At 39.3% G+C, this 279,141-nt stretch overlaps 3 protein-coding genes and 1 pseudogene across 4 annotated transcripts; 1 reads left to right on the top strand and 3 right to left on the bottom strand.

Moving 5' to 3' along the window:
* Positions 1–35,655: 35,655 nt before the first annotated feature.
* ARSB (arylsulfatase B) lies at positions 35,656–182,294 on the bottom strand. The gene is made up of 8 exons (XM_081054635.1): positions 181,805–182,294; positions 165,617–165,803; positions 161,674–161,864; positions 154,299–154,506; positions 109,108–109,351; positions 89,461–89,531; positions 38,932–39,054; positions 35,656–38,169 (listed from the first exon to the last, which is right to left on the bottom strand). The coding sequence occupies exons 1-8, from the start codon at positions 182,117–182,119 to the stop codon at positions 37,904–37,906; spliced, it is 1,605 nt and encodes a 534-aa protein (XP_080910761.1). The 5' UTR covers positions 182,120–182,294; the 3' UTR covers positions 35,656–37,903.
* Positions 182,295–185,949: 3,655 nt separating this feature from the next.
* On the bottom strand, positions 185,950–190,602 carry LOC308499744 (ubiquitin carboxyl-terminal hydrolase 50-like; annotated as a pseudogene). The gene is made up of 2 exons: positions 190,594–190,602; positions 185,950–186,928 (listed from the first exon to the last, which is right to left on the bottom strand). The product of its transcript is annotated as a ubiquitin carboxyl-terminal hydrolase 50-like (transcript).
* A 1,862-nt stretch (positions 190,603–192,464) lies between these two features.
* Positions 192,465–255,431, bottom strand: DMGDH (dimethylglycine dehydrogenase). The gene is made up of 16 exons (XM_081054003.1): positions 254,980–255,431; positions 253,991–254,165; positions 247,619–247,717; positions 246,038–246,202; positions 243,976–244,180; positions 237,369–237,617; positions 235,423–235,621; positions 229,751–229,920; positions 229,206–229,359; positions 227,376–227,541; positions 226,770–226,900; positions 225,333–225,550; positions 223,843–224,000; positions 221,548–221,607; positions 200,389–200,523; positions 192,465–195,073 (listed from the first exon to the last, which is right to left on the bottom strand). The coding sequence occupies exons 1-16, from the start codon at positions 255,078–255,080 to the stop codon at positions 194,858–194,860; spliced, it is 2,601 nt and encodes an 866-aa protein (XP_080910129.1). The 5' UTR covers positions 255,081–255,431; the 3' UTR covers positions 192,465–194,857.
* Positions 254,664–271,015, top strand: BHMT2 (betaine--homocysteine S-methyltransferase 2). Its single transcript, XM_081054004.1, has 8 exons — positions 254,664–255,274; positions 261,362–261,494; positions 262,393–262,484; positions 263,404–263,595; positions 265,178–265,325; positions 265,558–265,740; positions 266,010–266,238; positions 270,010–271,015. The coding sequence occupies exons 1-8, from the start codon at positions 255,242–255,244 to the stop codon at positions 270,089–270,091; spliced, it is 1,092 nt and encodes a 363-aa protein (XP_080910130.1). The 5' UTR covers positions 254,664–255,241; the 3' UTR covers positions 270,092–271,015.
* Positions 271,016–279,141: the final 8,126 nt, after the last annotated feature.

Below are 279,141 nucleotides of genomic sequence, written 5' to 3'. Positions count from 1 at the left end.
TGAAGTATTACCCAATAATAAATAAATAAAATTAATTCAAAAAGAAGTTTCTACCAGTTGTTTTTGCTTTAACTTAACACTGTCTGGACTTTTAGATAGTAGAGCTGGCTCTTCAAACTGAGGTACCTGTAGTTCTGAGGTTCAGGAAGATTTCCTTCCAGGGTGTATGTACATGGGGAAGGAGCATAAGGGAATCAGTTTCTAGATGTAGAATGAATACAAGAGCTCCTGCCTAAAATCACTTGTCTGGGAAAGCAAGCACCTTGCCAAGCTGGTTCTTTTTTCTTAATTTTTCTCTCCCAGCCTTCCTTCTTTCACTTCACAAAAGACAGGCATATCCCTCACTTGTCCTGAACTTTATTCTGGTGTTGTCCCACATGGAAAGACCCCTGGGAGGCCAAACAAAGACACAATTCAAAATACTGGCATTGAGAAACTGAACAACTTTAAAGATTGGGAAATAAATCATTTTGCAAGTCTAATTCTTGCAGAAGATAGTTTCCAAGATTTTGTTTTTAAAAAAAATCAAAAGAGAACCTATTGAGTTGTTAGCTGATAGTGCATTAAAAATTATTTTTGATAGTGGATCACATGGCCATTTTTTACAGATAACTCAGGACTTCAAAGCAATGAGTAACTTGCTATAAGAAAACTTCCATTTCCATCTGCTTATTTATATTAATTACATTTTTCAACACTGACTTTTTTCACCCTTTAATAATTTTTTATTTTTCAATTGCAGTTGACATTCAATATTATATTAGCTTAAGGTATACAATGTAGTGATTAGACATTTACATAACTTACAAGGTGATCACCCTGATAGATCTAGTACCCATCTGACACCATACATAGTTATTATAATATTACTGACTATATTCCTTATGTTATACTTTAAATCCCCATGACTATTTTGTAACTAGCAATTTGTACTTCATAATCCCTTCACTTTTTTTTTTTTTTTTTTACCTATTCCTCCAACCTCTCTCCCATCTGGCAACTATCAAAATGTTCTCTGTATCGATGAGTTTGTTTCAGTTTTGTTTACTTTGCTATTTAGGTGCCACATATAAGTGAAATCAAGTGGTATTTGTCTTTCTCTGTCTGACTTACTCCACTCAGCATAATGCCATCTAGGTCCATCCATGTTATTGCAGATGGCAAGGTTTCATTCTTTTCTATGGCTGAGTAATATTCCATTGTATATATGTACCATTTCTTTATCCATTCATCCATTGATGAACACCCAAGTTGCTTCCATATCTTGGCTATTGTAAATAAAGCTGCAATGAACATATGGATGCACGTGTCCCTTTGAAATAGTGTTTTGGGTTTCTTCAGATAAATACCCAGAAGTGGGATTGCTGGATCCTTCTTTGTCTCTTCTTATTGCTTTTGTTTTAAGGTCTATTTTGTCTGGTATAAGTATTGCTACCTCAGCCTTTTTTTTCCCCGTTTCCATATTCATAAAATATCTGTTTTCATCCCTTTACTTTCAGTCTGTATGTGCCTTTCCATCTGAAGTGAGTCTCTTGTACAGCATATGTAAGGGCCTTCTTTTCTTATCCATTCAGCCACCCTATGTCTTTTGATTGGAGCACTTAATCCATTTACATTTAAAGTAATTGTTGATAGATATGTAGTTATTGCTATTTTATTGTTCATACTTTTTATCTTTTCTTCTTCTTAAAGATGTCCCTCTAACATTTCTTGTAATATTGGTTTGGTGCTGATGAACTTATTTATCTTTGTCTTTTGGAAAGCTCTTTGTCCTTCAGTTCTAAATGATAGCTTTGCTGGGTAGAGTACTCTTGGTTGTAGGTCCTTGCTTCTCATCACTTTGAATATTTCATGCCAATTCCTTCTGGCCTGCAAATTTTCTGTTGAGAAATCAGCTGACAGTCTTATGGGAGCTCCCTTGTAGGTAGCTAACTGCTTTTCTCTTGCTGCTTTTAAGAGTCTATCTTTTTTTTTTAACCTTTGGCATTTTAATTGTGATGTGTCTTGGTGTAGGCCTCTTTGGGTTCATCTTGTTTGAGACTCTCTGCGCTTCCTGGGCTTGTATATCTATTTCCTTCACCAGGTTAGGAAGTTTTCTGTTATTATTCCTTCAGATAGGTTTTTAATTCTTTGCTTTCTCTCTACTCTTTCTGTTACCCCTAGGATGCAAAGGTTGGTATTTTTGATAATATTGTCCCTTAAACTATCCTCATTTTTTTGGACTTTTTTATTGTTGTTCTGATTGGGTGTTTTCTGCTACCTTATCTTCTAAATCACTGACTTGATTCTCTCCTTCATCCAACCTACAGTTGATTCCCTGTAGTGTATTCCTTATTTCAGTTAGTGTATTCTTAATTTATGACTGGTTCTTCTTTGTTTTTTATCTCCATTTTTATGTTTCCTATCTCTTTGTTGAAGTTCTCACTGAGATCACTGAGCATCCTTATAACCAGTGTTTTGAACTCTGCATCTGGTGGATTGTTTCCACTTTGTTTATTTTTTTCCTTGAGTTTTGTTCTGTTCTTTTATTTGGGATATATTTCTTTGTCTCCCTATTTTGGCTGCCTCTTTGTGTTTGTATATATGTATTAGGTAGAGCTGCTATGTCTACTGGTCTTCATAGGATGGCTTTATGTAGTGGGTATCCTGTGGGGCCCAGTGGCATGGTCTTCCTGGTCACCAGAGTCAGGTGCCCCAGTTGTGATCCTTGTGCGTGTTATGTGTGTCCTCTGGTTATAGTTGAGTCTTGCACATCAATGGGAGGATTGACTCTCTGGCTGATTGTTTGTAAGGGCTAGCTGTAACTACAATGGAGGAGCTTTTGTACAGGTGCTGACCCTATGAAGCAGGATTCACTTTAGCAGGGCTCTGGTGCTTGCCCAGTCTGCCCTTTGGGTGTTTTGTTCATGGAGGCAGACCGGTGGTACTCCAGCTTGGTCACAAGCTGGCCACCAGGTGTGTGGGCCCCAGGGCCTCCTGGGAGGGGCTCTGCTGCCAAGTTCAGGCTCTACCTGTGCCCTGCCTGGGACCATCTGGCATGAGCCACAAAGGTATCTGCAGATGTTTTACACCTGCACTGGGGTTGGAGGTATCTGAGAAAGGCTAAGCTGTGAACTTAGGCCAGCTGCCTCTAGCACTGTGCTTGGGGCTACTTAGCAAGAGTATGGGGCATGCCAAAGTCAGATGCTGCATGTTTGGTGTTTGTGAACCTTTGAGAGATATTAGCAAAGTCTAAAGCATGAGCCAAGTCAGGCCATTTGTATGAAAAAGTCACTGGAAGAGGCTTCAGTGAGCTCACAAGTTGGGAATCCCCAGGATGGGGCTAATGATGTTAGCCGGATTGATGGAGACTCAGACATGGCCCTTGCCTAAGTCTGCATGCTGGGAGGGCTCAACAAACGAACAATGCATTCTGCCAGCACTTCTGTCTGTGACAAAGATGCCCCTCACCTTCATCTAGAAGCTGGACAACTTGGTTCCTCCCCATATGTCCCTGGTACCTTTCGAGCTGTTGCCCCAGCTTTGGAGCTCAGAATGAGTGATTCCGTCAGTGAATAAATCCATGTGTGGGTCCTTTAAGAGGAATGCCTGGGACTCCAGCAGCCTTCTGCCTCACTCAGCCACAATCTCCACTCATTTTCATAGCCAGAAGTTATGGGGACTTCTCTCCCCAGCACTGGAATCCTGGGTTGGGGCCCCTGGTGTGATGCTGGGACCCCTCACTCCTCAGGGGGTATATCCACGACTGAGATATCCTTCCTGATTTTTAATTGCCATATGAGGATGATGTGGGACCAAGCATTCTGCGTCTCTGCCCCTTGTACCAGTCTTGAGGTGGCTTCTTCTATATACCCTTACTTATAGAACTTCTGTTCAGCTAGTCTTCAGGTGATTCTCAACAATGGTTCTTCTGTAGTTTTGTTATAATTTTGATGTGGTTGTGAAAGGAGACAAGCACAGCATTTACCTACTACACCATCTTGGCTAGATCTTTCCCAAGGTTGATTTCTTCACACTTTCCTTTTCCCTCTTATCTAAAGTGGCCTCTCTGGTTACTCTGTATTATATCATCCTGCTTATTTCCTTGACAACACAGCACAAGATGCAATTCTCTTGCTTATCTGTTATGTACAATCATCACAATTTCTACAGTGAACATGTCCCATGAAGCAAGGACAAAGGTTGACCTTTTATTGCTCTATTCCCAGTGCTGGTATATAGGAGGTACTCAGTAAATGTTTCATAAATAAACTGAATAAGCAACTTCAACTGAGAATTCTTGACTGGGTCTTTGGTCACCTAGCATTTCCACCATGGATGGTTATGCTATAATTCCAGTAAGTGTTCATTCAGGAAGCTAGAGTTGTCATTCATCTAACTAGATGGAAGAGAACCATCATCCACTTGAGAGGATCTTCTAATTTGCATGTCTCAGGAAAGGGAGTACCAAGATTTTATTGGCAAACTTGTCAGGTCCAAATCTTCCAATCTATATACAAACTGCTTTTTTTCCCCCTTTTTTAAAAAAGCAAATCCCACATGATCTAATTTACTTTTAATGGTACAGTTATGAGGAAGCATAGTACATAGGATTATTTCACTGGAAAATATATCAAGCAAAAAATACTCTTCATTCTGCTATGACAAGATGCTAAGCTCAAGACTTATTGAATCCCAAAAGATTCCACATTCTCCAGCACATATTGATGTGAGAACAATTTCACTGGATTCTGGTCATCTTAGAACCTGGATACCATTGCCTGTTTTTCTGTTTTGTTTTAAAATTCTACTTTTACTGCTGTCTTTTAACCATGATGCTGGTTCCTCTAAAGAAGTGAGAATTCCCTAGGATTCTGGTATAAAATAGTAATCAGATGGAAAGGAGTTAAGAAGTATATGAGAAGGTGGAGGAGGAATCTTAGAAATGCAGAAAAGAAAAAAAAAATTGAAAGCTTTTCAAGGGCAAAAAACATTTTCAGACTTCCCCTAAAGAATAGAGGCCAATTCAAAATATGTATATAAAATTCTGCATTAATATATATTTATTCTGTGAGAATATATCAAAAAAAAGTAAAAAATTACCATTGAAGACTGTAAATGGAAAGAGATCTCTTATATTGGTTTACTTTATATCATAAAAAATAAACTTGAAATTCCAAAATTGTTACCATAATTTTGGCAATTTCTTCATAGACTATAACATAGAAAAAATAATTTTTATATTCCAATATTGGTATAGAAATTGAATAAATTACCCTGGAGATGATCTATACATTTTTAATCCCAGTGATGTAATGATGAAATGTAATTAAGTAGATTTCATACTCATTTTTTAAAAGTAACCAAGATCCTAGTAACGATACACTGGTCAATTTAAACAAATCTACCCACTGAGGAAAATAAGAAGGGAACAAAATATTTAAAATGATGGCTTGATGGCATGTAAGAGCTAGCAAAATAGTAAAGAATTCCAGGCTAGAGAATAGAGGTTCAGGGATATGGCCCAACATGTGGACATGTCTGTTACCTGGGTACTTTTGCCACATCTGAAGGAAGTGGCTGAGAGGCTGAAAGGCTGAAGGGCACTTTTGACAGCCATAGTGGGCTAGAGGGCCCAAGTTAGTGCCCACCAAGGGAACTTCTGGTGAACTGAAAGTTGAGATCCCAAAGGGATCACTCTTGGAATAAGGATGAACTAGAGTTAGAAAAAGCTTACTAAAATGATCTCATCTCTGAACTTGGATTGAAGTAATCCAAATTGGTGGTGTTCCTCTCTGGAGGAAAATGTCATCCTTGACTTAAAATTAATTCTACAAACAATGTTGAAAACACAACATTGGATACACAATTAAAAGTAATCAGGTACATGATGAGATAAGGCAAAATGAAAATATGCAAAAACAAAAACAAAACCAAACAACCACAGAAACAGATCTACAGGAGCTTCAGATAGGGAATTATCAGTCAAAGTCTTACATTCATTGTTTACTATATTTCAGGAGATAAATGAAAATACTGGTAATTTTGACAAGCATTGAAAGGTATAAGAAAGAAACAAATGGAAATTTTAGAAATGAAAAAAATAACTGAAATTAAGAACTCAATGGATAGATTTGATAACAAGTTTGACACTAATGAAGAGAGAATTGGTGAAATGTCAGATTAAGTCCAGAGGAAATAATTCAGAATGAATCATGAAGAGAAAGATTTTGGTGGTGTTCCTCTCTGGAGGAAAATGTTGGATTTTTCTAAAGAATAAAATAAAAGAGAATATATAATAAGAAATCAAATGCTTGAGAAAGAGAGATAGAATGAGGCAAAACTAATACTTGAAGAAAATAGGTGAGAGAATCTTCCAAAGCTGATGAAAGATATTAAGCCACATATTCAACAAATATTACTAATCTCAGACAAAATTTTAAAGAAGAGGAAAACACATCTAATTACATTATAGTAAAACTACTAAAACTAAAGACAAAGAGAGAAGAGTTTTAAACAGATCCTGATTATAATGCAAACAACACTTAAAGGTGCAAAAATGAGACCGCTAACTTTAACAGAAGCAATATGAAACAAAAGACAACAGAATTTCATTTGCAAAGTGCTAAAAAAAAAAAGAAGTCTGCAAATGTATTAAACTAAATGGGAAATATGTCTTTAGATAAACAAAAACTGATAGAATTTGTTACTAGCAGACTTAAAGGATTTTATTCAGGCAGAAAGAAAATGAGTCCAGATGAAAATCTGAAGATGTAGAAAGGAATCAGTAAAATTAAAAAGGTTAATTAACTTAATACTGACTAATCAAACAATAAGAAGTGTTAGAATACATAACCACAATGGCATATAAGGGTGGGGAGAATAAATGGAATTAACTTACTCTAAGATCCTTATTTAATTCAAGAAGAGGAGAAAAATAACAATCAAATTAGACTTATGAAGAAGGCATTTTGATTTATCTATCTGCAAAAGAGGGTATAACTTCCAAGCTAGCAGAAATAAAATGGAATAATTTAAAAAATTCAAAATAAAAACTAAGAAAGGAAAGAAAACAAGACCACACCAGAACAATAAGTTACTTAATTAAATAAGATTAAAAAGCCCCAATACAGCAGTAATTACATATAATGCCATGAGACAAAGTCAAAGATCTTCAAGCTGATATAAAAACTATGTTTATAAGAATTATCTGTATTTATATCTATATGAATACCAGAATGTTGAATGTAAAAAGATGGCTAAAGAAATACAATATAAATACCAATGAAAAGAAAGTGGGTATAGCTATATTGATATCAGATACAGTAAACTATATCTGTAAAGAGGGACACTTAACAATGATAAAATGTTCATTATATTAGGAATATATGATAAGTGCAAAAAATATATCTTCAAAATAATATAAAACAAACAAACAAAAATAAATGACAGAACTAAATGGGAAAATAGAGAAAAATATTTTAGCGGGAGTTTTTTTTTTTAACATATTTTGTAACTGATAGAACAAGCAAACAAAAATCAGTAAGAACATGGAAGACTTCAGCAATATGGTTAAGAAATAACCTGGTACATGACATGGAACATTCAACAACTGCTGGGTATATATTATTTTCAGGCATATATGTGGAAAAATTGATTGTATACTGTGTCATAAAGCAAGTCTCAACAAATATCCGAGGATTGAAGTCATAGAACATATGCTCTCTGATCACACTGCGGTTGAAATTAGTAACAGAAGTAAACCAGAAAAAAACCCCATATATACAGAAATTAAGAATTATGCCTCTAAATAATCCTTGGGTGAAAGAAGAAATCATAATGGAAGTTAGAAAATAGTTTGGATGGCATGAAATGAATGAAAATGTTATGTATTAAAATATGGGGAAATTTCTTGATTTTAAAATGTTTCCGTGCCCCTCCCCCAATATATCCCTTCTCCCCACTCTCTATCCCCCCAAATAGTTATAGCGCATTTGGTTAAATTAATATTCACTGTTTATATTATTTTGGCTCTGTAAATATTTTTCACAAAATATATATGGGATAGATGTTGCCTTCAAGGCAGACCAGGCCTTCCCTCTTATCTATTCTATTTACTTTCTTAACCCTTTACTTTCTTATCTCCTTACTCTAGCTGCCAAGGACATCAGCTAAAAGTTAAATAGCTAAATGTCTCCACAATTCAGACTGCCAGGGCAAAAGCTTTCCTGAGCTAATGGCAACTCAAGATGGAAAGAGATGTGTTTGCATATTGCAAGATGGCAAGAGCCAAACTAAGGAATGCACAAAGGAAATAGTGTTAAAAAAATAAAAATAAAAATATGTAGATGCTCTGAAAGTGGATGCGAATAGCTGTTTCTTTTTGGCTGTTAAGAGTGCAGAGAGAGAATAGACTGAGTTAAGCATTCTTTTTAATAACAGAGAGAGAGAGAGAGAGAGAGAGAGAGAGAGAGAGAGAGAGAGAGAGAGAGAGAGATTGAAAAGAGAGGGAGAAAAGAGGCAGTTCCCAGGATACAAATCCATAGCTTCAGGAATGTTCCCCAGGATACAAGCTTGTGCTTTTGAGTAGGTGGTTCTTTCTGCTGTGACCCCTAGGAAACGCCCTCTTTATGCACTAAGTGCTGGGCGTGGTGTACAAAGAAAAGGAAGGGAAAGAACCCTCTCTCACAGCCAGAGCAGGTGGGGAGGCAGAAAGCAGCTGTCTTCAGTAAGGGAACTGAAGCAGGATGAACACAATTTCAGTGTCCTGAATTCCTGGTTAGAAGCCAAAATGCATTTTCCAACAGAAGCAGTGAGAATCTATAGGACTATTAGGAATGGTCACATGTGGGGTATACACTTGTATTAGGGGGAGAACAACAGATCCATCTATAAAAAATAAGAGTTAGGGTTTTATTTTTCTCCTGTTGAAATATATAGATTTCTATGGGAGAGCTGGAAACAACCACCATTCATTTTTTTCATTCATTCAATGTTTACGGGATACTTATTGAATACCTAGTACTAAGCTAAACTTGGAGAATGTTTTCAAAATGAAAGTACAGTCTAGTAAGGGATATAGATGTAAAAAGGCAATCACAACAGCATAACGAGGCAAAATGGGGTAGATTTAGGCGCTGCAAGGGCCCCAGGAGAGGCTGTCCTCAGTGCAGGCTGGATGGACAGGAGCTTCTAGAAACTAAGGTGACACCTCAAACACAAAGATCTGTGGCACTGTAACTGTGGGACAATGTTATAAATCCAAACATCAGTCTTGCCAATTTATAAGACCTAATCAGCACGTAAATTTAAGATTGCTTGTATGCTATTTCTTCCTAAACCAGAGAAAGAAGTCAACGATACTCATTGTTGCTAGGACTTCTGATTTTTACCAATTGTCTTCAGCCTGAAACCCTCCCTGTTGTTTTTCTTTCCATATCACCACCTCAAAAGACCCCAACCCACTCTACTTTGCTCTACTTCTTTCTGACCCATTATGCAGTGTTGCCTCAAAATATAACTTGGCAATTCAAGGAGAGCTCATGGTGAGGAAGGCTGAGGACCGCTTTTTAGAACTAGCTCTCAGAAAATAAGATCAAAAGGTAACTATCCACATTCAGCTTTTGATCAAATTTTAATGACCACACTGATATAAACCACTTTCTGTTCCTGATCTACTTCCCATGATCTTTCCTGCGATTAATCACCAGCTGTTTGGATTCTAGGGCTCCAGGCCAAAGTAAAACTGCCTGCAAACTTCTCACAGCTTATGCAGGGACATTACAGAGTACTTTATTAGCTCTGAGTCACCCTGGGCCATCTCCACAGCCTGAGGTAAGGCTGCCTGTTACCTTTGTTTCCTCCAGTTTCCATGGATATCACTCAAGGGGCTCTGAAAGCTTCTAATACAGGCTTCCTCTATCTTTCCATACTTCCCATGGAAATCCGTGGTATGGGTCCGTCTGGCTCTCAGTTTTTGGACGGCAAAGCATTCTCTTGATCACATGACTCAATGTGGCACCAGTTCCCTTCAGTCATCAAGAAGGGAACACTGAGGTGACAAAACACCGTGGCTGCCTCTAGAAGCAGCCTCTTGGAGGTGGGATTTGAACCCTGTCGGGAACAAGGCAATTAACTGAGTTTCCCTGTAAATTTGCTGGACAAGTGAAGTGAGGCAGAAAACTGAGCTCATTTTCTAAGACAGTCAGGGTAGAAATAAATAAATCAGTTTTCTGGACGCTTCAGGAAAAGAATTTTAGCCCAAATGATCAAGAGACCTGCCTGCATTTCATAATGTCTGGGTAGACTCGGCACTAGGCCCACCATCCGCCACCCCAAGCAGACATCTCTAACCTACACCCACTTTTATAAAAGTGCAGAAGTACTTCTTGGTTCCTTCATTTAAAAAAAATATTCTAGTTAGAGGAGAAAATCATTCCTACTTCTTTTTCTAAGCAAGGCTTGCACTTGGTTACAGCTGGAAATTGTAACCAGTAGGAGGGGAGAAATCATGTCCTATTTACAGCTAATATGTGAACCTGTAACTTAATTACTCATGGAGACACTCCAAACAAGTCGTTAAGGAGCCAGGTAATGTTTTCGGATGAGCTAAGTGCAGGTGGGCTGTCCCTAACTGAGGCCTAATTCCTCCCACGTGTCTGGACTGGCCAGAGGGTGGGGCAGGGGGCAGGAAAAAGGGCAGTGGGGAATTTCGTTTCCTTGGCAGCCCAGCTGCTGAGGTCCTGAACAAGCCGCACTCAGGCCTTGTGGGTGGTCTCTCCTACTCACACTTGACCAGCTACATAACACAGCCCACCCCTGCTTATGGCCTCTGCCAGAGTATTTATTAGGAACTCTGACTTTTGGAAGACTAAATAGCTAGGACTTTAATAATTAAAGACTTCATTAATTTCCTCCTGCAAATTTTCATGGCGAATGGTACTTAGGCCTGCGTTATTAATGGCACCCGAAGGGGTACCATCCATCACTCTTAGCTATCCTCTTACACCCAGGTGCCCACCACACATCACTTCCCCGAGTCTGTCAGCAGACTAGGAGGTAGTTAGTGCCAGAGTTAAAAAGAAAAAGGCTCTTAGAGTCTCCACACTGGTCTACATAAATACATAGTGTGGCTAAAACGAGGCTGGGAAATGTCTGACACCCATTTATCATCATCTACTTGTCCTCTATTCTGAGCTCATCCCATAAACAATTGGAGCATTCCAGCAGATGAAACTGGACTTTCTCCCTGGCTTGTCTTTCAAGATTGTCACTGGAGAGTATTTTAGAAGCTCTTTGGGGCAGAGGAATGGGGGCCCTTAGAAAAAACGGGCTAAGAGATGTACTCCGAGCTGCCAAAGGAAGCTGGCAGAAGATGAACATGAGATCAGTACATTTTTCCTAGAAAGAGTCATTTGGTGGCCTCGTTTGAAAAAAAGCTTTTTTTCCTAAGTCCCATTGCATGAAAGAATGAATAATACCGAAACAGCTAATATGTGAGTACCACCCTGTGTCAGGGAATATTCTCAGTACTTTATACGAGTATGCATTATCTCACCTACTCCTTGTGCAGCAGCTCTCCACCAATATCTGTTTATCCCTTCTTCCCAGCCTCCCCAGAGCCAGGTGAGGTCAGGTGTCTGCAACCTTCCCAAAAGGAAGGTGCGTAACAGCACACTACATTCTGAGCCATTAGGAAGGAGCCAGCCTCCTCCATGCTTGCTCTTTTCCCTGTTCCCATTGGTTGAGTTGTAACAGTCTTAAAATCCATGCGTTGCTATAAGACGTGGTGCCTAAGCCAGATACCAACCCAGAGCACCTGTCCTGGATGGTTTCATGACAGACATAAACTGCTTGTTCCTTAGCTCACCACATTTTTAAGGATCTTTATTAGAAAGCTTATCTTACCCTAGCATACTTTTCAACAACTCTCCAAGGCAAGTTTAATTTATTAACCCTATTTTACCAATGATAAAACTGCACTCAGTGTGATTATGTAATTTGTCTAAAGTTATACTGTTAAAAATTAGCAACACTGGGATTCGAATCCAGGTTTCCTGACAATCTATGATGACAGAGGTCAGAATAGTGGTTCCCTTGGGTAGAGTGGATTTACTGGGAGGGTGCACGAGGGAGTGTCCCCTTTTTTGGAAGAGAAGGGTGCTTGGATTCGTAATTATCTTTAACATTTAGAGAATATTTTATCATTATACAAAGTACTTTCATACAATTAGCTCATTTAAGCCTCACAAATACCCTGTTCATTGTAGAGATAAAGAGACTGAGGTTTGGTAAGTTAGGTATCTTAAACACAGTTAATAAGCACAAATTCTAGGCTTTGAACACAGGTCTTCCCTCTAAATCCTGTGACCAATCCATTACACACATGCTGAAAAAACTCATACTAGCTTAAGCAAAAAACAACCCCCCACCATACACACTGCTATACTCATATGTCTAGTTACATAATGGGGCGGGGAGGCAGGTGGAATAGAACTGGCTAAAGTAGCATGGCTGTCATGAGATTTCTTGTTCTCTCACTCTGTCAGTAGTTTTCCTCTACATGGCTGGAGAAAAATGGGGCCAAAAACAGTTCCAACGTACGGAGTCTAAGCTTAGCAAACCCACAGGAAACACTGAGTTATTGCTTGCTGCTTTAATATTTGTAAGTCCTATGGAAAGACCCTGATTGGTCCATTTTGGGTCTGTTGCCTTCTCCATGGACCAATCACTGAAGCCAAGGGGATGACACAAGATTCTGTGATTGGTGGTCGCAGTAGAACCACAGGGAATGGGAAGCAGGACAGGAACAATTATCCACAGGAAGTGGAGGAAGGTGGATGCTGGTATCAGAATTAGAAAGGGATGTCGGACAGACAAAAACAGATCCCTTATACACACCCTGCAATAGAGAAAGAATTTACCAAAAGCGGGCAGCAGCATTCCTTAGTTTTGAAAATGTGAGAGTGTGTGTGTGTGTGTGTGTGTGTGTGTGTGTGATATCGTTTTCTCTTGGTCTTATTACAGACATCCTCTTGTACAGTGTGGTACAAAAAGTTAGACTCCGTGACTTGGCTGTTCATTCAAAACCCTCTCTAGAACTTTTTAGCAGCTCCATTTTATTTACAGGCCCCAGGGGAGTCTGACAGTGTATGTGTACAGTTTTGTCTTAGGGAGACCGAAGTCCTTGATTTAAGGGATGAGGGAATGAAATAATAATTGCACACAGGCGTGGGTTTTTGTGCTCTGTGTGAGGAGTGGTGTGTGTGTGGGGGGTTATATGTACCCTTCGTGTTCTGTGTTCAGGGTTTGCTGCTGGTTACTCTCTGAGGATCAAAATTCATTTTTACCACAGTCCCTCAGTGTGAAGGAAAGACTTTCACAGAAAGTCAGGTATGCCCTTCTGTCTGCTGATGAAATGTGTAGAGGTTTCGGCTGCTCCCAACCAAGTCAGTGCACTTGGTTAACCCATGGTCCCAACTGCTGGCCACAGACATGAACTTCATAAGAAAGCAAGCAGCCAGAGAGAACCAGCATGGCAGGGACTGTCATCTCTCTATTCTGGCATGTGACCTTTCTAACAACTTGTGACATATTTATAAATATGACATTTCTATTCCATATTTTGCATTAAATAGTGGCTTTTAAACTTTTAAGTTAAAAATAATTAAACCCATACTAACCAAAAGTTTTACACTGACCTTGTACACGTACACACACACGTGCCAAAAATATTTCTTGAAAAACACCTAATATTTACCCTTACCCTGTGTGTGGCACTCTGATATGTTCTATTCAATTTCATTTCATGTTTTAAAAATCCTGGGACATAACCGACTACATCGATTTCATGACAGATTGTTACCTGCAGTTGGAAGAGTACACAGTCCAACTATTCTATAAACTGTCCAGAATACATCATCAGCTTAAATTGTGAGCACCTTCCCATACCATCCTTCAAAAGCCTTTTGTTTCAGGACTCCAGCCCAGGAGTGTGTGAGCTGTGCTAGGTTGGGTAGGTAGGTCCTAGGCCTCAGAAACCATCTCCCCACTCCTTCACGAGGGGTCTCAGAGTTAGAAGCACACTTTCTCAGCTGTGTAAACCCTTCCACATCACACGAGCACAGGTGGTCACCCAGGTTCTGCTTCACACCTCCAGCAGTCAGAAAGAAGCTGACATGCTTTAGCTGACTGAGTTATTAAAAAGTTCTTGGAAACCACAATGAGATATCATCTCACACCTGTCAGAATGTCTATTATCAAAAAGTCAACAAACAACAAGTGCTGGTGAGGATGTGGAGAAAAGAGGAAACCCTTGTGCACTATTGGAGGGAATGTAAACTGGTGCAGCCTCTATGGAAAACAGTATGGAGGTTCCTCAGAAAATTAAAAATAGAACTACCAGATAATCCAGCAATTCCAATTCTGGGTATTTATCCAAAGAAAACAAAAACACTAATTCAAAAAGATATGTGCACCCTCATGTTCACTGCAGCACTATTTACAATAGCCAAGATACGGAAGCAACCTAAGGATCATTGGTAGATGAACAGAGAAAGAAGATGTAAGATATATAACATGTTATATATACCAGGGGTGCCAAAAAATGTACACAAATGGACTCTTTTGTCAGCGTTGCTCAAGCAGTAGTTCGCCGTAATCAGAAGTGTCTGGACACTGATGGTAACCACTTTGAGCACCTCTTGTAATTGCAGAAGTGAAAACGTGACTTGTATTCATCTTTTGTTATCGGTATATGTTGAATATTACAATTTTAATACAGTTTTCCTTTCTTAAAATGTGTATACATTTTTTAGCACCCTCTGTGTTTGTGTCTATGTGTGTGTGTGTGTGTGTGTGTGTGTATATTAGAATATTACTCAGCAATAAAAAAGAATGACATTTTGCCATTTCTGACAACATGGATGGACCTAGAGGGTATTATGCTGAGTGAAATAAACCACAGAAAGACAAATCCTATAAAATTGCAGTTACATGTAGAATCTATGAAAGCAAAACAAACAAATAAAAGAGAAACACACTCATAGATACAGAGAACGGTAAACTGATGGTTGCCAGAGGAGAGAAGATTGGGGGGATGGTGAAATAGATGAAGGGGATTAAGAGTTACAAATTTCCAGTTATAAAATAAATAAGTCATGGAGATGTAATGTACAGTAAAGTGAATCAGTAATACAGTATTGTAATAACTTTGTATGGTGACAGATGGCTATTTTACTTAATATGGTGATCATTGGTAAGGTATATAAATGTCGAATCACTATGTTGTACACCTGAAACTAGTATAATTTTGTATGTCAATTGTACTTCAATAAAAAAAAATTATGGCGCATTTAGAAAAAATTAGCAACAGCTATATAGGAAACAAAGTCATTAAAAAACTGTGGCAATGTCTTACCAAAAAAAATGCAAAAACTTATATAAGAAGGAAACATAATCAGGGAACATTATCTAGCTAAATAAACAATATGTATTTATATCATTATAATGTAAACATTGAATATTAATTTACCTCCAAAAATTATAATTGTTGAGAGGATGGAGTGGAGAGTAAATGAAGAGGTAGAGGTATATAAAACATAAATCCTTGTCTATGAAAACAACATATCAACAGATGTTTAAAATGAGAAAACAATAAATAGCAGTCAAGCATATCATTTTGAAATATGGAAAATGGAATAGAATGAAGACAAATAAAAGAAATGACACAGTTGCCTCCGAGGAGCAGTACCTGGAAATGGGGAGGGAGCAGTGGACAGGGAACTGCTAAATTCTGTTATGCCTTATGCCTGACTTTTAAAACTATTTGCATATATTACTCTGACAAAAATAAAACTTAATTCGTCCACTATTGTCCTGAATCCCCCCTCACCAATTCCTTCCATCTGTAAGGGACACAGGTCTCAGGTTCCTTGTCATCCTGTTGCTGTTTCTCGACACATTCTTATTTGCCAACATCTTCCAAAAGGGTGGCTCCCAGAACAATATGTATTTATTTATTTTAATCATATTTTTAAGAAATCAGCTCATATATTATAACAAACAGAGCTCTTGATCCTAAGATCATAGACCATTGCTCTAGCTGCCTGACATTGGCCAAGCCTCTCTCCATTTAGTTTGATTTCTTCATTGTTAAAAAGAGAGGGTTGTATTGTTTAAAGGGTACAGAGTTTCAGTCTGAGATGATGAACAAGTTCTGGAAATGAGAAGTGATGGTTGTACAATATTGTGAATGTACTTAATGTGACTGAATTGTACACTTAAAAATGATCTATTTTATGTTACATCTATTTTATGTTACGTGTGTCTCTCTCTCTCTTTCTGTTGCGCGCGCATGCGCGCGAGAGAGACAGAGAGAGAGAGACAGAGAGAGAGAGAGAGAGAGAGAGAGAGATTGATTCAGATGTGCTGATCCGTAATCCTTCCAATGTATGCAAAGCCTTTACCATCCAGCCCCACATTACTCTGGAGCTGAAGGCCGCAGGGGCCGGGCCCAGCTCTGGGCCTTCCATGGAAAGTGGTGGGAAGATGCTGAGTAGCTCGGTCAGTACGAGGGAGGTTGGCATTCAGTCCCTGGAACATAGCCCCTCCCCGCCCATTGTCCCGGAATCCTGTAGTCTAGTAAAGCCTCAACACTAAATGTCCCCAGCGCAATTGGAACAGTGAGGCTTGCTAGAACCCCTGGCTCAGAGCCCCTGGAGGGACTTAAACCAAGCAAATGCCTCCTCTGACAGCCTGACCTTAGGGTTACCAGGGTCCACTGCAAGAAGACCCAGCAGCCCAGACTTGAAGATTTCCTTCCCTACTCTTGCCTCTGGGTTTTAAAATCATTTTTCTCCTGCTGTCTATTCCAGGGCAGTGGTGGGCTCAGAGAGCTTTGGGGTGCATGCAGGTGGGGAAGCCATCCAGTTGGGCTTCCATTCCTTTTCTCTATTTTTGGGAAGTAGCCCCTGCCTTCCTTCTAAAGGTGGAGGGAAGGGAAAATAAACAATAGAAAACCCAAACAAGCTGAATCTGAGGACTAAAAAGATGGCTTCTCAAGGGCCGTCACAGGGCCATCATACAGGGCAAGCATCCATGCCTGATCTCGACCATCAGCTCTGCAGGCCATCTCCACCTGGGCTGCCTGGGACCCCCAGGTCTGCTGGCCAAGCTCCCCCGGGACACTGGGAAAGGCTTTGCACCTCAATCAACAGATATTTAGGGTCTTTGAAGTGAAAAAGGAGGGGTTAGAGTATTTGATTTTCAGTGATTTTTTTTCTTTTTCCAAACTATGGGAGAATGCCCAGACAACTGAAAATTACCTTAAAGACCTGATTTGGGGAATGTTGTTGTATTTTACATATTCAACAAAGGACTGGAAGCAACACCCCTGGGACAGTAGGTGGCAAAATGGGATGAAGCTGAGACTGCAGGATTTTCTATGGCTCACAAAAAGGCCAGGGAAGGAGTTAAGAGAATGACAATATTAATTTGAAGGTGGTGGGGCAGGCTGTCCCTCTGGTGGGGTTTAAGATTAAGAGGCATTTTGATATCACATAGCAAACTAATGGAAGCCTGTTATAAATAACAGGGTTTGTCAGTGAGGCAGATCAGATTCTGATTGGATGGACAGCCAGTCAATGAAATAGACACCTGCACAGGTGGAAATGAAGGATGAAGATACAATTGATGTGTTCCAGTACTGTCTACTAAAAAGGGAATGCACGCCTTTAGTCCAGAACTCTGTTCCTACAGACCAAAAGTACATTCTCAATTAGAAAACCACAATTTCTATCCGCTACATCCTGACTCTTCCAGTATAGTTTCTTTATTCTTTCACTTTCCCCTTTCCCATCACTTTATTGTACATAAAGTAACTGGTGTATGTGCACAAACATGATGCATTTTTAAAAACTAAATAGCCAACGGTATGTTTTGATTGACATCAAGTAGCGGTGGGATGGGGAAAGATTACTGGTTTTGTGAAAATACTTTTTCTCCATTAGTGGCATGCTCATTCTGCTCTTAAACTTTTTATTCCAGAAGTTATTTTGTTCTGACTGTTTAACAAAAGAAAAACAACATAAAAAAATCCTTGCATACCTTGTTCAATTGTAGGATTCTAGTGTTTTTCACTTATTATGTAAAACCAAGGACAATTTTATAATCTTTTTGTATATAGCTGTTACATGTAGGAAAATCTATCTTTAAGGAGGGATAAATTAAAAGGAATGAATGTTAGATGGTTTTCCATTCAAGTCAAGCATCTTGTTCTTTAAATAAACTTGTTTAAAATGAAAAAAAAACAAAAACAAGAAAAAGACAAAAAGAAAAAAAAAAAACAGAATAAAACTCCCAGATGGTGGTCTGGGTGTCTATTAACAATTAAAGAAGAACCAAACCCATCCGAAAGCCATTAGAGGATGAGGGCAGGGCCAGAACGCAGGCATCTGTCTCACTTTCCCCCAAACATCAAATGCTTTTCACCCAACACAAGGCACCATGCCAGGCATCCACATCTGTCACCCACATGTGGTACATTAGTCATGGCCTTGGGTTCTGGAGTCAGTCAGACCTGGGTTCAAATCCTGAATCGAACACTTACCAGCTGTGTGGCTCTGGGCAGATGTTTTATGCTCTCTGTGCCTCAGTTGTCCTGTCTACAGAGTGAGGATGCTAGTACTTACTTAATCACAGACGGTTGTGAGAGTAAGTGATAGTACACTTACGTGCTTACTGAGTAGTGAGAACGCGATAAACCTCCATTATTATATTCTGTGGTGTTCCAAGTCTGTGAAAGCTGAAAGCCACTTACTCTCTTCCATAGTAAGAGCCACATGGATTTTTCTCCCCAACATTCTATTATAAAATTGTAAATTGTACAGTGAACACCCATATACCTATCCTGTAGATTCTATAATTAGCATTTTGCTATATGTTTTATCACACCTCTCTTCTATACCTATCAATCCATCTGGTTTCTCTCTTAAATGCATTTAAAGTAAATTGCAGATATCAGTACACTGCATATAATTATCCAGTTTTTCCTTTTTTTTTTTTCTTTTTTTTTTTTTTATCCAGTTTTTCTTAAAAGGTAAAATTTACATTCGGTGACTCACACAACTCTTAAGTATACCATGATCCTTAGCTCTGTGTCTTCCCCGCCCTGTTGCCATAGAGACTGCTATAGGTTGGGCTCTCCCAGGGAACAGGTAGTGGATGGTGGGTGGTATGGGAACACGCAGGAGGGGAGGAGCCAGCATCTAGAGGCCATTCATCCTTTGAGGCCCAGCGCAGCTCCTGCTCCTCAGGGAGGTCCAGACTGAGTTTGTACTCCAGTCACTGTACCCTTATTTCATAGGTCCACTCCAGTCACTGTTTCATAGGTCCAAGACAGGCATAGAGGTCATTTCGTTTACTCAACATATAAAATCCTTTTGTAGCATCCCTATCAGATAATTATTTAATCTCCATTTGCATACTTTCAGCAACCTCACTAGGTTGGCTTTCCCAACTTAGAAGTTCTTTTTATTGATAAGCTGAAAATCTTCTTCAAACTTCCAAGTTCTTCCTTTTGGAGACAAATTCAATATCCCTATGAAAACAGGAAACTTGATCTCTCACATGCTCTTCATTTTCTCTCAACTTCTCCAGGTCTTTCCATCCTTCCTCAGTTGGTATTTGATCACATCCTGCCTTGAATTGGTCACCAACATTTCAGTGTCTCCTTAACGACGTCTCCTGAGGGCAAGGATCACATCTAAGGCTTCCATAAGCCAGCCTGAACCACTACCCACCTGGAACTGCTCAATGCCTGTGGGTGACTGACTTCGATGGAGAAAAACAAGGATATTACATGTGTTAGATATGAACGTGAGTGATCTTTGAGTCTGAACAGTTTAATGAGCTTTCACCTTTGAAACATATTTTGGATCACATATCACGAGTGGGAAAGTTTGTGCATCACTCAAGCTAAATTCTGTAGAAGAAACAGCTATAGAATATAACACCACAATGAAGAGCCTTGATTAATGAAGCTGTAAATAAAAACACTGCTGCTAACTCTATGTTTTCAAGGTAGGGCTGCCTGAGAAACCATGGCTGAATGGTTTGAATTAGCATCATAATTTTAGGGAAGAAAACCTTGCTGTCCCCAAGAGTCTTCTCTGAAATGTCAGCCCAGTCTTCATGTCCCTTGCCCCCCACCCCCCATCCAAGGCTGAGGGTCAGGAAAACCATACTTCAATCCGGGGCACATCAAAGGGCTTTGTGGTGTGAGGTTTCTTCCCCCAGACCCATCTTCCAAATAAAACCTCCCTGTTTTCCATAAAGGGCACTGGTTTCTAGTGGACAGAGTAAACGCAGAAGGTCCAGTTCCACCCAGTTCTTATCCATTCACATTCTTCCCAATTCATTCACAGGAAACCCAAGTTGAAATGTCTCTAAGGAAATTTTCTTTGATACCATAAATGCCTCCATTTGGGGCAGGCAAAGACTCTGCCAACTCAGCTGGTTTACATTTTTTCAGGTTGTGTTTATAGAAAGGAAAAGCTCATTTTTACCAAGGCTTCTCTCCTCTGCCTCTCATGAGACCAAGAGTTAGCCAGAAGCCAAATAATCACTTTGACAACGTAACTGTTCCTTACCCTGCATGTTTTACTTTTCTTCGTAATTAAGAAAAAAACAAAACTCCAAACCTATGGTCACACACGGTGTTCATGAAGGGAAAGAGCTGCTGACACTCTCCGGATGGGGCCTGGGAGGCAATGGTCCTGCCCTGGGGCTGGGGAAGTCTTCCAATGAGAGGACAGAATCAGAGTAGGAGCCTCTCATACACTTGTGATGACGCTGTCCCCTGGGAACTTAGAAAATGTAAAATAAGCCTGTGTGGGTTTTTATCGCAAAAGTCAGGTACAAAGGGACCGTAGCATTCAGAAGGGCTTCTTTGGGGAGACATCTTCTTAAAAAAAAGAGCAACTTAGGATCTCAATGGTTTTGGAGAAACGTGTTTTGTTCACTCCCTGCCACAGTCTACCTGCTGCACATGGCCCTGTGGTCCACACAGGGGTTACAGACTCTTGGTTACTGGTTGTTCTTCAGAGAAGCTGGGCCTCTTCTGCTGAGATGTTTCCTGCAACAACCTAGAGCAAGGAGGCCAGAGGGAGTGTGCCTGTCATGCCTGGAGCACACCAAGGGTCAAGTTCGGGGAAGCTCAATTCAGTGTCCAGTGCATTTAACATGGAGCCTGGAACAAGTGAAAAGCAGCGTTTGTGATGGTGGCTGAAATGGATGGAAAAGGAAAGAAAGGACAGGTGATGGGGAGAGGCCAGGACCATTTCCTGGACTAATTGTCCTGGGTAATCAAGACAGTTTCCCTGAGCAGAAACAGTGTCCCGGTTTGTATTCTATTGCTTGCCCGGTGCTTGGTCAGTCTGTTTGGTTTATGTTAAAGCACAACACCCAGGAAAACAGCTGCCTTCAAAACAAAGAGATTTTGCTCTCTGGAGATGCCCTATCAGCATCAGCCATTTCACCTTCACTCTGGGGTTACAAAGATCTGCCTCTTCAATGTCCAAGTCAAAGCTAAACGGCGTTGAATTTTCTAAACCTATGACCTTTAACCACATTGTTGATTCACAATGTCAAAAGCCTCAGTGTTCTTCTGGACTGGAAAATGTGAAGATATTCAGCACAAAGTTAGATCCTGAATTCAACAACCACATTTGTAAGAAGTATCTTTCCATCTCAGCCAGAAGAGCTTCATTTTAACAGAGCACTGCTTTAAAGACTGCATAAGCTAAGACCATAAAATAATGAACCTTTTAAACAAACACATTAGAATGTATAACCCAAATAAATGCCGGTCTTGAGAGCAATTTTTCAGTCAAATGATACTATTATTGATCAAAGCATTTTCAAAATTCCTCTTTCTGAGTAGCCTTCAAAACTGACTTGCACAAAAACAGAAAGATATCACCCGACTTGACAGTCCCAGGTTTCCTTCCTTGATCTAGTGCAATTTTCTGCCTTTCACACTTTTTGCAATTTTAACCCTACCCTTCTCCCCTCTTTCACATCACGAACTAATCAACAATGGATTCTACGAGATGTGTTGTAATGGTGCCACTTAAGAACAGAAAGGTCCAGGAGAAAGACCACGAGGCCAGTTATAGCTGGGAATCGAAGAGACCTATGGAACACGGCCACTGCCCCCAATTGCTTTGGATATTGCGTGACTGACTATAAGAAATGTAAGTGGATAAGTGGCCAAGTGTCGTCAACCCATATCTTCTCGAGTTGAACCCCATTAAGTCAGGGGATCATCCTTGGCTATGGCTGAGAGGTGGTCCCATGCGGCTAACATCTGCATTTGGTCAGTGTCCTTTTCTGTGACAGGCGAGAACATGAACACTGGCCAGCCATGCTGGAGCTGGCTGCCACTGGATGGCAGGGAAGTTTGAGGCACAGCAATAAGGTAGAAAAGAGCCAATGGTTTGGAATCCCTCAATGGTAGCCACTGTAAGAGAGACTCATAGGAGTTGGCTTGGGCCAAAGTATGGAGATTAGTTTGAGAGAGTTCTAGTTGTGTGGAACTACAGGAAGGGAACACACCAAGAGTAATCGAGAATGTGGTATGCATAATGAGGTTTGGAACCAACCAGGAAAGGTATTTGGCTTGATTTAAGGATCAAATGAAAATTTATGCAAATATTTTGAAACTATAAAATGTTTTTAGTATGTTATTCACTACCCTTATTACATACCAGGAAAGCAAACAAATGTCAACCTTTTCACCCCTCCAATTACCACTTATCTACCTCTACCCCTCCTCCTTTGCTCTTTGTTCTCCCTAGCTTAGTGAAAGGCTGTTCCTGTTCTTATCTAAGGCTAATTCCCACACCTGTGCAACACCTGTGCTCTTCTCGATTCATCCCTTCCTGTCTCCTGAGTTCTTGTTTCATTTAGTTATTATGCTTTATTCATTCACCCCTTCAACCTCTCCCCCAACTCCATCATTATTTAAACATGCTCTAAGATCTCCTGACATAAAAAAAGAGAAAAACCCTCTTTCATGCCATTATATCCTTATAGATACTTCTTTTTTCTCACACTACTGCCTTTTCTATAGTCACCCTTCTGGAAAGGACAAGCTCTACTCTCTACCTCCGGTTGCTTACATCCCATTCATACCTGAGCTCACAGCAGTCTAACTCTTTTTTTTCCTTTTTTTAATAAAGATTTTAATGGGGAAGGGGAACAGGACTTTATTGGGGAACAGTGTGTACTTCCAGGACTTTTTTCCAAGTCAAGTTGTTGTCCTTTCAGTCTTAGTTGTGGAGGGCGCAGCTCAGCTCCAGGTCCAGTTGCCGTTGCTAGTTGCAGGGGGCACAGCCCACCATCCCTTGCGGGACTCGAGGAATTGAACTGGCAACCTTGTGGTTGAGAGCCCACTGGCCCATGTGGGAATCGAACCAGCAGCCTTCGGAGTTAGGAGCATGGAGCTCTAACCGCCTGAGCCACCGGGCCAGCCCCACAGCAGTCTAACTCTTGAATCCATCACTGTGTTGGTTTTGTCAACATGATCAGTGACCACCCCCTCATACCAAATCCAATGGGCATGTTTTGTTCTTCTATTAATCAACTTTCTAAACTCTCCTCCCTCAGCTTCTATGGAACACACTCTCCTGTTAATTCCCCCACCTTTCCAACTGCTCTGTCCATTTTCCTTCATCCATTCCTTGAACATTTGGGAAGGCCTCTTGGCCTCTAGGGGCACTGATCGTTCTTCAACTCGTAGGAGGAAATTGGTTGGCACATAGTTCACCGTCAAAGGCCCTTTTTTGAGCCAAAGGGTTTGGAGTTGGTGCTCTCTTTCTCGTGGACTTCCTCCCTCCTTTGGAGTTCTTATCTTCCCAGATGTTTCGTGTGGTGAAGCAGCCTGTGGCCACCTGTGGCTGGGAAAGCACAGGTCTCACAGGTGCAGTTTCTATCAGCAATGCTCCAGGCACCGGAACTAACCCCTCTTTGCTTCCTTCTCCTTTTTCCATGCCTTTTCTAGGGTTCACCCTGCCTCTCTATAAAAGACAGAGCCAACATTTGCATCTGGGCTTAAGAAGACAGGTTGTCGCTCAGTCTATTGGATCTAAGTGTCAGATCTGCTTAGTGCAGGCCAGAATCTGTGGCGCTCCGTTGGAGAAACCCAGTGTACCAGCACTAGGGCTCCTCCCTGAAGTGGGGGCTAAAAGCCTAAGACATCCAGTGTTTGGGGGTTTTCTCTGCCTGGCTGCATTCTTTATGACTTATCTGCCCCTGGGTCCTAGAACAGGATTTAGGTGTTGAAGTACTGGGTGCAGACATTCTCAAATGCATCCTGATCTCACCAGCTGTTATCCACGGCCTCTGCCTTCTCTATATCCCCATGTCCTGAGAGATGGGATTTGTGCATAGGGCTCCAAATACATGTGTGTGTGGGTGATGGTGCCAAACTACCATCTCACGCACACACACAGGGTTGCTGACATACAGGCCATATGAGCTTATGTGATCAATATATCCAAAAGTCAGTTCATCAGCACTGCCCTATCCCCTCCTTTCTTTGCCCCCTCCCTGTTTTATATTTACTCTACCACCCATCTCCCCTTTTCTCTGGTCAGCTCTTCCTTTTCCATAGAAATGTAGCCAAGATGTCACCTCATTGGAAATCTCCCCTGGCCCCCACAATGGGGTTGGTGGCCCTTCTTTGTGTTCATATGGTGCCCTGCACTTTCCCAACATGACACTGTATTATAATCACTTGCTCCTTTACCAGTTTTCCCACCAGACTGTTCTTGGAGCTCTGTCTTAGGTATGAAACTCCAAAAGGATGTACACATGTGAAATGGAAAAACTCTCCTACTGCAAACTGCAATATTATTCTTCCCCAAACACAGATCACCAGTTTATTGAGCAAGGTTACCATGATGAGATTCAATTTAGTTTTTTTCTCCTACTACTATCTTCAAAGGAGTTCTGTCTGACTCTCCTTTCTTACTGTTTGGTGATTTCTCCAAGCAGATTTCAAGACCTTGATCAGTTTCAGATATCAGAACAGTACCATTTGGGGCTATTGAAAGCGCCAATCTAAATGCAAACTTGAATCTCACATCCAATTTAAAGTTTCTTCCTTCTATCCAGCTCATATCTGACATGGGGGTTAAGAACCTTCAAGGGGGAAAGGGGTATGGTTTGTTCTCTCATTCTTCTTGATTTGCCTTCTCTACCACCCTCCCCTCCCCAGCCTTCTTCAGCATCCTCTAGGGCTAAGCAGATGAGGAAAATGAGAGCAAAGGTGCAGAGGCCATTACGTTCAACTTACGCAGTTTGTGGCTCTAGCCTGGGTTTCTGGAGTGCTCTGTATTCTCAGTCCAGCTTATTTGGAGGGCTTATTATTAATGGGACGTTTGTGATTCCTTTTCCTTCTCCCACTGCAGGGACTTCCCATACTGCACCAGGGTGATGCACTCTCCAGGTGATCTGGTCTTTTTCCGCTGGGACCCCTTCCCCAGATGGTAGCCCTCTGGCTATAACTTGGCCCATGGGAATCTACTTACCTTTAGCCTTTCAAATGGCAGATAGAAAAGCACCTGCTATCCCAGTTGCCTTCTTCCCCTTACCTTGACACCCAGCTTCAGCTGACCTCCTGCTTTGAGAATTCCCAGGGAGCCAAGCACCAGTCTTCATGCCCCCAAACTCCAGGAGATATCTGGCAAGCTCTCCCAAGACCAAGGGCATTCTCCACTCTGGTAATAGCATTTTGCAGGCTGAAATGTTTTTGTCCTTCAACAAGCTTCTATCTATGAAATGAGATGCCAGTTTGTTGAGAGGGCAGTTTGTCTCCCCTTCTTGCAGGCCGACCCTTTTCCCCCCAAACCCTGAGGTTCTCCTGGACTCTCTGTTTGCTTGCTCTGGGAGGTGACTGGATCCCCTTCCCCGAGGGAAGGGAAGGAAAAAAGCAAAACTTGCTCCTCTTACAAATTCCCTTCAAGGAACTTTTTCTAAAAACCTCTCACCTTTCCTTAACAAGTCCTGTGGGATTTCCTTAGCACCTTTCTTTTAGAATGTGGAGGTCTTTATCACATATTGACTTCAGCTTTGAAGCTTTAGCCAACACTTGAGACAACAGGAAGCGTTCCATTCCACATCCTGTTAGATATTGCTTCTGCTTAAAATATTCTTTCTCCTTCCTTAGACCTGCCCTCGGCCTAGTATCACTGCCCCTGCCAACCTTCTCTAAAATGTCATAGTAAATAGTGAGGAGAAAAGGGCTTTGATTAAAGCTTTACCTTTAAATAGAACTAAAAATCATAAAAATACATTTTATGTATTTTATAAAACGGATGTTGTGTGACTGTACACTAATTCTTAGACTAACAAAAAATGAATGAGTAGATTTTTTTGGCATTAGCTGTTTCACAAAATTATATGACAGGATATTATGTCTTCCTTCATCTTACACCACGGATAGGAAATAAAGAGGAACACTTCTGCAAAAGTATTCAAGAGGTCCATCAGTTTCCTGAGGGCCTCTCTTCCACCCCTGATATTCAAATCACCTTCTTATGAAAGCCTGTTTTGTCCTTGTCCTTATCAATTCTCTCTCCTTCTCTGTTAACCATTTTAATTCTGCCAGATCCTTCTTTGTCAGTGGGTTTACCCATGAGGGAGTAGTTCTCCAATTTCACTGTCCACGTGATGAAAGTGCATTTTATTTGCATCTTATTTCTGCATATGTGCAACACTGGAAAATCAGCGTGAGGACGGCTGACAAGGAGGTCCAGTGTCTGGCTAGGAAGGAGGCTGGTTTAATTAGAATCGAGGTATTTGCCTATGGACACTTTTATGGGTGGTGGGGAAGGTCATCAGTCATCCCTGTGTTATAACAATGTTTACTTCCTGATGCTGCCTTACAACTTTGGAGCTTAGGTATTGAAACCTGGGAAAACCAGAGGGCTCTGCCAGCCCGCAGGAAGGAGTTGTAGCTTACGTGCTTCTCAGCTAAGATAGAGGCAAGCACTGGCCGGAGCTGGCAGAGAATTCACAGGAGACAAGGATGACCTGGGGCCGAGGTGCTTATGCTGAGTCAGAGCGGCGAAGGGATCGGGAGGGTCTTGTAGGGGTTCAGAAAAAGTCACCCCAAGATGTGCTTCTGTGGTATGTGGATTGTTTTGAGCCAAAGGCAAACAAGACCCTGTGGGCTCAAGAGAAATGTCTGCCTCCCCTTCACTGCCTAGAAGAATTTGAATTAGGGGCCTTGCCCATAGACATTATCAGAGATAACATTTTTGGCCTATCTGTAGGGCAAACATCTGCTCTTCTTATCAGCCTGCAATGACCTTCCTTTCCTCTGAAGGCCCGAGGTAAGCTTAGCTCAGAATGTCATGTATTCCTCATTTTCCCTTTGAACCTCTTATGTGGGGTCTCTGCCTCTTCTCACATAAGTGGGGTTCCCATACATATGTATGTAATTAAATTTGGTATTTTCTCTTGCTAATCTGTCTCATGTTTATTTGATTATTAGACCGGCTGAAAGAACCTTGAGAGCAGAGGAAAGTTTCTTCCTCCTCCATAGTCTGAAAGGGAAGGTGAGGGAGGTACCAAGACCAGTTTGGATTCTGTGACCATATGGAGAGGCTCAGCCTTGAGATGGCACAGAAACGGTCCTCTCTGCGAGACAGCTATTTGGCCCTGCACTTCAAAGGGACTATATGCATTTTTATAAATGGCAGACTGCTTAGCATTAAGGGGCCGGCCAGGCTTCAAATCATATTTTGCAAAATGGATCTCCTCTAGGCGAACACTTCCAGAAATGACCTCTTCCTAAAGCTACCACCTCTGACCCAGTACTTAGCCCCTTTAGAGGGAGGCTCTGCCAGCATCACTGAGTCTTTCTGGGTCCCCTACCTGTACAAACAAAACATCCAACCTGATGTACGGTGATGATTTAAGGCGATACCCCACTCTCAGTCACAGATGAAAGAAGGAAGCAATCACTGGTCCTTTTCATAAGCACATCCTGAACTGGGAAGGAAGCAATGAGAATGGGAAGAAAATGGTACCGGGTGGAGGGGCACAGTAGACTCTAAAATGGTCCCCAGGGGTCCACACTCTCGAGTTATCCTCCTCCCTTGGGTTTGGGCTGGATTTATTGACTGGCTTCTAACAAATAGAATATTTGGATGGATGTCATTTTGGTCATAAATGTCTGTGGCTTTCATCATGGGTACTCATGTTCTCTCTTGAGTCTTACCCGTCCCCCCAACAAGTCAAGCCTTCATTGAGATGGCCACCCTATAATCGCCCTTCGTGACAGCCACCTAACTAAGCTGCATCCTCAGATTCCTGACCCTGAGAAACTGAGGGAGAAAAATACTTTTTGTCTGTGGCAGTAATTTGTTACATAGCAATAGATAATACACAGAGCAGAAGGCATTGTGTGTGGCTCATTTCCTTGATTTCTGAGTTCAGCTGAAAGAAAAATATCAGAATCTCCAAACAATCTTGATGACCAGGGAAATCATGTGTGATCTTGTACCCCAGGTAGTTGAGTTTTTTTTGTTTTTTTTTTTTAATGGCTTTCTAGGTCCCACTGCCACAGTCAGTACCAGCAGTGCCAAGTCAGGGGACATGCTGCACGCAACCCAAATGTTTATGCTCTCTCTGTCCCTAACTCCCACCCTCCTGGAACCTGTACAAGGCAGTCACCATGCATTATTGTCATTGTCCTAAAAGACGGTGTGCTCCTTGAGGGTAAGGACCACACCTTATTTATCTTTGTTACCTGCCGTGCCACACACGGAGTACTTAGAAGGTGCTCAGCAAATGGAAGTGTGTGGTCTTAAACATGTTTGTGCCTTGTACTTTTCCCAAGATTCATGCTATCCTTGTCTGCTTCTAGACGACTACGCTTGTATCTCTAGTAACCCCAACCGCTGCGTTCAAAAAACATTTCCAATTCTACTTCCTTAAGGAAACCACCAGTTTATCTCCATTGTATCTACACCAAAAGACCCACAAACATCCATGCCCATTCTGTAGGAGAAAGGCCTCGGTAAGTATGGACCCACAACTAAAGAGCAGCAGGAAACATGCCACCTGCCCTTGGCAGCTCCTCCTTGGCATGTGCACTGCGTATCTCAGCACGAGGTGGAAGCCAAGAAGCCAGATTTCTACAGGGGAAGTCGCACATGGAAAAGCATTTGAAACAAAGCTGGAACAAATGAAGGGGGTGGGGGAATCTTAGGGAAGGGCTGGGAGATGAAGGGGGGAAAATCTGAGTCTGTACACATCTGACACCATAAAAAGTGAAGCCATCAGCTGATATCTTGGAGGAGATCCCAGGGTAAACAAAACCTGCCTGAGGAGTCTGGAGAGTGTAATGTTCACCCTGATTTGACAAAGGGGCTGAAATCCTTCCAGCTGATACAGATGAAGCCCTTTGAAGATAGCCAATGCTCCAGACACACATTTCTCCAGAGCAGGCAGCAGGGTGGGGCTGCCATCAAGGCTGAGTCAACACGGTCTGAAGGTAAAATGGAAGGGTTGGGAACAAGGGCCGGACTTTGAAATCAGGGACTCAAATGTCATCTTGAAATCAGAAGGTGGTTAGGTTCTTTGACTTCAATAAATGGAACATGCAGCCAACAAGTATTGTGTAAGTGCCAAGCCCTGCTCTATTAGGCAAAGATACCCATCAAACAAACGAGACGTGAGACTTGCGGCTGGTGGGGAATATAGACAGTTACACATGAATAACAGCACAGCGTGATGTCCACTCTCACAGGAGATGTGCACGTCAGAAACAGCATTCCAGTCCAGCAAGTTAGGGACACCTTCCCAGGGGAAGGGACCTTCCAGTTTAGACCTGACGGATGAGCTGCCGAAGCAAAGAGGAATGAGCAGATGGAACTGTGTGAAGGGATTAGCCCGTGTTAAAGCCTGGAATCACAAGAGCGCTAGCAGATGGCTGACAGAAGTGCAGGAAATCAGATGATAGGTATTGGGATTATTCATACTGGAAAAAGAAAGGCTAAAAGTTGAGGGCAAGTTTTCAGTTATAAGGAGTTGTTTATACAGAGGGCAGTGACCTCCTCCTGAGGAGGCTGGAGAGGAAATAGGCTATAGGGGTCTATAGGTCATAGGCCAGCCAGTGTATAAGGGCCCAAGGGCATAAAAGCACCGTCACCAGGGAAAAGCAGTGGTGGCCATCATTACTCCTGTCCTGTGTGGGGATGGGTGGGATATGGTCCTCCCATATCACCCCAAGGGCTATGCTTGGTAAGAAGCAAGTGGTTGTGAAACTGCCTCTAAGTAGGGTGAGTCACCTATCTGCAGGGTTTTGTTTTGCCAAGTGGGGTGTGCCCCAGTGCCAGTTGGGACCAGACTTGCTGAATTTGGGAATCACAGGGGAGTGACTGAGCAGCTGCCTTCTCTCTCCAGCTCTTCTCCCCCACCCCCGCTACCCCAGGGTTCCAAGCCCAATATTAATATTCTTACATGAAAAGAATATCATTTCAAGGAGAGTTGAATTATTAGCTTACACAGAGGGCTCTCAAGTCTGTTTGGCTTGGTCCATAAGAAAAGAAAAGGACCTTGCCTTTGCTTCTCCACCTCTTTACTTTTCCCTGCCTCGTGACAATTCCAAAGTCTGAATTAAAGCAGAGGCCATTAACCACACGAAAAGCACCATGTGGAAGGGAAAATTAGCAGTCCAGCTGAGATGATGATTCATGGCCAAACAAGGGCTGGGCTTTTCCCTGCAGTATCCTCTCAGCTGGGGTTCCTGTGCCACCTGCTCCTGTGCCCTCCAGACAGGGCTTGTGAAATTTGTGTGTGTGTGGGAGGGAGGCATGGGGCTTATCAGGCCACTCAAAAAAGAGCCATAGGAATCAATAACTATATGGAAAAGTCCCATCTCCTGGCACCGAAAGAAACACAAAATAATATAAGCCTGTCCAACCAGCCAATTTTTAAAAATTGTGTAACATTTTAACTACTGATAAAAGTAAGGTCACGTTCTCTCCAATGATGGTGTTATGCATAAAACCTTAGTGACAAAAGGGAAGGCTAACTGCACCAACTGCTCACTTCTCCATTCTGCCATCCCCACCCTGAGACAAGCTATTTCTTTCTTCCGGCGAAGGATGGGTTACCGAGGCCTTGGCTTGGCTCTGCTTGGTAGCCAGGTGGGTTTGTCCAGGGATAAGCACTGGGGTGACTGAGTCTAAAAGCCAGCAGAAGCTCCACGCAGCGCATTATTTGCAGCACCAGCCCGGACCCGCCTACCTCAGCAGCAGCCTCTCCAGACTGTTGCGTAAGAAGCAGAGAATTCTCTGTGACATTTTTCCCTCCCAACCAGTCAGAGGAGTTGTAGGCATAATTCCTATGGCTCAGCTACTTTTTCCTTAAGGCAACAATTTTAACCAACCATAGAAATCAAAGCATTTCTCCAACCGGGTCCTGTTGACCAATACAGAGCTCTCCAATTCACACAACATTGCAACCCAAAACTTACTCTCCGAACCTAAACATAGTCATTATTTGTTCCTCGTTTCAAGGAGATCCTCACAAAGCAATATTCCTTATATAAAAGTCCACATATCCAGGTTAACCTCTGCATTCCTTTCTTTCATCTGAATCCCCAGAGGTAAATCATTACCTTACAAACAGGACTTTAAGAAATATCCTATGTATCTGACGCGTTTGTTACTTTTCATCTCAGTCTTACGCACAGAAAGTGAAGGAGAGCCTGTTGACTTTGTATAAAAGAGTAGTCAGGGTGGCTCGGCCCAGGAACCACTATTTCCTCCAGAATTTGACAAGCTGGCAACTGATTGTAACTAAAGATGAAAGACTGGTTGATGCCCACTGGTGATAGAATAAGACATTCAATTTTGAAACGAGCACCATCATCAGAAGCTGCAGTGAGCTTTACGAACCCACCTGTAAATCCTGCCTCTCCACTTTCACTTCAGCCTCGTACTGTTGAGTTTGTCTCTACATTCGCTGGGACAAGGGTACCAGTCTCTGTGACCCGTGTGTGGGAAGGCGATTTTCCTATGAAATATATAAAAAACAAATAAAATCCCTTTCCAGGCTGAGTAATTCCAACTCTTTTCAAATGCTGTTTAAATTTCTAACCTCCAATTACCTTTTATCCTCCTACTTGCGTACCTGCTTAGTTGGCATTACTTCTTGGCTAAACTGTTGCCCTCGCCTCCTCACTGGCTTCCCTGCCCCCCTACTCATCCCAGGCCTTCTGCCAGGTTGATGTTCACTCCAGAGGCTCCCCAAGTCCTATGTTGTAAAACAGGACTTCCAACAAATTATCCTCTGCTCTTAAAGGCATAGGACAAAGGTAAAGGAAGGAAGTCCAGGGCTAGAGGTTGCAGGGGAGCATAGAAGAGAGCCAGGCTTTTTAAACGCAATCTGGGCTCCATTTCCGACTTTCCTGGCGGTGACTTCATGCAAGATAATTTCTAAAATAGTAAAACCATTTACCTAATGCTGAAGCATTATTGTGAATTTAGTAGCCACTGTAAAAGCCAAATGGTGTTTGTCATACAGCATGTCTTCAATGAAGGTGAATTCCTTGCCTTGTCTTATAATTAGCTAGATATGAGCTAAATTACACTATCCAAGGTTGTGGTGAATTGGGGCCAGATGAGGCCCACATGGGCACCTGGGGGGAACAAGCTGGCTGGTGAGGCAGCAATGTAGGAGCAATTCCTAGGCATTGGTGACACCGAGTCTCCTGGCATGGCAGCTTTATGATCTAGGGGACCAGAGATTTACAATCCTGGAATGTAAGGCTCAGGGAAATTCTTAATCCAAGAACCTTCCCTGTTGTCTCTTTTTTCCTCCTCGTGGTATATTTTTGTTTCTTCCAAACATTTCTTCTCTGTATGTTGCATCTCAACCAACTTGCTTATTGACTTTCCTCGCTTCTTCCTTGGGTTGGAGCCTCTGTGACTTTTCTACTATATTCCAGAGAATGTGTATGTTGCTTACTTCTTGTGTTTATACTTTTAACTCATTTCGAATGTGTCCCTAGGCTTTGGGGTCTGCAGGCACAGGAGCAAAACAAACTGGTAAGGGGCAGATGTGATTCAGCTGATGGAGGGGACAGCAGCATATCACCAGTCAAGTCACCCGTCACAGTGGGACCTGGGCACACACTGAAAATGGGTGTGCCTGCCCTGAGGGAGTTTCCCCATCTCCACACCAGTGTTGCCAAATCACAGCCCTGGCACTGGTGATAATGAATCATTTAGTGAAAAAAGTTATTCAATTCTTTGTCTTTCCTCCAGACCAGGAAGAGTTCCTAGCTCAAGTTCAAGAGCAGTTTGGATCGACTGTGTATATTTTTATGATTACTAGTTTTCCCTTTACCGTGGTGATACATCATCCCTTAAAATTACTTCTTCTAGTAAAGAATGGAAATTTAAGAGAAAGCACCATGTTAAGACTCCCAGAAGTGAAAGGGCTATGTGAGCCACGGAGGTCTGTGAGGGGCCCTGAGTAGCTAGCTGCAGGATTGCTGGCGTGTTCTCCTGGCCCTGCCTGGGGAACTTGACCCATTTCGGGGCTCTGTGGACCTCAGTGACAGAACACATGCAGGTCCCATCGAGAGGGGCCCTTTGCCTTCGCCTGGAATTCTGGACGTGGGACCCATGTATTTCCATCACCTGTAGGAGTTAAAATCAAACACTTGCATTCAAGCGCTGGCTTAAGAACCAAGAAGACCCAGCTGCCCTATTGTGAAGCCCCTAGAAACATTTTCATACCAAAGAGCTGCTTCCCTAACAGAATCAGAGGATCATTTAATCAAACGTTTCAACTTTAAAAATAATTTATACAGAAAGAACTCATCGGTTTCATGGGTGTGAAAAATAAAGACCAAAAATTAAGGTAAATAAATTCCTTTTCAGGGCATTTGACTGCATTTCCTCTGACTCATGAGCCCTTTCCATTTCCCCGCTGCCCTCTCCTGGGACGTCCTGTCTGCTGGGCTCCCTGGTAGGGGAGCCCCACGGGAATGGGGTCTGATCCAATGTACCCTCCCCTACTTGCTTCCATCAGCTGCCCCTGTTCTCGCCCCCAATGCACACTGTGAACTTGAATGATCCTGGCTACAAAACACTGGCATAGAGGGCAAATCCCAGCTTCGATTCATTTAATTCAAATAAAAGCAAAGTCCTGTTTACCTGAGGAGGGGAGAAGTGTGTATGTATCTCATCTGCCCCGATCTGCAAGATGGGTGTGGACAAGAGGGTGGGACCTACTTACTAGTTTGACGGCTTGCAAGCTGGATCCTCAGTGCCTAGGACCCCACTGTAAGCCCATGGAATAGAGAGAGGGAGCCAGCGGTGGGGAGAAGAAGAGGGAGGCGTGGGGAGAGAGAGAATGTGTGTGTGTGGAATCATGCCCCTGTGCAGTCAAAATCCTGGGACCAGCTATACTTGATCAATGGGATTCAAATGAAGATTTCCAGAGGAGGTGACATTGTATTTATCACCATCTTGAGTCTCCAATGAGGGCTCAATCGGGAACAGAGGGATTTGAAAACCAATCTGGGAACTGGGACATTTAGTTATTCTCTTAAAGGGGCATAAAAGAAGGTTAATGGTGGCTATCTCTGGGTGGGCGGCTTATGAGTTGTTTAATTTTCTTTTATAGTTTTCTAAAATTGTTAGAGATACTATTATCTCTATTGTGAGAAGAATAACAAAGGTGATGAACTGAAATACTTTAAGCTCCATAACTGATTCCTTGGGGGAGTTAGTTTGAGAATGAAAGTGCCTCTCCAGGTTCCTGACGGTCACAAAGCTCTGAAGTCAGCCCCCTGGCAGCCTGAGTCAGCGCTCTCATCTGCTCTGTGCCTTGTGGTGGGTGGCTCCCATGGCAACAGAGCAAAGGTGAAAGAGATAAGATGGGTATCTCCACACCGTTTGAACATACCTGCTCTTGGGGACTGGTAAGGGTGATCACCAGGTGAGCAGGCTGGTCTTTTCACAGCCTAAAAATTAACCAGTGGCTATTCTCTTGGAGAAAAAATAGATTTTAAAGTTTAAGTGGTGACAGGGAAAGATAATAAAAATGGGCCAACACATTTTTTAAATTGTAAAAACTACATATGTCATGCGGGGTGTCATGCGGGGTCTCTGGTCCTGTTCCCCACATAAGAACGCAGGACACGGTGAGGCCAAAAGGAACACCCACGGAGCCATAGGTAGGGGAGTCATACCACTATATTCTCGCTGGCGGCTGGGTTGGAGACACAGGAAGCTGGAGACACACGATCCGCAATCTGCCATCCACTTCTCTGCCAACCAACCAACTCCCTTGCTAGCTGCAATCCGCCATGCTAACTGCACTCCACGCCTGCCAGCTCAGCCACGGCAGTTATATCAGTGGCTAATGGCTAACCGGTAACAGCTGATGGCTAACTAGTCACAGCTGATGGCCATCTACTACCCAAGCCAGCACCTTTCCATGTGAGGCCGAGAGCCTGGAAACTACTCTCTGGGACTCTGTCCCCACATTATAACTTATAATTGATCATTTTTAACCATTGAAGCTGTGCAACGCTCACCAGAAATGTTTCATCACCCAAATGGAAACCCCGTACTCACCGCTGACACATTCTAAAAGATAAATTTAATTTTTCTGTCCCCCAAATGTGGGACAATTGTGAAGTAACGAAGAAAAACAATTAAATAAACAAAACCCTTCTTTAAAGGTAAACACATTAAGAAATAACATTAACACTTCTAATGACCACATATGAATCTGTTCACATTCTAGATACAGAAAAAGAAAACCGAATGAAATACATTCTATTGTGAATAAAACAAAATCTGAAATAAAACTTTCACAGAAAATTAGTCTTTAAAATCCCTTTTACATTTATTGAGTGCTGAATATCCACACTGTCCATAGCAATCAAGGAAGTAGAATTAGGGACAGCTGCTGGGAGTACAGCAAGGAGAGGTGCCACATAGTGATGGCCTCCAATCCTATTATTGGTTACCTACTGTCCTGAGATTAGAAGGCTCCAGAAAGAACATCTGGGCTCAGTTAGTTCATAATATCTGCCACAGGCTTGGGAGTAAGAGGTAATAGCACTTTGGCTAGTTGTTTTCCAACCCAGGAGTCAGATATGGGTTGGTAATGGGTGCCATTAGTTCTAGCACCATTTTCTCATCAGATTTTAGTACAAGTGAGTAGTGACTGGAAAATATTGCTACTGAATTGATGGATGGCTATTCTAGGACTTATATCATATTATTTGGTGGTTTTAGTTTCTTGTGTCCTAGGAAAAGAATAGAACTGAGGATTATTGGCAAAAGAGTACCTCTGGTAGGCATATGTCCTCCCCATCCAGAGGACATTACAATTTATGGCATGTCCTATGACTGCCCTGATATACAGACTAGGCTCTACTCCACGAGGGCAGCTTGAGAACAGAAAAGCAATGGTGGGAAGACATTTATATTGCTCCTGCATTCAGCTAACTGGACTAGCACCATTCATGGTGTGAGATTTTTCTCATTTGCTTTTTTGTCCATTCATTCATTTATTTCCTAAAAAGTGTATTGAGTGCCTTCTATGTACCAGGCACTGATCCAGGCATTGGTGATAAGCAGGGAATGAAACGATGGAGTGACCACAAAAGAGAGTACAGAGAATCGTGGATATGCCTTCCTGACTTTACCAAGGCCCAGTATCCCAGATGCTGGCCATTTCAAATTGCCCACTTCCATCATCTCAGGACAATATTATCCTTTCCTGGGGTTTCTCCTCTCTGTTAGGGAATAGCAGTGCAACTCTTACTATATTATGAGACAAAGCCACAATCATGATAATCAGCTCCATGCAACTAGAAAAATCTGCACCAAACAGAATGACAGAGACCCAAGCCTTACCCACCCAACCCTTTTCATGTCTACCATGGGCACTCTCACAGAGCCAGGTGTGGCCACCTTCTCTGGGCAAGGCGCTTGCTTCCGTGAAGGGGGCGAAAAACAGGCAGGGCTCAGCAGCGTTCCAAAAACCAGTGGTGCTCAGAGTGGAGAAGCAAAATAGCCTTTCTCAGGCACAGGATGCCTGAGTCAAAAGGAAGGGAAGGAAAAGAACCACAGAGGAGCTGGAAGTAGCAGAAAGTCTAGACAAAATGAGCAATGGCTAGGGAAAAACTTGGGGATAAAAACACAGTTCTTTATTGTAGAAACCAGAACAAAGGAGTAGGCATATTGCCATACTGCCCTTGACAATGAAATGGGCCTTATGCTCCATGAGGGGTTGAGTGATGAGGTGAGTGAGCAAGGGGTGAACCAAGGTGGGTTGTTACCATGGAACGCCTGAACTTGATCTCTCACAGACAGGGAGACCCCCTGGCCAACAGAACCATTAACAATCGTCTACTCCCTTCATTTGTTAGAAAAAATGTGAGTCATTCCAATAAAACCCGGCTATTGGCAGAGGGAAATCTAACATCTGACTTGTGAGTTAGAAGGAACCAGCTGCTCCAGCCTTCAGGACTCAATAACTTCCTATTTCCAGTCAAGTTCCCAGCTGTCCCACAGCTCAGAAAAAAGGGGATGGGCCCATTCAGCCTCTCCTCTAGACATACACCCCAGCCAACAGCAGGAGTGTTCCAGATTTTATCAGCTTCTTAAATGCACGAGGCAGTGAAATGAGACACTTCAGTGTGCTTTAGAAGCAAGAGAAGGGCCAGGTGAACCCAACTCGAGGGAATAGATGAGACAAGAGTCACCCAACTCGAGGGAATAGATGAGACAAGAGTCACACCAGTAAAAGACCTGAACTGCACGTTGCAACAGAAAGGTTTTCTAGTCCCCCAAGCCCCAGGCTGCCAGAAATCCTACATCCAAGGTCCCCACGCCCCAGTGCTCTTGGGATCACAGCGGGGGTCCTGTGCCGGGAAGTACACAGGCACTGAGTGTTTGTGGTAGAACTGCAGACGGGAAAGCAGCTGCTTGACGATATGGGGATATTTTCTTGACAGGTCATGTCTCTCTTCTGGGTCCTGATCAATATCAAAGAGCCAGAGGGTCTTGGTTGGTGGGTCCGATGAGGGTATCTCAGAAACATTGTATTGAGTTGGTGGAGGAAACCAGTAACCACAGCCTGGCAAAGAAATACAACAGTTTATTGGGGAGAGACATGGTAGGCAGGTTCTAATTTCGAGGAGGGAACTGGGCTCTGGACATGGACCCATGAAAAAGATGGGGTCTTTGATGCTGTGTCTAGATCTGTCTCAGATTCTGACCTCTGGTACTTTAACTAGACATGTGTCACTGCTTCACAACCAGGGATACACAGGAGTGTGCATGTGTGTGTGTGTGTGTGTGTGTGTGTGTAGCGAGTATATTTAGTTGTCACAGTGACTTGGGGGGGGGGTGCTACTGGCATTTAGTGGTCCTGGGCCAGGAATGCTAAAATGTTTTGCAACACCTGGGGCAGTTCCAAACAATGAAGAATTGTCTTGCCGCCAATGCTAAGAATGTCCTCATTATAAACACTGCTTAATTATATCACAGCCTTAACCATCATGCACATATTTAAAAAGTATTTAACAGATGTCACTGTTAGAGGATGTGCTCAGAGGAAGCCGGCCTCCTCCCCCAGCGACACCATTAGTTCAGGATGCAGCTTTTAGGGATTCTCTTTGCTGCCCTTAAGAGCCACACGCATCTGAAATCCCTATTTTCCACGAACCATTAGAGTTGTATTTCTCCCTTTCACTCCCCCTATAGTTAATTCTGAATTGTTTCGGGGGAGGGGTGTGTGAGGGGGTCAGGATTAATAGATTACACGACTCTTCCCCCCTCCTCATTCAGCAGCCCCAGAATGATGTGGTTACATTTTGGGAAAAGCTGAGTATTCTACCTGGGTAGCCCGTGAGGAGTTTCCAGTTCTTGTGCCTAATTGCAGCATGGACAGATGTGTTGAAAGCTGAATATTCTGGAAGAGAAGAATCATCCGTTGCTGGAATCATGCTGTTCCTAGGACCTGGGAAGAAATAGTTTGGGAGAATTAGAACACTGTTAAGGGAATGTGTTGTTGCAAATCAGCATTTTAGACCCTTCTTGCACAATAGTAGCTTTTATTCAACACTGGAGTATAAATGTGTATCCCGATGCAGAAGTGAATCTTTTATTAAATATAAACAGAGCTATAGCTACATTAAATGTCAGTCATAAACCACCAGAAATATAAAGGAAATCCCAGAGATCAGAACACTAATTCATCCTTAAAATCACTATGTTCTGCCAACGTAGAGCTGGCAGAACAGCGTTTTGTTGCAGAACAGGGTTTTGTTACAGCATGGTGGATTGTTTTTGTGCATTTTCTTTTTATTGCTAAATGACTGAATTAAATAAATACACTTTCTGTGTGTACTTATACCTACGTAGATAACATAACATTATAAAATGTACGTTTTAATGGAGTCTATCTCGAACTATGAGAGTTCAAGCATGCCATGATAAATAGTACATATATTTATTTTTTTAACCATTAGGTATGAAATCTAAAAGTAAGTGAGCAGTGCTCAGTTAACTATTCAGACAGGATAATTATGGATGTAAGAATGAATTTGGTACACAAATGATTGGTTGGTATCCTGGATTACACTACTTTACCATCTTGAGGCCTTATGTTAATTGACCAATCAGGTTTTGAGGAGAACAATTAATACCTGCTCCCTCCTCCCCTCTTGAGTTTAGAACCAATTGAGAGATAGAGGCCAGACAGATGGAGCTAAAAACATTGCTTTTGTTACTGATCAAGTTGATTGGAGAGAACATAGAGTAGTTTCAGATCAGCGGCAGAAAGGCCTTGCTGATAACTGACACTTGACTTAGAAAGACTAAACCACCCGTCATTTATCTTGCAGGACACTCATTAGGTGCCCTCAGAGTACACAGCTCAGAGCAGACCAGAGTGCTGCCATATGTCCTGGGGACACTCTGGCTCTGAAATTAGAAAGACAAAAGCGTCTGAATTGAGCATGCTTAGTTCCTCCTTTTGGATAACTCCCTCCTTCGCCTACTTGTGGGGAGGAGCGAGTAAGGTGCAGAGCGACCTGAATTTGACTCTCGTTGAAGACCCTGGTGGATCCCTGAGGGCAAGGTATGGAGTCCCCCAGCTCACTCCTATCTGTCTGTGTTTAAAGGCCTCAACTAAGGGCCTAAACATACAATATTTAGTCTGTTTTAGTCCACGTTTATTTAACTTTTCAAACATGGTCACAGAAATCAGCTTGGGTGCACTTTCAAAGGCAGCCAGACAACCCATCCAATGGGTGGTGTGTGATACATCCATAAATGTGCACTCTCCACCACAGTGGTTGGTCCACCTGGCCACCATCCTGTTATAAAGGACTTGAGAGCACCCTTGTCCCTGCCAGGATGAGACTTCCATGCTGCTCAGAGTTAAATGCAGGAAGCACTGTCGGAGGTGGAAAAGGCAGGGTCCCATTCTTTTGTGAGTTTTGTGGAAATGACCCTGGAGAGACATACTGGAGACTGAGTCAATAAACACTGGTGGTTTCATCAGACCTTCAGTCTTAACAATCATGTATCAAAAAAAATCATTAGAGCCAAAAAGGAAGTCTTTTTGACTTCTTGTTTCTCTATGTGCCTGTGGCTATTTTGGCTCCATACAAACGGAAGCTTCCAATGACCGAGACACTTGAGGGTGTCTGTCCCAGAAAGTGTGTTCCTAATACACAGTCTGTGGTAGAACTGGGAGCCCTTAGGATTTTACTCCTCACCAGTGTGTATAAAGGCCACATTTTGATAACAAAGAATGGTAAATAAAACAAGGCTGCTTTGTGAACATCAACAGCGACAAAAAAGGAAACTTAGCTATCTCAGCTATACTTACATTTTTCTTAAAACAGACAGGAACATAAAATACCTAGACAATAAATAAGGCTAAATGATGAAAGATGCTGTTATCTCAATGATACATTTTCATTTCCAGAAATTAAACAAAGAGAAAATTACACAGAATAATATAACTAACATCCTGTGAGCTGTCACCCAGAATGAAGAGATGCTAACATTTTGTCATACTTGCTTTTTTTAAATAAAAGAAACAGGATGATGAAAATGAAGTGACAGTCTCTTTTGTCCCCATCCTTTCAAACTCAGTACTTTCATCCACTCCCTCAGAGAATGCTGTTGTCATGACTTCAGTGTATAGCGTTTCCTTCAGCTATTTAAAAATACAGTAACATATAAATGTATCAAGGAATAATACATAGTATTGTTGTGTATTTAAAAATGTATGTGTGTTATGCTATATATATCCTGCACTTGTTTTTCATCCATCATCGTATTTTCAGAGCTCTGTGATTATAAATTCATATATTTAACTTTAATATTTTGCTATATTAAAAAAAACACATTTTATTTATCCTGTTGATGGGCATTTAGGTTGCTTTAAATTTTTTTTTTTTTTTTTGCTACTATAAGCTATCCTGCAATGAACATAGTTACCCACATTTCCTGTGTACACGTGCAAGAGTTTCTCTAGTGTATGTGTCTGGAAGTAGAACTGTCCGGTTGCAAGGTTTACACCTTTCCAACTTTACAACAAATACTAACGGGCCATCCTACTGGTAATGGCCCCATTTCTCCACATCCTATACCTGACAGTTTCAGAATTAATTTTTTTGCCTATCTAAAAATTTTATAAAGAATCTTTATCTTTTTAAAAATCATTTGATCATTAAGAACATCTTTCGTTTTCCGTGTCAATCCAAAGGCTGCTTTAAAAACATTTTTTAATAACACTCATAGAGCAAAGTGCACAAATCATGCTTGATGAAGAGTGGACTCTCTCCTGAAACACCAGTCCCCTCAAGAAAGAATGTTATTAGCACGTTAGAAACCTATGTTGGCAGCCACCATTTCTTACCATTGTCTTCCCAAGGCAGCTGCTATCCTAACTTCAATTTGTGTTTTCATTAGTGAATCAACAGCGTATTGGATAGACTATTGAGAGACAGGAGACAGACATTTCTTAAAATGTTAACAAGCTTTTCGAGTTTCTCTGGCACAGTTGGAATAGATTCAGATTTGATATTTAGTGATTAACAACGATGTGATAAGAAAGCATTGTGTTCTGCATGAAGTCATAAGCAAAGAAACATGTAAGAGAAGTTTTGAATGTACAATCTAAGATATTGGGGACTAAAGGTTATAAATAATAAAATTCCAAGGTTTCAAGTTTGGTGATTTGGAGTATAGTGTCACGGCTGGCAGAGTAGATAGAGATGCTGCTGCAGGAATTAGTGGTGATAATATGATTCTGGAGCTGGGCATCCTGACTTTGAAGTGTTAATATGAACTCAAGGTAGAAATATCAACTACATATTGGAGCTAAAGCACCTCACCCTATATGACAGACTGAAAAACACACTAATTCAAGCACCACCCACAATGCCGTGACCGTTGAATTCTGGAAATGGATTAGTTGTCTGTAGAGTGACGCAAAAGGAAAGCAGTAGCCCAGAGACAGAGTACTGAATGCCAAAGAAAAGTGTGAGCAAATGAGGCAGACAAGAAAATAATATGAGGAAGAAAACCAGTTGAACAGGACATTGCAGAAATCAAGAGAGCAGAGAGTTTCAGACTATGAATCAGAATTACCAAATATTCCATCCCTCAGTTTGATGGATTGGAAAAAGGGCATTGGATTTGTTAAGCTCTGAGCAGAAACTAGGGAGTTCAGAGAGAAGCATAAACAAACAAATCTTTCTCTTTTCCTCCTGAGCTAAAAGCCCCCTCTAAGATAACAAGACTTTCTGGCCAGACATAATTACTCAGTTATAAGTTGGATTAGTCAGGTGTATTGATTTTGGATGTGAAAAAGGAGATCAGCAGACAATTTTAAGGCTCACGAAGGAAATCAGTGTCTTACATAATCTGTAGTCAACTTATACAGCTCCTTACCTGAGCAACCTCTGCAGCGAGGTTGACCAATAGTTTCAGTGGAGAACTGTGTTCTCCAGAGCCAGAAGGGTTCTAGAAGCACCTTGGCAGTTGTCTTTAGATGGGATAGTGAGTTAGTTGGTGGGGGTTCAGGTTCCCTATCTCCATTTCCGTCAGCGTAGTTTAATCCTGAAGGATGAATCTGTAGTATTTGCTAAAAACACTATTTGTCTGTGTTTTTGTTTGAAGAAAGGATCTGTGGCTAAAATATGATTTTAAAGACACTAATTAGTGACAGGTGATTTGATTCACCAGATGGGGAAGGGACTGAGGGATGTCTGAGGACACATATGCTCTTCTGGTGTTCATAAAAGGCAGCCTTGCTCTCTGGCTGTACAATGCATCCTCCCGACTCTTTGGAAATTACTGTCTATTGTACTCATTGGTTGTATTTTATCAAATACATTATTTTTTTCAACTATGTACTTTATATGTTTATTGTATATAAGTTGGAAAATACAAAAATGTATGAACAGGGAAATTAAAATTACCTAGAAATTTACTGGCTGCTGTTAACATTTTGGTGTATAACTGTTGAGACTTTTAACTACACAAAGTTTAAATAAAATAAACATGTTAGCTGACCTGCAGATAAGAAGAAGTAAGCTCGTAGACAGACAAACTTTTCATGCTTAGAGAAAATTGGGCAGGGTGGTGAGGAGTCCCAAGCATTAGTGCAGGGGTGAACAGATGGTCTGGGCCTCTTCTCTGGAATGTCGTTCAAGTAGAATGAACTGGGCATGACTGCAGAATGGGGCTTAGGAAGAGTTAATGCTGTGACCCTGAAGGAAAGCACTGCTAGGGAAGGCAATGAGGACACAGCTGTAGACCGTATAGGCCCCGCCTCCCCACTCTCCCAGAGCCATGGTTCAGGGCAGTACAGAATTTGCATGTTTGAAGCCAGATTGCTTGGGTTCAAATCTCAGCACTATCACGCACAGGCTGTGTGACCTTTGGCATTAACTGACCTCCCTAAGCCTGCCTTTCCTCATATGTAAAATGAGGACAATATCATATTTCACAGGATTGTTCTGTGGCCTAAATGTGATGATACATTGAAAATGTTTATTAGCACTATGTCCAGCATATAATAAGTGTGCAATAAAGGTTATTACCAGTTGTGCAATCTTGCGCAGCTTTCTTAACTTCTCATGCCTCAGTTTGCTGTCAATAAAATTAGTATAATAACAGCAAGTGAGATAAGGCATATAAAGTACTTAGAATAGTATCTGGTATATCGTAAGACTATTGTTAACATTCAAGATAATAACAGTAATCCTTACAAGCACTTATTATATGCTTACAAACACAAAACATTGTGTTAAGTGTTCTAAGCATGGTAAATCATTTAATCCTTGCAATAACTCTGTGAAATAGGTAATAACGTCTAGCAATAACTATCACTTCAATGCTAGCTACTCTCAGTATAACATACTTTTCTTTTATATCTTTTTACTCAAGACCGTATATAAAGGAGGAAGGTAGGCAGAAGTCATTATTTACCAGAAAAAAAACAAAAAACAAAACACATCATTTACTTTGGTCTGGGTTTGAAGAGGACCTATATTGGTTCCCCATCCATGTTCCAGAATTTGGACAGGGTTAAGGGGAAAAAGCATCAATGGTGCAGGTTTTAATTTGCCACTTTTAGGGTTCAGTCCCTTTTCTGCCCTGTTGAGTGGCCTGCCATTCAGCTGTGCCCTTTTTGGTTTTGATCACTTTTATAATTTACAAAGATCAGCTTATAATTTTATTCTATCTCTAATGATCCATTTATTCTTCTTGCTAGTGTGATGCCATCTTGATATTTTAATGCCACATGCATATTTTCTTATAGCAAAACTTACTCGCTTGGGCTAAGAAGGGCACACCCCCCACCAGCTTTTCCAGATATTTGGCTGTCACAGTATTTCCTAGTATAGAATACTGTCAGGCATTTTTTTATTATTAGTTTCAATTGTACAAAACAACATAGTGATTAGATGTTTCTATGCCTCACAAAGTGATAACTCCAATGGTGAGTCTATTATCTAACTGACACTGTAGTTATTACAATATTATTGACTATATTCCCTTTGTTGTACTTTATATCCCTTTGACTATTTTTTTAAATTATAGTTGACATTCAATATTATTTTACATTAGTTACAGGTGTACAGCATAGTGGTTAGACATTTATATAATTATGAAGTGATTTCCCTGATAAGACTAGTATCCGTCTGATACCATACAGTTTTCACATTGACTATATTCCCCATACTATACTTTACATCCCCGTGACTATTTTGTAATTACCAGTTTGTACTTTTTAGTTCCTTTCATCTGACTCACCCAGCCTTTCAAACCCCCTCCTACCTAGTAACCATCAGTTTGTTCTCTGTATCTATGATTCTGTTGTTTGTTTATTTTGTTCTTTAGATTCCACATATAAGTGAGATCACATGGTATTTGTCTTTCTCTGTCTGACTTATTTCACTTAATGCCCTTTAGGTTCATCCATGTTGTCACAAATGATAAGATTTCATTATTTTTTTTATGCCCAAGTAAATATTCCATTGTATCTTCTTTAATTTCTCTCTTCAATGTCTTATAATTTCCTGCGTATAGTTCTTTTACTTCCCTGGTTAAATTGGTTCCTAGGTATTTTTTTGATGCAATAGTAAAGGGGATTGCTTTCCTAATTTCTCTTTATGATAGTTAATTATTGGTGTATACAAATGCAACAAATGATTTCTGAATATTAATTTTGTATCCTGCTACTTTACTAAGTTCATTTATCAGTTCTAATAGTGTTTTGGTAGAAACTTTGGGGTTCTCTCTCTCTCTCTCTCTCTCTCTCTCTCTCTCTCTCTCTCTCTCTCTATATATATATATATATATATATATATATATATATATATATATATATATATTCTGTATATATATATTCTGTAAATAATCACAGTTTAACTGCTTCTTTTCCAATTTGGATGCCTTTTAATTATTTCCTTTGTCTGATTGCTGTGGCTAGGACTTCCAGGACTATGTTGAATAAAAGTGGTGAACGTGGACATCCTTATCTTGTTCCTGATTTTAAGGAAAATGCTCTTAGCTTTTCCCCATTGAATATGATATTAGCTGTGCATTTATCATATATGACCTTTATTATGTTGAGATATGTTCCCTCGATTCCCACTTTGTTGAGAGCTTTTATCATAAATGGGTGCTACATTTTGTCAAATGATTTTCTGCATCTATTAATATAATCATATGGTTTTTATTTTTCATTTTGTTTATGTGGTGTATCACATTAATTCATTTGTGGATACTGAACCAACCTTGCATACCAGGAATGAATCCCATTCAATCGTGGTGTATGATCTTTTCAATGTATTGCTGTATTCAGCTTGCTAATATTTTGTTGAGAAGTTTTGCATCTATATTCATCAGGGATATCGGCCTATAGTTTTCTTTTTTTGTATTATTTTTGTCTGGTTTTGGAATCAATTAATGGTGGCTTCATAGAAGGAGCTTGGGAGCTTTCCCTCCTCTTGAATTTTTTGAAATAGTTTGAGAGGAATAGGTGTTAATTCTTTTTTGAATGTTTGGTTAAATTCACCAGTGAAGCTATCTGGTCCAGGACTTTCGTTTGTTGGGAGCTTGTTGATTACCGATTCGATTTTGTTAGTAGTAATTAGTCTGTTCAGATTTTCTGTTTCTTCTTGATTCAGCCTTGGAAGTTTGTATGCTTCTAGGAATTTATCCATTTCTTCCAGATTGTTCAATTTATTGGCATACAATTGCTCTTAGTATTGTCATAATTTTTTTTGTATTTTGGTGGTGTCCATTGTTACTTCTCCTCTTTCATTTTTGATTTTATTTATTTGGGTCCTCTCCCTTTTTTTCTTGATGAGTCTGGTTAAAGGTTTATCAATTTTGTTTATCATTTCAAAGAACCCGTTCTTGGTTTCACTGATCTTTTGTATTTTCTTTCAGCCTCTATTTTGTTTATTTCTGCTCTGATCTTTATTATTTGTTTTCTTCTACCCAGTTTAGGCTTTGTTTGCTTTTCTTTTTCCAGTTCCTTTAGGTGTAAAGTTATATTGTTTATTTGAGATTTTTATTATTTCTTGAGGTAGGCCTACATTGCTATAAGTTTCCCTCTTTCGCTGTGTCCCATAGATTTTGGGTCATTGTATTTTAATTTTTATTTGTCTCAAGGTATCTTTTGATTTCTTTCTTGATATCACTCAACCCATTCATTATTTAGTAACACATTATTTAGCTTCCATGTATTTGTGTGCTTTTCAGTTTTTTCTTGTAATTGATTTCTAGTTTCATACCATTGTGGTCAGAGAAGACGCTTCATATGATTTCAATCTTAAATTTATTGAGACTTGTTTTGTGGCCTAACATGTGGTCTATCTTGGAAAGTGTTCCACGAGCACTTGAAAAAAATGCATATTCTGCTACTTGGGCTGAACTGCTCTAAAAATATCACTTAAATCCATCTGGTCTAGCGTGTCACTTAAAGTCACTCTTTCCTTGATTTTCTGTCTGGAAGATCTGCCCATTGGTGTCAATGAGGTGTTAAAGTCCCCTACTATGGTTGTGTTACTGTGTATCTCTCCCTTTATTTATCAAAAAAATATATTTGTTTTATATATTTAGGTGCTCCTATGTTGAGTGCATAGATGTTTACTAGGATTATTTCCTATTGCTGAGTTGATCCCTTTATCATTATGTAATGTCATTGTCTCTTATTATAGTCCTTGTTCTACAGTCTATTTTGTCTGTATAAATATTCCTACCCCAGCTTTTTTTTTCCTTTCATTTCCATTTGCATGTAATATCTTTTTCCATCCCTAACTTTCAGTCTATGTGTGTCTTTTGTTCTTAGGTGGGTCTCTTGTAGACAACATTTATATGGTCTTGTTTTCTTATCCATTCAGCTACCCGATGTCTTTTGAAGGGAGCGTTTAATCTACTTACATTTAAAGTGACTATTGATAGGTATATAATTATTGCCACTTTATTATTCATATTTTTGATTCTTTTGTTTGTTTGTTTTTTCCATTCTTCCACTTAAAAAAATCCCCTTAACATTTCTTGTAATACTGGTGGTAATGAATTTCCTTAGCTTTTTCTTTTCTGGAAGCTCTTTATTTCTCCTTTAATTTTAAATGATAGCTTTGTTGGACAGAGTAGTCTTGGTTGCAGGTCCTTGCTTTTCATCACTTTGAGTATTTCCTGCCACTCCAGTCTGGCCAGCAAAGCTTCTGTTGAGAAATCAGCGGATATTCTTCTGGGAGCTCCCTTGTAAGTAACTAGTTTCCTTTCCTTTCTCTTGCTGCATTTAGGATTGTCTCTTTGTCTTTAACCTTTGCCATTTTAATTATGATGTATCTTGGTGTAGGCCTGTTTGAGTTTATCTTGTTTGGGACTCTGTGCACTTCCTGGGCTTGTTTGTCTATTTCCTTCACCAGGTCACAGAAGTTTCAGTCATTACTACTTCAACTAGGTTCTTGATCCCTTGCTCCCTCTCTTCTTCTCTGCCTGGCACAAGGTCCCTGGGATGGGGGGCCTGACGTGGGGCTGCGACCCTTCACTCTTCAGGGTGGACCTCTGCTGCTGAGGTGTTCCTTCTGGATGTCAACTACTACCTGTGGGCTTGGGTTCAGCCTGCTTCACATCTCTGTCCTTTCTACCAGCCATGATGTGGCCTCTTATATATATCCTTAGTCATAGAGATTCTGTACAGTTACTCTTCAGATAATTCTCAAGGTTGCCTGTTCAATAAAATTCAGTTGTAATTTAAATGTAATCATGGGAGGCAGCAAACATAGCGTTTACTTATTCCATCATTTTGGACTATCTTTGTCAGGTATGTGTTTGAATGAACAGAGAAGACTTAGGTTTAAATAGCACAACTATCTTCAACTTTTGTGCTTACACTAAAAGTTCTTGAAAATATCTTGTTTGTTAGTTTATTATGTGAGTTGATATACCTCTCAGAGTTTATTTACACTACATATTTGGTTGGCTGACCATTTCTTCCTGGCTCAATTCAAGAAAAGTTCAATGGATACCATATTCAAAGTGAAGTTCAAGTCACTAGAATCCTTATCGTGCCAGCTAGTCCGCGTCCCACTACCCACAGATTGCACATCCCCCCAGATTGTAGTGCATTTGGTCTACATTTGGATGGATGCGCTCGGTGCGTGTGGATCAAATCTCTAGTCTGTTCATGGTTTTACATGTTCCCGAAACTGTGGGCTCAGGCCTTGGTGCTTCTCATCTCTCTGTGTGGTAAGGACTTACATACCCAGATGGGAACATGTTCATTGTTGTCTTGAGTCTTGGTTTTTAAATCATTCTGGATTTAAAAATAGAAGTTTTTCTCCAAAAATAGTTCCTGAAAACATACTGGCTAGAACCCCCACACTCTGATCTGATGCTTCCCTGACCCACTTTGCTTAATTTTCAGAGATGAAATAAAGCCTCCAACAGCCATATGTTTTGACCCTCTGGCTCGAAAGCTGGGATTAACAGAACAATTAGGAATTAGCAGTAGCATTCCCTTCCCTGTGACTCTAGTTCTGGAAAAGAACTCAGAGAAACCACCATGCATTTTAGTAGCTTTTAGAATAACCTCTTTATATTAGCTTATTAAGTTATTTAACCACTCTGAATTCCTGTTTCCTTGTATGGAAAAGGGACAGAAACAATGCCTACCTCACAGGATGACTGTGAGCATGAAATGAGATCCTCTGGGTGGTGAGCGTGCTGTGCACCTTGAGTATAAAAATCCTGGTTACTGGTCTCTTGAATTCCCACAGCAGTTGCCATGAGACTGGGTACATAGACAAAACTGACTGACCAATCATTTCGATTTTAGTGGAACCTGTGGCCTTTGATCGATAGCTATCAAAATCAGGGTGTATGAAGTCTGCAACGACTGTACGATCTGAACCAGCTACCAAGAGAACAAGGTATTATTAGAAAATTATGGGTAAGAGGGGATGGGGAAATGGGGAGGTATTAGTCACAGGGTACTAATAACCTAAACTTTATGCAAGATGAGTAAGTCCTAGGGATCTACTGCACAGCGGTGCGCTCCTTGTTAACACTGGCCTGTGGGTCTAAAAATTGGGTAAGTGGTCTTACCCCACGTACACACACAAAATAGTAATACATAAAGTGGACAGGAGGAAACTGTGGGAGGAGATGGATATGTTTATGGCATAGATTGTAGTGATGGTTTCATGGATGTATATTTATCTCAAAAATCAAGTTGTATGCATTCAATATGTATAGCTTTTTGTATGATAATCATACCTTAACAAAGTGGTTTAAAAATAAATGAATGAGAAAGAATAATGTGAAAAAATGTGGCCATCCTACCCAAATTCTATATGTCAGACCAAAGATTTAGCCAAAATTGTGAAAACAGAGTGAAGTAGAACAGGGATTCCAATAATGGTTGTACACTGGGATCGCCTGACCCCCAACAGTCACCTTAATTCTTAACTCTGGTTCTCTGAGCCCAGCACAGCTCAGCCTCTTGCCTGGCCCAACCTGGTCCAGTATGGGCTGCCTGTCCTTCTGTCACCTTCAACCATCTCACATCACCATCTTTAGCAGCAGCATCTATAATGCTTGTGATGGGTCTTGACAGAGCTCCTCCTCCCTCCAAACAAACTGTGTAGCTGCCCATCATATAAAACAGCTAAAAGCAGAGCTGTCCAACCTCCACATAGGTTCATTGTCGGCAGTCCACAGAAGACCCCTCAGGCTCCATGGACTCCAGGGTGACAGCCAGTGGCCAGCACACTCTGCTGGATGTACCTGTGAGCCCGGGAAGCACGTGGCACTGCAGGCTGGTGAAGCTGGCGTGTGGGTCTGGGTCACAGGGAGCCACATTCTCTTTGCGGTTCAGGGCCTCCCCCACCCTCGGGGCCTGGGAAGCTCTGCTGGGAAAATAGGGAGGCCTGAACACCATTAAAAGTTCCAGCCCCTCCCCCTCCCGAAACTCATCCTACCCCTTATTTCTGGACTTATTTTTGATTGCTGCAAGTTTTCTGTTACATCCACACTAGTTATTTAGAATCCTGTCTCTCCTTGGAGAAATCCCTACAACACGAAACAGGAGTGTCAGGGAAAATATGCCAGACATAAAGCTAATCAGAAAAAGGTGAGGAGGAATATTACAGATGTTATTTATTACCTACAAGGGAAAAATCAAAATGCTCATAATTTTTATGTATGCACTCCACATGACATATTTCAAATGAATCTAGGTTTATGATTTTCAGTTTACAAAGTCAGTTTCTCTGACACCTACTCATTCAGTCCATATTTGATATTTTAAAAGTCCTAGTGAAAAAAAGAGCTTTGATGTGGCCTGCTCAGCCCAGACAGAGTTCAAATGTTAATCATTACTGAATTGTGCATAATGAGTATTCAGAGAATGTGACTGTGTTACAGGGAACGTCAATAGCTGGTAATGGCTGACATTAGCTAGGAGTGTTAATTGAGCAGGAGAAACCAAAACACTGAGAAAACAATCATCCAGGGAATCCTTCACTCAGGACTGTATTAGTAAATTAGTCCACTAACATCGTCTCATACTTTGGTTCAAACTGAATCTTGGATAAATATTCTATTTTATATTACTCATTCATTTGCCTATTAAACAAATATTTATTTTGTTGATCATTCTATGTGCTAGATATTAAGTCTTCAAAGTGTATAAACCAGAGAACAGCACACGATAATAAAATAATTTTGTTAAAACACAATAAATTCTAAAATAGTAGAATACACATTTGTTGACTGAGAAAATGCACAAAGTGCTGGGAGATTCCCAAGGGGATCTTAACTACCTGGGAGGATCCAGGAAGGTAGTGCTCACTGATCTGGGCCCTCAGGACAAGATGAACAGAACAGGTAAAGAAAGAGTGACCAAGATGGTCCAGGGAGGGGGAGTGTCTCTCCTTGAACATTTCTTCTCCCTGTGGAACCTTCCTTCTTTTCACAGTGTATGTACTGTGGCTCCACTACCTTTCTGCTGTCCCCACGAGCCACCCTGCCTTCTTTCAGCCCTGTGCCCAGGGTGAAGAGTAGAGGCAGGAGGCAGAGAATTCCTGTGTATCTGACTGCCCATAACACAGCCTCCACAGGAGCTACTGTCTACTGTACCATGTGCACGACCACGGCCTGGATTCCAACCTGGGAGCCTCGTCTCCACATGCTCCTGCTGCAGTTAAAGTGGTAGAAACACACAGACTGAGAAGGGGAAGGGGGCAGAGGATGGAACCCTGGGGAGAACCAACGTTTGACAGGCAAAGCAGCGAGGAAGGAGCCCCCAACAGACCGAGGAGGAGTTAGCTTAGAAGAATGCTTCGGAAACCACGGGAAATATTCCATGGAGAAAATGGTTGCTGTCAAAGAGAGGGAAAGTATGAGAAAGCAGGGAAGGTAAGCAGTGGATCTGGCAAATGGGACGTCACTGACCGTGGAGACAGCAATTTCACTGGGCTTGTAACAGATAATGCCCAGAATAAACATGAACGAGGGGTCCAATGAGCTTGCAGTAACAAAGACAGATAGAAGGGTGTGTATTTTCTCTAATCATCCTCCAATTAAAGTGAAAACAGATGACCATTTCCAGTTCTGACATCATGGTTCATGTGCTAGCCACCATCTCCATTCTGATCCTGCCCCACAACAGGCTAATCTAATGCAGAACTATAGCTGTCCTTTGAATTCACATTTTCAGTTTGTTTCTCTCTAAATACAAGTCTTTCAAGTAATTGGTAGAGTCCGTCAGCAAATAGCTATAAATAGATACTGTGTATATAAAAAAAGGGAAACTAACCCAAAATATTCATCTTCAGCCTGTGATTAAGATGATGAGCATGAACCAGACTGAGCCGTCTGTTCTCTGGCTAGAGATGAAAGAAGAAAGACTACTCCCCCGCCCCACAACATGGCATTTAGAGAAATACCAACTTTCACAAAGGCCCACGGTCCCAAACGCCTAGCTGAAGGCCGCACTCTTCCTGTGTTGTACAGTTCATATTCCAGTGCACAGGAAAGACGTGTCTAGGCTCTGAGCACATTTTTGGATATGGATGAAATAATGCTAATTTAATATTTAATTTGGAAGGGGGCCCTGCCCATGGAATCAGCCCATGATGGCAGTCAGGTGGGCCTGGCCTCTCTTGGCAGCTCGGTGGTGCTGCCCTTCCCGACCCTGGAAGCTCACTCTGGGGCAGCAGTGGCAACAATTACAGAGCAGAAAACTGAAGCTGGTTGGCACTCTTTCAGGGACAGCTCTCCACAGCTTTGCTATTCCATGGCTCAAACCCCAGCACGTTACACAAACCCTATAATCACTGAAATGAGGGCCACGAAGTGCTGCTTGCCAAAGGTAAAAAAGTAAAAATTTCAGACAACTCTTTCTAGCCTACCCCAGTGCTTGGCAGTAGCCCAGCTGAAACTAAGGATGTTTTATATTCTGAGCCTATCAGGTCTCATATAATCCAGGATTCACAACACAATCTCTCTCCAAGGAACACTGGAACACATCTGAGATAGTCAGCAAAGTTGGTGTCTTTGCTCTAAACTGATTTAGCAAATGAAATGTTAAAGAGGTGCCATTAACTCTTCAGATCACCTTGAAAGGTTCCGTTCCAGAGACCTGCCTTAAATGCTCATGAGTTTATAGACGCTGATTTGAATTTGGTAGCTTGATTATGATGTCCAACAGACAGGCAGCCTGAGATGCCTGAAGGCTTAGACCTCTCTGAACGCCCTGTTTGTTAACTGTCACATCCATAATCCCCAAAGTGCTTCCTGAGGAATGCTGGCTGTTAGGCACCTCACACACATTCATGAAATGACTCACAGAATCTGAATCTGTTCTGGCCAGCCATCTGGAGAGACCTTCTCTCCCTACCAGTCATGTCGCCATCTTTTTGAAGCCCAAAGCATGTGGGAGGGACTCAACTCTACTCAACTCCACATATCACTACCCACTTCTCTTACCTCTGATAGCAATGTTAGCTTTCACTTTAGGGGATGATGTGTACAGATAAACCCCACTTCTGAGGCCTGTGTATGGAAAATCAATTAAGATGGGGAAAGAAGACAGAACTGAATTTTCCATCTGACTCAAATAATAATGTTGAGAATCTTCAGGCAGATTAGGAAATAGAAGGGAGAAGCTTACTATCATATCAGGGGCTCATCTTACTAGAGGGTGGTAATCTATAAAGGTTTAGGTGATCAAATCCCCGCAGAGCCAGGTTATTTGCTTTGATGCTCTCTCCTGGCTCTAGTACAGTTTGTCACATGAAAAATCTTGATAATATGAATAACTTAAAAGACAGATCCCCCAGGGCAACACCCCTACTCCCTGTAACCTCTTTCTTGGGGAAAGGAGTATTGTAACTAGGAAAGTGGGAGTATTTGTAACTAAACAGTCCATGACAAACCCAGAGTTGGCTCCCTGAATGGGCAGAAGCAGCAAAGTAGGAAGCTGTCTACCAGAAGGCTAAAGAGCAACCGGTATTCTCTACTCCCCACCAAGCATTTGGCCCAAAGGTCTCCCTGTGGGGATGGAATTCCAAAAAAAAAAAAAAAAAGCAAAAGAAAGCATTCTTCCATAACTGACTAAGGCTTTGCATTTTAGAAGGAATCAGATATCAAAACAACAGTAAGATATCAACATGAATGTTTTGAACATCTGCTTTGTTGAAGGAGCTGTGCAAGGTGTCACAGGAATTACAGAAAGGCATTACTTACTTAAATTTTTTTTTTTTTGGAGATGTGCCAGGTTTTAGAAACTTATCTCTACTCAAGACATTGAGAATGAGTTGGAAGGATAAATGTCAATAAAAGCCATTTAAATAATTTAAGCACTGGGTGGTCAGTTGGCTGTGCTCATAACACCAAGGTTGCCCGTTCGATTCCCACATGGGCCAGTGAGCTGCGCCCCCCACAACTAGATTGAAAACAATGACTTGACGTGAAATTGATGGGTCCTGGAAAAACACACTGTTCCCCAATATTTCCTCAATAAAAATTAAAAAATTAATAATTTAAGCATTAATTGAGTACCCAGATTTGCAAGTCACTGTGCAAAGGACTTTGGGGAGTGTTCCAGAACTCCTGAGACAGAAGGCTTATTTCTGGTTGGTGAGGTCAGGGCAGGCTTTCCAGAGAAGGCGAGATGGGGATGAGTGCTGGCACTGAGGGATCTGTAGGATCCAGACAGGTGCTGGGTAGAAAGAGGATGTCCCAGGCACAGGAGAAGAGTATGAGGTGAGAATTCGCCAAGTCTGTTTTGACTCTGGAGGATAGCTGGGCACCCTGGCTGGCTAGAGGAGGATGCGGTTAGGACAGTTCAGAAAGGATTGGTTGAATAGGGTCCACCAAACTATAGAAGCTAGAACTTTTTTTTCGGTAGGTAATTGAAATCAGAGCAGGTATAAAAGGCCTATTTTAGAAAGATTCAATGCCATGCTCACTGGGATGTGATTATTAAGCTTCGCAGATGATCTGACACTGTGAAAACATCGCAGCCAGGAATAACTGTCACTGGGAGAGGAAAGTCCACACTGCAAACGTGGAGATTAGCACTCTGTATCAGAGCAGGAAGAAAGCAATCAGTACTCATTGGGTGAGAACTGAAACAGTCCAAGCCCGGGAGGTGGAAGGAACGTCTAGATGACCAACAGAGCAGGAAAACAATGACTATGAGGTCTGAAATGACATCACTGAAAGAAGAAGAAAACGCTAAGGGAGATGCTGCTTTTCGAGGGGGAGGATGAATTAGTTTTAGAAACACTGTGTGATATGGACAATTGAACATGTAGGCTTAGATGTGATGACGGATTTACCACAGGTGCATTCCTGCTTCTCTCTCCTCAGTGTACAGGAATAAAGCCTAAACTCGGCAACACGGCCCCTGGGGCCTGCATCAGCTGCTGTCTCCTTCCTGGGATCACAGTCCCACCATGTTTCGTGGCCACCATGCAGTTAAGTACGTGCCAATGGAATGGGAAGAAAGTGGGAGCACAACCCCCAGGCAGATCTGGGCCCAGAAAACCCTCTTGTGTACTTCTATGTAGACAAACATGCAGCCTTGGCAGCTCATTAAAAATGACAGAACTGCCAGATAGAAGAAGCTGCAGTCCCCGAAACACTGCTTGGATGAGAGCTGTCCTTTGCTCAGGAACACCCATTTTATATATTATGTGAATGAGAAATGTCGGTACTTTTTGGACTTTTACACAGTTTTGGGCTGTTCCAGCAGCCAGTGTTATCCTCACAAATTCATTCCTGCTCTGTTTCATGTCACACCACTCCCCTCACCTAGCTGGTTGTCCAGCCATGCTGGTTTCTTTCTGTCCTTTGAACACACTAAGCTCTGTTTGTTGGTGGGGCCTTTCCCTGCTGCAAGAGTCTTTGCATTTGTTCTTCCCTCTACTTCGAGTACTTTCTACAATTCTTTGCTTGGCTAACTCCTTTTCCAGATCTCAGAGCAAATAAATAATGCTTCCTCAGAGCAGCCTTTTTTGTCCTCGCAAATGAAATGAGGTCAACCCCTGCCACTCTTTCATAACCCATATTACAATCTGCAATTGTGTATTTCTTTGTTTATTTAATGTCTCCCTTATAAAAGTAGATGATCCAAAAAAGGCAGAGTCATGACTATTTTGTTCACCAGTGTATAGTACACTCAGCACCTCGCATTGTCTAGGTAGTTGATAAATATTATTAAATAAGTCAGTGGACTGGAGCTTCAAGGCGATGGGTAGAGTTTAGAGTGATCTAAATAAAGACAGATGGAGAGAAGAGAGCAGCAGGCTGAGACACAACTGTGGGAAATACACACTTCTCAATTTCACACCTGCAAACAGGGTCACTGTAGAGGAATAAGGTTTAGAGAAAGACACTAGAAAAATTAAGGAGATAATTATTATAGAACGAAGAATATTAGAGCTCTCCGGGGGCCTTACACATCATGCAACTTGAATATCCCTTTGTATAGATAAGGAAATAGAAGTTAAATTCCCTGACCCAGCTAGTTGTTGTCCACGGTGGGAGTTGCTGGTCAGGTATCCAGCTCTATATTAGGACATACGAAAAAAAAGAAAAGTTTGCACTCTTCTGTTTGCACTGATAGCTGAGAGGAAATGTAATTAAATCTGTGGCCAGGATAAACCTGTGGTCCTACTGTTAGTCCTAAGGGGCATCTCACGATGTTCGTGTGATGGACTTAAATTATGTCTCCTAAGATCTTAACTAACTCCATTCTCCTCAATGGTCAAAGAGAAGGGGGACTGCTTGCAAGCATGAGGAAGGGACATCCAGGTTCTTATTTGGTTGTGTTTGCTCTGAGAGTGAAACACTTACCATATTTCCCCGAAAATAAGACCTAGCCAGACAATCAGCTCTAATGCGACTTTTGGAGCAAAAATTAATATAAGACCCGGTATTATATTATATTATACCCAGTATTATATTATATTATGTTATGTTATGTTATATTATATTATAATGTTATATTAATTATATTATATTATATAAGACACGGTCTATAGTAAAATAAGATCAAGTCTTATATTAATTTTTGCTCCAAAAGACACATTAGAGCTGATTGTCCAGCTAGGTCTTATTTTCAGGGAAACACAGTATCTGCAGGAGATAAAGAACTTTCCTCAGAGAAATGAAGAGCAGCCATCCTGGGACCTGGAAAGAAGCATTTTTTCCTTCCTCTGTGTGACTTATCTGCTCTCATGGAGAATGTTTTCACTCACTCATTAGCGATGGAGCTCTAGCTCCGAAACCGACAATTCACTGTCATAAACTTCCCGCTGCACTGGGAAGTTTAGGTATTAACACAATTAAAATAGCCTGTCAGTCCTCTGGTATTTTTTGAATACTTGAGAGAAAGCTTGCAGCTTACTGGGACATTTCCAATAGAAATATTTGCTACTAAAAAGTGATTTCCACATACATCCCTGCCTCCCTTGATCAGGAGATAATTACTGGGCTGTTAAAGCCGTTAAGCTGGGGCCTGGAACACAAACTGTGTGCTGCTGTAAAAGTGCCAAAGGGAGCAGAGAAAGCCCTGGATTTGGATTTACCCCACTCTTCTCTTACAAGCTTCCATGAGGTCAGAGCATCCAAGTTCCCACAGAAACAGTGTTGGTCTCCTCGGCTGGAGGGCTTGGATCGGCCATCTGCCTCCCTGCTTGTGGCTGCTTTCCTACTTTATCCAGCCTAAATGGCTTCCAGAGGTTCAAATGATGCAAGCTCTATGAAGAATGGAATTCTTCCCCATGGAATACAGTAATTTATTTGTTATTTCAACAAATATTTATTGAGCATTTACTCTATACCTAGTCCCATACCAGGAACTGGTATCATTTTATTCCATTCAATGATTATTTATTGAGTCTCTACGATGTCCTGGGAACTGTGTTCCAGTGCTATTCCCTGGAGGCAAGGAGGTCTCAATCTAGTGAAGGGCCTGTTCATCTTTAGTGCCCTTATACTCCGACCTGAAGGCACCAGGCAGAAGTAGACAGGCTCCTAGCAGTCCTGGTGAGTCGAGGGTATAAGCCGAGTGCCCAAGTAGCTCTAAGAGTCTTTTGCCATTAATGTTTTGATAATAATAATAAAAAAATGCCCTTTAGTTTCAAGGAGCTCATATAAGATGGCTGGAAAATTAGACTCCTGCAAAAAGCACCAGAAATACCAAGGGAGAGATTATCTCTCAGGATTACTAATTACTCACACAGACGTAATCAAAAGGTGGAATGAAAAGAAAAAGTGTTTTATTCCAGAGTGAATTCTTTTAATCAAAACTAGTTCATTCTTCTCCTTGCCTTGGCAGCCCTTTCAAACCCACCTACCACTGAGGTTAGAGGACTTGGTCAATGTAATTACATAAGCATCACTTAAGGAAGAAAGTAGACAGTAAATTAGAGAGGAGAGGAAGGTTAGGAACTACCTAATTTTCATGCGACACAGGAGAAATGGAAATGATAGGACCATTCTGACTTATCAAGCGGGGTGAAACATCCATTGGGAGGAAAAGGGTGAGACCTCAGAGGGATCAGAGGAAATCTCTTGACATGGCAGATAATTAATACACTAAAACTAACAAGCAAAGGCAGAAATGAAAGCTTTAATTACCCAAATGCTTTCAAAGAGTGAATCCTGGAGAGGAGACAAAAGTGGGTGGTTCCTACTTGTGCAGATGTTAATGGCCTGGTAGGGACTGGCTTGTCCCTTCCCCAGGGGGGTTGGCTAGACTTTCTGCCTGTCTCCCACCTCCCAGACGCATCTCCCTGCTCCTGGACAGCAGCCCTGATAGCTGTGTACTCTTCGGGAATTGGGACAATGCTGTCCGGTGTTCTGTGGGTTCTCACAGGTTTATGTCAAGTCTCCTATAAAAAGAAGGCCACTTAATGGCAGGGACTATGCTTTTGAGTTCCTTTTAAATTAGTTAGTAGTTAGATCAATAGGAGCCCCATAAACAGTTTGTGTTTAGTGACTGACTTTTCTCTGCAACATTCCGGACTCTGCTGACCAGAGACCATCCGGGGAGTCTCAGCTTTGGCTTCCATGGTTTTGTGAGAGCAACACAGTTTCTTAGAAACAGGAAGTTCCTCACAGGGTTACTCAAAGGAAAGCACACTGGAGAGTGAGACAGAGACCCCGACCAATTTATAAATCACATTTCAAAGGAACAGTTAAAAATACCAAACCCTTTTCCTAATAATCATTGAATTGCATAATAAGCATCAGCTTAATCCTATAATCATATCAAGTTTAGCTGCATACTAAGTGACTTTCTCTGTATTTACCACTTAGCTATAGCAAGAATCTGACATTTGAGTGACATGTCAGAGCAGAATTAAATCAGCAAAGCCCATAGGCAGCTAACATTACATTATTAGAACCTACATTATAATCAGTGATTTTATATAGGTATGTGATGAAGATTTAATAAGATTAGAAAAAGGACAAAATGAGGGTTTTTTTAGGAAGAAAAATGTCTTTTTGTTTCTATTCACCAATTTTATTTTTAATTATTTTCCTTCTTCCATCTCCCACTTCGGAAGGGAGAGGCTAATGCAAACTTTTCCTCTGCTTTCAGGAAAATGGCAGTAAGAACTATTACTGAAAAAGCAAAACTTACTCTTTTTAGCAGATGTTTTCTGGTTCTCTCTGACCCTGATAAGCATGCGGAAAAGAGAGGGAATGGCAATATGGGAGGATAAATATGTGGTCTGTGTCCTCTGATCAGGAAAATAGCTGGGTGAGCTGGAACGTCCACTGGTTATTACTGACGTCGTCCACAGCCCAGCTCTGTGGGCTCTGGTCCACGTTCAAGGCCAGACTTATGGCAGTGCCGAAGCCCACAAGAATCACTTCCGGAGAGCAGCTCCTTACTACTGTGAACAGGGCCACACTGGGTAGGCATGAAGAAGAGCCTGGATTCTAACAATAAAGAAACCTGCAATCCCAGCTCTGCCACTTTCTAGCTGTGCAGCCTTGGGCAATTTACTTAATTTTCTAAGACTTACTTTACTTCTCTGTAAAATGGGGAAACCACTTATCTTCCAGGGGTTTCTGAGAAACCACCTATCTTCCAGGGGTTTCTGAGGAGTAAGTGGGTCAATGTAAAATGTTAAGCCTGTGCCTGGCACAAAATTGAGGGAAAATACGGTGGTCTTTATTGTTATTGTTATTATTATTATAAAATCTACTCTGGCCTGAACCTCCTCTCTCCCACCCGATTGTGCAACTTAGGAACATAAAGGGCACAACAACAACAGCAAACCCAACCAGTACCTAAAGTAAATAAAAAGCAATAACAGAGTCACAATGTCCTCGGACATGCATCACTATTTTATATCTGAAGGTTGTCATGAGATCATTAAGAAGCCAGATCTTTACATATCATCTTCTGCATGCAACACACAGGATCAGGCACCACCAGAGAAATTAGAATGCCTTTTATCCTAACAGCTAACATTTATGGAGATGACTCCCTTCAGAAGCTTACGGGAAACAAAATGTGGCTTCTGGATGCATTACAGTATTGACGCTTTCCATTTCTTTTATCCATGCAACTGGGTTTTAAAAAATGTGTTTGGAGGTCTGTGCGGCCACCTCATCCTGTCAACTCCTATGACGTTCCCAGTCAGCCATTCCTCCTGACCCTGCTCTCTGCGATGGCCCAACACACAGCACTCTACCTTTACCCCCATTGCATTCCAACCTGGTAGATTAGCCTCATTATTCTTGACTGTCAGCAGCTCCTGTGTCCCGACTTAGTCATCCACTGTATTCACGCTTACCCATAGCTCCTATGGCATCTGAAATGCGGTGAGCATGGCTTTGGTAGCTTTCTCTAAGTCACACCACTAGAAAATGGAACATGCGCAGGAAGCTAGGCAAGATGTTAACTCACACGAGTAGGTATCCCCCAAAACTCTTAAGTCTTACAGTTCCCCATGTAGGACTTCGCCAGCTGGCACACACGTGCCACACTTCCTCCTCCATTCCCCATCACCCCAATTAGCTATTCTTTCTCAACTTTTTTGCAACCACGTCTCTGGTCTGCATAGGCAGAAAGCTGGGCCATGAAGCCAGGAAGAGTTGAGAACAATAAAGTGAGCACAGAGCATTCCATGGTGGGGTGCGGTGGGAGTGGGGAGTGGTTTGGAAACAAGAGGGTGGTGGAAATGAGGCCAATGAAAATCTATTCTGGAAAACGTTAAGCTAATGGACTTCAGAGTATCCAGTCTGTGTGGGAGATAAAATAGAAACATTTGAGAGATTAAATGATTCAGAGCGGAGCCTGCCTTCCACAGTGTGTCCCTAACTGGCTGGTGGTCCCCGGGCTCTATTAGGTAACGCATCTTCATCAGCTGGCTTCCAGGAAGAGTTGGCCCCATGAAAATGTCCTTCTTTGAAAATGTACCTATGCCAGCTCCCGTGGGATGCAGGCACAGTGAAAATGGCATGTGTCTCTCCTATAATCTGTTACCAAGGAGGCAGTGACTATTCATTGGGAGAGGCAAATGCTTTGCCCCCGAAGGAGCCTAAGCCCAGAGTGTGGGGTGCAGATCTGCTTTTGCAGGACTTCAAGATGTCACCACCATACCTGAATCAATGGGAGGAGTCATGTCTTATTTTCAAAGCCCTTTAAATATATTTGAGGAACCTGAAAGGAAGGCCTTTGAAGAAGGTGCTTAAGGGGTGGAGATGCCAATAATTTGGACTTTCTTACCTAACTAGGAGATCCTTAGGGGTGACCTTGAGCAAGGCAATAAGACATAATACAGTGAATCCAAGAATTCAGAAGATGAGAACAAAATAACCTTATTTCCACCTTCTTTCCCACATACTTAAAAAAAAAACACCCACCTTATTATGAAAAATTTCAAGCACTCACAAGAGTAGACTGAATAGCAAAATAAACACCAACTCAACTCCAACAATTACCCACTTGTGGCCAATCTTTTTATATTTTTCCTTGCTTTTCCCTCCTCCCCACATTGTTTTAAAATAAATCCCAGCCATCATAACACTTTAACTGTAAATCCTTAAGTATATACTCGTATCTCTAAACACAACGATTTTGTAAAAGAAAAACCATAATCAGAATACTATTACCGCATTAATGAGCAAAGATAAGCAATATTTCCTAGAACGTGAACAGTAATTCCCTCATAGCTTCACATATCCAGTGCTATGGTGTGAAGGTTTATGTCCTCTTTCCCCCACATTCATATGTTGAAATCCTAACTCAAAAAGATGATGGTATTATTAGGAGGCCTTTGGGAGGTACTTCAGTCATGAGGGTCCGCCCTTCTTGAATGGTATTAGTGCTTTATAAGAGGCTCCAGAGAAGGCACTGCCTAGGAGTCAGGAAGTGGGCCCTCACCAGACTGTGACCATGCTGGTACCTTGAACTTGGACTGCCCACCTTCCAGAACTGAGAGAAATAAATTTCTCGTCTATAAGCTACTCAGACAGTGGTATTTTTATTAAGGCAGCCTGAATGAACTAAGGCATCCAATTAGTTCAAATGCCTGCTTCCACCTGATTTTTAAGACACTTTTCTGACAAGGCCTGCATTTCCTCCTGGGGAGCTGGGAGGGTAGCATTCTCCGGCGGGCACGTAGCTAGCTCGAAGCAGCCCAGCATGCTGGCAGAGCACATCCTGTGCTGGGTGGAGTGAGATTCATTTCATGTTGCATTTACACCTCCCAGCACAGAGAAGCATTCCTATTAAAGCATTTCCCCGGTTTCCGGAGCCACAGGCAGCTTCAGAAAGCCAAATACTTGTGAAGGCCACACGGGACCAATCTCAATGCAGGATGGCCCGGTACTCAGCATTGGCTGATGCTTCTGCCCTGTTTGCAGTGTCACTGGAGGGAACCAGGATGTCCCCTCAGCCCTCCTGCTCAGGCCTGCGATGTCCTGGCTAACATTCTGTAGGACGTGGAGCGAGGTGAGACAACACATCAGAAGGCATCAGTAGATGATAACTATTCCCCTTGCTCTGCTTTTTACTTTTTCAACTAGTCAGAGCTAACATGTTCATGAGTGCCAAAGGCTTCCATCTAAGGTAGCGGATTTGCAATACAGACATGGGTAAATTACAAACTATTTTCCAGCACTTGCTAGGAAGAGACACAAAGACAAATGGATACATACCCAGGTCCCTGTCTTTTAGAGGTTTGGAATCTGACAATACGCCTGTCGTAATGGGCTAGAGGTGCATATCAAATGCTGAGTGGTCACTGAAGGAGAAGCCACGAGTGCACACTTACGTCTGCCTGGACAGGTGATGGCAGTGCCATTCGGAAGGCCTTATCAAGGAAGATTACATTGGAACTAATCTCAAAGGATGAGTCAGATTTGACTAAGCAGAGGAAGGCAAGAAAGGCAAAAAAGGAACAGCATGAGAAAAAGCACGGAGGCAGGAAAGCACGTGGCATATTTGGGGGACAGGAAGAATATGGCATCGCTGAGATGAGCCATCGAGGGGGAGGGTCAGGAAATGGGGCTGGGCCTGGCCTCAGCAGGGCCGCTGCAGTGTGGACTTGAGTCCAGCTCTGTTTGGAACAGGCACTGGGCACTCACTAAGGGAGGCTATGCAGGCACGTGACTCCTATGGAGAGCATTTCAGGCCCACCTCCAGTCAGTGGGAGAAGCATCTGGTGACAGACCTTTCGGCACATATCGCGGGTGACTGTCTCCTATGTCTACACCAAGGGCCAGTCCCATGGAAGAGCTAGAAGGAGTGAGGAACAAACAAGGAGACATTATTCTGGAGCATATAGGGGCTGTCAGGTCTGGCTCAACTCCCAGAGTTATGCGTACTTCTTGTCATTTAGCTGGAGCTGGGAGATCTATGCTGTAGTCAGGCTGAGGCCAGCCAGATCCACGGGACCAGGCCCTACACCACGCAGGAGCAACTCTGCAGCTGATTGGTACACGGCATCTGGCCACACTCGCTGCCTGTGGGCTTTAGGCCCTGGGCTCCTGCTCTGCCCATTACATTAGACCTGGGCCAGGTCTGCCTTGCTCTTCTCACAGCAGGCCTGCAGCTCTGGCCCCAAACCCCATTCTAGTGATGTACTTCTTAAACTACGTGCCCACTTGCCTGACCCTGTGATTCTGGCTGTCTCTGGGATCCCAAGTCTCAGAGAAGAATCAGTGGCAGCTGAATGTTGGCAGAAGGTATCGGCTGTATAAGCAGGGCCTGTCTCTGGGCCCTCCTTGTCCAGTCACGGTCTGGTGGCTTACCGTGGGGAACTCCCCATTGGACCCCTTGATCCAGGACAGAGTGGCCCATCTGTTGTCCCAGAAGAAACGGCGCTGCTCCCCAGCTTATCCTTAGCAAACTCAGCTCTCCTAATCTCTACTTCTTGAACTTCCTGTCACCCATATGCCTCACGGGCCCCTCAGGTCTCCCTCCCAAGGCAGAATGCTAACCTGTCTTTTCTTCAGGTGCTCAGAGTAGGACAGTCATTTCTCATTTGGGGACAGACACAAGACAGAGCCTGCTACACAAGGAGTCAGGAAAAGAGGAGAAATAGAATGGAGTGATTGCACTGATGTCCCAAACCAGCATCCAGATCCCATGAATTTCTACAACCACGGGTACAAGGATTCCAGGGAGAATTCAGTTGCAAAGCGAGAGGGAGAAGCAGAACAGTGAAAACCTTTTTGCTTTGAATGGAAAAATGAAGTTGGTGCCTGTGAGTTATTTGTTTCTCATTTGCTTTGGAAAGAGACTGTGGAGAGAATTTGGAAACCTACATTCCATTTCAGAAAGCAGACCAGATTTCTGCTGACATCATTTGGCAGGGGGCAGATTTTGTCTATTTTTGCCACGTGAGCTTATTTTCCGGGGGACACACTACGCAGTTCTAATTCTAGACACTAACAGAGCTGCACCTTCAATCACAAGACTGTACTTAGCCCTGAAAGGCTTTTGAGTTTTTATTTAGGATGTGTTTTCAGAAAATACAAGGCCTTCCATCTGCAAACAGTGAGCGCAACGGGGGACCACGTTAGTTCAACATCTTCAACCAGGATCTGTACTTGGCCTTCCTGCGCTTTGGGAGTTTCAGGCACTTCCAACCACAGACTCCCAGGCTCAGCTGTATCAGAAAATGACTGTGTTTGGATTTCTCTCAAGACTCAATGGCCTTCGACCTAGTGTTGTTAACATCATTAAACGTCTTGCTACACAGAAGGCTTTACATAGCATAATTTAGAAACACAAGAAAAGTTAGGTACATTTCTGTGGAAAATTCAGGTCCTAAAGTGTTAGATTAAATGCAAAATTTTGGGAAACAATCTGGAGCTGTGCGTGTGATAAGCTGAGGGCGCTCCCTTCTTATGCAGCAGCAACAGCGCAGTGCAGAAGCCTGGTTTGGACCTCACCCACACTGCCATCCTATTGTTATTTGAGGTCCCCTCTGTCCAACTGGAATGCCCATTTTCTGAGGTTTGTATCCATGCATCACGCTTGCCCTGCCCACATTTCCTAGCAGAGTGAAACAACGAGTGCTCAGTAACACTGGTGGATTGAATAGGTGAGGGCATGCATTGATAGGCTAGAACTTCTGGTGGCGGCGGGGTTCTTCTTTTGGTTAGTGGGCTTCTGCTCTGGGTAGGGAAACTGCTTCCCTCATTCCCTCCCTGAGAACCTAAATTCTACCAAGAGGATACTATCAGACTGGCAATTTAAACTATAGGACCCAGAAATTCATCCTAGGAGCCCTCTAAAGAGTTAATTCAGTTCTGATATGAGAATTACAGGCAAGGCTATAAGGATTACACACAATGGATTTATAACACTACATATATATATTTTAAAAAAGGACAAAAGTAGTGACTGGGGACGTTTCAGATGAAGAAATAACCATGTTAACCTCACTGGCTTTTAAACATTTGCATCTGGGAACTGCAGAGGCTCAACATAAAGCAGATTGCCTATATCCACTGAAAGCCATTCTGGCATAAGAAATTTCTCTTACATAAAGCAAAACAGATGTGTGAGAGGGAAAAGCAAACTCTCTTTTTGGGTGTATCAACATTTGGAATTATATAGCAATCTCAGGAACTACATATTGTGTGAAGCAATGAATATAGAATCTTGACTACACTATGTCCTTAAAACTTAATATAAAAAGCAGAGGCCTAATATGTGGAAAATACTAATTATTAATGCAGATGGAGAACAACAGTATATTCACATTTCATCCACGATTTTCTTTTTTAACTGGAAGGCTATCTGCCAACTGAACTAACCTTGCACCATAGATTAAATATCCAGAATTTTTGGCCAAGTGCCACCTGGAAGATGTGAATTTAGATCCACTTGACAGTTCAAGAGATTGGAAGAAGTGCCACATCCCTGTAATAAGGAAAGAGTACATATGGGTTTGCATATTGGGAACGCCAAGCAAATCAATTTGGAAATAGGAAAGTGCTCAAAGGCGCCTCCACTTGAGGTGTGGGTCAGTATTTACAGAGCAGCAGGCAAGTGCTTGGCTGTCTGTTAGCTCCTGGGAACTGCACGAGAGAAGCACAGGCGAGAGCACAGACACTGAGCCAAGGAGAGCAGTGTCCTAGAGGGCACCCACCTGGCCTAAGAGGAGAGTATTTGCAGTACGGAGGAGAGAGAGGAGAGAGAGCAGACCGACTCCTCAATGAGCAACAGTCTAAAACCAGGCTGGGAAATTTGTTCAAGGAAACTTCAAATTTGATCTACATGTTACCAATGCATTGATGTACTGTCTGTCTGTAATAGATTGGGGATGGCAATACGATAGTCAAGATCAATTTGGTAGAAATGAATGCTAGTATGATTAAAATAACCCTAAATGTTTGATATGGTCACATTACAGAAACAAAGTCACAGGAACATTCTCTTCAAATACACATGAGTGCGAGTATACACACACAAGGTAGCATTAGCTAAAACTTCAAGGACTTGGAATTGTCCTGGGCACACATGAGTGTAGTAATAATTGGCGATGATTAAAAACTTCACAAATTATGACTGTATATGGAAGGAATAAGTAAATATATTTCAACAGATAGCTTTTCCCGTCTGCAGTTATTATACAAATTAAACTGTAGGTATAGTCTCCACCTGAAGTCACATAGCATTCATTTATCACTTTAAAAAACCACAGCAGTGATTTGTGGTCTAAATCATAGAATCATGCAGTACTATACAAAGCTGTATTTTTCTCCTTTTGTATTTATTATGAGTATCAGTAAAAGAGAGAGTTCTCTTCATTTTCTTCTGATTTTACTAAACATGTATTCTGAAACTGTATTCTGATATTCAAAATTGCTTGAGTGAGAAAAAGAATTATAAAACAGAAGTATCAAACACTCTCCAATAAAAACACTTAGAGAGTAATCCATTTAAAAAGAATGTGCTCCAAATATGGGTTACATGAATAAACAAAGGCTCCACATGGCAAAAGGTAGATAGAGTGTTTTCACATTTAATTTCGTGATCACTTCCTCGATTTCACTGATTGGCAGCATAGATTGAGACGTCTGTAGGCCTCCCACTTCTGAAGGAAAATATACAGAGTAAAAAAGTATGCTGAAAATATACAGTGCAAAAATGTCCATTGTTTATGAAAGGCTCTGGCATATGAATTTAATAATCAGATGCCATTTGGAGTCCATAGAGTTTTTCAACAGTATAGACACTTAAACAAATCAGGCTGAAATTATACACAACTCAGTGCATATATATCCACAGTGATTAATCTCTTTCCATGTACATGTGCAATCTCTTATGAAATAGTCTTAAAAGCAACCTAAAAAGGAAGAACGAGGTTATGGTTCAAGAGGAATCATCAGGGAAGCAATGAGGAGATACAATTCAGTGTCCCCCTACATAGCTTTGAGCTGTCTGCCACCACATAAGACCACAGTGCTTGTCTTAATACACATTCCCCACCTGAAGTGTCTGCTTCCTTCTTTCAAAGACCTGGTTAAAATCCAATCTCTTTTCTGAAATCTTCTGAGAACTCTATTTAGACATATTCCTCTCCCCATATAATGTCTCACCTATTCTCTATGTTCTCTATTACTCATTTAGCGCTTCAGCAGCCACTGTTATGTATGTATTAGTCTGTTAGTATTGTTAGTCTGAAATATGTTTATGTTGTATTTCCCTGACTCCTTTGCATGCTCTTTGAGGACGAAGAACTCTGAGTTATACTCTTTCTATCCTTATAACAACCTTCCTCAAAGTGTAGTCCTTGTATCTTATAAACTCCCGGGTGTTTGATCAAACTATAGTTTCAGAGATCCTCAAGCTCTATGGAGGAAGGGCCCAGAAAGCTGCATTTTAAAGATGCTGCCCAGGTGAGTTTATGCTCTCTGAAGACTGAGGATCGGTATATACAGGACCGATGTATAAGAAAAAGGGGATGGCTGTGAACATAATCGGGTACCAAGAAGTATTCGTTTGAATATAGAAAGAAACACAAAAGTCCCCAAACCAAACAAAAATAACAACAAAAACAAACCAGCCAGACAGAAAACTGAGTGTAAGATGAAAGCTGTTAGGCTTAATCTTATGTCTGTAAATTGAATCACAACCCAATAATCTTCTCATGAAGCTGACTGTACATGAATTGTTATTTTAAAGAGAATGCTATTCTCTAGTCTCATGGTTGCAGAATAGGGCAGACCATCTTCCTAAAATTCCTAATTAGGAGGTCATTCGGCCACCTCCTTTCTCCATCCTTCCCTATCGGCTTTTCCCCTATCGGCTTTCCCCTTGGGTTTCCTTCTAGTCTCTATTGCTTCTTCCCTGCTTTTTATCTAAGAAATTGATTGCTTTTCATACATCTCACTATGAGTCACAGGTTCAAGATAAGGAGAGAGCAGGCTACAAAGAGCAGGGCCCCACAAGTTTGCAGAGTGCCTTATTCAGATTAGAACAAGACACACTTTCTGCGCCAAGAAGCATGACTTGGCAAATGGAGGACAGGCTGTGTCCTTGTGCAGTTAGCAACCTGTGAAACTGTTCATGGCAGCTTGTCAAAAAAGGCAGAAGAAAGCTTCTGGGCCTACTATCCTTGCTCCCACGTTTTTCTGAAGATGGCTTTTCCTGATCTCTGGTTTTTCTGACTTGACTCTTTTTTTTCCCCCTCAGGTCCAGATGCTATTACGTAATAAGAAAAGATCCAAACATCATTCATTTGAATGTTCAGAACAAAGCTGCATGAAACTTCTTATTGTGAGACGAATGTGAAGGACTTACTTTTTATTTCCACAAAGGAATGAACAAAGGGAAAGGATTTTACATTTTGGGAAAAAGGTAAAATAAAGAACTTTGGATCATGAGGGAGCCTGAGGAATTCTCATCTCTGGAGAGGTTTTGAAATACGATGAGGAATGATCCATCGTGGGTAGTTTATGGTTGATATGAGCGAGGTGGCCTCCTAGGACCTCTTCTTTCTCCATGAAGGCACCTGTCCACCTCCTGGTCCCTCCCTTTGCTGCCATTTCTGCTGGAGACTCCTGAGGCTTTGAGGCCCCCTTTCAGAACTACAAGCTTGCCTCTGAAATCCCTGCTTCTGTAGACTGAATTATCTTCTTTAGTAGAAAGCTGGTGGTAGCTACAACAGCAGTAGGCACCCAGGCCAGTCTATAAAATATATAAAATTATTTCTCTGAAGCTACGTAGATTTCTCAGAGTACAAATTTGATCAGGACAGTATTTCCAGTCTAGGAGATTTGAATTTCTCGACACTGTGAACTCCTAAAGGGCAGGGACCCTATGTTCTCCATCATCATTTTGATGCTTATTAGGCCCAGCAAAGATGTTGCTCAGCAAAATGCTTATTGATGAAAGGAGCTTAATTCCTCAGCTCAGTCACCTGACTCGGCCTACAAAAGTCCTCTGTTTGGCTCCTGGAGAACTTTTTGCTTTCCTTGGGTCACTCTCCGTCTGCACCACTCCCACCCTCCGAGATCCAGGGTGCAGTGAGCCCTGGATTTCCAGGTGTCACTTAAAGGTTAGATGGAACCACACCCTGGGCAGCTATTGTGACTGCCTTCTAAGCCCCAGGACCTTCACCCCCTGGTGTTACGCCCAGGATTATGTGATTTACAGCAAAAGGGACTCTGCAGAGGTGATGTAGCTCTTATCAGTGACCTCAAGATAGGGAGATTATCTGGTTGGCCCAACCTAATCACGAGCCCTTTGGAAACATCGTTTCCTTTGGCTCCTAACAAGTCGGAGAGATTCTAGACTTGATAGGGATTCCACAGGGAAAGTGCTTGCTGACTTTGAGATGAAGGAGCTCATGGCCAAGGACCTGAGAACAGCCTCTAGAAGCTAGGAGCAGTCCCCATGGGGAGAACAGGATCTCAGTCTGCAGCCACAAGCAACTGAATTCTGCCAACAACCTGAAAGAATCTGGATGAAGATTCTTCCCAGAGCCTCCAGGTGACAGGCCCAGCCTGACGGACCCCTTGATGGCACCCTTGTGAGACCCTACGCAGAGCGCCCAGTTGAGCCTGTCCGAAATTCCGACCTTGAGAACTGAGATAATAAATGGGTGTTGTTTTAAGCTGTAAAGTTTGTGGTCATTTGTTACACAGCAATAGGAAATAAATATAGCAGTCCTATGGGAATATCTGCAGCCATACTCTATCTGCCTCCCAACTCAAGTTCAACCAGTTCTCTACTAATGGGCATTAGTAGATTAAAAATAAATCACAGTTATGGTTATTATTATTGTTGTCCTTGTTCACTGACCCATTCAACCAACTGCTTCATTCTCTCCATTTGCACTGCTCTCCCCAATCCCACACATCTGTCAAATCTTCCTTTCTGCCCTTTGTCTAGAGGGGCTTGTAGATTATGGCAAAAGCCTCTATGCTTGAGCTCCATCCTTTATGCTCCTAACACCTCACCCGGCTTCAACAGAAGCAATTAGAAATATAAATATAGACCCTGAAAAACGTGTACACACAGATCTGAAGCAATCAGTGGGTGTGCCTTTAAGAATTAGAAAACTTGACTAAAGTGAAATTGAACAGAAATGAGTCAAATTAAGATCCTTGACATACATGCAGGGCTGCTCAGTGTTGAGCAGTTGGAACTGAGATAGTCATAATCCTGGATCCAAAAGCAATATTTGAGATAAAACCCCCTGTCTAAGGTCTGGGATCTTACTCAAACTACATCGTGCTCAGCAGAATGGCACTCTAGAATCCAGTTCTTTTGACACTTCATTCTTCCTTTCAGAAATCCTACTTTTCTCGTGTTTATATCAAAAGAATCCATTAAACATAGCTGCTCTTACTTCTAAGAGAGAAGGGAAATGATTTTCAAGGACCTTGCTTAATAATCCCCCCCTTTCTCCTTAAGCACCTTTGTTCAATCTTCTTTTTAGGGCTAGGTTTACCCTGCTTTACAATCTAAGTGGCTGCTTATATGTACCCCAACCCTGCAGCTCCATCCAGCTCCTTGGGGGCAGGGCCATGTTCCATGTATCTGTATCTCCCCAAGGCCTGCCCAGTGAGCATGTAGTGCATAGAGATTTAAGGAGTCTAATCTGAGCACTGAGTTGGATTTATAGTTGGGACTTCCTTTACTGTCAGGTTTCAGGTGGAGTCTTAAGGTCCCTTGATCAGGGAAACAAGGGCCAGGCAGCAGGACAGCTCAGCCCACTCCTGGGGTCCCACAATCCCTAGGAGGTTGAGAAGAAAGGGGAAGGGAAGGGCACTCCAGATGGAGAGGAGGGAGTGTCAACCTCGCTTCCTGCCCCTGGACCAGCAGCAAGCAGGGTTGCTTCTCTAATTTGATCTTTTCTCTGCCTTGGCCAAGGCTGAGTGCATTCCCTGTAGAGCACAAGGGAAATAATGCTGTTTCAAAGCAGAAAACAAAAAAGAATGATGGTGGGAAAATGTGAGAAAAGCATTTTTCTTGATTTATTTTTTAAAATATATTTGGTAGAAGAAGTAGTCAAGAAGAGAAAATATGCAGTAAATTCTGAGCCATGAAGGAAAAACATTTTCTATTGTCCTTTAAAATCTTTTATACTGTATCTAATTATGCATTCAATCACTCAGCCAACCACATGCACAACTCGTCCATGTGCTTGTCTTCTAGACCAGAGGGTCGCTAGGGCTGGGACCTTCCCACAGTTCATCTCCACACCCCTAATGTCTAACATGGGGCCTGGAGGACAGCAAGAGCTCAGGGCATGGTGGCTGGCTGGCCACAGAGACTGAAAGGGACCACAGAAGAGGTAAGGGCAGAGTCTTGGGCCGCGGGCCAAGTGCTTCCAGAGAAGGGGCTGATGAGCACTGACAGACGTCACGGAAAGGCCAAGTTGGCTCATCCTGAAACGAGCCAAGGATTTGGAAATTAGGAGGCCACTGGTAACCGAAGGGGTATTTGTGGAAGAAGACAGATTGCAATTGGGTAAAAAGTACATGGAAGAAACACTCGGTGATGGGTACAAATAAATAAGTTTTAAAAAATTCATCTAAATGTACGTTGTTACGTGACTGGCAAATAAATTACAGAATGCAATGCAGCAGTGAAAAGAATCAAGTAGATCCATATATTAACCTCAGTATTTTGGGGTAGACAATTCTTTGTCCTGGCTGTCCTGTGCATTATGGGATGTTTATCAGCATCCCTGGTCTCTACTTATAAGATGCTGGGAGCATTACCACCCAGATTGTGACCCCCAAAACTGTCTCCAGAAATTGCCAAACGTCCCCTGTGGGGCAAAACTGCCTCCAGTTGAGAACCAATGCTCTCTATGTATTGACCTGGAAAGATCTCCAAGGCAGGTGGATGAGTGAAAAAAAAAAAGTTACAAAGAAGTACATTTTATATGATACCATTTATGTGAAGAAAGTATTTTACACACACACACACACACACACACACACACACACAGACACACACACACATACCTACATACATCCATATTTTATAAGTAAGTATGTCTTTAGTGGTCTAGAAAACAAACTGTTTGGCATTGGTCATCTTTTGGCAGGGGACTTGGATTGGGAGTCATAGTGCATTTTGGCTTTATATTGCGTTTTTAAAAAATGAAAATGAAAATGTACTAATGTACTTCATCTTAAAATTAATAGTTTATAAACAAATGGAAATTGAAGATATGGAGAAAGCACATCTAAAATACTCCCTGACAAAGTTTAGAGATAAAGAAAGGTGGCCAGAATGAAGCAGAATTAAAGATGGGAATTTTTAGGATGTGGGAAAATTGTGATAAATTCATTCAAGTTACAATTTGGTATGAAGCATATGAAGAAAGGCGTGAATAACTTCAAGAATGCTTCCACTTATTAGCTGGAGCTTTCAATAATGCTTTGCCAGCAATGACTTTCCCACTAGTTAAATATGCATGAAATGATAGAATTTCTCTTTCTGTTTTTCCATTGCATCCTTCTTTAATTTGTATTTCTTTGGAGAGTGTACAACTTTCTGTAACTAAAGTGCTGATGCCATTATGAAAACTGTCACTCTTTAGAGTTGGCAAGACCTGAAAATAAAAGCTGACTCTGACTTGTGTTTGGTCTGGCATGGCTGGCTATACTGCAGGAGTGTATTTGTTTTTCATTAATTTGTTTGTCATTTTTCTCCATGATCTATGGAACATTTATTTCCCCTGAAGCAAAAGGATCTGAAATGTCAGAGGTTTCTCTTGGTTCAGCTGGGGTAATGAATTGTTGAGAAAAAGAAAATTTTCTTATATGCTATTTGATTGTGGAAGGAGACATTTTGTGACCTTTTGCTATTTTACAGTGATAATGAATTTCCTGACAAACGTGGAAACTTTGGGCTTCTTTATTAAAATAATAAGGTTTGAGGGATAACTTTGACCTGGACCTTTGTAGAATTAATCAAATACAGATTTTGGGAAAATTGATGAGTTTGGTCTTTACCGAGACACTCTAATTTATTCCTGTCGCCGAAGCAGTACACAGATCTACACCACATAAAAACATCAAACAATTAACTACAGACCCAAGTGCCCGAACAGAGATTTAGACTCATTTGGTGGTTGGAGGTAGAGGCTCAGGGACTTTCAGCCTGATCACAGTGTTGCTTTGTTTCCTTTTTGTTTTTCGTTCTATTTTTTTAATGTATAAGTAATACAAACTCTTAGAAAATCTGGCATATACTGAACAGAATGAAAAAGATAACAAAAAAGCATCCATAATCTCATTCTTCAAAGCTAATGGACCATTATAACATTTTGGTTTATTCTTTTTATCCTATTTTGATGCCTATTTTTTTATACTATTGAGATGATACTGAACACAAAATTTTACAATGTGTTTTCTTTTCCCACTTACGTATTACATATAATGTTTTGTTTCCAATCTTTAAACGAAACCTGTAGAGTCTTAGGATGTTCCAAACAGAGGCGCCAATTCATGTGGAAAAAAGAATAGGTTTTCTTCTTTGCAATATTACAAGAACATCAAGCTCTACCATTTTCCCTCTGAACGTGGTAAGCGATTAGGCCCATTTTTAAGATTCTCTGAAATTGTAGCTATGTGTATGCCTTTATGTTTGAGAAAAGAGAAGAGAAAACAAGCTTACTGAGTGCAGGATGGAGAAAGAGCTCACATAATGACAATGGGTAGGGATGCTCTGGATTCCTCAAAGACAGAGTAACTGACAACACGCCTCCCAGCAGCTACTGCTTTGACCAGCCACACGGATGCATGGAAGTCAAAACCCACACCAGAGTAACCACTCCGCCATTTACTTGGGTGTATGAGCATGGGGAATGTTCCTCCTTTCCACACAGAAGGAGCGTGGTTAGTCACCTAGTTTCTAGTTTCTCTCCTTCTTCTCTCTGGGGGCTCACTGGAGTTTCTCCCCAATACGCTGCAAGATCAGAGGAAGTACTTGAAAGGAGTCAGAACCCACAACCCAACCAAGGTCTCAGAGAATTTGGGTAGGAGAAGAAGTCGGCTTCCTCATTCCTGACTCGAGTGGTAGATGTTTAATTCACATTTTTTGGAAGTTTGGGTTTTCTTTCTGAATGTTGACAGAATGAGAACATCAGGAACAAAAAGAAAAAGGAGCTAAGCTTCTGAGATGAGCTTCAAAATATTCATGCCTTGTTGACTTATTTTGGATTTTTTTTTTTTGCCTTACTCTGAATTTTTTTCATCAAACAAGGTAACTTTAGGATCAGAAAACAATTTGGCATTTGAATAATGAGAAAGATAATGTAAACTGCTACCCAATTAGCCTAAACAGGAACTCGGGGTGGTGGTGGAGATATAAACACGAAACAGTTCTGAAATTTAAGGTCTTGTACCTCTGTAATTGCATATCTCACAAATATATTCAATTAGTCTTAAATCAAATATTCATGCAAATATTTTAAATTATAAATCTTGAGCTTCAGATTGGGTGAAAGTCCTTTCTAGACGAAAGGCTGGCAACTCCAAGTGTGGTCGGAAAATCAGCAGCACTGGTACCACCTGGGAGCTGGTTAGAAATGCTGGACTCAGGCCCCACCTCAGCCTATGGAATGAGGTCATCCTTGTGCTCATTCAAGTTTGAGAAGCACTGGTTTAGACTAGGGTGATAGGCCAGACCTTTAAAATGCAAGTGTTTTTACCTCCTGGTCTCAGGTGAGTTCTTCAGGGATGCAGGAAAGGTGTTAGTACTGTTTACAGACTGTTTTCTTTTCTTCCCCATTAACACCCTAATTCCTAGTATTATCTTGGCTTTACCACCTCATTGATGGTCAGAATCTACCCCTGACTGCTGAGAAAGACTACAGCTCAGGTAACTGAGATTTTCTGAAGTGGGAAAACAATGCCAAGATTATTAAACCTTGATTCGGGGTCAGGTTAAGGAAGAGAACAGAGGATCACTGGTCTGAAAGCATCTGAACAGCTGGAGTACTGCACTGACAATACAGTGCATTTTGACAGATATGATTTAGTAACTCTAAAGAGGGCATTTTTCTCTCACTTGCTTACCTCTGCTTCTAGAAATAAAGCAGCCAATGGACAATACAAATTTTTAGAAGTGCTCAAAAGCACGTCCAAGGTCAGGAATGTGTTTGGTTTAGCAGTTGAGGGAATTTAAGCTTAAACCCAGTTGGTTTTTAATTCAACGTAATCACCAAAACTTGATGAAGTGCCATCAAGTTATCTAAAAGAAAGCAGATACCGCACAACGAAAAGGCTGATGTCATCCTTGGAGCTGCCAAACCATCAATAATTTGGAAAGTGATTTTTTTTAAAAAGGGAAAATGTAAAATTATGAAAAACATGCCGTTCTTAGATTTGCTTACATGTTCTTCCAAGTGTCTGGTGATTTATGTACCTCTATTTCCATTTTTTTCTAATTTGGTTTCTACTGTCAATATTTTCTTTTAAAAGGATGTATATTCATTTGAGCTCAATGCAGGATAAATGCTGCTCTTTATAACTCATGAAAAGATTAAAAATAAACTCATACAAATGTGAATATATGGTTGAAATCAGGCTATTGAATCACTGAGCTAGTTCTATATATTTTATGTAAACGAGTCCTCCCACTTTTATATTTGAGATTATTCTAACAGCATGGAACCCAAAGATAATCTAGCTATGCTATTTTTAGCATATCCAGCTAATTTACTCAGTAACAATATACCAACATGAATATTAAAATATACAGAAATATGAAAGTATTTCACAACATGAATGGAGATGAACATATAATTGTAGAGGGAGAGGCACTGCATACCTGAGCACTATTTACTGGGAAAAAAATAAGCTGTTAGGATCAACTTTGTGTAGTTAATACAATGAGGTGAAATATTAACTCTGTGACAGAAAAGGCAAAAGATACAATAATAAAATTGATATTTTTTAAAAATAAAAACAGCTGGACAGCCTATAAAAAGGTAGTGAGACAAGAGATTTGCCATACTACATTTTGAAATGCCACTGGAAGCATTAAAGAGAAGCAAAATAAGATGGGTAAAAACAAAATAATATCAACAAAATGAAACTCACACCAGAAGGTAGGGGAAAAGGACAAAAACATACAATGAGAAGTGAAGGAACATATTATATATATGAAAGACAAAGGATATTCAACATACATATAAGTAGTGTTACTACCCAAAAGACTAGAGCACATTTAACAGAGACAAAGTGCAAAGATATATCAGATTAAAACTTTCCTGGGGAAAAAGAACTTGAATTGTGCAGTGCTCACGGTGTACCAGGAAGAAATGATGAAATAAATCCAAAATATACTGGAGAGTATCTCTATCTCTACATCCATCCATCCATTCATCTATCTATCCAGCTATCTATATTAATTATCAGTACTAAAGACAGAATACTATAATTATCCAGGCCGGGGAGAAAAACTGGATTACCTCCAAAGCAAAGATATCAGGCTGTATTGAAATTGCTTTTCTGCAACAATAGGCATTAGAAACCATGAGCAATGTCTACAAAATTTTGAAGGAAAAAATTGTGTCCGTGGAATTATTGACCCAAGAAAGTTGTCATGCATGTAACAGAAAGACATACACTATTCTCGAATATGCAAGGCCTCCGAAAGCACACCATCCATGAAATTTCCATGGAAAGAAGATAATTCAAAGATGAACCCAAACGAATAAAAAAAAAAAATCAAAAGAAAATTTATACTCAAGATAAAATTAGTTATAGTAATAGGAGTAAGCACTGAATTTATATAAAATTAAATCTGTTCCTTACTCCTGCACCCTGGGATCACTTCAAATAAACTACCTATGTGTAAGTCTCTGTCTAATGCTTTACTTTTTGTGAACTAAGAGTAAGGCAGTGAACAATAATGAATAATGCAATACATGATGCTGAAAGTATTAATTAAATAAGAAACTTTAGTTTTTTAACTGATACCACATATTAAACTGAACTCACAGTAACAGAGAATAGATTGATAATTGCTAGGAGCTGGGGGGTAGGAAAAATGGGTGATGGTAATCAAAATGCACAAATTTCCAATTATAAGATGAAAAAGTTCTGGAGACCTAAAGTACAGCCTAGTACTTTACATGAGAAAAGGACAGGCAGTAGGAATCATGGCCCGCAAATGAAAAATAAGCCTACCCTCAGCAGTAATCAAAGAAATCCAAATTAAAATCACATATTATTTTATTAACAAAATTGGCACATGTTTAAAAAAGTGTTGATATACCTTCTAGCCAAGATTCCAAAAAGTAAGGACTCCTATGTAGTGATGGTAGAACTATCAACACAACAACATTTCAGGGAAGGAACTAGGTCATAATACATCAAAGGATCTTCAAAATATTTATGCCCTGTGACCCAGGAATTTTGTTTTAGACATTATCCTCTCTAAATAATGGACGGTGACTGCAGCTTTATTCACATTAATGAAAAATTGAAAATATCCTGACAAATGCAAAAATAGTGTAATGGTTAAGTAAAGTATTTCCACATGTTAGAATGGTAGATCCATGTCACAGAATACCATGACATGCAGCCATTAATAAAATTGTTACACAAAAATTTTAAAGATGAAAAATTTCTACACTTAATTACGCTGAAAATTTAGGTAATGAAAGAATATATCATGTGATCTGAATTCTGTAAGAATCTGTATAAATGTATGTGTCAGTCAGTGAGTGGGATCCAGGGGGGAGGAGAGAAAGAGAGAGAACAGAAAAAGCACACCAAAATATCAACAATGTTTACTTTGGGGGGACAGGAAAGAGGGATTAGAGTGATTTTTGCTTTTGTCTCTAAGCTTTTCTGTATTTTTCAAAATTTCAACACAAAAATCCTCCCACGGTATTACTTGTATGTATAAAAAACAAACAGGGAGCTCCGCCTTGCATACGAGATCAAGTCTAATCTCCTTCGTCTGACATACTATCCTTATTTATCTCGCCCATCTTCTCTTTCCTGCCCTCCCTTTGTCCTCGGACCAGGCTTACACACACAACCTTTTAGTCATACTCTTCTATGTGCCAAGATGGCCTTTTCTATCTCCAGAATTCTTACTTCCGGGTAAAGACCAAGCTCTCCTCCTTCCATGAACTAGCCAGTGTGACTTAGCCTCCTTCACTCTCATACCAGCTCTCTATAAGATGCTATAAAAATGATCTGGCAATTAATCAAGTACAACTTGTAACATTTCCACCACTGCTGCCTTGCACTGTTATTAGATTTTCTATTAACTTTTTGTATGTTTGTGTTCTTCTCTCCAACCAGGCTACTCTTCGTATTTTTTATAAAAGCTACTGCAACAGAATACTATGGTAGACAGAATAAAGGCCCCCAATAATGTCCATGTCCTAATTCCAGGAACCTGTGCATATGTTACATTATATGCAAAGGGAAATTAAGATTGTAGATGGAATTAATGTTGCTAATCAGCTGCCCTGAAAATACGGTGTTTCCCCGAAAATAAGACCTAACTGGAAAATAAGCACTAGTGTGATTTTTCAGGATGTTTGTAGTGTAAAATAAGCCCTAATACGTCTGTTGGAGCAAAAATTAATATAAGACCACGTCTCATTTTCAGGAAAGTACTGTAGGGCTTATTTTATATTACAAGCATCCTGAAAAATCATGCTAGGGCTTATTTTCCGGTTAGATCTTATTTTCGGGAAAACACAGTAGGGAGATTATCCTGGGTTATCCAAGTGGGCCCAGTGTCATCACAAGAGTCCTTAAAATGTGAAGGAGTTCAGAGGAGGAGATGAAATGATAGGTAAGCAAAGTTGGAGCAATGTGTTATGAGAAGGACTCAACCCTCCATTGCTGGCTTTGAAGATGGAGGAAGGAGGCCACAGGCTAAGCAAGGTGGGCAGCTTCTCCAGGCTGGAGAAGGCAAGGAAATAAGTCTTCCCTGGAGCCCCCAGGAGGAATGAGGGCCTGCTGACACCCTGCATTTTTGTGCCGTGAGACCCGTATCAGACTTTTAACCTACAGAAGTGTAAGATAAATTTATGTTGCTTTAAATCATTAAGCTTACGGTAATTTGTTCCAGCATCAATAGAAAATTAATATAGTGTTAAATATTATTTTCCTCCACTCACATTAAAATCAAGAAAAGATAAAACTAAAATTGCCGAAATAATAGACAAACATAAAACTGTACTTTTTGAGGAAGTCTATCCTAATCACCCCCAAATGCCTCTCATTTATATCGTTTATCATTTGTTGCTATTTTATTTTATAACTGTTATTATAACTTTATTTTATAACTGTGTTAATATCATTTACTGGGCATATATTCTTTTCCACTGATTCAAAAGGCTCTTAAGAAGCAGGGGACAGATGTTCAGTCCCTGGGTATTTGCTGCCAGAGGTAACCAACTTCAGTCTACAAATGGCTGTTACTTCCATCTTACCTTATGGGTTCCGTAAGGCAGACCATGTACTCAGCTGTCTACAGCCTGTTTCTCAGAAATGTTTTTAAAGTTTTATTTCAGCCTTATACATAAGCATCCTAAAACTCCTAAAAAATCTGAACAGATTAATAAATATTTAGAAAGGGGACTTAATATAGTTTAATTCCACTGGATATGTCACATCAAGTTTAGGGAAGTTTTATGTTTATCCAGAATTTTATGGTTGACTAGTACAAGAAAGGTGCATATATTTATCCTTGCAGATAGTCAGATTGAGGAATTGAGGTAGGAGGATGTGTAGTCCAGACTGGGAAAGAAAGGAGGGGGCCTGGATATGCCCAAATCTTGAACAAACTTGGGTATGAAGTAGGTTCCAGTGTGGAGGGCGGAGAGGGCACTGCTGCTGGGTCTGAAAGGGACTATGTGGAGGGCAATCTAACTTTTGTATTGTGTGTCCAAGTCAGCATAGACCTTAAACAACTACTCTTGGAAGCCATGGCTAAAATTCCTGGACTCTACCAGAATTAAAGAAAAGTAAGAAAATCACTAAGTAGTCAGTTGGAAAGCGGAGGACATGGCATCATCGTAATAACCCTGGGGGAAAGAAATCAAAGCTGATGTGTAAATGGGGTTCTGGGCAAGTAACCACATGGTGCTGTGCAGAAGAGAATTTGGTGAGGCAGCTGGCCCTGGCCAGATGCCCTTCTCTCAGGCAGGTCCAGCCCAAGCCCTCAAGTTAGCATCTGTTATCTGGCCCTGAGTAGCCTTAAAAATGTTGCTTACCCTGATTTCTCCAAACACAAAATTGGGGCAGTGGGATTTGCCATTTCTGTGTAGCCTAGGCCTGTGGTGAGAATTAATTAGTGTTTTTAAAGTGCTGTGGGTTTGGTTTGGTTTATTTATTTTCTCAGGATGAAAGCCAGTATGCTAGCACCAAGTGTTAACAGCGAAGGTTTGATGTGTGTTACTTGAGATGCACTGTGTGAAGTGGGGTGGATGGGCTATGAGACTTGTGGGACTGCCTTTGGCATCGAGAAGGCCACATTTCCAAACACACTTTAGTACTCCCCAAAGTGAAGGAGGCAGAATAAAAGCCTTTGAAAATTAAAAAGGAGCAGGGTTATCTGTGTTCCGGCTCTGCGATTGAGGGCATGCACCAACCCACGCCACGGAAAACCTGACCAGCTACTGAAGACAAACACTGGCTGCTAGAAAAGACAGAAAATTCTGCTCACTTTGGGACAAGCTGTAAAATGGGCTTCTATATTCGGTAAGAGAAAGAACTGCAACGCAAGCAGTCAAGGTTTCAGGGCTGACAACTGAGGAGAAATGTTCCACATAAGCTTCTCTGAGCCAGGACATGTGGACATAAGAAGCAGAAACTCCAGTACGCTTCAACTCCCACTCACTAAGACCCCAGGAGCTGTACTGATATTACAGTCTCACAAGAACTCTCTAAGCTGGTTGTTCAAAATAAATCTTTTGGGCTTTGTTCCTGATTATGGAAGTTGTATGTGCTCATTACTAAAAATTAAAACTGCAGAAATATAGAAAGTAAAAGGTACAGCCACCCCTTTCCAACCCCAACAGCCAGAATATAATTGCTGTTAACTGGTTAGATATATTTACAGGAGATAGCTATAATTGCCCTAAAGTTATAGGCAATGAAACTGGTAACTCAAAGAACTTATTTGTATGTTCACAGGAAATATATCAAAACTGGGATTCAAACTCTGCATGTTCCATTAGGCTACATTGCCCTGTCCCCACACCCTGATCCCTCATCCCACCATCATCCTCAAATGTAATTACTACAGGTACTAACAGGATTTCCACAACTAGCTTTACAAACAGAAGCTGCTAGGTCACGGGGATGTAACACACAGCACAGGGAGGAGAGTCAATAACATCGTCATAAATATGTGTGGTGACAGATGGGTACTAGATTTATTGTGATGATATCGTAAGGTATATTAATGTTGAATCACTACGTTGTATACCTGAAACTGATATAATACTGTATGTCAATTATAATGAAAAATAAGTTAATTTTTCTTAAAGAAAGCTTCTAAAAATACCCAGAAGCTGCTGTCATCAATGGAGTCAGATTATATGTGAAACCGCAAGGCTAGTGTACCTACTATACCCATTTTTCCAGCCTCATTTAAATGCATAATGCTCCAACATTTGAGAGAGGATGATTGTAAAAAGATCTGGGTGCTCTTTCCTCACAAAAAAAGTGTGGAACAGAAAGCAAAGAGACCACTGAAATCAATAGGACGTGACTTATGTGTGAGGCCTGGACCTGGAGAGCCCTGAGTTCCCGCTCTGTTCTTTATCAGTTCTGTGTGACTGATGCCTCAGTTTCACCTCCTGGATTATAAAGAGGATGGACAAACTGAACGAAAGGTGCCTTCTGCCCTCTGTATTTTATGCAATGATGAACAATCTCATCATTGAGAGTTGGTGGGCCTCACGCATCCTATCTTTTTAAATTCTGCTCATTAACTAATTTTAGGCTGAAAGACAGAAATTTGCCACTGTATTGCTTGTTCTCCAATACGCCCAGAAAGAAATGAAAGTGCTTTGAAAATAATGTATGCTATTATTACGCTTGCTAGATTTATTCTAATTCAATGAATGGATGATAGCCAACTTAAATGACTGACTTATTAGCATATGTTCTTTCAGTATGCATAAGTCTCTGATACATAAGGCATTGAGAGCTATACAGCTGAAATCTTGCCCTCCTTGGAGTTTATGGCTCTGGGTGGGGAAAACACATTAATATAAATAACTGCCACCTGAGATAGCAAGAGCTCAGTGTCCTAGGATGCTCTAGAGAAACTCAAGGGACTCAAGTTTTGTGGGATCAAGGAGAGCTTCTTGGAAAAGTAGGGATATGAACTGGTTCCTAAACAAGGGTTAGAGAAGCAAAGGAAGATGAAGGTGACTGAAGGAGGGCACTGCAGCGGTGCTGAGGGGGCATTTCAGCTGAATGACAGAGATTGGAGGAGGCAGGCTAAGGAGTCTGCATGTGGCTATGGGCAGTTGGGATCCAACAATAGCCATCAAGCAGGGAAGTGAGAGGTTATGTCCATGTGCTCTTCCAGACCAGTTTCTAACAAAACTTAAAGCCTAATTTATCTACTATACCTACAATAATACCTAGCATATCGTGGCCAGTCAGTATCTACTAAATAAATAATCTTGGAACTGGCAACTGAATGTCGGGAAATGGATTTGAAAGTCACTCTAAAGAGGAAACAGGGAGTAGCTACAAGCATGCAAACCTGGACAACTCTTGGATCTTGAGTATAGATTTGGCAATTTTACCACAGAAAATGCACGTGTGACAGAGGAGAGGGAGGGAAAACTGTTCTTTCACCCTGTAATCATGAGTAGGAATAACATCTCATTATAACCTTTAAAGAGAGGAGGTCCTTTAAATGAAATAGTAAAAAAGCTGTACAGAATCACTTTGAAGACTTGGCCTTTGGTGATGTGGAAAATGCTAACATCTGTCAGTGCCCTTCACCTGCAATCAAGCTCTATCAGCAGAATCTGAGTGCTTTCTGCATGTGCACATGTGTCAGCTATACATGTGTACGTTGCACAGTTGGGTGTATGTGAGAATTCTAATGCACAGAATGCCACACCTGACTGTCAAGGTGAGTTGTGGTCGCAGATGGAGTAGGGTCATTACTTCCAAACAGCCCAGATCAAGCCTGGGGCCTGCACGTGGGCCTCTGAAATTATTTTTCTTCCTAGTCTGAGGCACGTTGGCTAGCACCTAGGGGAGGCATAGATTTTGGAGAAGGAACTCTTCAGAACCAAATAATGCTGAACTCACACCTGCAGGATCTCGGGGAGTACAGCTGCTCCCCACCACTTTGGATGTTTTTAGGCTTCCCCATAAATGAGCTTAAATGGTACCATCCCGTTCCCTTGGGCTCTCTCACCGGTTTCCTCCACAGCCCACCCTACACTGCTGGAGAAAGACACCAAGTCTAGGTCAGTCTGCTTGAAATAAATATTTTAAAGACATGGGGGAGTAAATAGTTCTTGGGTTGTATTCTGAGGAAGGAGGAAAGAGAAACAGGTACTATCTGAACAGAGCCCAAAACATGTTATCCAAGATTACCTCAGAACAAAGCCTCTGAAGATGAATACATTTTCCTCAAAGTACATAGGAAAGTAGTTGCAGACCACATGTGTAACACTGCCCATGGGGGTTGGGGGCAAGGAAGGTAAAAGTAGAGCCAGATTTGAGGCACTGAGAGGACTGGTGACCAATGAAACAACGCAAAGGAACTTGCCAGGAAGGAAGAAGCACAGAGAGAACAGCAAGAAGAGGTGGTGCTCTGGACTTGGAGGGAAGTCAGATGGGGCTGAACCCACAGGCAGGGGCTTTATAATTGTATATTTTTCTATCAGGGATGTCTGGGGATACCCAACTGTTGCTTACATTACTTGGGTTTGCTTTGTTTGTGCGTTTTTATTCAGAATGTCCATTAACATAAAATATGTGAGAGAGCTATTAACATAAGATATGAACAATTTGCTACAAATCTATTAGAAATCAGTTATTACAGCAGTATTCTAACAGATCAAGATATATTCTACAAGAAAACAGAATTTTAATGTCCCTTAAATGCCATAATACTATATTCTTTTCTTTTTAGTAAACATGCACATTTTATCATTTTTACTGGTAATAAAAAAAGGACAGAGGGTACTTCCAGCCACAACCTACCAGGATATGTGGCCATGAAAAATACCCTAAGTCCACCAGTAAGAAGAGCTTCTGGGGTCACCTCAAATACATAGAATAAGAGGGAGGGGATAGCTGCTAAGCCCAAAAGATGGGCCTCTGATGGGATCTGGGCTTCCCTAGGAAACTTCTAACATCTATTGCTACGATTTATGACAGGAGGAGACATTGGCCCACCTCACCCAACAATACCCACTAAAAGAGAGAGATTGGTTATGTTAGAAAAGTTCATTGATACAGTGATGTTTTAGAATAGGGATCAGAAAGGTGGGCCAGATATATTAGGTTGGTGCAAAAGTAATTGTGGTTGTTGCAATTATTAACCTTTTAAACCACAATTATTTTTGCATCAACCTAATAGTAATAACAAAATCATATAGTAATGCAAATTACTCTAGCACTTTCAATGTTTCTAACATTTTCTCTTATGTTCATCTATTTATGATCATGCCGTTGGCTACATCACTGCTTATTAACCAGTGTACCCTTTTTATAATAGCAGGGTGAAAAATGAGAGAAACCAAGTAAGCAGCTTTGCTCCTTTAAGGGCCTATTTATACAGAAATCCACAGAATGTTAAAGCTGGAAGGGACTTTAGAAATCATTTAATTCTTTCTTCACATCACAGATGAGGACACTAGGAAAGTGGCTTTTGGAAATGTGGAGGTGGAATGCCTTAAGTAAGTACACATAATCTAGGAAGTGCTGGAGTTAGAAAGCAAGGAAATGTTTCTGTGATAACACTAATTTAGCTGTCAGTCCTTAATTTATACCCTCCATTGGCTGCTTTCTGATTTCATTCTCTTTCATTCTCTGATTTCATTCTTAAAACCTATAGAACATATTCACAGAACAGATTCTATGAATATGATTTGCAGACTTGGCTGTCCTATGAATACATATATCCCTATAGCCGTATTTATTTTTTCCCTATGAATTAATTGCATAGGAAAGGAAATGCGCTTGTACCATCATCCTATAAAAAAGCAGGCCCCCAAAGACAGCTGTCTTTTTCCCAAATGCTGCACAGTGGCTTGAAGTGAATATAAAAACCAAGAGAAAAGGCCCGTGCACAAGGAAGAAGTGGCACTTTGCTAGCTGCGGGCACAGACAGTAGAGAATGCTGCCCTATTTTTTGTGGCCCAACAGTGAATATGGTTCTATGTCAATGTCATTACATGCAGGAGTCAGAACAAGAGTCCCACGCTGGCAGGGAAGGCCAACAGGAAGACGTGGGGTGGCTTCAGAGAGGAGGAAGGTGCAGCAGAAAGCCAGAAAGTGTGCCTGAATTTGTAACAGCAATAAAGGGTCTCAGTAAGATCATCATTTCATATGTGGGAAACCGATTCCCAGAAAAGGGATGGGACTTGCTCAAGACCTTACAGGCTATGGGTGGCCAAACGAAGAAAATTCTCTATTCTGACTTCCATGCCCTTATTACCATTTACACTGGAGCTAGGGACACTTGAGAGAAGACAGTGAACATCACAGCAGAACCCTGTAGCAAGCAGCCTTAGGGCCAGGTTACATAGGAATAGACTTCATAAGCTCCCATTTCTGACACCAAGACAAAACACATCTTAGTGAGGGAAGGGGGCTTAAGCCTTTTCATTTGTAGGTGGGACTCGGTAGGTACGGACAGTTTACGACCATTATATTGTGGGCAGCATATTCAGCACATCCCTGGATGATCTACTGGGCTTATGCAGTGCATTACATTATTCAGAAGTTTTAAAAACCATTCCTGCCTCCCCTCTATTCTCTTCTGGCCACCCTGAGAGATTCGGGTATGACTGGCCCTTGGTTAAGAATCACTGCTCTAGTGAGCCAGTTACAGACTGGAATGTGTCATATCCCTGAGGTGTGCTGGGACAGAGAAAAGTTTAAGAACCGCTGATATAGTAGGCTCACAGTAACTATCATGGTCTGTGATCCTTTTACGTAGCTGATCAAACCATTTCCTAGCACCTTCTAGAATAATCCTTCTAGGCCAACAGAAATACATGGGTAATTAAAAATTTTCTATGAGCCACATTAAAAAAGAAACAGGTGAAATTAATCGTAATAGTACATTTAGCTCAACATACCCAAAGTATGCCATTTCAATATATTTTACTTTTTCATACAGAGTCTTCAAAATCTAATGTGTATTTCACACTTACAGCATGTCTCATTAGCCACATTTCAAGTGTTCAATGGCCACGTACAGAGACTGGCTACCACATTGGACATTCAGGTGCTTTTCCCTGCCTCTCTCATTGACATCTTTACTTCAGTAGAAATAGAAATTGTGCTATACTACAGCCAGCCATTCCTACCTGTCTCAGGCCCCTGTGCTTTTCAAGTCTAATGCTTCTACTTCTTTATTCTATCCCAACTCTTCTCCAAGTAATCATTACTGAGTGCCTATCAAGTGCTGGGTATTTGTGTTAACTTATGAGGGTGAAAAAATATGACATAGACCTTGACTTCCAGGAACTCTCAGTTTAGTGGGAAATGATGGCACACACAAGAGAATTTGATAAACACTATACAGAGATACATACAAAGGAGTGTACATAGGAAGGCATGACTGCTCCTTCTGGGGCTTCTGGAAAGCATTCACAGAGATGGGACACTTGGGCTGGGTTTTAAGGGATGAGGAAACACGGTGGAGAGGCAGGGAAAGGGGTTTTAGGCAGAGGGAAAAGCAGATTCAACATATAAGTATGATGATCTGCATGCTTAGACATGGCAAGTGTCTAGTAGGGCAAGAAGATGGCAGAGTGCCTGGAGTGATGCTGGAGAGATGAACTGGAGAGAATGAACTCAGTGACACATTCGGATTTGCCATGGGCCATTCTCTAGGCAGGGAAATCTTGTGGTAGGTTATAGCACAAACTGGAAAGGACAAAGAAGTAAGGAGAGCTTGAACGAAGAGGATAGCAGTATGTTTAGAAAGGAGGGGATGTCAGCACCAAGTGAGTGAAGAGAATGTAAGAGGACTGTTTTCTGAAGACAGTCTCTAGATGAGCATTATGATGGAAGCTGGGCAAAGGTAATAGGTAATGCTTTCCAGGCCCAGACTCACTATGCTAGCATGGTATTTATACAGGATTATTACAGCCTGTTATGATCTGAGAGCGCTAAATGGCCTCTTTCCCTGAAGAATTAACAGGGCTCCCTATGAGTTAATTTAGGCAGTAGGAAGAATCAAGCTAAATTACTTCCAGGATTGCTAGGTAGTCGGACCTGTGAGACACTGCAGGTGCTGGGTAGCACCTGACCGGCTCGAGTAGATGAGGTAGTCCTTATTCTACCTTGAGTTTTCTGGAATAGGGTTGGAGCTCTCAGGTAAGAACAGGGAAACAACAACATGACATGTACAGTGAGAAGGAGCTTCTGAGATCCCATGGGTTCTCCTTTTATAGATGGGAAAGCTAAGGCATGGAGAGTGAAAAGGCTTAAAGATCTTACAGCTAGTTAGTGGCAGAGCCAAGAGGAGAATTCACTGTCTGTGGCACCAAAGCCACAGTGAGATTAGGACAACAGGTGCCACGGACAATGGTTTACTTATATAGCAAAGTCAAGTGGAAAAGGAGAAAGTGAGGCTAGAGTCACACTAGGTAACAAAACGGTCTTTGTGAGCCAAAAGATTTAGTTAAGCAGCAGGGAACAAGGTACTTACATGGAGAAGTGTCCACAAAGTTTGGGTCGATGTTATGCAGCAGCTCTGTTCTGGGGGAAGGGCTTCCTTCACTAGAAAAGAATTTTTTTAGGAAACATTAATTTCCTCTATCAAATGGGTATGAATTATTTTAATACTCCCTATCCTTGTATTTGTAAGTAATAACAAACCTGCCGTTAACTTTGTCATGAATTCAGGTCTCCAACATCTATGGTAGATGCATTTACCTTCGGGTAGTTGTCATTTGTCTACATTATAACACTGACTGAACATTTACATAAGAACTTCAGTGCCAAGCACATGACAATTTAAAACAATCGAGTCTTGTGACTTTTTGCCATAAACAATGTGGCTGTATTTAAACATGACTGTGCTTTACAGTCGTGAAATGAGAATTCAAGTCGTCCTGTGTAAACTGCATACTGAATCCTCACAGTGTAATGAAGAAAGAGCATCCAAAATGAGCAGCATCCATATTACAGATGAAACATGCCTTTTAAATATTAGACTCTACGAGAAAAATTAATGTCTCCCATATCCAGACTTGCGACATGGAATGTACGTTCGATACAAATAAATGTGAAATAGCCTAACCTCTTCAACATTAAAAAAAAGACTGTGTATGTGCAAATACTATCACAACCTACATTATTCTTGAAAAAAAAACAACATGTGGAGATCACTTAGTCCAACCCTGTCGTGTTACAGATGAGGAAGGCCCATAGTAAGTGATTGGCCTAATAATAGGTTGTCTGGCTCTCAAAATAGTGTTCTTAAAAAATTGGGAGCATACACAGCATCAGATGTTTGTGGGGTATGAGTACCCGAGTCATTTTGCTAGTATATACTCAGCCTCACGGAAGAAGTTGTTAGACACAATCTTGGTTGTTGGGAGAGTACTGTGGACAACTTGATAATCCAGCAGAAGGCTGCTAAATACCGTTAACACCTTGGCATTTGTACACATCTGAATAACAGTTAAGATGCCATGTTTTCAGATGGCCCAATATCTACACCCCAAACTCACAGCTAGTTGTCTATAGCAGTGGTTTGGGATTTTAAGGACCATAAAATTTCAAAAAATCTGGGTTATGATTGGCAACATTTTGTTTGCCAACTAAGGAAACATTAATAGTGATATTTGAAGTCAATAGAGATATTTGTTAATGGTGCCTTAAAAATAAGCTAAATGAGTGAAAATATAATACATTTAAGGAGACACTGAGGCCATTTTTACACTTCGCTGAGGAGACAATTTCGCATAGTGGTTAGGAGTGGGGAATTAGGGAATCAGTCTGCCTGAGTTCTAAACCCAATTCTTACCTGCTTATCCACTTGTAATCTTATAACTCACTTAACTGCAGTGTGCCAAGGTTGTGTCTATACCATAGTGTCAAGAATTAAACACATGTAAAGCATTTAAAATAGTATGTGGCACATAGTCAATGTTCTACGAGTGTAGATGCTAACCACTGTTATTCTAGCTAACCTAGCACAAACCCCCAAATAACTCCAGTTTGGTTGTTATGGATATGCACGAAACATGCCCATTTCACGGGTTTAGAGGTAGGTCTCTGTCATTAAGTGGTCAGTGTGAACAACACTGTTCAGTTCTTTTTCCTTACCTAATTCTTTGTCTACAGATTGCCATAGCCACTAATGTATGCTGGGGCCGGCGGTGAACGTTGTGCAGTCAGGGTCTTTGAACAGTCACACAGGTGCCTACCTTAAAGATGCTAATTATAGAACTTCCCTTTGTTTCTATCAGCCCGGAGCCCAAATATCTGCCATAATAATAACACCCCTTACATTGGTTCTCCCAAACACAAGGAACTTGTGTGATCATTGAAAAATCACTTACCATGGACATCATCAGCCATTATTCAGAGATTTACATTTCACAAATGGAATAAACAGTCTAGTGAAGATAATGTTGCTTACACAGCCAGACAGTGTCATCTGCCAAAACTGAAAAATAAGGAAAATTCCTAGAAAACAGATGGCAACATATTGTTTTTATATGCAGTTTGTAATGAGTAAACTGTGCGACTTAGCTATATTTGACACTGATACGTCTAAAAAGAGGTCTTGCATGGGAGACAGTATAATACTCTGTCTTAGAAATTAAAGTTAAAGCTACATCAGTGTATGTCATAAGGGAAACTCTTACCAACAAGAAGAATGGATAGAAATATCAATATTCCATTGTAGCTACATGTTATTCTTGTATCTGTATCTCCTGTTCTAGACTTTTACCTGTGGTTATATATTTTTTTCATGTCTGCAGCCTCAGAATTCACATTTTGAAATGAAATTTGTAGTTTTAAGTGACCAGCTTATTCAGCACTTAACATATCCCGGACACTGTGCTAAGTACTTTACATATGTTGCCTCATTTAATTTTCATAACAACCCTGAAAGTAGGTACCTTTATCCACAGTCTGCTAGTGAGAAAAACAAAGCTCTAGTTTATATAGCCAGTCACTTGTGGAGTTCAGATGCAAACCCCAAATAGCTTCTACCTTCTGTACATATCTATAGGTAATGCTACAAATACTGTAGTATTTTATTATTATTTTGTATATTATCCTCTTCCAAAATTTCATGTATGTGCAGCAAAATTTTGTAAATGAAATATAATGGAGAGAGGTGGATAACTATTTCTACCAGGTACCGCGTTTTGCTTACCGCAATGTGCACTTTTACCCAAATTTGTGAGAGAAAAATAAGGATACCATTACACATGTGTATTACTAATTCTGTATCTCTATAAATGTTTTAAATTCTTTTATTTATGCTTATGAATTAAAAATGTGCCTCTAGAAATAATAATAAAATACTACAATATTTGTAGCATTACCTATAGATACATATAGAAGGTAGACACTAACACATGTTGTCATATAGCAATAATCAATCACACAAGCATTTTATGAACTTGATGAGGCCACAATTTATTCTACAAGATTATGGTGATCACACAGTTGATATTGCTGAAAACTCTGTTATGAACGTACAAAACCTTTTTTTTCTCCAACCCACTTCAGTACACATACCTTTGAGGAAGAAATCGTGTCATATGCTAACACTTTTGTTCTGCAAATGATACTGTCAAGAAAGCAAAAAGACAACCCGTAGAATTGGAGAAAACATTAACAAATGCATTTAATAAAGAACTTGCATCCAGAATATATAAAATAATGGTGATGATAGTTGTAAGTTTTTTTGGTTTTGTTTTTAATGTTGTTCACACTGACCACTGAATGACAGAGACCTACCTCTAAACCCGTGAAATGGGCATGTTTCGTGCATATCCATAACAACCAAACTGGAGTTATTTGGGGGTTTGTGCTAGGTTAGCTAGAATAACAGTGGTTAGCATCTACACTCGTAGAACATTGACTATGTGCCACATACTATTTTAAATGCTTTACATGTATTTAATTCTTGACACTATGGTATAGACACAACCTTGGCACACTGCAGTTAAGTGAGTTATAAGATTACAAGTGGATAAGCAGGTAAGAATTGGGTTTAGAACTCAGGCAGACTGATACCCTAATTCCCCACTCTAACCACTATGCGAAATTGTCTCCTCAGTGAAGTATAAAGATGGCCTCAGTATTTCCTTGAATGTATTATATTTTCATTCATTTAGCTTATTTTTAAGGCACAATTAACAAATATCTCTATTGATTTCAAATACCACTATTAATAAGAGTTCATCATTTTTTCTCTATCCTCTTCTCTTAAAGACTTATTTAAAATGGTATATAGTTAATTTTCTCTGGTGATATTTCAGTATTAAATTTTAATTTATCTCAAATTTCATATTTTTTGGATTGGTTTAAAAAAATAGGGAAGGAGAAAACTGATCAGTGACTAGTTTTCAATATGCTATAAATATTTTCTAAAAGTCTACAATTTTAGACACTGAGATCACAGCACTGTCCATTTATAAATAGAGTTTCCAGTTTTTGACTTTCATTTTCCAACTAGTTGAAGGGTGGGGCAGTAAAACATTTCCCATAAATAAATGAAATGCTATTACATTCCATACTTCTTTTACCAATAGCTGCTGACCATCTGTCATAAAACACACTCTGGAAGGCAGTATCAAATTTTTAGAAATAGGGATAGCCATTTTCTGCGATGAAATTTTGACAAAAAATAGTCACTGATTAAAAAAAATCAAGAAATACCCAGAGTAATGTCCCTCCTGTTAACTCATTGTAAGTATTTTCATCATCATTATCATCTTCACGTCAAGCTACAGAGTCGAGGCTATGTTCCAGGCATGGGGCTAAGTGTTTTACACAGGTTCTGTCACTAAATCCTTACATTAAGTGCCTCTGAGGCATGTACCACTAATAGTGCATTTTACACATGAGGAAATGGATGCTAGGAGATGTTAAATAACTTGTACAATATCACACAAATAATAAATGGGAAAGACAAGATTTGAACCAGATCTAACCACAGAGTTCACATTTTTAACTATTATACTAGTAAATAAATCTCTTAGAGAGTGTATTTTCTTTGTTATATGGGTGTGGGTGATATTGGGTTTGCATAAGTCCCATGCTCCTTGAAAAGCCATTTTAACATGCAAACATTACCACAAATAAAGAGTTTAGGTATGTAAATCATAAAATTTTGAGTCTATTTAATGAGGAAATATATAACTTAAATTCATTTGATATAGAGTTATATATGAGGAGAGAATTTTTTCATGTACATTTTTATTAAGGAATCTTATTAAATTTTTAAAGTAGGCTATTTAAGAAATAAGTAATATTATTAAAAAATGGAATCATATCCTTCATATAACCTTTTCCTACCCATTACTGTAAAATAATTGGTAGGACTTCTGGATTAGTATCTGGGCAAACCAGCAGAGCCTAATATGCCTTTCTTCCAATTTCCATTAGAAAACCCATGAAGAATTACAAAGAGAAAAAACTGGCAACAGTGTTGGAAACTAAAGAGAAGACCAGATGCCAAAGTCCCGAGGGGATTTTCACTAATGCCAGTGCTGAAGAGATTAACAACACATTCTTGGATTCTACCATGAGAATCAAAACCCGATCCCACAGAAAATGGAAAAGGATGGATTCACTCTGTCTACCTTTAGCTAGAAGACTCAGGGGCAGCACCACACAAAAAACGGGCAATGATCTCCCATTAGCTGTCTCAGAGCTAGCCCATCACATCTTTCCTCCCTCACCGCCAGCGGCACCCCTCCCTATGTCCACCCAGAGAGCAAACATCAGACTCCATGGGAGGAAACAGAAGAAACTAGCATGATATGTAGTATCCTAGAATGTAGCACTTAATTACAAAAATATTTGAAACAACCTGCAGAGCACTGTATACTATGGGCATAGGGTAGAAGCTCTTTTGTTAATAAAGGTAAAGTAGGGGATCAAAAAATCATTCCTTAAACATTTTGCTTTAACTTAAAAAAAAAAATATATATATATATATATATTTATAAAAACATATATATTTTTTCATGTACATTTTCATTAAGGAATCTTATTAAATACATACATATTCATTCACTTGGCAGTCTTTGAATGTAGAGCTACTGGTTGGAGTTCTCTACATTTCATAAACCATATTTATAATGCTTCATCTACAATTTCTAGTGTTTTTCTTAAACTGGAGTAAGAGCCTAAGACCATGTGACTTTCCAGAGTTCCACAGAATACTGGTGGCCATCTAAATGTCAATGTCCACATTCTTTTGAAAAAAAACATATTCAAAAGGAAAGAAAATAAAATCACCCAATGCTCAAGCCTATACCATCAGCAGGAAATAGAATCTACTTAAACCAGGGATGAATGTGAGGAAATAACCATCTGAGACATGAAGGGATCAATGCTGGTGCCCACTCTAGGGCAGCGTCAGGCTGGAATTATGCAAAAGAGCGTGACGGGTATTCAGATCATGTCCAGTAAAATAACCTCAGAAAGAGAGGGCTCCACCCTGAGTGACAAAATGCTGATACGGGTCTGACACCTGGTAGGTCAGAGGGCTGGCTACTGGGGAAGTGGCTTGAAAAGTGTGCAGGATCACCACGGCAGTCTCGGGCAGCCACCAATTCTGACAGCAGCAGTTGACTAACAACTGGATGACAAATGGAAAAGGAGGCAGAGGCAAGAGATCAAGGTCCTCAACAACACAGAATCATAAGACAGACCAGAAAGGAGCAATACTTATTAACGAAATTGCACTTCACCGTAGCCATAGAAGAAGGTGCCCCTGAACTAAGAAATAAATTAAACTATTCAAATTCCCTGCAGATCACCTGCTATTGTTGGTCCAGGAAAAGCTAATATACATAAATATAAACAAAAACAACAACAGAAAGAACCAGGATCTAAACAAAGTTACCATAGAAGTAAAAAAAAATTGCAAATGAGAATTCAAAACTTTTGACAAATGAAAACATTCCCCTAGTATAGGAAAAAAGAAGCCACAAAACAGAAGAAAATTGTTACATGGTATTTCAACATGAATTAAATATAATTAAATCAGCAATTGCTACTATAAAAAAATATCATGAATGAAAAACTTAAAAACTCAGAACCGAACAAAGGGAAGAAACTGAAAGAAAAGACAACCTCTCAGAAATGAAGCGGTATTTTATATAACTGAAAGTATATGAAAGTATACAGAGAACAAAAATGAAAAGAGATGATAATTAATAAAAATAAAGAAAAAGTAAAAAGGATCAGAGAGAAACTGATAGAAACAAAAGATACGTAAATAAGATTTAATAATATGTAGAATTGGGGTCCCTGAACAAGAAACACAAAACAATGGAATATAAAATTTAAAACTATAATTTAAAAAATCTCTGAAATAAAAGACCTGAATGTACAGATTGAAAGAACTCACTGTGTATCTGGGAATATTGACCCAGCATGGTCACCTTTGAGATATATCTAGTAAAAGTCTTAGACTGTAAATAATTATAATCTTCTGAGCCTCAAGGCAAAAGGACCAAGTCACTTGCAAAGAAAAGAAAATCAGGTTGACGTTAAACTTATTAACAGCAACATACAAAACAAGTAAAAAGAGGGGTGACATTTTCAAGAAACTCAAGGAACGATAATGTGAGACAAGGATTTTATATCAGTTGAACTGTTTTTCAATTCTCAAGGTTATAGAAAATGTTTTAATAGATATGCAAGAATTTCAAGTATCCTGAGAAATCTATTGAAGAATGAATTCCTCCAACTAAGAGATAATTTAGAACACTTTAGAAATGGACAAATGATTAGCATGTAACATATTGTAGATATAAGACTAAAAGAAAATTGTAGATAAGAACAGTATTATATATATTATATGCCCTGACAAAGTAGAAATAATACAACTAAAAATAAAAGTGGAAGGTGAGAGAAAGGCTCAAGTTGAATAAGCTAGTTGATTTTCTTGTAGGTAATAAGTGGGAGTCAAAGATGCCATTTAAAGCTGACAAACCTAAGTTTAAAAAATATAAACTGAGATCAAATATATGGTGATGGAAGGAGAACTGACTCTGGGTGCTGAACACATAATGGGATTTATAGACGATGTAATACAGAATTGTACACCTGAAATCTATGTAAATTTACTAACAATTGTCACCCCAATAAAATTAATTAAAAAAAAAAAGAAAAAAATATATAAACTGAGATAATTATAAAAAGATATTAGTATAATGGTGAACACTAAAATAAAAGTCATTCTAAATATAAAAGAAATAACAAACAAAAAGTTGAAGATAAAAATAAATACAACATAAAACAATATTTGACAAAAAATATTCCATGTTTCCCCAAAAATAAGACCTAGACGGACAATCAGCTCTAATGTGTCTTTTGGAGCAAAAATTAATATAAGCCCAGTTCTTATTTATTATACTGTAATATAAGACCGAGTCTATAATATAATATGATATAATATAATATAATATAATATAATATAATATAATATAATATAATATAATATAAATCAGGTCTTATATTAATTTTTGCTCCAAAAGATGCATTAGAGCTGATTGTCTGGCCAGGTCTTAGTTTTGGGGAAACACGTTACCAGTAACAGCAATACATATAAACTCATCTACTAAAATAAAATATTTTCTGACTGGATCACAAAGTAAAAGCTAGCACTACACCTAACAACTGCAGAATACACATTCTTTTCAAGTCCACCTGGAATAGACACCAAGAAAGACTGTATATGGGGCCAAGCCTCAAATGTAAAAGAATTGAAATAATAAAAAGTATTTCCTCTGATCCAAACAGAATTAAATTAGAAATCAATAATATAATTGGAGAAAACCTGAAATATTTGAAAATTAAACACCACCTTCCTAAATAAATACATGGGTCAAAAAGAAATCACCATTTGCACCATTCCCGCCATTATACTTACCAATAATTTTTACATAAGTTCTATCTTGTCAGATACCAAGACTGCAATCTCAGCTTTCTTTTTTTAAGGTTTAAAAATTTTTTTCCAGTTTAAGAAATAATTGACATACATCACTGTACAAGTTTAAGGCGTACAGCATAATGGTTTGACTTACATATATTGTGAAATGATTACCACAATAGGTTCAGCTAACATTCATCTTCTCATATAGATGAAATAAAAAGAAAAGAAAGAAGAATAAAGGGAAAAAGTTCTCCTTTTTGTTTTCAGGTAAAACTGGTAAACTTTGCTGTAATAGCACTTATCAGAAGACAGCCAAGCAATGGCTACAGAATGCTGAGGAGAAAAGATTTAACAAGAATTCTTTATCAAATTATTAATATTTGAAGGTAACGGAAAGATACTTTTTCATATGCAAAGATTTAAAAACCTCACCATTTATGTATCTCTACTGAAAATTACTTTAAAATATTAACCAACCAATCAAAAGGTTAATTAAAATTAGGAACTAAAGAATGGGGAAGATACATAATATAAGAAGTGTTGGTAATATTAAAGGTAATTAAACAGATCTATACATACAATTTCTCTATATGTGATTACAAAGTTGACTGCAGAATTAAAAAGTCTTTTTGAAAAGAAGAGTTAAAATATTTTCAATATTTTATTTCAGAAAGTTGGGTCTATGATCCCAGATCGAATTAACAAACACTTGAAAATAGAAAATAAGCAGGAAAATATTGATCAGGAAAGTAAAGACAATAAAATTTTGGGGGTTATTTCCGTTTCCAGCCAAGATAGAGTAGTAGGCAGACTGGATTTACCCTCCTATTTAACACAGCCTAAAGTAAAACAGACAGAATATATGAGACAGTTTTCAAATCACTAGATATCAGGCAGAGGACAGTGATCCCTGAGCAAAAGCAAACAAAGTAGGTGAGTCTTATCATTGCCCTAGCTACTATCTTGAGAGAGTTTCCAAGCCCTGGTGCAGAGAAGGGGAACTGAGGCATAGCCCACTGGACTCCCTGAGTTGAAGACAGAGCTGAGAATCCAGTGAGACCAAGACAGCTGACATTCATATGACAGAGTACCAGAATACCAGAGAATAGAAAACTGCACAGAAAGAGATTTGCAAAGGGATCTCCTTAGAATATTTAGCTGAGCACTGATCAGATGTATGTGCAGCAAAATTTTGTAAAGGAAATATAATGGAGAGAGGTGAATAACTATTTCTTCCAGGTACTATATTTTGCCACGTATAGTGTACACTTTTTGCCCAAATTTGTGAGGGAAAAGTAAGGATGCGCATTATACGTGGGTAGTACTAATTCTGTATCTATACATTTTTAATTCTTTTATTTATGCTTATGAGTTAAAATTGTAACTCTAGGAATCAATAACGATATCCGTATGCAAAAATACCCTGAAATACGATAGTGGATTTTGTTGAAAGTACGACAAATTTGCAACAAGGAAGAGCTCTTGGCCTTCTATGATGCATAAATATCGTAAATTTCTTACTGGTACATAAAATTCCTTGTACCTTGTATCTGTTCTTGTGTTCTGTAATTATTTGTTACATAAAATTTCTTGTACCATAATATGTTAAAAAATAAATGCTAAAATTCCTTTTAAATACAAAAAAACCACTAGTGAATTCTACCAAACCTTAAAAAAAGATCTAATACCAGTCCTGCTCAAACTCTTCCAAAAAATTGAAGAAGAGACAGTACTCCCTAACTCATTTTATAAGACCAACATTGCCCTGATACCAAAACCTGGTAAGGACAACACAAAAAAAGAAAACTACAGACCAATATCTCTGCTGAATACAGATGCTAAAATCCTAAACAAAATTCTAGCAAATCGAATGCAGCAATATATTTAAAAGATTATTCATCTCGACCAAGTGGGATTTATCCCAGGGGCACAAGGATGGTTCAACATCCGCAAATCCATCAATGTGATACATCACATAAACAAAATAAAGGACAAAAATCATATGATTATATCAATTGATGCAGAAAAAGCTGTTGACAAAATACATTTATGATTAAAACACTTAATAAAATAGGTATAGAAGGAAAATACCTCAACATAATAAAGGCCATCTATGACAAACTGTCAGCTAATCTCACAATTAATGGTAAAAAACTGAAGCCCTTTGCTCTATGTTCAGGAACATGACAGGGCTGTCCCCTATCACCTCTGCTTTTCAACATAGTGTTGGAAGTCCTCGCCAGAGTAATCAGGCAAGAGAAAGAAATAAAAGGCATCCAAATTGGGAATGAAGAAGTTAAATTGTCACTCTTGGCAGATGACATGATGCTATACATAGAAAACCCTAAAGACTTTACCAAAAAGCTATTAGGAACAATCAACGAATACAGTAAAGTTGCTGGCTACAAAATCAATGTACAAAAGTCCATCACATTCCTGTATACTAACAATGAAATCTCAGAAAAAGAAATAAAAAAAAACCAATTCCTTTTGCAATTGCAACAAAAAAAATAAAATACCCAGGAATAAACTTAACCAAGGATGTGAAAGACCTATATGCTGAAAACTATAAGACATTTTTAAAAGAAATTGAAGAAGACACAAAGAAATGGAAAGACATTCCACGCTCATGGATTGGAAGAATCAACATAGTTAAAATGGCTGTATTACCCAAAGCAATATACAGATTTAAGGCGATCCCCATCAAAATCCCAATGTCATTTTTTAAAGAAATGAAACAAAAAATCATCAGATTTCTTTGGAACCACAAAAGACCCCGAATAGCGAAAACAATCTTAAGAAAAAAGAACAATGCTGGAGGTATCACACTCCCTGACCTTAGCTTGTACTACAGGGCAACAATAATCAAAACAGCTTGGTATTGGCAGAAAAACAGACACATAGACCAATGGAATAGAATTGAGAACCCAGAAATAAAACCACATAACTATGGACAGATAATTTTTGACGAAGAAGCTAAAAACATACAATGACGGAAAGACAGCCTCTTCAATAAATGGTGCTGGGAGAATTGGATAGCCACGTGCAAAAGAATGAAACTGGACTGTTATTTGTCACCATGTACCAAAATTAATTCAAAATGGATCAAAGACTTAACCATAAGACCTGACACAATAAACTGCATAGAATAAAACATAGGTACTAAACTTATGGACCTTGGGTTCAAAGAGCATTTTATGAATTTGATTCCAAAGGCAATGGAAGTAAAAGCTAAAATAAACAAATGAGACTATATGAAACTTAAAAGCTTCTGCACAGCAAAAGAAACCATCGCATAATAAAGAGGCAACCAACTGAATGGGAGAAGGTGTTTGCAAACAGTGCCTCCGATAAGGGGCTAATATCCAAAATATACAAGGAACTCATGAAACTCAACAACAAAAAAACAAAAAACCCAATTGAAACATGGGCAGAAGACCTGAGGAGACATTTCTCCAAAGAGGACATACAAATGGCAAATAAACATATGAAAAAATGCTCAACATCACTAATCATCAGAGAGATGCAAATAAAAACCACAATGAGATATCACCTTACCCCAGTCAGAATGGCTACCATCAACAAGACAAACAGTAACAAGTGTTGGAGAGGCTGTGGAGAAAAACGAACCCTCATACACTGTTGGTGGGAATGCAGACTGGTGCAGCCGTTATGGAAGGCAGTGTGGAGGTTCCTCAAAAAATTACGAATAGAATTACCATATGACACAGCAATCCCTCTCCTGGGTATCTACCCAAAAAATCTGAAAACATTTATACATAGAGATAAGTGTGCTCCAATGTTCATTGCAGCTTTATTTACAGTGGCCAAGACATGGAAACAACCAAAATGTCCTTCGATAGATGAATGGATAAAGAAGTTTTGGTATATTCCATTGTGTGGTACACAATGGAATACCATTCGGCGGTAAGAAAAGATGAAATAGGACCATTTGTGACAACACGGATGGATCTTGAGATTATAATGCTAAGCAAAATAAGTCAGACTGAAAAAGCAGAGAACCATATGATTTCAGTGATATGTGGTATATAAAGCAAAAACAACAAAAGAACAAGACAAACAAATGAGAAACAAAAACTCATAGACACAGACAATAGTTTAGTGGTTACCAGAGGGCAAGGGGGGAGGGGGGGTGGTAGATGAGGGTAAGGGGGATCAAATATATGGCGACTGAAGGAGAACTGACTCTGGGTGGTGAACACACAATGGGATTTACAGATGTTGTTTTACAGAATTGTACACCTGAAATCTGTGTAACTTTACTAACAATTGTCATCCCAATAAACTTCAATTAAAAAAATACAAAAAATAAGTACATAAATATAAACAAATAAAAATTTGAATTAAAAAATTAAAATGAAAGATTTTTTTCCCCCCTGAAAGTTTGGGCCAAAAACATGGGTGCGCAGTATACATGGGAGCACATTATACGTGACAAAATATGGTATTTAAATATACTCTAAAAAGACAATGATTGCCAACAGTGAAGTGCTAATGTGAGAAAAGCTAAGTCAGTCGACTGAAACAAGGGCACTAAGACAGATCATAGTACTAGCAAGAACTTAAAAAATAATTAAAGTGATAACACACAGTTTTCACTAAAAAGGAAATATTATTCAATATAATAATAATAATAATAATAATAATAAATTATTATTGAATAATCAGTCTGGGTCACTGTAGTAATATTTGGAATAGAGTATCATTTTAGTTCAGAGGTTGTTAACCTTTGACTCATTGACCATTATGCTTCATTTGGCTTCATGGTATCTGTAAAAGTGGGGTGAAAAGTGACTTATTTTTCCTTACAATGTCTTTTTGAAACTGAATCCTAGGTGCAAACATCTTTATAATGTCATATTAAGTTTTTAAGGTATTTTACATCATCAAATTTGTCACCGTTTTCATGTTATAATATCTAGAAGAGTGTCCCATTGATCAGAAAGAAAAAAACATTCCTATCATTATGTTTTGGGGCTCTGCTTTTGTTTATATTAAGTTAAATTAAAGATAAAATAAGTAAAAAAAATATGAAGTATGAATCTTTTGAAATGTCTCAAAACAACCTGTATGCTGCTTATCAAGTTGAAAAGCAGAAAAACCACACAGAATTGACAAGAGCTTGGAGAAGTCATGTTCTCTAAAAATGATAGACGTGGTCTGTGGCTTGAAAGAGAAGAAAACCTGAAGCAGTTGAAGGAGTTTCTATAGCAAAAATGTCACCTACTCCAGAATTGCTGTTTCTTCTAGTATTTTAATATTTTGAAACAGATCTAAAAGGAATTGATAACTATGCAACTCGTGAAACCTCTGATGTTCTCCGCACAGTCAACTCTGTTTTTCATCCATCACTGGTATTCCTATTTTATGAGGCCCTCTTGAAATTTTCAAAAACTACCATCATCTTGAAAATGTTATTTCCAAGTAAATATCTGACTGGAAAAAAGTTGCAGAACTGTAGGCACAGATCAAGTGTCTCTGGCATTTGGCTGTCCATTTGTTTTTGCTGCTTTGGAAAAGAAGCTCCAGGTGTCAATCTGACTGACAGCTTTCTGTATCAGCGAGCCTGGGTACCAAATGTTCTGCTACCGATGCTGAATGAAGTTTTGCCTAATGCTGTGAGAAGCATCAACTTCATCAGAGCCAGGGATAGGGCTGAATCGTCTTTTCAGGATCTTTTATCAAGAAATGGGAGCAGAATGAGAGCAATTCTTCACTTACTAAAAATTGGCTGGATTTGCAGAGGAGAGTCTTAAAGAGCTTAATTAAACTTTGGGCAGAAATTTTACTGTTTTAAAAACAGAAAAAAGGAACCTCTACTCTCTCTCTCTCATGGTTTAGCATATTGAGACAGTATTTTTGGTCGTTTCTTTTGGTTAAAGCCTTCAATCAACATTAAGCATGCTGCTCAAGAATGGAACAGTCCTGTTCTGTAAGAGATCCGTCACTAGGAATTCAGTGTCCCCCTAACACTGAAAGAAAGACCTTCTGCAATCTGGAGTTAAAGGGACCAAACTTTTTCCTATTTCTCTGCAGGCAGAAGCCAACATGTGCCAAACTGAAAGGTTACTTCTGATCAAGAAAATCTTAAAATTGAAATGTGGACTTATAATCCAAAATTTGGTGATACGGATTAACATCAATGACTTGCACTTTGCCAAAGATAATAACCTCAGTGAACTGGGGCAGAGGAAATTATTTGAAATGAATTCAACTGTTTCTCAACTCAAGCTTACCCTCATCTGCAAAGTGTGCTACAGAGCTTGGACTCCATTCGCTATTGTGCGTTTTTCAAGCCAGGGCTTACAACACATTTGCCACCAAAACACAACAAAACAAATATCAAGACTGATTGGATGTCAAGTGTGACACATGCATTGTCATATCAAATCCACTCAAAACTTTGTCCTACTTCTTTAAGTCAAACTTCAACAGCCTTCACATTCAAAGCTGATGATAAGCTGAACTGAAGTTCAAGTCTTGCTTTGCTTGGAAATTTTTGCTTTATTTCCTTTTTTATCATAAAGTAGGTATTAGTTTTTACATCAAAAATGTGTGAGAGAAGCATAAGTTTGTAATGAATGTTTTTCATATTTTTCTATGTGAAATCAAGAGAAGGCTGAGACTCGGAAGGACAGCAATGGAAGAATTAGGAAAAATCATCAAGAGCAAAGATGTGTCATTAGACAATGGAAGCAAGAATTTACATTGGGGTTAAGACAGTCTGTTCAATAAACGGTGCTGGGAAATTTGGACAGACATATGCAACAAAAATGAAGTTGGACCACCTCTGTATGCCATATACCAGAATAAATTCAAAATTCAATATTTAAAGACTTAAATATAAAATCTGAAACCATAAAACTCCTAGAAGAAAATATAGGAAGTAAATTGGCAGACATTACCCTTAGTAATATTTTTACTGATATTTCCCCTTGGGCAAGGGAAGTAAGAGAAAAAGTAAACATGTGAGATTACAGCAAACTAAAAAGTTTTTTCATAGCAAAGGAAAACACCAATAAAACAAACAGGTATCCTACTGAATGGGAAAAGATATTTGTCAATGATACATCTAAGGGGTTATTATCCAAAATTTATTAAAAACTAATTAAACTCAACACCAAAAAACAAACAACCCAATTAAAAAATGGGTAGAGGACATGAAGAAACATTTTTCTAAAGAGGACATGGAGATGGCAAACAGACTTATGAAAAAATATTCAACCTCACTAATCATTAGACAAATGCAAATAAAAACCACAATGAGATACCACCTCATTCCAGTCAGAATGGCCATCAACAATAAATCAACAAACAACAAGTGCTGGAAAGGATGCGGAGAAAAATGATCCCTCGTGCAATGCTGGTGGGATTGCAGATTGGTGCAGCCACTATGGAAATCAGGATGGAGTTATTTAAAAAAACTGGAAATGGAACCACCTTATAACCCAGCAATTCCACTCTTAGGTATCTATCCAGAGAAATCCAAAACACTAATTCGAAAAAATTTATGCACTCCTATGTTTATTGCAGCACTATTCACAATAGCCAAGACATGGAAACAACCAAAATGCCCTTCGGTAGATGACTGGATTAAGAAATTGTGGTACATTTATACAATGGAGTATTACTCGGCCATAACAAAGAATGAAATCCTCCCATTTGCAACGATATGGATGGACCTAGAGAACGTTATGCTAAGTGAAATGAGTCAGACAGAGAAAGACAAATACCATATGATCTCACTTATATGTGGAATCTAAAGAATAGAATAAATGAAGAAACTAATCAGAAACAGTCTCAGAGATACAGAGGAAAAACTGAGGGTTGCTAGATGGGAGAGGGGTGGGGATAAGGTGAGAGGATTAGAAAGCACAATTGATAACACAAAATTGCCACAGGGATATAAAAGACAGTCTGGGGAATATAATAAATAACGTTGTAAAGATTTTGTAGGGTATCCAATGGATACTTGTCTCATTATCCATCCCTGAGACCTCCTCAGGGATGGTGTAGATGCCTGACCACTGCAGGGTACACCTGAAGCTGAATAATAATGAATGACAACTATGTGAAGTACAGCATAATGAATAGAGTCAGTGGAATTGTAACAGCTATATATGATGTCAGAGGGGTAGTAGATTGGGGGAGGAGGGTTATCACTTTGTGAGGGGTATAAATGATAAATGTCTAACTATTACATTGTTTTGTACACCTGAAACAAACAAACAAAAGATCTCGTAGACTTATTTAGACATCAATTTATATTATGTAGTATTTTGGGAAAAGGAAAATATAAAGTGAAATAAATCAGTTAAGATATTTCTAAAAAAAAATGATGTGTCATTAGAGACCTAGGGTAAGATCATCCACACTCACTGTTGTATTCCCAGTTACTATGTATGGTCGCAAAAGTTGGACAGTGAAGAAGGCTGATAGGAAAAAAATGGATTCATTTGAAATATGGTGTTGGAGGAGAGCTCGATGGACCTCCAGAAAGATGAATAAATGGGTCCTGGAGCAAATTAAGCTTGAAACACCACTGGAGGCAAAGATGACAAAACTGAAGCTGTCCTACTTTGGGCACATCATGAGAAGACAGGGGTCTTTGGAAAAGACAATCATGCTGGGAACAATAGGAGGCAGTGAGAAAAGAGGAAGATTAAATATGAGATGGATTGACTCCATACAAGAAGCCATAGGCTGTTGAGGACAGGACATGTGGACATCATTCATTCACAGGGTCACCAGGAGTCAGAGCTGACTCAACAGTACGTCACACACACAATCACATAGAAAAGACATGTAATCAATGTCTGATATCATAAAAATAAACTCTATGTAAATTTTTGTGCATATGTTTGGTACTTTTTTTCTGTAAGTTCACATCTTTCAATCTCAAAGAGGTCTATGTAATTCAAAAACCTGGGGGAAAAACCCACTCCTCTGATTTAGATATTAACCTTACATAACACATAGTTGTCTCATAACAAACGATTCAAGAATTACATGGAAGAAAATCAAACCACAACACTTAGAAAATGTAGATAAATATTTAGCACATTTCAGGCTAAGAAAAAGCTTTCTGAACAAAAAAGCAAAAAAAAATGTAAAACTCTATAAAGTGGTCATTCTCTAGCTCAGTAATTTAATTTCAAACCATCTATATCTGAGGGAAAAATCCAAAATGTAGATAGATTTTATAAAGAAATTGTTCATTACAGTGTTACTGATTTAAAAAATAAAAATCAATCTAAGTTAACGGAATGGTTAAGTATATCAAGAGACAGACGAATGGTACAATTTGCATAAATGAATGAAGTAGGCCTGGATTGGGAGTTACCAATGGAGACTGGTGATTTAAAGGGTGAATACTTCAACTAAGGATGACAGCAACTGCTTGATTCCCATCAGTTATTGGCTTTGTGGAAATATGGGCTCTGTGTTGCCAGACTTTCCTATTTTTAAAAATGTTTTAATTGGAAATAATTTCAAATTTATGAAAAGTTGCAAAAACAAGAAATAATAAAAGAATACTTAAGCCCTTTACTGAGATTATTTGATTGTTAATATTTGACTTTGTTTTTATTCTTTCTGCACACACGCACACACATACATTTATTGTGTTTTGTATTAAAGATATATAAATGTGTATATATATATATATAAATACATATACACATGAACATAATTTTTTTCCTGAATCATTTGAAGGTATGTTACATATATCATAGCTCTTTACTCCTAAATACTCCATGGTTTATTTCCTAAGAATAGAAACTATTTTTGAGGTGGGGTATCTGGAGTGGGATGAAAAAGGGAGAGCATGAGGAGGTCGTCTCTCCCTGGCCACTAGGAGATGAGTGAGTCACCACCAAATACAGGTTGAAAACTATTGGACTAGACAATTGTCATTCCATCAGTAAAAACGTCTCCAATATATGTACATTTATTGGTAAATTGGATATACGTACTAATCTACTAATATATTATATACCTTATAAAAATGTATACTTCAAAAAGAATAACAAAATTTAAAATTAAATACAAATACAAGTTTTAAAGTTTTCTTGCTCCACCCTCTAAGGCAGGGTGCCAAAACTTTTTTCAACCTTTTTCACCAAGGGCCATATGCGGTAAAATACACAAACAGCCGGGCCACTCACTCGAAGTGAAGTACGTATTGCCTCACCTGGTTTATTTAAGTAAACTAAATATATTTTTGGAATTTGCTGCGGGCCAATTAACAATGGATTGCGGGCCACAGTTGGCCCGCAGGCCGCAGTTTGGACACCCCTGCTCTAAGGTGTACACCTTCCTACTTTCAGTCACTGTTCTATACGGTGGTGGCTAAACGGGAAAGACTCCCATCATTTCCAAAGCTGCTCCTGGGTTCTGGTCCCCAGACTGTATCACCTTCACATCTGCCAGCTCTCTCTATGCTGTTTTATTGCCTTCAAAGTGCTTATCACTAGTGAAAGTTATTTTGCATATTTATGTGTTTACTTGTTTATTTCTCCCCTCCACTAGAATATAAGCTCCATGAAAACGAGGATCTAGCCTGTCTTGCTCATTCCTAATTCCTCCCTACCCCGAACAGGGCTTGGCACACAGTAGGTATTCATTAGCCACTTATTATGCACAGCTGCTCCATGGCTCATATTCCAGCTCTTTCCCCTCAATTTGGTCCTCCACTCTCCCAGCAGGCCATGGGGAAGGTCACCTGACCCTGTGCAGGAAGACAACAATAATCTAACCTACTTCTTAGAGAAGCTTCTCTGCATAAAGACCTCCTGTAGCGGGTGAGATGCTGAGGACAGTTTTCCTCTTCATGTAAAACACAGGCCCAAAGACTAGAGTCAGTGGTATTGTAACAGCTATATACGATGTCAGAGGGGTAATAGATTGGGGGAGGGGGTAGTAGACTTTGTGAGGGGTGTAAATGTCTAATCATTATATTGTTTTGTACACCTAAAACTAATATAAAAAACTAAAATTAAAAAGAAAAACCACAGGCCCACATACATATATATAATTACAGTATTTCAAAAGGCATTTCTTCTTTTAAAGAATCATTTATTTGGTAGCTGACTGTCATTTTCACATAAAAGCCATCATTCTCACTCAATCAAGTCAAGCTGTTCTTGGAGCATCTGTCCTGGGAGGAAAAAGAAAAAGATGTGCGGGTACCTGACGGTTTTCCACACGTCGAAGCCATCCAGAGGTTTGGTACCATTTGTGCTCCCCCCGGCCAGCTTCACGAGAGTCGGCAGCCAGTCGGAAATGTGGATGAGCTCCCGGTTCTTCACACCCTTCTGTTTCAGCAAGGGGCTTGCCACAAAGCCCACCCCTCGAACACCTCCTTCCCATAGGCTCCATTTCCTTCCTCGAAGGGGCCAGTTATTGCCTCCTGCCAAAGTCTGCCCTCCATTATCTGAAATACAATTAGGTATTGGTATGAGGACAATGTTAACTATTAGATACATTTAAGGACAGAAGACTTCTATGTATGTTGTTTCAAACGGTGCTTAAGAACTAAAAAAGATAACTCCTCTTACCTTCTCCCGTACCAACTACCCTTCTCTCACCTGAAACTACCCTCTATCACCCAGTCATAATTAGGGTGCAATGAGGCCAGATCTGACACAAGACCATTAAATCCTCAGTGGATGGGGCCACTGGAAACCGAGGAAGGCCCCTGAGGGCAACTGCTTGGGATGGAGCCCTGGGCTAATCAATGAAGTAGGTTTCAAATGCATGTGTGTGTGCAACTGGGTGTGACACAGGAGAATGCAGGTAAGCTGAGCCCTCCTGGTGCATGAAAACCTTTGAGTGAGTTTCACTTGGTGACTTAAAGTTCCTGATAGGTGAGGAAAGCAGACTTTTTATTTTCCTCCTGGAAAAATGTTCTAACATTTAAACTGGTAACTGAAGTAACATTCTACTCCCTGGTGATTTGAATTCTTTCTTAAGTGTGAAAGCTGAAGATTTCTCCAGTGGGCTAAATGTCTCTGTAAACAGAGCAGTCGGGTGGAAAATATAATTCCAAGAAAAATTCCTCCCTTCTCGACAGGATGGCAAGACAAAGCTTCATCGTGTACTGTTCCAAGGAAGAGAAGGGCTTTCTTCTCAGACACTGAGAATGGAGGATACTGGTGAAGCCAGAGAAGTCACAAGAGTGATTGATATTAAGTGTCTTACCAGCTGGTTAGGGCTCAGCGTTAGGAATGAAGTTGGACCATAGAAGGTAAAAAGTGCTATTTCTTGTATAGTGAGGTTATAGAATCATATCATCTCCAGAAGTATCCATACACTTATGTGACTTTAGAGACACATTTTAAATAACGCTTATTTGCATGTAATTATACCTCATTTAAACATTTTTTAAAAACCACTGTTATCCAAATGAACCACATGAGGGCAGTATGACAGGCCTGCTCTACAGAATGTCACACATAAAAATCTAACCCAAACCAAGACCTATCAAAACCACAGGATACACATGGAAGGAAAGAGAACTAACATGTATTAAGCACCTACTATGCACCATTTTAATTTCACATTACGTCTCACAGAACCTATTGTCTGATAGACCTGGAATGGAAGTCTGATGTCACTCACTAGCTATGTGACACAGGGCAATACACGGCCTCAGTTTCTTTACCTTTGAGGTGGAGATAATAATTGCTACCTTATCTATTATGGTGAACATTAAATGGTACCATTGCTTGGCTGGGTACCTGAACCTAAGCATTCAATAAATGGTAGCTGATATTTACAACAACCCAAGTAGTCTAGTATTATAACCACTTTGTTGCTTTTAAACAATGAGGTGTGAAAAGGCCAAACCAATAAGTGGCAAAGCGAGGTTTCAAACAAGGTCTGTGTGACTCCCCAGGTACCTTCTGCTCCCAGAGTGCCATGTTCCTGACGCAGAGTGAGTTTTATACCTATGGGCCACATAAAGTTTCACTTCCCTGTGAAAACCATAGTCAGTCTCAGCAAAGCGTACATTCTTTCTATGATATAGCAGGAGAACTATTTCAAGGTGATGATTCCCTTTTGAGGAGAGCCACCTTTGTTGTGATGGGTAAGACATTCAAGGCTCTATTGCCACAGAGGCTTCTCATCAAGCCCTTAACACACCTCAGTTCTTCTCTGTGCTTTGTGAAGGGGAGGGAGAAGAGTCTTGAGCTGGATTAGATGAAGGTAACAATTCTTCAACACATGGGGGGGAGGTGACAGTCCATCTCAATTGCTGTCACAGACTTACAAGAACCTCTCCTTAAACCTGACACCTCTTCTTGACAAAAACCCAAGGCCCAGTCATCCCAGCCTGTATACTAAATACACATTTTTATTTCACATAAGCAGACCTGTTTATTCAAAACAATGGGCACCATCTTTAGACAGAGGGGATTCTTCCACTCTTCTACTTCACAGAGTATCAGTCATCCACAATCAACGTATCAAAATTTAAAAGAAGGTGATACAAAAACACACTGGAGCCGGCCTGGTGGTTCAGGCGGTTGGAGCTCCGTGCTCCTAACTCCGAAGGCTGCCAGTTCTATTCCCACATGGGCCAGTGGGCTCTCAACCACAAGGTTGCCAGTTCAATTCCTCGAGTCCCACAAGGGATGGTGGGCAGCACCCCCTGCAACTAAGATTGAACACGGCACCTTGGGCTGAGCTTCCGCTGAGCTCTTGCATGGTTCAGTTGGAGGGATGGTGGGCTGTGCCCCCTGCACCTAGCAACGGCAACTGGACCTGGAGCTGAGCTGCGCCCTCCACAACTAAGATTGAAAGAACAACAACTTGACTTGGAAAAAAGCCCTGGAAGTACACACTGTTCCCCAATAAAGTCCTGTTCCCCTTCCCCAATAAAATCTTTAAAAAAAAAATAAAAATGCACTGGAAAGACATGCTTACATTCTACCTGTGAGAAGAAGAATGGCTGAGACAGCACTATTTTTACACTTTGTTGTCTGGATTGTTATGATACCGGCTCAATGCTTGTAGAAAATGCCTGTTTTCTCCATTTTAAACAGATACACTTTTGAGATATTATATAATGTCTCTGTCAGTTCCACATATTTGTTAGTGCTCAATACAAAAATGTTAAATAGTGGTGGTAGAAATAAGAGTGGAGGTGACGGGGAGAAGGTGGCTGGGTCTGGAATCTGATTCTGGGAGCAGCCCTTTGGGTATGACTTAGGAAAGTACGCCAGGCTGTAAAGAGAATTTGGCCACTGTTGCTACTGTAGGAGCTGGAATGTGTTTGCACATATTATTAGAGGAGGGTGCTGATGCAGCAAGTGTGACTGCTTTTGCCATTAGCTTGCTGTGATGTTTTTGCCATTAGCAATGATATGCCATTGTATCATCCGTTATCAAGGTGGCTTTCTCCATCCTTTTCTCAAGAGCACTCTAGAGAGAAGGCACTGGTAACTGACACATTTGAAACTTGTTCTCTTGGACTCCATAGTCATAGAGCCAACTGCAGACCTGGCTGCATGAAGAGGGCAATTCGGCCTTGGGGGGAAAGGGGAGCAGGGAGCACCAGGCTGATGGTTGCCACCTACGAACAAAGGGGCAGAATCCACCACAGACTTAGGCCTTCGAGAAATAGGGTGTTGACCATCAGTTGTAGCAGTCTCCCCAGTATTTGAAAGAGTTGCACATAAAACTCATCAGAGTAACAGCAAAAATCAAATAAACTCATTTGAAACAAGGTAGAAAGTGGGGTTTCCTATATTGCTCACTTAAGTCTAACATAAACTAAAAGGGTCAATTGTATGGTGAAAGATAGTAACTATTTTTTGGTGGTGATTTCTTTGTAGTGCAAACAGATGTTGAATTACGATGAAACATATAATGTTGTATACCAATTTTATATTATATATGTATTCACCAACTTACATATTATTATATACCAATTTTACCTCAATAAATTTTTTTTTAAGACAATGGAACTACCACCATTTCAAACGTGTTTCTTTTTGCTTTCCCTCCTAATTTTCTTGGGACAAAAATTAATTTTTGTTCTTGTTAAGAATTAATTTTCAAGAGAAATATTTGTTTCATTTCCTGACTGACTTATGAAAAAAATTTCCAAATCAAAATAAGATGACTTCAACTAGCAAAGGGAACTATGAAACTTTTTTTTTTTTTTCAAGGAAATCGTTCTTCAGCTATGTTTTTGGCAGAGGGAAAAGCTAATTATAAAACCTTTGCTATCCAGAAAAGAAATGTCAAAATAAAACAAATGCTGTCATACACAGATGGTAAATCTCACTTTATTATTCATTATTGAATCAAAATAACTGTCAAAAAGTCATGGAAAAACATCAGTTAGCCAAAGATCTGAGCAAAAGCATTAACTATATGACAATGAAGCCTCATCCATATCCAGCTGATAAAAGATTAAGATGGAACCGTGACAACAACATTAGTTTTTAGGACTACTGCCCAAATAATGTAATGCTGTGGCTTGGCTGTAGCAGGGAGCCCTGAACCACCAGCATATATCTCTCTATGTCACTGCCCCCTTTGAACCTGGGCTCACCCAAGACTTCCCCCCATGACTTGGGGATCATGGAAGGAAAAGCAAGGAAGGCTCCAGCAGCCTTGCACCAGGACTTGCCTCTAAACAGGGCCACCAATGCAAGTAAGACAGATGAGCAGACAACATGATTTCAAAGAAGCCTCTTTGTCTAAAAAAAGAACCTGCTGGCTGATAGATGGTTGCTTCTTTCAGGCTAATTTTTTAAATTACTAAAATGTAAATTGGAGTGTTAATATGTGTCTTAGTAGTCATCTAAAAGATTAGGTAAATGCAACCTTCTCCTAGTAAAGGATTTTGGAGAAAATATCTACCCAGATACTCAATTTACAACCTGATGGTCTTTTCCTTCCCTCTATTGGTTCTATATTCAAGCATTTCGGATTGAATGTGCATTCATTTCTGCCATGTGTATCCTTCCAATGGGTTTCCAATCCAACCCCACTGCCTTGGGTCTGACATTCCTCTCACCTGATCTACTAAGGTATCTTACAGACTGCTTCACATGGCTCTTACAGGCATGTTTGTGAAGCCCCAAACCAATCAGGCCACATCCGTGTTTAAAGGCCTCTGATTGTTTGTCAACCAGGAAAACGTTCAAACTTCTGCCCCACATACAGAATCCTTCACATCTGGACCAACCTACTTTTAGAAGATCAGCTCCTGCCCTTCCCCATAAAAACAATCCTGTGCTTCGGTCACATAACTAACTTCTCCCTGTCACTGGAACACATCCATGCTGACTTTGCTTTTGTACATGTTGGTTCCTTTGCCTAAAATGCTCTCCCCCTTCTTTCCTGCTTAACTTAAATTTTAAGTCTCGGGTCAAATGTCACATCTTCTGTGAAGTTTTTACTGACTCCCCTGATAGTCTTTATCTTTCCTCTGTACTTCTGCTGCACTTCATATGCACTCCTCTATCACACTTATCTTGGTATCTTACATACACACTTATCGCACTTATCTCCGTATATTAATTAGTTGTTCATGGGTTTGTCTTCCTCCCTAACTCTGCATCTCAAGAGCAAGAACAATGTCTCATTTGTCTTTGCATTCCCAGGACCTGGCTCAGGACGCCAAGGAGAGAGCTCAAAGATTTGGGGGGAACAAATAAACAAATGGAGGAAAGGCCTCCAAAAATAGAGATTGAAGACTCTACAAATGAATATGGATTACTGCACAGTTTTTTCTGAGCCTTCATTCAGCCACTCCATAACCTTGACATTTAGGAAGCAGCGCTGCACATAGATACTCCTTATTTTATAGGATATTGCCGAGGGGGCTCCTGGAACCCTGTGAGGATTTAAAACAAATATCAGAGTTTTTTTGTCTCATCTGGCACCCGGTCAGTTGCACTTAAGTCAAGGAGATTGTTCGAGAGCATTTGAGGGAGCCTTGGTCCTGGCCTGGAAGAGAATTCTCACTCACCCCTTTAACAAATCTTTCTGCAGTTCCCACTATGTACCAGGGACCACTCTAGTTTTGGGGAAATGGCGGCAAACAAGACACACAAAGTCTTCTCTTTCATGGAGTGAATAGAAAAGGAGATAAGATCTCTCCATTCATGGTAGGTGATAACTGGGCCTCTTGGAGGAGCTGGAACCAGAAGGACAGGACAGAGCCAACCAGCAACAAAGAGACTGGGCACAGGGAGGAGGCAATTTAGGGCCTTATCCGATTGCACATTGGGGAAGGGCAGTAATCTGCGTCAAGTTTTCTTCTTAATTAAAGGCTAACGATACTCTCAAAAACACTGTTTCCAGAGCTTAAGGAAAATTTGAGCTGAACGATGACTACATATAAACAAGCCGATGTCTAGGTGTTTCACGACTGTCATTGTTTTTCTCTATCATCCTTACTATCACATTTCTAATTTCACTGACACATATGCAAGGGATAGGAATTAAAAGCTGTGGGTTTGGGAAAGTTACTCTATCTGCGAGCCTAAGTTTCTGTATTTGGAAAACGGGGATAATAATAATACCCCCTCTAACGCAGTGCCTGGCACAGAAGGAGTGCTCAATAAATATTAGCAATTTTCATTAATCATAATCACCATCAGCAGTAGCATCAGAGTGTGCAGAGCAGAGCAGGCTCTTATCTGAGTATTTATTAAACATACACTCGATGTAGGTATTACAGCCACACTCTAAAATACCACGTTTCATAAGAAGAAAGTATTGTAAGCATTGAGCCCTTCTAGGTTGCATTCTCTTCTCTGGAGGTAGTTTCTGGAGAGTCAAGACATGAATTGTGAGGGGTTTGGTTGTTATTACTGGGGCAGAACCAGGGTGACTCCTTTCTGTTGCCATGAGTTTAAATAAAGTACACCAGTAACCAAAGAAACAGGTGCACTAGCCATAGCCTGTGATGCAAATTGAATGTCAGAAAGAGAATCTTTATTTAGATGTTCATTTGAATATTTGAAGAGGTTTTAAATGGTTTGTAGCATTCAGGGCGGATAAATGTTCAGACACCCAACTCCAGGTCAGACACTAATCAGACTTTACATCTCGATTAAAGGGACCAGTACAGGGAGCATTCCAGCCGCGCTAGCATTAGGGGGATGCTGGTGAGACGGAATTAGCAGCCAGGCCCCAAATAATTGATGGTGCCACCAAAAGAGCCGGAGATAAAGGAAGATAGACGCAGGAAAAGGGCAAAATAAAAAATGAGTGGGGATGAAAAAGATTACACAAGGTTGTAGTAAAAAGATTTCCTCATTTTAGTGGGGCTAATGTCATTGCTTATAATGATGAAATACCAATGGGATTTTCTCTCTCCTTTAACATTTATTAAGGATGAAAAGACTCCAAAGTCTGTTGAAAGATTGAAAACATTTGGTCTCTAAAAGGTAAAATGGAACTGGGAACTGGAAAACAGGTCCTAATTCATTACATATCAGTAGGCAAACAACTGAATTTTTTTCTGCGATTTAAAGCATAGGTAGTCACCCATTTTGGAGATTCTTAAATGAAAGTTGTAAGATAAGTACAAAATATTGTGAGTTACCCTCACTTAGAAGACAGACATAGTGCTAGGTTTGATCTGCATATCCTAGATCCCCAAACGAGTAGCACAGAAGCTCCATGTTTGGAGTACTTAGGGGCAGCAAAAGTACCAAGTGTTTGTACTTTTTTTTTTTGACAACTAAAACCCACCCTGTTTTCTCTCTGCAGTTTGATCTTGAATGAACGCTTTTTTGTTTGTTTGTTTTTTTAAATCTAATGAAGTTATTCATTTCAGGGCAAACTAAAATTATTTGGTACCTTGAGTGATTATCATAATTTACTCACAAAGTATTTGGCTCTCCTTCCAGACCTGAAACCCCTTTAAGGTGACCAAATAACTTTTTACCAGACAGCTGTTTATCTGTCAGGAATGTCAACAGAGAAATAATAGATGTAAAAAATATCAAAGAAGTGCTTTAGAGGCTGGCAGATTCAAGGATAACAGAAAAGAAGTGGAAATACCATCGAGATAGAAGAAAATAGAATTGTAGATTCCAAATAACAAGCGTATTAACTACTTGCCTTGCGAGGAAGATGGGAATCGAGATCAATGATTTTTCAGAGAGTTAAAACTAGAGAATACTCACATATTCTACTTGGGTAAGCATCAACTACTTTAATTTGTCTTTATGCTTCCAAATACATAATACAAGTTAAATGTTCTGAATTTACCCTTCAGGTAGAAACAACATTGTATTGGGTTTCTATTTTATGAGTAGTAAAATAACCTTTCAGAGTTGCTCAGAAAAATTAAAAAAACGAAACGAGTGGACAGGCAGTTTTGTTTCCCCAGAGGCTTTTTCGGAGCTTGCTAAATGCTAAAGGATCTCACCAGTGTATGGGTGTCTAATGGCGGTGGAGAGACACACACAGGCAAAGCCATGAGAACCCTGACCAGCACATTCCTCTTTGAAGAACAATAGAAGACTGAAACATTTAATGGCAGAAACAAAAGTGACTCAATACACCTTAGTATTAAGAGTGTGTTAAGCATTTTGAACACTGAATGCGTACTTCATAAAAGTATAAGAAAAAGATTTGCTTTGGATCCGCAGATGACATTTCCTCCAAAGCCAAAGTAAAACAAACTCTGAGTCCTCAGACTCTGGGTCCTCCTGAGTGCACAGGGAGGCAGCCCCACTTCTGATCAGGGTGTGCACAGTGAGAGTGAGAAGAAATCCGGAGACACTGGACATCCCAACAGGAGAAGACAGTGCCGGCTGCTGGGAGTAAAGGCAGCTGGGGGAGAGGAGAACATGTGGGAAACAGACTGGGTCTCTATGCCTACTGAAAGGCTAGAGGTTAAATGGAGGCATTTCAGCAGGAAATAAAGGGATGTTGAAAGAGGGAGAGAGAGGTCCAGTATCTGGGAAAATCTATATCTCCTGAACAGCCATGAACTGGGATTAAAAAAAAAAAAAAAAAGTCCAAATGATCAAGCAAATGCAAACAAATACCCCTGAATAACCACAATAGTCATCACCAAGTCTCTGCAATTATACCCTAATGCAGGGCCCATTTAGTCTCAGACAAGATTCTAATAATACATATGCACGGTGGCTGGCTTCCTAGTTTTCATAGCAGACTAGAATCTGTATATTAGAATGGCAGGCTGCTGGATATGCGACCCGTAGCGACGATCCTAAGAGTAAGGAAAGAAGAATATGAATAAGAAAATACCAATTTTAAAAGTAGACCACAAACTAAAAATGCATTCACCTGTTTTTCCCAATGTTAAATGATCCACCTTGATATATATTAAGGACAACTGTATGAATCATAACACAGCAACTAAAAAATTAAAATGATGACCCTACAGCATTAAGACAGTAAGAGGCTCATGGTACATAGTCAAGGATAGCTTAGATCTAGAAAAAGGTTTATATTTCCTATTCATGACACCAATCCTATCTCTATGAATATAATGTGAACACTTTCACCTGTCATCTTCTAGCAGTGGTCACAAGTACAAGCACACAAAAATTTTTATTATCCTGGCATAGAGTTAAGTCTGTACACTGAAAAGGGAGAGATTGATTACAGGTCAAGCAGAGTTCCTCAGGTGCCCCATAGCTCTACTGGAATGATGTTTTGAAATCATAAGTCAGGGCTTTTCTCATTCCTAGTAATTCCTGTAACCCTATGACTTTCTCCCACCCAGGAAGTAGGAAGGGCAATGGGTGTATGGCCTCAGGGAAGGGACAGTGAGCTACGTAATAGGTTTAGCTTAAACAAACCTTCAGAGCCAGTCAGGAGAAGAGAGGGCTGGAAGCAGAGCAAGAAGACATGGCTGTGATCCTAAGCCTCCTGGGCCCTGGCCCCAGGACTGCATCGCAGGATAGAGGGAACCCAAGAGTGGAAATAACCTGTGCTTCATTCTCCAGGGATTGCTGGGGGCAGGAGAAGGGACAGCAAGGCTCCCTGCATTTTCCTATGCCCAGTGTGCTGCAGATGGCAATGGCTGCAGGTTCAGAGGCCCTCTCACCACAGTGTGGAAGAGGTTGTAGTCCCATTGATGAATGGTTTTTGTGTGCTGTTGAGAAGAGCACAGATGTGGCAAGAGATGACCTAAATCTCTGCAGGAAAGGAGTTTGCAGCAAGATCTAGCTGGACGACCCCAAAAAGCCAGGCAGGAACAGGAACATTTGTGCAGAGCGGGTAGGGATGGTAACTATGGGCCACAAACACCCCTCAGCTCAAATGCTTTGGGATGAGACAAAGAGACCCGGAACTGAGATGATCTGAATTGACTAGAACCAGGTTTCTTCCACTCAGCAGAACTAGGACCCCAGCAATACTGAGTTTAGTTGCAGATGGGAAAACGAGCAACAAAAAAGCAAGTCCCACTTCTTGCACGTCTAAGGTTGTGGAACTGAAGTCTGTGATTGCTATGCACATGTATGAGCATTACGGCTGGATGTCCCATGTTTAATGGATATAATAATTGTATTACTTTTTTGCAGATGAAACAGAAGGTGAATACCTTTTTATTGTTGTGATTGTTTTGTTTTTATTGTTGATGTGGTAATATATGACCCACTTGTGGACTCATTCACAGATTTTACTTTGTTATATAATAGCAATTACAAGCATACCTCCTTGTGGGTTCAGTTCTAGACCACCACAATAAAGCAAATAAAGCAAGTCACTACAATTTTTGGGATTCCCAATGAATGTAAAATTAGGTTTACACTACACTGTATTCTATAAGTCTGCAATAACATTATGTCTAAAAAACAATGTACACATCTTAATTAAAAAATACTTTGTTGCTAAAAAAGGCTAACCATCATCAAGTAGCAATCTTTCTGCTGGTGGAGGGTCTTACAGCCATGTTGATGGTTCCTGACTGATTAGGTTGGTGGTGCTGAAGGGCGGGGTGACTGTGGCAATTTCTTAAAATAAGACAACAATGAAGTTTGCAGCATCACTTAACTCTTCCCTTCACGAATGATTTCTCTATAGCACGTGATGTTTCACACCACTTTACCCACAGAAGAACTTTCAAAATCGGAGTCAATCCTCTTAAGCCCTACCACTGCTTTATCAACTAAGTTTATATAATACTCCAAATCCTTTGTATTCATTTCAACAATCTTCACAACATCTTTACCAGGAGTAGATTCCATCACAAGAAACTATTTTCTTTGCTCTTCCATTAAGAAACAACTCCTTATTTGTTAAAGTTTTAGTATGAGATTGCAGCAATTCAGTCACATCTTCAGGCTCCACTTCTAATTCTAGTTCTCTTGTTATTTCCACCACATGTGCAGTTACTTCCTCTACTGAAGTCTTGAACCCCTCAGTCATTGATGAGGGTTGAAATCAACTTCTTCCAAACTCATGTTAATATTGATATTTTGAACTCTTCCCATGAATCATGAACATTCTTGATGACATACAGAATGGTGACTCCTTTGCAGAGGTTTTCAATTTACTTTGCCCAAATCCATCAGAGGAGCCACTACATATGGCAGCTATAACTTTGCAAAATGTAGCTCTTAAATAATAAGACTTAAAAGTAAAAATTACTCTTTGATCCATGGGCTAAAGAATGGATGTTGTGTTAGCAGGCATGAAAACAACATTAATCTCATTGTATATCTCTATCAAAGCTCTTGAGTGACCAGGTCCACTGTCAATGAGCAATAATATTTTGAAAGGATTCTTTTTTTGAGAGGCAATTCTCAACAGTGAGCTTAAAATATTTAGTAAATAGATATGCTGCCATCCAGGCTTTGTTGTTCCTTTTATAGAGCACAGGCAGAGTAGATTGAGTATAATTCTGAAGGGCGCCAGGATTTTTGAAATGGTAAATGAACATTGTCTTAACTTAAAGTCACCAGCTGTATTAGTCCCTACCAAGAGAGTCAGCCTGTCCTTTGAAGTTTTGAACCCAGGCATTGACTTCTCCTCTCTAGCTGTGAAAGTCCTAAATGGCATCTTCTTCCAATAGAAGGCTGTTTCATCTACATTGAAACTCTGTTGTTTAGTGCAGCCCCCTTCATTAATTATCTTAGCTAGATCTTCTGGAGAACTTGCTGCAGCTTCTATATCAGCACTTGCTGTTTCACCTTGCACTTTTATGCCATGGAGATAACTTCCTTTCTTAACCCAACATCTGCTAGCTTCAAACTTTTCTTCTGCGTCTTCCTTACTTCTCCCAGCCTTCATAGAATTGAAAAGAGTTAGGGCCTTGCTCTGGATTAGGCTTTGTCTTAAGAGAATGTTGTGGCTGGCTTGATCTTCTATCCAGACCACTGAAACTTTCTCCATATCAGCAATAAGGCTGTTTTGTTTTCTTTATCATTTGTATGTTCATCCGAGTAGCACTTTTAATGTCCTTCTAGAACTTTTCCTTTGCATTCACAACTTGGCTAACTGTTTAGTGCAAGAGGTCTAGCTTTTGGCCTGTCTTGGCTTGGCTTTTGCTGGGCCTTCCTCAATATGCTTAACCATTTCTAGCTTTTGATTTAAAGTGAGAGATGTGCGACTCTTCCTTACACTCGAACACTTAGAGGCCACTGTAGGGCTATTAATTGGCCTAATTTCAATACTATTGTGTCTCAGGGAATAGGGTGACTATGCAGAGGGAGGGAGAAGAGGGGACAGCCAGTCGGTGGAGCAGTCCGAATACACACCACAATAATTGATTAAGTTTACTGCCTTACATATGTGGCACCCCAAAACAATTACAATAGTAACCTCAAAGACTACTGATCACCAGAACAAATACAATACTTAACAAGTATTCACAGGTTCAGGGCTTTAGGATGTGAACGGCTTTGGGGAAGAAAGAGGAACATTACTCTGCCTACTACAATCATGATGATCAAGTGAGATTTATCCTAGGATTACAAGCAGTTTTCACATAGAAAAACAAAGCTGAAAGAATTATACTACCCAAATTAAAGACCTACTATACAGCTACAGTAATCAAGACAGCATGGCACTGGGTTGGGAAGCCTAGTAAGAGAACCACACTTACATGACCGTTTGATATTCAGCAAAGATGAAAAAACAAATTATATTAGAATAATTAGATATCTAAAAGCTGGGGAAGAATCTCGACCAACACCTACTTAACTACATACATAAAAAATTAATTAAAGATAAATTACAACATAATAGTAAAAAGAAAAAAATAATTAAGATACAGGAAAAAGATTTGAATAGATATTTCTCAAAAGAAGATATACAAATGGCCAATAAGTGCATGAAAAAAAAGGCTCAATATCATTAGTCTTCAGGGGAATGCAAATCAAAACCACAAGGAGATACCACTTCACACTCATGATGGCTATAATAAAAAAAGATAGACAATGACAAGTGTTGTAGAAGATATAGAGATATTGGAACCCTCATACACTGTTGATGGGAATAATATGCTGTAGCTGCTTTGGAAACAGTTTGGCAGTTCCTCAGAAAGTTAGAGTTACCATATAACCCAGAAATACCACTCCTAGGTATATGCCTAAGAGAAATGAAAACATGTCTACATAAAATCTTGTATATGAATGTTCACAGGAACATATTCATAATAGCCCCCAAAAGTGGAAACACCTAACTGATCATTAATTGATGAATGGATATAGAAAATGTGACATATTTTCAGTAATATACAGCAATAAAAGAAATACTATTCTGCAATAAAAAGGAATAAAGTACTGATACCTGTTATAACATGGATTAACCTTGAAAACATTATGTTAAATGAAAGAAGCCAGTCATAAAAGGCCACCTACTGTATTACTCCACCTATATGAAATATCCAGAACAGGGCCGATCCGGTGGCTCAGGTGGTTAGAGCTCCATGCTCCTAACTCCGAAGACTGCCTGTTCGATTCCCACATGGGCCAGTGGGCTCTCAACCACAAGGTTGCCAGTTCGATTCCTCAAACCCCACAAGGGATGGTGGGCAGTGCCCCCTGCAACTAAGATTGAACACGGCACCTTGAGCTGAGCTGCCTGCCTCCCAGATGGCTCAGTTGGTTGGAGTACGTCCTCTCAACCACAAGGGTTGCCAGATCAATTCCTCAAACCCCGCAAGGGATGGTGGGCAGTGGCCCCTGCAACTAGCAACGGCAACTGGACCTGGAGCTGAGCTGTGCCCTCCACAACTAAGACTGAAAGGACAACAACTTGACTTGGAAAAAAGTCCTGGAAGTACACACTGTCCCCCAATAAAGTCCTGTTCCTCCCCCAATAAAGTCTTGTTCCCCTTTAAAAAAAAAATCCAGAACAGACAAATCTACAGAGACAGAAAGTAGATTAGTGGTTGCCAGGAGCTGGGAGGAGGACGAATGCTAACGGATACAGAATTTGGGGGTGGGGTGGGGTGATAAAATCAGATAATGGTGATGATTGCACAACTTTGTGAATATACCAAAAACCACTGAACTCTTAATCCCTGACAACTTTAAAAGGGTGGATTTTATGATAATGTGAATTATGCCTTAACAAAACTGTATGAGATAAAGAAAGATGTATCAAAGACCTAAATGTAAAAGCTAAAAACTGTAAGACTTTCATAGAAAAACCTAAGAGAATATCTTTATGACTTGGGGATAGGCAAAAGTTTCTTAAAACCAACAGTTTTACATATATATATATATATATATATATATATATATATATATATATATACACATTTGTGTATAAAAATTGATAAGACCCATTATGGTGTAAGAGGAAACAGAGTGATGACAAAACTTCAAAAGCAGAATAAGGGGAATAAGGAAGTACAGTTCTGGTCAGCTGGTGGGGTCTCACTGCAGTTAAGCATTCATCGTGCACTTTTTGTCCTTTGGATGAAAGGTGGGTTAAAGAAGAAATCCGACATACAGGGAATCCCCTCTTGGTGTCACAGGAATGTACACCATCTGCTTCAGGGAAACAGTTCAAGCCTGCCCATTTCATATACATTTCAGAACACAGGCAAGGATAGACCTCGGTACAACAGATGTGATTCTTCTAGACAGGGCATTCTAAATCCCACCCTAATTCTCAAAACCCAGAGCTTCCAGGACATGTCAGATCCTTTGTTCTTGTTTTCACCAGTCCATCAAATTGACTTGGCTTCTTTTAACAACAGTAGATTCTTTCTGGAATCAATGTGTCTCTCTTTCTTGCACAGATCCCTACTTTTATACCTCAATTTTTCATCAGGGCCGTTTGTTGTAAGCTGACCCTCCAAAACATCTGCCTGGCATGTGAGACACAAAATGCTTTTTTGGAAGCTTTTTGTAAGTACACAAAGGGACTGCTTTATTGTTTATCCATTTTTGGCTTCCTGCAAGTTTAAATATGGAATCAAGTGGAAAATGACTTCAAAATAGTTAAGAGATTATATGAATCTTTTCCATACTTTACACAGACATGAATATATATTAACCCTATCACATATGAAATGGTGTGCCAGTGATTTCTTTTATTTTCTGATTTACATACAGTAAAATTCACTTGTCTTGGGATGCAGTTCTATGAAATTTAACAAACAGTGTCATACAACCAGAGCCACAATCAAGACACAGAATAACTCCATCACCCCAGAAACACTCCCTTATGCTGCCCTTTTGTAATCAAACCCTCCATCCTGCCCTTAACCTCTGGCAACCACTGATGTTTTCTCCATCTTTAAAGTTTTTGCCTTTTCCGGAATGTCATATAAGAAGAATCATACTGTGTGTAACCTTTTGAGTCTGGCTTCTTTCACTCAGCATAATGTATTTGGGATTCATCATGTTAGTGTGTGTATCAACGGTTCATTATACTGCTGAGTAGTTGTACTGTGTTGAGATGTACCACAGTATCATTTATCCATTTACTAGCTGAAGGACATGTGAGGGTTTTTTTCCAGTAAATTACCGTTTTTTACATACACATGTTTTCACATCTCTGGGATAAATTCCCATGATGGGGGATTGCTGCTTTCAAGATATTTTTTCTTCATCTTTGGTTTTCAGCAGTTTGATTACAATGTGAGTGTCATTTTCTTGGGTTTACCCTGATTGGATTTTACTGAGCTTCTTGAATCTATACATGTATCTTTCACCAAATTTGTGAGTTTTCAGACATTATTCCTTCATATATTCTTTTATGCACCAATTATTTCTCCTCTTCTTCTGGGGGGCTGACATAACTATTAGACCTTCTGATATTGTTCCATAGGTCTTTCCATGCAACTCAGTTCCATTTTTTTCTTTTTCTCTCTCACATTGTACAATGTCTACTGACCTACCTTGCAGTTCATTGACCCTTTCCTCTGTCATCTTCATTCTGATATTGGGCCCTTAGCGTGAATTTTTATTCTCAGATGCTGTATTTTTCAGTTCTAAAATTTCAAATTGGTCCTTTCTCTTTTTCCTGTTTCTCTGCTGAGAACTTCTATTTCTCCATTCACTTCAAGAGTGTTCAACTTTATCTCCTGGAGAATGGTTATAACCAACCCGGTTAGATTCAGACTACAACTTTTGTCTCACCTTCTGTGCACAGCGGCGCTAATGTCAGTTTAGTTTGTAAAGCACTTGTCATGCTGTTTGTCTCGTTATGTTGACTCGGGAGTCAATCTGGGGCTTGGGCAGTGGTTTACATCACAGCTGAGCTCTCGAAGCCTTTGCTTTGCTTCTTTGGGTCTGGGTGGCATATGAGCAGCTTGGAGGTAAACGTGGTTATGTCAGCTCACACACACAATAGGGCATCCTTTCCTCCAGTTCTCTCCCCTCTGAGATTCCACTCATACTTCCCAGTCCTCGCGGTTCTTTTTTTCGGGTTCCTCTGGTCACAAAGTCAGGTTTCTTTCAGGTTTTAGCCTCCTGTTCTATCATGCACTGCTGTGCAACTGAGACTGCCTTTGGGAGCAAAGCAGCAAAAGCAAAGAGGAGATCAAATAGTGGATTCTCCCACACTCTTTGGACAAAAAAGGGATCCGTTTCCCTGGTCCTCTGGTCAGAGAGAATCTTTTTTGGGGGTTGTAGGTGCCCAACCCCCCACGGCAAAAACAATTAAGACACTTAATTGGGACTAGCTTTGGGAGGGCTGGGAGAGAAAAGAGAGATGAAAGAAACAGATAAAATGGGAAGTACCCTGTATTCTCCAGCAAAGCACCCCTCTCCCAAACCTCTGGTTAGAAATAAGGGCTTCACCTGGAGACTTTGCTGCCACGGCCTGCAGCACCATTCTGTAATTCCATCAGCTCTTGGGTCAAAGCTGAGAGGCAGAGGAGAGAAAACAAACTCCACAAAACTCACTCCTGGTACAAGGATTGATACAGCTTTGACATAATTCACATTCACCATTTGGCTGCAATTGTTTACTTTTTAGGTGCCCCAGGTAGTTTTCTCCTTTATTGGCCAGAGGTTTTAGTTGGAATCCATGAGAAATAGAGGCTTTCGGTGGCTTACTCCATCCTGCCCAGCACCAGAAGGGTGTGCTCAGGATTTTAATGAAAATGGGTCGGTATCTGTCTGGTCTGGGGGTTTTTTGTTGTTGTTTGGTTGTATTTACCTTTGCCTGAATTAATACAGAAGCAGAATGCATGACACCTCATATCAAGTTAGAATAAAAAAGAAAACACTTATGTCAAAGGCCTTCATTAAACACATGCTAAGTACCCACGACTGTTTTCAGCACTGTGGGAAAAGACGACAGAGGTTCAATACACGATCCCTGCTCTCTAGGGACATGTCATTCATGGAAAGCCTGGCCCAGGGGAAAAATGCAAGATTATCCACAATTAGGACTAAAAAGGATACATTGAAAGAAGAGAGCGAGGAAAACCGGGGAATTAGAGACGGTGACATGGAAGCCATTCAACTGCATGCCAGACCTTGACGGAGAGGAAAAGGTACATTCACAGAGGGAAAGGGAACTCAATGGTGTAATTATTCTTCCAAACTTGAGCTTACACATTGAGTTTATTTTTCCCAAGGGAAACTAAGAGGCAGTTTCTAAGGGCATTTTATTATTTCTGACCCTGTTCTTCTACCTACTCCCCTTCTCTCACCTTGGTAGAAAGGGTTTCTAGAACCCTGGTTCAGAAAGAGGACTGGAGGCCCTTTGGGGCTGGAGTGAGTCATGAGATCTTTCCTGGGGAGACTTGAATTACCCAAGACAAAATTCTCAATCATTGTTGTAACTCAGCTGGTTGCTGGCATTGTTTGTACACTTCAGCTGAGTGAAAGCATTCGGAAGTTTATTTTTCATATTTTCTTTGGGCTGATTCCTACAATCACAAAGGCAGTATCTTCATTCCAGGACAGTATCTATTCTATTTGAACATATTTTTTATTAAGTATTCAGAAAGGCATTGCATGGAGAGCCCCTGTGAGCAGACAACCACAAAGGAAGAGAGGCCACGGGCAGAGCAGTTGCACAGATGGCCTGCCTAAGTAAATAGGGGCCAAGTCCATTGTGAATTTTCACTCGCAGCTGTGTGGAAAATACCTCTGCTGGTGACTCATGGTCTTTGGATTTCTAGCTTTAAATGACAGCAGAGAAGAGATCATTTTCAAATGCTGAGCATATAGGGACACTGGTGAACTTCAGCTGGTTTTGAGCCCATCAGCTGCCATGCACTACAATCCAGAAGGACAATTTTAAAAAACTTTAAAAGGGATTCCTGTCACCATCAGGCCATCAAGCATAGTACCTGGACAGCTGACACAGCAACCAACTTGACAAAGATACTGTATCTATTTCCAAAAATGGAAAATTAGTTCCCTCCTAGTGTAACTTCATACTGGGGTCCTGATTTTCTTTTCTGTATTGAGGTGTGCTCACATCTGAAGTTATTACTTAGTCAGCCCATCTGGGTCAAGTAAAATACAGGACCAGGGACTGCAACACATTTGTGCCTTTCGTGGTTTTGTCTGGGACTCCATTTTTTGTAAAAGACCTTGTTTGTGTCCCCTGATCCCCATCCTCCCCACGTCCACCCTCCTCTTGGCTGGCTGCTGGGACTGTATTTTGTCGCTTATCTAACGCAAAATAAACAGAACAATCTGGAGCTAATTTAAGTGGTTTACCATATCAGGATACAGCTGGGAAAGATTTTAAGAAAAAGGCTCAACAGGAACAATAGTGCTGTGAAGTTGAGCAGCGGCAGAGAGCACAGGAAGGCAGTTTCAGACAGCCTGGCAGACAGCTGTCAGCCACTCCAATAACAATTCCTGCAGCCAATGAAAACGGGCAGGGTCTGTGCGGGCAGCTCAGCCTGAAGTCCAACAATGAAAACAAGGGATTAGAGGGTGTTCTGAGTGAATGGCTCAAGTGTCAGGGCCACCAATCTCCCGCAGGGAGCCCTTCCACAGGGCTCCCACACAGAAAGGACTGGAGAGGAATTGCAGATGAGGGACGACGCATTTCTCCACAATGCTGGCCAAAACTTTTTTTTTTTTTTTTTTTTTGATGTGCATGCATACATGCTGCCTTTACCCTGACTTACAAATCCAGCAAGGCCTGCAGAGGAACATCTGTTTTTGACATCAATTTCTTCTACTCTGCAGGCTGGTTGTCTTTTTAACTCTTTGGGGGCTTCTGGCTAGACCTGGAATTTCCTGGTGCAACTTGACAGAGACGAGAGAGCTTGAGAGAGTTAAATAAAGCGATGTGCTGCCCTTGAAAGAACTTGCAAGTGCTTTATATATTAAAACAAACAAACAAAGAAAAACCCTGCTTGGATCAAGCTCTTGATGCAAATCCAACCAATTAGGTAAACTGTGCAGTCCTACAGGCAGGGATATTTCATGCAGAGAATACTGAATTGGAAACGTGGAGCCTTGGACTCTGAAGTCACTTCTGCCACCTTTTGGGTCAAAGTTTCCTCACTTGGATGCCCTTATCCTCTTCTTCATCATCATTTAATTCATGATAATAGCTTATGCTCACATCTTCTTCCGGAGAGCACTCAACTTAGTAAAAATTTCCCTCTGCCAAGAGCAATCCTTGGGTGTGCTACAGAACAAATCCATTTGTTAGATTACTTTAAAAAATAATCCTTGTTTGCATTCTAAAAAAGAAGAACATCATCTACAAGGCACAATAAAAAATAAACAAATGAAAAAGTAGAAATTACATAAATGCTTTATTAGTCACTGTTCCATCTATTGTTATATCATATGTTATATCACTTACATAGCATTGGTTATCAGAGTTTCCATAATAATAGAACTAATTTAAGACTAAAATTTCAGTGTGCAAATAGGCAGAGACATGGATAGGTTTTCAGAGCAGAAAAGAATATGAAAACTTCTAAAGGATAAAAAGACAGGAAGGCAGGGAAATATCCTCTTAGAAATGTAATATCCCTATTTCCAGAGCATGGTAGTTTGAAGAATGGTGACTTCAAAAATGTCTGAGCGTACTTAAAAAAAAATCCAACTATCTGAAAACATAAAATCTCTCTAGAACAGCTCTCCAACAGTAGCATGTATCAGAATCCACTAGACGGCTTGTTAAGGCCAGGATTGCTGAGCCCAACTCCAGAGTGTCTATCCAGGGAGGGGCCTGAGGATTTGCATTTCTAACAAGTTCCCAGGTGGTGGTGATGCTGCTCCTGAGACTATCCATACTTTGAAAACCATTGCTCCAGAGAGTTAAAAGCTGACACATTAAAGTCAACCAGTTTGTCTCTGTATCCTTTTTTGTTGTTCTTCTGAATCACTCATCAAGTGTGACTGAATAGTGAGAGTGGAAAAATAAGCAAGAACACAAATGGGCACTGAATCGGCGCAAAATATTCATAAAAGTCACACAAAGGGAAACACGGCTGGACCTTACCTACTGTGAGGATGAATTTATAAAAAAATTATAAAAGTCATTATTTTCTGGAGGGTAAATTGTCCTTGATTTGAGGATGAAAAAAAAATGTGGCAAAGGAGAAATTTTTATAACAATGAGTCCCTGGGTCTAGACTCTGCAACAGTGTTTATATCCTGGCAGAATCACTTCAGGGAATCAGTATCTTTGAAGGGAGCTTTCAAGATGATTTGGAAATACAGAGAAGATTGTGAACCTGCTTAGAAGGTGCTCTGCCCTATAGAGAAGAGTGTCTGAATTTCCATAATGGGACCACAGAATCTCAAACGGTGTCTTAGAGATCAACATGAAAATGAGCAAGTCAAGAAAGATTAAATGGCAGTGGAGAAGCTGCATAGCTAGTTAGAAGCAAAGCCACAATTGAACCTCTTTTCTGGAAGCCCATCCAAATTTCTTCTTGATAGAAGATATTTGCTAAGACTTGATAGTCTTATTTGATTGCAATGGCAATAATAATTTTTAAAAAATAGAAGGAGGAGGTAATTGGGAGAATATAAAATAAAGACCTCAATACATAACAGTAAAGTCTACTGTGATTTTCCAATGGTTTCATTCAAAGTATCCCCTTTGAGAAACTGAGGAGTCAATACAGGCACTCATCAATTCTGAAACTATACTTCTAATGAATGGTTACGTAACCAGGCCTTCACTATCTCCAACGTTTGTGGATGCTATGAGGTTGGGTAATAGCATTACTGTAATACATGAAGACCATATGAATCTGAAGAATAAGGAAAGAGAGAGAAGATGGACTATAGTGATGTGTCTGGCAGGCTTAACAGCTCAGAGGCAAACCCCTCTCAAGCAAGCTGTCTCCGATATTCCAGTGATAACATCATATTGCACTGAGAGAGGTTTGCCAGAGGGAAAGTGAGGTCATGGAGTGATTTGGTGAGGCCCTCAACTTGTCTGTGACTCAGCCTACTATTTGGGACTCAAAATGAATTAAAACTACATTTTTAAAGCCATATCTTCCAGCTGGTTACCATCACTGTTCTTGGCTAGCAGGAAAAGGACCTGTCAGTTTTTATTTGCAGGAGGTAAAAAAAGGGCAGCACTTTTCAGGGAAAAGCAAATAAACATATTTGCCATGATGGTTTCGGGTTTACCAACACAGCAGGTGGGACAGAAAGCACTTCACAGATTCAAACACTTGCAACAGCAACATTGTATTGAAACAGACCACCTGACGCCAAATGGCCAAAGAGAAGGTATGTTTTGAGCTCACAATATGGCACCGAGTTCAGACAGGAGCTGCTCCAACTATCTGGCTAAGGCACCTACATTTTATAGGAACTTTTTTCTCTTGGGATCAATTCACAATACCATCCATTCCCATTTCTTGATAAAAGAAACCATACATATAATCAAAAATTATTTTTAAAACAGCTTTGCTGAGAGAATATTCAAGGCATTTGAAAGAATCAATGTATCATTTCAGTCACTTAAGAGCTTTTTTCATGGTTCCTGAAAACATGCTGAGAGCTAGGGGACAGGACTCAGGTGAGTTACTGAGATGCCCCAAGGACGTGTCTGGTCAACCAGAGCAGTGCCTCCCTTACCAGGCCTTGTCCTGCCAGCCACACAGGATAGGGACCAGGCTTTTAATATGTAGTTTTAATTTACTTCAAATATCTTAAAGTAGGCCGAGTCACAGATAAGAAGTGGGGAAAACTGGACAGACACATGCAAAAAAATGAAACTAGACCACTTTCTTACACCATATACTAAAATAAACTCAAAATGGATTAAAGATTTAACATGTAAGACCTGAAACCATAAAACTCCTAGAAGAAAACATAGGCAGTAAACTGACATTGCTCTTAGTAATATTTTTTGGATATGTCTCCTCAAGCAAGGGAACAAAAAATAAACAAAAGGGACTACATCAAACTAAAAAGTTTTTACATAGCAAAGGAAACTATTAACAAAATGAAAAAAAAAAAACTATCGAATGGGAGAAGAACTCTGCCAATGATACATCTGGTGAGGGGTTAATATCCAAAATATATAAGGAATCCATACAACTTAACAGCAGCAACAATAACAACAACAAACAACCAAATTAAAAGATGGACAGAGGACCTGAAGAGACATTTCTCCAAAGAGGTCATACACATGGCCAATAGACATATGAAAAGATGCTTAATGTCACTGATCAGAGAAAGGCAAGTTAAAACTGTAATGAGACATAACTTCACATCTGTCAAAATATCTATCATCGTGCTCGCTTCGGCAGCACATATACTAAAATATCTATCATCAATAAATCAACAAACAACAAGTCTTGGCGAGGATGTGGAGAAGGGACCCTTCATGCATTGTTGGCGGGATTGCAAATTGGTACAGCCTCTATGGAAAAAAGTATGGAGGTTTCTCAAAAAATGTAAAATAAACCTACCTTATGACCTAGCAATTCCACTCCTGGGTATTTATCCAAAGAAATTTAAAACACTAATTCGAAAAAAATATATGCACTCCTATGTTCATTGCAGCACTATTTACAATAGCCAAGATAGGGAAGCAACCCAAGTGTCCATCAATAGAAGATTGGATAAAGAAGAAGTGGTACATGTGTACAATGGAATATTACTTGTCCATAAAAAAGAATGAGATCTTAACGTTGGCCACAACATGGATGGACCTACAGGGTTTTATGCTAAGTGAAATAAGTTACACAGAGAAAGACAAATACCACATGATTTCACTTATATGTGGAATCTAAAGAACAAAATAAATGAACAAAAAACCAGAAATATACTCATAGATACAGAGAACAAATTGATGATCAATGGAAAAGAGCGGGGGGATGGGTGAAAAAGATGAAAGGGATTAAGAAAGATAGATTGCCAGTTATAAAAATAGTCATGGTGATGCAAAGTACAGCGTAGGAAATGTAGTCAATAATATTATAATAACTATGTATACTGTCAGGTGGGAACTAGATTTGTCTGGGGGATCACTTCATAAGGTATATAAATGTCTAATCACTGTGTTGTACACCTGAAGCTAATATAATATAATATTGTATTTCAACTGTAATTGGAAAAAAAAAATTAAAAACACAACAGTTTGGGGTGGACTTAGTATTTTTCCTGTCCTGTTGTATGATGGAAACTATTTATTTCATTTGATTCTCGTTTCTCATACCTTGATCAAGCACACAAATATAGTGGTTCCTATTAGTTATTTTATAAAAGTGTGTTAGAGCCTCTTGGGCCACATTTTGACACAGGCCTAGTGTTGCGTATTTGTGTGTGGAAGCTGAAATTTACAGACTTGCCATTTTAGATACATCACAATTCTCCCCTGCCACTATATGAGTATTTATGCCAAAATATCAAATTAAGGTACCCCCAAGTTTTAGGATAAAATACCTCTTTTCAAGTTGTAGTCACCCAAATCATAATTTGTAAAAATGACTGTTATTATTAAAAATAATGCTTTCAAAATTTTAACATCAAAGAAATTTTCACCATACGAAGTTAAATATTTGGGTGGTAGGATAATGAATAATTTACATTTTCCTCTTTATACCTTATACCTTTTAATACTTTTCTCATTTCTACCAAGATCATGTATTAGTTTTTTATCATTAGCATGTGATTAAAGAAATTTTAAATAAATTAATGAAGATATTAAGGAGTTCTTTCAAAAGTTAATATTAATCCAAAGTAAGTGCAGCTTATGTTTAATAAAGTCTACTCTGGTAATTCAAAATTTAGAAAGTGTTAATTTTATGTTAATTTACGAAGAAGGAAATGAACTAGGAAGTATTTTTTTTCAGAGAGAAAACTAACACTTTAGAGCCAAATTACCAAGAAATACAAAATGAAATAAACCTTCAATGTCTCCACCAATCTTTCTCAATGCCACACGTTGCTAGAACAGAGTGACCCACATATTGGCGTGGAGTGGCCCACAAGTACTCAGAGCCACATGATGGCACCAACATATGTGTACTTTATATTTATTATATTTCATAAAAGTATTCTTACAAACATTCCTGTAAATTGTCCAGGTAACTTGCCAACCAGCAGACTACTTTCTTCAGCGTTGGGGCTTGCTCTTTCTTCCTCATGAGTGTACTTTTAACTAGAAGAGGCACAGATCAATTTGGCTGAAATAGTCCCCTTTGTTAAGTAAGTCTGGTCTTCACCATCAAAGGGCAATCAGTTTGGTTTCTGTTTCCCAGTCATTTCCTGGGCACCTTCCTGAGATATCTGATAATTACTTGACCAACTAACTACTGCTGCACTTCAATTAAAATGGACGCAGTTTATCGAGTCGACATATCTAGGCCCTGGGCTTCTTTTGCTGAGCTTCATCAGTCACGGCATGAAGGACTTTTTTGAGCTTTCCCGATAGTGTAACTAAAAGGAAACATGTGATACCAGAAAAAGACTTCTACATTGAGGATCATGATTAGTAAAACACTTCATTCAAGTCAGTCTGAGGAGAGCGAACTCTATACACTAAGAGAAAAGATGCCCTACAGGCAGTAATGGGGAAGGTCAAATAGGCTTTCAATTAAGCATGAAGGCTACATTAAATTCGGAGGAAAGGAGTGAGAGGATATGAAATAGAAGGTAAAATGGAAGCTGACACCTGTCAGATCTAAGGCGAACGCTTACTTGCTTACTATAGCCCTTTTGTAATCTTAGTCTGTGATTTCATTTACACTCTGGGATTGCCGTTTCCTACAAATATCCTCTAAGAAGAATGATTCATTATAAAATTACTGAAGTTTTGGATGAGGATAACATGTGGCAAATGAGACATGACTTCCATAATATTTAAAATATCCCAGGCACAATTCCAATGGCTTTTCCATACAAATGGCCTGTCTTGGCTCATGCTTTGGACTTTCCTAAAATCTCTCAAAGGTTCACAAATGCCAAGCAAGCAGCATCTGGCCTAGGCATGCCCCATACCCCAAGCCTGACACTAGTGGCAGGTGGCCTCGGTTCAGCTTAGCTTCTCCCAGGCACCTCTAAGCCCAGTGTGGGTGGAAAACGTCTGCAGATCCCTTTGTGGCTAATGCCAGGTGGTCCCAGGCAGGGCACAAGCGGAGGATGAACTTGGCTTGGAGCAGGACTCCTCTCAGGAGCCCTCCAGGGCCTGCACACTCCAAGGCCACCTGACTACCTCTGTGGATGACACACTCAGAAGCAGACTGGGTAGGCACCAGAGCCCTGTTAAAGCGAATCCTGCTCTGGAGAGTCAGCCCTTGCACAGCATTTCCTCCACTATAGTCATGGCCATTCCTCACAACTAATCAGCCTGAGGGTCAATCCAACTGACATGCAAGGCTCAATCAACTACAACAGGAGGGCACACACAACCCACACAAGGGGTACTCCTGCAGTACCTGTTTCAGGTGACCAGGGAGACTGTGCCAGAGTCCCACGGGACACATACTACATAAGTCCACTCTACTAAGATTAGGAGACATATAGCAGATCTACCTAATACATAGAAACAAACACAAGGAGGCAGCCAAAACAGAGAGACAAAGAAAGAACGGAACAAAGCTCCAGAAAAAGAACTCAGCAAAATGGCGACAAGCAATCTACCAGATGCGAGTTCAAAACATTGGTTATAAGAATGTTCAATGGGGCCGGCCCGGTGGCTCAGGCAGTTAGAGCTCCATGCTCCTAACTCCGAAGGCTGCCGGTTCAATTCCCACATGGGCCAGTGGGCTCTCAACCACAAGGTTGCCAGTTCGCCTCCCGCAAGGGATGGTGGGCTGTGCCCCCTGCAACTAGAAAACAGCAACTGCATCTGGAGCTGAGCTGTGCCCTCCACAACTAAGACTAAAAGGACAACAACTTGAAGATGAACGGCACCCTCCACAACTAAGATTGAAAGGACAACAACTTGACTTGGAAAAAAGGCCTGGAAGTACACACTGTTCCCCAATAAAGTCCTGTTCCCCTTCCCCAATAAAATCTTTAAAAAAAAAGAAAAGAAGAATGCTCAATGATCGCAGTGAGAACTTCAACAAAAAGATAGGAAACATAAAAATGGAGATAGAAAACATAAAAATAATCAGTCAGAAATGAAGAATACAATAACTGAAATAAAGAATACGAGGTCTGACAATTAAGTTTACGAACTCATCCTATATCACTATAGTCACCTTCAAAGTATTCCCCTTGGGAAGCTATGTACTGATGCCAGCACCTAGTCCACCCTTCACAGCAATTTTGGAACTCTTTTTCTGGAATGGCCATTAGAGCTGTCATTGTATTACCCTTGATGTCCTGAATATCATCAAAATATCTTCCTTTCAATGTTTCCTTTATCTTCATGTAAAGAAAGAAGTCACTGGGGGCCAGATCAGGTGAGTAAGGAAGGTGTTCCAATACAGTTATTTGTTTACTGGCTAAAAACTCCCTCACAGATAGTGCCACGTGAGCTGGTGCATTGTCGTGATGTGAGAGCCATGAATTGTTGGCGAAAAGTTCAGGTTGTTTTTGTCTAACTTTTTCACGCAGCCTTTTCAGCATTTCCAAATAGTAAACTTGGTTAACTATTTGTCCAGTTAGTACAAATTCATAATGAATAATCCCTCTGATATCAAAAAAGGTTAGCAGCATTATTTTGACTCTTGATTTGGACTGACGGAATTTTTTGGTTGTGGAGAATTGGCTGACTTCCATTGTGTACTTTGACACTTTGTTTCAGGGTCATATTGGTACACCCATGTTTCATCACCAGTGATAATACGGCCCAAAATATCATCTTACCTCTCTGAAAGGTCTTGGCAAACTTCGACTCTCCTCTGTTTTTGTTCATCAGTGGGCTCCTTTGGGACCATTTTTGCACACACCTTTCTCATACCAAGATTTTCAGTTAAGATTTTCCTGTTTCTCTATCAATGTTTACTTGGTCTGCTATGCTTCTCACAGTCAGCCAACGATTTTGATGCACAATTCAATGAATTTTTGCAAGATTTTCATCAGTTTTTCTCGTTACTGGCCTCCCTGACCTCTCTTCATCAGTGACACCTTATCTCCCCTCAGAAAAACATTTAATCCATTTGTACACTGCTGTTTTCTTCATGGCATTATCCCCACAAATTTGGACTAACATGTCCCTGATTTCACTTCCGCTCTTGCCAAGTTTAACAAGAAATTTAATGTTCGTTCAATTCCAGCTTAGACATTCTTGCTATGGCACACAAAAACACACAACAATAAGAACACCACTCAGGAAGACACCGCCACACGGTGACACAAACACAGCTGTGAGACACTGATATACCAAGGTTATGAAACCTTATCGAGCTGTTTTTATAGTGCTGCCAATGTAAGTGCATGTTGGCAAGCTCACGAACCTAATTGTCAGACTTCATCTACCCGGCCAGGTGGCAGGTGCTTTACATGAAGTATCTTATTAATTCTTACAATATATAGTCCTGTGAGTAAGCTTTATCCCAATTTTGCAGATAAGAACACTGATACTCAGAAAAGTCACCCAGTTAGTAATAGAATGAGGATTTGAACACTGGTTTGTCTGATTACATGGTCTCTGATCTGTCTTAGCCATTTGCTCCACTCCAAGATGGGTCTCAACTTGTTATGTCTTCCGGGCCATTATAAACCACACTCTTTGTCAATCTTCTGGAGACAGTACTATAACCAGCTCATCCCCCTATTTCTGGCCTTGCCCAGACCTGGCTTGCTACACTCTCCCCATTCCTAACATGCCAAGTAGTTGATTTTTCAGGGAATTTTATATCGACTGAAGCTGGAATCTTTTTTGGCATATTATATTGCTCTACCAGGCATTTGATTTGGGCAGCCATTGAAGTTAAAATGAAATATCAACTTCTGGTGTGTTCTTTGAGTTAGGATGAAATCTAGGTCCAGTACTAAGTTCCTATGAAGAGTGATACATGCCCGACACCAAGACTAGTAAAAGAGAGCAGGGGGAAAGTAGGAAAGGGGGAAAGTGTGTGCTTCCGGGAACAGACTATGTTGGAGTTGAGAAAAGAGTATACAACTTTACAAGCAAAGCATTGTTCTCAAATATCAACATTTAAAATCATTTTTTCTTTTCCAAAATGTGTTTCTTCCTTCTTACTTTTCACACACTGTATGCATACATAACAGGGAGAAAGATCCACTGACCATTATTTTTGCACTGGGAAACATACGCTGTCTAGGTTCTATACATTTTTCAAGTCCTGAACACTTAAGGACACAAACACTGGCTAACTGGCTCGGTGTCTCCAAGGAAGAGGCTGTTTAGATCTGCTCCTTTCTGAACACTCCAACTTGGAGCACCTTATTATCACGACCCATCATTTCCTTCTCATTGACAATTCTCAGCATGATGCCTGGTTGACTGCTGCATAGACCATGCACTAACCCACAGGACCACAGTCTCTGCATTTGGTGTTAACAAGTGATCTTGCTGAAGCTCCAAACTCATTAATGCTTCCAGACTTGAGAAAATGGTATCAACAAACGGACAGCTGGCTAAGAAAAAAGGAAATAAACTCCCGCAGAGAAAATAAATGCCATTGGTTTTTAGCCATACACAGCAATGAGATTGATTAAATTCCTCAAGAATACAAAGCAGTGGGAATGTGATAATGAAGGTCTCATAGATTCACAGCCAAGAGCAAGCAAGGATGCCGAAATCCTTTTTACCAGTATTGGGAGAAAAGGAAAATTACCAAGATCGAGAATTCAATTTACCTCTCTTAACTTTCTAAACATCTTATAAATAACTATATTATTAAACAAAGCATGGTATAGAATTTAATAAAAAGAAGTGTACCTAAAAATGAGACACACCTTCTCACTTTCTAGAATAGCGTATTTCATGGTGAACAAAAGACACTTTCACACTCATATAGCTGTGTAATACTATGTAATACCTGTGTTTTTCAACAAGTAACCTCTCTGTGATTATTTCCCTATTTACAAAAAGGTGATAATTACTTCTCATCTACCTCAGAGAATTAGAAGACAATGTGGATCTACAACGAAGGATATTTTTTAAAGACCTTAAAAAACAATAGAAAACTGAGTCAATATACCTTTAGAGCAGAAAAATACGGAATATTAACATAATTTTGAATTTGCTGTTTGTTTTTTATTAATATTTCTGACAACAACAAAACAACAACAACAATAGCCCTCCGGATGATGATGAGGGGGCAGGGAGGACATGGGGAAATCACTGTACCTTCCTTTTAATTCTGTGAACCTCCAACTACTCTGAAAAAAACATGAACTCTTTTAAAAAAACAGCTTTCTTTTTTGGAAAAGATCATTCCTATTTTATGGAGAAATACTTTACTAACAGTGAACGTGTCCAAAAAAAGATTTTATAATCTTAAAAAAGAAAAAAAAAGATTGCTGAAAATGGATACAGTAGGCTCAAGAGTACTTTCAACCTATATAAGTACTAATGATAAAAATTTCAAAAAAAAAATGTTATACCCCATGGGCATTTACTAATAAACGGATCCAGGATTCCATAATCCTATGCGTTACATGTTATAACTATTTCTTCTGGTACCGAGGAGGGAGTACTATCACATCATAGCAAACAAGTTAAATATTTTGGGTTCTTTTTAGAGCAGCTGGAAAAGACTTTCCTTCCTCCTTTGCCTCCATCATGTTGCATCTGCATTTATAAAATAACAATACATATGACCATGGTTCTTGCCCAAATGCCTTTCTACATGATGAGATCCATTGGAGGTATAGATTTCTTCCTTTCTTTTCCTTTTGTCTTCCTTCCTTCTTTCCTTCCTTCATTCCACACTTAAACCTTAGACTTAAGTAAACAAATGAACTATATCTTTCAATGGAGTTACTGGGAGGCAATACTCTTATTTCAATGATGCTGTCAATGCTCAAAACAGTCTTTGGAATTGCCTTCCAAGCCAAGTTATAAGCCTCCTCTGCAAACGTGTGGGGAGCCATGATTTCTTATTTCTCAGGAATCTTGTGAGCTGGCTAGTATATAGTTAACTTGTTTCGGCTCAGGCATAATCTCTGCAAAAAAACCTTGAGAGTGTTTGCAAGTTGCTGAGAAATGAGGTAAAACTGGCCGTTTTCCCGGACACAGATAACTGGTGGCTATCAGGACATTTGGTAGTCTCTTTCATATAATAATTATGTCTGGAAAACTTTGTGATGATTCTGTAGTTTCTGTGTAAAAGTTAAAAATTTATTTTGTTTGAGGTAATACACCCATGTTATTGTTAAACTGCACGTACCCATAGGGTATATATTGGTAAAGATAATTAAACCGGGAGCTCCAGCATCACTGGAGACCGGCCGCATCATCATTTGTGTGTGTGTCTCTTTTTTCATTCCCACTCTCCCTTTCAGGGACCGTTCGACTCGTGGCGGCTGGCCCGTCACACAAATGACCTCACCACTCGCTTCCAAAGTAAGATAAATACACAGCTCTTGCCCTGTAGTAACTTACAGTCTACTATGTATTATTCCCATCTTCCCGTGATCATTAAGAGAGAAACTCTTTAGTAAACTATCCCTGGGTAACTCCCAAGAGGTACGAATTACTGCATTATGAAGCTCCAGACTAAAGTGGCAGTGTCCAATAGAAATACAATAGGAGCCACATATGCAATGTAAAATTTTCTAGTGGCCATGTTTTAAAAAGATAAAAATAAACAGTTAAAATTAATCTCAATATTATATTTTATTCAACACAATATATCAAAAACATCATTTCAACATGTCATCAATATAAAAATTGTTGAGATATTACTTTACAATCTTTATTTCATACCAAGTCTGTTTGAAATTCAGTATTTTACACATACAGCACGTCGCAATTCAAATTAGCTACATTTCAAATGCTCAAGAGCTACCGGTGGTGAGGGGCCCCCTACTGGACAGCACAGATCCTTTTCTTCCATGAATAACGTGTGCCAGTGCACTAGTTAGTACTGGATTACCTGAATTTTTCTTGGTATTTTCTTAATTCCTTTAACTTGTGAGTAGATGACCATGGTACAAAAAAGCTATCTATAACACTGGACAGAGTTTGGTATTATAACAAAGTCCACCTGACACATGCCAGGAAATATGGAAACTAAAACAGAAATCGTAAAGAAAGGTTGAGAGGCTCTTTCATCTACCAATACTTCGACCTCTGGTTGGTGTGTGATGCCACTGTATCATGGAGAGATACAGTGGTCAGCAGCTGGAGCCTGCATATGGTGTTTTCTCAAAGTTGGGAGAGCCAAAGACAGCTTTGAAGCAGAGTGGTTTGCCTTTGCCTCGGAAGAACAGAATCTGTGCTCTAAGTTATGTAATGATTCACAACCCAAACATGCTGAAGACAAAGGAACAGCGTGGGGCAGGGACCTGGGGAGAGCAGAAAGCCAGAGGGGCTAGAGATGCTGAGATAGGAATTTAGGGCTTAGGACCAGCAGGCAAGAAAGGAAAGGAAACTGAAGACTCAGGAAGTGCCTCTGAAGACCCTTCATTCCATCATCCTGGGAGACCAAGGCCAACCAAAGCCACCATGCCTCTGTGTGTTCTCAGCAAGAGTGCCGCCTCCACAGCCCAGACCTGAGCACAGAGGTCCTTCATGTCTGTTGTGTGGGACAGAGTCACATTCTTTGAGCGGGGTCACTCTAACCACCAATTAAGATTTGCAATCCAGGATATGCAGTGTCAACGGGCCTGGGCCTCCAACTGGGGTTCTTTAACAGCTAAGTGAAATCCTTGGCTATGTAGCCAAGTGAGACAGGAGGGCAACTTCCTACTGTTGAGTTAGTCAGAAAGGTCAGCAGCTGGAGCCTGAGGAGTTTCATAAGAATATCTGCCCTTGGGTACCACCGATGGGCTTCAAGGAGCCTTGGAAGCAACCCACGAAGACCTGCATGCCCTCGAGGAGGGACTTTCCCTATCACTTCACATGCCAGTAAGGCCCAAGAATGTCCCTAAGGTGGCCTTTCCTGAATTTAAATATTAAGTCATACCCAAGGGTGGAGATTCACCATGCTAAGGAGACATGCCACGCATGTGCAGCCACATTGTGCAGGCACCAAGAAACCTCCGCTGTGACCTGCCCAGACATAGCTTTTAGCAGGCCTAGCTCCCTTTGAAACCTACTCCGCCTTCTCTCAGGCAGCCACCAGAACCTGTCCTTTTTCTGTGTTGGTTCCCTTGCGCACTTTTGCCTCCTGTCTAAACTTTCGTGTGGTGACCTCTCCTGGGATGATTTCCGTCCTGGGAGACGGAAGAACCCAGGCCACTGGTCACATCTCCAGTTCCTTGTCCCACCTCTCACAGGCACTGAGAAGGAATCACAGCTCCTGCCTCAAGCTCAGGTTGAGAGAATAAATGGAGTTGATCTCCTTTAAAGAATTTTTAATTCTCCCATCAAAGGATCCAAAGAAAAGAGTAAAAACATGAGATTTCGAACTTTAAAAAAATCCATGAAATCCACTATATTCTGTTGCATGATTTGCCCTTGTTTGTCTTAATATAAAAATGGTGTAAATTATGGACCAGTTAAATGACTTAATTTTTCCTTTTATTCAAGCAGAATTAACTAGCATTCTAGGAGGACGTATCCTGTTTACACTGTGGTTTTGTGTGTTCCTTTGAACACTAATGGGAAGGCTGGACTGGCCTTGTGACCAGGCCCAGAAGACACCTTTGCTTCTCTCTTCCTGCATATCTGCACATGCCATTCTCCATGCCCCAAATACCTGACACCCTGTCTTTCCAGTCACCTTCTGATAACTTATCAATCATTCAAGCACAGCTTAATTTCTATCTCATCTCCTCTAGGAAGCCTCCCCTGATGGCCCCTATCTAGAGGCTCTCTCCTCCAAACTTTATCTTTCTTTTCTACCCACTTGACCTTGAAATCCAGAATGTATCCACACTCCTCTACCTGCAACATTTCCTGAATTCTATGCTAGATGCCGTGCTGGCCTAGTGGCTGGACACTGCCTGAAACAAAATATAATCATCATGCTTATTAACTAACTAATTCTTGTTACCAAGAAGAAAACCGATGATCTCACTGGAGGCAGGTGACCTCACCTGGTGACAGCCTGATGACCAAAACCTGCCATAGACCCCAATCATGCCACTCCCCTCTGAGACTCACAGATGTGAGCTACACATATGTACAGCACACAGGGCACTTTGGGGGGGACCGGACTTCCAGTCGATCCCACCATTCAGCCTGCTCTATTACCTTTGGACTTGAGAAGGAACTTCGAACATCAACCATGACACCAAAATGGAATTTCAAAGTGGTACCATAAAGCCAGCATTCTCCGTCCAAACACCGAACTCCCTTCTCCATTTTTTTTTACACTTTTGACTCATTTGTGTGTGTCAGAATATGTCACCAGATGGCAGGCTGTTTTGAAGACAGAAATACTGTTTTTTTTCTAGTAGTCTCCACCGCAGATGTCATTTTTTTAATGTTTTTAAAATTTTTTGAAACGATCCTTATTTTTAAAATATCCACACAGATAAGAAAGTGATCTAGGATGGAAAAGATTAAAAAAAGAAAGTCACTGTACTTGGAATACTCACCTTATAAGAGGTTGATTAGATGTGGCCCATACTGTGAAAGACAAATACAAAAGAGGTCAGAGAGATTACAGTTGGTTAAGAGTGAAACCCCTGGAAAGGAAGAAACCTGGGGTGCCAATAATCTCTGAAATATTTTCTCATTAAGAAAACATGAGAAAAAAGCCCCACACGGTTAAGGATTGTTCTGTGAGAAGGGAACAAGCCTGGAAGGCAGAATTTCTGTATACAACATTCTGTTGATTCTTTTCTACCTAAGTGCCAAAGTCAGCAAGAAAAGCGATGGGGATTTTTTTTCCCAAATATATTTTTATTATTGTTTTTAGGCCTGGCGGGGGACGGAAGGAGGATCTCATGCTCCTGCAAGCAAAGGTGGAGCCGCCTGTTTGAGGCCAAGCACAGCAGGGCTATCTCCTGAAAGGGCTTCGGCACCGGTTCCCAGGCTCTCCATGGAAGAGAAAGTCCCTGTCAAATCCTGGGAAGGAAGGAGCTGGCAGTCCTTCCTCAGCTGACTAAGCAAGGGCCTCAAATCAAGTCAGAAAACCACAGCAATCGTTGTAGAAACCCAAAGGGAAGAGGAATCTGGGACAGAACGCCAGCAAAAGCTAGTGCTGGAACTCTCTAATTTTTGAGCAAATGCCTATGTTTCCAATATATTCCACACATCCACACAGCAGTTACCATTGCCTCAGTGAGAACCCCACATGTGTATGGAGTGTAAAATGAGGAGAATTAGGCTGTTTGGGTTCTTTAGTCGCTGAAATTCAGCCACTCTTTTTTCTATTTTTCCTTTAAAAAACTATGACTGAATAAATCCTTACTTTTATGTTCTTCAAGATATGAGTAGAAACAATACACAGCTTTTGCTTTTCAACTGATAATACCAGAGCTTCCTTTGAAATTTAAATTGGTATCTTCCATCTATTATTAATGATGTTGATTTTTAAAATTTCAGACTGAAAACACCTGAAATACAATCTACTTTTGTTGACTCATAAACTGATTAACTTCTAGACCATTTAGTTCCCCTTCATCCTCCAGATGCCTACTGTGCATTTGCACCTACAGCTTGCTGCAACCTGACTTTATTTCAGCGCCTCCTCTTGCTGTGACCATGGCTCCCATGTGATTATTTCTATGTAGAATCTACTTTCCATCTTCTTCCAGTCTCCAGATGAGCCTTTCCAACCTAACATTCCTCTCACCCTCACAGGCAATTTTCGCTCCAGTGAATTCTGGAGCGGAATGTACAATATAAGAAATGGATCTATTTTAAATGTGACCTTTAAAAATCGAATGCAAAACCAGAGGAGAAAGCAAACCGAAACAAACTGGAAAGCTTCTTGCAATTTTAGTCAATAAGTACACTCAGTTCAATATGTATCTTCCGTTAATTATAAACTCAGGGAGCGGCCACTTATAAACTCACAGGCCAATTTTAAATTCAGGGAAAGGCCACTTCTCGTAGTAGTACAAAAAATAAGATTATTTCATGCTTCGCATACTGAAAATGTCATAATATCAAAAATACAGTATTATAGCATACAAATAATCAATATAATAAAACATTGAAGATCTTGATAAACATGGATTGAGAAGGATCTTTGCTTTAGTCTCTGGGATTGTGAATTCAATGTTTTGTCACAGAGAATACAAATGCAAGACTTTTCTGGGGACCTTTAAAATGCATTGGTTACCTGGCTCCCTTAGAGCTATCAGAGGCCATATGGAGCATGTCCAGGGGGATCTGGCTTTTGTTGAAGCTGAGTTCAAGCTCTGCCTCTGCTCCTCTGTGAAGTGTCATTCCTGACCTTGCCATCCCAACAAGATCATTCCCTTCTCTGATCTTCTTTACAAAATCCATGACATATTTTACTTTATCTGGACCATGAGGTGTTTACATGTTATCTTATATTAGTGACTTATAGTGACTTTTTCTATGTATGTACCTTATCCCCAAATCAGACTGTAAGTTCTGGGAAAGCAAAGAACACATTTTTCTTTTTAATAGCTAGCATCTAACACATTGGTTTGGATGGAGGAGGTGCTCAGTAAGTACATGTTAATGATGATGTATAAAGTTTTATGTTCATTAGCTAAGCCATGATAAGTACAAAGCGTAGTACCTGGTACACAGAAATAGCTGGGAATGTTTTCTATTTGTATTAAAAATTGTATTCAAATGCATTAACTACTAGCACAGCGCCTGGAACATAATAGGTACCCATTGAATAACAGATTTGATTGAATAAACCAATTTTGAAAGTTTGGGGAAAAATGCATTTCTTTCAATAAAATAATCAAGAATCAACAAAGGTGTATGCATTACTACCTATTATTAATAAAATTTCCAATATGCTTTCAGCATGGGCATTTGCATAGAAAGATTAAAAAGGTGCAATGAATTGATTTTTGGTTAGGAAAAAATATAGTCTCATAGCTTTGAGCCACGGGTTGCTATTTCCCTCTATGGTAGATGTGTTAAATAAAGGGATAATTGCAAAGACAGACAGTGTGGGCACACTCTATGATTTATTCACTTAACAGGTTTTCCTTAGCTTTGTCAGGAATTCGTTTTAAGTGTTTGAAGAAGCTAGTGGGATTGGTTTGCCAACAGTCAGTTTACTTTGTTCCTGGCACTGAATTTCTATAATATTTTAATGTCTGCCAATTGCATAAGTACATTTAAAACCATGAAGGAGCTCTCCATTTGCCAGTACCACTTTTTAAGGGAATTCTACATACAAGGGAGAAAAGGACATAAGATTTAGAGGGATTAGTTAAGATTCTTTACTGCACTGTTTAAGATATTAAATTACATATGATTTTGTGAAAGCTCATATAATAAATGTTAAAAGGTTAAGCTCCGTAATAAATGACTCTACTGGGTTCAGCAGACACATGCTATTGAACAGGGTCCGTTCAGTGTTCCTAGATGGTGGTGCTCCTGACCCTCTGGGGCAGGACATACCTCCATGTGCAGGGCTGACCTAGCAGTGCAACTGCTTGTCCTTCAGAAAACTTCACTCTCAAGTCTCTGTGATACTGAAAACCATTTTCACACGTTTCTAAATACTGTTGGGGACCCCCGCCCCAGTCTCAAACGGACTATGGATGTACTGTATGCACACTGTAAGGGCAGTCTGCCCATGGCTGCATCCTTTCCAGCGGTCTGCAAATCCACCCCGCTGCCAACAGAAGGCATGGCTCCATCAAATGCTATCACCAGCACTGACACAAGTTCTGGCAAAACAGAATTATAGCACCATCAACTTTCCTAGTAACAGGAACTCTTAGAGGTCAACTGGTCCAAGCTCTCCTACGTATTTCTTAAATCTGCCCTTTCATCTCCATCAATTTTCTCTCTGCCTTTATTCAGGCCCTCCGTATCCTCCTACCCCTCTTACAGGCCGTTGCCTCTTAAATGGTCAGCTTGCCTCCATCATCCTCCAGACCAATCTTAAAATGAAAATCTGAGCCTGCTTAAAGCCTTTCAGTATCTCCCCATTGCCTTCCGAGCACCTTCTCAATTCCTTCTTTTCTGAGCCGGCTCTCACGTCACGCTCTCCAGCCTCACACCTCACCATTCCCCACCTTGGACTCTGGGCTCCAGCCCCGCCAAACCTCCTGTACAACCGCTCTCTCCACTCTGCCCTTGTTCACCTTTCTCTCTCACAGCTGAGAATGCTGCCCAATCTCCTCCCCACGGGCACACCATTTATCTGACCATCTCATTCCCAACATTTAATTCACAGAAAGCCTCCCCAGCCCCCAGGGCCCGGGTAGGCACCCCTACTACGTGCACACAGCACCCTACGCTGGACCTTCCACTGCATCATAATAATGCATTTGCTTGTTTGCCTCACTAGACTGCGTGTTTCCTAAGGGCTGGAATTATGTCTTACTCATCTTTCTCTGCAATGAGAGACTGAGTGAATAAACGAAAGCTCGGCCAGCCTCCATTTAATAGATAATGAAACTTAGGCTGGATTCTACATAACTAATTGGCAGGAAAGCTGGCCTTTGAACTCTGATCATATCCTATCAGAGAGGGATTAGAAGGGTCACCTTTGTATTAAAAAAAAAACACAGAAAATTATGTTGGTAATGAGACGAGCCATATGCAGTAACAAGCACTCATATGCCTATCTGAAAAGAGGCAGGGAGACATTAGTCTATCAATGTTGTAATTTAAATGCAGTAAGGGCATGGAGAGCAGAATAATTAAATTGAGATTTTTCTTATTAGCTTTTTTGAGGAGTCTGTTTCTAGAAATGGGTGCATTTACCTGAACTGAAAACCATCTAGGAGAGACTGAACTTCAAACCCAGTTGGTTTCTGGCATTTCTGTGTAATATATATATATATATATATATATATATATACTATTTAAATAATTATTTATATATAAACTAAATAAATATACATTCCTCATTAGGTAAATTCCCAAGGTTTAACTTAAATAAGTAACCTTAGATTAGAGGTTTTCAAATTTCTGTGTACAAACTAATCACCTGGATTATTGTTAAAAATGGAGATTCCTGGGCCCTCACCCCAGTGTTTCTCATTTAGTATTTCTGTGAGGGAACGTGAGAAGTTGCACTTTTAAAAATTGAGGTGAAATTCACAAAACATAAAAGTAACGATTCCAAAGTGTTCAATTTCATAACATTTAGCACATTCACAATGTTGTACAGACATCACCTCAGAAAGTGCATTTTTGACAAACACTCCACTGAGGCAGGCAGTCCCCAGATGGCCTACTGAGAATAACCACCTTACGTACTCAGATGATGATGGCAAGAAATGAGAAGCCTCATGCAACAACCTCATTATAAAAGGAGATTTTTTAAAAAGTTAGTTTCCCAAACATTTAAACCTAAAAAAAAATGCGTATGAGACAGACAGTAGTTTAGTGGTTACCAGAGCGTAAGGAGGGAAGTGGGGGTGGTAGATGAAGGTAAACAGGGTCAAATATATGGTGATGGAAGTAGAACTGACTCTGGGTGGTGAATACACAATGTGATATATAGATGACATATTACAGAATTGTACACCTAAAACCTATGTAACTTTACTAACAATTGTCACCCCAATAAACTTTAATTAAAAAAAATGCCTTTGCTTCTCCCTTTCACTAAATATAAGCATGATACCAAGAAGCTAGTGTATCTCAGGGTTTTCTGTACTAATGGATTCAACATTTATTTATCTGCATGCACCCAGTATTTCCATGCTTATAAAGAAGAACAGTGCTAAGCGAAGTGAGAAAACTGGAAAAAATGAATCACTCCTCTATGATGAGCCAGATCCAGGTCCTGTTTCCTTTGGTTTTAACAACATTATTACAACACATTATTAAATTCTATTTCAGGCAATGAAATTGTCAATAAACACAGAAAAAGTCTCCAGAGAAAGAACTGCAAATTAGGTTTCCCCTTATGGTCAAAATCTCATCTAAATGTAAGGAAACTGCTTATTCTGATAAAAGTTAATATAAAAATATATAGACATACTTCAGAGATATTGCAGGTTCGCTTCCAGACCACCGCAATAAAGCAAGTTTAGCAATAAAGTGAGTTGTAATCTTTTTGCTGGTGGAGGATCTCACCTTCAATGTGTGAAGCGCAATAAAGCAAAGCCCAATAAAACCAGGTGTACCTGTAACAGCTGCTCAAAGATGCTGAGATCAACTGCTGTTTTCTTTTCAAGGTTTTAGAACCAGTTTTCCTAGTTTTAATTCATGATCTAGTTGCTCCAGAGTTGGTTCTAATTTTAGCTCATTTTACTCAGGGTCAGATTTCTGTGAGGATTCCTGGAATTAAGCAACTATTAAAGATCAGCCATGGTGATAGGAACCAAGGTTAACATGGCATCTTCATAACAAAGATACAGAATAAGATGAAAACTCATCACAAGGTGAGAAACCAAGACTAACAGATAACCTGTAATGCCAGAATCTTGGAAAACTTCCATAAGCTGTACGGCTGAAGAAGCTGGGCTGAGGAAACAAGGACTGATGTATCCCAATTACCTCAGGACACAGTGTCACACCACCTTCTTGAAAAGAGGCAGGGAGGCAGCCTGGGAGGGGACAGTGCTAATTTTTGACATAAGCAGAGACGGATTACCTCCTCAACTTTCTGTGTGCAGTTAAGAGATCACAACTCTCCCCTCCCCCCCAAAAAATGGGACAGAGCAGAAAAGACTCTGACAGGGGGACACATTGTATGTTGGGAAGTGACCCCAAAAGTAAAGCCCTAAAGGCAGGGAAATAGGAAGAGTCTTGCAGAGCACGTTGGGGTGGTTTTAGCATGTCAAAGAACCAGGAAGCCAAAAGAGCCAAATGCAGGTCAATCAGGTTCAGTGGAATACAGGAGACTCCATGCCTATAGGCCACTGGGAACTGAGTGAGGTCAGGTGTGTATCAACCTGACCTCAAGCTATAGATTTGAGAAGGGATTAACCAGGAAACAGTGATGAGAGGCCAAGAGCTGACCACGTGGACAGATCCTTCACTGCTACTGTGTTCCCCTGAAAATAAGACCTAGCCGGACCATCAGCTCTAATGTGGGGAAAAATAAGACCTAGCAGGACCATCAGCTCTTTTGGAACAAAAATTAATATAAGACCTGGTCTTATTTTAATGTAAGACCGGGTCTTACATAATACAATATAATATAAGACCATGTCTTATATAATACAAAATAAGACTGGGCCTTATATTAATTTTTGCTTTAAAAGACGCATTAGAGCTGACGGTCTGGCTAGGTCTTATTTTCAGGGAAACACTGTATACTCAGAGAAAGGGTATATAGCTGGTTATGATTTACGAGTACTATGGAAATGAAGATTTTAGAGAAGTTCTATTCAGGAAAAGCATGGGATCTATGAACAGAAGTGTAGAAAGCCAAAAGTTGAGATAAAGGACAACGCGATGAGGTAAAAGGAAAAGAAGATGAGATGCAAAAGCACAATCAATTAGCACAATTAGGGTTAATAGGTATTGACCTCAAGACCTGGGTATGAATTATAGCTCTTCCATTCGTTAGATGAGTGGCTCTCTTAGTCCTTTCAGATTGCTATAACAAAATCCCAACCTGGATAGCTTATAAACAATAGAACTTTAGTTCTCACAGTTCTGGAGGCTGGGAAGTCCAAGATCAAGGCACCAACATGGTTGCCTTATGGTGAGGACCCTCTTCCTGGTTCATAGCCCATGTCTTCTTGCTGTGTCCTCAGATGGAGGAAGAGGGGCTAGGGATCTCATGGGGTCTCTTTTATAAAAGTACTAATCTCATTCATGAGGGCTCCACCTTCATGACCCAAGCACCTCCCAAAGGTCCCAACTTCTAACACCATCACACTGGCTGTTGGGATTCCAACATGTGAATTTGGGGTGAACATAAACATTCAGACCACAGCAGTGGTCTTGGGCAAATCACTTACCCTTGTTAAGTTTTGATTTCTTCATTTATAAAATGGAGCTAAAGAAACCTATTTCACAAGGTTATGTTGAGCTTTAATGCTTACATGACCAATAATGAGAAAGTCTAGGAAAAGCACTTGAACAGAACCTGGGCGTTCAGTAAATATGTAATAAACAGTAGCCATTATTATTACTAACAATTTTAGAGGAAAAGGGAACTGACTGAGGCAAACAAAGGATTGTAAAGAGACTAAAAACACAATTAATAATAATCTACATTGGAGATATTAAAGAGCAGAATTAAAGTTGCAAAAAAAAAAAAAAAAAAGATCTAACTGGTAATCTGGTAATGCAGAGGAGCTCCAGAAGTCTGAGACAAAGGACAAAAACTAAAAATGATGAGAGAAAAGCTGAGTCAGTGATTCAGCCTACTAATTGAAGGTATTTTTGAGAAATGAATCAAGCAGAACAAAAGCAATAAGCTAAAATATGAAGAAAGAAAACTTCCTGGAGTGAAAAACAATCTCAGCATGAAGATCAAAGGGCTCACTGTACTTCAGGCAAAGTTAATTTTAAAATATTTTAAAGACCCACACCTAGATATAATTCAGCAAAAAATTTAAACTATGGAGATAATTCTTTTACAAAGCCTCCAAAAAGGTTCCAGAGACCAGCTTAACCAGAGAGATCTTTCAAACACTCTATAAACTGTTCCAGAGCATAGGAAAAAATAAGAAAATCACCCAACTATTTTATGAAGTGAGCATAACCAACACAACAAAACCTGACAGAGAGAAAGGAAGCCACTAACCCCACTTTCACTTCTGAATTGATGCAAAAATCCTAAACAGAACCCTAGCAAACTGAATGCAGCAGTATAATAAAAATGCATACATATATCAAATTGGATTTAGCCCAACAAAGCAAAGATAGTCCAAGATGAAGATATGTTAATATATCAGAGTGTCAGAATATAAGACAATCTTATTATAAGGTAATCCTCATTTTCTTAGTGAATAGCTCCAAAATTATATTTGCCAACTGAAATGCATGCAATATGAATATTTATGAAATAGTCAACTATTTAAAATAGTTAGGTATACACACTTGAAATCATATACTAAAAGAACTTAAAATACTGCTTTTTCCCCCCACTTTCACATATCATGAAAAAATTTTATTCCATCTCTTCCCATGCCTACTTGACATTAATATCCGCTGTCACAGGAGCCACTATGAGATATTTAACATCTTCACTTCTGTCTGAGCACTTTTCAGTCTACATGATACTTTACTCCATATATACCTTATTTCAGGAAGTCATTTATCGTGAAATCTCTACCACAAAGGCTTGCTTTATCAACTTATAACTTCCAGTTCTTGCCCTCGTGAGGTCATTTCCCAGGAATAATTACCAAATCAGTATTAAATGTCTTGGCCTCCCTTTTCATGGATTCTTTCTAGTGACCTCTATAAGCATGCAATACCAGCATTGATCAAAGGGCTTTACCAGGATGTTCAAAATAAAGTCAGTTGAGAAAAACTCTGAGAACATGATAGATCTTGTCGGGAATTGTATATAAGATGTCTCCCTCTCTTCTGAAGAGTAAGTCTTGGTGGGGAAACAAATGTTATCTTATAGCAACCCTTTGCACAGCAGGGCATACTTAGAACATTATAGTATTTGTATTGCACTACAGCAACTAAGCAGGGCCACTCAGGGTGGCCGCTCCCCCTGGCCCTGCCCAGGCTCCTCGACAGATCAATAAAGCAACACATCATGGGGAGAGTTCTGCTATATCACGAGGTCCAGTAAGAACATCCAGGGGCAGGAGACTGCAGTGGAGCCAGAGAGGTTGATGCCTGGCTCTGTCTGGCTATGTGACCTTAGGCAAGTTACTCAGCTTCTTTGTGCTTCAGTTCTCACATCTGCAAGATGGGATAATAACAGTCCCCAGAGAATTATTCTGAGGATTAACTAAACTAATTCATGGAAAGCACTTAGAACTCTATCCTGCACACAGTAAGCACACAATAAATGCTAGGTTCAATAGCCATGCCTGATCAAAAGCAAAACAAAACAACTCAAAAAACAAACAAACAAACAAAAAACACAATGAGTAGAATAACCAGATTAACTCTGCAACACGTCACCTCACCCCCCTTACACAGTCACTTTAAAACTCATCAGACGACAAACCCTGACCTCATCCTTGGAGTTTCCAGTTAAATTTTTATGTTTTAGTCAAGGATCACTAGGAATCTAAGAAAGCCTCCTTTATGAAAGAGAGACTAAAACAGGGATACAAATGACCTTAGAAGGAAAAGAGCCAATGTTGGAAGCATAGGCAAACTAAAACATATATGTATGCATATACATACATGCATATATGATATTTATACACACACCTACATACATACTCACACATATATAAAATTAATGGTTAAGAGCACAGGCTTTGGAGCAATAAATTATTATATCCACAAAGTAAAAACAGAACTTCGTGAAAAAGGAATTGCCAGAAAACAAGACAGCGCTCTTGATAATTAAAAAGCATGTTGGTGGCAATGACTTCAATAGAACGATTACAAAATAATGGTTAAGAAAATTTCCCAAATAAAGAAAATAGGAGATTAAAAAAAACCTAAGAAAATTAGAGGATTAATCCAATATCCAAATAACAGGAATTTTGTAAAAGCAATATAGGAGAAAAGTGGGATGGAAGGCCAAACAATTCTAAAATAAATAATAGAAGAAAATTTCCCATCACAAAAGAATCTGCATTTTCAAGATAGAAAGTGCTCTCTGAGTACTCAGCAGAAGGAATAAACCAAGATCTATATCCAAAGCACATCATAGGGAAATTTTAGAAAACTGGCTAATGAGAGTTAGAAAATCATATATGTAACAGATTAGAAGTCAGAATGATGCTGCCATAATGAAAATGATTTTTAAAAAATTCCCTTCTTTCTTCTTTTCTGTTTTTTTCTATAATCGGCATGTATAACTTTTATTGTCAGAAAATTTTAATATAAAATAATCTATACTTGGACATTCTAACTTAGATTTAAATGACTCCATTCCTTATCTGTCTTTCTAATGTCCCAATCTGTCTCTCTGCACTGATACAGAGACCCCTATAGTCAGCAGAACTCCTAGTGAGAGAACCTGGGCTGATAGTGATTGCTGTGAGCCGTCACTCCTGGGATTCACTGCCCAGCAGCCCTGTGTGGGAGTGACGGCCACTCATATTTACTCAGTGAGCAGTTGTTTTCAAGCATACACCCAGAATATTTTGATATTTGAAGAAAGTGGGGAAAGCCCATAATTCCTTTTCCTTAGACACATCTTTCTATCCTTTATGATCATGACTTCACTGTTGTAGTTAGCATTTATTTTAATAAGGAACTACTAAATGCTCCAATTTGTCTTCATTGCATTTATTGAATATCATCTCCTAAGCTTTGTCAAGAGATGATTTTCCTATTGACAGGCTTACCTGTGGAGAAGATGAACACTGTGTTGTTCCAGAGCCCATGGCTTTTCAAGGCTGCGGTGACATTTCCCACGGCTTCATCCATAAGGGACACCATTCCTGCATAGTAATGCCTGTTCCTATCTTGGATAAAGTCATATGGCTTCAGATATTCCTCGGGGACCTGAAGAGGCTCGTGGACAGACTGGAGAGCAAGGTACAGAAACAGAGGCTGGAAAGAGAGTTTGTGTAAATCAGTTAAGATGGCATGGAAACATGAACTATATAGAGAGAAGTCCAGATTTATCAGTTAATAATAGTAATACCAAGACAACCTACAGAATGGGTTGAAAATATTTGTAAATCATATATCTGATAAGAGACTTGTATGCAGAACATATAAAGAACTCTCACAACTCAATAATAAAAGACAATTAACCCAAATATAAAATGGGCAAAGAATGAGAATAGACATTTCTCCAAAGAAGATACACAAAAGGCCAAAAAGCACATGAAATGATGATCAACGTCATTATTCATTAAGGAAATTCAAATTAAAACCACTCTGAGATACCACTTACACTCTGAGATATACACCCACTAGGATGGTTATAATATAAACAGCAACATAAGTGTTGGTGAGAATGCAGCTAAATTGAAACCTTCATTCATTGCTGGTGGGAATATCAAATGGTGCAGCCAATTTGAATAACAATTTGGCAGTTCCTAAAACTGTTAAACACAGAGTTACCACATGACCCAGCCTTTCCAGTCCTAAAGAATGAAAGCATATATCCACACAAAAACTTGTTTGTGGATGTTCACAGTGGCATTATTCATAACACACCAAAACAGGAAACCTACATGTCCACCAACTGATGAATGGATAAACAAAACGTGGTATATTTTCAGCAACATACAGCAGTAAAAGGAATATTATCCAGCCATAAAAAGGAATGAGTATTTACACATGCTACAACACAGATGAACCCCGAAAATGTTATGATAAGTGAAAGAAGCCAATCAAAAAAGACCACATTTTGTATGATTCCATTTATATGAAATGACCAGAAGAGGCAAATCATGGAGACAGAAAGTAGATTAGTGGTTGCCTGGAGTTGTAGGGAGTTGAGGAGAGCAATGGTGAGTGACTGCTAATAGGTAATGGTTTTTGGGGGGCTGATGAAAATGTTTTAAACTTAGATTGTGGTTATGGTTACACAACTCTGTAACTTTACCATTGAAATGTATACTTTAAATGGGTGGATTTTATGGTGTATGGATTATGTCTCAATAAAGATGTTAAAAAATATAACAAAAGACACAAGATAAAAAAATTAAAAATAAAAGCTTAAGTTCTAAAATGGCCTAGAAGCCTCTGATCCAAACAAATAATAATAATATCAGTCATACCAACTATATATTAAATGTCTATGTGCTAGATACTATAAAGATTTATATACGTATTCTATTTCATTTAATACTAAAAAAAAACCCCATCCAGTTTACAGGTAAGTTAACTGAGGCTTAGAAAGGTTATATGACTTGCACTAGTTCCTATTAATTGCAGAGCAATTTCCTATGGGAAACTGCACTATTATGGTGTGTATACGTACCAAGAAATACTGGAACTTTTTGCTTCAGCTGAAAAATAATTTCACACCTTTTAGGAGAGGATTAGGGATTCTTGAGATTTTTATGAGAAAACAAGAACACCATATCTTGGTAGTCTCTGACCTAGGAAGGAAGGCCAGTTTAATTCCTGGAAAGGAAGGAGAGTGAGACACTGATTCTATTTTATCTCTTACAACAATTTATAGCATGTAATATTAGTGGTATTCCAGGTCACCCCCTCCTTTTTAATGAGCCTTTCGGAAGGCATTCTTTTCATTGTGCTCCTACAGAATTCTTTCATCAGTTGAAAACCCTCAAAAAGATAATTGGTTCAACCCAAGAATAAAGATATAATTCTCTTAAGGTATTTGAGGCATTTAAATCTCATAAATAAATGGGGGGAAAGTTAGAAAGCAGACTGGATATGAGGGCTCATATTTCATTCTTCATTGTTGATAAATTGTTTTAAATTACATATTATATATCCCAATGATGGAATAAGGAGTATACATACATAGAGCCCAAATAGACACCCACATATTATTTGTAGTTCAGATCTTTGGCACTTAGAAAAACCTTTTCGCCAACTTCGAAGTGTTAAAAATAGCTGTTAAATATCAAAGTCATCGCTTTCAAACCTATCTAACTAAGGAAGTAAGTGATGGAATAAAAACCATGATAATGTAGAACCTGTGCTTCGTTTGTACATTGTTTCCATGGAAAACATTCCCAATTCCAACTCCAAAAGTCGATACTAAAAGCTTTAACACTGCGCTAGCTCTATCTCTGTTGCCCCTTGACACACATTTCCTACGCCAGCTGCACAAGTCACACTGAAATTTCTGCGTTCCTCCAGACCCTAATGAAGGGAATCGGGCAGATGGTCTTCTAGTTAGCGAGGAAGGACCCTGGCCCGAGACGTTTGGAGGAGGAAGGACGTGCACAGGCATCGGTGCTCTGACAGTGTAGTGAGGGTCTGAGGTGGGAGAAGCCATCTGAGTCTCCGCACTACACTAAGCCACCCCAGCCACCAAACCAAGATGCAGATGGGGACAGGATTAAAAAGTGAAAGACTAAAAAAAAAAAAAAAGAAAAAAAAGTGAAAGGCTAGAACAACTGGCAGCCCACATGAAATTTTAAAAATCAGGAACTATGACATAAAAACATGTTTTGTTTTGTATTCTTTAAATTTTCTGGAAAAATCAGTACTTCTGACAAATCCACACCCACACTCCATCTGGTAACAAATAGCTGGAGTCTGAGAAACAAAGATCCCACTCCCCAAAGCTCTCCAATTTTCTAGTCGCTCCATCTGAGCAGGTAGGTTAGCAGCCCGATCCTTGTAAACAGGAGTTCGTGACCCGGGTCTGGGTTTTCTGCATGGATAGGGGTGGAGGAATGAGAAAGGAACCTCACTGCTTAAGAAGAGGTGCTCATCAGTCATCATCAGCCATGTGGCAACCCACGTGGTGAAAGAGACAGCGGAAGGAAGGCAGGTTATGCCCAACCAGCAAGTGATTCCTAGAAGCGATGGCCGGGGAGGGTGGTGGGGGAGTGTTAGTTCTTATAACCACGCCAGAGAAATAAATAATGATTCTGGGACAATCATTAGAGGACTGTGTACATATTCAGTATAGAAATCATTCTACTCACTTTGTTAAACATAGCAAAATAGTTCCTGAAAATCTTTCCAATAATTATCCCTTAGTGGCTAAAGGCATGACTGTCACTCTTGAGAAGTTAGTATTATAAAACGACAGCAATTTCCCAGTGATCAGGCTTCTATTCAGATAGAAGGGGCATAGCTGAGAAGAGAAAGTGAAAACCACCTCTAAGAGATGAGAACTAGCCTGTCCTGTGATTATTACAAGCCATGCAAAGGCCTTGCAATATCTGCTGACTAGATCCTAATAATTCACAAGTATAGCTAAAGTTATTGCTTGAACAAAACAAGTTATCTTTCTTCCCATTTCATTAGCAGTAACCTAGGGCCATTTAGTGTATGGGCAAACAACCTAACACATATCCATTTGGTTCTGGGTCACCCAGAGGAGGCAGAATGGTGTATAGTGCAGCCCTTTTAATGAGGTGAGGACCAATGCAACACCTTTTAAAGTATTTCCATCCAATATTGTAAAAATAAAGTTTCAGGACTCATATGGTGAACTTTATTCGTGAAACAGCTCATTCCCCAACAATGCTAGATGTGAAGCACTTTTATACTATTTGTAAATTTAAAAAAAAATTAATAGGTACTATTAGTACTACATGGTGGCCCAGTGGAAAGAAAAATTAACTAGAGCTCTAAGGGTCTCCAATCACAATCAGGAACCCACCTACAGCCACTTGTCCTAAGGCACTGCCGGTGAACAGCTGTAGCCAATTTCCCCACACCTGCCAGCCAGGGCCTCAGCTCCCGTTAGCCTAAATCAAGCAGCCACCAACCATCCTGGGAAGGGGCTCATTCTTACTATACTGTCTACTGACTTGAGTTCCAACCCAGTCATGCATTGGCCTTTGGAGGCCTGTGGGCCAATATGACCTTACTGACATCCTGATTCAAATCCCTGGAGTCCTGGACCTGACTTGATCTCCATTGGTTACAACTGCCACCTTTACACCAACCCTAACTGTACCCTTTCGGGTTTCTTGGGACTAGAAATGGAATCCTAGATGTGAATCATGACCAAATGTTTAAGTATTACATAAAAGTATGACATTGTTACCTAAAGTTATTAGCATATTAATAAGAAGCTAAGGGTCCATTTCCTTTTCTTATTATGTCTATTATTATACTCTAAATAGCCTCAACATGCTAAGAAACCTAATTTCAGTGTTATTTTTGTTTCTTTAGTATATTTTCCTAATTTAAAGGCTAAATTTTAAAAAGCATATGATATGTTTTTAAATTGTTATTTCTGTCTTTGACTTCCAAATTAAGACATTCCTTTCCAAATTGTGTCAAGGAAAAGTAAGAGTCTACCACAAGAAATTTACATTTGCTTTAATAAGCTTCTAGTAGATCAGATGTGTGAGAAAACATTTATTTTTATTCTGCAAAGTGTTGGAAGGGCTATTTTTAACCAAAAGACATTTTATGAATATGTTACTTTCACACTATAGTCTGACTACTAAGGGAATTATCCTGTAGAAAAAGAGAAAGGACATTCCTTCCCAACACATGTGGAATGGTTACTAGCAGTATCTCCCTGAGTCTAGCACCAACTGTATTTCTGTTACAAGATTGCTTAGTATGCTTTCTCCCCCTCAAGTGCTCTTTCAAATTGGCACATTTTTAACCCAGTTTATGGATTTGTGTGTATTGCTTTAATGCTTTCCATCTTAGAACAAGTTGCCTATGTTACAGTCTATCTATAGCACTTGAGAAATTAGCACAGAAAATGATTCAACATTGGGAAAAAATGATAAGTGCAGCTCCTGGAACTGCGGTGATACATCATTTTACTGAGAATTGAAAACGTAAACATCTGCATTTGCTATTTTAAATAAATTTTCTGAGGCTATTACTCAGCTATTGATTATTTCATTAATTTATGTCTATGTGTGAAACTTGACTTTGAGGTTGGGAATGCTGGAGAACGCTTCAAAATATTTCAGACACTGTAGGAAAATGACCACCCTCTTACCTGGCAATTTCCATAATGTTATCTCTGAGCAACACCATACTAATAACACTAGTTTGGATGGCGTTCCAGCTCTTAGGACCTACAATTTTCCTCAGTTCCTGTGCTTTCCACACTACACCAGTTAAGGCAGCCCACCCACAAAGAACTATTTCGCCCCAGCTGCTTCCTCTTATCCGCCAAATGTTATGGGCACTGTGAAAGAATACTCTATTGTTCCTTAATGGGAACTAATTTTTATTGTAGGCATATTATAGTCACATGACTATATTGTGAAGCTGTAAAAGGCGGTTGGCTTCTGCTTGCCCCTCGTGTTTGAGGGGAGACAATAGAGGCTGCACATCAGAATCACTGGTGGGAGGTGGGAGTGGTGGAGGTGTTATTAAATGCCAGTGACAGGGTCCCACCCCAGACCGATAAGTCACAATATTTGGAATTGGTATTTCTTACAAGCTTTCCAGATGATCCCAATATACTGTCAGGAATGGAACTATCAAGCTGAATCATACATACACTGGGGCTCATAATCTCTGGTCTTGGATATTAACTGTGAATCTCCTATAAGGGAGTGGATTGAGCTCTGGAGTCAAACAGCGTTTGACACAAGGCTAATTCTAACTCTCAACAGCTGTTGATTCTAAGTCTCAACAGCTCTGTGACCTTGAACAAGTTACTTAACTTTTCTAGGCCAGTTTGCTTCTCTGTAAAATGGTGCCTATCTCCATGGAAAGAACAAGGATCACAGTTCCCTTAAGACCTTATCTTATCCTTTGGGTTTTTAGCTGTATCCATACAAGCATACAGAAGAAAATTGAGAACCTAAGCCAGTTACCTAGTCGTTATCTTTCCAATTATCTGAATACTGGTGTAGCTCTAGATTTTAAAATCTACATATGTCTACATATTTGAGAGAATATTCCAATTTCTTCCACATTCCACAACAAGCATGGCCGCTCCAAGACGTCAGCAAGCAAAAGTGATAAAAAGCCATAAGTTGGGCCAAGCTGAGGACAGATACCAAGGAATACTCCTAGTACTAAGTTAGAGGCAGTAAAGACAACCAGGAAGAAACCACGTCAAAAAGGGGTTGAGTAGCCCAGTTACCAAGTCTAACAGGTGCATAAACTGGAATCCAAATTGTGATCTGCAGTGAGGACCCTCAGTAATTGTCAAGGCGGCAAAATGCAGGAAATGAGAAAAGCCAGATAACATTGCACATTCTATTATTTGCTATATTAGGGTTCCACGGAAGGGCAAATTTCACGGGTGTGCTAATGCAGTTCTTAATAAAGCCATATTCTAAGACCAATATCTGAGAACACAAATATTGGATCCAATTTTAAAGGCATTTAAGCTAAATCCAGGGAATTTAGCTTAAACATTAGCTCCTGAGGTTAACTCTAGGTTAACAAAAAAAATGTTGAAGGGTATTCGCTCTTTTCTATTTTTACCTATAGATAAGTCAAAAGGTTTCAGCACACGATATACATAATGGTTTCAGGATGGTAAATATGTGAAAAACAGGCTCATCGGTATGCCATGTTCACGGATTGAAAGACTCAATATTCTTAAGACATCCATTCTCTCCAAGGTGGCTTATAGATTCAGTGAAATGCAAATCCAAGCAGGCACTTTTATTTATTTATTTTGGTAGCAATTGACTAGCCGACTCTAAAATTAACATGGGAATGTAAAAAGTTTGCCATAATAAAACCTAATTTTGTATATAAGCCCAACATTTTAAAAAAAAGATATCAATTTAATAATTACTTACAGCACATGCACATAATACACCAAAATAATAAAACTATATTTCTACCAAAACACTATAGACACAGTATTTCTCAAAGTGAGATCTAAGGACCACTTGCATCAGAATCACCCTGGAGGAATTTGTTTGCCATGCTGACGTGCGGATTTCCCACAGACCTAAGAGATCACTCTTAGAAGTGGGCTCCAGAAATTTCCATTTTTAACAAGCTTCTCAGGCTGATATTGATGTACTCTAAATTTGTTAGATTTATTTTATTAGATTTTTATTAGATTTTTCTCCTAAATAACAGTGGCCTTTTCCTACCTGCATCTGAAGAGATGCTAGCTTCTTAACACAATCTTGATCTCACTAAAGAGGCAAGACTTACCTTCTCTGGTGGGTGGTTAGTTATGAGGGCTGTAGCCCTTTGGGTAAATATGTTTGTTGAATACATATTTTCATATCCTGTTGCAACTTCTTCACCATCTCGAAAATCAAGAGCACATCGTGTGACATTCAGAGCATTGATTAATGTACAACGCTCGTGGGAATAGTAATCTTCACTACCTAAGAGATAGCCTACAACAAGAATGGGAAATGAAAGTAGTCAGCATAGCATAAAACTTGTTAAACAAACTGATGTTTCAGCATTTAATTGCCTAAGGCAATTGATTACCCATGACAAGGCTAATCAAGTGACAAAGCTAATCAGAGCACCATTTCTTAACATCTTTATATTTGCTAGCAAAAGGCATTAAAATGTTACTGTAAAAAAATTCAAATCCACTTCTCACTCAAGTCTTTAGGACACAAGCTCTACAATAGAACTTTCAAAGTGGGTGATTCCAAGTAAATACATTCTAAAAAACTCACAGTTCAAATTCAGTAACGGTGATAACATCTTAATCTCTTAAAGCTATCCAATGGCTAAAATAGCATAGGGTTAATGTGATTTGTCACGAGTTTTAATTCTGAGGTGATCACATAAATGAATGCAGGAATCAAATAATGTTGATATTGACCTTGGGAGACCGGTTTCAAGGTTACTTATAGAGGCGGCTCTAGGAGGAATCATCTTTAGTCAGATGCTGACACCCACTGGTGAAAGACGCAAAGCTTTCCAAACAGAGGCTTTCTAGACATAACAGGGCCAAAAGATCAAACTAATACATGGCGCTGAGATTAGATTTTTCTACCTGTGGTGAATTTTATCCCAAATGTAAATGGCATTAACTGCCTATTGCACAATTTAGACTTAAACATGGAAGGAAATGGGTTTTCTCAATGAATATTTGTTTCTGCAAATGTTTCCTATTTCCCTAAAATATTAAAATAAGCTGTGCTGCATATTATATAATTCTATTTATATGGGATGTCCAGAACAGGCAAATCTATAGAGACATAAAGTAGGTTAGCAGTTGCCTAGGTCTGGCAGGGTTGGGGGAAAACGGGGAGTGAGTGTTAACGGGGATGGGGCTTCTTTTTGGGGGTGATGGAAATGTTCTACAATCGGATTGTGATGACAGTGGCACAACCCTGTGAATTTTTAAAAAAAATTTTTAAAAATCATTGAATTGTACCCTGTAATTGTGTGGATTGTATGGTATATGAATTACACTTTGATAAAGCTGTTAAAAAGAAACAAGTCATGCTGGACTCTGAGCTACCTCCTGGCAGATACCACTTACTAACCTTAAAATGAAGACGACAAAATTGGCCTGGCCCTTTCCCCAGTCCTGAATGCTCCCTATAATCACAATTAAAAGCCTTACCCACCTCATACAATAAATGAATTCATTTTTAATTAATCTCCTCCTTTTCTATGATGCAACAAATTCCTGGTCCTGAATACAATGAATACCTTGATTTTAAGATAACTTTTTAAATGGTACTCTTTTCTCCTATGTATATAACAGAAAAGGAAATCCAATGTGCTTGCTAATTAATATGTAATACAAAAAAAAAGTATCTGTAAAAATAATTTCAGCCCATATATGGGAGATTATAGGGGTCAAGACATAAGGATTCTATTTGGGGATTTTAATAACTACGGTGTTAGAGCTTGAGGAAATCACTTCAGGTTATCTGTAAGTGTAAACTGTTTTTATCATTTGGGAGAATATATGCATAGGATATACTTGATTAAAAGATGTATGAACTATAAATACTAAAAAGATATTACAAATAGGAGGAAACCAGAAACAGAACTATTTATTCACATACTTGACCAAACTGATGCCTCATATCCATGTGACAATTACATAGAACCTTAATTTGAACTTACATGCTGAGCCTAAAGAACAGGGCAGCCTATGCTTTTTTGGGGGGAAATAATTTTTGAACAACTAAATCTCTGCTTTATTTAACAGCATTACTGAGATATTAATATAATTCACATACCATATGATCATCCATTCAAAGTATATAGTTCAGTGGTTTGTAGTGTATTCATGGAGTTGTGCAACGAGCACTACAATCATCTGGCTGGTTTTTAACAGACCATCTAAGTCATAACTGTGATAACAGCTACATGGTTATTATGCCTTCCTTATTGCAAGTCTCCATTCCATATCAATGTGGGTTGTCTGGTCATCTAAGCCCTAGTTAGGTTTCTTAATTCTCATGAAACGATATCATTTCTATCTTCTATCCAACCGAAATTTTAAATATTTACCTTGGCTCTTAATAAAAAAATCTTAAATATCCATAGTTTTTCCTCTTGCCAGAGTATAGGCATCGACCCACATTTTAGCAAAGACCTGACTGAAAATTTTCAGAGGAGGTAAAGACTTTTTTCCGGTAGAATTTCCAAAATGACAAAAAGGTCTTATATCTAAGTCCAATTTTTAACAGATATTTAAGAATACTCAGGATATATCCAGGTTCATCAAGAAAGAATGCCATATTTGACTAGTGATGTCTGTTAGAGAACCTGGATGGGAGCAGGACACACAAGGTTTCAGGTCTGATGTCCTTGAATCTCAACTTTAACCCTGGATCCAACAAATACTACAGAGCTATATGCTTCAACTGCATTGTTTGGGTTGCATACAACCACTTTTACTGAAATGTACTTTGGTGCTCTGGCCCTAGCTTAAATACAAGGGAACGCCTCAAGAAACATCTATAAGAAAACCACCACTTTATTACTAAAATGTTTTTTGAGGATACTGTCCATCTTACCTTTTCCCAAAAGGAGAAATTTCTCTCAGGTCTAAGAGCCAGAAAATGATTTCTGTTTCCTGAATGTCTGGTTTCTATTTACCTTATAAATAATGTGACTCTTACAGATTTCTCCTTTTTTTTGTTTTTGTTTTGTTTTGGACATAAGAAATCTCAAAGTTGAGTGTGAAACCCACCTATAGCCATGGCATATTTTTGTAATTTGGTACCAAGTAACTATTCCATCTTTTCCTACTTACCCTTATTTTCATTCTATTTATTTTCAAAATTTAAGTTGAATATGTGTTCCTTTTTGGATAAGTCAAGTTGAAAATAAATGGCAAGACAAAAGGGAGGGAGGTAGTGAAATAGCTAGACAGAAAGATAGGGTCTCATGAAAAGAACGTCACAGAAAGATATATAGCCTCTGTCAAAATAAATAAGTAGTTAATTAAGACACAGCTCATAACAGGTATAAAAAGGGCAAATCTTAAAACAAACTTTAGGTTCCACATCAATTTTTATAGGTCTATCAAGTCCATAAAACACATAATTTCTTATTATCCTTCCTATTACCATTTGTATTTACCCTCCTTTTTCTTTTTTTTTAAATCTATCTTCCCCAATCTAATGATTTGAAAAACAGATCTCAGACAAAAGGAGAAGGATACCAATGGAAAAAAGTCTTCTGCACCATCTTCACAAAAGAAAAAAGAAAAGAAAAAGAAAAAGAAACCTTTGAACACAGTCCACGGGGAGAAAAACAAATTCTAACTTGTTGTGAAGGAAATATTCTTGTATTGGGTTTGGCATGGAAATAAAAAATAAAAAATAAAAACAAACAAACAAAAAAAACCAATCTGTATCCCCTTTTGATAATAAGGTTCTCTAAGAGGACAATGGCCTCAGATGTGGAGGCAGCAAATTTTCTGAATGCCCCAACATGGCATTTAGCCCTGGCAAAGATCCCTGTGGGCTCATGTCCGCCATGAGCTGAACACAGAGCCATGTTTATGGAGGTGGCATTAGACAGTGTCTCCACAGTGGTGCTGATTCACACTCTGTTCAAGTTTCCTGTTACAGTATTTCATTTGATTACACTTGGGTGTGTTTTATGAGATGGCTGCAGTCCATCTGAGTTGTTAAAGAAACATGTGCATTTCCATTACCAAAGTAGGTATCAAATCCTCGGCGGGTTGGAAGGCATTCTTTCCGGTACATTCCCAGGTGCCATTTTCCGACCATATGGGTAGCGTAGCCTGCTTCTTTTAGGAGCTGGGGCAGGAGTTTTTCATCCAGAGGAACGCAGCTGGGCTGACAGGGCCAGATTATTTGGTGCTGTAAACCCGTGTGGATCTTAAAGAGATAAACATAAAATTATGAATTAATGATGTTGAAACATTTGAATAAGCAGATAAAGTGGCTGCCTAATTTATTGGATATATCTGTAGTACAGGAATCTTTAATTCTGTTCCTGTACTGGCTAAAGGCTATTTCTGAAAGGCACTTTACTCACTTATTCAAATAAGTTAATGGACATAAACAGGATTTGGAAAAAAAAAAGAAAAGCACTCTAACGAATGTTAGATATTTTCAATAAAGATTTATCAAGGCACTGTGTTAGAAACCACTAAGATTTCAATTCCTACCTCAAAAAAGTAGCCATAATAAGAGCTGTGGATCTATCAAGGAAAAAGTGTTCCAATTTCTATACATGAGTAGTGTTTGATTATAACTAGCTTCTATAATCTTTCAAGATTTGTGTGATTTTTAAAGGGTTATTCAACAATATAATCAAACAGTATAATGATTATTTGTATTTCTTACTCCACTTTAAATAAACTGTAATTTCAAAAGACAGTGACCAACTTTTCCTTAAAAAAGAAAGCAGCTATCTGACTCATAGGTTGGGAGTGGCTCATACAAGTATGCTGAGGGTACAAGGACCACACAATAACTAGCCTTTAAGAAATCATCACTTGTTGGGTCTTGGTATGATATTAAAATAAAATATCCACAATTACACAACTTTTACCCAAACAATATATGGCAACAAATTAACTGCAGAAGTGGGTGTAACAATCTAGCAATCTTCTATTAACATTAAACATGCACAAAAATATAAAATAATGTCACTCTTCTCATGCAGTTCTCGTTTTGGAAAATAAAGTTATCTTTCATAAGTTATTTATGTTAACATGCAATGGATTATTGTTGTTTTTCAACGAATAAAAATACTTTTAAATTTCGATTTTAATTTCTGCTACAGTAAATTTTGAAAGGCATAGCCTTTCATAAACATAAGTCCGCAATGGTTTTTAAGCATGTGCAGAGGTCCTAAGACCAAAAAGTTGACAACTGATGCTATAATGTCTGATTGTGATCATTGCTATGAGGATACCAAAGTGGGAGAGGGAGACAGTGACCGGTGATTCTTTACGTAGGGTGGCAAAGAAAGCTTCACCCAGGAGGGGATATTGGAACAGTACAGTAATCTATAGTAAATAAAGTGAGAGAGGTGAGAGAGAGCCTTGCAAAAATCTGGGGCAAGAGAAATGTAGGTATAAGGAATAAAAAATGAAAGGCCATGAGACCTGAATTTGCTTGGTGAGTTTGAAGGCCAGCATAGAAGCCAATGTGGCCCTTGTCACAGCTCTGTGCTGATGGCTGCCACTGCACCCCTGCTGGGGCATAAGTTGGGGGAAAAGGGTAATAGTTCCCAGGGCCTTCCTTCCTTGCCTGCCCAACCCCACCTTCCCTAAAAGTTCACACTTGCTCCCCCTATCCTGGCTTAGTCGGGTAGGTGCTCTTCTTTGTAAGAAGTAGGGATAGGACCTCATATTCAGCTCTGCACTAGATGCCGCCTTTCCCTAGTGCCAGGCACTTCTGATTCCCAAGGGAAGGGAGCTCTTAGGAAACAGAAGGTTGACAACCCAGGCCCTAAGTCTCTGGTGCCTCCATCAGCTATCAGGTGGGTAGCAAGCAATTACTAATAAATGGTAAAAAATGAAAAAAAAACAAAATGGGTTTGCAAATGATTTACTTGCTTTTATTAAAGCAGAAAAGCACAAAGCTCAGAGAATTAAATCTCATGCTGGCTCTATCACCAAGCACATACACTCAACAATGGTCATAGTAATCACTGTTAAGTATTGTTATCAATAACATATCACACCCCTTCACCTACTCTCAATGTACTTTCTTGAGGAGCTGGGGTGGCATTGTAAGAACATGCACCCAAGCCTGTGCCCGTCCCCAGGAGTGTGTTGTGCTGCATATAAACATCATATAACACATAGACTGAAACTACAGCTCTACAGTGCTGCTGGTACGAAGGGCTCACATGACTGATTTCCTCAGATTCAAATACTGACTACTGAGAAGAGAAACATTCAGAGTTTTGTCTTGTTTTGTTTTAAATATATGGCAATAAATAGATGTAACATAGAGACAAAAACAAAAAACAAAAAAAACCTTTCAAACTCACATCTTTTACCCCCTAATTTATTATAAGCTACTCGGTATTAGTTTTCACATAATCTTTGATATTGTCTTGAATTTCATTTGTGTGTGTGTGTGTGTGTGTGTGTGTGTGTGTGTCTTCAGAGACAACGCTTTTGGAATCATACCTGTTATTGCTTAATTTCATAATACCTTTCCACAGCTTCATAAAAAAAGCTGTAGAAGATCCTAAATGTTAGGTTTACTTTAGTAGGTTTATTTTGAAGATGATGGATATGCTTGCTATCTTGGTGATGGTGACAGTTTCACGGGTATATACATATCAAAACTTATCATATTGTACACTTTAAATAGGTAGTTTATTATATGTCAATCACACCTCAATAAAACTGTTTAAAAATAAAAGTCAGTTTTTCTATTGAAATTTTTATGCCTCTCCTAGAAGTAACTGGACACCTACTTTGGGATATGCGCCAGATGCCTTCCATGTGCCCTCCAAATCCGTACTCTGCCTTCTGTCCTGCTCTGTACCCTGGGAAGCCAACCTATGGGGACCAAATCAAAGATCCCCCTTGCCTCCTGGCTTCTGATTGGCTTCAGCCACGGGGGAGCCCTGACAGAGCCTGGAGGGAGGGAAGGGCTTCAGACTGCCAGGTTGTCTCTCCTGCAAGCCATTCTGAAAGCAGTCTTCTCTACAGGACTCTCTCTTTCTAGGTTCTCGTAAGTGCCATTTCCTTTCCTTCCTTCTAGTTTAGGGGTAGTAACAACTCCACTGGGTTATACACTGTCCCTGTTCCCTCACACATTCACACCTTTTTAAATAAGTCCCTTTGCAAATTAACCCTCCCTAAATTATTTTAATTTGAATGTGCCATCTTTTCCCAGCTGGAATCCCAGACTGGGAAAGGAAAACATTCCTCTTAACACACACACACACACACACACACACACACACACACACACACACATTCACATAGCCCCCAAATCATCGAAGGATTCTATCTATGGTTAACACTAGAAGTTTATCAATAGAAAATTAATCCTGGATTCAAAAACTTCATAATACATATTAATTGGCAACAGAGCAGGATAAGGAAAGATAATATTTTATGGAATTCAAAAGACCCAGTGGAGATACATGCTATGTGCAAATTTCTTAAACGGAAAGCTCATCCATCACATGCAGAGAATGAACTCTGACAGCTGGAAAGCACTGCCAAGGGATGCTGTGCAATTCGGTTTTCCTGGGCCATGGGCACCAAGCCAGGTGGTCAGCTGAAGCCTGCTTCTATTATCTACAATCATATGGAGCAGGGAATTTGTTCTTTTCAGTTCCTGAGAATTTATTTGACAGAGCATTTTTATGGCATTACTGGGGAGTGGAAGCCAAACCCTGGATGTCATCCAAAATCATGTTTTTGGTCTGTTCAAACACTGTTTGAAGGAAGGAAGCTATAATGTGTAGAGAAGTTGTAAACAAGCAAATGCTGAGCTGGTTCCAGCCCAACACTTGAGTTTAGCACAGAATTATGGTGCCACACCACGCTTCCTGGGGCAGGACGATAACAGGGCACCAACAGGAATCAAAAGGAGAAACTAAGCACCCCCTTGTAAATGCAGCAGCATCTGAAACAATTCCACTCTAATACTGATCTTCAAGGAGAGTATGTGTGAATGGAGAAGGTCCTATATATAATATATGAAAGCCCAAAGGGATTCCCCTCTCTCTACCATTGGAGAGAAGCTGTCTCTTCTTCATTAAACCAAATCCTCTCGCGAGAAACAGCTTCCTCTAAAATTTTACTTGACCATCCAGGATTCCCTCTGCAATGGCAAAGGGTCCACAAATTCAGTGAAGGACATGGCTTGTCTCTGGTTTCTTTCCGTGAGGTCACTGTAAGAAGGTCTTGTTTATAGGCTCTGTTGCACACAAAAAATTTATTTGATTCTGTGAGTTATTCAGTCCTCTGTAGATCTAGACGATACTAGCAGTATAGTCTCATGAATTTAAAAGAGAAAACCCAATCTCCTGGACCCATTCTACTGAAAGGAGAGTGGTTCCCACATCGGGACCTCTTACAATGCCTCTTTCAGAAGTCCAGGCGGTCTATTGATTAATTATCTGTTTGGAAGCTCAACGCACAATATTTCAGCTACAATTACAGTAAACTCTCCCAGGGACTAGATGAATCCCTGCTACATACATGACAAGGGATGCTATTTCTCTCCCAACCTCGACAGTGTTGAGATAACATTGATTTGAACAGAAGGAAGGTTCTACCCTGTCAGTCTGACCTGTCCAAGATGAAGTCATACCCTCATTGCACCCGCATATTTATGCGACATCTCCTGTTACAGCAGTCGAAAATTCAGAAAAATGGGCAGCTCTACCCCTCCACTTTACACATCACAGAGCCCAGAGGGAAGCTTCATGACCGGAACACAATCACAAAACATGCTGGGAGGCAGCCAGGAGTTCCGAATATCCAGCCTGTTCTTTGGCTGGTACACTATAGGTTTTAACCACAGTCAAGTACCACTCATGCCACCTTAGGGTTTATTCCTGGAGATGCCCCACAAAACAAATGGATAGTGGAGAATCTGCTCCCTCCCCCCTTAAGCCTTCTAAAAAGCAGTCAGCTGCCCATGCTGCCGAAGCCAAGAGCTACAGAACACATATTATGTGTGTCAGGGGCCTGGCTTTGCCATCTGGCCTGGTCCTTCGGAACTCAGGCTACAGAACTGGCTGTTGTCACTGACAGCTTTAAGGGTCTATTTATTTTGGTGTTGATTAGCAAAGAGTGTAAATCTCTGACTAAATCCACAAAGGGATGTTTTTGTAAAAAAGAATAAACAAGGCAAAAATCGTCTCAGTGCCTTCCTCTAGTTTAAATTATAAATCCACCCAAAAGTCCATGATGAAAAGGGAGGAGAATACGGAGGAAAAATAATTTTTAGTAAAGTAATATGATTAAGGAAACAAAGAGAGTTACCAGACAGTAACAGCTTATGCTTAAAGTGATTATTGAAATAACAAACATCAAAAATCAATCATTAACAACAACAAAAATCCCACGTCAACGGGTCATATTCCAGTCAGTCCCAAACTTATTTCCTTACTTTCTCATTTCTAATTACTTGGAAAGTAAAAATGTAAAACATGGACTTGTTTCTTTAAAATATCTTCAATACTTGCAGAATAAGGCCTCCAGACACCCCTTTCCTTTCTGGAAAATGCTTCCAGGCTCTGGCTAGGCTTAAGAAGGACATTAGGCTTCAGTGAAAACAAAAGACCCACCAGAGCAAGTGATCCCCAAGGCTCCCTGCTGTGTTTTAGTAGGTGGCCATCTTGCCTATTACAGTGGAGCTAATGTATCCTTGCTCCTCCCCCAAAATGAGTCAGGAATAAAGACTAACAAGTGCTTTCTCTTCAGAGGCACCTATAGCCTCTGGACTACATGCCCCTCTTATCTCTCATTCCTTGGATGGTTTTGCCAGGGGGTCCTATGAACACTCCCAATTCATGATATATATCCTTCCCCAAGCACTCCGCCCATCTCTTCCAGCTCTTCACTCTTCTTTGCCCCACATCTAGTCTTAGAGCCCAGGGGAGAGGGGACCAGGGACAGGAGTCCATGGAGAGGCAAGCATGTAGAAGGGCAGGCAGAACACTGAGGACAATGAGGAAGGAGCAGGGAGGTGAGGGCATCCTCAGGCAGAACTCCCCCTCCTTTCCATGCCACAGTATGCCGTGCCTTCTTCTGCTTGCAGCCATGGGTCTTACCTTCTCACATGCTTAAAGCAAACTTGAAGCGAAAGTCCACAATTCCCCACAATGCTCCTGCATAGCCTCCTTCCTCTATTTCCTGTCCAAGGTTCTGCTTGGGGGTGAGTGAAAAGCCATGAAGACGTCTTGTCCATTTATCAATGTGTTTAAGAGACATGTGGCTTGGGTCTCTTAAGAATGAAACCTTGGAGTCATCTTTCATTGCTTTTATTCTCTGCCAAGGTTTATAGAGTTCTGGTGGAGTGGTCCCCTCAGTTCCCAAGGTAAGAATGTTCCCAGGTGAGGACCAAAGTTACATTTTTCCCAAAAGGAAGTGTTCCCACTAAGACCTAACACTTTTGTTACCCTTCAATCTTTTTAGTATCTTAAAAAGGAAGCAGAGGCATGAGAAATGACGTGTCAACCCATGAGCTCCTTCAGGAAATTCTCAGGTGTTAACGCACATTCATTCATTTAGTTGTTCAATACCAAGTGCTTCTCCAGGCCAGAATAAGCAAGGCAATCTGATGGAGAAGTCAGACCTGAGAACAAACAACCATACTTAGGAGTACAGAGGTGTGATGAATATTTTCTATTGAATAAAGTAAATTTGTAAGAATATGGAAATTCAGTATTTTCAAGTCTTCTACTTGAACTACAAGCAATACAAAAATTCTATCAGAAAAGCTGAAGGATTGTTATTTATTTCCTTTACTACTTTTATAAACATCTTTATTACGTGTTACTTTACTGAAATATATTTGACATATAACACTGTGTAAATTTAAGATGTATCACGTGTTAATTTGATACATTTAAACATTGTGATATGATTGCCATTACAGTGATAATTAAAACCTCTATTGTGTTACATAATTATCCTTTCTTTTTAGTGGCTGGAATTATTAAGTTCTGGTCTCTCAGCAAGTTTGATGATTATAATACAATATCACTGTCTATAGTCATTATACTGTACATTAGATCTCTAGGTCTTATTTACTACTCATTGCAAGTTTGTATCCTTAATAACACGCCCTGAAGGAATTTTAAATTAGTATTTTAATCTTGAGATTTTAAATAAGGGGGAAATGAATATATAATCTATTTCATTATATGTATAATATGCCTCCAAAGGATACCAAGAAACTAATAAATGGGGCTACCTACCTATGAGAAGGAGGGCCAGAGGAAAGGATGAAAAGATCTTTCTTTTTTTAACATATATCTCTTTTTAATATCTTTTATACTTGAGAGTTGTGAATGTATTTCTTAAAGGCAATTTTAAATATAAGACTTCTTTTTATAAAAAAGGGAAAGATAAAATTTAATTCTAACTGAAATTACATATATACAAAAAAACCACCTGGCACCTTACATTAGTTCCTTAAAATATATTTATTTAGAACACTGTTAGATTAGACACATTCTTTAGTACATAGCAGCCTTCAACATAAGAGTAGCATGAAAAGAGAAACAGGTTGAGTTGAAGTTTAATAGTTTATCATGAGCAGGCAGTTAGGTACAGGGAGACCCTGCCTCCCTTTCTGCTCTCTTAGCATGATTTTTGTCCTCTTCTCCATTTAGCTACAGCCACATGGGCTTCTCCCCATTCTTAGGACAGCTCATCCCAGCCTCAGGACCTTTACTTTGGTTGTCCCTCCCACTGTGTTAAACTCTCTTTCCCAGGATCTTTGCATGGCTCTCTTCATTCAGGCGTCTGCCCATATCACCTTCTGGTGATACCTTCCTGAGTCTCTATCTCTTGACCTACTTCATTTTCTTCCCCATACTTATTGCCACGCCATTTAAATTCACCTTCCACACTCATTTGTTTATGTGTTTACTTCACCCCCCTCTTGGTCACTCCTTCCCGTAACCTCACCCCACACCAGACTGTAAGTACCAGGATATCCCCAGAGGGTAGTATAATGTCCAGCATAAGTAGTTGCTCAATAAATTGTTGAATGAAAGAAGTAATGAATGTGTTACACTTCATACTGATAGTCTGAAAGCTTTCCCTGTAAGATCAGGAATAAGACAAGGATGTCCACTCTTGCCACTTCTACTCAATACTGTACTAAAGGTTTAAGTCAGGGTGATTAGGAAGGAAAATTAAATGAAAGGCATCCCGATTGGAAAGGAAGAAGTAAAATTACTTCTATTTGTAGATGACAGGATCTTATATACAGAAAATCATAAAGGTCACACACACACACACACACACACACACACACACACACACACTATTAGGACTAATAAGCTCAGCAAGGTTGCAGAATACAGACCAACATACAAATTTCAGCTGCATTTCTATACGCTAGCGATGAATAATTAAAAATAAAATTTAGAAAACAATTCCATTTATAACAGTATCAAAAAGAATAAAAATTTAGAAATAAATATAACCAAAGAGGTGCAAGACCTGTATGCCAAAAACTATAAAACATTGTTGAAAAAAATTAAAGAAGACCTAAATAAGATATCTTCATATTCATAGATCAGAAAACTTATATTGATAAGGTGGTAATACTCCCCAGATGGATTTACAGATCAAGGCAATCCCTGTCAAAATTCCAACTGCCTTTTTTTTCTTTTTAAAAGAAACGAACAAGTTCATCCTAAAATTCACATGGAAATGCAAGGGGCACAGTATAGCCAAAACAATCTTGAAAAAGAACAAAATTCGAGGACTCAAACTTTCTGATTCTGAAACCTACCACAAAGCTATGATAATCAAGACAGTGTGATACTGGTAGAAGGATAAACATATAGATCAATGCAACAGAATTGTGAGTTCAGAAATAAACCCATATATCTATGGTCAATTGATTTTTAACAATGATGCAAAGACCATTCAGCAGAGAAATAATAGTCTTTTCAACAAATGATGCTGGAACAACTGGATATCCACATGCATCCATATACCTCAAACAGAAACAAAAATCAATTAAAAATGGATCAAAGACCTAAGTGTAAGAACCAAAACTACAATATCTTATAAGAAAACATAGAGGTAAATCTTCATAACCTTGGATTACATAGTGGTTTCTTAGATATGACACCAAAAGTACAACCAAAGAAAAGGAAATAAATTGAAATACATCAAAATATAATTTTGTTTATAAAACGACATCATCAAGAAAGTAAAGACAACCAAAGAATAGGTTATAAGAATGTCAAAGAACAGGTCAAAGAATGTTCTTTGGTTGTCAGATTCCTAATCTGCGAATCATTTATCTGGAAAGGGTTTAGTATTCAGGATATATAAGGAACTCTTACAACTCAACAAAAGCAAAACAACTCAATTAAAAAGTGGGCAGAGGATCTGAGTACAGATTTCTCCAAAGAAATATACAAATGATCAATAAGACATAAAAAGATGCTCAATATCATCAGTCACTGGGGTAATGTAAATCAAAAGCACAATGAAATACCAATTCATATTCACTAGGCTGACTAGAAGGCTATAATCAAAAAGACAGATAATAACAAGGGTTGGCAAAGATGTGGAGAAATGGGAACCCACATTGGTGGTGGAAATGTAAAATGGTGCAGCTGCTGTGGACAGTTTGGTAACTCCTCAAAAAGTTAAACATAAGCTATATAGTTGCCATATGATCTAGCATTCCACTCCTAGATATACACCCAAGAGAACTGAAAAATATATGTTAATACAAACTTGTAGATGGATATTCATAGCAGCATTATTTATAATCACCAAAAGTAGAACAATCCAATGTCCATTAGCTAATGAATGTAAAAATAATGTTTGTATATCTATACAATGGAATATTATTTGGCAATAAAAAGGAATGATACATGTCACAATATGGATAAAAGGATATCTACTGTATAATTCCATTTATATGAAGTTTCCAGAATAGGCAAAGCCATAAAGATAGAAAGTAGATTAGTGGTTACCAGGGGCTGGGAGAAGAAGGGAATGCGGACTGATTGCTAATGGTTATGGGGTTTCTTTTGGGGGTGTTGGAAATGTTCTGGAATTAGATAGTGGTGATGGTTGTACAACTTTGTGGATATATGCAAAACCAATGAATATGCACTTAAAATGGTAAACTTTATGGTGTGTGAAATATAACTTTAAGAGTATAGAAAAATAACCAATATCATATATTACTGGTGTAGATTGATACAAGTCGGGATTCCAAATTCCCGACATTTTGGAACCTTCGGTAATCGAGAATGGGAAATCGTATTTCCCGAGAATTCTCGAGAATTCCCAAAATAATCTTTTAAATTTAATTTTCGTTGATCATCTGTAATAATGGCTGTAACAGTAAATGTTAATAAACAGAAAGGCCGTAGAGAAGGGGGGGGCGACCAGGGTTCATGGACCCAGCACAGTCTTTCAGAGGTTTCAAGACACTCCTATATATAAAAGGTGGATGCAAAACTTGAGTAAATAAAATTTCGTAAATGGAGGTCGACCGGAATTTCATGACTAGTGCATCTCTTGCTCTGAGCACTAAACAGGGGTCAGGACAGTATCATTTTGGCTAAGTTTCTGTTATACTTCAGGTTTTCTCAAAAAATAAACAATGAAATTAATACCTACTTTATTTAACCAAATCTTATAGTATACAGTGAGTTTTTACATATATCACACAGTGTATTAACATTCCCAATCTCATTTAAATATTGTATTTATTAAATTAAACATTAATAGAAAACAAATGCGAATACTGTATATTTGAAAATTTAAACAATACCTCAAATAGTTTTTATTTGTCATTTTTAAAATGAAACTTTAAGAAACATAAAGCATTAATTTTCCAATCAAACAATTGTGATCTTTGCTTTGTAACAAATATATTTGATGTGGAAAAATTTCTTTCATTTTCTGTAAAGGTTGGTCAAATTGTTATGAGTGCAGCTAAAAGTATCTTCAAGTTGGGAGTGAGAGAATGAGTTGCTTCATATAAGCTCATTCCCTTCCTTAGAGAAGCAAATATTTTGTCTGCATGTATAGGGATAGGCTTTGATGTCGAAATTGATATTGCTTTAGTCAATTCACACTTCAGATCAGATTCTGAGTTAATGTAAGAACTCTCTGTAAGGACATCCTTTATTTCTTCTCTTGGAACTTCTTCTGCTGTAAATGTTCCTTTAAAAAGTCTTTCCATTAATGACTTCGCCAATCGTGCAATTTCATTCTTACTTGACAAGGCAAAAAATGCATCCTCTTCCATCTCACATAGACAACTAACTGCTCAAGTCCTTTGTGAGAGACACAAGATCTCTATTTCTACATTTAACCAATTCAAATTTTATTTCCTTTAAAACCATTTGGCTCATTGAAGAATTCTGATTTTCTAAATTACTGAACAGCAACTTAAAAATTCCTTCACTTGTGAGAATATTAGCTTCTTTATTGCTTAAGTCTTCAACTGCTAATCTTACAGGTTGTAAGCAATTCAATATTCCTCTCAATATTTAGTAATACTCTTCTTTCCATAAGTGATCGAGTGCGGTTGGTAGTATCGGCCGTCACTTTGTGGAAACGATTCATCATGGAGAACAGAAAACAGTTTGTATTTACACAGAGAAATATTTATTTTCACAACCCAGGATTTGACTGCAATGTCATATTAAGGTAAACTACCTTAGATTTCCTTAGTTAGTTCACCTGAAGATGACTTTGTAGTCACATCCTGGGCTGTGAAAATAAGTATTTCTCTGTGTAAATACAAACTGTTTCCTGTTCTCCATGATCAAATGTGCTCGATTTACAGAGCTAAAATTAGCTGGTCATGTGATAATCTGATTGTGGTGTCTGTGGGCATGTCTGGTGGCATGTAACACTGTAACACAATGTAACTTTAGATAGCAATAAATGGGGAAAATATCTAAGGGATACATTGCGAGTAGTACGTTTATTTCCCATTGTGGGTATTACTGGGTTCAAAGAGCTGATTTCCCCGATTTCCCGACCAACTTTTCTTGGGATTCGGGAATGGGAAAGCAAAAAACATTCCCGAGAACAGGTGGGAAGGAATTCCCGTCCTGAAACCCTAGATACAACCTATTGAATTGTGGTTTAGCGATATTTATCAAAATTACAAATTCATTAAACCAAGAAAATTCCCATTTAAAGAATTTATCCTATAGATACTGAGGATGCCAAAAAAAACTGTATATACATTTTAAGAAAGGAAACAAACTGTATTAAAATTACGCTGATGGCAACCACTTTGAGCACCTCTTGTAATTGGAGAAGTCAAACGTGACCTGTATTCATCTTGATATCCATATATATTGAATATTATAATTTTAATACAGTTTTTTCCTTTCTTAAAATATCTATACATTTTTTGGCACCCTCTATATATTCAAACACGTCAAAATGACACATTTACAAGGTACTGACTTAAGCATTCTTTGATATATCAAAAGGCTGGAAAAACCTACGTGTCCATCATTATGTGACTGGTTATATAAATTATGATATATACATTTGACAAAATATTACATAGCCATAAAAATTGAGGATGCTTTTTATGTAACAATATAGAATAATTTCAAACATTAAGTAAAAAAAAAATCGATGTGTAAAGCATTATGAAGAGTATGGTACTATCTATATAAAAAGAGAGAAGAGGAATATCTATATATGCATTTTCTTGTATATGCATAAAATACTTTTGGAAGGATATATATATATATATATATATATATATATACACATATATATATATATTTCAGACAACACTGTTTGCCTGCAAAGATGGGGACTGGATGTCTAAGGGAGAGAGTGTGTACGTGTGTGTGTGTGTGTGTGTGTGTGTGTGTAGGAAGAAATTTTCACTGTAAGCCCTTTTGTAACTTTTGAGTTTTTAAACCATATGAATGTACTTTCTATTCCAAAATATATAGATTTTTAAAAATATTTTTAAAATATGGAATGAATGAGTCAGATAGGGATGTGGGAAGAACAGTGTACAGAAACCTGAATGCTAGTTCTGAATTTACCAGTAACTTCCTATCTTATCTGCTAATCAGTCCCCTTTCCTCTCTTTCCCCCTTTTCCCAAACTCCATTTTTTTCTGCAAAGCATGCAGGTTTAAAAAGGTTCATATGTGAGGATTTTGATCAATTAAATGTCTCAACGTTAAAGGGTGAATTGACCTTCCTGTTTGAACAAGATTTGGACAGCAGAACAAGCTGCTCCTGCACCACGTAAGGCACTTAGGGTTGGGCAAGGCTAATCTCTCTTTCTACCAGTAGATGGGGTTAGTGAGTATAATGTGTATTTACCAAGCCAGGTATTTGCTCTAATGGATACAAGAGTCTTCAAGTCAAAGAAATTTAGAGCTATAGAGCCTTGGAGTTAAGCCCTCTTCCCATATTTTCCAGATGTTGTGCAAAATGATGTCCAGGAGGTCAGAGTCTGAAGGCCGACACAGCAAAGAATGAAACCCGCATCTCATAATTTCTAACTGGCCCTCTTCATGAAATACTTTTATAAGCTGAAAAACTAAAACTCAGAACTTCTTGGGAATGCAAAGTTCAATCAGTCAATCTGGGTTTGCTTATCATCTTACACTTTTCTAATCTAAAGTTAGATTATTATGGGAAGGGGATCTCTAAATATTAAAGCAAAATTGCTAAATTCACACATATGACTATTAAGTAGTTCTTGCAAGTACCTAATTTTAAAATAAACAAACGTCTTCATTTTATTGTCTAAAATTATACACAATACATGACCTATTTCAGAAATAAAACCTCTCTCCCTATTTTCAATTTACATTTAACATAGGCAATTCCTAACCTGAAATTTGATGTTTTTTTTTTTTAATTGTGATGTTTAGGAATGACCTAAATGTCCAAAAATAATTTGAATCAGTTCCTGAGATGACATTTTTAATAATTCTGAGTAGGAAATGTAGTGTAGTGGTTATGGAGCCTCACTGCCCATTTCAAGTCCTGGTCCACCACTTACTGGCCCTGTGACCTTCGGCAAGTCTCTTAACCTCTTCCAGCCTCAGCTTCCTGATTATCAAATAGGGAGGATAACAGTACTACCTGGGTTACCTGTGAGAATGTGAAGTGCTCAGAATGGTACCAGTATGCAGTATCTGGGGGCAATGAGGCTTCTTAATACTTTGAGAAATATTGACTTCTTTAAAAAAGGATGCTTGCTAACCCAAGGTAATTTCTATTTGGGTCTCACGAACTCTAACAGAATAAAACGGAGGAGAAAAGTGAAGCAAAATGTTTGGGGAACCTAGCTTGCTATGTTGAATGGTCTCTAAACTATTTTGGAATACCTACCTTCCACCCTTCCTTCACTTCTTAACCACAGGGTCCTCTAAAAATGCTGAAGTTCCCTCCTCCCCCCAAGATGGAATGTTGATGATCGGTGGAAGCGGTTGTTAGGGGATGAAAGCAGCCAATTGTATGAGCAAGTTTTTGAAGTGTGGTATTTGCTTTCCTGTTGAAGTCTGTTGGAAGGGAGGAAGTTAGAGAAATGAATGGCCTTCCCATTCTTCTGCAATTTGACTTCAGTTCTCTTGCTTCAGACCAAATGCAGAACCATTTTGGGCAGACCTTCACTCCTTTCCCTTCTTCTTTAGCAGAATGCCCCATTAGCCCTACAAAGCTCCACGGTAAGATGTGCATCAGAGTACACTTCCTGATTACACTTAGCAGCCAAATTTAGAACCTTGGAAAGTACTGAGAGCTGATAGTGAAGAGAACCATCTTTTATCTCGATTGCAAACCTTGGCTACAGCTATTTCTGACTACGGTAAAACTCTATCTTTTGTTTATAAACGTCTGCAGACCACTGTGGAAATCATGATTGCAAGTGAACCCTCCCTTCTCTTGATCTCAGGCAATGAGTCTAGGGTTGATCTGAAAGGCAATATGAACACGGATTTGGGAGGGCAACGTTCAAGCATTATCTCCTGTGATTTGCACAGTCGGGCTTAAAATATGATTTTTAAATAGACCATATATATGGTCTATCTATCTATCTATCTATATATATATATGGAGAGAGAGAGAGAGAGAGAGAGAGAGAGAGAGATGCATGTGTTCTCAAACAACTCCCGTTTACTGGTATTTAATATGGTCATAATCACATCAGGATCTTATAAAAATGTCAATCTTACTCAAATTAAGGGGGGAAAAGTCCAATTTTGGAGGCCTGAAATGACAGTGATTGCAGGAAGGTTACAAACTCAGCTTGACCTCTTTCTAGCTGTGTGATTCTTAACCTGTCATCGAATTTCTACAGATGTGTTTCCTTATTTGTAAAAGGGGATTAAAAATAACAGCTACCTCATGGACTGTTTCAAGAACTAACTTTAGAAACAGTAAAACACTATGCAAATATTCTTGATATTCTTAGTGATCCAGCATCTGCACACTCTCCACAAGTATACTTTATTAACTACAGACAACTTTTTAAAGAGAACCTTTGAAGAGGTAATGAAGATGCTCAGAGGCGTTGAATACAATTTAAATCTGAAAGGCATGTCAGCAGCCCAAGAAAAGCCAACCTGGGTAGGTTTCCTTGCAAGGCTGCTGAAACTTGGAAACAGTACTTTAATCTTTGATCAGTCAGTCCACGCCCTGACCGTGGGGTTCACGGGGGGCCAGAGTCGCCCCAGCTGTGGGCGCTCTTTCCTTGTAACGCTCCCGCCAGCTTTGCGGGCTCCCACCTCACTGCTGCCCTGGGCGCCCGGCCGGCTCCCTGTCCACCCTCCCACTTCAGGCACTGTCCGCAGCATCCGTTCCGACCCTTCGGCCTACCCGCTCGCAGGGCCCAGCTCCTAACAGTCCCCAGTCACCCCTTTACCCGACCTTTAGAAAACGAAACACAGAAAACCACCGAGAGAGGTGGGGCGCTGGGGATGCGGGCGCCCTGGAGCCGGGCATGCGCAGAGGCTGCGGCGGGCTGCAGGCCCGGGAGGAGCGGAGACCGCGCCGCCAGGGTAGAGCCGCTCGGCTCAGACTCAGTTCGGGGAAATGAGCCCAGCTCGCCCGGGCCCCCCCGCCCACCGCCGAGAGGCTCGCGGGCCCGGTGCGGCCGGGGAGCGGGGCGGCCGGAGGCGGGGGCGGGGCCGGGCGCGGGCTGCTGGCCGCGGGGGGCGCTGTGTACCTGGTAGCGGCCGGTGAGGAGCTGGCTCCGCGATGGCGTGCACAGCGGCTGCGTGTAGTAGTTGTCCAGGAGCACCCCGCCGGCCGCCAGCGCGTCCAGGTGCGGCGTGCGGACGTTGGAGCCGTGGAAGCCCACGTCGTTCCAGCCCAGGTCGTCCGCCAGCACGAAGACGAGGTGCGGCGGCCGGCTGGTCCCCGCGCCCGCGGCCGGCGGCGGCGGCGGCAGCAGCAGCAGCAGCAGCGGGAGGACGCCGGGGAGGGGCGGCCGCCGCGGGCTGGGGCCTCGGGGCAGGCTCGCCGCGGGGCGTGCGCCCATCCTTCGATACCCACGGTCCCCGCGCCTGTGGAGCCACCGGCCGTCGGCACCACTTATAGAACCAGGAACTGCAGGCCGGGGCCTGCCCCGCCCCAGCACGGGACTTCACCCCAGCGGCCGGCGGGCTGCAGAGGCCGGCGCCCGAGCCCTTGTGGCGTCAGGCCGGTCCCGGGCCGGTGAGGCGGGGGAGGAGCCAGCAGGGAGAGCTCGTGGGCCTCCTGCTGCCTGGCTTGGTGGAAACTCCGTTGATGCTTGTTAGGGGCTAAGATCTCTTATCTTTGCAGCGATGAACTATGCATCTTGGCATCCTAAAAGAGGACATTTGTTCTTTTGAATAACTCTTCAGTTTACAAAGCACTTTCACAGCCCTCATCTCTTTAAATCTCGCCACAGGCCTGGCAGCTGGGAATTATAATTAATGCCCCCTCCCCCCTTTTTTAGAATAATAAACAAGCTTGTAGTTGGTTGAGCCTAACCTAAACGCACTTCTGATTCCAGATTCTGAGCTATGATAGTTTAAAGGTCGTGGGAGAACCTTTTCTAGCAAGAGTCCAGCCTAGTGCAGGTAGGACGATGAAGAGGCCAAACTCTGGAAGCGGTTTCATATTCATTTACGAATACTGTACACCTGTGAAGCCGCTTCCCCCCCACTAGCAAAAAGGGGGCCGAATACACACACTCCTATTGCATGGTGTCCTTATGGAGATGCAGTTTTCCTTAGGCTGGCTCCCCTAGGAGTTGTTTGGGATGCTGTGTGGCCATTGAGCAGTTCATTAGTTTGTCCAGATAAGGGCTTGTCCCTTCAGAGCTGGCTCCCTGAAAATCAAGTAGTGAACCAAAGAAATATAGTATCTAATTTGCCTGAAATAATCTGTGGATGGGAGGGAAAATTCCCTTAACCACGTGCTCTTTGAATTGGGAAGTTAGCCTTATGACTGGTATATTCCCATTGCCCTCTAAGAGTTTCTGCGTACTGTCTGTGGAGAGATAAATAGTAACAGTTGTAGAGGGAAATTACGCACTGCATCCCTTCAGGTTTTTTGAATCTCATTCGATGGGAGTTATTTTACAACTTTAGAAGTTGTAGACAAATGATAGTGATGGAAACTTAATTCTTGTTTATACCTATGCAAGTGAATTCTATCCAACAAACTGACACCCCACCACCACCATGGGGACAAGTTATGCCTCCATTTGCACATTTCTTTTAATATTCCTGATTTGTTCCTTGGATTGTCCTTTGAGCTGGTTTTAACATTGTACCAGTTTCCTCATTAATGAGTTAAACTCTAATATATATTTATTTTATATTTGTATAAGGGTCAAGATTTTATCCTTTTCTGAAAAGCATCTTGTCAAACATGGAATGTTTCCCTCATACATACATATAATTGTTGTGGTCTTTTTTTTTTTTTTTTTTGCATGAAGTAAATTCATTTATGGTATATCCACTTTTCATCTCTGGTGAAATCAGTGAAATTTTGCAGGAAAAAAATTTAACTGTAGCTTTAAATTTAAAAGAATAATTTTGAAGAGCTGTTTGACTCTCATTATGGGAAGGCCTGAAATTTTCATGTAAAGATCCTGTAAGAGACCTTGAAGTGCTGAGCATTCTCAACTATGGCCCTTGCATGTCCTTTTCTCCCATAACTGTTCCTCCCTACTCTTCCTGATAAAAATCAAATTGCACAAACAATGGCTGCTGAACTGCAGGAACAAATATGAGTTGACCAACTGCTTCTGAAACTAGTTAAACTTGCACTGAGACTTCTCATGTCCTGCATTTTCAAATAAAAGCTTATGCTAATTGTGCTCTGGAAATGTGCAAATAAGTTAATTAAAAGTTAACTCTAATGTTCTTCTATGTATTGAATACCTATAATGTGCAGTACAGGTTAGTTTTTGTAAACTCTTTCAATTGGAATTGTCTGATGTTTCCCAATGATTAGATTCAGGTTATGGGTTTGTGCAGAAGTATCACAAAAGTGTTGTATCCTTCTCAACGCTACATATTAAGAGGCACATGATGTTAATTTGCTCTATTATTTGAACACTTGGCTAAGGTGCCCATTTCTCCACTGTAAAGTTACTATTTCCCCTTGTCATTAATAAATATTTTATGAGGAAATACTTTGAGAATATGTATATACTCTGTTATTCCTAAAACTTTTGCATATTAATTTTAGCACCCACTGATGCTTCTTGCGTCAATAAATTATTAGGACGGTTGCCAAATGGTGATTTTCTAATCCCACCATTCCTTCTATATTAGTTGCCTTTCTACTGTAATGAAGAACTTCCCCTTCTCTCCCATTTATTTATTTATATCACTAGGAACTCATGGATTTTTGTTTTAATCAATATGCTATAATTCTTTGCTATAATTATTTCAGTGCTCAAATTTCCTCTCACTGGGCAATGGAAGCCTCTTCAGTCTGGCTCTTGTATCCTTTTGGCATGTCTTCTTTAATCTTTGAGCCCTTCCTTACTTTTTGGTACAATGAGATATTATAGGCTTATATTGTATTTTCCTTTCCACAACCATGGAATCAGCCATTTCTCCAAGGAACCCTCGAGATGGCATCTAAAGTAGAGGATGGCACTTTTTAATGGAGGGTGGCATCTAAAACCCAAGATTTATGCTACAGGTGCACTCATTGCTACTGGGCTGTCATTGCTTCTCGAATCTCTCACCAGACAAAGAAAGAACTGGATGTATGTATACACATATACACATACATAAATACCTATATGTGTATGTATGCATACACACACGCACACACACAGAATACATTGATAGATATCTAACAAAATATAACCACTAGCTCATAGTGAACACTTTCATACCTTCAATTCTATTTTCCCTTTTCCGAATGTATGTGGGTTGGACAATTTTTCATTATCACTAGTTATCAAAAAGTGCTATATTTTTAAATTTTTGCCAACCTGATATGAAAAATGATATTCCTGTTTGTTTTTGTTAATTGTGTTTCTCTTATTATGAGTGAGGTTAGACATGTTTTCATATGTTGAAGGGCCATTTTTACATCATTTTTGTGAATTGTCTGTGTCATTTTTGATTGGGTTTTTGGTCTTTTTCCCCTCAATTTAAGAATTCTTTACCTATTAGACATATTACCTCTTTAACTGTGATATCACAAATATTTTCTCCAGGTTTGTCGATTGTCAAACATTTTGTTACGATATTTTTTGACATGCCAAAGTTATTTTTTATGTAATCAAATGTATCAACATGTTCTTGTGTTGCATCTGGATTTTGAGTCATAGATTTTTCTTACACCAAAATTGAAGTAAAATTCACCCAGGTTTTCTTCTAGTACTTGTATGGTTTCAGTTTTCAGATGTGGAGCCCTGATCCATTGGCATTTCTGAGTATTTCTGTGCATGATGTGAGATATGGATCTAAGTTTATCGTTTCCCAAATGATTATCCAGTTGTTCCAGCACCATTCATAAAGAAAAGAAAGAAGTCCATGTTTTCCCTAGGGATAGGAGATGCCACCTTTATCATAGGCTTAAATTTCACATATTCTTGGGTCTATTTCTGGGATTTCTATTCTATTCCACTGGCCTGTGGACTCATGCACCAGTACACACTGTTTCAGTTATAGGCTTTACAATATGTTTTAATGTGTGATAGGGATAGTGAGTGACTCCTAAGAGCTTTTCATCTTTCATGTTTTCCCAGTTATTTCTGCATGTTTAATTTTTTTTTTAATGCAAGTAAGTTGCAAGAGTTTAATGACAAAGCAAAACAGAAGTACCAGTTTCTGATTGCTTGTTTTGTAACTTTCAGGAAACACCATTTTCCTAGCTCTTGCATCTTTGTCTGGGTGGAGAAAAGGGCTCGCAGCTATAGAACAGGAGATATGCTGTAGCGGTTTGAACTGAAATATCTGGAATTGCACTGACTCTGTGTCATCAAAGCTAAACCAGGCTGTGGTGAGTTCTTGCAGAAAGCGGTCAGTGGCCACCATCCAGCTCACCAAAGTGGTTGACCAATGCACAGAGGTTATATTTACGATGTTTCTGAAAAATTGGACAAATATAAGGCGTAAGATCCAAGTTAGTGAGTGGGTCCTGAATGTCTGTTCTCAGTTTCCTTTTCACTATATCCAAAACGTCAAACTTTTTAAAGTGAAAGACATTAGTTTGGATGGTTTGGAAATATTGGTCCTCACAGCTGTTTCTTGCTTGGTTATATAAAAGGAACAGTGAATTTTGTTATTCTAGGTCAGTGTGTCTTGTTGGAGAAAACACTGGAGTCAGTCCTGAAGAGAGCACTCGTATTCAGATGGAAAGGGGAGGGAGAGGATGGTGAAGACTTCATTTTTGTAGGTGTACGTCTCACACTTGAAACACGTGATGCTATAATTGAGCTGCCCATCAAACTGCCAGGTGATGATGGAGGACTCATTGGTAGTCACCTTCTTGTGGCCTCTTGGGATCGATGTTTTCTCCTATGATCTTCATGAAGTTCATTCAGGATATAAGTCAAGACTTCTTGAGCATCTTGTTGTGTCTTTTTCATAAATGCTGGGTAGAGGTTGCCAAGAGCTGACCGAAATATTTCTGGTGAGACAGAGTCTGAGTCTCCAAGCCACATGTCTGTCATCACATAGGCAAAAGCAGTGGCAACCTCACTGGAATCCTTTTGAAGAGCAGTAATGTACTTTCCAGAGAAAGAGTGTTCCATCAGCGGCAAGATGCTGCAGAGACACGGTAAGATGACATTCATGTGGCACGTGTTGCCCAACGTCCGCAGACCAATCACACCCTGGAAATGGGGCTAGTTCTCATCTGCCTGGTTAACTGGAAATGCATCAAAGGGATCTGTGCACTTTGTGCCTGGGCTCCAGCAGAGGGACAGCAACTTGGGGGACGTCAGAGACACACAGGGAGAGACAGCTGTGTACCCCCGGGCGAGGACTAAAGGGAGCTCGCCACCTTCCCTGTGTGCCGTCTCCCCTCTGCATGTTTACATTTTCATGTGAATATCAACATGTCTAGTTCCATAAAGATGTTTATTGGTATTTTTATTGTAATTTTATCAAATTTATAAATTAATTTAAGGAGAACTGAAATCTTTATGATATTAAGTTCATGTCCTATTTAAACACAAAGGTTAACTTTCATTTATTAAGATCTACTTTTGTGTCTTTTAGAAGTGTTTTTAAATTTTCCTCATATCAGTTTTGCACTGTTTTTGGTTAAATTTATTCCTAAGTATTTTATCTTTTCTGTTGCTATTGAAATGGGGCCTTTTCTACAATTCTGTCTTTTAATGGGTTATTATTTGTGGACATACGGTTTACTGATTTCTGTATGGTAATTTATATTCTGCCACATACTGAATTATTTTGTTGTTTGGGTTAGTTTAATCATTGATTTTTAAAGGGTTTTCCCAGTACATAATCATATCAGTAAAAACCATTCCAATCAGTTAGAAGATGCAAAAATGAGGACTGAAATAAAAGCAGCTCCCAATCCACAGATGGTTTAATTGTTTGATAGGAGGGGTGCTTGGATATATATATTTTTTACATAAAAAAGATACATCATCACCTGATTTGTATTCTAACCCACACAAAAGCTGTTTAACCCATAGTTAAAATCTCTTAACTCCTGAAGTCAGTACAAAAAAGACCCCAACATCCAATTTTCAAATGGGCAAAATATAGGAATGTAACAGTTTACAGAAAAGGAACGATAAGTGGTCATTAAATATATGATTAAATACCAATCTTACTCAAAAGGACAAATACAAATGGAAACTGCAATAATTGACCATGGATAATAGTGATAACTCACTGCTTTGGGTAGGGTGTGAAGAAACAAGCCTTTCATACATTAATCACAGAAGTGAAATTTGACACAACCCCTCAGGGGAATAATTTTGCATACTTGTCAAAATGCACATACACTTTAACGCAGTGATGCCAGTTGTAGGAATTTATCTTTCAGATATATTCCAGGAGAAGTATAATATACATGAAGATATTCATTTTAGCTTTATTTTTGTTAGAAAAGGTGAATAATTGGGCCTGGTCAAATTAATTTTGCAATCATTTAAAAGGATGATCTGGAATACTCTCTGAGATATACCATTAAAATTTTAAAGTTAGGCAAATAACACTATGCTTGGTATGCTTTCATTTGCTTAAAAATATATTCCTATATTCATAGATTGAAAGAGATGCTTACATATTTAGAGCATCTTAAGGGTACAGAAGAAATGGTGACATTGGTTGTTTCTGAGTAGACTGGTTAACTGAGGAGGACACGTAGAGGAGACAGACTAACTTTTCACCATATATCTTTTATGCCTGAATTTTAAAGTCTCTGGATATATTATCTATTTCTAATAGTATTTTATTAGTAATAATATAATTTACATTGAAACAAAAAGTAAAATGCATTAGAAGTAAGAACAATGTGCCAAGAATAAATATCTTTCAATGAACATGTTTGTAAAGCCCAAAGGTCATGCACTATGAAAATCAAATAGATGATTTTGCCTCTGGGTTTCTCCAGTTTGCAGAACCTCTGGTTCTTGGCATGGTGCTAACTAGTTATAAGCTATGCTCAGAAGTCAGCATATGTGTGTTTCAATGCTTCTCTCAACCTGTTTGTTTTTTTGCAGTGACTTTGAATATAATGATTATTGCATACAAAGACTAAGCAATTTTAAACACTTTATCTCTAAATGTTTAACCGTTGGAGTGGAGATAAGAATGGCAAAAGCTCTTTCTTAGAAAACCTGAGTTCACTAACTCAATGTGGTAAATTGTGGTTGGTGTTACATACTGTTCCATTACTACCCTAAATAGTTCAGAAGGAGATAGATTTGAACATCAGAAAGAATATCCAAACTTTGTTACTCTGGATGTCAGCTCTTAAATTATGTTCACAAAACACTGAGTTTTGGAAACTGATCTAAAATGGATTTATTTCTACCACAGCTAAGTGAGGGAGGGGAAGAAGGTCTCCAAGTCCTGTAAGGTCATATACTGGACTTACAGATGACTGTTATTATTCTTTTACCCTTCTTTTAGTTGCCAATAGTTACATGCATAAGTTATATCAGTGTTAATTACTATCACTGCATTAAGAATCGTCAAGTTTCCAAGAATATACAGGAAGGTAATTCTGTCTAAGATGCCACTTCAGGTTAGTGTTGGTTTTGTTTTGTGTGTTAGTGTATGTGTGTGTATTGAAAGGATCAGATTAAAAAAAAACAAGATGAAAGATTTCTCTTAGGTCTAAAATTCTTCAACTTTCTGAAATTGATAATCTAGATACTAAGAAAGGTTTTGGCCAACTAAATTGAAACTCCTTTGAACCCCCGCCCCTTATCCTGCCCATTACTTATCACCTCCCATCTTCTTAAAACCAACTAGGTAAGAGTAGAGAGTGGAAAATAGTACCGTTCGTATATAAAGATTTTGGCATAGCACTTTTTAAAGCATAAGGCAGTGCACAAAAATTACATTGGTCAGTGAATTCTCACAAAGTGTATCCCCCATGTAATCACCGTGTCGACTAATTAAGAAACAGGACGTTAGTCTTGCATTTTGTGTCATTTCTTCTTTCCTTTACCTTACCTCTCACACAGCCTGAGCCTTAATGCTCACACAAAATATATTATGTACAACTGAATTGCATTCATATTTTCTGTACTGAACTTTTTATATGGCATACCAACGTCTTAAGCAGTTTTAAGCCAACTCTTTCCAATCACGCTTAAATATCTTAAACCAGTGTGAACAGTATATTAAAACATAAAGTCATCCTGTATGACCAAAAAATAAGAACCTATTCTTAATGGATAAAAAAAGTGCAATTAATATGTTATATTATATATGTACATATATATATTAGTTTTTTAAAAAGTGAAACATACAGTTTTTCTTAAATTAAAAACACATACATTGAAAAGTAAGTCTCAACCTCTCCAGAAGACTAATGTTACTCTTCCAAAGACAGTCTATATGTATATAAACAAAATTTAAATATTTAAATTCTTTTCTATTTGAATCTAAATGATAGCATATTGCGTGTTATAATATACCATGTTTTAAAAAAATGACCTAAATTGCCCTTTTAAATATATTAGTCCATCCCATGACCTCCCTTCATTCTAGTAGCCATGTTTGCACCTCTTGACCTGACCCCCTTGGCCAGGGCTGAATGGATTACACTGGTGTTGAATGACAGTCATTGTCTACTGCTATGCAATCCGTTTTGTGATCTTTCTCTGTTCTGCTCTGTATCATGGGGGTGGGGGACGCACCTTACAGACTACATATCCCGGGTTCCTTTACCTCCTTGACTCCAGTTAGGTTCAGCCAATGGGAGGCAGCAGTGAGAAACTGGAGGGTTGAGGAAGAGAGAAGCCAGGGGTGTCTCGTCTTCCCTCTGCTTTGGGTAGCATGTTTAGCAGTATAGCTGTACCTCCTCCATGGTTCCAGCTCCCACTGGCAGCCCCTCCCTGTATGGTCCAAGTATCACCGTGGCAGCCCCCTTACTTGTTCTCCATGTGAAGTCCCGTCCTTTGACCTACCCGGAAGTTAGTCACATGAAGAGGCCACATGGAGAGAGACACCGTGCCAGGCCCAGCCGTTACAGGCGTCCTTGGTGCGGAGCCAGGAGTGGAGTGCAGAAGCCATCTTGCATGACCAGCCAGGGAGATGACCAGGTTCAGTGAAGATCAGTTTTTAAACCCTGCCTCTTTCATACGACACGATTATTTTTCAGTAATAATCAGGAAATAAAATGAATAATAACCAGAAGAGAAATATAAAGAATGAAGATATTCTCTTATTGAACTGAGTCTATATAATCATATCAGTTAAAAAAACAAAGTAGAAAAATATAAATAAATACTTAGTACAAAAAAGCAAGGGGTTAATATTTTTAATTGTATTAATGTTTTATAAAAAAGAAAAACATATCCACATATTGGTCTGTTGTGATAAAATGTCTGTGAATAACAAAGTCAAATTTCTGTGTTTAAGCCTTAAGCTTTGCAGTGACTTCACTGAAATGAATCTTCTTCCTATATGTGTGTTCTTCCTATATAGTAATGTTTAATAGACAGTATAGCTGGATTTCTCCAGTTATCTTTGCAGATAGTTTCGTGCAATGTAAGATTAGCATCTTTTGTTGTTTCTGCTGGCATTCTTTGAAATTTGATTACTCTTTCTGAATAAATGACCATTTCCTTAGATTTTGTTTTTTCATAGTTAATTGCCTCTCCACAATTTCTTCATACTGTTTCTTTGATTAGAGTCTGATATAATATTTTATGTAAATAATTTGTCCAGTAACTAATAAGTTACAACTTAGGTAACTATTAAATTGTATCACTGATGTAGTGTTATATTTTCTTAGTTCTTTCTTTAGTTTTAACACAATTAACAATTTAAGAAGAAATTTGAATTTTAAATATATTATTCAAAATCAGTAATATATTTCATGCATGAATTAAAATTTGTACTTACTGCCATCTTTTCATTCTCAAAATGCTCTCTCCCTTTGGCTTTCATGACACCTCAGTTTGTAACTAAATATACTGTTTGTTGTTGTAGTTAAATGCTTGACCTCTCTAGTCTACAAACTCCCTAAAGACAGGGACTATGTTTGTTAGCTGCTTTTCCAGTGCCTGGCCTGGAGTAAGTACTTGAGGAATATGTAGAGACTAATGAACACTTTACTAAGGAAAGCGCTTACTCAGAGAACTTTAAATACAGGAAAGAATTTGGTAGATGGTTATGTAGTCTGTACTTGGTTGCGAGCAGAGCTGGGTAAAACAAGTCTTCTGGCTTTCAGTCCAGTAGCCTTTAAACTACTCTGCCACCTCTATGCTTCATGGCATGCTAATACTTCCAACATCCATACCTGAAGAAAATATAATTAAGTAACGTGTTCCCCTTTTATAATTCACAATGTAGCTTCTATAAACTACTGAAGTATTCTAAAGATTCACTAATGGCAGAGAGGTAAACAAAGACATGACGATCGTTTTTATTTGAAGATTCATCAGAAGAAAATATGATTAACTTCATCGTTTTTATTTGAAGATTCATCAGAAGAAAATATGATTAACTTCATTTTTGATCCTCTGCTTTTTTAAGACTTTGGCTAAAGGATGCTGTATGTGTAGCTGAAACTTTCTTCCTTTCACAGCTGCTTCCTAATAATGTCAACCTTTCTTTGTGTTTAATTCATATATGCACAAAATCTTTTCACTAAAATTCCAAAATCTAATCTGTCTGCTATTTCATATCCCACACAGTATACTTTAAAATGTTTTCTTTTTTTTTCCTGTCATCTTTCCTATCAGTAGGAAAGTATAAAGATATAGTTCAGTTAGAATGTGAACATTAGTAACATAACATCCATAAGCATTTGATAACGTGTTGACTAGAAACTGCTTTTGCAGTTCCAAGCTTTCCGAGCTTAAGGGAAGAAAACACATATCATTCACCATCACATTCTTGAGAACATTTTTTCTAAGTTGTAGACACGGCTCCTGCACATCACGAGGGTACTTTTAAGTATGCTTGTTGTTTGCTGTTCACAGCTGACACGAATCCTGGGCCAATTCCTTTGAGGCCTCTCTGAGTACATGGTCCACTTTCCAGAGGTTAGTGGTTTTGGCAGGCTCTTTGGAGTCAAGGTTCTTTCCTAAGAACTGGCTGATAGGCAATCAAGAGCTGAGATCTTCCAGAACTGGTCTTTCACTCTCTCTGTCTCTCAGGAACTCTCTCCTTATCAGGAACTGTCCTCATCCCAAGGCTTCCAGGCTTCCAGGCTTCTCTTTCTAAGCATCTTTTCAGCTATAGCTTTTAGTATTAATCGGGTTATATTCTCTGATGGTTCACAGTTCAAATTTCCATGGGAGGAAATCTGCTAACTTGACTCATCTTTCCATGGCCAAATTGTGTTGTAGGTTATTGGTCAGCCTCTGGATTGGCTGATGGCAAAACTGGTGCCTAGGCCAGGACCACTGGCCGGGTGGAAGTGGGGTGCTGGGGTGACCTACAAAACCTGACAGCACCCAACATACAACAAAAGAAGGAATGAGGGCAACTTCTAAAGGAAATCAGTATGTAAACTTCTTTTATGTACCGTGAGTAGGATTTCTTTAAATGTTTAATATTTATCTAAATATTCTATTCTTTTACTCATCTGTTTTAGTGCTATATTAACTGTATGATATGAATTCAATGTTGTACTTTCATTATTGCTTCTTGTTATTATAGCATCAAAAACCAAACCAAACCAACACAAAAAACCTGGAAGAGCCTATTTTGCAGAAGAGAGACCCAGAGATAGTAAATAGATAGTCTAAGGATATAGGACTACAGAAAGGCAGAAAACAGGAAGTGAGACCTGTTGCTTCCCATCCACAGTCTTTAATCAGCACCTAATACCAGAACTAAGATATAGTATCTAGACAATTCCTTATAATTAGGAAATGTTCGTTGCCAAAGGGATTTCCTCCTTTGCTTATTTAAGAGGACATACCAAAGAGAAATTAATAGCACGGTGAAGAGTACTAATATATGATTAATTTTATGAAATATTTAAAAATTGAAATTTGACACCTTTTCAAAACTTGCAATAAATTATTTAAAAATCTATTCTAATTACAGAATCTTATCATGCTTCACATTCAGCTTTCTTTTAATACCTAGGCAAAGTTCAATAACTGTGTAACAAGTATATAACAAATTATAAATGATAAACTACCTTGTACAAAAAAATTGATTTACTCAGTCACCTAAACCCAAATAATTTCAAGAAGTGTATCAAAGAATTCTTTCTAAATGGATTGTTTTTTCTTGCTGCCCACAGCACTAAGGGCAATCCTGTCAGCTTTTAAGCTCTTGTTTGACCTGTTTTGTCAAATGCTTTGTGAAATGATATTCAGAACGGCACAATGTGATGTCAACTTGCATTAATTCTGTCCCAAAGAGAGGTGTTCAGTATTCAAACAGTGTTTGTACTGGCACAATCTATTTATGTTTCAGCTTCATTTCAGAAGGTTTACAAGTATTGCTTCCTTTGGAAGACTGTTTTTTTATTTTTTTTGCAATTTCTCTTCTAAAACAACCTTTGAAAGGACAATAATAATGTTCTATAAAGCTGCTTTCAGGGAAGTCATTAAGAAAATAAATATTTCAGAGAATTGAATAAAATGTTATATATCAATATTAAATTTTACTATTTTCATCCTAGATACCTTATGAACAATTAAAACTAATTCTTGTCAACTAAGGAAATATTTCTGAACGCAGTGAATCCATTGATAGTATTGCATTTGTTTTTATGTAAAACATAATTTATTAATTTGTTTTCAGCTAATAAGAACCATATGCACATGTTCCTCCAATTATATAATGTCCTCTAATTCAGTTGTAATAGTGATTGTATATTAACAAACTCCTAAATGTTTTATTGATTAAATTTCATATGCAGCAATGTAAAGTAATACAAACATTATTTCAAATTTCTTCACTTGTAACAACAATGTAAATCACTAATCCATCATTCTATCTTGCTGAGAAAACAGGAGAAAGGTTTTAGTAGGTTTCTAAATCTAGATTTTGATGATTTCTGAAATGAATTCTAGGTTTCCCCTGCAAGTCAATTATAATTTTGAGTATAGTCATATAGCAACCATAAGTCAGTTAACTGCTGAAGGTCTTTTTCAAATTTTGTCCTTTCCACCTTTTTTCTGAATCCGGTTTCTGGCTGGTTCCGTCAATACCAAGGGTTCTTGTATGATGATTGCTGGGTAATGTTTGCCTAATAGTTCAACTTCCACTTGTTGTCCTACCTTACTTAGCTCTACAGGGACGTATGCGAAAGCCAGACTCTTCTGGATGCTGTAACTGTAGCTTCCAGATGTCGTATTGCCAACCACCTGAAAAACAAGACCCCGCCATTCCAGTATCTCAGCCACAGCTTTGTGCGCCTCCTCTCCAGATGAAAATACTTAAAATATAGGTTCAACTTACAATCTGTCAGTTTTATGCTATGCTATCTGTGCATACAACACCAAGAGGAAAACTTCACTTTTTTGAGAAAATTAATGAAAATTTATGAATTATGAAAAGTAATTCTCAAAGCATATATCTACAGTACTTTGACATTTTCTACTTTTAAATAATAACGCCCAGTGTCTTAAGAGTTGGCAGTATTTTGCGCAGTTTCATGCCAAGAGATCTAATAGGAAGACTAGATTACTTTCATTTTAAACTTAAAAAATTTTTTCTCTTCTATTATCAAACTAGCATGGCAATTGTAAATACAAGGGAGAAAATCTGAAAATCCAAATTAGTCAACAGTCCCTGTTGGGGTTCAGAAAATGGTCTGCCAAATAGTGCTGAATTAAACTATTAATATATAGTCAATGTGAAATGAACATTCTATATGAATACATAGATAGCATTTAACAATTTCTGGCAATTGCTGGGCACTTAAATTAATGTTAACTTTACCTCTCTCTAGCTCTACTATGTACAAAACATTTTGCTAGACATTCTAGAGTATTAGTAGATACCTGGTTCCTACCCTCATAAGCTTCCAGCCTCACTGAGGAATTAACATCGAGATATAAGAAAATATAACTAGGAAGTCAATGCCGTCAACATAATTAAGTTAAAATTTGTTCTACACTTTGAAGCTGGGTGAAATTTGTCAGGTAGAGATGGAGGATGAAACTTTCCAGACATGGAGTTAGCTGTGAACAACCCAAATTAAGGAGGAGGAAATAGGATAACTTTGGATGGCAAACCAGAGAACAATACTGAACAAGCATTCAAAACTTAGGAGATGAAAACAAAAGCTTTATGCTACACACACAGAGACACACAAACACACACAAATCTATATAACAAGCCTGATTCAAAGATAAGAGGATTAGTAGAAACCAGATCCGAAGGAAATGATCAAAGAGAAGAAAAAACAGATTAAAATGCAAAAAAAAAAAAAAGTCAGGTTAAGACACCACGTTTAAAAATGTAAAAGGAAGACAACAAAAGCAAAATATGATTTATAGCCCTGCTCAGAATGGCTTCTCCTGGCTGCACAACGTTGCACTAATCCTCACAGCCTCACATTGGGTCGATTGTAGCTGGTGCCCCAAAACATTCACGATGTGAATCAGCCTGGTGATCTTTCAGCTGCCTTACAAAGAGCCCACTAGCGTCAACAGTCTTATTATAGAATATCTGGGCTTGTAGATGCTAACACATTTATGACATTAAACACAGACTCCTATCTTATAGCCCCAGTTTTTACTGTCTCATTGAAACCCCAAATCAGAAGCTCTCCACATCATCTCCGAACTTATTATGGTAAGAATGGGTTGCTTTAAAAAACAAACAAACATGAATGCATTCGTTAGTAAAAAGCTCCTCTCTTGCAGATTATTAACTTCCAAAGTATTGCACACACGTTTTACAATTGCTTTTCTTTCTTAGATCATATTAAGTGATATAAGATGGGGATTTGAGTCAGGAAGGTGTGAGTTTTAATCATTGCTTTGTGAAAGACTTTCTTGGTAACTTTGGTTTCACTTCCCAGTCTGTAAAACAGAGATCTGTGTTTGGAGCCCAGGAAAAGTTAACCTGATTTGCTTGGGCATCTTAAGAAAACAGGAAGAGTGGCCTGAGCAAGTCTCAGCCAAATCTCCTAACCCACTGGGTCAAAACCTCACAGTCATTCTTCAGAAACTGTGTGCACCACTTCCTCAGACCTTCCCATCTCTTAAAAACCCAGCAGCGATTGTCTTGCAGTTATGTCTGCATTAGTAACTTAAAGAAATAGCACATTTATTTGGGGAATGCTATTTTAAAAATATTTATCAAATGGTTTTCTTTGTGCCAGATTCCTTTCATTTCTCCTTTAATTTCTTTCTAATCCTGGGGTTAGTACCTCAGAGTTTTAGAAGTCTGACCTTTCCTTTTATCCTATTGCTAAATCTCCAGGGAACTGTTTTCCCTAGCATAAATTTTATACCATTCTAGCTTAAAGTCTTCCAGATTCAGTTGAATCCATTGCTTCTTTTTGCTCAGTGAGTCACAAGAAGAATCTGCCCTCATCCTCTGCCTAGAATATGAGATTCTCATTCTCATATTCTTTGTGAAATCAAACACTGGCCTTTTTACCAATATAAACAAGCTGCATTTATTTTTAGCCTTTTCTCATTCTTCTCTATGAGACTTAACCAGGCCTCTAACTGAGTCAGAGAAGATAACATGGTAAGTAGCCTTTAAAGGAGGTAACATGATTTAAACTGGATGATATATTGTTTCTTTTCCTGTCCCTGTGTGGTTTAGTTTATTAATAATGAAAAAGAAGACTTTCTAAATTCTCCAAACTTCCTTCCTCAAAAACCTCTTCTTCAATACTTACTTCCCAGCAAAGCTGCTTTTATAACTAAAGAAAGCCCTTTCCATTCCCACTTTTATGCCTTAATTTTTAAAAACTAAACTTTATTTAAAATCATAATCCCTTCCTCTAGCACTGCCCACGTCTCAATTGGGTTTTACTTTTCCCCAGAGTACTAATCACTCTCTGACATGCCATTTATTTTATTTATTATGTTCATTGTCTCTCTCTCCCTCCCCTGGAATCTAAACTCCATGGGGGCAGAGATTCTTGCCTAGTTTGTTTACTACAGCATCCCTAGTGCATAGAATATTGCTGGCACATAGTAAACACTCAATAAAAAAACTTGTTGAATACATGAATACATTTGTACCCTGTTTCATTGGTAAATTAAAGAAATAGCATATTTATTTTGGGAATGCTATTTTTAAAATATTTATCAAAGGCTTTGCTTTGTTCTAGATTACTTTCATTTTTCCTTTAGTTTCTTTCTAATCCTGGGGTTAGTACCACAGAGTATTTTAGAAGTCTACCCTATTTGCAAGAATGAAAACCTAATAACAAAGACAGTACAAGTCCAGACAAAGTCAGAATATAAAAAACAAAAACTATTGGATATCATTCCAGAGTATAAAGAGGATCGAAGAGGGTCATCTGCACGATAAAATAATGACCCTACTAAGCACCAAAGAGCAGACAAGCTGCTATCAGGAAATTTAAGAGGCTATATTATTAATAAAGGAGCATACAATTGGGCGAACATCTCTGTAATCAGATGACATATAGTAGGAAAGATGAACAATATACCATATGAACTCAATGCACAGATATGGCAAAGGGAATACAACTAAAAAATGGAACTTGGGTTTCCAGGGTTTTCCCCCTGGTTTTCCCCCCAGTTTTGAGATATAATTGACACATAACATTGTGTAAGTTTAAGGTATAGGTTTCCAGGGTTTTTTAACCTTTAATTTGGGTATCATCATATTTACGATAGCTAAACATCTGTCAGCTCATCATGGGTGATGTGGGGTTGCCTACAGAATATTATAACATAATCTGTAATTCCATGGTCCAGGAAAACAGAAAGTTGGTGGAAGTATTAGGAAGACTGAGAGAGCTGAAGCAGAATAGAGTGAAAATGTAAAGCAAAAGAAATATGAGGTGGGGGCAATATAATAACTCAGGAAAAATTAATTAGAGGTGGAAAGAAGCTTAGACATTCTCTCTTCCAATGGCTCCATGTTATAGATGAGAAAACTGAGGCCCAGAGAGGCTAAGTTCAGGTCAGGCAGTTAGTTCATGGCAAAGGTGCTTATCAGTGGACATTGCAGGCAAATTTGAAATTGGAAGAAGAGCCTATTAAGAAAAGAGGGCTGAACCAGAGGCTTAGAACAGAAAGAGGAAGGGGAGATAGTGAGGTAAGAGTAGGAATGGTTCAAAGAGAAGAATGAACTCGATACAATGAAAGATGAGGCATTTAAGAAAGAGCTCGAGATCTGAGAAAAGTCTGTTGGCTTCAGAGCGTCTAATAACATTCACCTGCTACTCAGACGTAAAAGAGCTGTGGGTGTATAACTAAGTGCTAAAAAGAATAAGTGGCACATTAACAGAGACAGAAAAGAGAGCAGATTGGAGTATTCAACATGGCTTCGAAGAAAGGACGAGCCATTCACAGTCCAACTACACCGGGGTCAGAAATCAACTCCACCAATCACACATTGTGTAACCTCAAGCAAATAACTTCACATCTCTGTGCCCCAACGCCTCATCAAAATGATCAGGCTCATTAAAATGAAGACGATCTTACATATCTGGGAGGGGGGTGGTAAAACTAGATGAGCAAGTACATGAAAACTATCCAGCACATACTAAGAACGCTATAGACGGTTCTAGGTTAAACTGACCCATGCCTCAGCCCAAATGGCTGTTTCTTTAGTAATCCAAAGGTTGAGATTTGATGCCACTGGCTTTCCCAAACTCCAGTGCTCTTTTTGTCACTGAAGAGGTGGGGAAAATGGAAGCAAATATCAAGTAGGCTGCAGCGCATGAGAAAAAACCCAGGCATGGAACCTCTGAGCCTTTGGGTATTGACCAAACAGACCCTGCTCAATATGGAGCCGCTGCGTAGATGAAGGCCCAGTGCCCGCCCCAGGGTCTAAGCTGAGTGTCTCATACCTGCCTGAGGACACCAGCCAAAACAGCAAATTCTTGAATCAAACTGGATTTTACAAACAGTTATAAAAAGTGGAGGAAATGATCTTATCGGTAAGTTATCTGGTTTTACTGAATACCAAGAGAGAAATGAAATGTAACATTCCAAAAGTGAAAAGCAGGTAATTTGACTCTTCCTGAAGAACCAAGTGGTTTCCACTTTTCACTTTGCTTTCTAAGGGTCGACCCTCTCTTGTCATAGATGTTTTCATTTGGAAATTTTTCTCTGCTAATGCATTAAGGTTAAAGTTGACCTCTTCTGAAAAAAGCTAAATCAGAATGCCAAATGCTTTATGAAACCCATCTCTTGCATTCGCAGATACGGACGTGGTGAGCAAGGAGATGATTTTACCCTCTAAATCGTGCCTTCCTAATTGTCCCATGTATTGCAAGTCCTTGAGTTTATTTCCTTTCATCAAAGCATGTAGAATTTTATGTTTTCAAAAATGAGTACCATTTCATTTTCCTTTTAGCTAACTGATTTCTGTTTCTTGAAAGTCAGCTCAAATCAAAAGTGTCGTCCCACCAATAGAGAAATAAATAGCAAGGAACTCTAAAAGGAAACAAAGACAAGGAGCGTTTCTATTGCAGAAAAGCAGCCGCGGCCCCGGCCAGGTCCTCAGCACTCACCTTGCCCTCGTGCCAGATGCTTTCATTTCCCTCTGGATCAACATCGTCTGTTGCCAAGGTGAGGCAGACCAGTCTCCGTTTCAGCCCCTTGGCTTTAATCTGTTTCAGTGCTTGCTTTCCTATGAAGTCTGCTGGCTGCAGGAATCCAAGATAATGATGATGAATGAATGCTCAAACGCTGTGACAAGGTTAGAGATGCAAGCATTTAAATTTGTCTTTGCTATTTTCTCGCCAATTACACATTCAATAAAAATACAGATTGGATCAAATGTCTAGACAAATATTTCTCAGTCCTCAAATGACAACATCAGCCACCTATTCTTTCAGAATAGGTTAGACTTAAGGGTAATAACTTGTGATAACAATTTTACCAGAACCACCTAGGCAGAAAAGCATAAGGCATGATACTGCAATGGTGGGTTAGGAAAGTGACCCTTACACCTAATGATTCTGGACAGTGGTACTGACTGGCAGTGAGCAAAGCACCATGCAATGTCTACCCATAGAAGCCTTTTACAAGAAGGAAATTCACTTTTTTCGAAATGTGATGCCAAAAACAACCCCAAAATACCACGCTTTTTTTCCTTCTTCAGAATAATGGTCCGGGGTATGTGTTAATCTTATAGGAGTGCACTCATTAATTCACTCAGGAAATGTATTGAGCCCCTACTATGTGGGAGGCATCATGTGAGGCCTTGTGGGTTTACAAAGTTAGTCAGACACAGACATTTTTATCAAAGAGCTTGTTTTCTACCAGTGAGCTTTTCAACCTTTTTTTCCCTCCGTCCATGCAACACATGACAGATTACATTCCTATTCCTGATACCTTCCCATGGGCGTACTCAAGGTTATTCCCAATGCAATGCAAGTGAATGAGAGTGACATTGTTATGGGATAACCTTGAATCCATTCTTATGTGTTAAAAAAGAATCATGAAACTTCAAGACTTTTCACATTTATTAGTAACATCTTACAACAAATAGGTGAGGAATGACTCCTCAGTGGAGACACTTAGCAAATAAAGTCAAGGAGATACAATTCTATCTACTCATTGTGCCAGGGACGTTGGCACGTGTGAGAAACCAGCCAGAGGCTAAGAGCAGTAAGGGTACAAAGAAGGGGACACTGGAGTAAGCCTGCCACATAAGTGTGCCCAAACAAGCATCTCTTATCTTATGAGGAAAAAAGGAATTTGTGATATACAAATCAAATCTTTGTGAATGAGATTAAGTAGAGATTACAACGTGGAAATAAAATTCTCAAAACAGTTCTCAGACATGGACTCACTACTCTAAAAGAAAAGAAAGGAAACAACTTTAATTTCCTCATTGGCCAAAAAAGAAAGGAAACGATAGTTGATGCCAAAAATGTCCTCTGTCAACAACACGTAGGCTTTATACAGCTCTTTCTGCACACAAAACGTTTAGGATTGGGTGCAATAAGTCAGTCCACTTAACCTCTCAGTGAAGCAGCAGGAGGAGGGAAGGGTCCTCACACATACTCGGCCTGAGATCCCTGGTTCACTCCTTCACTAACTCACAGCTTCTAGGCTAGGCCCACAGTGAAGTAGGATTTCTATGGCTATCGCAACTTTAATTTGCTGACCTACACGGGAAACTAAAAAAGTTGCCATTGGCCAAGGTTAAAATAATTGCAAAATTAAAGTCCAATCCTTTCCCTTTCCTCAGTGTGATTCAGATAGTGAGAACCAACTATGAAGCTTTATTATGAAGCCAGGTGAAAATTCAAAGAAGACTGGACCCCGTGTTACTTAAGACAGGACTACTAGGGAAAAACAAACAAACCACACAGGAAGAGTTTGACTCATTTGAATTCATATGTAAGGTAAATTCATGACAACAAAAGTTAACAAAGTTCATTGTAGTTAAAACATATACATATATACAAAACATACACACGTATATCTAAATACAGAAAGAACTCTATAACAACAACACATTTTTTTGCTATCTTTTTAAAAAAAAAACCTGCTATCATGGATAAATGTTGACAAGGAGTGCTTTCTATAGTTCATTTCTAGTTTCACACTTTATTGTGCGGAAAAGCACTTAAAACAATACTGAATGGCCAATGCACTATCCCTGGTGTGATTTGTAACCTCTTGTTATGGAATCTGAATTTTTACTGTTTGAGATTCATTTAAATTTTGAAAGTTTTGGGTCTTCCTGAGTCCCTAATTAAATAATTTTCTTTCAATTATTTAGTCAACTGTTGTTATCTCCTGCTGTGTATAAGATACTGTGTTTGTAGCCAAAGGTATTCAGAGCTCAATAGAACATGGTCTTAGAGCTTCTGGGAGGCCCCTGGGGAGGTGTGACCACTAACCTCCACATCAGTACATACCCAGTCCTGAAATCATTACATCTCCTGCATGTTTCAATATATCAGAGGAAAAGAGAATAATATGACATTACTGGAAACATGGCAGAACACAACACATGGTAGCATACAAATCAGCTATACCAATTTGAAACATGTATATTTAAAACAAAGGATGTCTAACGTGTGAAGGCAGAAAAGCAAACAAACATGCTATGACAGGGGTCTGTACAAGAAAGACTATGATTAGCTCTGTCTGGGGTGGGGAAGTGGGGCTGGGGCCGCATTCTGTCAGCAACAATTCTGTAGAGGAAGTAGTTTGAACTGAGGTGTTAAAGATGAGGTTTCATAATAACGATTGTCTGCATAGTCTTTTCCAAAAGTCCTTATACTTACACTATAATTTAATCTTCACAAGAACCCACAGATGGTAGGTTTGGGGTCTCAAAGAAGTGAATTAACTTAGCCAAAGAAATCAACCAACTGGTTAAGAATCAAGACCTCATGAGTCTCAGCTGTGTTACTTTCATCTACTTTGAGCTGCCTTCACTGAGCCATGGGAGCCAATATCTGCTATACTTTGAAGGGGCTGTGATGAATGTGGCCATAACCACAGCTTTCAGAAATGGGTCCTTTTGCGGGTGCTGATGAGAACTATTAGGGCAGATGCCAGGGGACTGGAGGGAATAAAATGTGCTGGAAGGTGAGCCTAACTCTATCTTTGCCCAATTCACAACTTTACCCAAGTCTAAGCAGGAACATAAGGTATCAGCTAATCACAAGAAAAAAGGGGAGGGACCTTAAAAATCTTCCTTTAGAAGAGATAAATTAAAGCAATAAGTTCAGCAAAAATTAAATACTATTAATAAATAATATTTACAATTTACCAGGCACTCGCTACGTGGCAGACACTGTACTTTACATTGGGAGCTCCTTTCATCCTCATGTCATTCCTATGAGATAGATCATGTTACCCCCAGTTTATGGAAGAGAAAGGCCCAGCAAAGGCCCAGCTCGTTTCCATAGCAACATAACTCAGCACCTGTATATTTTATCCATACTTTTAAAAAAAAATAACTGTAGCTGGAGACTGTCATTGGAAGACACAACTGATATACATACTCTAAAAAAAAAGTTTCTTTTAAATTATTTCTAGTTGCCCTGAACCCATTTTGAAATACATTTACCACACAATATTTTTGTACCCCATGAAAAGATTGGAAAATACCCTGAAGATTAATCTTTTGGATATTTGACATCTATGTCTGCATATCTGTGAATTAGGAAGTGATCTGCAGCGTCATCCTCAGACATGAATGAAAACCATATGCTAACAAACAACAACCAAATCCTAATTAAATGTGAGGAACACATACTTAAAACACAGGTAAGAGGTGACACTGGCACCGTCTGAGACGTTTCTCCCTTTCTGAGCTTGACTTGTGCCTGACTTGGGAAGATTTAACGTGGGGCAAAAATATTTCATTCTTGTTTTACTTGGCTTTCCTCCCAAGATGGTAGATTTTATCCTATTATATAGTTATTAATTTTAAATGAGAGGAAATGTGTCTGAAGGCAAGTGCTATGATTAAAATCGGTGCTTTCAAGATGACCTGAGAACAGAAATGTATTTCTTTAATGAGTCACTGCCAGATTAACTATATAAATAGCAATTAATGTCTTTGAGAAACAAATTTCTGGGGTACTAAAGCTATAGCTTAAAATTACTCTTGGCTTATATTTTTTAATTTATTAATTTTAAAAAGTAATAAGAGCCTTTATTAAGACAGTTACCTATATAATACATACTAAATATAACATCCACATAGATGAAAACATTAAGTAGATTTTAAGTGAAATGCAATTACTTATCTCATTAGCTTTATGAAAAGCATATTAGCTAAAAGTATGTGGAAATGAAATAAATTAAATCAGTATATTTTTGGTCATGGTTCTCAGGGCAATGGAGAGTTCTCAGACGTACCTAAAGTCAAATTTAACAGCAGCTGGAGAAGGAAGGTTCTGATACAGAGAGTCAGGGTAGAGGGCTCTCACAGACCAGGAGAGAAATTATAAAAACCTGCTTTGGGACCTTTCCTGTTTCATATATTTGGAGTCAGTACCCATCAGAAAATTCAAGGAAGTCATCAGTTTGAGTTCATTTTTTGGGCCCAAATCCCTTTAACCTAAATATCAAAAGTTTCCAAAGACATAAGACAATCAGTGTAACATCTTGGGTCCCAAGAAAGCCCCCCTTAGAAACCAGGTGCAGCACTGGTTGTGGAATTTTGCTCCTGCATTTACAGGTGGGGAAAGAGTTGCAGAGAGACCCACTGTTCACCAGCTACTGTAAGTGCCAGAGTGGAGATGAAAGTCCAGGTGACAGACTTCTGCTACTATCCCTTAATACTTTCCTAAAAAGTTTCTCGTTTAAAATGGGACTCAGGGATCATGATTTTAAAATAATCCTGATGGGAATCCCTTTGTAAAGTATGTGGCCATTACTAACCTAAGGTGTATGTAAACCTTAACTTTCTTCGGTCAGTTGTTGAATACCAGGTACATCTCTGCTTGTCTCACAGTCAAACTGATAAGGTCATATACTGGATTCTTTCGTTTGGGGGAATACATCAACTAACCCACCACTCCATCAAGACAAGTGATACCATCGTTCATTTCATATGCACATAACTAGAATCACGTAAGTTATTAAGCAGGCAGAAAACTTAGTCCAATCTCATTTTTCATATGAGAAAATTAAAGCCCAAAGTTAAGTGTCGTGCCTGAAGTGACAAAATGAGTTAGCACCAGATATCAAACCCAGGCTTCTCAACTCTTTTTCCCCCCACTATGCAGAGCTTTGTAACATTCCACATAAGTTTATAATAATCACCATTTCAATATCTCTTTATTAGCAAAATGTTAAATTATTAGTTTGGCAACTCAAGTTTGTTATTAATGGCTGGAAATGAATATTGCCACATACATATAGTTTTCATTCTCTGCTCTTGGCAATTTAAAAGAAACAATCCATCTAGCATTTTTCTAATTGAAATTACTAATCAGTTAAGTATTCCTTTCAAAAAAGTCTTCAATATAATTAGAAAAGAAACTCTATTAACTACAAAGTGGGGATAAAAAGAAACCTGAAGAAAATATTTAAAATGTTATTCCTAAGCCAGGCCAATAATTAGGTTAATTAGCATTCAAACTAAACTCTATTTTTCAAAATTAAAAAATAGGCTCCATTCCATGTGTTTTATGACTTTTACTAGATTCAATATTGAAGAGAATATTTACTTTTCAGTTTTTCAGTCCAGTGATTTGATGAAAAACTGGGGAATGGATCTGGGGCTTTGTCAGATGTTCTTTTATGATTATTAACTGCATTAGCAAGGATTATAACAGAGTTTTCATAATATTTTTTTAATCTCTCTAGACTAAAGGATTTTGATTGCCCATTTGCTGTTTTAAGTATAGCACTGAAGCATAAATGCAAAGTAAATAATTATTAAAGGAAATGAGAAAAACATGAAGATGAGAGACCTCACTAGGGACCCAAGATCTTTCTTTGCTGGGATTTTCAAAAAACTGAAAGGATTTTTATCCATAGTTCTTTTTTCCTAACAAATTTTATATTCAATTCAATATGATGGAAGGGAACTAACATTTATAGAGGTACCAAATGTTCTCTATCTCCTCTAGTATTTATAACAGACTTATAAGGTTGATATTTTCTTCATTTTACAGGTGAGGAAACTGAAGCACTTATAGGTTAAACAACTTACTTACTTTTAGAACCTGTAAGTAGCAGAGCCATGATTCAAACCCTTCAAAAAATACTTACTAAGCCCTACCAATTATCAGACAGAGTGCTAGCCCTAAGGATTCTTGGCCTCTGTCCTCAGGGAGCTCAAGTCTACCTGAGGAGGAGCCAGGTATAAGTGCCCCAGCAGAGGTAAGCACAGGGTGCTATAGAAGAAGGGTTACCAACACACACCTGGCATTAATTACCACCTGTTATATGAATCATAAAATCTAACAATATACAAAACCATAATATATTAGTAAGTGGGTATTATGCCAAAAATGAAAAGTTGGGTTAAAGTTTGAAAATTAATAAATGTCATTCACCATATAATGAAGTAAAAAAGAAAAACCATATGATTATCTCAGTAGATGCAGAAAAAGCATTTGCCAAAATCTAATATTGCTAATTAAAAAAGAATCTTTTAGCACTAGTAATAGAAGTGAATGTCTTCAACCTTATAAAGAGCAACTCTGAAAAATCTATAGCTAACATCATACTTTTGAAGGAAGACTGAATGCCTTCTACCTAAGATCAGGAATAAGATAACAATGCCTGCTCTCACCATTTCTATTTAACTTAGTTGAAGGAGGTTCTAGCCTGTATAATAATACAAGAAAAAGAAATGAAAGGCATCCAGATTAGAAAAGACAAAAAGAAACTTATTTATTTAAAAAATTATTTTTATAAAACATGATTGTCCATGTTGCAAATCCAATGGAATCTATTAAAAAGTACAAAAAAAAGTACTAGAACTACTAAATGAGTTTAGCAAAGTAGCAGAATACAAGATCAATATACAAAAACAAATTGTTTTTTTATATACTAGCACTAAACATCTGAAAATTGAAATTAAAAATACCTTTCCAATAGTATTGAAATTCAAAGTACAAAAAGATTACCTAAATAAATGGAGAAATATACCTTGTTCATCAGTTGGAAGACTTGAATTGATGTATAGATACAATGCAATTCCAACTAGCAGGTCTTTTTTGTATAAATGACAAGCTGATTCTAAAGTTTATGGAAATTCAGGGGTCAGGGTTGGAGAGGATCAAAGATGAAAGAGTAGATAAATGCTGTGCTTGCCTCATCCCATGACCATATTAAAATTACAACTAAATTATAGAACCATCAATCTAGAGAACCATCTGAAGTCTAACTGAACAGAAGTTTTGTAAGTCAGGATATAAAGAAAAAGCCACATCGAGGAATAGGAGGGGTAGTGATGCGAAACATGTGATCCCACACTTGAGTGTGGTGATTGAGAATCAGGAGAAGGATTTCTTGGCCATGGAGTTCCTCCCCCCACCCCCCGGAGGAGCCCCATACCAGGATCCTCAGCTTTGAGTACTATCATTGGGAAGAGGAGCCCCCACAACATCTGGTTGTGAAGAACAGTGGGGATTCCAATCATCCAGATGGGATGGAAGGCTGTGGGAAACTGATATTCTCTTAAAGCTCCCGAGAACAAACTTACTTGCAGGCAGTATCCCTGGGCTCTGGTGGAGGGACAGTGACTCAGGAGGTGTAAGAGACATACAGGGAGAGACTGTTATGTGGCTTCAGGGCCAGGAATGGAGGGAGAGTTGCCATTTTCCCTGTGTAGAATCCTTCTCCTATACAGCCGGCAGGCCGGTGCCATCTTTCCTGTGTTGAGCCTTCCCCCACACAGTCAAATCTGAATCTGCATTGGCCTGGTGAACTCTGTTCCCTCCACCTGCTTGCTCTACTCTGGTGACTCCCTGGGACCCCACCCTACTCAACATATTCAATGCCTGAGGCACTTTCTCAGTGAGCAGCCAGCCCCACCCACATTGCACTATTTCTTATAGAGCTCTCAGGGGTCCACAAGCCCCAGCTGGGCAGCAGCTGGCTGCAGTGTGCTCTGAAACTTTTGTTGAGTAGCTCCAGGCTCAGCATTGGCACCAAACCAAAATCTACATTAAATTGGTGAACACTTGTCCCACCCTGGTGACTCTCTGAGACCCTGTCTCACCCAACTCCCATATAGCATGAGGTTCTATCAGTGGCTGTGAGTCTTACATGAGCTGACAGGCAGCAGCAGACATTGGGGTATCCTGGGCTTTTTGCAGAGCTATCTCAGGCCCAGTACTGGTGGGGGTAATCCTCAGTTTGTAGCACAGCCTCTTCCAGGTACCTCCAGGTCCAGCACAAGCAATGACAAACCACAAATAGCCTTGTAGCTCCTACCAGGTAGTTCCTGGCTGGTCAGACATAGTGGCTGACCTGGTCCTGTACTGAAGCCCCTTCCAAGCCCTAGAACCAACATACCTGAAGGTCAGCTTCAGACAACAGCAGAGCACCACCCAATTAGCCCCAGTAGTGGCATATCCAAAGGGTGGTCTCAGTAGGTACTAGAGACTACTGGAGTGAATCTTTCTCCATGGGATAAGCCCTACACACAGCAGCCCATAAGCTGTGGATGAGGTCAAGCCCCACAGCCAGTCATCCTGAGGATCAATTCTACCCACTGACATACCAACAGTAATAAAGGCTCAACTATAACAGGAGTGCACCCACAACCCATACAAAAGACACTCCTGGAGCACCTGGCACAAGTGGCCAGGGAGACTGTGACACTGGGTCCCACAGGACACTTAGTACATAAGGCCCCCTGGCCAATAGTGGGATATGTAACAGATCTACCTAATGCATAGAAACAAAGAGAGGCAATCAAAATGAGGAAACAAAGAACTATGTCCCAAATAAAACAACAGGAGAAAACTCCAGAAAAAGAACTAAATGAAATGGAGGCAAGGAACCTACCAGATATAGTGTTCAAAACAACGGTTATAAGGATGCTCAAAGAACTTAGTGAGAACTTCAACAAAGAGATAGCAAGCATAAAGAAGGACATAGAAACCATAAAAAGAATGGAGTACTTCAGTCAGAAGTAAAGAACACAGTAACTGAAATGAAGAATGCATTAGAAGGAATCACCAGCAGACTAGATGAAGCAGAAGATAGAATCAGCAATTTGGAAGACAAGGTAACCAAAAACACACAAACAGAACAGCAAAAAGAATTTTAAACATGAGGGTAGTTTAAGAGACCTCTGGGACATAAAGCATAACAACATGGGTACCAGAAGGAGAAGAGACAGCAAGGGAACCTATTTGAAGAAACAATAACTGAAAACTTTCCTAACCTGGCAAAAGGAAATAGACATACAAGCCTAGGAAGTGCAGAGAGTCCCAAACAAGATGAATCCAAACAGGGACATCATAATTAAAATGGCAAAGGTTAAAGACAAAGAGAGAATCCTAAAAGCAAGAGAAAGGCAACTAGTTACGTACAAGGGAGCTTCCATAGATTGTCAGCTGATTTCTCAACAGAAACTTGCAGGTAAGAAGGGACTGGTACGAAATATTCAAAGAGATGAAAAACAAGGACGTACAATGAAAACTACTCTACCAGAAAGGCTATCATTTAAAATTGAAGGAGAGATAAAGAGCTTCTCACACAGGAAAAAACCTAAAGAAATTCATCACCACCAAACCAGTATTACAAGGAATGGTAGAGGGACTTCTTTAGGAAAAAGAAGGAAAAAAAAAGATAAAAAATATAAATAATAAAATAGCAATCGCTATGTATCTATCAATAATCATTTTAAATGTAAATGAATTAAATGCTCCAATCAAAAGACATAGGATAGCTCAATGAATAAGAAAACAAGACCCATACATATACTGTCTACAAGAGACTGACTTCAGATCAAAAGACATACACAGACTGAAAGTAAAGGGATGGAAAAAGGTATTTCATGAAAATGGAAATGAAAAACAAAGGTAGGGTAGCAATACTTATACCAGATAAAATATACCTTAAAACAAAGGCAAAAAAACCAAGAGACAAAGGACTCAGTAATCCCATTTCTCAGTATTTATCTGAAGAAACCCAAAACACCAATACAAGGGGATATGTACATCCATATGTTCATCGCAGCATTGTTTACAATGGCCAAGATGTGGAGGCAGGCTGGATGTCCATCGATGGATGAAAGGAAAAAGGAAAATACAATGGAATATTGCTCAGCCATGGAAGGGAATGTGTTCTTGCCATCTATGGTGGCATGGATAGACCTGGAGGGTATTGTGTTGAGTGGAGTATGTCAGACAGAAAGACAGGTGCAATGTGATGTTACTTATATGTGGGATCTAAAAAACAAAATAAACAAACAAAACAGAAACAACTTCATAGATACAGAGAATATTTTGATAGTTGCCAGATGGGGAGTGTGGTGGTTGGGTGAAAAACGGGAAGGGATTAAGAAGTATAAATTAGTTGTTACACAGTAGTCATGGGGATGTAGGGTATAACATAAGGAATATAGTCAATAATAATGTAATAATTAGGTATGGTGTCAGGTGGGTACTAGATTTATCAGGGTGATAAATGGGAGGGGGTTGTGAGGTCAGGGTGAAAAAAGTGAAGGGATTAAGAAGTACAAATTGGTAGTTACAAAATAGTCATGGGGATGTAAAGTAAAGCATAGGGACTATAGTCAGTAATGTGGTAATAACTATGTATAGTGCCTGGTAAGTACTAGACTAGTCAGGGTGATCACTTCTTAAATTATATAAATGTCTAGCCACTATGCTGTACACCTGAAATTAACATAAAATAATATTGAATGTCGACTCTAATTGAAAAATTAAAAAGGGGGGAATGTGAAAGGGAATAAGAAGTTCAAAATTCCAGGTATAAAACAATTATGTCATGGGCATGTAATGTACAGCACAGGGAATATAGTCAATAATATTGTGATAGCATGGTACAGTGTCAGATGGTTGCTGGACTTATCATGGTATAGCTTCTTTAGGTATGTAAATGTTGAATAACGATGGTGTACATCTGAACTAATGTAATATTGCATGTTAGCTATATTTTAATACAATTCTTTAAAAAAAGATTATGATAGAAACATGACTTTAGCTTTACAGTACTACTCTTGTATAAGTGTTTTTTTAAAATCACAAGACAACTTAAAGTTGCTGAAGCATCAAAGTATTTAAACCTGTATGTAAAATACTGCTGACCTTCTGTCATTTGTGTTTCCAAGGGCTTAAAAAGCTTTATATTAAACTTTCCTTTCTTCAATCTTAGAGCGATAGATAGATAGATAGATGGATGGATGGATGGATGGATGGATGGATGGATGGATAGATAGATAGATAGGGAGAGTCAAAGAGGGACATTAGATAATGATAAAGAGATCACTCCAACAAGAAGATACAACCCTTGTAAACACTTATGCACCCAACACAGGAGCACATAAATATATAAAGCAATTATTAATCAACATAAAGGGAGAGATTGACAATAATACAATCAAAGTAGGGGACTTTAACACCCCACTGACACCAATGGTCAGATCTTCCAGACAGAAAATCAACACAGAAACAGAGGCCTTAAATGACACACTAGGGCAGATGGATTTAATTGATATTTAGAGCATTTCACCCCAAAGCAGCCCATATACATTCTTTTCAAGTGTACATGGAACATTTTCCAAGATAGAACTCATATTAAGCCACAAAACAAATCTCAATAAATTTAAGTAGATTGAAACCATATCAAGCATCTTCTCTGACCACAAGGGTATGAAATTACATATCAATTAAAAGAAAAAAAACTAAAACACACATAAACACATGGAGGTTAAATAACATGCTACTAAATAATGAATGGATCAACAGTGAGATCAAGGAATAAATCAAAAGATACCTTGAGACAAATAAAAATGAAAGCATAACAACCCGAAACATACGGGACATAGTCCTAAGAGGGAAATTCATAGCAACACAGGTCTACCTAAAGAAACAAGAAATATTTCCAATAAACAATCTAACCTTACACTTAAAGGCATTAAAAAAAGAACAGCAAACAAAGCCCAAACTAAGTAGATAGAGGAAATAATAAAGATCAGAGCAGAAATAAATGAAATAAAGTCTAAAAAAACCCACAAAAGATCAGTGAGACCAAGAGTTGGTTCTTTGAAAAGATAAACAAAATTTATAAACCTTTACCCAGACTCATCAAGAAAAAGAGAGGACCCAAATAAATAAAATTAGAAATGAAAGAGGAGAAGTGACAACTGACACCACAGAAATACAAAAGATTGTGAGAAAATATTACAAATAATTATATGCCAACACATTGGACAATCTAGAAGAAATGGATAAATTCCCAGAAACATACAATCTTCCAAGACTGAATCAAGAAGAAACAAAAAATCTGAACTGACCAATTATTACTAACAAAATCAAATCAGTAATCAAAAAACTCCCAACAAACAAAAGTCCTGGAGGCTTCTCAGGTGAATTTTACCAAACATCCAAAGAATTAACATCTATCCTTCTCAAACTACTCCAAAAAATTCAAGAGGACAGAAAGCTCCCAAGCTCATTTTATGCGGCCACCAAAACCAGACAAAGACATTACAAAAAAAGAAAATTATAGGGATATTCCTGATGAACATAGATGCAAAAATCGTCAACAAAATATTAGCAAATCAAATACAGCAATACATTAAAAAGATCATATACCATGACCAAGTGGGATTTATTCCTGGGATGTAAGGTTGATTCAATATATATATAATAAATTAATGTGATACACCATATAAACAAAATGAAAGATAAAAATCGAATAATCATATCAATAGATGCAAAAAAAGTATTTGACAAAATCCAGCAGCCATTTATGATAAAAACTCTCAGCAAAGTGGGAATAGAGGGAACATATCTCAACAAAATAAAGGCCATATATGACAAACCCACAGCTAATATCATACTCAGTGGGATAAAGCATTCCTCTTAGGATCAGGAACAAGATAAGGATGCCCAGTTTCACCACTTTTATTCAACATAGTATTGGAAGTCCTAGCAACAGCAGACAAAAACAAACAAACAAAAAAACGAAATAAAAGACATCCAAATTGGAAAGGAACAAGTAAAACTGTCATTACAGTCTACCATAAAACCATTAGAACTGATAAATGAATTCAGTAAAGTAGCAGGACACAAAATTAATATTCAGAAATCAGTTGCATTTTTATACACCAATAATGAACTGTCAGAAAGAGAAATTAAGAAAAAAAATCCCATTTACAACTGCATTTTAAAAACCTAGGAATCAATTGGACCACCGTCATATACCATATACAAGAAGAAACTCAAAAATAGATTAAAAACTTAAATATAAGACCCAAAATCATAAAACTCCTAGAAGAAAGCATTGGTAGTAAATTCTTTGATATTGCTCTTGGTAATATGTTTTTCTTGTAATATCTCCTTCATAAAGGTAAACAAAAGAAAAAATAAACACATGGGACTATATTAAACTAAAAAGTTTTTGTACAGCAAAGAAAACCATCAACAAAATGAAAAGACAACCTATTGAATGGGAGAAGATATTCACCAATGATACATCTAATAAGGGCTTAATATCCAAAATTTATAAAGAATGCATACAATTTAACACTAAAACCAAAACAAACAAACAAACAAACAAAACACCAATCCAATTAAAAAATGGGCAGAGGACCTGAATAGACATTTCTCCAAAGAAGACATACACATTGGCCTTAAGGTAGTTCTATTTTATATACACAATGGAGTATTACTCTGCCACTAAAAGAATGACATCTTACCACTTGCAATAATGTGAATGGACCTAGAGGGTATTATGCTAAGTGAAATATGTCAGACAGAGAAAGGCAAATACCATATGATCTCACTTATATGTGCAATCTAAAGAACAAAATAAATGAACAAAAAAAATAAAATTTATGAAAACTCAAAGGTCACAAAATAGCTAATACAACTTTGAAAATGAAGAAGTTGCAGGGCCATTACAACCTGATTTAAGCTACAGGAATCAGGAGAGTGTGGTGTTGGTGTCAAGAAGGATAAATTCAGATGCTCCTTGACTTATGATGGGGTTATGGACTGATAAACCCTTAAGTCGAAAATGTAATCATTACACTTAACCTACCAAATATCATACCTTAGCTAGCCTACCTTAAACATGCTTAGAACACTTACGTTAGCCTACAGTTGGACAAAATCGTCTTGCTGCTGCTGTCTAACATTACAAGAAAGTATCGCTAGCCTGGGAAAAATATCAAAATTCAAAGTACTCTGTGTACTGAATGTGTATTGCTTTTGTACCATCATAAAGTCGAAAATCGTTTGTACCATCATAAAGTTGAAAATTGTTAAGTCAAACATTCATAAATCGGGGACTGTCTGCAGATCAATAAAACATAGTAGAGTGAAAAACAGACCTCAACATATATACAACTGATTTTTGACAAAGGTACACAGGCAATGCAGTTCAGAACGTATACTCTTTCCAACAAATGGTGCTGGAAACAATTGGACATTTGTACGCTAAAAAATAAACTTCATATCTCACACCAGATACAAAAATTAAGTAAAAATGAATCATAGGCTGATAAAACCGCTAGGGAAAACAGCAGAAAATCTTTGTGATTTTGGGTTAGGCAAAGCTTTCTTAGATACAACCCCAAACACATGATCTACTAAAGAACATATCGGTAACGGCTTTAAACTGAAAAATTAAAGACTTCTGCTCTTTAAAAAGCACTATTACACAAATGAAAAGACAAGACACAGACTGGGAAAAAATATTTGCAAAGCATGTATCTGGTAAAGAATACATACATAAAGAACTTTCAAAACTCAAAAATAAGGGGGGAAAATTAAAAATAAGTAGAAGAGTTGATCAAACACTTCACATAAAAAGATATAGGAATGATAGACAGGTACATAAAAAGATATTTAGTATCAAGTCATTAAGGAAATAAATAAAACTATGATGAGATACCACTACATATCTTTTGGAATAACCAAGTAAAGAAGACTGATTGTGACAAGTGTTTGGAAAGGATGTGGAGGAATTAGAACTCTCACACACTGCTGGTGAAAATGTAAAATATAAAACAGTACACCACGTTATAAAACAATTTCTTAAAAAGCTAACATATACCTGCTTTTTTCCCCAGCTATTCCACACCCAGATATTTACCCAGGAGGAAAGAAAGGATGTGTCCGTACAAATACTTGGACACAAATGTTCATAGCCATTGTATTTGTAATAGCCCTAAGCTGGAAACAACTCAAAAGTTCATCAATAAGTATGTAAACAAATTGTGGTATATACATACAATGGAATCCAACTTAGTATGAAAAGAAACGATCTCCTGATACACATAACAGCGCAGATGAGTCTCAAACTAATTATACTCAGTGAAATAATCCAAACAAAAAGAGTATATATGGTATGATTCCATTTATATAAATCTCTCGAAAATGCAAAGTAGTCTATAGTGATAAAAGTTTCCTTGGATGCATATTGGGGTATAGGGAGCGTTGGGAGACAGGGTTGCAAAGGGCATGAACAAACTTCTGGGGAAAGGGAATATGCTCACTATCTTCATTGTGGTGATGTTTGCATGAGTATATACATGCATTAAAACACCAAATGGTATACTTTTAATATGTCAATTCATTGCATATTTAGTTAAGCTGCTAAAAATAATAAAAATTTCCATACAAATTTCCATGAACTTCCAAATTATACAGCAGTCAACTAACCAGTACACTTAAGCTTGTAGGGTGGAATTAAAGTATGTTTCATAACAGAAATTGGATATGTATGAGGATAATGATTCAACAGCTGTAAGTTTAATACCCTCTGACAGATATTTCAGGGATTATAAACTTTATCTCAGCCGAGGTTTTACTTCCTTTTTTAAATTTCCTGTTCTTTTCTTTTTATCATCCAGCAGCGGAAATAGGTAAGAGAATAAGAATGGCTTAATTAAAATGACACAATTATGTGTACAGATAACATAGCACCAGTGTCACCCACCACTCTGGTAGCTGGTATTTTGTACAATTTTAGACATGCAAGGGAGCCTTTATTTCATAGATTAGCAAGCTCAGGGGCAAAATGAAGTTAAATACGAGTAGCTTACAAGGTTACACAGCTAGAATTTGGAATTTAAAAAAAAAATCACTTATTGCCCAGTTGCAAAAAAAAAAAAAAAAAGACAGGGTAGAATGTATTAACCGGCAGTCTAGCCAAAAGGGGTCATACATCTATTGACTCATTTCCAATTCATTACAGATTCTATAGCACTATCCTCTGACCAGTCTACCTGTTTTTCTGCTTTCCTGTTTATTCATAGGACCACAGCAGGCATGAGGTTAAAATAACTAAGACAGTGGTTCTCAATCTTCATTGCCTAATAAAACCAAGAATCCCAGAACCTACCCCTCATCCCCCCATGCCCCTTTACCCCCTATTGCCCCCTCCCCCACCCTGCCCGAGTTGATCCAATTGGTTTGGGGTAGGTCAGTGTCCTCTAACTTGAACATGCTTCAGAATCACCTGGAGGGCTTGTAAAATAGACTGTTGGGCCCCACCCCCAGAGTTTCTGATTTTGGGGGTCTGGGATAGTATTCAACTTGCATTTTTAACAAATCCCAAGGTAACATTGATGCTGCTGTTCTGTGAACCACACATTGAGGACCCCTGTGGGTAGGGCATCAGAGAATTTTTAAAAAATTCTCCAAGATACTAAAGTTCAGCTAATTGAAAATTAATGGTTTAAAACAATCACCCTCAATATTTTCTGGAATCATCTGGGGAATTAAAAATACATATACTGATGCCTGAGTCCCCACCCCAAAGAATCTTTCTAAATTGATCTTGGGTGTCGCCTGAGCCTCAGGATTTTTTAAAGCATCATATGATTAAAAGAATCTTACTCCAGATGATTCTAATGTACAGCCAAGATGAGAGTCACCGAAAATTTTCTGCCTCCTCAATTCCTATTACCATTTTTCCTAAAATATCCCCAACAAAGTTGGGTACTTTTACCACTAGAGCATATTAGAAATTCTTTCCTTTCTTGTTGTCTGTTAACAATGACTTAGTTCCACTCTCATGTTTTAATAATGCTAACGTATTGAATACTTAGGATGTAGCAGGCCTGGAGTTCTTTGCCACTGTACATTTGTTTTGTTTTGTTTTGTTTTGTTTTGCTTACCTGATAGTTATAGTTTAAATAGTTTTTCCTCAAAGAGAGATCCTGTATTTTCTAGAATCAACATTGTCTTCTAACTTGCGGTCAATATGCATATTACAGTTTATTCTGTTTTTAATGGTTCGAAGCCCAAGACAGGGAAAGAGGGAGAGAAAGAAGAGGGCAGGGATCTTATAGAAAAAGTATTCTTCTAATCTGCTTAAACATGAATGGAATTACACTTAGTACTTGATTCTCTGTGAATCTTGGCTGGAGTTCCTCTGGAAATGGACAAAGAGTCAGTAATTCCAAGAGGACAACTCCAAGAATACTTATGACTCCATCTTAAGGCAGCTGATTTTCCTTTTGCTCTTGATTAATGCATTTCTTTCATTTCCAACTTAAAAAAATAAAAATGCCACTAATTTTTCCCCCAGAAAGTAACTGCCTTTGGAAAAAATTCTAATACCATTAAGAATGATGATATAAGTTGTTTCAGGTGAGGGGATTTCATTGAGGAGATTTAAAAGTATATACAAGTATTCAATCATTTTTACCTCTATCACAGGTCTGATTAACGCTTCCTACGCTCACTGTCCACAAGATGGCACTGTTGTGTACTGCTAGACAACCCTCACGCAGGCAGATAGTTTCAAAATTAATGCCAAGAATGTTTCCTACAGCTTTAGTTCCTGAAATACCATTTGTTTCAATCTTCGTGAGATCCTGAGACACATCAGGAGTTATAGTTTTAACTTTTAGACCTGTGGCCTAGTAAGGTTTTTAATAAATGATAATAAATGTTGACTAGACAAACCAATGTGTGCAAATGTGTGTATCTACTGCACTTCAGCCAACTCCTTGGGGGAACTGAGGCTCAAACAACTCTAAGAAGTAAGGAAAGCAAGTGCCATCGCACCATCTTCCTTTGTCATCTAAGATTTCTTTAATACTCCGTTTTTCTTTTCCCTATTTTGTACCAGTTTTGACAAGAACACAGTGCACCCTAATAAAGCCTAGTGGTTGCTTTCCTCACCCACCTATTTTCCTTCTTAAAATGAGCAATGATTCTGATGCTACTATAAAACACAAAGTTAGTTATAACAAAAACATGACTGTGGGAGGTATCAATTAATAAAATGTAGTCCATGTAAATTCTACGATATCTGTTCCCAGAAAAAGAAATTCTTGGGCACTTATTCAAGGTTGAAAGGACCTTGAAAGGCTCTTTATGGAAAAGGACCTTGTTGGGAAAAGTGGTGGATGAAAAAGCACGATCGTGAGGTCAGAGTTAACCCGGACCTAACCCTGGACTGCTCCTCGGTCACTTTGCCTCCTTGTGCGTCAGTTTTCTCGCCCTCAAATGAGGAGGTAGTACTGAGTGCTCTCCAGGGGCTCTCCTAGCTCGGACACGGCCTGAATCTCTATGTTTTTCTTCAGATTATGGCTTATACAATCATTGTGCAAATGTTTAAGAGCCTAGCAGGGATTTCTACATACAGGCATCCCTGGCTTTATCGCTCTTCACTTTACTGCGCTTCACAGATGTTGTGTTTTCTACAAATTGAAAGATTTGTAACTTGCAGAGAGATTACGGCAGCAGAAAGAGTATAGCTCGCTTCATTGCCATACTCAAGTATTGAAGCCTTGCCTTCAATATGTAAAAAACACAAGTTCTGGGAAGTGCAATAAAGTGAAGAGCAATAAAACCAGGTTTGTCTGTAGTATCTAAACAAAATTGATCCAAGCTATTCACCTGTCTTGGAAATTAGCAAACATCAGTATGGTTAGGTTGATACCAACTAACCACCTGAATCAACATCATTGAAAAAGGCTGGCTCAGTTAGGTCCAGGTCCCTGTGTTATATGGACCTTCACCCAATGAAAACATTAGAAATTAACTTTGTGACACCAGAATGAGAACCAACAATTCAGAAATCATAAAAACATACCATAAATCAAAATCATTATCTGTTAAACAACAAACTTAGCTCTGAGCTGAGCTTCGGTTACTGAAATAATTTAAAGGAACTAATAAATACACAATCCACACCTGTTCATCATCATCAAGGGAGTTTTAAAATTCATTTTTGATATGAAGAGATCATTTATTTATGCCTCTCACAGTTCTGGAGGGTATTATTCCCAAACAATAATACCCAAACACTGAAGCAGAAGTGTCAGCTATCTATTTACCTACTGGTGACCAACAACAATACTTTAGTGCTTTCAAGAGTCGGGCCATTTTTATCCTTATGCTAAACAGCTAAACCAAGGCTTCTGTCATCAGAAGGAGCAATCTGCTGTAGGGTCTGCTCGAATTCTGAGCACCTGCTTTCTCTGGTCTGGAGGCAGATGGCAAGTCATAAAATCAAAGTGATGGAGAATACGTTCAGAAAGATAGTTCCTTTAAAACCCTTCTGGAGGTTCTTTGTCCTAAAAAATCTAATACTCTAAATATACATGTTTATGTTACTGTCTTAGCTCAGAATTTGGGAAGTGATGCAGGGGCACTGAAAAAGTTTCCTTAGCCTGATTCAGAGGCATGTGTTTACCTATTTCCATAGGCTGGGAAAAGAGCCTTCACTTTAGCTTATTAGCACCGAAGGCAGGACGGTTTGTTTTTGGGATTCTAACAAGTATCCTGAAGAGCAGCAGCTGCTGTTCCAACCTGCAGTACTACCACCAACTGCAACGCTATCAAGTTTTCTTACAATAACTACAACACAGCTCAATAGGTGTCTGAGTCAGCTCAAGCTGCTACGAATGACAAAATACCAGAGATGGGGCGCCTTAAACAACAAGAATGTATTTCTCACAGTTCTGGAGGCTGGGAAGTCCAGGATGAGGTGCCTGCCAATTGGGTTCCCCTGTGAGTGTCCTCTTCCTAGCATGAGATGGCAGCCTTCTTGCTGTGCCCTTACATGGCAGACACACAGCAGGCTCTGGTCTCTCTTCCATTCCTCATAAGAACACTATTTCCACCATGGGGGCCCCACCTCATGACTGCATCTAAACCTACCTCCCAAAGGCCCCACTTCCACATACCATCACGTGGGGGTTAGGGCTTCAACACGTGGAATTTGTAGGGCATTGCATTCAGTCCATAACAACTGGATAACCTCCTATATTAATATACTTATAGGACCTGTATAGGTAAGCTAAGCTGTAATAAATCGGCCTCATAATGTGCTTTTCCACAATAATTATGGAGGTGCAGCAGAATCCCCAGCAGCTTATTAAAAGCAGAGATTTCTTGGCCTGACCTCCAGAGAATCTGATTGAGTAGGTGGGGGCAGAACCTGAGAATTTGCATTTCTAACGAGCTCCTAGATGATGCCGGTGTGGTCTGAGAGCCATACGTTAAGAACCACAGATGCAGGGGTCTCTTTGGAATGTTAATATCAGTTCTGGTTCTTTGGGCCCGTATTGGCTTTTCAGTAAATACCATTTTGTGCTGAACACATTTGAAATGTGTCATTTGTTGATACTCAGATGCATACTTAAGACACTTAATAAGCAGATGGATAGATCTGCTGATGAGAGGGAGGTTGCTGTGAGCAACAGGGGAGAGTCATTAATGCAGCAGGTTTGATCAGCTCATGTGCGGCTTCACAGGTCACCGGGATTTAGAAGAATGTCTGCTGACATCTTATCCTTACAGATTTTTATCTTAGAACTTACATGTAGTCATTAACATTGCTGAATTCAGCTATTTTACATCTACAAGCATGCTGCAAGAGTGTGAACTGAGATCAAATTCTGACAAAGCTTAATTTAGTATCAAGCACTCGAGCAATGCTTAGCATTTGTGCTCAAACGCATTTGTCCTATAATCACACTCGGTTAAATTTTAAAGCATGGCTCTGTCATGGGATAGCATCATCTTTAAGATTTACTTCAAATACACTTTGGAATGTAAACATACCTTATTTAGCTTTACAAAATATTCCAGTCCAGCTTCGAAAGGATTTGTATCACAGTTCATCTAAAAGAGAAGCACACATTTTAAATCTTAGATGTGTGTAAATCATTTCGGTAACATCACTCCCATATATTATTTTTTAGGGAAGAGAACACTGTTTGATTTTGAATATAGATTCTGAGAAAGGAAAATTATGGACTGTTCTCTACAGTGATTTTTTTTAAATCTAAAAATTCAACTGTACCCTTTCAGCAAATACTGTTATTTGAATAGCAAGTTAGAAACTAAAGTCCACAGTTTGTTTCCATGGCTCTTTTCTTATAACAAACATCGATGGACAACACAACATGCTGTTCCTTCCCGAAACAAGAATTTCATATGTTTTTATGTAATAATCTTACATAATTAGGTTTTGAAAAGTTATGAAGTAATTTACTTATCTTACAATTAGCCAGGAATCAGGATAAATACAGGAGAAAGCAGATGGTAGGAAAATGGCTTCCACAGAGTTCAGGAAAGGGGAAAAACATAGGTTGAATCTCAATCTTTTCAAATACAGTTGAGTTATTACAATATACTTCAAGTCAGAGCTAAAGCCACGACTTGGGACTAGACCTGAAGTTAACGGCTTTTCTTTGTTTATTTTGTTGTCACTGGTATCTCTTGTTCCAAGAGAACAGTTCTAAACTCCATAGAATGTAGCCAAACTTAACAACAACAAAAAAATGACAACACAGTCCTCATCTAAACAAGATGAGTAATGTAAACTTGTTTTACACGATATAAAATTTTGTCTTGTATTTTCTAAGCAATTTGAGCAACTCTAAAATTATTTTTTATCTGCTCAAAATTTCAGAATTTGTCCAGGAAAAAATAAAATTGACAAGAAGCGCAGAAGCTTTATAGCTGTAATAACACTAGAGGGCGTGCTGGCACTGCTGGGAAATGGAGGAATGAGATGGAGAAACGCTCTAAGAGGACGGCTCCCAGAGAGGAGGCGTGAGAAAATGAATGGCAAGAGGGTGGAGATGTGCATATCTCCAAAGGCTGCTTCTCGTGCTTGATTCTTTGAGGAGTGTGGGGGCAGAGTTGTCCTCTATTTCTCTCCCTGCTGCAGCCTCATCTAGGCTGAGAGTCCCTTAACAGAGCACTTCTGCAAAATGACAGCTTGCCTCAGAATCCTTGTTCTCCCGCAGGCTGCCCTCCCCACCTCAGAGCCCACTTGCTTTTACTCATTGTCTAAATTCCCAAGGGGCCCTGCCTGTGCTTTCAAATCCACTTTGCTCTCCATTCAAATAGAATGTTAAAATCATTCTATTATGTGCTAGGCACATGACAGACTATCTAACATCTACGATAATTCTGTAGGATAAAGAATATCTATTTTACAGCAAAGTACACAGCAGGTGTCGAGGATTAAGTGCACATGTTAGTATGTGGTGGAGGATAAATTCAAACCCGAGCCCCCACTCTGAAGTACATTCTTTACCACATCCCTTATCTCACCTCTCAGGACTAAAACCTCACTGTAAGCCGTGGAAACAACTAGCAAATCTGAAAAAATGAAGGGGTCCAGAGAGAGCCTGCCACATGGGAGATAAAATAGAACAGAGTTTGAACCACCTTTTGGCCACTTCTGTGTAACCTGGACCAAGTTGTTTAGTTTCTTAGTGTTATTGTGTATTGAATAAGGATAATTCAGATACCCTGACTCCCAAGTCCTTGCCCTAGAATCACAATTAATACCTTCTTCAGGAGAGGTGAGAAGGTAAGTGAACTCATACATATGAAAGTAGAGTGTAACTACCATACCAATAGAAACACTTAGTTCCCATGATTAATGGTAGAAGTCGGCTAGACCAACACATACTAGATCATTTGCTCTGCTTCTCAGAAAGACACCTTTTGTTTTAATTTCTCCCAAAGGAGCAGGATAAGAAGAAAATGAGATGGGCAACATGACAGAGGAGGAGGAAGAACTTGAAAGGTGGTCCTCAAATTTTGCGGGGTAGGCAGGCTCCCTTGGGGCAGCTATAGCTCCACACACAGAGTTAGACGTCCAGGGCTCTCCGCTAAGTAGGAGGAATCAGGCAGAATAAACACTATGTCATAATTCCACTGAACTTTCAACTGGGAAATCGAAAAGAAAAACCTCTTTCTCTAATTAAATAAAGTTACCTAACAATACATAATTTATCTTACTGCCAGAGCCAATGTTAAAGCAGTTAAAATCAGCCCTTGTATAAAAATCAGATACAATAAACATAAAATTTTAATGAAGACGCTAGCATTTCAAACCTCTGACCCCCAGGCTCTGAAAGCTTTCTCCAGTCTTAAGGCATTCATCGCATATGTTCCAAAATTGTCAATTCCCTCCTCCTGGCCTGCGTTCATGATAACGTTATAAAGTGCTGCAGAATCTTCTCGTCTGTGGTACAGCTCCCAACCCAGCTCACCTGAAATAGACCCACAAATGCCACACCACAGTAAGAACAATGATCTCTAGGTCTAATGTGCATTAGCTAAACCATATAAATAAATGGAGAGGTTCCATTTATGCAGCATAGACACTGCTGAGTTTTGAGTTTTAAAACACCAGTTCACACAAAAAAAGTTGCAACAAAACCCCACAGCAAAGGGGCCTGCCATATCACAGATGCATTCATGCCTAATCTGCTCTCTCATACAGAGGGTGGTATCTAGGACACCTCTTCTCATGACAGAAAGATTGTAATGACCCTTGACCCCAGCTTCATAATGTTGAGTAATTATCACTGCATAGTTTATCAAGATAAGGTTCAAGGTTTAGCTACTTGATCCCCAACTCCTTGCCCCCAAATCACGAGGCTTAAAAATATAGGCAACTAATATTTATTCAAATGGTCTTCATTGTGGGATAGCCATAGTCTCTAATGCACCCTATTCCCCACTTCTCGCCCACTTGGTCATTTCATTCACCATTAGAGCTGTAGGCAAAAACCAAAGGAAATTCAATCTAACCTCGTCTGCTTAGTTTTTATTCTGCTTGTGTTTTATTCTGGTTACTACTTTGTCAAGTTAGGTGGAAGAAGGATGGGGAAAAGCAGATGCCCAGGAAAGGGTGGTGGCCTTTAGACTGTGTGTTCTCCTTGTTCCCCCATGTCGAGGACTAATGGTAACATGTTTTTCCAGGACACTCCAGAACATGAACCACATGTAACTGAATCAATGCCTGGGAACCAAGTACTCCTTCTGTGAAGGGCCAAGGAGGCCTAGAGGAAGTTAGAAAAGGGCCCAGTGCATCGATGGGGAACCAAAGAACTCTGTTTCGAATGCCTACTATGCACAAGGTTAGGGGCTATCTGAAGACGTCCCTAATGTATGTAGAGTCTAGAAGGAAAGATGGATAGTGGTAATTCTTTAAGAGAGGTGCCTGATATAGTTAAGATGGTCTCTATGGGAGACGATCTATGGGAGATCATCTTGAATGTTCTCAGATTGAGTCAGCTGGCCAAAATATTCCTTCCAAACATTCCAGTACCCATTGTCTTCCCATTTTCCCATCTACCCTTCCAAATGGTAGGCAGCTACAGGACTGGAATAACAATTGGAAATCTGTGGAATGACTCTCTCAGACTAGGAGTGAGTAGACAGAATTGTCATAAAAGTTGGGCAGGAGAAATCTTCCTCCAAAATTACACTGATGACAGTGTGTGTCTGTGTGTATGTGTGTGTACGTGCAAATGCACATTTCTGGTAGCTTCTTTTACATTTTAGAGACTTACTCCAGGTTATTTTCCAGTTCTTACCAGTATAAGATATCCTAATAGCCGTGACAGGAATGTTGGAAACCTTTAAAGACTTGGTTTGAAGAAACTTGAAAACATCATCACTAAGGTCTTCAGAGGTCAGTTTCTGAAGCACCTTTCTGGTACGTGGCCCAGCAACTCCAAGGACTCCAAGCTCATCGGTGACGTTTTTAATTTCAACATCGTACCCCCCTTTGACTGCCTCTTCTTCAATCCACCTGCATTGGAGTCATAAACATTGTGTTAAATCTTGCTTGAATACTGCATGTTAGTAACATACTATTTCTCTGAAGACATGCTCTGTGTCTAGAATTACCAGAAAGTCCCCAGGGTGTCATTTCGTATAATCACCTAATTTTCAAAGTTGAAGAAACTGAGTCCCAGAGATGTTAAGTGATTCTCTACAAACCACCCACTTACAAATTTGGGGGTAATTTTTCACAGTACAGAAGGATCCTTCAATTTAAATGAGCTCTGCCATACCATTATTTTAAACAGTGACAGCTCTATTGCATTTAAACTAATGACTCAATCTTCAAAAATTAACTTAAATCCAAATTTTCTCTAATACCTGTACACAGGAGGCACACGTATGCTGCTGAAAGTTAATAATGTGCCTGCCACCAGACACAGAATTGTTTTGACAATCACAAGGAAAAGATAGAAACTCTAAAGACGAGTTTCAGTTTTCTAAGTCTTGATGAATTATTGGAACCTGGTTATGGAGTTTGTTTATAATTTATTGAGCAGTCCCTAGAGCTACACATAGCTATCATAAAACGACCATCTGGATTTACACAAAGCAAAGCTCCTAAGATGGCCCCCAATACATCTTGGATTGGAGGGTGTAATTTACATCATTATATAACTAGAGTGAGAACCTGTCAGTAAGATATTTATTAAACAATAATATTCCAATTTTATTTCTCGAATACTAGACAAAAGACTACAGATTTTATAGTAAACAGTAGATTAAGATTCCAGTGAAGGATCGACTTGGCAGGTTAACAACTTAGATCCAGCTGTGGGCCAGAGAGCACGAAGCATGAAATAGGGAGAATATCACCTAGGGACGCAGCTTACTAAAGTGGACTGAATGTGGGCATCCGAATCAAAAAGACTGGCTAGAGCAAGTTCCTTTAGCCTAAACTTCAGCTTCCTCATTTGAAAATGGGAATAGCGTACACTGTGCAGATATAACTCTTAAGAGAATTAATGGAGATAATGTGTAGAAAGAGTTCCGACATATTGATGACGCCCAATAAATGGGAGTTAATCCTATTAGAACTATAAACAGATCACCTCTTAGAGGGGAGTGGAGACGAGGTCCCTCACTTTAAAGTTGTACTTTCAACTTTGGTAAAAAAAAAACACCTCAATTTAAGATTGAGTCAATGTATAATTGACATAAAATTTTCTTACTAGGTGTGCACTTACCTAAGATCATGAAGTTCTGATCCAGAACCAGTTATTAATAGAAACTCTCCAGGAGATTGGTGAGAAACAGTCAACTCAGCATACACTCGACCTTTTGGTGTTAACATGTGACTTATATTTGTAAAACCCACCTACACAAAAGAATTTAAAATTATCTCAGGATTAAATAAAAATCTTATGTATCCTTTTAACACAACATGGACATAAAAATGTGGGTGTCAACACTGAAAAACATCTGAATCTTATCATTTGTATCAATTATGTGAATTATCTGTAAACCTAAGCCCAAGATTAATTTTGAAGTTTTCAGTTGGAATGCTCCTTACAATGATTTGTCATAAAAATTATACTTCAGTCAATTTTGCAGGTCCTATTGACACAATTAAGCAAGGACATAAGGTCCTTGGATGATAATTCATTCAACAAAACTTTAAATTGAAAAATTATTTAGAATACTCTTGGTCAGTTGAAGAGTTCTAGTGTTCATACAGAAATCATTAGGTGGACTACAATAACGTACTGGTTTAAAAAAAACAGAGAGAGAGAGAGAGACTAGAGTTAAGTGGGCCAGAATCCTGAACCTTGTACCTTTATGAGGTTATTTACCTTTGGAATGACATTTGCAAAGAGATGGTCCAACAGTCTAATAGAGTCTTGGCCTTTGACATTAAACTTGCCAAATGGTGACAGGTCAATCACCCCGACTTTTTGCATAACCTGTTTATACTCAGAGCCCACAGGCTCAAACCAGTTTGTGCGGCGAAAACTTGGCCTGAAACACAATGTTTGTCATAAAACAATTGTCATTCATTTCCAGAAAAATTACAGAACCAGGATATTTTAACAAACCTATTCATCTAGTCGTAAATCCCATTTGGGGGGAAAAAAATGCAACCTAAAATTCTGTTCTGCAAATCACACGTCTATGTTGGAATCTGACTTTTTAAAGTTACTCATCTATCCCTTTGACCCATTTCATAGTGAATGAAGTTTTAATTAACTAGAAAATAAGATAGGACACGTGCTCTCTCATATCTGGAAGAGAGCTTAGACGTTAACCCGTCCTGTGGTTTCGAACCTGGGTTATATATTAGAGTCACCTAGGGAACATTTAAAAATACCAATTTGGGGGGACATAATTAGATCAGCATATTAGGGGATACAGCTATCTTCTCCATTACTTCTCAAACATTAATGCAAATGCAAATCACTTGTTAAAATGCAGATTCTGATACAGCAGGCCTGGGGTGGCGCCTGTCTCCTGCATTCTCACAGGCTTTCAGGTGACACTCCTGGGTTGACCACACCTGCACGAAGCAAGGAGCTGATCCAGCATCTGCATTTTTTAGAGAAAAGGCACAAAGTGACTTCCAAGGCCTTTGCGTTATTTAATGACAGAGCTGGGCCTGGAACAAAGGTCTTCTGCTTCATTATGCAGGATCCTTTCTACTTTATGAAATGGACTTCTAATGTGGTATTTTAACTTCAGAGCAGGATGCTAAGTCTGCAAAATGAGTTTTCAGTAGTTTAATTATTAAAATAGTAGAAGAAACAAGCCAGATTGAAACAGCAGAAGGTGAAGAATAGATCTGGCATTTACCTGAGTCATTTAGGTAAAACAAAAGCAGCATTTTTTGCCCCCAGATAATCTAGACTTGCGGCCTACAGAGCCCAAATTCATTCATCAGCAACTGGCCCTCTACTATACTTTGCACCATTTAGATCTGGTCTCAAAGGAGACATCAAAACCTGTTTATTAAGCAAAATGAAAAGAAAAAGTAACTTCATTTCTAGATTTGCTATTTGTTTTCTCTTGGTTTATGACTTCTGATGAGAAAAAAACATAATCACTATTAATCCCAAGTAAAACAACAGCAACAACTTTAGAGGAATTCAGAGAATTGTTTTAGTGACATACTTTATGTTTTAGCTTAACCTAAAAATGCTGAGTAAATGATCTTTTCACTTCATTTATCAACAGTGTATATAATTTTCATGACTCAGTGACACACACTAGAAAGCAGTTGCTTTGAGCTATTCCTTGATAAATAAAAAATCCACATTTCCACACTATTTCCATACAAGTGATTTGACCAGGCATCCTAAACCAGGACAAACCGTTAGGAGCAGCTGAAAGCATGTGGGGATTTTGAGGGGTTGGGAAGTTTCCTCTGACCTACTGGAAAATGCCAAACTTCACCTGGGCCGGCTGTAGGACTCTCGGGGCCACATGGATCCTAGATGTAGGCCGATGTCATGCAGGATAGACTAATGGCTCCACAGCCAGAAAATAACTGTTGTAGGAAAAGATTCACTGCTTTTTGGGAAGGGTGGAGTGATAGGGTGGGAGGGGGCACTTCTCTGATTTCCTTCCGCTCCACCTCTGAAATTTCATACTGCAGTCAGAGCCACGGGCAGGTTAAGTCATTTGCTTACCTGTACTGAGTGTCCTGGCCTGGTATGTAGAACCAGTGTGGCTGCTCCCAGCCTGCATGGAACCCCATGGAACATTTAGACTCCAGGGTTTTATAAAGCCCACTGACTCTCTCAGTCGGCCGCCCGGCAAACCGTTCTTCTTTAGGATAACCAACTGAAAAATGAACACCAGCACTCTAAATAGCTTATAACCAAAAGTGTAAAACACTTTTAAAGGATTCAGAAAATAGAAAACACAGTGCTTAAAATCCAGAAGCATATACATGTATTAGATTTATGTGAAAAAAGAAAAAACCCTCAACGCTGTCATTTATATTGATCATCAAAGGGTAAAGTACAAATAGATTTAAAATAAAATTACTGATGCACTCTACACATTAAATACATACATTAGTATAGATTCCTTTTTGGGTCTGAAAGGCACATTCTTTTAGATTCTCTAACCACTCCCGTCGCAATGCACAGAATAAAAAGCAGATAACGTCAGATGCGCTGCGAGTCATTTCAGTACACACTCTGTAGACAACAGGAAATTTGCACTTTACCAATGTTGTTGAATCCATATGACTCTCTTGCTTTGGCCTCAGTGTACTGAGTTGTTGTCCATTTGCCATAGCGATTGGGATCCAATTCTATCAGATCAAAAGGAGGTTCTCCATGCAGGATCCAGTCACTGAGATATTTCCCTACCCCACCAGCGTGGATTATGCCATATCTTTCAAATACAGAGATAAATATACTGTTACTAATACGTTTTCAAACAATGAAGCATGTCTAAGTTGGGGTGTTCTGTGCTATTCAGAACAATCAATACAATCTGTATGCTATAATGTTTTTTCCTCAAAAAAATATGTTTAGGCATCTAAATTAAAAGTGCCTGACTGACTTGATAGCGATAGCAAGTTTGTTTTCACAGTTTCAAGAGATGTATACCTGCAGAATAGCCCACGACTCTTCAGTAGCAAGGATGCTCGCCTTGAGGAGAATGCGGGAAAGAAAGCAACAGCAGATGTGGCTGATAGCTTGTCAGCCCTCTTGAGCTGTGATTATTCTGACTAACAGAAACCTTGCAAGAGAAACATGTACACTGTAGAAATGTACATTTCTTCATCACTTGAATTTATTCAAGTGCTCTTAGGCAACGACTTCTGTGCAAGGATCTTGGTCCACTATCTTAGAAGCATTCAGATAAGAGGCATTCACCCAGGGACTTGTGGGAAGGAGGCCGAAAGGAACACTGGCCACTGTGTTCTGTAACAATGGGTCACTTGGGGGAGAAGGTGGGCTTGTTTTTATTTCCGTAGGAAGATGCTTTAAAACAAAGAACATGATTGTGGCAAATAATTTGATATAGATGGGGTATCACAGTGTGCCGTGTGCTGTTCTACCCACTCACTCTTGTCTAATGAAGGACTTTACTGTGAGTTTATCTGTGGTATAAATTCAGAGACACTTCCGAGGACTTGGATGAGCAGGGAGTCGTGGGGAGATGACCAATAAAAGGAGCCACATGAGATTGCACATTGGTGCAGCCACTATGGAAAACAGTATGGAGGTATCTCAAAAATCTGAAAATGGAACTACCTTATGATCCAGTAATTCCACTCCTAGGTATCTATCTGGAGAAATCCAAAACTCTAATTCAAAAAACTTTATGCACTCCTATGTTTATTGCAGCACTATACACAATAGCCAAGACATGGAAACAACCGAAATGCCCATCGGTAGATGACTGGATTAAGAAACTGTGGTACATTTATACAATGGAGTGTTACGCAGCCATAAAGAAGAAAGAAATCTTACCATTTGCAACAACATGGATGGACCTAGAGAACATTATGTTAAGTGAAATAAGTCAGACAGAGAAAGACAAATACCATATGATCTCACTTATATGTGAAATCTAAAGAAAAGAATAAGTGAATGAACTAATCAGAAACAGTTTTGGAGACATATTGTTGCTAGATGGAGGGGGGTGGGGATAAGGGGGAAGGTGAGGGGATTAGAAAACAGTCAGTAACCACAAGATGGCCACAGGGTTTTGAAAATTAATTTTGGGAATGTAACCAATAATGTTGTATAGATTTTGTAGGGTATCCGATGGACACGTGTCCCACTCGGGAGACCACCTCAGGGATGATGTAGATGCCTGATCACTGCACTGTCCACCTGAAGCTGAAGCTGAACAATAATGAATGTCAACTACAAGTTTGTATGTATATGTGTGTATATGTATGTATATATATATATATGTATATGTGTGTATATGTATGTACTTACAAGAAGCGGAGTACAGCATTAGGTTTAGAGAGAATGGAAATGTAATGGCTCTGTGCGATGTCAGAGGGACAGTGGATGGGGGAGGAGGGTTCACACAGTGTGAGGGATATAAAAGATAAACGTCTAAGTATTACTTTGTCTTGTGCACCTGAAATTAATAAAAAAAAAAAGGAGCCACATGAGTGGACCTCAAAATGCAAGAAATTCCAGTATCTCAAATGATAGCAACTTAGCAGCCAGAATCATGGGTTCTAAGTGCTTGGGAGGACCTTAGTGAAGACTGGAAATGTTAACTAGCTTTTTTCCACAACAAGATACGAGTTTTGCTATTTTATAAAAATAAATGCCTGAATTAGTTATAAGGCTATTGCTCAGTAGAATAAAAAGGCAGCAATTGACACTTCTCTGGATAGTTTAAAAAAGAGACATGGATCATCCAAATTACCCACAAAGAAAGCAAGAAAACTTATCAAATATGTGCTTAAAATAATTGTGAAAGATATGCTTAAAGTGCTTATTCACTTAGCCAGGCCCAACGTATGATATATAATAGTTGCTATTTTTGAAAGCTAGAGATACTGTTTATAACACCTGAAACTATATAAAGTTTCACTAACATTTACTGAGAGTGTTTACCGTTTGCCAGGCACAGTTTCTGTCTAACATGTACCAGCTGATTTTTTCTTTAGCAACTCTATTTTACCAACGTGCAAGCCAACCAGCACACAGGGGTTAAATAAGGCCATACCGCAATAAAGAGCAGACTCAGGATGCAGACTCGGTCATCTGACCCCACTGCTCACTCCCTGTTATTAGACATTACTTCTGCAATGGTTCTCAATCACTTTTCAGCCAAGACACACGTGACAGAATCCACATCATTGGCAGACTCCTTGCGCATAGCCAGGGTTGTGCTTTGGTTTCCTGTGGACTCACATGGTGTCCTTCTCCTTTCAACAATGCACAGGAGGAAACAAATGTGGCAAAGTGCTGTTATTTGGGGATAACCCTGAATCAAGTCTAATTTATTTTTAAAAAGAAAATCCTTTGCAAACTTCAGCTCTCTAACCATTAACAAATTATGCCACACAACTCTTGTTATGAAATTTCTATTGAGAGCCCCTAGTTTAGTAGCTAAAAGTATAAAAGCATAGAGTAAGGAGATCTGGGTATGATTTTTGTTCTACTACGACTAGCTATGTGACCTTGGGCAAGTTGTGTAACCATCCTGAGCTTTAGTCTTCACATGTGCAGATTTTTTACAGTGCTGGTGGAGAATTAACTGACATGGAGTTTAAAAGTACATAGTAGGCAAGCACTATACGGAGCTGTTGGGCCCTTGTATAACAACAGAGTATGCCTACGTCCAATTGATAAGATTTTCACAAGGAAGAAATGTAGGACGTGGAAGTGGAAGGGTACTTGATAAGGAGAGAAGAGTTTGGTTTTTCTTCCATCCCTAGCATTAATCTGCAGGACTAGCTTCTTCTCCATGGCCCAGCTGCTGTGTTTTTTGAGTGTTTGTGTCTGCTTTTTTATGATAACTCTTAAACTGTCAGATGTTCCATCTTAAAGCACTGTCAGCTCTTTAAATGTGCTGCTTATAATCTGTTCTAAGCCAACAAAACTAGTTTTAATTCAATTCATGAAACATTTGGAGGCATTGTGGAAGTCACCTAAAAGCAGAAAGACTTGTTAGAACTGTGAGGAAACAAAAGTAAAACAGCTTTATTGGAGGGTAAGATGTGAGTAAGGTCAGTGAGCACTGGCATATATGTAGGCAGTTTGCAAGTACATATTCTCTGCACTGGTTGCACCAGAATAACAGACAACATTGAAATGAAGATTCTTGGGCCCCTCTCCAGACTACAGAATCAGAATCTACAGAAGTGATGTCTATTTGCTTGTTGGTTTCCCAATCAACACATAGTTCATGAATTCTACTGACAAAGAATAGGAATTTCATACATAAGATATAAAGGTGAATGAAACACAAGCAAGGGACTAACCACAAAGCAGAGATTCTGTTTTTTAACATGCCCATCAGGCGATTTTGGTGCTTAACCTGATATAGAAATCACTGGCCTTCAGAATCATGGAACGGATCACTGATGAAAGTTGGGAGGGGCAGCCAGTGCGAGCATGCCATCATATTACATAAGAAATATCTTAGCTATTGTGAATAATGCTGCAATAAACATAGCGGTACATATATCTTTATGAATACGTCTTTTCAAAAATTTTTAGGTAGACACCCAGAAGAAGGATTGCTGGGTCATATGGTAGCTCTAAAATTTTTGAGGAACCTCCAGATAAGAACCATATGATTTCACTCATATATGGGATATAAAACAAAAGGCAACAAATGGACAAACAAAACAAACAAACTTATAGATACAGACAACAGAATAGTGGTTACTAGAGGGAAGGGGGCAGATGAAAAAGGTAAGGGGTGACAAAATATGGTGACAGAAGGAGACTAGATTTTGAGCACACAGTAGAGTATACAGATGTCTTATTATAAAGTTGTCCATCTGAAACTTATATAATGTTATTAACCAATGTTACCACCAATAAATTAAACTCAAAAAAGGAAAAATAAACATTCTGAACTTCAAAATTAAAAACTTTGTACTTCAACGGACACTATCAAGAAAGTGGGAAAACCCACAGAATGGGAGAAAAATTTTGCAAATCATATATCTGAGGAGGGTCTTGTATCTAGAATATATAAAGAACTCCTACAACTTAACAGTAAAAATACAAACAATCCAAATTTTTAAATAGGCAAAAGTTATACGTGGACATTTCCCCGAAGAAGATATACAAGTGATGTACGAGGGAAACACTCCCACAGGCACATGCCTCCCTGTAGACTCTAGAGGTGATGACCTAAGCCCTCAGTTACATTCTACCTTTCAGTCCCATATCTCCACCTGGTTTTCTCCCTCCGGATATCCCACCAATCTAAACTTAACACCTCAAACCCAGCCTATCAAAAATGGCACTCCTTATATTCCTGGTTCTCTCTCCCCATGTTCTCAGCATGCAACCAGGGGTCAAGTTAGAAAGGTTGCCATCATTGGTTATTTTTATCTCTTCCTCAAGACCTAATGCAATTGATCACCAAATCTAAATAATTTTATTTCCTGTCTCTCAATCCTCACTGCTGCTTCCTTAGTTCAGACCCCAGCCTCTCTGTTGTTGGCAGAACAGCACCCCGACCAGCCTTGTGCTTCTGCTCTCACTGCCTTGTTCTAAGCTGTAGTCCAGTGCCTAGTGATAGCCCTGGCACAGAGCTGGCAATCATTGAATATTAGCTGAATAAATAGCTAAATAAAAGGAAGAAGAAAAATAGGATACTACAAGTTGTAATATGACAGTAAATGAGGCATGACATTAATAATCATGAAATTAATGGTACAAATATTAGAGAGGAAACATAAAATGGGTGCTGGAATTGTAAATAGTAAGCAGCCTGAGGAATTATAAAGAAACAAATCGTGTTGGACAAACACGAATTATGGTGAAAACTGCATCAGATATGTTATGCATTTGATATTGTGAATTATCTTTGTTACATTGTGTTATGAAAACATCCTTGTACAATTGGGGCAACTGACCTATCTGAACATATACTGCCATGAAAAGAGACATGAATAATGGAAATGACAGGAAATATACAAACTTCAAGGACAACATTGCTGTTCTGTATGAGAATCTTTAAAACCTATACAAGTGATTAAACCATTATATAGTCAGGGTTTTAAGACTGAAAATTTTTATTCCTCCCATTCCATTGGTTGTGAAAGGGAGAAAATTCTCTGTACCCTCCACCCGCACCACCATTTTCCATTTTTGGCCCAAGATTATGGGACAAAATTTGTCTAAAATACACGACTCTGTAAAAAATGGTGAATTACATGAAGACACTCACCCAAAGCCTATAGCCACCCAGTAGTTTCTGACCCCCTGATGGGGTCCCACCATGGGTAAAATGTCAGGAGAATAGGTGATTGGACCATTGACAATATTGATGATGTCAGCCTTTTTCAAGACTGGAACCATTTCCATGGCCGCTTCGACATGTTCCATAATGCGGTCTAGATCAGACTCAAAGAGCTCTTTTCCAAAACCTGAAAGGACATGCCATTGTGATCAGGATGCCACAGCTGCTCCGACAAATTGCTCTAAAGATTTCAGTATTTAATCCAATCACAATTTTAAAATAACGAATGACAATTATTTGGTTTGTCAAGAGAGACATTTTTTCCTTCAAATAACCATAAAAGTCTACGTCACCCTTCCAGGTGAGGGCAAGTGGGAGTTTGCAAAGTCATGTCAGGACACTGAGGATAAGTAGCAAACTACTCTAGGGGCCGGGATGACGGATTCTAGACTCCTTTTAACTCTCAGTAGGGAAGGAATGGCATGGAAGCCTCCTTCCTTCCCCAGCCCGCTCCCAGACACATGTGAGGGGCAGAGTTCTGTGAAAAGAGTCAGAGCCTCAGTGTACAGTCATCTTCTCAATCCTAAAAGGCACTATGATTGAAGGCAGGGCCAGACAAACTTCTAAAAGAACGTATTCGGGCCGGCCCGGTGGCGCAGGCGGTTAGAGCTCCGTGCTCCTAACTCCGAAGGCTGCAGGTTCGATTCCCACATGGGCCACTGGGCTCTCAACAAAAAAATAAATAAAAAATAAAATAAAATAAATAAAAAAAGAACGTATCCACCAATACAGGTGATTTCCTCACAAAGCAGTGGCCGGTTTCTTCTCGTTCCTCTCACGAACTGCACGTTGGGTCAGTGGTATGGAGGCCTGCAGATCACCAGGATTGGGCCAGGACATGTGGGTGCTCAGGGCCAGCCAATAACCTGGCTCCCTCTCTGACTGGAATTATTTAAATAGGTGTTCAACATTTCTGTGGAGAAGAGGCTGCCAACATGGGGGAAGAGCAGAGGGGAAGGTTCCCAGGTGGCAGATGAGCACTTCCCCTGGGATTAGGAGCTATTCCGTTCAGGCCCAAATCAGCAAAACTAAAACCCTCAGCTAACTGGCCAGACTTCAGTGGAAGGCACTTTAATAATCATTTGTTGTGCCATGGGCATAGGTGTTCTATGAAGAGTAGGAAGGAGGGATTCATTCCCTATCCCAAATAGCTTATGAAAGTGTGATTCTAGAAAGCATAATTTCCTCCATCTCATTATATTCCCTATAACATTTCAGTGTCCCAATGACATTTTAGCTCCTTTTATAGAGCTAAACCTTGAGGTACTTCATTAGGTGACCCAATCTTTAATCTGGCACTGTAGAAATATTTCGTGAAAAACAAAAACAGGTCCTTCGCCCTTACAAACCTTGAAACTATAGCACCTCCTGCTTTCCCACATCCACTTATGTAGTAGGGGAAGGCTTCAGTGTGCAGTCCCAACCTACCTTGCTGTTTGATAGACTGAGGCTTTCATTCTTAGTAGGCGGGATATCCTGTCTCTGATACCTGTCGTGTTTCCAACTGCTCAAGCACAATAGCAGCTACATCCGAATCTGCAAACTCGACTCAGCAGGCAGGGGAGTAAGGAAAGACTGAGGATGTAGGAGGTTCATGTGGGCAGGTAAAAATTACCTGGAGTCTCCCAAAGCAGAGGGGAGCATGTTTCTTCAGCTTCTCCACCACTACCTGTCTCTTCTCTCCTTACTTCCTGCTGTGATTGTTCAACGGGATAAGAGAACAAAGCTTGCCTCAAACTGCTCACCTCCAATACCCCAAGTATTTGAGAGTCTAGTATTATGGTGTCATCTTATTCTTCTACGCCAGCCCCTAGCCACGGGGAGGATAAAATATACATATCTGACCTGCACACACTTTTATTTGCTGAACCCACCTGGAGGGACTCCACTGGTGACCCACGAGTCCTGAACTTTCATTTTCTCCTGACTTTCATATGGACCAAACAAAAGCCCATCCCTTTCCTGTCGGAGGTAATAAGATCCTTCCAGGTCGCGGAGCACAGGGAGTTCTCGTTTCAGAGCTTTCACTTCAGGGATGGTCGATGTAACAACGTATTGATGCTGAACCGGAATGAGCGGATGCTGTAGTCCAACCATCTCACCTACTTCACGAGCCCAAAATCCTTCAATAAAAAATCATTTTTAAATGTCACCACATATGTAAACCTACTGCATCTGACACTGATAATAGCAATTTATATGAAAATAAAATAGAAGACTTCAGTACCAGCGGCAAAGTCTAAAGGATGTCATAACAACTTTACATTGTTTGTCATTGCAAAATTGAATGGTGGTAGAGAAGACAAAATTTTACATTGCCTCCAAGTTTTAAACGTAATTCTTGAATTTAACAGAACTTCATTCTTTAAAAAGTATTTTGCTCCTAAGCAAAGGTCGGCAGGAAAAAAAACACAAAATATTTGAAGGAAAAAATAACCCAAATATGTAACATGTACAAACGTAGATAAGAAAGACAGCAATGAACTGACCCTATTTGTAGAACAAGGATGATGAGGCAATGGAAGAGGTCCCTATTTTGATGTGACCAACAGAATACATCGTAATCGTGAATAAAGCCCTGCAAGTCAGTCTCTTTGTCCCTCAGGCCCTGCTCTCCTTAAATTGTTAATGCCTGAAACTCCACAAGTACAGAATTGCTCTGCTAACTTAAAATTTGAAAATATATATACTTTGGAAGAGACAGCACATTCAGTTTTCTCTGTTATTTTAAAATTTTAGTTTAAATATGTTTGTAAGATCCTTTCCTGCAAAAGTCATGAAGGCACCCGGAGTCCAGAGCAGGAGATGCCAGAGCCAAGGGGAGAGGGTTCATAAATTGTGGGGTTCCCACAACCAGTGTTTCTCATCTGACAGTGCACCTGGGGACTGTCTTATTGGTAGGAACAAATGTTATTTTTTTCCTTTGCAAAAGATAAAACTAGATAATTTGTGGCTGAAAGTATTCTGGATTCTCCCTCAGGTAACTCTTCAGTGTACAGATTAGAGAGAAAGTCTAGAGAGGGAAAGAGACCTGCCCAAGGTCACACAGGGAGACCCTGGAATCGTCACATTTTATTGGTTTTCTTGCTACAGAAAGACTTTATTTTAAAAATCCAAGACTCTTTGATTCTAAAAGGTATTTTAGAATCTAAAATGACAAAAATGATTATTTGTCAGGGATGTGGGTTTGCCTAACCCATCCCTGGATTATTTGGGAAGAGGAGGTTCTATGTGCTTGTTTACTTCATAAAAATTTTGAGTAAGCATTCAAATGATTATGGAATATTATTTAAGTTATTTTTTTAGAGGTTTCACTCTAAATATTTAACTATTTCTGTTTCTGCTTTTTTCCCTCCAGCCAGAATCTAATAAGAAGTTCTGAATTCTCTGTCATTATGAAGCTCAGAGCTAGATACAGAATCGTCAGTCATGAGTCAGTCTGGGGACCCAGATTATGCACTCTTATGTGCCATAGTTTATTTCTATTTAACCATCTAAACATCACTCTTGTGTTCTGTTGTTGCATTTTGGTCTAACAGCTAAGTTGGTCACACTTGTATAACAGCCCCAGAAATGGGTGCCCACTTGCAAACCAGTTTTTACCTACAGGCATTAGAGCTGTTTGTTGGCCTTTTAATAATTTAGAGACTTAATTTATTTGTGCCAGCAGGAAAATGTGAATTACCAGTGTCAGAACTTTGTAGGAAAATATAGTAAAGCCACATATTCTAGTTATGTACAGTAGAGGAGTTTCAAAATACAAAAAACCAAAATCTTTAACCTCGCAATTCAAAGCACTGCAGTACCCTCAATACATTTGTTTCAATTAAAAACATAAATTGAATAATAAATTCTGTCTTATTCAAACATATTTATAAACTTGAGTCTAATTGCTTGCTTATTAATGTACTTCATCATTAAAATAAAGTGGAAATGCATGCTTAAGCATCATACAACTATATTACTTCAAATCCCATGGAAAGCTCTATGCTATTTTACCTCATGGTAGTGGTGTTTGCTGGTATTCTCTCCTTTGTATGTCAATCAAGTTAACCTAAATCTAGCCAGGATTACCCTTCAACCCCTGCTAGATCGATCACCCACCCACCAAGTTCAAAGGAAAGAGAGACAAATGTGGAGGAGTCCTGTAAAATCTACCATTATCACCTGAAAAACACTGAAGAGTCAATTAAAAATGATCATTTGGAAATGGCTTCCAATTTTTAAAAAATGCAGTGATTAATAGAAACAGAGTTAAAATGAAGGATGCAGGCTCATGGATAAGTTTACTTGTACTAGATAATTTATACAGTGACAATGATGGCTTATATAGTGACATTCTCTGACGCAGAGTATCAGGCAAAATTAAGCAATTCGTTTTGGCTGAACACTAGGCTTCAGGTTGGCACCATCCAGTCACAGTTTTGATTTACCATATTAGGAACATTGTTAAGTAAAGTTTACAAAGTTATCTCAAGCTTACAGAGTCAACTGGAAAAGAGACCAGGAGAAACATTCATCACTATGCAAAGAAAAAGCTTGCGTCATAATAAATAGCTCCTGCCCCGTGGCCCCCGAGCTGCAACTGAGGGCAGGGGTAGAATGAAGGTAGAATTAAACAGTTTTTTAAGCAATACCAACGGCAAGTTAGCCTATTGTACACCAAGAGGTCAGGAGTGTCAGAAACTGTTCCCCAGCTCTGCTTGCTCAAGAGTAAAGTCACTTTATTCTCTTTCCTGGAGAAACACCTACATACTAGAGTTTCTCAAAAGATATTTGGCAGACCATCTGGTACAGACCGTTTAGTACCTGGAGTACTGTTTAAAATACAGCTTCCCACCCAGACCACCTGAATTAGAATCTTTTTGAAGTCTGAGACACTTCCCACATTGATCCTTATGCACACTAGCTTGAGAACTAAGCTCTTTGGAAAGTCATTTTACCAGCAGAATGGGTGCTGGATGACTATAGAGCAAATAAAAGGAGTTGGGTCATCTTAAGCCTGATGCCAAGAAGTTATGGTAACCTGACGTTAATGCCTCCCAGACCAGGGCATAGACTTTCAAGGAAAGAATGATAATAATCATAATACTAATCATAGTTATAATTATAATACTTAATTTTTTAGTGTTTTCTATGTAGTAAACCCTGTTCTGTTGCCTTATTAGCTCATTTACTCATCATAATAACTTTATGAGATGGGCACTAGTAGCTCCATTTTACAAATGAGTAATTTGCCCAGGTCACATGGTTGGCAATACATGTGTTTCCGGTCGAGAGAACCCCACTGCACTGGACAATGCTGGAGACACATCAGCAAATGGACATATTTTTTACTTTTAGACTTTCCTTTTCATGCATATCCTAAAGACTCAACAGCCTTCTGTTACGATTCCACATAAAGAAACTTTTGGCAGGTTATGGCACAATTGAGTAGATAATAGTGGCCTTTACATCTTTTACACTTTGGTTATATTTCCAAGTCTATGTGCTAGTTACTTTAAATTTCAGAACTGGCCTGAGGACTTTGCCTGAATTTATAGAGCATTCTGGTCTCACTGAGTAACTATGGGAAACATTGCACCAGACGTACATTCTCAAATCATGTTGCATGATGCCTTCTGCAGACAGTTGGTTTTATTCATAAAATGGATTTTTGTTAGCTTTAATTCTAGAAGAGGGCATATCTGAACCTTTGCCCACAATTACTGAGGCTTATCATTTGGAGAGGTTTTATACTTTAAGTTTTCTTTTCAAAGCAGACTTACAATTAATTAAACACACACTGCTCCACACCTTCCATGGACTACCAATATGTAATCAGTTAGATTTTTCTCCAGTAACATTTTCCCAATGGAAGAGAAGAGATGGAGGAGAAAAAGAAAAAAAAATAGATATGGGCCCAAGATATGATCTGAATGAGATAAAGAATTGATGCCATATACAGATGATGTATTATAAAATTGTACACCTGAAACTTATATAATGTTATTAACCAATGCAACCCCAATAAATTTAACTAAAAAGAATTGAGACCACATAGTTCTTCATACAACTCTCAACAAGGAGCTGCCTGGAGTTACAGAGAACTGAGGATGGGAAAGGGGGTAGAAGTGGCTGGGTAAGAGGCTTCAGGAACAAAGACTACAGAAGAATGTCCTGGGCAACAGCTTTCCTGGTGATGACCTGGAAAAACAAATACCAGACATTAGGTTGCCAGTGTGGCTGTGTGTTTACCACTCCACACGGGCTACACTGTCAAACTAAATCCAAAGACTTGTTTTCCCAGGCCAGCACCAGAAGAGCTGTTTTCTAGGACCTCCTACCATTGCCCTCTGCTGCCCTGATCACCCCACAAAATTTCACAGTTGCATAAAATACGTACTACATCGGGTAACCAAGGTCCTGGGTTTAGGTCAGATCTCTTTGGAAAGTATTCTTTCTCTTCAGTGATTCCTTATTCTTCACAGTTTGTGGTTTAGGGAAAGAGGTATTACAATGGCAATGAACCATGCAAACAAAGTTTTATACATTTTAGGAAAACGATGGATAATTGTGTTAAATTAAGGTTTTCTGCATTATTTCTCAAAATATCAGTTGGGAATGTGTGTCTGCCTGAAGCACTGTGTTGAGAAAAATGGTGGTGTTCGTCCAAGCTCATCTGAAATGAGTGCAGTGATCAGTTAGCAATGTCTGCCATGAGTGCTGATATGGAAGTCAGATTATGTTTGTTTAATATTTGCTATCACAGTGAATACTGTAAAATGTTTTAGGGGCTGAAAACATGAGACCATAAAGAAAGTTATTAGGTTACAAAGAATCCTTGCTACTTGGGAAAGAAAGATGAATGATTTTATTGTCTTAGATATTCTAGCAGAATCTAGACCAGGGAAGCCCAATGACAGTGAGAGGTAGTGGATATCAGATGGGGGTAGTGGAGGGGTGGGGACAAGTGAAGTTCAAAAAGAAAGCAATATTTTATGCCTTTACTTTTATTTTTTAGGCAAGTCATTTTATATTACTGTATTTGGAATTTAAACTGATATCAAAGAAGATATGAGATTTTGATGCCTTTCAAATGGGGAACATGCGCTAGAAAGATTCAAAAGTACTCGTTTAGACTCTTAAATATTGAAGACATGGCTTTTTCTAGAACCACTAAAAGTGTTTCATTAAAAAATAATGTCAGTCAATCAAAGTTATGATTTAGAGGAAAGAATCTTAAGGGTCCATGTTTCTAGCATATCCTCACAGCATACTATTTGATCTGATAATCAAGATTGTTTTCACTGTATCATTTAAGAACAGACCACAAGAAAATCAGTTACTGCCTCATGCTTATTTTAGGTTTTAAATTAACCACTATAAACTACTGGTGAATATGTAAAGTATCAGTCCAGTTTAGACTGCATAAGCATTTTCATTTGCACAGGAATTCATTTTTGTATGTGTGATAGTTGAAAATGACTTCACAGGCAAATGGCCTGTTAGAAAGTGTATTAACTCAAAGGTCAAAATATCCAGGTCTAAGCCCTGGCTTTGACATAATCGTGTCACTTTGCCAAGTGGCATGACCTTTCTGGACCTTGGTCTCTACAAATGGAAAATGAGTGAATTTTTAGATTATCTCAAATATTCCTTTTTGGGTCACTACTCTGAGTCTAAATTGTAACAGAGCAACCTAAGAAAAGATTATAAAGTATGTTTAAAATGTTCTGAAAGGAAAAGCGTTGTAAGTTTTTTTTATTACAGTCAAGTAATCAGAAATGGATGAGAGAGAACACAAATGATTAAATCTGTCCTAAAAAGAACCAAATTGAGAATAAAGAAGATGCTCATGAATTTGAACTATGAATTCAAATTCAAATATGAATTCAGCCCCTAAAACATTTTACAGTATTCACTGTGATAGTAAATACTAAACAAACATAATCTAACTTCCATATCAGCACTCATGGCAGACATTGCTAACTGATCACTGCACTCATTTCAGATGAGCTTGGACGAACACCACCATTTTTCTCAACACAGTGCTTCAGGCAGACACACATTCCCAACTGATATTTTGAGAAATAATGCAGAAAACCTTAATTTAACACAATTATCCATTGTTTTCCTAAAATGTATAAAATTTTGATTGTATAGTTCATGGAACTAGAATTTGGTTATTAGTATGTGAACATAGGAAGGAAAAGTAAGTATAATTTGGGAAAACGTGATCTGGAGCAGAATAAAATGGAACATGAAGAAGAATGCTCACTTTCTACATAGATAACCAAAGACAGAGTGATACCTCACACACTAAAAGCAAAGTGATGGAGCGAGAGCTTTGTAGCGTAGAAACAATCGCAATGCTCACCGTGGGAGCATCACAGTGTTTCCTAACAATGTTCACAGTATAAAACATTACTTTATAGCATAATATCTTATTTCTTTGCCACTTGAAAAACCCAATTAAAAAAAAAAAGAAATGACACTTACCTGCAGCATTCACAATTCTATTTGCTCTCATAGATCCCTGTGGTGTTTCAACATCCCATGTTCCATCTGACCTGGCTTTCAGAGAAGTCACTGGTGCAGGATATTTTAAAAGGGCACCATATTTCCTAGCCCCAGCAGCCAAGGCCATAGTTAGAGAGTAAGGATCGATGTGACCATCTCCGGGATTATACAGTCCAGCTAAAATCTAAATCGATCATAAAAGAGTCAATATTCATAGGAATATGTGTACTCATTATTCAGCGTAACTAATATCCTGCCAGCAAATGTTTAATAAAACTGTACTTTAAAAGTGCACTGGGGCATCAGATTGATCAGTCTACACTTCTTTTTGCTGTATCAAAGCTCAGACTTGGGGAGGACTCACAATGAGAATTCAGTAGACAGGCTATTTAATAGAGCCCTGTAATTGTCTCCAATATCCATTCTCTCCTCCCCATTAGTAATGTTTATTTAGATACATAGCCACTAAGAACAATGAGTTTCCAATATTTGGCAGCTATTAGTTCTAGCTGATAGCAAAACTTAGTACTAAGTTCTGGTCAATGAAATGCAAATGAAAATGTCATGTAGTAGCTTCCACAAATCATTATAAAAAGACAACTGGCATATGCCCTTTGTCCCCTCTTCCATCCTGCTGTCTGGAACGAAGACATGATAGCTGGAGCCCTAGCTGCCATCTTAGAAAAAGAACATAAGAGTCACACTCTAGGAAGACAGCAATGATTTGAAAGGTGACTGGGTCCTTGAAGTCTTCTTGGAAGAGCCACCATTCAAGTCCGGACTGTCTAAGAGGAAGAGAAATAAACTTCTATCTTGTTTAAGGATTATTTTGGTTTCTGACATCTGCAGTCAAATCTCATATTAACCGATCAATTATTTATATTTAATTATTTAATAGTGTTAATAAATTATATATATATATCTGTATATGGTGTCAGGAAAATGTATACTTGATTAAGTCACTCAGCAATTAATTCTTGAATACCTACTGGGGATTGAGGCTAGGTACTGTGAGGGAAACAAAGAAGAATGAAACTCAGATGAAACAAGGAGTGAACACTGTGAAGTAATATCATTAAGTCTTATTCATTTCAGCAAAAATCTATTGAGCACAAGTATGAGCAAGGAACTTTTGTCAACCTTTTTTCTGCATCTATTGAAATGATTGTCTGTTTTTGTCTTTTATTTTATTCATGTGGTATACTGCATCGATTGTTTTTCAAATGTTAAACCAGCCTGGGTTCAAATCTCTGCTTCCAGCTCTTTCTAGCTGGATGAGCTTGGGTCTACTATGCAAATTACCTAAGCTGCAATTTCCTGTTTATATAATATTATATATACCTTATATTATTATTATTATTATTATTATTATTGTGAAGATTAAATGAGATTATGCATATAATCTTAGCACAGTATCTGGTACATAAATATGTGCCGTAGTGTTATGTAGTATAGTGCTAGTCATTGCTACTACTATGCAAATTGGATTATCACCTAGCAAAAAAAACCAAAAAAACACTAAATTCCCAAGTGGATTCTCTCAGACTTTGGTTGAAACTTTGGTTGAAACTAGATCAATACCTGGCATAGATCCTGTCAGGGAAGTGCAGTTATGAGCTGGATGATATTTGTGTAGCAATATAGTATGGTACTTCTACATTTGATTTTGTAAAAATTTTAATAAAATAGTCTTTCCACACGGATATTTATCATACCAGGTTGTTTTTCTCTTTGTAGTTTGCAAACAGAAGGTTTATTATGGAAAGCCTTAGATCTGGGGGACAGTAATAAAAGGATATTGAAAATGTTTCCTCAGTTGTCATAGGTGGAAAACCAACAAGCATTTTTCATTACCTTTTCATGTTTCATTTAGCTTACGTAATAGCCCACCTTGTAATTTAACCAAATTCCAGCATTAATCATCTGATTTTGCCATTCAAAATGTGTGCACAAAGTTTTTTCTATTCTTAACATTTTACAATAACATTTTCTAACCTTAATTCAAGACAACAAATGGTGAAAATGCCCTTAAGATAAGTACCTTATTCATGTTGAGTAAAGGGAACATCTCTTGAATTTTTTCAGGTTCAATAATATACTGTTCTGTTGCATGCCAGCCAGTCCGAGTCATTTGATATTTAAATTCATCTACCCTTACAGGAGTTGTAGCAATTCTGATACTACCTGGCTGATGGAATCCCACCACCTGTGACAATAATGCCAATAAAATTACATTAAAATTACATTTGGCACTCATACATGGTTCTTGTCCAGCACAAGGAAAATACAGATGTATAAGAAAAGATATTTACTATGCAGTGAAGGAGATAACTGTATAAACATATTCACATCTTACAAAAAGACATTCACTCAACAATTATTGACTAAGTGCTTGGTCTGTGCCAGGCGCCAAGCCCCAGAGATACTGTTGTGAACAGAAGAGATGAAGACGCTGCCTGGATGGAGCTCACAGCCTCCACAGGAAAAGGCAGACGGCTACACGCCTAATTACAATAACGTGGAATAGTGTTAACGTACTGAGCGAAAACAATTGTGCGAAAAAGAGAAAGACAAAAAATTTGAGGAGGGAATATGAAGAATCAGAATGTTGCAGTGATGAGATTAAGTGTGAACATTCGTTTGACATTTACTGAAGTTCTTCAGTTGGCAAGCACTCAGGTAAGCCCTGGGTGACAGAGATAAAAGATGTAATCTTGGCCCTCAAGTGGCTCATGGTCTGCAGAGAACGCAAATCAATAAAGCAACAGCCACCATAGAGAAAGATTCTTGTTATAGGAGGGGTGTTCACAAATGTTCTTAGAACCAACATGTGTGCCCTCAGTTTGGCCTGAGTGGCGGGTGGGCAAAGTCAAGGCCGGCTTCTCAATGGGGATGCCCCGCAGGAAAGGTGGAGGGTGAATACTGAAATGGAGGACAAAGGGAATGGTGGTTCGGGCAGACAGCCCAGCACATTCCAGAACTATAAGTAATTAAGAATAGCTGAAACATCTGAGAGGAGCAAAGAGTGGCAAAAGAAAATGTGGAAAGGCAGCCAGGGCTCCTCCTCTGGCCTTTGTCCTGTAGACTGTGGGGAGACTTTTGACGGTTTCAGGCAAAGGAGATGGCATGAAAAATTTAAGTAGACTTCAGTCTTAGCCTATGAATATTGCTTACCTGCCACTTTATTTTGAGAGTACTAATAAATGAGAAGAGATAAAAATAAAAGTGAGGCAATTGTGATGAAGTACTTTTCAGCCATGTGACAATCTGGCACGCACTGGTGTCAGACCCTTTGCAATCCAGTGGCTGAAAGGCTCTGATTTCTTAGTTTCTAGATATAGTAACTAACTAAAGCTATTTTTGAAAGATGCTGCTATTTATTTTTTCTTCATTAAAAATATCAAGAAGAACAGGGCCATACACTTCAAGAAATTAAATCGATCATAGAGCAAACTTTACAGGTCCTTACCTTAAACTCTCACCGGTTTCTCTACCACATTAAACATTTCACATGCCATTGATGTCACTACACAGCTCTACATGATTACATCAAAATCCTTCAGAGATCTTACATATTTCTGAGAAACTGACCTAAAGACAATTTCAAGTTAAATTCATTTACCTGTCCAGTTTCTTCTTCCAGTTTCTCATAAAGTTTGATGCTATCATAATGTATTTTCTTCAAGTTTATTCCAGGATGAAAGTAAGTTGTTAAACCTGCCTTAAAAGTGGGGAAGAAAGGAAATACTGAAAAAAAATTAACATTCTCAAAATGTTGATAGTTTATGGGTTAAGCAGGAGATTTTTTGCTAGCAAGAAACGGAGCAGTACCAACCAGTCCTTTGGGATAAGAACACATCAGCACCCATTTGAGCAGGCCAGAGCATAAGGCTTGTGACACAGCTATAAGAACCAATTTGAATCATCTAAGTAAGAGCCATCCAACAAACATATATATTAAGTCCCTAAAAGTTATTAGGAAAAAGCATTGTTTGACGGTTCAGAAATCAATGATTTGATGGGAAGTTTAGGAATGCATGCTATTATTAGGAGGAATATGGGGGTATGGCATACAATGTGGACTCAAACCAGCAAATCACGTTGTTTCCTTAAGTAGACGGACTACAGATTAGTGAAGAGTTTTCCTTGACCCAATCACTACCATTCCTCTGAATGGAACATCCTTCCTGTTCCATTTCCTGAAATTTCTAAAATAAAAGAATTGGAAAATTCCTGGGAAATAGAGCTTGGTGAATTGGTGAATTGGTGAACAGATTTTTGTTGTAGCTTAACCTGTTTGATAAGCTCATAGATTATATTCCCACAAATATTTACTGATTAAATACCGAATAATTACTCTCAGGAAAATATATCTAAATATTGGCATGTCAATCCCCCTTTTATCTACTCTGGCAGATGCAATGTAGTATCTAGACAAAGAATTCTAAACAATTATATGAAGCAAGTTCTCTCAATTAAGTAGTGTCTAGGGCCCCATTTTGCAACTAGTTTATTCTGGAAATCTCATCAGAACACAATCTATTCAAAATAAGTATTTATAAAGTTCTCTGGTTGTGGTGGGCATTTGGCTACCTTGAACTCAAAAACACCCATTTAAAGTTCATGTATCATCCTTTATGCACCAGAACCCTCAGACTTCTATCAAGTACTTGTTCAAGCATTTGGACATATGCACAGCTACTTATTTCAAAAAAATTCCTGGCCCAGCTTATGGGACCTCTCCTAGTATGGCTCCATTATGATGGAACTGCAATCAGGCTCTTTACCTTTCAGTCAAACACCCCATTCCCTTTTACAAGCTTGGCATCTAGTGTGCATATGAACTTTTCCAGCTCAATAATAGAGAATCCCTGGACTTCAGGTATCTGCTAGAGAGCCCAGCTTTGTCTCCCATGTATCTCCCTCGGTTGAGAAAACTGATATTCATGAGCACTAGCCTAGGGCGCTGCTCACCATTCACTCTTCTAGACCCTGTAATCCTAACCTAAGCCAGACCTCCAGAAAGTTATATGCTGTGCATATTGTATCAGTCCTCTTTTTCCCCACCCCAGAAGACTATATTCATAGGATGAGTTAATGATCTTTCATCTGAAAGAGTCACCTGGGTTAGTTTTTGTAAAACTGTTATTCCAAACATTTAGCCAAATGTCCTTTGTTTAGGGAACAAATTTTTCTAGGAATTTCTGGTCAAGGAAAAGTTAGTCTTCCTTACCAAAATAGTATACTTATTTCCATGGCACAGTTCATCCTACCTGAGTTTCCTAGCTGCTAGGACAGTCAGAAGTTAAGTCCTGAGCTTGATTTTTGCCAGGTAAAAAATTATATCATATTATATTATATTATATTATATTATATTATAATTTATTTATTGTATACGATATATTTTTTATTCATTGACTTTTATTTTTTCTTTGGGGTTGAAAACTTGGGGGCAACCATATCTGTGCTTTTATTATAAGCTATTTGAATATAATGTCTGATGGTACTTATTGTTAATTTCTATGCCAGTCTTGCAGATGTAAGAAAAGTACAACGTTTTTCTGTTCTGGGATTCAGCAAGGTTATATTAAATGGGAAGTCTGAAGAAGGAGAAAACATTGTCCTTTGCCTTCAAGATTTTATGGTCTGATTGAGGTCATGAAACTCTCATATGTGGACCAATGAAATCAAGAGCATATGATTAAGTGCCAGAGCATAGAAAGACATAAGAACTAAAAGAAGAAGAAAATGCTGGAAGGGTCACGGAAGTCTTCAAGAAGGACAGTGAAGGGGCTCACCTTTGATTTGAAGAAAGAAAATAGTTATAGTTGGCGGAGAAGATCAAAGAGGGAAGATGAAACAGAGACATGAATCATCATTAGGAAGTATAGCCCTTTGAATAAAATAAGAATTTATGAAGCCTTATTGATATTAAATAAATAAATAAGAAGGATAAGCTCTTCTTTACAGTAGACTGACAATTAATAATAAATTAATTAAAGGAATGATGGAGTTAGAAAAATCATCTTCAATAATCCTTCTCCCTTTTTCATGAGGCTCTGCAGCCTCAAAAAGCCCAGTGACTGTCCTCAAGCCACCCTATATTCCAGTGGCTTCAAATCTTTTATCCAGGCACTCACATCCAATTAAAAAGTTTGAGCATGTCCATTAAAATAGGTAATTTCCTTATTTTCACATGATTTATAAATGTGTATTGACAGAGACTATAAAACACAAACACTTGAAATAAATATTTTAAGTAATTTTTATTTTGTTTATTGTGTAGAAAAGCTTTCAAATAGTAAGCTTATTAATATTTTAGCAAGAGCTATGTGAGTCATATATTTTATTACTAAAATATGTATATTGAATTAACCTTGGTAAAGCAGCAATTTAAAGGCCTAATTCTAGGTTTGTTTTATTTTGAGACTGTTTCGAATGGCTTTGATAGCTGAAGAAGCTACCTGTCATTTATGCAAAGACCTAAGTGGGAGAAGTACACTCTTTTGGCTGTACTCGGCATCTTCACACCACTTCCTCCATCCCAATTAACATCTACAGGAAGGTTTCTGTTGAAATTTGACTATTAATGCTTCATGTTCTCTTGTTCATCAGTTGGTACAAGCTAATTGGAAGTTCTGCATTTTTATATTTTAAATAAGAGTACAAATTCCACTGAAATTCCTTATTTGGAAAAATTTTAGATGGATTAAAAAATTTATCTTTTGCATATATGAAAGTTGTTCTAGGTGACACATGTCATTTTGCCCAGAAAAACCTAATAATAATGCCAACATTTCCAAATATCCCCTTTTTAAAATGCTCTCTTCCCCAATAGGACTATTTTACAAAAAAGCAGTTATTTCTCATTTATTGTAACATCACCTTTACTTTGAAAAGATGGACTGCATCTACTTTTTTAATACATATCTGCTATGTAGAAATGACTGGCAGCCATTTGCATCACTATAAAAGTCACTGAATGTGGGACATTTTGTAAAAGAAAAACTTTCAGCTTCACAACTCCTTTAATTATTATTATGAGCTAACCAACAAACCTCTGTGTCATACAGCACTCTCAAGGTCATTCCCTCTCTCTTTTATCACAAATTATATTATTTAAAGCCCTGTTTCTATAAAATTAATCCCAACAGTGATATCCCACAGCATGTGATCTGCAATATGTCATGATACACTGACGACCGTTACCCACATCCAAGGGGAGGGCTGTTTATAAAGATTAGTAAAGCTTAATTTCTTTCTTTATTTCCAGATAAAAATAAATAGAAAATTCTAATATCGTCTTCCTTCATCCCAAATGGATCCTCTTGCATCTTTTCTCCTCAAGCCTCTGAAACATCCACTTTCTTACCTTTCCCAGGGGCAGCCTCTCCTGGGGGTCCCATGTTCCAAAACTGATTCTTGCTCAATCCTCTCCCCTTTCCCTCCATCCCTCAAGAAATGCTCCATGTTAGTAGTAGTAGTGTGGGGCACTGACAAAGCAGTCTTGTGAAAATATAGGAAAACCTCAGGATTTTTGGATTTGTGACTCCATTTTGAATACTCACATTGCAAGCTGTGCCTCCCTCCCTAAGCACCGATGGCCACACTCTCCAGATACGTTTAACCTGGAACTCATGTTATACTTCAGTGAAACTGCCTTTATTTTTTGTATTCTGTCCCTTTAGCTGGCTCCCCAACCTTCCACATTCTCATAATGCTCCAACTATTTCTCTGTGTTAAAAAATCCTCATACATGGGATTTCTTCATGTTGCTCCTCAGAGGGAGGCCTCCTAGACTTGCAAAAAGTCCTAGAATCAGTTTCCTAGAGGAACCCTCTTTTCTTTATTCCTCGGGGGCCAAATAACATGGCTTCTGATGCCTGACTCCATCTTGAGCTCACACTGCATGAATGCCATTTTGTAAATCATAGATAGCATATAACTTTGTTCACAAACCAGGATAATGCTTTTTTCCACTCACTCTGGTGTCTCTTTGCTTAAGGGAAAATTGTTTTACACAGCTAACATTTAACAAGCTATCATATTAAAAACTTTGCCCACTTTCCTTAAAAGAACTTATGTTAAGGTTATGTTGCCTTTTTTTTTTTTTATTCTTGAGATGTCTACAAAGTAAAATAATAGGGAATCCAGTAATCTATTCTAAAATGCAGGCCACACAAAACCAATCAAATATAAATGAGCAAATAAGTAATTAAAATATTAAAGAGTGCATCCTCCTTAACACCCCCAAAATGTTTAGCGGGTGTAAGCCCTCCCTCTTAGGATAATTCCACTTGCCTAAACTTCTCTCTGACTGCATGCTCTTACTTGGACAGCCTCACGGCCCCCAAATGCAGACATTTTCTCTGCTCTTTGAAGTAGACTCCTGACTCTTCCGCCTCCATCATTCTTTATCACTTTACCCCCTTGCCTCCTCATGGCACTGATTATTCTCTAACTCTCTGTGTTTTCTGTCTGCCCTAACGGGAATGTGGCTCCACAACAGGGACTTTGTTTTGTTCACTGCTGTGTCCTCACCTCCTAGGACAGTGCCAGCTCGACACAATATAGGCTTTCCGTAGATATTAGTATTTGTTGGTAGAGGGACTGAATGTCTAGTAAGGAGAAGTTATAGGAGGAGGAATGTAGGCTTTCTTTTACACGATAGCAAAAAGCTTACATAGAAAGCTTAGTTCGGGGAGGAGAGGAGAGCCGGGAATGTTGGTGGCTTCTGGACCCCCTCTCTCCGGGTAGGAGGAAGCAAGCTGAAGGACAACTGGTGAAACAAAAGACATGTGTGCCGGTGAAGCTTCTGAAATTACACTCAAGGAGGACCAGGAGCCTGGGCCTCTCTCCCAGACTGCGGTGTGAAGGGGTTGGAGGGAAAGTAAAAGAGGAAGAGGAGCTGGGCTTGGTGCGGGTTTTCCTAGGACCCTCCATCCAACCTGTGGGTGTGGTCTGACTATGTGACTGCTAGGACTCTGAGGCCAACTGGATTTAAATCTGGGCCACACCCTCCCCAAAACTAAGCTGGAGGCAGGCAGCCCTTTTAGTGCTCAAGCCTCCACCCCATACCTTGAGCAGGTTCTGGATGTCAAAAGGCCCCTAAAAGCAGGGGTCCCTCTTTTCTTAGCAGAGGAAAGCTAATGACAGAAAGGAACATTACTTATGTACAGAAAGTTGAATTAACACTGCCCAACTCATCTGTCAATGGAAATCTGTACCTAGAGTCATAAAAACTTCCTCTCCCATCCTTAGCTAACTTCAGAAATAACTGATTTGGCAGCAGGAAAGCAGTGTCAATCACCTCATTCACCGGAGCAGCTTTCCATTTAAGCCCAGTTATTGTGCAGCACTGGGACAATTGTGTGTACCATTAAATATCAGAGTCACTTGGTCATGTGTTTTTACACGAAAACTGGGTCACAGATTCTCAGTCCTCATAGCGAAGTCTTCATGAAGCCACGCTGGTATCTCTCAGCACAAAAATAAAATCATCACTAAATCAATAAATATAAAGGACAACTAAAGCTAGGTAAAGGGAGTTTATATTGGTGAAGTTCTCGGTCATATTCAGGATCGCCCAGCCACTATCCTTCAATACCAAGGCTCACATTTACTAAATACTTAGCATGTGTTTAGTTACTTGACACATATTAACTCTATCTTCATGACAATCCTCACAGGTAGGTACTATTAATGTTCCCATTTTACACATCAGGAAATGGAAACTTAAGTAAGTTGCTGTAAGTCACATGGGTAGAAAATCACAGAGCCAGGATTTATACAAAAGCCATATGTTCAAGATAAAGACATTATAAATGTTGATCACTGCCTGGAAGTACACCAACCACAGTGGAACTGCACTTTCCCACACAATTGAAGGAAACTCACTCCAAAGAGCTTACAATGGGGAGTTGAGAATGGGAAGGAAACTGATTTCACTAGCGCACAATTCGCACAAATGACATTTTTGAGGTGATTTTCTTACTGCGTGCCAGGTAGATCCGGCAGTGAGCTCTGATTTCTCCAGGAGGACCACATCTTTCATCCCTGCTTTGGCTAGGTGATAAGCCAGACTCACACCAACACAGCCACCTCCAATTATCACTGTTTCTGCTCTGTCTTTCCATCTTGTTTCTGCAGATAAGTGTGGGTCGTCCTTTCTGGAAGACAATTTTTTTTAATGGTAGCTTTACTAGGCTATGGTAGCTATAGTAATTATTATTATTACTATTTAAGATAAAAAGCCTGACTTAGGCAATTTGGTTGCAGGAGGGAGGAGGAGGCATTTGAGTCCATTCCATATAATTCTGGTCCATTGTAGATGAATTTAGCTAAAGAATTGAACAGGTGAGTTCTTTTTCCCCCCCAAAGAATCTAGAGAATAATTTTTCTCAGTCTACTTAAAGAACACATTTATAATCATTTTATTCCAAGAAAAACCATAATCATCATGAAGTTTCGTGTCCATAAATCTTGGATCACGGCATCCCTCTACTGTTATCCAGGCTGAAGAGAGACAGATGGAGTAAAACGTTCTTCCGCACTTAGCTGCTTCTCATTGTGGACATGTTTCTCTAATTATAATTACTGCTCAGTGGTTTAACATATTTATTTGCATGACTGTCTTCCCAGCTGGATGGTGAGCTTCTCCAAGACATACTGTAAAAAGCGACGTGTAAGTAAGCCAAAGAAGGACAATAGAAACACCTGTGTTTGCCGACACACAGAGCACCTCTGGATAGATACAGAAGTCACTGTAACAGCTGACTGGGGAAGGGGATTAGGGTAGGAGAGACTTTACACCGGGGACCTTTTGATACTGTTTTACTTTGTACGGTTGCGCACGGAAAAGAAAACAGATACATCAAGAAGCGAACCGAATGCCCATCTCTTAGAGGCGGAAGCGCCCCTCACCCTGGCGTCTGCCTCAGCCCCTGCACCGCGGGCCTCTGCTCAGGCCGGGCCCCCACTCACCCTTCGCAGCCGCTGACCGAGCGCGGACGGCCGGGCGAGCCCCGCAGTGGGGAGCCCCGCAGCGGGAAGCCCCGCAGCCTCTGCGCGCCCAGGCGGAGCATGGCGAGGCCGAGGCCCGCTGAAGGCGCTGGCACCTGCTGCGAGGCTTGTGGACAGCCTGGGGCTGCGGGCCGACGGGGCGGCGGGGATCCTCCCCCAGCGAGGGGAGGGCTCCTGGACACGCGCGCTCCTGGCGACCCGGCGCCCTCAGAGCTGCGGTACCATGGCACCCGTCAGTGGCCCGGGGACCAAGAAGGTGAGTTTCCCGCAGCCCGCGAGGTTCTCAGTCAGCTCTGCGGGCCGCGGGGCCCCCAGCGCCAGGAGTTCAAATCCCACCTTCGCCCCCGCCCGGCTCTGCGGCCTTGGCAAAGCACCTGTGCGGCTGTGAGCCTCGGTTTACCCGATGGCGAGGCGGGCCGTGGCGTGGGGGAGAGGCGGGAGGTTGATGACAGTACTGCCTGGGTGTGAGGGTAAGATAACAGTCCTTCGGTAAGTCCATTTACGGAGACTGACTCTGGGCAGGCACTGCGCACAGTGCTTTACGTAAGTTATCCCCTCGTGTTCACAATTGCCCCCATGTTACAGGTGAGGAAGTGAGGCCTACTAGCTCAGGGTGGAGCTGGGATTTGTAGTGTAGCCTTGAACTGAAAAGCCACACTCACATTTTCTCCCTCAGCAGGCTCACACTCACAGCATTCTAGCTCTCCTGCCCCAGAGCTCCTTTCCGTCAGGCTTTGGAAAGGGAAGCAGTATGGCTGTCCCAGCTGCAGGCAGGCCTGAAACCAGTCCCCAGAGGACACTCCCAGCCCCCCCCTCCCCGGGGATGGAGGGTGAGATGCTTGGGGATGCCTCCTCCTCATCCCACGGGCAGTCCCAGTATCCCAGCTCCTTCTCTTGGCCCCTTTTGTGATCTGGTCACCCGCTGTTGGCTTTGTCCCCATTTCTGCACTGGGTGTGTGCAGCGTGGCAAGAGCAGTGACCAAACAAAATTAGGAAGGGCATGAACTTGGATGTGGGACATGACCAGGACCCCTCAAAACAACCCACTTGTACCCCAAAATTCAGAAGAGACATTGGGGAAGGGTAGGGCGATATAGAGATGGAAATGTGCATCACAGACTTACTTATCCTAAAAGGTTAGGAACAACCAAAATGCCCTATTATAGTGGGCTCCCTAAGTAAATTAAGGTTCATCCACTTAATAAGTTGTTAGGTAGCCCATTAAAATGCTAAGTATGGAAACAGGAAAAGTACTTTGGCAATGTTACCTTATAAAAGGAGATATATCACAGACTGATCGCAGCTACATATATAAAAATATTTATATACACACTGTAAGAAAGGACACAATGATGGTAGCAGTTACATAAGATGATGAATTTGAGTTTTAAAAACTTCACAGAAACATATTTTGTATATGTTTTTCTGATTATAAAAGTAAATTACAGGCATTGAAGAAAATGAGCATGATAAAAAGATTAAGAAGCAAAGAACATTGTGCTTATTTCTATCTCTAATACTATGCTCATTTTTACAGTTCATTTAGAAAAAAAGATTTTAAAAATATGCTGTCTCTGTTCAATTTCTTCCTGGCCGCTACTCGTGCAACATAAGCTTATGATACATCAATCCATGTGAACATGTACCTGGGAGTTACAGTGTTAGTGGGAAGGAGCTGATCTAACCTCTCTTCTCAGCTAACAGGTGTATTTTAACAGTTTATTTAGGTCCTTTGCCCACTTTTTAATTGTATTGTTTGTTTCTTTGGTGTTGGGTTATATTAGTTCTTTATAAATTTTGGATATTAAGCCTTTACTGGATGTATCATTGGCGAATATCTTCTCCCATTCGGTAGGATGGCTTTTCATTTTGTTGATGGTTTCCTTTGCTGTGCAAAAACTTTTTAGTTTGGTATAGTCCCATGTGTTTATTTTTTTCTTTTGTTTCCCTTGACCAAGGAAATATACCAAAAAAAATAAAATTACTAAGAACAATGTCAGAGAGTTTACTTTCTATGTTTTCTTCTAGGAGTTCTATGATTTCAGGTCTTACATTTAAGTCTTTCAGCCATTTTGAGTTTATTCTTATATATGGTGTAATAAGGTGGTCTAATTTAATTTCTTTTGCATGTATCTGTCCAGTTTTCCCAACACTATTTATTGAATAGACTGTCTTTACCCCATTGTGTATTCTTGCCTCCTTTGTCATAGATTAATTGACCACATCACTAATGCTCAACATCACTAATCACCAGAGAAATGCAAATTAAAACCATAATGAGATATTACCTCACACCTGCCAGAATGCCTATCCTCAATAAATCAACAAACAACAAGTGCTGGCAAGATGTGGAGAAAATGGAACTCTTGTGCACTGTTGGTGGGATTGCAGATTGGTGCAGCCACTATGGAAAACAGTATGGGGTTCCCTCAAAATGAAAATAGAACTACCGTATGATCCAGCAATTCCACTTCTGGGTATTTATCTGAAGAAATCCAAAACAGTAATTTGAAAACATATATATAACCCTATGTTCATCGCAGCGTTATTTACAACAGACAAGATATGGAGTAACCCAAGTACCCAACAATAGATGATTGGATGAAGAAGTGGTACATACAGAGGGTGCCAAAAAAATGTATACACATTTTAAGAAAGGAAAACTGTATTAAAATTATAATACTCAATAAGTACCGATAACAAAAGATGAATACAAGTCACGTTTGATTTGTGCAATTACAAGAGGAGCTCAAAGTGGTTACCATGAGCGTCCAGACACTTCTGATTATGGCGAACTACTGCTTAAGCAACGTTGACCAAAGTGTCCACTTTCACACATTTTTTTTGGCACCCCTGGTATATACAATGGAATATTACTTGGCCATAAAAAAGAATGAAATCTTACCATTTGCGATAACATGGATGGACCTTCAGGGTATCATGCTAAGTGAAATAAGGCAAAAAGAGAAAGAGAAATATAACATGCTTTCACTTTTATGTGGAATCTAAAGAACTAAATAAATTAATAAACAAAACAGAAAGAGACTCATAGACACAGAGAACAAACTGATAATTGCCAGATGGGTGGGGGGTTGGGGCAGTGGGTGAAAATGATGAAGGGATTAGGAAGTACAAATTGGTAGTTACGAAATAGTCACAGGGATGTAAAGTACAGCATGGGGAATATATTCAATAATATTGTAAAAATTATGTATAGTGTCAAGTGGGTACTAGACTAATTGGGATCATTTCATAAATTATATAAGTCTAAGAGTTCATTTAATTGCCACACACAACACCTCCAATTGCTTCTTTAATCCAAAAGAGCAGTCATGGTGGCAATTTCAGGCAGATGGGGAGATATTTTAGACAGACTGGATCTCTGTCTGCCTGCTGCCACAGGGTGAAGTTGGTGGACCCCTCTCTGTATGAAGAGAGGTGTCCAGAAGCCAGATCTTAAACCCAGCGGTCTAGATACTGATCATCTGTAAAAAGGGGGCACAACTGTCTCTCAGAGTTTACTGTCAGATCCCAGGCAGATTCACTGCCAAACTGAAAGGGAGGATGGAATGAAAATATCAATGTACTAAAATTAGTTTACAGTGCTCTTTGTTTTACACAGTCCTCTATCATTCTAGAGCTGTCTTTAGATCATACCGGTATAGTAATTAATCGAGGTGGTAAGCATAGCCGTGAAGGAGGGGCTAAAAGATGCTCTGAATTCAAATCTTAATAATTTTGCTAATGGCTGTTTACAGAACTGGCAAAAATTAAAATGTTAACAGATGAAAACGTCCTAGCTTTATCTGGTATCATGAAGACACGGTCAAACTATAATTTTCTTAAAACCCTAGCTAATTTTCTGTTAAAGAGTTCATTTTTTTTCTCCTCAGGACCATACTTGTAGCAGATGTGAGACATATGACATTATCAAGACAGTCTTGTCTGTCTGCTAACTCTTCGTAGTTTATTAAGGGCCTCCCCTTTGGTAGGTGCTGTAGCGAGGTGGTAGGGAAAGAGACAAGATACGTCACCTGAGCCTCAAACATCTTCCAGCTAAAGAGAGGAGACAGGTAAGTAAGTAGATACTGCAGTGCAGGTGATGAGTGCAGGAATGGAGGGTGGACTCAGGTAGAACACAAAGGAGGAGGTAATCAGAGATAAGAATAGGTCAGGCAAGGCTTTGCTCTAGCAGCAATGGGAGATAGGATAGAGTGGGTTGGAGTGAATTGAAGACCATTTCAATAATCCAGGGGTAGTAAGGATGGGGGTACATATATGAGAAGTGTTAAATAGATACACTTAGTGTAACACGATGACAGATTGGATGTGGGAGGCGAAATACTAACTTATAACACCTAAATAGTATACCAATGTTTTTCCCCCTCTAGAATTGTTTGATGTAAACTATTACATTTGATTCTTAACATGGTTAACTGAAGTGTCTTAGATTTTCAAGATGAGATTTTATACAAGAGACTATACCTCTAATTCTCTCTTCTACATCCTACTGCAGCATTCATTTATTACATTGTGTTGTGATGATTTGTTGACCTATCAGCCTTCCTCAAGGTGGCCGGACTTAGAGCTTCTTGAGGACAAGGACCTTGTCTTATTCCAGTGTTTGTCCCTCTTGCTTAGAACTGCACCTGGCATGTGGGAAGGTCTCAATGAAAGTTTAATGCTTACATCCTTCTTAATGTTTCAAAAGTCCAAACCAAAATGAGTGAATTGCGTTTTATGGAGGGAGTAGAGAGATAGGTGAGAATCATGTTAAATATTAACATTCCTTCCACATTAAACTAAAATTCATCGTTAGATATGAAATATGGAAAAATAACCAGTGTCAGGAGATCTCTCTGTCTAAACAGTGTTCATGGTTAACACAGCTAACACAGTGGGGCTCCATTCCAGTCCCTCCACAGGAAAATGGAGAAGGTATGGATATGGTAGCCTGGACTTAGGCTCTGGTGTAACCCCTTCTAATTTACTTTTCTGGACTGCAGATATGACTGGTTAGATGGGACAACTGGAGGCTTTTCTCCCAGCGTTATGCTCTGTGTCCAGGCAGGACTGAAATGAACTGGTCTTGCATTTTCACTAAAAGGTTGTATCTTCATCTAATGCAGTCTGTCCAAGAGGGGGGGATTACCATGGAGTTGTTTGCAGTTTGTCACAGGGTAGTCAGGGAAGGCCTCTCTAAAAAGATGTTACTTGACCAAAGACCTGAAGGAGGTGAGAGGGTGAGCCATGCAGGTGTCTGGGGGAGGCAGGTTTTAGACAATGGAAACCATAATCCTGGATAACTTCTCTGGATACGACCTTTTATTCAAGTTATAGGCAGGCTGAATATAAAGGTGGTAAAATAGAAACAGACTAGATTAGGAATTTAGAAGATCTGAAGTCTGCTTTGTTACTTACTTAGCTCTGTGATCTTGGACAAGTCACTGAGCCACTCTGAACCTCAGTTTCCTCTTTTGTAAAATGACCTAACTCACAGAGCTGTTGAGAGTACCAAATGATAACTGTATATGAGCATGCTGGCAAATGTAGGGCATAGTTATGAAATATTGTGTCCATTAGGACCATGTTGGGCGGTTTACACACAAAAAAAGCCTTATTTTTCTCACCTAACAAGAGGTCTAGCAGTCCGTGGCCACTGCGGCTACTCAAAAATGTGATTAAAACACAGGCTGCTGTTATCATTCTGCTCCACTCACCTTAGCATGTGGCTTTCAATGGCATGGCTGCAAGGTGACTGCTACACTTCCAGGGCTTATGTTGACATTCCAGTCAGAAAGGAAAAAACTGTCAAGATGGAAGGGAGTGGGTATCCATATCAGGAAAGTAAAACTTTTGCAGAAATCCTCAGCAGACTTCCACCTATTGCTCATTGGCCAGCACCATGTCAAATGGCCACCTCCCAACAGCAAGGGAATCTGAGAACTTTTTTAAAGTTGGGGACGTAGCCTCCCCCAAACAAAATACATTAGCCAAGAAGAAGAGAGAAAATGCCAATGAGTTAGGCAACTAGCAATGTCTGCCACACACATGTTGAAAAACTAAAATACCTATCATGGAATCACCACTTTCACTATATTCTTACTCAGACTAAATGTTACAAAACCAAAAAAAAATAATAGTCCCAGCACTCTGTACAAAAAAAGTAACTGGATTGTCCAAGAAATAAAGTATGTTAGTCTTTCTGAAATACTATTAGACACTGACGATTTTAACAGAACTGGAGCTGTAAGAACATAGCACTGCCTTTCCTAAAATTAGAAACTGCTTTTAGAAAAAAAGGAAAAAGGGGTCTTAGGTGATTTTTCTTTCTTTTCTTCAGGGCATTTTGGAACGTCTGGATAGTGGGGAGGTCGTGGTTGGAGATGGCAGCTTTCTTATAACTCTGGAGAAGAGGGGCTACGTGAAGGCTGGGCTCTGGACTCCAGAAGCTGTAGTAGAACATCCAAACGCAGGTTGGTGCCAGCAACCCGAGAGTATTTATCTGGGTGACATTTTGCTTACATCTGACTGGGAGAAGATAAAAAATATAATAGCATGTGTTTTCTAAGGACTGTTTCACTTGTCAAAATTGCCAAGAAGTGGAGACAGTGATAACACATGGGCTGAAGCAAATAGAAGAAAATGGCTTCTCTCTCTCCCTCTCTCGCTCTCTCGCTCTCTCATTCCCCCCTCCTCCCCCCGCCATACACACACATTTGCTTCTTCATATATAGGTATTGCTGAAATATACATCTTAATATTTGTTTCCTGAATATGTACCTTGTGGATATTCAAGAGTTTCCTTAGCATATTAAAACTGTTATTGCTTCAGATTCATCCTTCTGGCTAATTTGCATATTATAACAGTATGTTTGGTAAAGATGATTGATGGTAACCACCAGCTTAACAGAGCATAGACAATAGACAGCCAGGTTCTGTTAGGGGAGGGGGAAGGGCGAACAAATAAACACAGTTTTCCTTATTCTACTTTGAGGGCTCCCCAGTGCTGACTGAAGGTAGACCAGCTACATCCTTCACAACACTGGCAAATGAATAAATCCTCTCTAGACCAAGAGGTCAAGGGACAACTGGCCAACCAAGCCTTAATCTCTGCCTGAGACTTCACCAGGCTATGAGACCCATCAGCAGGACAATGTGAGGCTACTCTAAGCAGCTCTGATTTGGTACGGACTCTGCCCTGTCCTGTCGTTGAATTCCACTGACCTTAATCTATAACTTTCTTATAAGTACTAGGTTTGAAATTGTGTCTGATTCAAAGAGATGTGAGTGGGTTAGCTGCTGCTGCTGAAAATGATGGCTTCTGTGATTTTTAATTTTTTTTAACTTCAATAAAAAACAACTACTTTGTAGTTCGTCAGCTTCACATGGAATTCTTGAGAGCAGGATCGAATGTCATGCAGACTTTCACCTTTTCTGCCAGTGAAGAAAAAATGGAAAGCAAGGTAAACTATAATGCCAATTGGTTGGGGGGCAGAGTTGGTGGGACCAGGGATCATCTATAATAAAAATAACCTCTTGATGAGAAGCTATGGAATTGACCTGATGTGTTACTCTACTTTAATACAATCTCACATAAACATCTATTAAATAATTACTATGTAGACATATATGTACTAAATAAGTGAGCTTTTTCTGTCTCTTTATCTAGGGGAGGGAAGGGGATAGGACTGGGAAAGGACAGGCCATAGGGAGGGCATGGCCATTTTCTTGTGCTATTTTTTTCATAGAAAATTAACACTTTATAGGTGCTCTTTTTCCTTCTCATTTCACATTCTTCTTTTCTGACTTGTCCATCTCGAGACAGGGTGGTCCTAGAGAACGTAGCACTGGCGAGGAATGAGAAGAATTGAGTTGGATACCCAACTTTGTCACCTATTGGCTGTGTGACATTGTGCAAGATACTCAACTGCATGGAGCATTGGTTTTCTCTGCAAAATGGAGATAATTTATGCTTAACCACACAGGGTTGTGGAGAAAGGTGGATACGGTGAAGGATGAGGAAGTGTTATGAGGAATTCTATAAATGTAAAGTGTTAGTACTTATAAATGTTAATACTTATTTATTCACTCAACCAACTGACATTTACTGAGTATAGTATACTCTCTATGATAGATACATAGAGCCAATTCTGCAGTGTGGGAGGCAAGCAAATATACTAAAATCTAGTATGAAAACCCAATAATGGAAATACAAGCTCACTGGTAGTAGAGGAGATGGTACCCAACTCTGCTGGTCTTGAATTGCAGTGTCAGCCAGCGACTTGTACTCATTTTACGTGCTCATTGCTCCCTTTGTTATTGACTATATTTTACCTTTAAAAGTCCAGGTTCACCATCTTAACTCTTGTTCCCTAATCTCAGTGGGAAGATGTAAATGCTGCTGCCTGTGAGCTTGCCAGAGAAGTGGCTGGCAAAGGGGACGCTTTGGTAGCAGGGGGGATCTGCCAGACATCAATATATAAACTCCACAAGGATGAAGCTAGAGTTAAAAAACTTTTTCGACTACAGCTAGAAGTTTTTACCAGGAAAAATGTGGACTTCTTGATTGCAGAGGTAAGCCTAGTGTTATAGTGGAAAGGTTAAACCTATTTTGACAAGTATAAATGCATAGTTTCAACTTTCATGAGGGTATTGGACTGCTTGATGTCCTCATTTCTCCACATAGATGGTCAAAGGTTTATTTAAATGCACTGTAGTCAAGGCCAACACCCTCTCACTTGTATGCTAGGTTCTTTGTGAAGCCAAAGGACAGACCCAGGAGAGCCCGACAGTAGCCTTTGGTTTTCTAAGTAGGGTGGTCACAGCAGTTGACTCTTGGGGGACGCTACAAAGTGGTCAGAGGAAGGGGTCAGTGATTTCAAGGATATCCTCTCCCAAGAGAGGGGCAGGGCTGGAAGGAGCTGTGTGTATGGGCTAGAAGCCAAAGTCTAGGGGTGGGTGGCTGCACAGACTCATCCGGGCCCCACAAATAATCCTTACTATTGAGTAGCTAGGTCCCTTGCTCTTTTCCGTCCATGCCTTCCTCACTCTTGCTTCTTTGTTTTCACTCAAATAATAACATATGAATAATATTTTAAAGAGACATTAAGAATTGGTCACTGATTGCACATAAAGGCCCAGAACATTCTCTTCCTTCTGCCTCCCAAAATTAAAAAGCCCTCATTCCCCATTTCCCATCATAATTGCAGGAGTCAAGTCCTCAACCCAAGTCTTTACCTCAACAAGGACAATAGCCTACCAACTGCTATTTCCCCCCAAACTCTATTAAACCCATCGAAAACTTTGCTTCTTCAACCTTCCCAAGGCTCAGGGCCACCTACAGCTAACCCATCTGGGAAGAATCTTTGGCAGAACCGAGCACACATTCCCCTCTATCTGTTCTCCAGATCATGGAAATATGTTTGTTTTTTAAGAACCTGTCTGACTCTCTCTATCATTTCTCACATACTGCTTCTGCAGAATCTATTTCTAAGTCAGAAAAGGAAGAAACAGGGAGATTTCTGTAGAGATTTCTTCACTCGAGGTCAGCTTTTTGATTGTGGCACTTGGGTGGTTCCTAAGAAGTACCCCTAAAAATGGCATGAATTTACCAGTAGGGTGTCCTGTCCACTATCCACAAAGAAACTCAGTAGCTATCCCTCACCACTCTGTGCCTTAATGTTCTCATCTGGGGAAATAATCATATTTCCCTTCCTACTTTAGGGAACATTCATGAATATCTAAGTAGAAGTGAATATAAAAGCACTTTGAAGTAATAATACAAAGCATGACAAGCTATTCATTATTTTTCAGCATTATTCCAGTTTCATAAACGATGACTCCAAAATTTATTAGTAAAACTTTTGTTCCTGAAAAATTATGGTTTTAAATACTCAATTATTTTAAAAACCTTTGTGGGATTTTTTTTTTAGATGACATCTAAATGAAAATCTATGTATTGTTAAAGGAACTAAAATATTCACTCAGAAAGGTATTCTTTAGTAAATCTGATAGAGACACATTCCTTAGCAAGTTTTATTTTTGTCACATACTATATATTCGGTCATTTTTATAACTGTTTTGTAACATTTGTGTTCTACCACTCGCAATCTGCTTTATATTTGGACCAATAGAAAATAAATGAAATTTCTTCTAGTATTTTGAGCATGCTGAAGAAGCTGTGTGGGCTGTGGAAGTCTTAAAAGAGTCTGGTAAACCTGTGGCAGCTACTATGTGCATAGGCCCAGAGGGAGACAAGCATGATGTAACACCTGGAGCATGTGCTGTGAAGCTGGTAAAAGCAGGTAATTTAGACTCATAATGTGGTAAGCAGCTCAGCTGTTCATGAAATTTATCAAAGTTTACTTAATGGAGCAGTTCAGCAATGAAAGAATTAACTGGAATCGGTTTCCTTATCTGTAAAACTTAGGAGGTGTAGGGCGATGTCTACTCGCTAAGGCACCTTCCAACTATTAAAAAGAATAAAATGAACATGTAAAAAAATAAAATGTAAAAGTTCTTTATTTCTTTGCGTAGGGGCTTCAATCATTGGTGTGAACTGCCGATTTGGGCCTGGGACCAGCCTGAAGACCATAAAGCTCATGATGGAAGGCCTCCAGGCTGCAGGGCTGAAAGCACACTTCATGGTGCAGTCCATGGGCTTCCACACGCCTGACTGTGGCAAAGGAGGGTTTGTGGATCTCCCAGAATATCCCTTTGGTAAGCTCAGGCGCCTGGGAGAGGTCTTTGTGATTTATTGTTGTGACAAACTGGAAACAGCTGTGATGGACAACTAAGGTGTGGTCTTACAACACAAGACTGCATCAGACACAAAATATTCACTGTTAACCCAAAATGAGCTATCTGAAGAATGCATCATCTAAAGTTTACAGGTTCTTGTTTAACTGAAAAAAAAAAAATGACTTTCAGAGCATCTATCATTTGAGAATGGAGATGGTAAGAGAGATGCCGTTACTACTGTATTACAGGACTGGAGCCTAGAGTTGCGACCAGATGGGATATTCAAAAATACGCCAGAGAGGCCTACAACCTGGGGGTCAGGTACATTGGCGGGTGCTGTGGATTTGAGCCCTACCACATCAGGGCGATTGCAGAGGAGCTGGCTCCAGAAAGGGGCTTTTTGCCACCAGCTTCTGACAAACATGGAAGTTGGGGAAGTGGCCTCAACATGCACACCAAGCCCTGGATTAGAGCCAGGTAGGAATTTTTAAATTAACATTACTAATGTCCTCGAATCTCATTCTATTAATATGTGTTATTTTAAACACTATGCATGCATATAATAATAAAAATTCAGAAAGTATAGAATTGTATAAAATGAAAAGTAAAAGTTGCTCCCTCCTTACACCAGTCCCATTCCCAAAAGTAACTTGTTTGCCATTATGTTTTTTTTTTTAATTACATTTATTGGGGTGACAATTGTTAGTAAATTTACATAGATTTCAGGTGTACAATTCTGTATTACATCGTCTATAAATCCCATTGTGTGTTCACCACCCAGAGTCAGTTCTCCTTCTGTCACCATATATTTGATCCCCTTTACCCTCATCACCCATCCCCCGCCCCCTTACCCTCTGGTAACCACTAAATTATTCTCTGTGTCTGTGAGTTTTTGTTTCTCATTTGTTTGTCTTGTTCTTTTTGGTTTATATACCACATATCAGTGAAATCATAGGGTTCTCTGCTTTTTCTGTCTGACTTATTTCACTTAGCATTATACTCTCAAGATCCATCCATGTTGTCACAAATGTTCCTATATCATCTATCCTTAACGCCGAATAGTATTCCATTGTGTATATGTACCACAACTTCTTTATCCATTCATCTATCGAAGGACATTTTGGTTGTTTCCATGTCTTGGCCACCGTAAACAAAGCTGCAATGAACATTGAAGTCTTGTCCCTCTGTTACTTGTTTTATCAATTTGAAGTGGTAATTACCCTTTAGGAAAGCTAAGGAATTTAAAGCACGTAATCTTCCCCTTTTCCCTGTTCTCCTTTTCCCAATTTTGACTTACAACATTTTTTTTTTATTGCTTCTGTTGGTTATCTTTATAGCTTTAAGTTGCATATTTAACCGCCTATGTCATAATCCATCAGTGAGGCAGTATTTGTTGATTCCATTCTTTGTAAAATAAAAATTGACTCCCTTCGCTTCCCTCTACTTTTCCTCTCTCATCTACCTATTGGCTTCAAGTTATACCATTACTTTTAACTTCATCAAAGTTTTAATGATTGTATTCTGCTCTGTAATTATAGTTAAGTCTTCCAAGAACTGCCTGTAGATTTATTATAAAAATATAAAGCTACTAGTAAATAACATTTTTACTATTATAATTGTCATATTAAACAATTATAATTGTTTTATTATTATTGTCATATTAAACAAGTAGGACTCATAAAAAACAAGTGAGAACACAACTTTTTTTTGGTCTCCCTCTGTCTCTTTAAACCTGCTCGATGGGTGAGTTCTTTCCTCTGTCCCTGTTTGAAAATACTGACACGGCCCAGGACTTCTTTGGGTACTCTTAGGCAGTAGAAAGCCCCACGATTGCTTCACTTAGCAGACACAGTGTCAATTTAGCAATTAAGCGTTCGGTTCCATGTGAAATCAAAATTTGGAACATGTTTCAAACTTAAAATTTCCCCTTTTATCCATCAGAAGACTTCAATAGGCTCGAAACTAGGGAAGTCCAGTGTGATCCTTCCTTTTCTCTGTCTTATGCTTCCAACCCTCCCTTCCCATCTTGCTAATCATGGTTTCTGACTCCTTCAGATTCAAAGTGAGAGGAGAGAAGGTGGAAAGTGGAGTAACCGGGTATCACTCGCTGGGCCCCGTAGGAAGACCCCGTTCTTTGAGCCTGGCAGGTCTTCATGAGAACCGTCACGGCTCTTCAGAGGCTCCCACTGGCAACCTGTGCCTGTAATCCTCACGCCACAGGCATTGCGTTTTTCTCTGACTGCTGCTTCCCCTTCAGATCCTATCCTTTGCAGCAAGTCACTCTAGATATACCCTATTTTGGGGGTCCCACTGTCCTTCCTGGTGATTCTCTTGGGCCAGATTTTAAATACCTCCAGGCTGGTTCACTGTCTTATTAGGCTCAAGACTGGCGAGAGGACCTGTCACTCTTCCTTTATGCAGACAAACTGAGAGTATGGTCTGACCCCAATTTAACTGCACCCTCTTCTCTCACAAGCAAAGTGTGTGGCTCATTGGTCTCTGTGATCCAGATTTTCCAGTGTACAGTCAAGTGAGTTATCTCACTGACTCTTGGCTACCTAGTTTGAAACTTCAGCAGAGTATCCATACCTTGCTTTGACACTTACCATCTATACTATCTTGATGCTGCCAATAAAATTTCAATCTAATATCCCGGTACCCTGCTAATGACTTTCTAAATTTTATTCACTTGCAGAACCAAGTGATAAGCATGGAACTAAGGAGAAAGAGAAATAATCCTATTTTATAAAATTTCAGCCACTTGTAGAAGAATGTTCTGAGATCAAGGTCAAATTGACATTCTTACATTTCATCCATAGTCCAAATCCATGCCATATTTTAATTTATTTCATACTTGGACATTTCTTTGTATAACATTTGGTTTTCTAGAAATTTCTAATTAACTTCCCTTTTCATTGTTGAAAGAAGAATAACAGTCCTTCACCTTCTCTAAAGTCTTCTAATTTCTAAATTATACTATTTGTCACAATTAATCCCACATTAATTGTGGACATTTTGGGGGGGGGGCCTTGAATTACTAGTGTGTTTGGAATCATTCCCCTCTCCATCAATACAATATCATCTCTTTTCCATCTTCTAGAAACCAGCCACAATCTCTGCTATATGCTTTCTCTATTCAGTGCTAGTATATATTTAATCCATCTTGTACTTCTTTATTCATTTCATTGGAATTTAGAACAATCTTCATTTTTGAACTAGAACATCTTTCCTAATGTAAATTTATTTACGTTATAAAAATAGTCAAGAAATCATTTAGCCAAATATTTCTTCTGGGAGATAAAGATATTAGAGAAGATGGTTTTTGTAGGGATCATACTTAGGAAAAAAGTACAAAATAGAAATATAATTAAAAAGGGAGGAAAGCATACTTTGATGATGATTAAAATATTTGAAGTAAGTGAGAAATGGCTTATTTTAATTATCATTGTCTAGGGATCCTTAAAATGTATTAGCCTCTAAAGATAAAACATTATTCTGTAATAAAGCCAAACATTCCTTGTACCCTGAACTCTTAAACATACTGATGTTTGCAGACATTTGTGATTACACACAAACCTGTCTACACTATAGATTTCTGACATTTTTATCATCCCAAAATATTGATTTATTCATTGTTTCATAAGTGGAGAGGAAAAAAAAACTGTATAAATATATTTAATACAAAGGTCTGTGACCAGAAACCTTTGTGCTCTTCTTTCTTTGTCTAAAAACAAGGAACAAATACTGACAAAATAATTTGTATTCTGTTTTTAGTTACTTTGTGAAGAATTATACTTTGTCTCACTACACTAAAAACCATCTTCATGAGTACTTGTCATTACATTAAAATATTGAGTAGAGCAAGAAGGACCGTGCTAGAAATTTCAGAATAGATGTAATTCACAATATAAATTCACATATAAAAAGTCAAACGCATGTCTTTTTCTGAACTGTTGTGTGAAATCCAATGATTGTTACTGAGGATAGACATGTGAGAAAGACCCCTGGCATTGATGGATATGGGCATAGTTTTCTATATGCTGAAACTGAAGTTCTACTTTAATCTGATCAGCTACATAATGTATGTGTAGTTGGAAAAATATATATATAATAAGATAAAAATATAATAATATATTTAAATATATTAAATAAATATATTACAATATATATTTATATATTATATAAATGGTGTATAGGATTTATAGGTGTGAATCTTTTAATTAACTATGTATTTTTTAAAAAACACAGGGCTAGAAGAGAATATTGGGAGAATCTGCTGCCGGCTTCAGGCAGACCTTTCTGTCCTTCGCTGTCAAAGCCAGATATCTAAGAAGTAGTGAAAGAAAACACGGAAATAATAGAACAAAAAGAAATCCCTCTCAAGCCCCATCTGGACCCCTGCCTCGCCTTCATCCCCAGTCCCTCCTGATATTTCCAGCCGCTGAAGAACTCATGTGCTGCCGCCCCTTCAATTAATTCCACATGACCCATGTTGTGCTCCTGCTATATTTAAGCACCGAGTGAGCTGAAAGGTGCAGGGGATGCGAAGATGATGAGAAATGCCCCTGTTCTCAGTGCTTACTGTCCAGCAATACTGCAGTGCGTTGTTCTGAAGGTCATCAAGAATAGCAAAACTTGTCTTTTAGGGTGAATTTGAGATTTTAAAATAATCAGAAGTCACTGAGCACCAAACCTAGTAATTAATTCAGGTGACTAAGCTAGGTGCTTGAGGAAGATGGAGAGGCATACTAAACTAAAGAAATGCATCTGCTTTCCTTAAATAATTTGTGTAATGACTCCAAAGGCAATCTCAAAGGAAAAGATGCAAAAAATGTGTTGAGCAATGGCAGGATTATTGAAATAAGTGTATAACCTTCCAAAGTGATGCCTTTCAAAGCTGATTTTACTTAAAGGTGCTAGGTCCTAGAATTTTTTAATGTATCTTTATAATCACACGTGGCTAGATTATAAACTATTTAGGAACAAGGACCATGTGATATGCTTCTTATATTTTTCCTTATAGTATTTAGCATTGTGCTGGGCTTAATAACAGATGCTCAATGAAATACTTATTGATTGTTTAAAATAAATAAAAAGAAACAGTTTTAGAAGACCTTTTTAAAAGTCAGAGTTCAAATCTATGTTGGCCTAATATTTTCTCGATTAATGTTTATTTGCTTTGTGCTGATTTCTCTGTTTTTCAAAACAATGTATCAATGTGTGATAATTAATAAAATTAAAAATAATTTACCTTTTATAGTGTTTGAATATTTTAAAATTTATGGAAGTTCTTTGAAAGAATAATAACAAACATTTAGTATTTATGTTCCAGGCTCTTGCTTTTCTTTCTTGATAGGTAGGTAAGTAGGTAGATAGGTAGATAGATAGATAATAGATAGATAGATAGATAGATAGATAGATAGATAGATAGATAGATAGATAGACATCTCTAGAGAGACTTATTTAACCTTCACAGGATTCAAACATGAGTGTTTTTAACACAGTAGTTTAGCTAAGAGGACCCTGAGGTGTAACAAGGCAAGGCAACTTGCCTGAGCTCACACAATTAGTAAACGGTAGAATGGGAGTTGGATCCACATGGGCTGACTCTGGAATCCATATCCTCACTCTCCTGCACTACCCATATTATGCCTAAAGCTGCTGCTTTCATCAGAGCCTATTCAATTTTTTTCTGTTGTAGAGTTGAAGGTATTTTTTATCAACTTTGCTTAATATGAATCAATCTTTCAGTCCCGATAGGCTTGTTTCTGTAATGTAAGCAACCTGGAGTTCATTAAATGTTGCCACTTGACCCATCATGCACAACCGCACCCTGCTGGCAGTTAGAGCGTGAATCGTTTACCTTCATCTCGGGGCCTCAGGGGTCTTTGAGGATGCCTAATCTAAACCACTAAGGAAGCCTCTGAATACCTCTGTCAGCTTCCCCAGCCAGGGCCATCCCGTCTCTGGACCTTTCCAGTAGCAACTCACTACCTGTCGAAACCACTTATTCTTCTTTTAAGATGCATCTCGTTCTCTGAAAGTTATTCCATACATTAACCAGCAATCTGCTTATCAACAACTTTCACTTTTTGGTCCAAATATTACATTCTAAGCACCCATCGAACAAATTTATAGTTTCTTTCCTATGATAGCTCTTCAAAAATTTAAACATAGGTGTTACAGCTTCCCTATACTTACTCTTGTTCATTTCCTCCAACTGAAGTCATAGGCTTTTAAGAAACGTTGCCATATACAGTACTAGCTATGTGACATTGGACAGTTATCTTTTCTGTCTTATTTTTTTTACCTGTAAAGTGAGGATAACAATAGAACCATCCTCAATGGGATGCTATGAGGATTAGATGAGAAAAAAAGATACTTAGGATCAGTGCCTGGCGGATAGTAAGCGCTCAATGCACGTTAGGTAGCGTTATATAATTATGTGACTTGGTTTGTATCCCCTCATCCTCATGGTGACTCTCTCCTGGTCACCCTTCAGCAGCAAAGCTTCTGTTTAAGTTTACTACCTGGTCCTGGACATCACACTGTGAGAGTAGATGCCCACACAGTAACAGTTGGCTGAGAAGATAAAGGTTGTGTAGAAGGGCAAAGAGCTAAGAGGCTACATCAAGAGGAGGAGCCATCCCTCAGGCTGAAACTCATCCTTGAGCCTGCGTTGCTACAAATTAAAACCTTCATCCAGTTTCATACCATATAGTGTAGAAGTGGTGTAACAAATCAACATGAATTATGTATGGTTAGGTGGTAAGAAAATGTTTTTAAATCTAGGTCCCTTAGCCCACAAAAAATGAAAATCACTTGAATCCATCTTAGCTAAGAGCAGCTCATTTAGTTTTAGAAAGTGTCAAGTCATTCATTAGCTTTTCAGATGAACAATTGGGATATGTACCAAAAAAATAATTAAAATACATTCTCAGAGTTTGTTAGTCATAGACGTGGCACGGATTGAAAGATGTGAGTAAGGAAATGAATAAGAAAAAATGAATTTCAAGAAGAGATGCACACTGAGAGTAACAAGAGAAGACATAGCATAAAGATGGGCTTGAGCAATGATGTAGGTTATACCCCACTTGATGCAATAATGTGCAGCCACTGAAGATTGTGTTCAAGAAAAGAAGTTAATAATTTCACGGTATGTTCCGCTTTGCTTTGATAACTTGTTGTCTGAGCATTATTGACGTGACAAGTCATCCCAGATTTGTAAAATATGCTGGTTTCCTTTGGGGTGTAGTGAGTGCAGTGCCAGAACAGAATGTGGATGAGATGGCAGTTGATAAAACTTCCAAGAGACAAGCAGGTAACCAATAAAGGAAAGTCTTTAACAGAAAGATTTCCTACATTGAAAGACCGCACCATTGTATAGTGATTGGATCACATCTTAGATAACAATAAAGACATATTGGGGAAAAGCATTGTAAACTTGTTGCTCTAACTCCAACTTTTTAAAATGCATAGTAAAATGTGAAATTCTTATTTTAATTTACTTTGAATAATTTACTACATTAAAATGATGGTTATTTTTAAAGGCAAGATTTCCACAGGCTTTGATTTGGTAGGAAGAAATTAAGAAAAGTGTCATTATCTATAAAAAGTTAAGAATGATCAGTGAAATTAAGAAAAACTGGCTTGAACTAGCTCTTCCCAGTTCCACAGTGGATGTTTACTGTACCAGGTGTTATCAAGGAGAGTAAATGGCCCTCTGGTAAACCCTGCTGTGCTGTGTGTAGAATCATCAACGCAGACCAGCAAAGAGCAGGCATGGAAACCGCCGTAAGGGATCGAAGAGATATGCTGAAACTGAGGGGTGAAGTTCACTGGGGAAAAAAAAAATTCCTGCTTTGTGATGATCACAGCCATGATTTTACACCCTTAAGCAAAATCGTAAGCAAAGTTAAGCAACCCCTTTTGGCAGTACAGTCAGTTGCCTTGAAGACAAGCACATATTTTGTTTAACCGATAATGGAAATGCTGAAAAGAGCTTCAGAAGGGTGCAATTAAAAGAAAAAGTCAGGAGAATAATATCTGCTTGGAATATCTCAGTGTTGTTATGCAATCAAATTCAGGGCCTTGTACAAACAAGTTAACAGAACTAAGCATCCAGAATTCGTTTCCCTGTTTGATACTGTAGGGAGCTTCACACCAGCATTACAAGTCCCAGCAGTTCCTGCCCTTCTGTACACTCAATTCATCATATAACTAGAGCAGACGGCTCCAGTGCCCTAGGTCCCATTCCCTCCACACCTCTGACTGCAATTCACCTGCAGCTGCAGAGGCCAGTTCCCTGTGGCTGACTCATCTGGCACTGACAGCGCCCTCCTCTAATGCTACCTGAGTTATCCTGCCTGCTGGTCCAGGGACCTCTCCTGTGCAGCTGAACACCTCTCTTTCCACAGGCAAACAACCAAAAGTGTGAGACAGTTAACGTCCCCAGGACAGCCCTCAATCAATGGGGATTCCACTTAATGCCTGCTTCATCACACTGCTTGCTTCTCACTCAGACTCTTAAGTTCACACGTCTGATTAGAAGGCCCTAAGTCACAGGCCTACGTTTCAGCTGGCAGGAAAGTGAGTTTTAGGGTTTCTACCTTGGGAAGACTTCTAAAACTGGGAAATTACCCAAAAACATAGGAAGGATATTCAAACGTTGATAGATAGCCAGACAACATGGCTATATTAACAAACAGAAATCAAATATTCAATTGACTAGAAATACTCTCGTGATGCTATCACATTAGAATCCAATTATGTGTATGAGATATATATCATATTTAATGTATAATTAAGGTCATAAGCTGAGATGATACGTTAGAGAGGATGATTGAAAAAAAACTAAAAAGAGGAGAACAAAATCTAAGTTTTCTAGAAACTTGAATGACTATGATGATCTGATTTAAAATAGAGTGTTTATTCATATTTAACTCATAGATCTATTCAGTTTATTTTTCCAGATTGTCTTTCAAATTGAATACTAAAATAGAGGTATGGATAACATTCTAGAGCCCCGGAAGAATAGCTCTTCTGGTTCGATTCTATTATTGCTGATGAAGGAAACAGAGGCCCAGGAAGCTTCAGTGATTTACTTAAGAGATCATTGTTGAAAAGAAATCATGCTGAAAGGCCAAAAAGTTTCATTGTTTTTTCAAGAATCCTTTCTAAGGACCCCCCACCGTACAGTGGGGAAGCAGGATGCTTTGATCAAAAGGGCCTAAGTCTTAGCTCCCGTCAACATCCATCCAGAAAGCCTCTTTCTGGAGAGATTTATCCCTGCCCACTCCCGAGTAGGCTGTATCCCAAAGCCTGAGGCATGAAGAATGAGACAAATAAAACCAATTTCCACAGAGTCCATTATGTACAAAATACTGCTCCGTTTTCCCGGTAAATCAAGCAATTGCGTTCGCTTTCCCTACAAATTCTCTCTCTTTGTCGCAGCATCACAGCATTCACGTGACATGTATTTACTGGAGGCTGACTTTTCAGGCACTAATCTCGGCCTACATTACGAGCATGAGTGCTTTAGGATTAATTTAGAGAGCATGGAAGTTTGTGCCATCTAATAAAAGTCTCTTCTTTAAAATGTGGTAGAAAAGCCCACCAGCTGTCATCACCATAAAATAATGAGCAGTTGTTAAAATAAATAAGTGGTCTTTGGGAAACATGTTCTGATTCTTTAAAACACTTTAAGGAACCGAATAGAATATTCTAAGGAAGATGTGGAGAAATTAAATTAACTAATTAGACAAATAACGTAACTAAAGGCACCCAGGTGTGTTCTGTATCCCTAAGCATCACCACTGGATGGTGGGAGAGGAGAACTAAGCGGGGATAGCAGCCAAGAGCCTGGGTCATCCAAAGGACCAGTTAAAATTTCATTACTTGGTACTTTGCCTATATGTACAGCATCAGTTGCCATAGGACAAACTACTTTTTATATTGACATAAGTAAGATTCATTGTATTTCAGAAGAAAATCAGGCTGGATGGGTGGGTGAAGCTATCTGGAGATTTAACTTCTCTAGGGTGTTTTGCTTTCTGCGGCATAACTAACTCTAAAACTGCCTGACCCAGGTGGGGTTGAGGGTGAGGTGAAGGGATGGTCCTAGAAAGCAGTCATTTGAAGGAAAAAGAGAAGAAAGAGTGCAAGTTTCAAGTGGTGGCCAATGTTGGTTTCTTAGTCTGGAGAACAGTACCACAGTACTGTAATATGATAAGATGAGGGGGAACTGAAACGGGGTTTGGCAGCCTGCTTTTAGAAATCCTGATAGGGGATTAAGAGTTGCATGCTCATATTAGGACCTGTATAGTTGGGATGAGAAGCTGAAATATCTGTGCTATCTCTGCAACTTTTCTATAAACCTAAAACTATTTCAAAATAAAAATGTTATGTAATAAAAGAAATAAAAAACTTAATGGGGAAAATCCTCCAATAGCCCCCAGCTCATGCAGGACAAATGCTGAGTCCTTACAGTGACCTGCCTGCCCTATTTAAAGTTGCAACACCCTTCCTGGAATGGCCTGTCCCCATCCCTGGTTTATTTTTCTCCAAAGCATTTAACCTTTCCTCACACACATATATATAATTTCCTTATTTGTTTCATGTTTCATGTACTGTCTCCTCTCCCCACTTCACTTCCCCCACCCCAACACACTCCTGAATTGTAAACACCAGGACAGCAGGAAATTTCCTCTTTTGTTTACTGGGGAGAATAAAGTAGGGCTCAATAATTATTTGTTGAAGGAATAAATGAATCGCTTCTACCTGAAAAACCCTTATGACTTATAACTCCAAAATCACTTTTGAGTGTTCTGTGTTCAAAACTAAAATAACCAAGTGGAGAAGGCAAATGAATGTCTGATAATACAGTTAACTAGCCTTCCAGATTTACCAGACAGATATTTATTTAACAGTATGAAATAATATATGTAGACAGCTATTCATTTCATGTTTATTCAAAGTGGCAAAGCATGGATATAATATTACTATTATCAGTAGCCTAAATAAGTCCTGGTATATTACACAATAAAGTATAATTAAGCCATTCAGAAAAAAAGGAAGTTCCTTGTCTATTTATATGAAATGATTAAAAAGATACATTGTTAAGTATAAAAAGCAAGATGAGGATAGTGTTTATGGTGCACTACTTCTTGGTTACATGGGAGGCAAAAAATGTTTAAACATATTTGTTGTATGTGCATAAAATATTTCTGAATGGACATAAAACAACTGGAACATTGTTGACAGGAGGCAAGGGAATTGGGTACCCATGGGACAGGATACACTTTTTGAATTTTTAAATTTTGAACCAACAGAATGTTTTACCTATTTTAATTAATTAACTAATTAATTTAATTAATTAACTTAAAAAAATAGATCTTCTACACATCATGCAATGCTGATCTAATCATCATTTAAAAATAAAATGAAACTGACACCCTGAAATAATGTTTTAATTTTTCCTTTTTATTGTTTATTCTAGATCATGATTATATAGTCAAGCTCATTAACAATTAATGACCTTTTGAATTTGGAGGAACTTATGCATATATTAAGTACTAAATTTATTTTTCAAAATAATTTGCTTTTATAATAAGGAAACTATTAGAGTTAATACTGTCTGCCTAAGTCATTCCCTACCACCAGTGAAATGACTGTATTCAAAATCTAGACTGGCTTATTTTAGTTTTTTTAGTTTATTTAGTTTATTGGGCCCCACAAAAGGCCAATAAGCTGTTTTATGTCATTTTTATTTTTGTTTTTAATTTTTTATTCGAGTGTAAGATACATATGAAAAAATGCATATGTTGTCATGTATGGCTTGGTGAATATTCATAAACTGAACACATTCATTCATGTACACAGCATTTAGATCGCATACCCTAGAAGCATCCCATTCCTTCCTTGTCACTCTCCCCTCCTCCTAGGTTAATCAATATTGTAACTTCTAAGAGCATAGTTTAGCTTGGTCTGTTTTTGCACAGTCTATAAATGGAATCCTATAGTATTGTCTTTTGTGCCTGGCTTCTTTTACTCTACACTGTTTGTAAGACATCCATATTGTTGCATGTAGTTATAAGTGAAACATTTATATAGAATTCCATTGTGTAAATATGTCACAATTCATTTTTCCATTCTTTTGTTGATGGGTGTTTGGATAGCTTCCAGTTTGGGCCATTTATAAATGGGCTGCTATGAACATTCTTGTACATGTCTTTTAAGGAACATTTATACTTGTTTCCACCCTGGAGTGGAATTGCTTGATACAGATATACACAGCTTTAAAAGATATGGCCAAACATGTTGTATTTTCTGAACAGTTGTACCAGTTTATACTCCTACCAGCAGTGATGAGAGTTCCAGTTGCTCCCATCCTCTCCAACATTTCATTTTTCATTTTACCTATTCTGGTTGATGTGTAGTATTATCACTGGATACTGGTTTCTGAAAGTACCAACTTCTTTCAGAAACTTTTTAAGCTGAATAGGTTACAAATACCAAAACAGTTTAAACGAACTAGAGTTTAGAGAGAACCTTATTTTTTTTAATGTATCCCCCTCTTTTATTCTTTGGGATTTTTGTTATATGCATATATTAACTTGAAAAATATATATGTTCCTATATTCTTGAGATTCAGAAGCTGATGGGTGATGCTGATTTTGCTACTTAGAATGTATTATTACTTTTCGAAGTCAACGGAGGGCCATGTACAGATAATAATCTTAAAGAAGACAGAAGTTACATACCAGCTCTCCCCAAAGAAATGCTTTACATGGACATAGATTTCTACTATTACCACCAAGCTAAAAGCCCTCACTACCTGCTCTTTGTATGCAACTGACTGGTAAAACAGTCATGTGCAGGCCAATAGGAAACAAAAATGAGAAAACAAGTTTTATGAGGGGGAAAAAAAGGGGGAGGAGGACTCTTTGGTTCCAACCCAGTAGTGAGTTTCCCACCAAATAGTCACCCCAATAAACTTTAATTTAAAAAAAAAAAGCACATAAAAATAAAAAAAGAAGAAGAAGCTCCTTAGAATGGAGCTCGTGTCTAACCTTGTCTGGGCTGGATACTACATCCCACCCCTACTACAACCAGATTTTCCCTGATCTGATCTTTATGTCTCCATCTCTCCCTTTGTCCTTTCTCACACCACATACCCACCAACCTGGTGTATTTTCCCTGTAGGTTCTAGACCAGCATATGGGGTTGTCCCTGAGGTATAACTCCCCAGATCAGGAGCTGCATGCCGGCGCTGATGGACCACATAGACATCATGTGGCAGCCCCATGGGAAAAGGGGGCTCATTAGCCTCTACTCCACCTTCTCCCATGAAAGAGGCAATCATCTTTCAAGCAGCTCACA

Source organism: Rhinolophus hipposideros (genome assembly GCF_964194185.1).
Source record: "Rhinolophus hipposideros genome assembly, chromosome: 7".
Taxonomy (NCBI): Eukaryota; Metazoa; Chordata; class Mammalia; order Chiroptera; family Rhinolophidae; genus Rhinolophus; species Rhinolophus hipposideros.
Note: the sequence above shows the minus strand (reverse complement) of the source record. Positions and strands in the feature narration are given on the sequence as shown.

Bases quoted from the DNA above. Each gene is read 5' to 3' on its own strand.
- ARSB (XM_081054635.1), bottom strand. From the start codon at position 182,119: ATGGGCGCACGCCCCGCGGCGAGCCTGCCCCGAGGCCCCAGCCCGCGG. The intron at 109,352-154,298 runs GTAAGCCTGTCA...ATTGTATTTCAG, and splicing joins AGTGTTCATCTTCTCCACAG to ATAATGGAGGGCAGACTTTG. The intron at 39,055-89,460 runs GTAAGTACCTTG...ATTTCTTCCCAG, and splicing joins CTTTGTGGACACTTCTCCAT to GTCCTAGGAACAGCATGATT.
- DMGDH (XM_081054003.1), bottom strand. From the start codon at position 255,080: ATGCTCCGCCTGGGCGCGCAGAGGCTGCGGGGCTTCCCGCTGCGGGGC. The intron at 244,181-246,037 runs GTACTTATCTTA...TGATCGATTTAG, and splicing joins CTTTACTCAACATGAATAAG to ATTTTAGCTGGACTGTATAA. The intron at 229,921-235,422 runs GTGAGTGTCTTC...TGTATTTGAAAG, and splicing joins TGGGTGGCTATAGGCTTTGG to ATATGGCATAATCCACGCTG.
- BHMT2 (XM_081054004.1), top strand. From the start codon at position 255,242: ATGGCACCCGTCAGTGGCCCGGGGACCAAGAAG. The intron at 261,495-262,392 runs GTTGGTGCCAGC...ACTACTTTGTAG, and splicing joins AGTAGAACATCCAAACGCAG to TTCGTCAGCTTCACATGGAA. The intron at 266,239-270,009 runs GTAGGAATTTTT...TAAAAAACACAG, and splicing joins AAGCCCTGGATTAGAGCCAG to GGCTAGAAGAGAATATTGGG.